The sequence below is a fragment of the Somniosus microcephalus genome, chromosome 4, assembly GCF_052327205.1.
Source record: "Somniosus microcephalus isolate GS21.2 chromosome 4, FLI_Smic_1.0, whole genome shotgun sequence".
In the NCBI taxonomy this organism is placed as follows: Eukaryota; Metazoa; Chordata; class Chondrichthyes; order Squaliformes; family Somniosidae; genus Somniosus; species Somniosus microcephalus.
Window position 1 is genome coordinate 24,721,995 of NC_140990.1, and position 208,573 is coordinate 24,930,567.

The following is a 208,573-nucleotide window of genomic DNA, read 5'->3' on the forward strand; positions in this document are numbered from 1 at the left end:
GAGAGACGCCGCGTCCTGTTTGTGTCCCATGACCCTCGTGGCTGACGCCATTGCCCCGGGTAACGTGACGACGGGGGGCGGGGGCGGAGCTTAGCAGAAGCCGTGGGACAATAACCTAGCTCGTGCGTGGCTGGGCAGGAAAGGCCCAGGCTTTGAGGCCTAGGTTATGAGGCCTTACAAAAACGGGGAAAGGTAGGAAAAAGAATCTTCAGGTTTACAAATGAATTAAGTTTTTTTAAAAACAATTTAATAAAAGCAATTTTTTTTTGCTGGAAATGTAGGTTTGAAAGGAAAATGCAGAAAGCGGGTAAAAGAATGGAATCAAGATGGCTGACACTCACCTCGGTTCAGAACGATAAGGCCCGCCCACACACGCACCGATTGGTCGACTGTCAGGTCACCGAAGCGTAGGATTGGTCAATCGTCCCGGCGTACGATTGGTCGACCTTGAGGTCACTCTATCGCTAATGAGATGCTAATGAGCAGAATGTTGAGCGTTTTTGGGATACCGCGGGCACGATTTTCGTCCGGCCGAAACGTAATTACGCCTATGACCGGTCCGTAATCGTAAGCTTTCTTTTGATGTGACACGCGTGTAGGTACGCTCTATAACTTTCGAACGTATAGAGAACGGACGGACATACAGACAGACAGACAGACAGACAGACAGAAGAGGTCTTATATATATATATAGATAATCAAACCGCCTGTCTAAGTGTTTGTTCTGAATTCACCTTTTCTCTTTTGTTAGTCCCTCATTGAGTATCTTTCCCTGAGGAGCGCCCGGTGTCAGTTTTGAAAGTGAAACATAGCTCCAGGATGAGCGTTGCTCACTGGGCGAGTGCAGGCCTCTTCCACCCGCCCTGGGACCGCTTGTGTCCCCCTGCCCCGCCACAGCTGGCATATAGGAACAGGAGGAGGCCACTCGGCCCGCTAAACCTGTTCTGCCATTCAATCAGATAAGAACATCAGAAATATGAGCAGGAGTAGGCCATTCGGCCCTTCACGCCTGTTCCACCATTCAATGAGATCATGGATGATCTGATCTTGGCCTCAACACCCCTTTCCTACCTGTTCCCCATATCCCTTGACTGTCCTGTAGCTCAAATATCTGTCTATCTCCACCTTGAATATATTCACTGACTCAGCCTTCACAGCTCTCTGGAGTAGAGAATTCCAAAGATTCACGACCTGGAGAGAAGAATTTCCTCATCATCTCCGTCTTAAATGGGCGACACCTTATCCTGAAACTACGCCCCTAGTTCTAGATTCACCCACGAGGGGAAACATCCTCTCATCATCTACCCTGTCAAGTCCGCTCAGAATCTTATATGTTTGAATAAGATCACCTCTCATTCTTCTAAACTCCAATGAGTATAGGGTCAACCTATGCAACCTTTGCTCATAAGACAACCCTTCCATCCCAGGAATCAACCTAGTGAACCTTCGCTGAGCTGAAATGCCTGCAATGATAGTATATACCTCCTTAAATAAGGAGACCAAAGCTGTACACAGTACTCCAGGTGTGGTTTCAGCAACGTCCTGTACAGTTATAGCAAGACTTCCCTACTTTTATACTTCATCCCCCTTGCAATAAAGGCCAACATTCCATTTGCCTTCCTAATTAATTGCTGTACCTTCATGGTAACTTTTTGTGTTTCATGTACGAGGACACCCAATCCTGCTGTACCGCAGCATTCTGTAGTCTCTCTCCATTTAAATAATATTTTGCTTTTCTATTCTTCCTACCAAAGTGGATAACCTCACATTTTCCCACCTTATACTCCATCTGCCAAATTTTCCCCACTCACCCAGTCTATCTATATCCCATTGCAGCCTCGTTGTGTCCTCCTCACAATTTGTTTTCCCACCTATTTTTGTATCATCAGTAAATTTGGCTACATTACACTCGGTCCCTTCATCCAAGTCATTAATATAGATTGTAAATAGTGGAGACCCCAGCACTGATCCCTGTGACACCCCAGTAGTTACAGGTTGACAACCTGAAAATGACCCATTTATCCCGACTCTCTGTTTCCTGTTAGTTAGCCAATCCTCTATCCATGCTAATATATACCCCTAACACCGTGAGCTCTTATCTTGTGCAGTAACATTTAATGTGGCACCTGATCGAATGCCCTTTGGAAATCCAAATACACTACATCTACTGGTTGCCCTTGATCCACCCTGCTCGTTACATATTCAAAGATCTCTAATACATTTGTCAAATACGATTTCCCTTTCATAAAACCATGTTGACGCTGCTTGATTAAATAATGATTTTCTAAATGTCCTGCTACTACTTCCTTAATAATGGATTCCAGCATTTCCCCAATGACAGATGTTAGGCTAATGGGCCGATAGATTCCTGATTTCTGTCTTTCTCCTTTCTTCAATAGGGGTGTTACATTTGCGGTTTTCCAATACCCTGGGACCTTTCCAGAATCCAGGGAATGTTAGAAAATTACAACCAATTCATCCAGTATCTCTGAAGCCATTTATTTTAACACCCTAGCATGCAAGCCATCAGGTCCATGGGACATGTTAACCTTTAGTCCCATTAGTCCTCCTGCTCTCTCAACCCTATTCCCATCAAACTGCTGACCACACAACTTCCTATTCTGGCTCCCATGTTAGATGACATTGTTAACGGTTCTCTCTCCTCAGGTACTGTCCCCCTCTCCCTCCAATCTTCCATCATCACCCCTCTCCTCAAAAAAACAACCCTTGATCCCTCCATCCTTGCAAATTACCGCCCCATCTCCAACCTCCCATTCCTCTCCAAAGCCCTTGAATGTATTGTTGCCTCCGAAATCCGTGCCCATCTTTCCCGCAATTCTATGTTTGAATCCCTCCAATCAGATTTCCACCCTTTCCACAGTAACGAAACGGCTCTCATCAAAGTTACAAATGACATCCTTTGTGACTGTGACAAAGGTAAACTATCCCTCTTCGTCCTTCTTGAATTGTCTGCAGCCTTTGACACGGTTGACCAATCCATCCTCTTCCAATGCCTCTCCACCGTCGTCCAGCTGGTTGGTACTGCACTCGCCTGGTTTCATTCTTATCTATCTAATCGCAACCAGAGAATCACCTGCAACGGCTTCTCTTCCTGCTCCCACATCGTTACCTCTGGTGTCCCCCAAGGATCTATCCTTGGGCCTCTTCTATTTCTCATCTACATGTTGCTCTTTGGCAACATCATCCGAAAACACAGCATCAGTTTCCATATATACGCTGATGACACCCAGCTCTACCTCACTACTTCTTCACTCGACCCCTCCACAGTGTCTAACTTGTCAGCTTGCTTGTCCGACATACAGTTCTGGATGAGCAAAAAGTTTCTCCAATTAAATATTGGGAAAACCGAAGCCATTGTTTTCACTCCCCGCCACAAACTCTGTCCCCACACCACTGACTCAATCCCTCTCCCTGACATCTGTCTGAGGCTGAACCACACTGTCTGCAACCTTGGAGTCATATTTGACCCTTAAATGAGCTTCCAACCACATATTAGCAGCATAAAAAAGACCGCCTACTTCCACCTCTGTAACATTGCCCGTCTCCACCCTTGCCTCAGCTCATCCGCTGCTGAAACCCTCATCCATGCCTTTGTTACCTCTAGACTTGACTATTCCAACGCACTCCTGGCTGGCTTCCCACATTCCACCCTACATAAACTTGAGGTCATCCAAAACTCGGCTGCCCGTGTCCTAACTCGCACCAAGTCCCATTCGCCCACTACCCCTGTGCTTGCTGACCTAGATTGGCTCCCGGTTAAGCAGCGCCTCGATTTCTGAATTCTTATCCTTATTTTCAAATCCCTCCATGGCCTCGCCCCTACCTATCTCTATAACCTCCTTCAGCCCCCAGCTCCCGCCACCACCCCCGAGATATCTGCGCTACTCTAATTCTGCCGTCTTGAGGATGCCTGATATTATAATCGCGCAACCTTTGTTGACAAGGCCCTAAGCTATGAAATTCCCTGCCTATACCTGTCCGCCTCACTACCTCACTTTCCTCCTTTATGACGCTCCTTAAAACCTACCTCTTTGACCAAGCTTTTAGTCACCTGCCCTAATTTATCCTTATGTGGGTGGGTGTCAATTTATTTGTCTTATATTGTGCTGTGCAGCGCGTTGGGACATTTTACTACGTTAAAGGCGCTATATAAATACAAGTTCTGGTTGTTGTTGTTGTTGCTTGCCTGGTACATTTTCTCTAGAGATAGTTATTGTTTTAAGTTCCTCTCTCCCTTTTGCCCCTTGATTTTTCACTATCATTGGGATGCCTTTAGTGTCTTCTACCATGAAAACAAATACAAAATATTTGTTCAAAGTCTGCCATTTCCTTGTATTCCCATTAATAATTCCACAGTCCCATCCTCTAAGGGAACAATGTTATTGTTATTCTCCACCTCAACTCCATCTACTCGCTTTGCTTCAGATTCCTCGATACCCTTCCATAGGATCGTGAGTAGGCAATTCCGCCCATTGAGTTTGTTCTGCCATTCAATTGAATCAAGGCTGATCTGTATCTCAATCCCATTTACTCGCAGTTGCTCCAAATCCTTCGATACGCTTGCCCAATAAAACTCTATCTCAGCCTTGGAGGCTCCAATTGTCCCCCAGCATCCACAGCCTTTTGTGTTGAAAATTACAGATTTCCGCTACCGATTGTGTGCAAAGAATGTGGAGATCTTCAACAAGCCTGGTGGGAAAAGAAAACAAAATATTATCAATGGTTAACTTCGCTTCTGTATTTTTGGTGGGGTGGGGGGAGTTGGTGCGGTAGTCGATGAAAGATTAATTTTAGTTTATGTTCTATTGAATGCAACAAGACAGAATACAGTTTCCTGGAGTCTTGGTTTCTTTTGACACTGGCTTACCGCCGTTTTATCTGTACTTCCATGTCGATAGAGTCGAAAGTTGAAGGTAGCTCGATATATATTGGAGTGGAAATCAGGTCCCTCTCTCGTAAGACCTAATTGTCAGGCATATTCCCCGGAGCTGCTCATTTCAGTTGTCTTTGATCCAAAATCTCCAGCTCCACTTGGTGAGATGCCCCTTGGGAAGAATTTGCACTCTGCTGTTCGCCTGCCATCTTGCGGTCTCCTCTGGCTATTTCATCCACAAGTCTTTGAAGGTGAAGAGGCTGTTAAAAAGAAGCAAATGGCATTCGGGGCTTTATAAATAGAGGCATCGAGTGCAAAAGTAACGAAATTACAGTAATCTTTTATAAATCATTGCTTAGGCCTCAGCTGGAGTATTGTGTCCAATGTTATGCACCACAGTTTACGTCAAGGCATTAGAGAGGGTGCAGCGGAGATTTACTAGAAGAAGAGCATAGGAAGTAAGGGCAGGAGTAGGCCATACGGCCCCTCGAGCCTGCTCCGCCATTCAAAAAGATCATGGCTGATCATCCACCTCATCTCCACTTTCCGGCCGATCTCCATATCCTTTGATTCCCCCAGAGTCCAAAAATCTATCGATCTCAGCCTTGAATATATTCAAAGACTCAGCATTCACAGCCATGTGGGGCAGAGAAATCAAAAGATTCACAACCCTCTGAGTGAAGAAATTCCTCCTCATCTCAGTCTTAAATGGCCTACCCCTTATCCTGAGAATGTACCCCCTAGTTCTGGACACTCCAGCCAGGGGAAACAGCCTCTCAGCATCTACTCTGTCAATCCCCTTCAGAATCTTGTATGTTTCAATGAGATCACCTCTGAATCTTCTAAACTCCAGAGTGCATAGACCCATTCTACACAATCTCTCAACATAGGAAGGCCCTCTCATCCCAGGAATCAATCTAGTCAACTTTCGCTGCAACGCCTCCAAGGTAAGTATTTCCTTCCTTAGATAAGGAGACTAGAACTGTGCACAGTACTCCAGGTGTGGTCTCAACAAGACCCTGTACAATTGTAGCAAGGCTTTCTTACGCCTATACTCCAACCACCTTGCAATAAAGGCCAACATGCCATTTGCCTTCCTTATTGCTTGCTGTATCTGCATGCTATCTTGCTGTGTTTCTTTCATGAGGAACCCCAAATCACTCTGAACACCAACATTTGAAAGTTTCTCACCATTTAAAAAATATTCTGCTTTTCTATTCTTCCTACCAAAGTGAATATCCTCACATTTCCCTACATTATACTCCATATGCCACCTTACTCCCCACTCACTTAGTCTATCTGTATCCTTTGCAGAACCTTTGTCTTCTCCTCACAGCTTACTGTCCCATCTAGCATTGTATCATCAGCAAACTTGGATATATTACACTTGGTCCCTTCATCTAGGTCATTAATATAGATTGCAAATAGCTGAAGTCCCAACACTGATCCTTGCGGCACCCCACTAGTTACTGATCGCCAGCCTGAAAAAGATCCGTTTATCCCTACTCTCAGTTTTCTGTCCTTTAATCAATCCTCTATCCATGCTATTATATTACCCCCAAACCCATGAGCCCTAATCTTGTGTAATAATCTTATCGAATGCCTTTTGTAAATCCAAATATACTACATCCACTGGTTCCCCTTTGTTTACCCTGCTAGCTACATCCTCAAAACACTGTAAAAATGCGTCAAACGTTATTTCCCTTTCATAATACCATGTTGACTCTGCCGAATCATGTTATGATTTTCTAAGTGACTTTAACCACTTCCTTAACTATGGATTCCAGCATTTTCCCGACGACTGATGTCAGGCTAACTGGCCTGTAGTTTCCAGTTTTTCCTCTCCCTCATTTCTTGAATCACGGTGTTACATTTGCGACCTTCCAATCCACTGGGTCCTCTCCAAAATCTAGGGAATTTTGGAAGATCAACATCAATGCGTCCACTATCCCTTCAGCCTCCTCTTTTAGAACGCTAGGATGTAGGCCGTCAGGTCCAGGGAATTTGTTGGCTTTAAGTACCATTAGTTTCCCTAGTACTTTTTCTCTACTTATATTAATTAAGTTAAGTTCCTCACCCCCATTAGACCCTTGGTTCCGCACCATTTTTGGTATGCATTTTGTATCTTCTACTATGAAGACAGATACAAAATATTTGTTTAACGTTTCTGCCATTTCCTTATTCCCCATAATAATTTCTTCTGCCTCAGCCTCTAAGGGACCAACGTTTGCTTTTACTACTCTTTTCCTTTTTACATACTTGTAGAAGGTCGTACAGTCTGCTTTTATATTTCGTGCTAGTTTTCTCTCATATTCTATTTTGTTTCCTTTTTACAATTTTTTGGTCAACCTTTGCTGGTTTCTGAAACTCTCCCAAATCTCAGGCTTACTATTATTCTTTGCAACATTATAAGCTTCTTCTTTCAATCTAATGCTATACTTAAATTCCTTAGTTAGCCACGGTTATATTACTTTTCCCGTGGAGATTTTGTTTCTGAGTGGAATATAGTTTTGTTGAGAATTATAAAATATATCTTTAAATGCTAGCCACTGCTTATCTATCACCATATCTTTTAATCTATTTTCCAATCTACCTTAGCCAACTCACCCCTCATACCTATTGGCTTTATTTAACTTTAAGACTCTAGTTTTGGACTTAGGCAAGTCTGTCTCAAAATTAATGTAAAATTCTATCATATTATGGTCACTCTGCCCCAGAGGATCCTTTACTATGGGATTGCTAATTAACCCTGTCTCAATACAAGATCTAAAATAGACTGTTCCCTGATTGGTACCATGATATATGGTTCTAGGAAACTGTCCCGAATGCATTCCACGAACTCGTCCTCCAAACTACCTTTGCCACTGTGATTTGTCCAGTCTATATGAAGATTAAATTCCCCCAAGATTTTTGCATTTCCTTTGTTGCAAGCTCCTACTATTTCTTGATTAATATTCTGTCCAATGGTATAGCTACTGTCAAGGGGCCTGTATACTACTCCTACGAGTGTTTTTTGCCCCTTGTTATTCCTTATCTCCACCCATACTGATTCTACATCCTGATCTTTTGAGCCGAGATCCGATCTCGCTACTGTCCTTATGTCACCCTTTATTATCAGGGCTACTCCCCCTCCTTTTCCATTCTGCTTTTCTTTCGAAACGTCAAGTACCCTGGAACATTTAGTTCCCAACCTTGGCCACCTTGCGACCATGTCTATGTAATGGCTATTAGATCAAACCCATTTATCTCTATGGTGCCAGTGATGAAAGACTTCAGTTACGTGGAGAGACTAGAGAAACTGGGTTTATTCTCATTAGAGCAGACAAAGTTGAGAGGAGACTTCATAGACGTGTTCAAAATTATGAGGAGTTTTGATAGAGTAGATAGGGAGAAATTGTTCCACTGACATGAGGGTCGTCTACCGAAGGACACAGATTTAAGATAATTGGCAAAAAAGGGGAGAGGAGGAAACATTTGTTCATGTAGTGAGTGGTGGTGACCTGGAATGCACTGCCTGAAAGAGTGGTGGGAGCAGCTTCAATAGTAACTTTCAAAAGGGATTTGGATATATACGTGAAAAGGAAAAATTTGCAGGGCTATGGGGAAGAAAAACGGGGAATAGGAATAATTGGATAGCTGATTCAAAGAGCCAGCACAGGCACTATGGCTGAAAGGCCTGCTTCTGTGCTTTATGATTCAATGATTCAGCCCACAGGAATTGCACTCTGTGTTGCAACTCTATCTGACCGCACTGAAACTCATCCTCCGCCAAAACAGACCGCAGGCAGCTTTTGCACGACTGGAGAACTAGGTCATATCTTTGTGTCAGAGCGATGGGGCGAATCCACAGATGTACATCGCCGTGTCACTCAGTTAGAGATCAGTGATGGTTAAAATAGTCAATTTTTAGGATTGGTTTAATTCAGAAGTGAAGCGATTCCCAATATTTTTTGGTTTTCCCCGACTGTTTCAGGAACGTCTCCACATGACCATCGCTGGGGTTGCATCGGGATAATTTTAGTATCAGGACAGGCCATTCGAGCAAACTGACCTTTATAGTTTGTTTCCTGTTGTATTATCAGATCAGAATCCAGGTCCCAGATCTGATTCATTGAGATGGGGTAACAGTCCTTTGCTGGTTTATGCATGGACTGACTGCGCCCCTGTTACAGTGTGGCCATGTAACTGAGTGGCGTTTCCCAGGGATAGGATTGGCCGGTCTCTCAGAACTGCCGGCAATTGTGCACCAATCAGTGTTAGTTGTGGACCAATTACTGATGTCTCCAGACAAACCCTTTCCTTGCCTAGCTCTGTGCGTGAGACTCTTGCTCTCTCTGTCCCTCTGTCTGCCTCTCACTTTGTCTCTCTCTCTATTTCCCTCTGTCCCGTTGTTACTTACTGTTCTTAACTCGCTGTCTGTCTCACTCTCTTTTTCTCTCTGTCTCAGTAAGGTTAAAGGCGAAATATAAAATAAATCAGTCTCAATTCCCGGTATCACTGAGCTTCCCCCACAGTCAAGGAACTCCATTGCTAGTCATAGCCTTCAGACCACGAGCGACATGACAAGTGGATAGCCTTCTGCACCAGTGAGATAGCTTTTTAAATGTCAGCTGAGGGATCTTCACCACACCCAGGACTTTCACTTGCAGAGATCGATCCTGTTATTCCTCCCAGAGATCTGCTAGTTTGTACTAACACTGGGTGTTGAATTGGACCCTGGATTAAAATGGTTGAGCATTTCACATTGCCCAACGCGGACAGCACTGACCACAACTAGAAAAAACCGCGCGGATTTGGCTTTATTTTCCTATTTACATTTTAAAGAAACGCTTTGGGATTTAATCCCTGGTATTTTCCTGGAGCTCACACTTGATGTCGATCTGTGCCTTGCTTTTGTATGAGGACCGAGGTACACTTATTCACTGTGGGCCTCAGGGCACAATAATACACGGTGCTGTCTGTGATCTCCAAGCCTTTCACGGAGACCGAGAGGAGCGGACCTGGATGGAGCACAGCGAGAGCGGAGCAGTTAAAAGGAGCAGTCCCGAGCAGCAGGAGCCTGAGACTGGAAGGAGCGGACCTGGAGGGAGCACAGCGAGAGTGGAGCAGTTAAAAGGAGCAGTTCCGAGCAGCAGGAGCCTGAGACCGGAAGTAGCGGACATGGATGGAGCACAGCGAGAGCGGAGCAGTTAAAAGGAGCAGTCCCGAGCGGCAGGAGCCTGAGACCAGAAGGAGCGGACCTGGAGGGAGCACAGCGAGAGCGGAGCATTTAAAAGGAGCAGTCCCGAGAGGCAGGAGCCTGAGACTGGAAGGAGCGGACTTGGACGGAGCACAGCGAGAGTGGAGCAGTTAAAAGGAGCTGTCCCGAGCGGCAGGAGCCTGAGACCGGAAGGAGCGGACCTGGACGGAGCACAGCGAGAGCGGAGCAGATAAATGGAGTGGCAGGAAATCAACAGAGGCAGTTTTTGAAAAAGTGACGTCAGTGTAAAAAAAATGACAACGACACAAGAGAAGGAACAGATTGGTAAGTCGCTGGTGAATGTATTTTTTTAAGTTCATAAATTTATTTCTGCTAAATTAGTTAATAGCCTATTAATTAGAGACAAAGAGCTGACTGGTGAGTAGTTGGGGAGTGTTTTTTGTTAAGTTTTAAGTGTATTTCTGCTGGGTTAGTTCTTTGCCTATTAAATAGAGGCATGGCAATACAGCTCCGTCCTGGGGAGTACACATCCTGTGCCATGTGTGAAGTCTTGGACGACCACATGTGCGGGAAGTGTCGCCAGCTACAGCAACTCGAGCTCTGGGTTTCGGAGCTTGAGCAGCGGCTGAAGTCACTGCAGTTCATCCGCGAGGCTGAGACTTACGTGGATAGCAAGTTTCTAGAGGGGTTCACCCCGCAGCTTAAGAGTATGCAGGCAGAGAGGGAATTGGTGACTGCCAGACAGAAGAGGAGGACCAGGCAGGTAGGGCAGGAGCCCCCGGAGTACATCGTGTTCTCCAACCAGTATTCTGTTCAGAGTACTGGTGAAGGTGTTGGTTCCTCTGGGGAGTGCAGCCAGATTCAAGTTGATGGCACCATGGGTAGCTCAGCTGCACAGGGGAGGGGTGGAGGAAATAGAGTGGAAGAGCAATCGTGGTAGGGGATTCGATAGTTAGGGGAGCAGACAGCCGTTTCTGCGGCCGCAGAGGTGACTCCAGGAAGGTATGTTGCCTCCCTGATGCCAGGGTCAAGGATGTCACTGAGTGGCTGCAGGCCACTCTCAGGGGGAGGGTGAACAGCCAGAGGTCGTTGTTCATATCGGTACCAACGACATAGGCAGAAAGAGGAATGAGGTCCTGCAGGCAGAGTTTCGCAAGCTAGGGAAGCGATTAAAAAGCAGGACCTCAAAGATAGAAATCTCTGGATGCCTCCCAGTGCCACGTGCTAGTGAGTAGAGGACTAGGAGGATAGAGTTGATGCATGCTTGGCTGGAGATTTGGTGCAAGAGGGAGGGCTTTAGATTCCTGAGGCACTGGGACCGTTTCTGGGGAAGGTGGGACCTGTACAAGCCGGATGGGTTACTCCTCAACAGAGCCGGGACCAATATTCTCGCCGGGAGGTTTGTTAGTGCTGTTGGGGAGGGTTTAAACTAACTTGGCAGTGGGGTGAGCACCAGCACATAGGAGTAGAAAAGACGAATAAGGTGCATAAAAGAGTGAATGCACTGGATGGTACAAGAGACGAAAGTAGTACTAAAGGCGGAAGTAGTACCATATTAGATAGGAGTAGACTATGAAAGACTACAAAAATTCAAAAATAGGTTTAGAATGCATTTACGTAAGCGCACAAAGTATGGTGAATAAGGTTGGTGAGCTACAAGCACAATTAACTGTGTGGCAACAAGATGTTGTGGCAATAACAGAAATGTGGCTTAAAACGGTGAGGACTGGGCACATAATATTTAAGGGTACAAGGTGTCAAGAAAATATAGGGAGGGAAACAAGGGAGGAGGGTGGCAGTGCTGTTTAAGGAAAACATTCTAGTGTTGGAAAGGCAAAATGTTCTTGTGGGGACAAGGGCAGAATCCATTTGGTTAGAGTTGAGGAGCAAAAAGGGTATGATCACGCTATTGGGGGTATTCTATAGGCCTCCAAATAGTGAGAGGGAGGTAGAGGAGCAAATCTGCAGGTAAATTGCAGAGATATGCAAGAGCTATAGACCGGTGATATTGGGGGACTTAAATTACCCAAATATCGATTGGGATAACGCTGGGGATTAATTAGAAATATTGTTGTGCGAGGCCCTTGGGGCAGAGCGATCATAATATGATATAATTCTTCATTAAGATGGAGAGTGAAGTATTTGACTGAGAGACTAGGGTCCTGAATTTAAATAAAGGAAACTACGATGTATGAGGCGCGAGTTGGCTAGGATGGATTGGGGAACGTTACTTAAAGGGTTGACGGTGGGTAGGCAATGGAAAACATTTAAAGATCGCATGGATGAACTACAGAATTTGTTCATCCCTGTTTGGCATAAAAATAAAACAAAAAAGGTGACTCATCCAGCTAACAAGGGAAATTAGGGATAGCATAAGATCCAAGGAGAGCACATATAAATTGTCCAGAAAAAGCAGCAAACCTGAGGATTGGGAGCAGTTTATGATTCAGCAAAAGAGGACAAAGGGATTAATTTAGAGGGGGGAAATAGAGTGTGAGTGTAAGCTTGAAGGGAACATAAAAAACTGACTGTAAAAGCTTTTATAGATATGTGAAGAGATAAAAATGGTGAAGTCAAGCGTAGATCCATTGCAGTCAGAATCAGGGGAATTTATAATGGGGAACAAAGAAATGGCGAACCAATTAAATACATACTTTGATTCTGTCTTCACAAAGGAGGACACAAATAACCTCCCAGCGATGTTGGGGAACATAGGGTCTAATGAGAGTGATGAACTGAATGAAATCAGTATTTGTAGGGAATGGTTTGTGGGAAATTGACGGGATTGAAGGCCGATAAATCCCCAGGACCTGTTAATCTACATCCTTGGGTATTTAAGGAATTGGCCCTGGAAATAGTAGATGCATTGCTGGTCATCTTCCAAAATTCTATAGACTCTGGAACAGTTCCCATGGATTTGAGGGTAGCTAATGTAACCCCACTATTCAAAAAAGGTGGTAGAGTGAAAGCGGGGAATTATAGACTGGTAAGTCTGACATCGGTAGTGGGGAAAATGCTGGAGTCCATTATAAATCATGTAATAGCAGAGCACATGGAAAACAGTGACAGATTCGGACAAAGTCAACATGGATTTACAAAACGTAAATCGTGCTTGAATAATCTACTGGATTTTTTGAGGATGTAACTTGTAGAATGGATAAGGGAGAACCAGTGGATGTGGTGTATTTGGACTTTCAGAAGGCTTTCGATAAGGTCCCGCATAAGAGATTAGAGTGTAAAGTTAAATCACATGGGATTGGCGGTAAGGTAATGACTTGGATAGAGAACTGGTTGGCAGACAGGAAGCAAAGAGTTGGAATAAACGGGTCTTTTTCCGAGTGGCAAAAATGAATGTGGGGTACCGCAGGGATCAGTCCTAGGACCCCAGCTATTCACAATATATATTAATGATCCATACGAGGGAACTAGATGTAATATCTCCAAGTTTGCAGACGACAGAAAGCTGGGTGGGCGTGTGTGCTGTGAAGAGGATGCTGAGACATTCCAGTATGATTTGGACAGGTTGGGTGATTGGGCAGATGCATGGCAGATGCAGCATAATGTGGATAAATGCAAGGTTATCCACTTTGGTTGCAAAAACAGGAAGGCAGATTATTATCTGATGGCAATAGATTGGGAGAAGGGGAAGTGCAACGAAACCTGGGTTTCCTTGTGCACCAGTCGCTGAAGGCAAGCATGCACGTGCAGCAGGCGGTTAAGAAGGCAAATGGTATGTTGGCCCTCATAGCGGGAGGATTCGAGTACAGGAGCAAGGATGTCTTGCTGCAGTTGTACAGGGCCTTGGTGAGACCAAACCTTGAGTATTGTGTGCAGTTTTGGTCGCCATATCTAAGGAAGGATATCCTTGCCATGGAGGGAGTGCAGCAAAAATTCACCAGACTGATACCTGGGATGGCAGGAATGACGTATGAGGAGAGATTGGGTCGATTGGGCTTATATTTGCTGGAGTTTAGAAGAATCAGAAGGGATATCATTGAAACTTATAAAATTCTGACAGGACTGGACAGACTAGATGCAGGAAGGATGTTCCCGATGGCGGGAGAGTCCAGAACCACGGTTCACAGTCTAAAGATAAGAGGTAAGCCATTTAGGCCAGAGATGAGGAGCAATTTCTTCACCCAGAGAGTGGTGAACCTGTGGAATTCTCTACCACAAAAGGCAGTTGAGGCCAATTCATTAAATATATTCAAGAAGGAGTTAGCTATATTTCTTAAGGCTAAAGGGATCAAGGGATATGGGGAGAAAGCAGGGACAGGGCACTTAATTTGGTTGATCAGACATGATCTCATTAAATGCCGGAGCAGGCTCGAAGGGCCGAATGGCCTACTCCTGCTCCTATCTTCTATGTTTCCATGTTTCTATGGGGTATAGTGAAAGGATGGGGTGGAAGTTCTGAAATGTGTTCAGGAGAATTTCCTTGACCAATATGTTCTTGGCCCAACTAGGATAGGAGGCATTGCTGGATCTGGTGCTGGGGAATGAGGTGGGCCAGATCGACCAAATGTCTCTGGGAGCACACTTGGGTACGAGCGATCATCGGATCATAAGATTTAGATTAGCAATGGAGAGGAGCAAGAACAAATATAGAGTGGAACTTCTAAACTGGAATAGGGCTAACTTCAATGGGATGCTAATGGAACTAGCCAGGGTAAAATGGATCCAAAGACTGACAGGAGAATCTGTAACGGAACAATGGGTGATCTTTAAGGTGGAGATGTTCCAAGTACAGGCTAGGTACATTCCAAAAATAGGGAAGGGTAAAGGAATCACAGTAATTGCTCCTTGGAAGACGTGGGAGATAGAAAAGATGATGAAACAAAAAAGAGGGCGTATGATGCATCTCAGGTGAATTCTTCAAGGGAGAACCAGAACAAATACAATATTTGTGAGGGGATGTGAAGATGAAAATAAGATTTTCAAAGAGAGAATATGAGAGTAGAATGGCGGTTAACATAAAAGGGAACCCAAAAATCTTCTACCTGCATGTAAACAGTAAGGGCGTTGTAAGAGGCGGGGTGGGGCCTATTAGGGACAAAGGAGGTGATATATGCTTAGAGGCGCAGGGCAAGGCTAGAATACTCAATGAATACTTTGTATCGGTGTTTACTAAGGAGGTGGATGCTGCCAAAATATCGGTAGAAGTGGAAAAGGTAATGGAAGGGGTGAAAATTGATAGGCAGGATGTACTAGAAAGGCTGGCTATGCTTACAGCGGACAAGTCGCCTGGTCCGGATGGATTGCATCCCAGGTTGCTAAGGGAATTATGGGAGGAAGTGCTTGCCATAATTTTCTAATCTTCCCTAGGTGCGGGTAGGTGCCTGAGGATTGGAAAGTGGCAAATATGACACCATTGTTCAAGAAAGGGTGTAGGAACAATCCTACTAATTACAAGCTGGTAAATTTAACATCAGTGGTGGGTAAAGTTTTAGAAACAATAAACAAGGAAAGAATAACGGGCATTTGGAAAGGTTTAACCTAATTAAGGAGAGCCAGCACTGGTTTGTAAAAGGAAGATCACGTTTGACTAACCTCATTGAATTTTTTGATGAAGTGCCTGAGAGGATTGAAGAAGGGAATGTAGTGGATGGTGTCTACATGGATTATGTCGGGTTTGGATAAGCTAGACGGGGAAAAGCTCTTCCCACTAGTTCATAGTACAAGGACTAGGGAACACAGATTGAAGGTTTTAGGCAGAGATACAGGGGATGTGAGGAAAAACTATTTTATGTAGCAAGTGGTGATGACCTGGAATTCGCTGCTGACGGAAGTGGTGGAAGCAGAGACACTCACTGTTTTCAAGGGGAGACTGGATAGGCACTTCAGCAAAATAAACTTGCAGGGCTACGGGGATAGAGCGGAGCAATGGAACTGACTGGATTGTTCTACAGAGAGCTGACACGGACTGGATGGGTCGAATGGCCTCCTTCTGTACCGTTATGGCTCTATGACTCTATGACATCAGTGAAAAGTGCCTTGTGTCCGGTTGAGTTTTCCGCTGAAGTGTTCAAAACCTGGAGCTGTCTCGTTATTTCCATAACTATCGTCTCTGACCAGATGCTGAGGGGCTTGATGGGGATACTGGCGAGACCGGAAGAGGCCATAGTTTGTAGCTGACCACGATACAGAGTAACCGCAGGGTATTACTGAATCTGCACCATGTTCTGACCCAACTCCTCTTTCTGACTGGGACACCGAGTCTCCTTTACTCATCTCTGAAAATAAACAGCGGGCACATAGCGGGTTAGATGGAGTAACAGAAAGAGAACAATCACCCGGAGATGGAGATGGGGATTGGAGAATATTGTAGGAATTTTCCAATATCACCGACCTGTGATCAGGACAATAACCAGTATCAGGCAGGGTTTCACCTTCATGGTTGCACTCTTAACTCCAGAAACAAGAGACTGTGATGACTGCCTGTACTGGGTGTGGAATGGGAGGAACTAAAACAGCGCAGAGATGTCGTCAGATCGGTTTGGATTTCTTCCCCCGCCCATTTGTATCGCTCGAAAAAGCCTCTTCCTATAGATGGGGATCATGATCTTTAGCAAGTGATCAGAGAGCGCCCTCTTATGGCCAATACAATCATGACATACTGCTTTGGAAACACAGACAAACACATGCAGACAGACACACATACACACAAATAGACACTGATATACATAGAGACACACATACACAGACACACTTACACAGACACCCATATACCCACAGATACACAGACACCCCTAAACACACACAGACACAAAGACACGCATACACAGGCACACAGACACCTATATACAGACACACAGAATGGCACATACACAGACACAGGCAATATAAACCGATAAACAAAACTGGTTCATATGTTGTGGAGGATATATAGTTAACTTCCGCTGAGTTGTTTAAGACAAAATGGCCTAGAAATTCAGTTGGTTGCGCCAGCCGGTAACGCCATAGGAGAGGTATTTTTGGCTTCTGGCCAGTGCTTTGACGTTTGATTCATTTGATTTCACTGTTTTCAACTTTATTATGGGGGCTGTATGTGGGTCCAACCCTCAGTTGCAGCATTATGTGGCGCGCAGCTTATGACGTCATCTCGTCGTGCAACGCTGTTTGTGCACCCCAAACCGGAAATTCAGTGGCGCCCGCCCAATGTGGGCGTGGCGCTGCTAAGAACTGTGAAGTGGAACGCAACAGAGGCCCTGTGGGCCTCGGGGAGCGCTAATTAAAGGGCACTTACACTGACCTATAAAGCCCAGCCATTTTGCTGCAATGACTTTACTGCTTTGGATTTCTGGACAGAGACCAAGGGACAGAGCTTACTGATTTGGGACAACATAGGAGAGGTATTTTTGGCTTCTGGCCAGTGCTTTGACGTTTGATTCATTTGATTTCACTGTTTTCAACTTTATTATGGGGGCTGTATGTGGGTCCAACCCTCAGTTGCAGCATTATGTGCGAAGGGCTCGCAGTCGCTGTGAGAGAGGGCCAGCCATGCCTAGACGCAGAGGGGCCATCAGGCGTCGGCAACGTAGGCCTTACCCACTCAGGCAATACCGGCAGCAGGTGTCCTATCTCACCATGACTGCGGCGCATTGTATTAAGAGGCTGCGCTTCAGAAGGGAGGTGGTTGCAGAGATCTGCCAGCTGCTTCACAGAGATCTGCGTCCACAGCTGATGTGCAGGACGTCTCTCTCGGTGGAAGTGAAGGTCACGGTGGCTCTGAACTTTTATGCAAGCGGCTCCTTCCAAGCCGCTGCTGGGGACATAGCAAACATCTCCCAGTTTGCCGTGCATCGCTGCATCCGGCAGGTCACCGATGCACTTTTCACGAGGAGACACCAATTCCTCTCCTTCCCCATGACCCGACAGAGGCAGGAGCAGCGTGCAGTCGGATTTGCCAGGATCGCGCGCTTCCCCATGGTGCAGGGCGCCATTGACTGCACGCATGTGGCTATGCGGGCACCTATCCACAATGCCGAGGATTACCGCAACCGGAAGGGCTACCATTCCCTAAATGTACAGCTGGTGTGTGACCACAGGCAGCGCATCCTAGCTGTCAATGCCCGCTTCCCAGGAAGTAGCCACGATGCATTTATCCTGCGCCAGACTACTGTGGCTGACATGTTCGAGGCACAGCCTCCACCAAGGGGATGGCTTATCGGGGACAAGGGCTACCCTTTGTGTACATGGCTCATGACCCCGCTCCGCGCGCCCAGGACCCCAGCGGAGGAGGCATACAACGAAAGCCATCAAGCCACAAGGAACATCATAGAGCAAACGATAGGTGTCCTCAAGCAACGGTTCCGCTGCCTGGATCGTTCCGGCGGATCTCTACAGTATTCGCCGGATAGAGTCTCCCAGTTCGTCGTCGTGTGCTGCATGCTGCACAACCTGGCTATCCGCAGGACTCAGGCACTGCCACCTGACATTGCACCACCACCTCAGGAGGACGAGCAGGAGGACCATGAGGAGGAGGAGGAGGAGGAGTACCAGCCCAGGAGGGAGCCACAAGGTTCAAGGGCCGTCCGCCGGGGACTTATTGATCGACACTTCTAGGCCCCCTGTCAGGGAATGGGCTGTGGCAATGAACGCACCTGAAGGCAGCCGCACCGCAAGCCCTCAGCCGGTTAACGCAACAACCACTTGAAACCTGAGACGTGGACATGCTGAATAAATAAAAAGCTTTATTTCACAAACTCAGGGCCCTTCCCACATGAAACAGAAAAACAGACAAGGCCCCCAAAAATGTCAAAAACATCTGTCACTCCCAAAACCTGGGGAGGACTAACAAAACTTGCCCATCCAAATGGCCTCCATCATCGGCCTTACAAAAATAAGCACCCCCCCTCCACAACACAAACACCCCCATAAAAACAAAAAATGCCTTGATCCTCGGCCTTACCAAAATAATGCCCCCCCTGAACACAAGCCCCCCAATATAAAAAAAACCGCTATCACCACACTCTAATGGGTGTGCCGAGAGGGCGAGTCCTTAGACAGGCTGCTCTGGCCCCTGCCCGACCTGCTGCTCCGCCTCAACCTGGGCCCTGCGGGTGTGGCAAGGCTGGGGGAAGGCTCATGAGGGCCACAATGCGTGTCAGCAGATGCCCTTGGGGGTCGGCCTAGACGAGGCCCGGCCTGGGAGGGGCCGGCTGCTGACTGCTGCAGCTGTGGCTGGCCTGCATCAGTCTCAGCAGCAGCTCATCGCACCTTGGCTGGGGGAGTGGCAGTGTCGGCTGCACCAATGGGGGCAAGCTGGCTGATGGCAGGCGCGTGCTGCTCGCCAGAGACACTGGCACTCGGCCGGGCTGGCAGTGCAGCAAGCGCAGCAATCTGGTGGAGGCCAGACCGCTGTGCTGCAGCAGGGCGGCGGGTGCCCTGGCGATGCTTCCGCGCCACAGCGAGTGTGGCAGAAGTGAGTGCCCAAACTGCCCTGGTATGTGCCCGCATCAGCTCTGCCAGTGTCTGGACGGCACCACTCATCTCGCGAGTTGCGTCCTGGGCTGCTGCGAGTTGCTGGACACCCCTGTCATGCACTGCCACGAGTTGTTCGACCCCCCTGGCCTGTGATTCCCCGAAAGCGACCACACTGTGAGCCAGGGACTCAATGGCCTGAGGCATCTGTTGCACAACCCCCATGAACTCCTGGTGGCGCCGCTCAGATGCTGCTGACATCTCATCGAGGAGGCGCACCTCTTGGGCGAGGACCGTCTCCGGACTGGAGGGCGGACTCTCCCTCTGGGGAGAAGGCCGCCGAGCTGGCCGACCCTTCCCGCGTGCCTCGAGCCCACTGGGCCCAGGATCTGCCCTCCCCTGCAACACCTCCCCCCTCTGAGGAGAAGGCCGGCGTGCTGCCGGACCCTTCCCGCGTGCCTCGAGCCCACTGGGCCCAGGATCTGCCCTCCCCTGCAACACTTCCCCCTGGCTCTCCTGCAGGCCAGATGTCTCCCCTCCATTGCCATCCCCTGGCACGGATGAGGGTTCCCCCGATGTGCCGCCTTCCTCCTGGTCCTCGTCGTCCTCCTCCTCCAAGGGCCTGGCACTCTGAGCTTCAGGGACCACCTCCTCCTCCTCACCAGCTGAAAGCAGGAAGGCACAAGAGTAGCTTTAGAGTGAGGACAGGGCGTCAGCGAGGGAGGCCTGAGTGGTGGCATTATGCGCATTTGTCAGTCAGTGCGAAAGGATGTAGATCTGAAGCGCAAGGGCAACGACAGAGGTCCAACCGGTCATGTCCTTACCAGTGGGTCCCAGTACAGGGTCCGCATCTCCGATCGCAACAGGGCCAGTCACCCGGGCATGCATGAGTCGAGCCACGCTCTCCTCCAGCTCACTGAGCGCCTGGTACTCGGGACGGCCTCCACCGGTGACAGACTTGCTCCTCAAATTCCGCGCCAGCTTGGCCTGCAAGAGAAAGGACGGCCTCTAAGTACAGTGTGGTGCCCTGTTGCTGTGTGCACTGCCTCCCATGGTCGAATAGCTTGGCCAGTGTGGCGCCCTGTTGCTGTGTGCACTGCCTCCCATGGTCGAATAGCTTGGCCAGTGTGTTAAGTGCAGAAAGTGCTATTGATGATCATGCCAGTGCCATTGCTGCGGGAGGAGGGCTGACCATTAGTCCTTTGAGGTCCCTTTGCCCATAATGTGAGGTGCACATGCAAGGATGAGGAGGACACTGGAAAGGGTACTCACCTTCACCACCGAGTGAGGTCGTTGTACTTCTTGTGGCATTGGTCCGCACTCCTGGGGACATCGCAGGTGGATGACACCCTGCAGGCGATTTTCCTCCAGGCTTTCCTGTACTGGCTCCTGGGAGCCTTCTTACCACTGTCCGGGCACAAAATCTCTCTTTTGTTTTCGACACCATTAATCGGCACCCTCAGTGCATGCTCTGAGAAGCGCTGCGCTCGTTCACGGGCCCTCTCCATGGCTCCAGGCGCTATTTTGGCCCACCAGCAGTGTTGAGGCCTAGCTGCAGGGCTGCAGTATGCAGGGCGTGGCAGCAGTCAAAGTCGACCCTTCCCCCTTTAAGAGCTGGCCGGCGTCAGGGTGTCTGCTGTCAATCAAAACATGACCGCACCTGCGCTGCGCCCGGCCTCGGCGTTATCAGGCCGCATCGCCGGCTTAGTGCCTGAAGAGAGCATTGCAACGCCAGTTTCAGCGCTCAGCCAAACTCTTGGCCAACTCTACTGAATTTCGGCGATGTGGCCTACACTTTCCGGCGGGCGCTAACTTTAGCGAACGCCCGACTTTAGCGCCCCAAAAGTGTCCAGACTGAATTTCTAGGCCAATATGTTTAAGAAGTGAACAGACAGCGCTCTGCTGTGTTCCTACAAGCCTCACCGAGAGGATTGGAAACACAAACACAGAGACACACACATAGCGACACAAACTCAGACAAATAAAGACACACAGAATAAATACGCACAGATAAACAGAGAGAGACAGATAAGCAGACACAGGCAAACACGTACACTTAAACACCGACAGAGATACAGTAAAGCATGCGCAGACACAATCATAAACACAGACAGATAAACACACACAGACAAACACGTACACATAAACACAGTAAGACAGACAGATACACACAAACATACACATTCACAAACCTCAGAGAGATAAACACGCACAAACAAACACGTACACATAAACACAAACAGAGAGACAGATACACACAAACATGCACATTCACAAACCTCAGACTGATACACACATACGGACAAACATTTACAGACAAACACAGACATACAGATGAACACACACAGACACACGTGTTCACATTCACAAACATAGACAGATAAACACACACAGGCACACAAATTCATTCTGATAGACAGAAAAATAAGCACACACAGACAAGCACAGACAAATAAACACACAGAGAGACACACAGACAAAACCTTTTGAGTGTAAACTGCGGTTAATGGGAAATTCTGAGTTAGTGACATTGCGACAACATTTTGTCAGATTTTCATTTCTGTCAATGGAACTTTTCTCTTGCACAAGAATATCTTCAAATCGATTCCTCATTAATCGTGAGCATCGGTTTCAAAACACGGTTAAAATGGGAATCGTTCTGAAAAATAAACTTGAATTGAAGGTTTTTTCCCCCTTCTTCCGAGCATTTCAGGGATGTGTCCACGATATTATGGGTGAGGCCAGTAATGGTCAGACAGAATCCTCACCCATTCCCAGGATCGGATGCTCAGATATCCGGGACAAAGCAGAACAGCACACGGAGCCTGTGAGCCGGGGCCACGGGCAGTGATGATGAACATAGACAGCGACAATGATCACCGGCAGCTCATTGAAACCAGTCTCTTGGTTTGACTCAGGAAATGACGGTGGACTCTGTGTGCTGAAAGAAACACTTCAAATTCTCCCCTTCGGTGTGAAAGCTGCAACTGAGAGGAGGCACCGGGTGAAGTGCGGGATTCCAGTGTGGGAAGACTGCAGCCATTATGGAGTTTGGACTATTCGTTATTTGGGGCCTTACAATGTTGTTATTTGGTTGCTTTATCTGTATCTGTCTGTCCATTCCATTATTGATAAAACTGTCTTCTATTCGTCGATCCCTATGTCTACCCACCTGTCGGTCTAATTGTCTTTCCACCTGTCTGTCAAACTATCTGTCTGTCTATCTGCCTGCTTTTCTGCTTGCCCCGCTGTCTGTCTGTCAATCTGCCTGTCTCCATGTCTCTCTGTGTGTCTCTCTGATTATCCATCCGCCGATTAATATCTATCCATTAATCTGATGCTTTCTCGTTCTGTCTCTTTGTCCCCCTGTGTATACACAGAGAGACAGACAGATATACTGTTCAAGAAAGAGAAACGGGTAATCTGTTCTTCACTCTGTTTCCTTGGGTAACCTGGAATGTTTTCTGCAGGACTGAGTTCTGGAGACTCCGTCGATCAGTGGCCAACAGAAGCCCAATATCTTCAAGGAACTCGATCAGCATTAATTTTAACTATTCAACCTCTGTAACGAACTACTACCTGGAGCTCTATCGTCAGAATCAGAAAAAGGCTCCCATTATAAAGGAGGAAGTTAACGGCCGTTTCTCTGTCATTCTGACAGCGCCTTGTACTACTGTGCACTGAGGCCCACAGTGAGAGGGGCCTTGGGACACCTCGTACAGTAACCGTGTTCTATGAGATCAGCTCAAAGGAGATGCTTTAAACCCGGCCACCAGATGGCGCTGACAGAGCGCGGATTCCCACCGCCGGTCACCTTACATCAGCCAATACGTACTGACACTTTCTCAACATAAATTAACGTGAAATTGTTTTTTATATCATATTAATGCTCATTAATGTTATGCAATCCCTTACAGTTTATGAATTTCAATAGTTAGTTAAGTGTTAATGATCTGTGCTCGTGCAGAACCTTGGGATCGTTTGCAGTGTGTTCTATTTCCCAGTGCTAGTCTCAGCCCCTGGTTTTAACCCACTTCACTGTTGAAGATTTCGGTAATTATTAAATAATATAATAATTCTGCAATTCATGTCGCGAGCCTGCTTTCCCCGTATTTGTAACGAAATAACACAACCCTTATAGAGAGGCTCAGTTGTATCATATGCGAAGGGGCCGAATGTGCAAATGACACAACCCTTATAGAGAGGCAGGGTTATATCATATGCGAAGGGGCCATTAATATTCAATTCAGTTCCTCACAGGTTGATCGCACGTGCGACAACACCGCCCGCGGGAGCCGCGCCCGCGGAAGCCCCGCCCACAGATTCCGTTTGCTGCTCTCGCTCTGACCCGCCTTGCCTGCCCTGTGTTATTGGAGAGATTGCTGCCTCTGTTCCCTGTTTGTCATTGGTTAGATCAGCAGTGCAGTGGGGCGGGGATCTGTATTTATGCTCCGACAGAGGATTTCCTGGACTGCAGAGTTACAGACTCAGGGAGCATCATGTGGAACCGTCTCGCACCGCTCCTCATCATTACATCACATCTCAGTAATGATTTCCTCCCCAGTGAAAATCCATTCTCCCCCTGACTGCTGTAACCCAGCTGTGATAATTGGTTAGATGATCCTGAGGATGATGATGGTGATGATAATGGTGATGTTGATGATGATGACTGTTACTATTATTGTATGTTAGAATGGAGCCACCAAGACACAGTGGAACGGCCGATCCCTGAAATGACGGTTGAAGAGGAAAGTAATGTCACACTCACCTGCACCTTGAAAACAAGCGACAGAAGCCCTTATCTGTTCTGGTACAGTCAGCACCCCGGGCAGCCTCCACAGTACGTGATTCATCTTGTGAGAGGGATAGTAAACTGGAACCCCTACTTCATTGACCGATTCTCTTCTACGTACCATCGAACTACCAAGATTACCGAGCAAACGATCGGCAAAGCTCTGATCTCCAACATCGCCGTGTATGTCTGTGCAAAGATATTGCGGATCCCGTACAAAAACCCACACTGAAAGTTCCACTTAGTGCTCACCAGGGGGCGCTCTCACACCCATAAACAGCAGCGATAATTCAGCTTCCTCAGTGAGAGTCACAGGGAGAGTCTTAAAAGGGCAAGAAACATAATACGCAACAACACCAGGTGAACTCCGCTGGCGCAATTATATTATTTGGTGATTTCAACTCCCATTTATAATTACAAAACACTTCACAAATCCATCTGTGGCGCCTTACCTCCCCTCATGTCTTTCGATGCCCTTTCCCTGCCTGCCTGTCCCTTCTCATGCCTGGTCTCTGCTCCTCACCCGTAATCCTCTGAACTTCCTTCATCCAGTCTTTAGTTCAACGATGTAAAGCCTTTGCTGCTTCACTGTACATTTATTCAGAACCGCTCCAACACAACTTCCCATAAACAGAAACTGCAGACAGGTCAGTGAGTAAACACGGGATTTCTCACCCTGTTCACAGACATCTGTACAGTTTTCAGAATATCCACCAGAGGGCGGAAGGTCACAATATTAATTTTTTGGCCCAGGCCCCGGGCAATGAGTTCAAAGCTGTTGCTCCAAAAGTTGTGTCTATTTTGGAGTGAATTGAAGATTAATATTTGAAATCCACAATGCGCTGGGTTGGTACGTTGGGCAATAATCATCACGAAAAGATATCCATGATATTGAAGGATTGAATTCTGATACTAAACAGTGGGCAGGACCAGTGAGTGGAAGGGTGTAGAAGATGGGGAAAGGAATATTAAAATGTGAATGAAAGACACCCTGAGATCTGATTTCTGAAGCCATTAACTGCACCGATGCTGGAGATCGATGTTTACGGGGCGTGCTGTGTTTGTTTTTCTGCACCACGTCCTTTCCTACTATGAGTGAAAGTTGTAAGGACAGTATTTTCACGCTTTGCTGGTGTTGAGCTCTTGTTATCGAGGATCTGCCCTACATCTCACCCTGGCGGCTTTGAACCCGCCCCCCCCCACCCCCCGCTCTGCTCCCGGGAACTTCATGCGAATGGGCGGTAAATTGATGAAAAGCGCCGATGCGCCGCTCCCTCCATTTTCCTTCATTGCAAATCCAAAATCTGAAGATTATGGATCTTTAAAGAATTAATTACGGGCACAAATATGTTCTAAAATCACCAGATAGAACTTAAAGACATTTTAGATAAAAACAACAAAAGGTGTCGGTGTGCGAAACGCTGTTTAAATTACAGGGAGATTTTATTTTTTATGTCTGTTCTATTGTTTGTTCAGTACCAGCAGATATCATCGTTCTTATATCACGCATTTATAAATCACTCCGATAAAATACGGAATCGTTGTTATTTCATTGAATCGTGAGGGAAAGCTCACTGGAGTCGCGGTTCCCAGTGTCCTGAAGGTAAGGCGAACCGAATTCTAGAGAACGAATTGACCCCGGAATAAAACAATACCATTAGCAATCCTCTGCTTCCCGGTTAGAAAAAACAGACAAGGGTTCAATCCCACCGGTCTCTAAAAGCAGAACCATTCCACTATGTAGCTCGGGGTGTTTCTATTCACTGACAGCCAGCTCACCACCTACCGGTCTCACAGCACCACCGAGGACACCAGGGAGTGAGGTGAGAGCATCCTGAGACACGACAGCAGATTATTGAGGGCGGGGGTTAGAACGGGAGTCTTCAAATATCCAACCCCCCTTTTACAGAGCGGACAGCGACAATGCGGCGACTCAGCCTCTGGGCTGTGTGGGGGGCATTTCTGACAGGTAATTGTGGACCAAACTCATTTCATCTTTTCTCTCATTTCTAACATAGTTTTGAATCTGAATTTTAAACACCAGCCGGTCTGATCTTTTTCTCTTTAAACAAGTTTTTCAGATCTGAGTCTTGCCGATTCTGTCACTCAGCCTCTGGCCTCAAGAGTTAAGACAGAAGGGGAAGCGATGACTTTAAGCTGTACCTATGATACTACACAGAGCGGCTATTCTTTATACTGGTACCGGCAACACCCAGACACACAACCCGAGGTTATCCTGTGGAAATACTCGAGCGGTGCTGAAGATAAAGCAGATTTTGCCAAAACCCGTTTCTCTGCTGAACTCCAGACCCCGACTAAATTCACCAGTTTAACCATCTCGCGGCTGCAGCTGACTGACGCTGTAGTGTATTACTGCGCTCTCTGGGACTCACAGTGATGGAAAGCAGTCTCACCCCCGTACAAAAACTGCCATTGGACTGTAGGGTGGAGCTCCTGTCTGTTGGGGTTGTGTGGAATCGCGGGCAGATGCAGCCACAATGAGCAGCGCGCTGTCAGGCGCTCAAACACACACCGAGAGGGAACCAAATTAACCTCGGATCAAACTGTCACCCAAATGTTTCCAGGAGCGGCCGAGAAAACAAACTGCAGAATCCAATCGGCCCGAAAGATCGATCACAGAAAGAACCGACCGGTTAAACTGTCCTTTCTGCTTCTGATCAACTGTTTTCCCTTAAAGTTATGGATCGAGTACTAAAAGGTGCCAGTGAAATATTATTAACTAGCTGGGAGGCCTGGCATTGCCAGGGCAATTTACAGTGCGGCGCAGTTCACGGCCGCCCACTGCCGCTCACCCCCTCTGTGTCTCGGGCTGCGCGGTTGACGGCCGGCCGCTGCCGCACCTCCACTCTGTGTCTCCGGCCGAGCGGTTGTCAGGCCTGGCCCGAGTGATCCCATGGGCCCGAGTGACCCCAACTCACCTCCCGCTCTGGCTGGCCGACGCATTTGAGGAAAAGCAGGGGATAAAATGGCGGCGAAGTTTCGGGAGGCTGCAGGATTAGTTCCAACCCGTGATGCACCGATTGGTCAACCATCAGGTCACTGAAATGTAGGATTGGTCAGCCATCACATCACTCAACGCTAATGAGCAGTAGGATTGGTGAACCGCTAATGAGCGGATTTGTGAGCGTTTTTTGTATACTGCCCGAACAATTTTCGTCTGACCAAAACATAAATATGCCTATGACACTCCTCTGATCATCAGCTTTCTTTTGATATAACATATGTGTACGTACACTCTATAAAGTTTGAGTGTATAGCGGACAGACCGATATACAGACAGTGGACAGATAGACAGAAGGACAGACAAACTGCTTTATATATAGACTAGCTGGGGGTGCCCGGCGGTGCCGAGGCTTTTTTGAGGGCATGTTGTTGTTGGAAGAGAGAGAGAGAGCGACTGGGGGGAAGAGAGAGCACAACTGGGGGGAAGAGAGAGAGCGCGACTGGGGGGAAGAGAGACAGCGACTGGGGGGAAGAGAGAGAGCGATTGGGGGGAAGAGAGAGTGACTAGGAGGAAGAGAGCGAGCCACTGGGGGAAGAGAGAGAGCGAGAGACTGGGGGGAAGAGAGAGAGCGAGAGACGGGGGAAGAGAGTGAGCGAGAGACTGAGGGGGAAGAGAGAGAGCGAGAGACTGGGGGGAAGAGAGAGAGCAAGAGACTGGGGGAAGAGAGTGAGCGACTGGGGGGAAGGGGAAGGGGGAGGAAGGGGGAGGAAGGGGAAAGGGGAGGAAGGGGGGAGGAGGGGGAGGGGGAGAAGGGGGAGGGGGAGGGGGAGGGGGCGGGAGGTAAGGGGGAGGGGGGAGCAGGAGGGGGGAGCGGGGTTGGAGGGAGGGGGAGGGGGAGGGAAGGGGGTAGGGGAGGGAGGGGGGAGGGAAGGGGGGAGGGAAGGGGGGTAGGGAAGGGGGGAGAATGTGGGGGAGGGGGGAGGGAGGAGAGGGGGAGGGGGAAGAGAGGGGAGGGAGAGAGGGGAGGGAGAGGGAAGGAGATAGAGAGAGAGAGGGAAGGAGAGAGAGACAGAGAGAGAGAGGGAAGGAGAGAGAGACAGATAGAGAGAGGGAAGGAGAGAGAGAGGGAAGGAGAGTGAGACAGACAGAGACAGAGAGGGAAGGAGAGAGAGAGACTGGGGGGAGAGAGACGGGGAGAGAGAAAGAGTAGAGAGACTGGGGGGAGAGAGGGAGAGAGAGAGAGACGGGGAGATAGAGAGAGAGACTGGGGAGATATATAGAGAGGGACTGAGGGGGAGAGAGAGAGGGACTGAGGGGGAGAGAGATAGGGACTGAGGGGGAGAGAGAGAGACAGGGGAGAGACAGAGAGTAGAGAGACTGGGGGAGAGAGAAGACAGAGACTGGGGAGGGAGAGAGAGAATGGGGAGATAGAGATAGAGAGAGAGAAAGAGAGACCGAGGGGGAGAGAGAAGAGAGAGACTGGGGAGAGAGAGAGAGAAAGGGGAGATAGAGAGAGAGAGAGAGAGACTGAGGGGGAGAGAGAGAGCGACTGAGGGGGGAGCGAGAGAGAGAGATGGGGAGAGAGAGAGAGGGAGAGACGGGGAGAGAGAGACTGGGGAGATAGAGAGAGAGAGAGACTGAGGGGAGAGAGAGAGCGACTGAGGGAGAGAGAGAGAGAGCGACTGAGGGGTAGAGAGAGGGACTGGGGAGAGAGAGAGAGAATGGGGAGATAGAGAAAGAGAGAGAGAGAGACTGAGGGGGAGAGAGAGCGATAGAGAGACTGGGGGGAGAGACAGAGACCGGGGTGGGGGGGGAGAGGGAGAGAGTGGGGGAGATAGAGAGAAAGACTGGGGGGAGAGAGAGAGAGTGGAGGGAGAGGGAGACTGGAGGGGAGAGAGAGAGTGAGACTGGGGGGAGAGAGAGAATGGGGGGAGAGAGAGACTGGGGGAGTGAGAGAGACTGGGGTGGGGGTTGGGGGGGGAGAGAAAGACTGGGGGTGGAGAGAAAGACTGGGGGGAGAGAGAGAGAGTGGAGGGAGAGGGAGACTGGAGGGGAGAGAGAGAGAGACTGGGGGAAGAGAGAGACTGGGGGAAGAGAGAGACTGGAGGAGAGAAAGACTGGGGGAGAGAGAGACTGGAGGAGAGAGAGAGAGACTGGGAGAGAGAGAGACTGGGGGAGAGAGAGAGACTGGGGGGAGAGAGAGGAGAGAGACTGGGGAGAGAGAGAAAGAGAGACGGGGGAGAGAGAGGCGAGAGACTGGGGAGAGAGAGAGAGACTGGGGGAGAGAAAGAGAGAGACTGGGGGAGAGAGAGAGAGAGACTGGGGAGAGAGACGGGGTGGAGAGAGAGAGACTGGGGGAGAGAGAGAGAGAGACGGGAGAAGGGAGAGAGACTGGGTAGAGAGAGAGATAGAGCGACTGGTAGACAGAGAGAGAGAGATAGAGAGATGGGGAGCGAGAGAGAGATTGGGGAGGGAGAGATACTGGAGGTGGGAGAGACTGGAGGAGAGATAGTGACTGGGAGAGAGAGACTGGAAGAGGGAGAGTCTGGAGGAGAGAGAGAGACTGGGAGACTGGGGGAGGGAGACTGGGAGATAGATAGAGAGAGAGAGAGAGAGAGAGACTAAGTGAGGAGAGAGAGACGGGGAGAGAGAGAGAAACTGGGAGAGAGAGAGAGATTGGGGGGAGAGAGAGGGAGAGGGCTAGAAATTCGGTACCGCCCCGTTTGGAGAGGGAAGGAGAGAGAGACAGAGAGAGAGAGGGAAGGAGAGAGAGAGAGAGAGGGAAGGAGAGAGAGAGAGAGGGAAGGAGAGAGAGAGAGGGAAGGAGAGAGAGAGAGAGAGAGGGGGAAGGGGAGAGAGTGACAGAGAGGGAAGGAGAGAGAGAGAGGAAGGGGAGAGAGAGAGAGAGAGAGGGAAGGGAGAGAAACAGAGAGAGAGAGGGAACGAGAGATAAACAGAGAGAGAGAGAGAGCGAAGGAGAGACAGAGAGAGAGAGAGAGGGAAGGTGAGAGTGAGAGAGGGAAGGAGAGAGAGGCAGAGAGGGAAGGAGAGAGAGAGAGAGAGAGGGAAGGAGGGCGAGAGAGAGAGAGGGAAGGAGAGAGAGAGAGAGAGAGAGGGAAGGAGAGAGAGAGACAGAGAGGGAAGGAGAGAGAGACGGAAGGAGAGAGAGAGAGAGAGAGTGAAGGAGAGGGAGAGAGAGGGAAGGAGAGAGCGACAGAGAGAGAGGGAAGGAGAGAGAGAAGGAGGTGGGGGAAAGGGGGGAAAGGGGGGGAAGGGGGGAAAAGGGGGAAAGAGGGGGGGAAAGGGGGGGAAAGGGGGGGAATTGGGGTAAAGGGGGGTGAAGGGGGAGCCTGTTCTGTTTTTTTCCCCTTTTTTTCTCCCCCTGCCCCCCTCCTCCTCCTCCTTCTTCACCCCCTCCCCCTTCTCGCTCGTCAGCCCCTCCTCGCTCTCTCTCTCTCCCTCCCTCCCCCCTCCCTCCTCCCCTCCCCCTCTCCCGCCCCCCCTCCCCTTCTCCCTCCACCCCTCCCTCTCTCCCTGCCCCTCTCCCTCCCCCCCACCCAGTCTCCCTCCCCCCTTTCCGGTACCAGAACGGAGTCAGTCTGACATCGTGAGGCCGGGTGCCCATCGCTCCGAAGCGAGCCCAGGGTTGCTCATGGTGAACGCGGCGGGCCTTTGGAACTGGTTGGCTGGGCGGCAGACGAACTCCTTTTGCTGCAGTGGGGGTGAGAGAGCGACGCCGCCGCAAACCGGTTGGCCGGGCGGCAGACGAACGCCTTTCGCTGTGGTGGGGGGGGAGAGAGAGACACTGCCTCTCACCTGCTCTCTTCCCCCGGACCTTCGGGCTGCACGGGGAAGAGAGACTGTGGGGGGAGTGAGATGCCGAGGGCCTTCAGCATTTTCGACAGGTTCCGGGAGAGAGAGACGCCGCCGCTCAGCTGCTCACTTCCCTGTTCCCCAGGGCTTTCGGGCTGTGCGGGGAAGAGAGCGAGAGAGAGAGAGACTGGGGGGGGAGAGTGAGAAAGGCCAGGGTATTCAGCAGGCTCGGCAGGTTCCGGGCGCGCTGGGAATCCGGTGAACTCGAGGCCCAGGCTTCCTGTGCTGCTAGGCAGCGGCTCCGTGCATCCACTACAATAAAGACAGATTCCAAAATATCAAAGTTCAGGTTTTTAAGCACCCCATAGCTAAGAAGACAACTGCACAAAAGAACCTAACGGGGTACACACAGAAAGTGGGAAAAATAAACACACAGAAAGTGGGGCAAAAATCGTTAGGAATCAAGATGGCAGACACTCACCTCAGTTGAGAATGATTAGACCCGCCCACACATTGGTCAACCGTCAGGTCACTGAACTGTAGGATTGGTCAATCATCACATCACTCAACTGTAGGATGGCCCGCCCGCACACGCAATGAACCCGCCCCCGTGATGCAGCGATTGGTCGACTGTCAAGTCACTCGACTGTGCGATTGGTCAACCTTCACGTCACTCAATGCTAATGAGGGGATAATGAGCGGAATTTTGAAAGTTTTTTGGATACCGTCGGCCCAATTATTGTCTCACCGAAAAGTAAATACGCTTATGACCGTTCTGGAATCGTAAGCTTTCTTTTGATGTAACACACGTGTAGGTACACTCTATAACTTTTGAGTGTAAAGAGGATGGACAGACAGACAGACAGCCAGCCAGACAGACAGACAGACAGACAGAAGAGCAATTATATATATATATATAGATAGATACTTTAGTTTGAATAGGACTTGATTGAACTCATCCTTACCGACAATAAAAACCCCAAACACAAACCAGTCGGTCCCACTAAAATCCCAATCCTGGACCGGAATAGACGTCGTGAGGGTCATAGGTCAGTTGAAACCCTTTGATCCACAGCTTAATACACCTGAGGGTGGAGTCTGTCACTCAGCGCAGTCTTCGGAGTGATGAAAGCTTCAGCTTTGCTGAGTTTTGGGGATTTATTTAATGGGCCCGAATCAATCAGTTTGCTGAGTGTTTGTTTATTTTCTGCCGAAGTAAGAAGGCTCACGAGAGCATTAATTTAAATCTCCTGTAACATTCGTGTTTACACCGAGTTGCTCGCTCTGTGGGGCACATGTCATCCGGTCTTTATTTCTACTTAAATATTGATCGCATTCTAAGTTAATGCACTTTCGATTGGGGGTCCCAAAGGAGCAGCGCGAAATAGTCTAAAAGAGCGACCAAAGATTTGCCGCTCTATTGGTGATGTCGGCAAAGCAGAGCGACCAGAGAAAATCATCCCCTTGTGTGCCCCAGCTGAACTTTAATCAAACCCGAACCCCGTCAACCACCTCTGTCTGATTAGTGACAGCGAGTGAAACTAACCATTCCTCCGACTCCATTATTGGCAGCCACACCATCAGCCATCTCGGCTGCATGTTCTGAAATTCCCTCCCTAAACCACTCCGCCTCCCTCTTTTCCATTATTAACACCTTCCATAAAACCTTTGACCAAGCACGCTGACAGGCCGCAAGTTCCAGATTTCGCACATGTGGAAACCCCGAGCTTGCTGGGCATTTCAAAGGGAATACGGCAGCGTACTCAGTCATACACAGCAATTTCAGGGCCAGTATCTGGTCAAGTATCATATTGCTGTGCACAAATTAGCTGCTATTTTTCTCCACGTTACAACAATGACTACACTTCAAAAAAGTACTTAACTCACTTTCGGATGTCCGGAGGTCAGTGAAAGCTGCCCATGGCTCACGTGATCCCAGGGGACGCATCGCACTAACTACGCCCCTGGCAGCGGAAGTTGGAGCAGGCCCCGGAGCGGAATTCCACAGGAGCCCAGAGCACAACTGCCGGCGCGCAAGGTAAGTGCAGGTCGGGGGCTTGCACCCGCGGGAAGCCCCCGACCAGAATTTCTGGGCCAATATATATTAATGACCTAGACAAGGGAACTAGATGCAATATCTCCAAATTCGCAGATAACACAAAGCTGGGTCGGCGTGTGTGCTGTGAGGAGGATGCCGAGAAACTCCAGGATGATTTGGACAGGTTGGATGATTGGGCAGAACCATGGCAGATGCAATATAACGTGGATAAATGTGAGGTTATCCACTTTGGTGGCAAAAATAGGATGGCAGATTATTATCTGAATGGCAATAGATTGGGAGAAGGGGAAGTGCAACGAGACCTGGGTGTCCTTGTGCACCAGTCGCATGCAGGTGCAGCAGGTGGTTAAGAAGGCAAATAGTATGTTGGCCTTCATAGCAAGAGGGTTTGAGTACAGGAACAAGGATGTCTTGCTTCAGTTGTACAGGGCCTTGGTGAGACCACATCTTGAGTATTGTGTGCAGTTTTGGTCACACATTAAATAACTATTTTAAACAATAATTTAAATTTTTGAGAAAAATAATTTTATGAAAAAACGGGGCTAAAAGTAAACTTACCTTGCTTTAAAGTATTTAAAAATAATAAACCTGTGGAAAAAATGTTTTAGTTTTAATTAATTGACCACTTACCTTTAAAATACAGGCCTTAAGCCTGGTTTTTACATTTCTAAATTCTAAGGACTTACCCTCACGGAAAAACCTGTAAAAAAAATGTAAGTTCAAAGCGCACGTGCAGGCTCCCGCATGCACGTGTTCGACCTCTGAACCCCTTCATTCAGAGGAACAGAAGAGCCGGTTTCCCGCGCGTGCACAGTGCATGCAAGAAACCGGCACTTCCATCGCGTCCACGCGTGAGTACCCATGCGTACTCACAAATCAAATCAAATCAAATCAAATCAACGTTTATTGCCATTGTTAGTGCACAAGTGCAGTACAACGAAATGTAGGCTTGCGGCTCCCGAGAGTGTACAATTTGGATTAGGACACATAAACATTTCAACATACATTTGTACATATATATTAGCATAAATATGACCATAATAAAGTGCATCGGCAGGTGTGCAGGCTTTAGTGTTTATTTGTGGAGTTCAGTAGGATGACAGCCCTGGGAAAGAAGCTGTTCCTAAATCTGGTCGTACGGGTGCGAATGCATCTGTAGCGTCTTCCAGATGGTAGGAGGGTGAACAGACTGTGGCTGGGGTGGGTAGGGTCTTTGATGATGGACCGTGCCCTCCGTAGGCAGCGTTTCTGATAGATATGTTCTATGGTCGGTAGCCGGGTGCCGGTAATGCGTTGGGCAGTTTTGACTACCCGCTGCAGGGCTTTCCGGTCATGGGAGCTACAGCTGCCGTACCATACCGTGATACAGTTTGTCAGGATGCTCTCTATAGTGCAGCGGTAGAAGTTAGAGAGGATCGGGGGTGACAGATTACATCCCTTCAGCCTCCTCAAGAAATATAGGCGCTGCTGGGCCTTCTTCACCAGAGAGGAGGTGTTGAGGGACCAGGAGAGGTCTTCCGTGATGTGGACTCCGAGGAACTTAAAGCTGGCCACCCTTTCCACCTCCGCCCCATTGATGTGGATGGGGGTGTGACTTGCGCCATTGGACTTCCTAAAGTCCACGATTATTTCCTTTGTTTTCTTGGTGTTAAGGGCCAGGTTGTTGTCGGCGCACCACTTCACGAGATGCTGGACCTCCTCCCTGTAGGCTGACTCATCGTTGTTGGTGATCTGGCCTACTACCGTGGTGTCATCTGCAAACTTGATGATGGTGTTGGAACCATTAACAGCCACACAGTCGTGGGTGAAGAGGGAGTAGAGGAGGGGGCTCAGCACACATCCTTGTGGGGCCCCCGTGTTCAGGGTCAGGGGGTGGAGATGTGGTTACCTAATTTGACAGACTGGGGTCTGTTTGTTAGGAAGTCCAGGGTCCAGTTGCAGAGGGAAGTGTTCAGGCCAAGAGTTTGGAATTTGGTGGCCAGCTTGTTGGGGACGATAGTGTTGAATGCTGAGCTGTAGTCTATAAACAACATTCTGATGTAGGTCTCCTTACCATCTAAGTGATTCAGTGCCGAGTGTAGAGCAGTTGTGATTGTATCCTCCGTTGATCTGTTTGCCCGATAGGCAGACTGGTGTTGGTCAAGGGAGGCAGGAACACTGGCTTTGATGTGGGCTAAGACCAGTCTGTCGAAACATTTCATTATGATGGGTGTGAGTGCGACAGGTCGATAGTCGTTCAGACACGTCACAGCCGCTTGTTTAGGCACAGGAATGATGGTGGCGGTCTTGAAGCATGTAGGGACTACTGCCTGGGCCAATGACAGGTTGAAGATGGCGGTGAAGACATCAGCCAGCTGATCAGCACATTCCTTGAGTACCCGTCCAGGGATGCTATCCGGTCCAGTAGCCTTTCGTGTGTTCACTCTGCGTAGAGCGCCCCTTATGTCGGAGGTCGACAGAGTGAGCACCTGGTCTTCCGGGGGTGGCAAGGCTTTGGTAGCCGGCTCCTTGTTGTTCCTGTCGAAGCGAGCGTAGAAGTTGTTAAGCTCCTCCGGAAGGGAGGCGTCGCTGACCGGGGGACTGGTGTTTTTGCCCTTGTAGTCAGTGATGGACTGGATGCCTTGCCACATGCGCCGGGAGTCCGAGTTGTTGCGGAAGTGATCCTCTATCCGCAGTGTCTGTTTCCATTTGGCAGTTCTGATACCCTTTGGGACCCGAATACGCATTGGGACCCGAATTTCTGGGCCATTGTGAATAGCTGGGGTCCATGGACCGATCCCTGCAGTACCCCACTAGTCACTGCCTGCCACTCGGAAAAAGACCCGTTTATTCCAACTCTTTGCATTCTGTCTGCAAACAGTTCTCTATCCAAGTCAATATCTTGCCCCCAATCCCATGTGCCTTAACTTTACACGCTAATCTCTTCACAGAATCACAGAAGAATCACAGAAACCCCAAAGTGCAGATAGAGGCCATTTCGGCCCATCGAGCCTGCACCGACACATATCCCACCAGATCCCCGTAACTCCTACACCAACACATATCCCACCCTATCCACGTAACCCCACGTATTTAATCCCCCTAACACTAAGGGTTAATTTATCATAGCCAATCAACCTAACCCGCACATCTTTGGACCTCTTATGCAGGACCTTATTGAAAGCCTTCTGAAAGTCCAAATACACCACATCCACTGGTTCTCCCTTACCTATTTTACCAGTTACATCCTCCAAAAATTGCAGTAGATTATTCAAGCACGATTTTCCTTTTGTAAATCCAAGTTGACTTTGTCCGATCCGGTCACTTTTTTCCAAGTGCTCTGCTATTACATCCTTTATAATGGACTCTAGCATTTTCCCCACTACCGATGTCAGGCTTACCGGTCCATAATTCCCCGTTTTCTCTCTACCACCCATTTTGAACAGTTGGGTATAATTAGCTACCCACCAATCCATGGGCACTGTTCCAGAGTCTGTCGAATTTTGGAAGATGACCAGCAATGCATCTACTATTTCTAGGGCCACTTCCTTAAGTACCCTAGGATGTAGACTATCAGACCCTGGGGATTTATCAGCCCTCAATCCCATCAATTTCCCTAACACCATTTCCCAACAAATATTGATTTCTATCAGTTCCTCCCTGTCATTAGACCCTATGTTCCCCGACATCTTTGGGAGGTTACTTCTGTCCTCCTTTGTGAAGACAGAGCCGAAATATGTATTTAATTGGTCTGCCATTTCTTTGTTCCCCATTATAAATTCCCCCAAGTCTGACTGCAAGGGACCTACGCTTGATTTCACCAAACTTTTTCTCTTCACATATCTATAAAAGCTTTTACAGTCAGTTATTATGATCCCTGCACGCTTACTCTCATACTCTCTTTCCCCCCTCTTAATTAGTCCCTTTGTCCTCCTTTGTTGAATCCTAAACTGCTCCCAATCCTCAAGTTTACTGCTTTTATGGCCAATTTATATGTCCTCTCCTTGGATCTTATGCTATCCCTAATTTCGCTTGTTAGCCACGGTTGAGTCACCTTTTTTGTTTTATTTTTATGGCAAATTGGGATTGACAAATTTTGTAGTTCATCCATGTGATCTTTGAATGTTTGCCATTGCTCATCCACCAGCAACCCTTTGAGTGTCATTCCCCAATCAATCCTATTGAGCGTGTTGCCAGTTTGTCTTGTATTAGCAGGGGTCCGTAGTGAGGTGGGATTTCCGAAACCGAGCAGGTGACGGCGGTGGAGGGATAATCGGTTCAAAATCCGGTGCGATGCGACCACCAGGAACAGCGATAGGATTTCATGGTACCGGCAATTACCGGGCCGGGCACCGGAATTTACAATCTCTGCCAATCACTGTAATACAACCAACGGGAGCGGAGGGTTCGATTTGTTTGTTGACAGAAATAGGAGTTATAACATTTTCGGTGTGTGGGATACCGCGGCTCCAGACTCCGGGGTGTATTACTATGCGAAAACGCACATTGGGGCAAACGGTGAGACATCCTGTACAATAGGTCTCGTCTATCTCCATCATCGAGTTCAAGACATTCATCCTCACCATCTTGGGTCTCCCTTTAAAAAACAAACATTCAGAATTGCAGTATTGCCATTTAGTGGCACCTGGCAAAGGTCTACAGGTTTAAATAAATAGTTAATGGTGTCGCCACTTTAGGGGGACGCACGTGTAGGAATCCCTGAGGGAAACCGTGATTTCACTGGGATACATCAAATAGGGTGGGGTCATATTATTAAATACTCACTTAGGAAGCTACAGACAGTCGTCAGGACAACTAGGGAAGGCCAAAAAATGTCGGCCTTGCCAGTGACGCCGACATCCAGAGAATGAAATTAAAAATAAACTTTATGTAACATTTTATGGCGTTTTGCATCCTGTTCACAGTAAAATAAATAGGAACAAAATACAAATAATTCAGAGAGTGAATACTCAGTTTGACAAATTCGACAGATACGCATTTACCCGAAATCACCACTAGGTGGCGGACCTGTCTGTCAGGAGCATTCACATTGATATATGACTTAAAGGACACTCAATAATTTCCGTTTCTGCTTGTCTTATACAACGAAAGCATCGAGCCAAAGGTACGTCACGGTAGCTATAAAGAGGACGGATAAGAGAAGGAAATATGAGGTAAATATTCATTTAAAGGAGTAAAAAGGAGAAAACAGAAAGTTTGGAAGAAGCTGGTGTTGCTGTAAAATTCTATGACTCTAAGACGACGATGACCATTTGAGATAGAAATACGACACAGATCAAATCTTCCTGAACAATTTAATCTGTCGTTACACACAGCAGGGACATGGTACTGAATTTGGATGATCAGCCATGATCTCATTAAATGGCGGAGCAGGCTCGAGGGGCCGAATGACCACTCCTGCTCCTATCTTCTATGTTTCTATGTTAGCGACCAGTGGAATTCCTTCCCAGTGACGGTACAAGGGGTCTCTGATTTGAGAGACAGCCAATCCCCGAGTGGGACTGTGAATGACGTCAGGTGACAATATAGGCCGATTGGTGAGAATGTCGCCAATCAGTCTCACACTGTGCAGGGTGAAAGTGAAGCTCTCCCCTCTCCTCCCTCTCCCAACCATTGAAAGTCCGGGACTCGGCAGCAAGGTCTAGTCTGGAAATCAGACCCTGATTGATCCGTCTTTTGCCCATCTTGATCGTCATGAACAGGAACCTCCGCAAAGACCTGTTTCCAATTGGAGCCCTGGTGCTGTTGATGTTGTGTGAGTTCATTTATCAAATCAGGCGCCTTGTTTCATTAATCTCTCAATAGCTTGTGGTTGCTGAGTGAGTTTGTTTTGTTCACAGCCGTTCGGTGTGAGGATCGGATCTCACCCGCTGAGCAGGTGGTGTCTCGGGAAGGGGAACGGACTGAACTGGACTGCCGGCTCTCCCTTGGTACTGGGGATACAGTAGTCTGGTACAGGCAAGCACTGACGGGGGCGCCGACATTTATAGGCTCCATATACCAGGGGAATAAGACTACAGGGCGCTACAAACTGTCTTTTGACCGAGTGAAGAAGTCCAACACCATCTCTTTAGACGGCACCTCGGCCAGAGACGCCGGAGTGTATCACTGTGCGGTGGGGACACAGTGAGGCAAAGAGCGGCTCCAGCTGCACAATATCCTTTTGCTGCCGCGTCTCCGCTGCACCCTTAACCTTTCCTCAAATCAAGTACTTTAGAAATGCCGGTGATATTCAGGAATGTTAGTTTCCCGTGTTCAAACTTCCCTCTGGATAAAGTTATAATATCTTTAGCTATAACTACAGTTACAGTGAATCGAAACATTTTAACTAAGATGTTCTATGTTTGGTTGTACAACATACAGAGTAAATAGATGGACAGACAAAGAGCTCTGCTTCTATAGATAGATCGATAGATAGATAGATAGATAGGTAGATAGATAGATAGATAGAGAGAGAGAGAGAGAGAGAGAGCGAAATAGATAGAGAAATAGATAGATAGATAGATATATAGATAGACAGATAGATAGGTAGAGAAATAGATATATAGAGAAATAGATAAGATAGTAGATAGATAGATAGAAAGAGAGAGAGAGAGAGATAGATAGATAGATAGATAGATAGATAGATAGAGAAATAGATGTATAGATAGATAGATAGATAGATAGAGAAATAGATCGATAGATAGATCTGATAGATAGATTAGATAGATCGATAGATAGATAGATAGAGAAATAGATGTATAGAGAGATAGATAGATTTGATAGATAGATTAAATAGAAAGATAGATAGACAGACAGATAGATGGATAGATAGATAGATAGATAGATAGATAGATAGATAGATAGATAGATAGATAGATAGATAGATAGATAGATAGATAGATAGATAGATAGATAGTTAGATAGATAGATAGATAGATAGATAGATAGATAGATAGATAGATGGATAGATAGATAGATAGAGTCGATCATTCTGTCTGTATCCACTCACTTTGTTACATTCTCCTTTCATGTATCATTAATTTAATTGTTCTTGGTTTGGCAGCTGTTCGTTGTCACTCAGAGACATTCCAAATATCGCTGTATCGGGGAACCGAAGGACAAATCATTTCGTTTCATCACAAAGCTACTTTCACTACAAATAATTTCGTGTACTGGTACCGGCAGTTCTCCAATCAGGCCCCCATCTCAGCTCCACATTCAGAGAAGAAAGTGTTGAGGGCAGGTTTAAAGTGTCCGTGGACGGTGAGAAAGGCTCCACCACTCTCACCATTAACACGGCTCGCCTGTCAGATGCCGCGCTGTATTAAGTGCAGTGAGACACGGTGAAGCAAAGAGCTGAGAAGCCTGGACAAGAACTCACTCAACGCGGGGACCGAAGAGATTCCAAGCCCACGGCTTTCAGAAGCGAGGGCGATAAAAGTAGAATCAGTAACAAAGTAATTAAAATGAGTAAAGTACGCCATCAGTGTCATGTAATAGAATAAAAATAATATTTATTGTTGATTTGGAAATACAAGTCCATTGTTTTCACAATTTCACCCACAATCTGACCCTGATCCTGCCGGAACTCCTCGATTATCTCTCCCGTACTCTGTACCTGCCCTGGCAGTGTTTGATGGGACAGTGTAGAGGAAGTTTTACATTGTATCTAACCCCTGCTGTACCTGCCCTGAAAGTGGTTGATGGGAAAGTGTAGAGGGAGCTTTACTCTGTATCTAATCGGTGCTGCACCTATCCTGCTGGTGTTTGATGGGACGGTGTAGCGGGAGCTTTACTCTGTATCTAACCCGTGCTGTACCTGCCCTGGGAGTGATTGATGGGACAGTGTAGAGGGAGCTTTACTCTGTATCTAACCCGTGCTGTACCTGAATTAGGAGTGTTTGATGGGACTCTGTAGAGGGAGCTTTACTCGGTATCTCACCCGTGTTGTACCTCCCCTGCGAGTGTTTGATGGTACAGTGTAGAGGGAGCTTTACTATGTACCTAACCCGTGCTGTACCTGACTTGGGAGTGTTTGATGGGACTCTGTAGAGGGAGCTTTACTCGGCATATCACCCGTGTTGTACCTGCCCTGCGAGTGTTTGATGGGACAGTGTAGATGGAGCTTTACTCTGTATCTAACCCGTGCAGTACCTGCCCTGGGAAAGTTTGATGGGGCAGTGTAGAGGGAACGTTGCTCTTTATCAAACCCGTATTGTACCTGTCCTGGGAGAGTGTGATGGGACAGTGTAGAGGGAGCTTTACTCGTATCTAACCTGTGTTGTTCCTGACCGGGAGTGTTTGATGCGCAATATTGCTAAAAAAAACTTGATTAGGAATATATATAGTTTTGATTCAACATTCATATTAATCCTCCGCAGCAAACTATTAATCATCTTAGATTCATGGAATTACTGAATTGCGATCGATCTCCATATTGGATGATTAGAAATGTAGACAACCTTCAATTTTTACGAAATTAACAATATGAAATTACCAATTGTGGAATTATTAACGTGAAGTTCATCAAATTTATGCAAATAAGCAGTTATTGTGTTAGTGACTTGGGCAAACCAGAAAACTGAGATATGAAATCTCAGCATTAATATCAAATAGCAACGATGGGAAAAGCAAAGCAATACAATGGCAGCAGTTACAGTAATAATAACGAAATAATCACAACAATAAACTGGCATAATAATAATCCTGTATAATCACATAGCAGTATTCATTAATAACTTGAGAAACAATGTTTCACAGACATGATTCCAGTTAGCTCCTTTCGCCACTGGATGGCGCAACAAAACCTCATCTTTGGCCAACACTTACAGAGCCGTCCGTTTAACTGTTTCACAGGTGACAGCTGGGGATTCCAGGACATTCTTCTGTTTCTTAACACCGCATTAGGCGATGTAATTAGGGCAAGAGTCACACATAAACTGCAGGTCCAACGGCACGAGAGACTGACAGGGCACTCTCGGTGTCAGTATTTCATGGCCTAAAGTCACAGTGAGTTCCGATGAGGGAGGATAACAATTCCTCAATCCAAATGTTTCCTCAGTGTGTCATAAACAGACAGTTGCGTAGATCTTACACTCGGCCCTCTCTCGGTTATTGCTGCATTACACTATGTCTCTGTTTATATTACACTAGGCTCTGTCTCAGTTATTACTGCACAAGATCATGTCTCTCGTTATATTACACGAGAACCTGTTGACAGTGTAGAAGGAGCTTAACTCTGTGTCTAACCCGTGCTGTTCCTGCGCTGCGAATGTTTGATGGGACAGTGTAGATGGAGCTTTACTCTGTATCTAACCCGTGCTGCACCTGCCCTGGGAAAGTTTGATGGGACAGTGTAGAGCGAGCTTGACACTGTATCCAACCAATGTCATTACTGCACTAGACCCTGTCCTTTTTATATAATACTAGACTCTGTCTCTGTTTATATTACATTAACCTGACTCTCTATATATTACACTAGACCCTGTCTCTAATTATATTACACTAGACCCCGTCGCTATTTATGTTACACTGGACACTGTCTCTGTTTATATTACACGAGAGCCTGTCTCAGTTTATATTACAATATGTCCTGTCTCTGTTTATATTACACTAGACCCTGTCTCTGTTTATATTACACTAGACCCTGTCTCTGCTTATATTACACTAGACCCTGTCTCTGTTTATATTACACCAGACACTGCCTCTGTTTATATTACACTAGACCCGATCTCTGTTTATATTACGCTATGCCCTGTCTCAGTTATTACTTCAGGACCGAGTCTCTGTTTATATTACGTTACATCCTGTCTCATTTATTACTGCAATGGACCAAGTTTCTGTTTAAATTACACGAGGCACTGTCTCAGTTATTAATGCACAGGACATGTCTCCTTATCTGTTACACTAGGCACTGTCTCATTTATTACTGCACTGGACCGAGTCTCTGTTTATATTACACTAGGTATTTTCTCAGTTATTACTGCACAGGACATGTCTCCTTATATTACACAAGGCCCCGGTCTCAGTTATAACTGCACTGGAACCTGTCTCTGTTTATATTACACCAGACCCTGTCTCTGCTTATATTTCACTAGACCCTGTCTCTGTTTATATTTCTCTAGACCCTGTCTCTGTTTATAATACACTAGACCATGTCTCTGTTTATATTACAGTAGACCCTGTCTCTGTTTATATTACACTAGACCCTGTCTCTGTTTATATTACACGAGACCCTGTCTCTGTTTATATTTCACTAGACCCTGTCTCTGTTTATAATACACTAGACCCTGTCTCTGTTTTTATTAAACTAGACCCTGTCTCTGTTAATATTTCACTAGACCCTGTCTCTGTTTATATTACACTAGACCCTGTCTCTGTTTATATTACAATAGACCGTCTTTCTCTTTATATTACACTAGATTCTGCTTCTGTTTGTAGTACACGAGATCCTGTCTCTTCTTATATTACACTAGGCCCTGTCTCTCTTTGTATTACACTAGACACTGTCTGTATTTATATTTCACTAGGCCCTGTCTCTGTTTATATTACACTATGCCCTATCTCTGTTTATATTACACTAGGCCTGTCTCTGTTTATATTTCACTACACCCTGTCTCTCTTTATATTACACAAGGCCCTATCTCTGTTTATTTTACACTAGACCCTGTCTCTGTTTATATTACACTAGATCCTGTCTGAGTTTTTACTGCACTGGACCCTGTCTCTGTTTATATTACACTAGGCCCTATCTCTGTTTATATTACACTACACACTGTCTCGATTTATGTTGCACTCGGCCCTGTCTCTGTTTATATTACACTAGATCCTGTCTCTGTTAATATTAGACTTGGCACTGTCTCTCTATTTATTACACTAGACCCTGTCTCTGTTTATATTACACTAGATACTGTCTCTCTTTGTATTACACTAGACCCTGTCTCTGTTTATATTACACTAAGCCCTGTCTCTGTTTGTATTAGAATATACCCTGTCCCCTTTTATATTACTCTAGACACTGTCTCTGTTATAATACACAAGACATTGTCTCTGTTTATGTTACACTAGACCCTGTCTGTGTTTCTATAACACTAGACCCTGTCACTGTTTGAATTACACTTGGCCCTGTCTCTGTTTATATTACACTAGACCCTGTCTCTGTTTATATTACACTAGTCCATGACTCTGCTTCTATTACACTAGACGCTGTCACTGTTTAAGTTACACTAAACCCTGTCTGTGTTTCTATTACACTAAACCCTGTCTCTGTTTATATTACACTCGACCCAGTCTCAGTATATATTACACTAGACACTGTCTGTGTTTATATTACAGTAGGACCTGTCTCTGTTTATAGTACTCTAGACCCTGTCTCTGTTTCTATTACACTAGACCATGTCACTGTTTGAATTACACTTGGCCCTGTCTCTGTTTATATTACACAAGACCCTGTCACTGTTTAAGTTACACTAGACCCTGTCTGTGTTTCTATTACACTAAACCCTGTCTGTGTTTATATTACACTGGACCCTGTCACTGTTTGAAATACAGTAGACACTGTCTCTGTGTATGTTACACTAGACACTGTCACTCTTTATATTTCACTAGGCCCTGTCTCTGTTTCTATTACACTAGACCCTGTCTCTGTTTATATTACACTACACCATGACTCTGTTTATATTACACTAAACCCTGTCTCTGTTTATATTACATTCGACCCTGTCTCTGTTTATATTACACTGGACCCTGTCTCAGTTTACATTACACAAGACCATGACTCTGTTTCTATTACACTCGACCCTGTCTCTGTTTATATTACACTAGACCCTGTCTCTGTTTATATTACACTAGACCCTGTCTCTGTTTATATTACACTGGACCGTGTCTCTGTTTATATTACACTAGGTACTATTTCTGTTTATATTACACTGGACCCTGTCTCTCTTTATATTACACTTCACCCTGTCTCTGTTTATGTTACACTAGACCCTGTCCCTGTTTATATTACACTAGACCCTGTCTCTGTTTATATTACACTAGACACTGTATCTGTTTATATTGCTCAAGACCCTGTCTCTGTTTATATTACAATAAACAGTGTCTCTGTTTATATTACACTAGATCCTGTCTCTGTTAATATTAGACTTGGCCCTGTCTCTCTATTTATTACACTAGACCCTGTCTCTGTTTATATTACACTAGATACTGTCTCTCTTTGTATTACACTAGACCCTGTCTCTGTTTATATTACACTAACTTGGCAGGGGGATGGGATACAGAGTGGAGCTATAGTAGGGGGTGATCTACAGCCAAATACAGAGGAAGAAACAAGTCAGCTGGGAAGGCAGAGAAAATATGTGAGGGCAAAAGGAAATATGGCAAGGCTGGAAGGCATTTATTTTAATGCAAGCAGTCTTGCAAATAAGGTGGATGAACTGATGTTGTTGTTGAACACATGGGAGTACGATATTGTTGCTATCACGGAGACATGGTTGAGGGAGGGTCAGGACTGGCAGCTCAATATTCCGGGGTATAGAATCTTCAGGAGGGACAGAGGGGGGTGTAAAAGGGGAGGGGGTGTTGCAATATTAATTAAGGAGTCGATTACTGCTGTAAGGAGGGATGATATATAAGCGGGTTCCTCTAATGAGGCCATATGGGTAGAACTTAAAAACAAAAAGGTGGCAAACACCTTGCTGGGAGTGTACTATAGGCCCCTAAACAGTCAGGGGGAGATAGAGGAAAAGATATGTAGGCAAATCTCAGAGAAGTGCGAAAATAATAGGGTAATAATAGTGGGAGATTTCAACTTCCCCAATATTAATTGGGATAGTCAGAGTGTGAAAGGCTTAGAGGGTGCAGAATTCTTAAAGTGCATCCAGGAGAGCTTTTTGAACCAACATGTAGAAAGTCCTACAAGAGAGGGGGCGGTACTGGACCTAATTCTAGGGAATGTAGCCGGGCATGTGGTGGAAGTGTCAGTAGGAGAGCATTTTGGCGACAGTGACCATAATTCGGTGAGATTTAAGGTGGTCATGGAAAAAGACAATGACGGCCCGGAAATAAGGGTTCTAAATTGGGGGATGGCCGATTTTAATATGATAAGGCAGGATCTGGCCAAAGTGGACTGGGAGCAGCTACTTATAGGAAAATCCACATCAAAGCAGTGGGAGACTTTCAGAAGGGAAATAGAGAGAGTACAACGCCAACATGTTCCTGTAAAGGTCAAGGGTGGGACCAACAAGCAAAGGGAACCTTGGATGACAAGGGATATACAAAAATGCATTAGGAAAAAAAGGGGGGCTTTTGGCAGTTACAAAAGACTAAAGACGGAGGAAGCCCTGGAGGAGTATAAAAAGTGCAGGGGCATACTTAAAAAAGAAATTAGGAGGGCGAGGAGGGGCCATGAAATAACACTGGCGAGCAAAATAAAGGAAAATCCTAAGATGTTTTATAAGTATATTAAGGGCAAGAGGATAACCAGGGAAAGGGTAGGACCCATTAGGGACCAAAGTGGCAATCTGTGTGTCGAGCCAGATGATGTAGGCGGGGTTTTAAATGAATTTTTTGCATCTGTGTTCACTATGGAGAAAGATGATGTAGACATAGAAATCGGGCAAGGGGACTGTGACATACTTGAACATATAAGCATCGAGAGGGAGGAGGTACTAGCGGTTTTAGCAGGCCAAAAAGTGGATAAATCCCCAGGCCCGGACGAGATGTATCCCAGGCTGTTGTGGGAGGCAAAGGAGGAGATTGCAGGGGCTCTGACACAAATTTTCAGAACCTCTCTGGCCACAGGGGATGTACCAGAGGACTGGAGAACAGCTAACGTAGTACCATTATTCAAGAAGGGTAGCAGGGATAAACCAGGGAATTACAGGCCAGTGAGCCTATCTGTGGTAGGGAAATTATTGGAAAAAATTCTGAGGGACAAAATTAGTCTCCACTTGGAGAGGCAAGGATTAATCGGGGATAGTCAGCATGGCTTTGTCAAGGGTAAATCATGTCTGACAAATCTGATTGAATTTTTCGAGGGGGTGACTAGGCGTGTGGATGAGGGAAATGCTGTTGATGTGGTTTACATGGGCTTCAGTAAAGCTTTTCACAATGTCCCGCATAGGAGACTGGTCAAGAAGTTAAGAGCCCATGGGATCCAGGGTGCCTTGGCGCGTTGGATCCTAAACTGGCTGAGTGGCAGGAGGCAGAGGGTGATGGTCGAAGGTTGCTTTTGTGACTAGAAGCCTGTGTCTAGTGGGGTACCTCAGGGATCGGTGCTGGGTCCCTTGCTGTTTGTGATCTACATAAATGATTTGGATGAGAATGTAAAATGTATGATCAGCAAGTTCGCAGATGACACGAAAATTGGTGGGGTGGTAAATTGTGAGGAGGAAAGCCTCAGGCTACAAGAAGATATAAACGAGTTGGTCAGATGGGCGTAAAAGTGGCAAATGGAATTTAACCCTGAAAAGTGCGAGGTGATGCATTTTGGACGGACAAATAAGGCAAGGGAGTACACAATGAGTGGTAGGACCCTAGGAAGTGCAGAGGGTCAGAGGGACCTTGGTGTGCATGTACATAGATCCCCGAAGGCAGCGGAACAGGTAGATAAGGTGGTTAAAAAGGCATATGGGATACTTGCCTTCATTAGCCGAGGCATAGAATATAAGAGCAGGGAGGTTATGATGGAGCTGTACAAAACGCTGGTGAGGCCACAGCTGGAGTACTGTGTGCAGTTCTGGTCGCCTCACTATAGGAAGGATGTGATTGCTTTAGAGAGGGTGCAGAGAAGTTTCACCAGGATGTTACCTGGGATGGAGCGCCTCAGCTATGAAGAAAGACTTAACAGGCTGGGGTTGTTTTCATTGGAGCAAAGAAGGCTGAGGGGGGACCTGATTGAGGTGTACAAAATGATGAGGGGCATAGATAGGGTAGATAAAGAGGAACTTTTCCCCTTAGTAGGGGAGTCAATAACAAGGGGGCATAGAATCAGGGTAAGGGGCAGGAGATTTAGAGGGGATTTGGGGAGGAACTTTTTCACCCAGAGGGTGGTTGGAATCTGGAACTCTCTGCCTGAAAGGGTGGTAGAGGCAGGAACCCTCACAACATTCAAGAAGCATTTGGATGAGCACTTGAAATGCCATTGCATACAAGGCTATGGACCAAATGCTGGAAAATGGGATTAGACTGGACAGGGATTGATGGACGGCGCAGACACGATGGGCCGAAGGGCCTCTTTCTGTGCTGTAAAACTCTATGACTCTATGACTATGACCCTGTCTCTGTTTATATTACACTAGGCCCTGTCTCTCTTTGTATTACACTAGGCCCTATCTCTATTTATATTACACTAGACCATGACTCTGTTTCTATTACACTAGACCCTGTCACTGTTTATTTACACTAGACCCTGTCTGTGTTTCTATTAAACTAAACCCTGTCTGTGTTTATATTACACTTGGCCCTGTCTCTGATTATAGTACGCTAGACCCTGTCTCTTTTTATATTAGACTAGGCCTTCTCTCTCTTTATATTACACCAGACCCTGTCTCTGTTTTTATTACACTAGACCCTGTCTCTGTTTATATTAGCTGAGACCCTGTCTCTGTTTAAATTACACTAGGCCCTGTCTCTGTTTATATTACACTAGGTCCTATTTCTGCTTATATTACACTAGACCCTGTCTCTGTTTATATTACACTTGACCCTGTCTCTGTTTATGTTGCACTGGACCCTGTCTCTGCTTATATTACACTAGACCCTGTATCTGTTCATATTGCTCTAGACCCTGTCTCTGTTTATATTACAATAGACCGTGTCTCTGTTAATGTTACACTAGACCCTGACTCTGTTTATATTACACTAGGCCCTGTCTCTGTTTGTATGACACTAGGCCCCGTCTCTGTTTGTATTACACTAGGCCCTGTCTCTCTTTTATTACACTAGGCCCTGTCTCTGTTTGTATTGCACTAAACTCTGTCTCACTTATTACCGCATTATACTGTTTCTCGGTTTCTATTGCATTTGACCCTGTTGCAGTTACTATTGCATAAGAACATGTCTGTATTCATATTATACTGGACGCTGTCTCTGTTTATATTACACTAGATTCTTTCTCTGTTTGTATTACACGAGTTCCTGTCTCTTCTTATGTTACACTAGGCCCTGTCTCTCTTTGTATTACACTAGTCCCTGTCTGTATTTATATTTCACTAGACGCTGTCTCTCGTTATATTACATTAAATACTGTCTCTGTTTCTATCACACTAGACCCTGTCGCTTCTTATATTACACTAGGCCCTGTCTTTGTTTAAATTACACTAGACCCTGTCTCTGTTTATATTTCACTGGACGCTGTCTCTCTTTGTTTTACACTGGACACTCTCTCTGTTTTTATTATTCTAGGCCCTCTCGCTATTTATATTACACTAGACCCTGTCTCTGTTTATATTACACGAGATCCTGTCTGAGTAATTACTGCACTAGACCCTGTCTCTGTTTATATTACACTGGGCCCTGTCTCTGTTTATATTACACTACACCCTGTCCCTCTTTATATTACACTAGGCCCTGTCTCTGTTTACATTACACCATATCCTGTCTTTGTTTATATTGCACTAGGCCCTATCTCTCTTTATATTACACTATGCCCTGTCTCTGTTTCTATTACACTAGACCCTGTCGCTTCTTATATTACACTAGGCCCTGTCTCTGTTTAAGTTGCACTAAACCCTGTCCCAGTTATTACTGCGTTAGACTATTTCTCTGTTTCTATTTCACTAGACCAGGTTGCAGTTATTACTGCACAAGAACCTGTATGTATTTATATATCCGTAGACGCTGCCTCTATTTATGTTACACTAGACACTGTCTGTTTATATTGCACTCGGCCTTTTCTCTGTTATTACTGCACTAGGCCCTGTCTTATTTTATATTACTTTAGGCACTGAATCAGTTATTACTGCACTCTACTCTGTCTATGTTTATATTACACTGGACCCTGTCTCAGTTATATCTGCACTATACTCTACCTCTGTTTATATTACGCAAGGTACTGTCTCAGTTATAACTGCACTAGACCATGTCTCTGTTCATATTACACTACTCCCCATCTCATTTACTGCTGCAGTAGTCTCTGCCTTTGTTTATATTACACTATTCTCTGCATTTCTTACTGCATTAGACCATATCTGTGTTTGTCTTACACTAGACCCTATTCAGTTACTAATGCAGAAGTCTCTGTCTCAGTGTATATTACATTTATTAGTGCACTAGACCATATCTGTATCTTTATTACACCAGACCCTGTCTCAGTTATTAATGCAGTAGACTATGTCTTTGTTTATAGTACACTAGGCTCTGTCTCTGTTATTACTGCTGTAGCCCCAATCTCTGTTTATATTAGACTAGACGTTGTCTCGGTTTATATAACCCTAGGCCCTGTTTCATGTATTTTTACGCTAGACTGTTTCTCTGCTTATATTTTCTCGTGTTATTGCTGCACTAGACCTGGACTCTGTTTATATTATACTACACCCTGTCTCTGTTTATGTTAGAATTGGCACTGTCTCTGTTATTACTGTACTGGACCATGTCTCTGTTTATATTACTCTAGACCCTGTCTGTTTAATTACTTCGCCAATCATGCCTGAGCTCGCTAACCTTCTTTGGCTCCCGGTAAGGCAACGCTTCGATTTCATTATTCTCATCCGTGTATACAAGTCCCACTCCATGGCCTTGCCCCTCCCTATTTATGTAACTGCCTCGAGCCTCACAACCCTCCGAGATCTCTGTGCGCCTCCAATTCAGTTTTTGGAAATTAAAGAATAGATGAAATGTGTTTGTTCCTCGCTTACCTGTCAGAAATGTCCCCAAAACAATCCAGATGCTGAGTAGCCGCATTGTTGCTGTCCACTCTGTAAAATGTGGCTTAGGTATTTGAAGAAACCCCTTCTAATCCAGTATACATTATCCGCTGCTCACGATGTGGTCTCCTCTACATTGGGGAGATCAAATGCAGATTGGGTGACCGCTTTGCGGAACACCTCCATTCAGTCCATAAGGGTGACCCCGAGCTTCCGGTCGCCTGTCATTTTAATTCACTACTCCATTCCCACTCAGACCTCACCGGACTCAGGCTCTTGCATTGTTCCATGGAAACCCAGGGTAAGCGCAAGGAACAGCACCTCATCTTCCGATTGGGCACTTTACAGCCTTCCGGACTCAATATCGAGTTCAACAATTTCAGATCATAACCTCGGCCCCTATTATAGTTTTAGATATATTTTTTATCCACACCTTTGTTTTGGCCCTTCCCCCTTTTTTTCTCTCCCACATGGCAGCTGTCTCTCATTCTGCCAGCGCATTTCACACCTAATCTAGAGTTGTCTTTCTTCTCTCCACTAATCCTATAACCATCTCGCCTCGTTTTGAATACCTCTTAATGTCTCTTCACTTCTCTTTTGTTCTCTTATCCCCATTTCACAGCCCCCAAACTGGCCTTATAATCTATTTAATTTCCTGCGCTTTTTCAGTCCTAACGAAGGGTTTCGACCTGAATCGTTGACTCTATTTCTCTCTCCACGGAAGTTGCCTGGCCTGCAGAGTTTATCCAGCATTTTCTGTTGTTATTTTGGTTGATGTAATGTTAGAGTCCGCGCTCTGTCAGCGCCACCTGGTGGCCGGGTTTAAAGCAGCTTCTTTGAGCTGATCTCACAGAACCCGGTTACTGTCCGAGGTGTCCCGAGGCCCTTCTCACTGTGGGCCTCAGTGCACAGTAGTACACGGCGCTGTCAGCGAGATGCAGCTGAGTCAAGGTGAAAACAGCGACAGTTTTCGACTTGTTCAGAATGACAGAGAAACGACCGTTAGCTTCGTCCTTTCCATAGGAATGTCTTCGAATTGCGGGAGTGGGTGCCTTGACCTGGTTCTGACTATAAAGCTCCAGGTAGTAGTTCGTTTCGGTGGTTGAATAGTTGCAATTAATACTCATCGAGGTTCCTTCCGGATATTGTGCTTCTGTTGGCGATTGATCGACGGAGTCTCCAGATCTCAGTCCTGCAGAAAACATTCCCGGTTGCCCATGGATACAGAGAGAAAACAAATCACCCGTTATTCTTTCTTTAACAATACATCTATCTATCTCTTTGTGTGTACACAGGGTGACAAAGAGAAAGAAAGAGAAAGCATCAGATAAATGGCTGGATATAGATATACAGGCAGCTGGACAGAGGGTAAGACAGACAGAGAGGCAGAGAGACAGACAGACAGCAGGGGGGCAAAGAGAAAAGCAGGCCGACAGTCAGACAAAGGACAGAGAGTGAGAGAGAGACAGTGAGAGATACACACATAAACAGGTAGACAAGTGGAGAGACAGGTGGATAGACAATTAAACAGATAGGTGGGCAGATATGAAGTTCGATGAAGAGAGGACACTAGTGTCAATAGTGGAATGGACAGAGAGCCACAGATGTATAAATAAATAAACTAACCGAATAACAGCGTTGTCAGGCCCCAACCAACGAAAAGCCCGAACTCCATAGTGGCCGCAGTCTCCCCGCACTGGGAGCCCGCACTTCACTCGTTGCCTCCTCTCAGTTGCAGCTCGTAGAGTCATAGAGTCATAGCTCTCAGGCTGAAGCGGAGAATTTGAAGTGTTGCTGTCAAACCAAGAGCCTGGTTTCAATGAGCTGCCAATAATCATTGTCGCTGTCTTTGTTCAACATCGGCACACAGGCTCCGTGAGCTCTTCTGCTTTGTCCTGGATATCTGATCATCCGATCCCGGGAATGGGTGAAGTTTCAGTCTGACCGTTAAAACGACCCAAAATAAATATCGCGGTGTCTTGACAACCTAATCCACATTATATTCATTGCATCGAAAGGTGAAATGTGCATCAGAAAAAAGTCACATGAGGGCACTGTGAACCAAAGCTGCTGCTGAATAGTTTGTCAGATTGTGTTTAAAAAGATACCGAATACAATGTCTAAAATTTGTCTCACCGTTAACATAACGAGGGGCGGTTATACTGCTCCCCGATGTGAGCTTACAAACAAAGTGAGCTGGTGATAGTGACACACACTGAGTGTGAGTGGCCCGGTGTGAGCGGCCCGGTGTGAGCTTACAGACAGTGTGAGCTGGTGTCAGTGACACACACTGAGTGTGAGTGGCCCGGTGTGAGCTCAGAGACAGTGTGAGCTGGTGTCAGTGAGAAACACTGAGTGTGAGCGGCCCGGTGTGAGCTCAGAGACAGTGTGAGCTGGTGTCAGTGAGAAATACTGAGTGTGAGCGGCCCGGTGTGAGCTCAGAGACAGTGTGAGCTGGTGTCAGTGAGAAACACTGAGTGTGGGCGGTCCGCTGTGAGCTCAGAGACAGTGTCAGCTGGTGTCAGTGAAAAACAGTGAGTGTGAGCGGTCCGGTGTGAGCTCAGAGACAGTGTGAGCTGGTGTCAGTGAGACACAGAGTGTGAGCGGCCCGGTGTGAGCTCAGAGACAGTTTGAGCTGGTGTCAGTGAGAATCACGAAGTGTGAGCGACCCGGTGTGAGATCAGAGACAGTGTGAGCTGGTGTCAGTGAGAAACACTGAGTGTGGGCGGTCCGCTGTGAGCTCAGAGACAGTGTGAGCTGGTGTCAGTGAAAAACAGTGAGTGTGAGCGGTCCGGTGTGAGCTCAGAGACAGTTTGAGCTGGTGTCAGTGAGAATCACGAAGTGTGAGCGACCCGGTGTGAGCTCAGAGACAGTTTGAGCTGGTGTCAGTGAGAATCACGAAGTGTGAGCGACCCGGTGTGAGCTCAGAGACAGTGTGAGCTGGTGTCTGTGAGAAACACTGAGTGTGGGCTGCCCTGGGTTGTTAAACCAATAGTTTGTTTCGTTAGTTCGACAGGAAGAAACCTCTGTGTTGGACAAGAAGCGAGAGTCTATCTCTTTGTTAATTCTCCTGAATATAATATCCGTGTCCTAGTTCTAACCCGACCTCTGTGTACAATTCTTTCACCCTCCTCTTCATCAGATCGGATAATGCTCCGGATTTACCGAGTTTCCCTGCTGATCTACACTCTGATCTGCACGGGTGTGAGCGGTGAGGATGAGGTGATGCAGCTCCCTCGGCGGGTGGTTGTTAGTGAAGAGGGAATCGTGTCCATCAACTGCTCCGCTACCGCTGCATTTAACGTCCTGCACTGGTACAGACAACACCCGGATCAGACCCTCCAGCACCTGGTGATGGCCACAAGCGGGACCGATCAACACGGGAGGATCACTGCTTCAATCGGGGGAGGCAATAAATTCAGTGCCCTGACTGTGAGAGATGCACGAGTGACGGACAGCGCCACTTATCTCTGCGCCGTGAGCCCACAGTGTTACAAACAGGCGGAGAGGCCGCACAGAAACCTGCACCGATGGGGAGTGCCGCTCTGCTGTGTTTGGAGCAACGGGATTGAGAGGGGAGAGGGAATGGCCACAGAAAAATAATAGAGAATATAGAAGAGAGAGATTTAAAGAAATTCTGAAAAGTAGAAATTTTGAAACACAGACAGAGGAAAACAAAGCGAAGGCACTAAAGAAAGAATGAGAGAAAGAGAAAAATCAATGCAATATGTGTAGTGGACAGCAAATCAGGAAAGGAGGGAAAGAGATATTAAAGCAAGTGCGAAACAACGAGTGAGAAACATAAATCTTAAAGGTAAAAGAAAGCCATAAAGAAAGAGGTTAAAAATTGTTAAATTGTCTGAACCGCCTCTCCCAAAACCCGGACGCTAGAAAGTTCGCCACAGATAAACTCACACTTTACTCAGTCTATTATCCCGACAGTGTAAAGTTCTCAGAGTGACGGCCAGAGGGCTCCGTGGTCACATGTTTCTCGCCGTTACCAACTGGAAATGATGGAGACAAAGCTGCAGTAACACCGCCCGCGGCAGCCCCGCCCACAGCTTCCGTTTGCTGCTCTCGCTCTGGCCAGCCTTCTGTTATCGGAGAGCTTACTGCCGCTGTTACTTCTTTGGCATTGGTTGGATCAGCGGTGCCGTGCGTCGGGGATCTGTATTTCTGCTCCTACAGAGGATTGCCAAGACTGTAGAATGTGCAACCACCTCGCACCGCCCCTCGTCATTATATCACTTCTCAGTAAGTATTCCCTCCCCAGTTAAAATCCATTCTCCCCTTGACGGCTGTAACCCAGCTATGATAATTGGTTAAATGATCCTGATGATGATTGTGATGGTGATGACTATTACTATTATTTTATATTAGAATGGAGCCGGCAAGGCACAGTGGAACAGCCGGTTCCTGAAATAACGGTTGATGAGGACAGTAATGTCACACTAAACTGCGCCTTGAAAACAACTGACACTAACCCTTATGTGTACTGGTACAGTCAGCACCCCGGGCAGCCTCCACAGTACGTGTTTTAGAGAGTCACTATCACAAAGGGATGGGGGTCACCTCACTTCCCTCCACAAGGAGGAGAGGAGCTTGCTGGACATTAGACAACTGACATATCGGGATGTGAACCGCGGGTGAACAATGACTATTTCCAGCCAATCCAAGCACAGCAATGCCACGTGACTGAGACTTTAACTTGCCGGCGCTGACTTTAATCAGCCGCCTGTTCAATGTTGTCACTCGGTTCGGGATCTTCTGATGCGAGCTGTCTGCCGTTTTCCTCTTGACATTTTAATTACAAGGATGTATTACTCGGTACAAGTGATTGTTTCACTCGTTATTCTGGTGCTGCTACCCTGTAGGTACAGGAGCTGAGCTCAATAACACACAGTGTTTATTTTCACGTTGCTCCTGTCTTTTATTATCTGAATGTTTCTTACAGGTCGATGTTTCTCCGACCGAGTGCTACAGTCTCCCGCTGTGATTCCGGAGCGGAGATTCGGTGCAGATAAATTGCAGCTGTGACATGTCCATTTACGCCATGCACTGGTACAAACAGAAATCCAGTCAGGGACTGGAGTGGGTAATAATGCGAACATCGGCAGGCAAAGAGAGAAGGGACCGATTTGAATTGGATCTTTCCACTGCGGACAAACGCGGCCAATTGGTCATTGAGAGCACGGAGAGCGCGGATACCGCGGTGTATTACTGTGCGATAGAGCCGCACACTGAGAGGAAGCGCGGCAGTCACTGTACAAAAACCTCCCTCCTGTTTACAGTCCCGTAACAGCTGCAGCAATCTCTCCAAAAACACAGGGCTGGCAAGGCGGGTCAGAGCGAGAACAGCGAACGGAAGCTGCGGGCGGGGCTGCGCAGGCAGTGTTACCGCAAGGTTTGTCTCTATAATTTCCAGTTGATAGCGGGTTTGATAAGAGATACTGACAGTCACAACATAAAATATCGACCTGTGGAGCCGTCACTCAGTGAGGGCATTCCTTGGTGTGAGGAAAACTTCAGCATTGCCGGGGCCGAATCGGTCACACTGAGTGTATATTTTATGCTGGTGTGTGAGAGCATTAACTTCATTCTCCTGTAACATTCGTGTTTAAACCGAGGTGTGCAAAATGTGTTTGACATTTCCTCTGGTCGCTATTTGTAACGATATAATGAACGCATTCTAAAAGAATAAGCTTGCGATTTCGTTAAAACAACTTTCAGAGGTGAATTCCACAGAGAGACCAGAGGAAATCTTCACCTTGTGTGACCCCATCAGAAGGTTAATCAAACCCGACCCCCGTCAACCTCCTCAGTCTGATTACTGAGAATGATTGAAATAAACTGAACATCTTTATCTTCATTCAAACCGATATATTGTCATTTCGAGATAATATCTTATTGCCATCATCCGACTGTGTTGGCAATAGCTCGGAGGGGAATATGAGCCCCTTCCCTAAATATCTGCTGAACCCGTTAGATTAAAGTCCGCCTGAAACGAACAGGAGGCTCTGAAATTAATCACACGGGGTGGGAAATAGTAGTTGTTAGCAGTCAACCTCCTTTCTGCTCTGGTTCACAACAACACGTTTCGAGTAAGCACGAGACTCCGTAGTGGAGTAAACGGAACAGACCTTATTGATGCACAGTAAAGGTGATCGGCCTTTAACTGTATACAGACAGTGACTGTTTCGGTTCCAGTATCTTTTGGGTACACGCTGAGATACTGTTGAAACCCACGCGCCTTTATACACCATATTTGACTACATCAAAGGAAAATGTCATAGATAAGCCTGTATTTCATATCTTGGCTTCCAACTCCTTTGAAAACAGAATATTGATGTAAACAGTTTGCAATTGTTTACCACAGAACGACTCCCGTACACGAGACTTCCTGACGGTAACAGTTACTAGTATCTTTGAAGTAACAGCTGTACCAACTACTCTCTCTAGCTAATGTTGCCTTTCTGATCATGTTTATTACCCAGAACTAAAGCACTCATGGGTGACGTCATTACAATCACATATTCCCTTACACAATTTACATCTCAGAAAACAAGCACTGCATTCTTTTTACGACAATTCAAAGTATCCTGTTCGTATCTTGTAAAGCCTGGAAGCTTGTTAATCCAAGATACAAAGAAGTTCGACTGTTAACCCGTAACTCCTCAAGATGTCCTACATACATCTCTCCAGGCTGCCCAACAGTGGTTAGTGAAACGGGAGAAACTCCTCACTCGGGTTACAATCCTGTCTCTCTGAGTGTGTCGCCCATTCAATATTTTAATATGTAAGTTTTTTTTTTCAAGCTGTAGCTTTACAAAACTACCAAAAATGTCACTTAGCAATTGATTTAAGATTTGCATTATACGGAAATCAATCATAAGCCTGGTGGAGAGAGATTGTGTCGGTGAAAACAAGACAGAACAAGAGGGAGGGTAGGTATTTTTCTGAATACCAGGAACACAACATAAGTAAAAACAGGTTTCAAATGTTAATGGTTTTCGACATATCATGAATAACATGGGACTGAGTGCGGAGGAAGCAGCGAGAAATATATGATCTCTGGCAGATACAATGGGAATTTTTACACTTTTCCGATACTAGGTGTAAACAGACAGTAAGTTTAACTATGAGCAGTTTCCAGTGCTCATTTATAGCGAGACGTGTTGCAGCGGTACTGATGGCGAATGTAGAGTATTTTACATCAACACTTACAGCGACAGCAATATTAATCAGATGAATTCGAGCTTGAAAATTGACAGCCTGCGCTCGCAGATTTAACTCTTTCTGATCTGAAAAATAAACAACAACTCACAACCCGCATTCACAACAACTGACTTTCAATTCCTTTCAGTTCTACTGGTACCAGATGCTCCTGATCTTCGTGCACAGGCTCCAAACAATCAGTATGATTTTTCCTCCTGCATTCCCCGGTGTCCAGTGACTCCGTTCTCTGTGTCTCCGCACTGTGGGCACCCTGATACAAACTGGTCTCCCTGCTCAGGGAGAACAAGCGCCCCAGACCCAAACAGGCCGCTGTCCATCTGTTTGTCAGTCATCAGCCTGGTTACCTCTATGAAAGCCTTTCACTCATCTACCTGCATATACTATTAATGAAGTTAAATATGAATAATAATGAAAAGTTTAAGGTCTAATCTACAAATGCCAGATATCAGCCATGGCTCAGTTTGTAGAACTCTCGCCACTGAGTCAGAAGGTTGTGGGTTTAAATCCCACTCCAGAGACTTGAGCACAAAATGTTTAGCCCACCCTCCCGATGTCAGTACTGAGGGACTGCTGCACTCTCGGAGGTGTCGTCTTTCGGACGAGTCGTTAACTTGAGGCCATATCTGCCCTCTCAAGAGGACGTAATCGATCCCAATATCTCTAAAAAGAGTTGCGGAGTTTTCCTGGTGTCCTGGTCAATGTTAATCTCTCGATCAACGTCACTAAAACATATTACCTAGTCATTATGACGTCACTGTTTGTGTGATGCTGCCGGGCCGTGACTGATCTTTAAAAAATATTTCATTGGCTGTTAAGCAATTGTGGACGTCGTGAAAGGCGCTCTAGCAATTCACTTTATTTCTTACTTTGCTCGTGTAACCGCGTTTGTAAATTTGATTATATATTAATTATTAATGAAAGGAAATACGTGTTAGACTTAACAGTACAAGCTCTAACCATAAACACAGGGACCAGCTGAGACTCGCCCCTGATCACAATGTTCCACTGATGCGTTGATATTTTAAGCGACTCTCTGACAATTTTTGTACAGGTCCAGCCCAGCTCCGTGTCTCTGTGGGGCTCTGTGCGCAGTAATACACCGCGCAGTCTGTCAGTTGTGTTTCAGACACATTCAGCGGGACGATTGGACTCGAATCATTGAGCTTCGCTGATAAACGGTCCCCTGGAAATCTCCCTCCATTCTCGCTGAATCAGTTTCTCTGTAGCAGGTACTCCATGGATCCGCTGGGATCCTGACTGTACCAGAATAGTTCAGGAGTGCTGGTGCTTGTAGCTGTGTAATTATAGTGCAACTGAACAGCGTCTCCTTCACTGACTGTGGTTACAGCCGGTGTCTGTGAAAGGGAGTCTCCCCGACAATACCCTGCAAGAGCCCAGAGCGAGAGCGATTTTACATTAAAAAAGGTCACTTCACTGTGTTTACCCTCCAGAATCCACCTGTCATTCCCAACACTTACCTGAAAAGCAAATCAGGGCAGTTAAACATAAATATATATCCCCAAAGCTCAAGGGCTGAAACGGGAACGTGCTTGGATGGACTGAATAAAAGTTCCTTTAATGAAGCTTCAGCACCTTCCAACTGGATCAGTTCCTCACCTTCCCCTCTTGTGATGTTAAGGGAAAACTCCAAACGGTCTGTGGGTTTAAGACTCGTGTGTCTGTCAATGTCCGCCATTGGCTGCAGCGGGGCGGATGTGTCTGTCTGCCATTCGCCTGTAATCTGAACCGCTTTCATTCACTTAGGGACTTTGTCGAGTTGCCCCAAAGAGTGTTCAGTGTTAAGTCAAGGTGGATCCTGATGGTTTTCTTCACCTCGGATCAACCTATTGATATTCATGTGTTCAGGGAACTGACCGACTAAATACAATGTATGATACAGATATTAAACACAGTGTTGTGTAACTTGTGAACTTATCAATTAAGAGAGCTGCAGCCGTGGCGAATAAATAAAAAGTAACAGCCAACATGTTTGCAGAGAGTTGATGGTGGATTTGAACAGAACGATTTGAAGCTGAAATTGTCTTGCAGTCAAGAATTGGGAAAATGTTGAGCAATATCCGGTCTCTCTGCCGATTGGTACATTCCTGACAGAGTCAGCAGATCACATTCAGTCAGTTCCCGGTCCTTTGTTCTCCAATTCATCCATCAGTTTGTAGCTCCTTTGTTTTCCAGTTCAACCAATCCGCTCATAGCTCCTTTGTTCGCCAATTCATGACGTCAGAGCGGGGATCAGAGAACGGAGTGAAATTGCTCTCCTCTGAACTGGACGAGGATTAAACCGAATGTTCGCCGTTTAGCAGCGTCAGTCTGTGAGATGGGGAGCAGTGAAGGGCAATAGTTAATGTTGTTCTGGTGCCGGAGACTCCCATCCATACAAGACACCATGTGCTCCCCATGTTCCTCACTGATATTAATGGTCGTGCTGCCCGGTGAGTCTATGTTTAAAGGAACGTATATATTTCATGGGTTATATTTACTCCCAGACTTTTGACACATTCTGTATTTTGTTACAATGGCGAAGCCGCATTAACCCATGATCCACCTGATTTACTCCACAGCCGATAGATTTCCATACTTCTTCAGGTACAAGCAGTATCCACGGGGATGCTCCGAGATATTTATTGAGGAGATACATCTCGGTGCAGGGAGACAAGCCTCCAGATTTCCCAGGGCGGTTCTCCGCTGACTTGGACAAAGGCACAGACATGAATACAACTGTTTGATATAGAAACCTGATAGTCTATTGTCTCCGTGGGTTTAGGATCAAATCAACCCCACAGATAACAGCACAGAAAAACACACAATGGAGCTGTAGATTCTCACTGAGGTTTTTGTACGGGGCCTTTGCGTTTTCTGACGCTGTGCCTCACTGCAGAGTAATAGACCGCCCCGTCCTCCACACTCAGGCTGCTTATATTGAGGTAACTGTACTTGCGAGACGTGTTAGCAACCGCCAGATATTGTCCTGTGATTTCGAATCCCTTCAGTGCTCCTGTTTTGCTAATTATCCAGCTTGGAGGCTGTGCCGGTTTCTGCCGATACCATTGCATGTAGTCAATATTCGGGCTTTTATATTCGCAATCTAACTGCACCGAACCGCCTGTTGAAACGGCGATTGTCACCGCAGACTGAGTTACTGGATCTACACATAGTCCGCCTGTGAACATAGGGGAACAGAAGAGCAGATGATTAAATCGAAACTTGTGTCTATGTGTATGAGAGTGTGTAACCCTCCATCTACACAGCTGTCCATCATGTGGATATTTCTGATCGGTAATTGTACTAAATCCCTGCACACGCTCTTTGCGTCAACCAGCTAACCTGTGTTTTTAATATAATCCAATACTTACTGTTCAACACAGCCGCCAGTATTATTAGAAACATGTCTGTCTGAATCGCTCACCAGTGATTTGGAACTGAATGGGCAGAGATTGAGGAGAGTGGGAACCCGGGCTGGTCAGCTCATTGTTCCACCCACACACTGCAGGGGGCGGCCCCATTGTGACCTCACTCAGGCTTCGAGCGCTATTGGCTTTGGCGTTTGAATCATGTGACTTTCTGATTACCATTCTTGGGTTTGGCGCCCTCTGCCGGCGCATTGTGTAACATCGGGCTTTGAATGAGGGCATTGAGGGGATTTAGGATTTTTGGTCTCACGATTGCCAGCTATTGACTCTCAAAGAGCAAGATTATAGCTGATCAAAGCAACTCATTGTTTCTGATGCGGTGTAATCGCTTAATTACGCTCTCACTCTATTTCATCCCAGTCGCTTGCTCAGTGAGCAGGAGTAGTGTGACCAGAGACCTCATGAAGTGACGAACAAAGGAGCGATGAGCTGGTTGGATGAATTGGAGAAGAAAGCAGCTGTGAGTTGATTGGAAGAACTGGAGTAAAAGGAGCTGTGAGCTGCTTGGATCTCACTTGTTGACTCTGTGAGGAATGAACCATCGGCAGAGACGCCGGATATCATTCAACATCTTCCCAAGTCTTGACTAAAATATTTCGGGTTTAACCCGTTCTGCTCAAATCTGTCATCAGCTCTCTGCAAACATGTTAGGAGTTACTTTTTATTCATTCGTCACAGCTGCGGCTCTCTTAACTGGTAAAGTTTACAAGTTACACAATCTTCCCTCTTGTGACTGCGATATAGAATCTTTCTTTTACCTGTATTTTCTCTCTATTTCCTGTATATTCCATCACCTTGATTTAAAAAAATGATAATAGAAGTTTAAAGTTCTGTATTTCTAAATTTCTGTAGGTGTTCGTTCTGCGGACTCGGTCTCACGGGGGCCGCTTGCAGCAATGCAATTTGAAGGAGACTTGGTGATCATTAATTTCAGACATTTGATCTCTGCTACTTTGCATTCCTTACAAATGTACCGTCAGAACCCCGACAAAGGGCCCACATTGCTGATCTATATCCGTTCCTACGGATATGTTTTCAAAGCAGAGGGCGTGGGGGCTCGATTTTCTGCATCGCACGACACTTTGAAAAGTTAGGGGAATTTCACCATCGGCGGCCTACGGCTGTCTGACAGCGCGATGTATCACTGCGAGCTGAGAGACACAGTGACAAAAACACTGCTGAAATGTGACAGGGACTCTCAGTACTTCTCACAGGAGAATGTCGATATAAAAATAAAGAAATCACCAACAATCCAATTGACAGTACAGAACAGGAAACATCATGTTTATTATTAATAAAAATAATCGTGCTGCTAATTTCATAATAGATATTCGATGGGACGGTGATTCCAAATCCGTTTCATGTAATGGGCACCTCAACTTTTAAACTTAGTGAAACAAATATAAACCAGTTCTCATTCCGAGTCAGAACCGCACTCAGACCTGACGCTCCAGTCGGCAGTAAATGAACTGAACGGAGAGAGCACATTCAGTAACGATATAATAAACCATTGAGGAGTCAAAAACCCTTCAGAACAACGAAGTCTCGGCTGAACTGTGACCCCGTGAGATTCCCATTACCCAGCTGGTGCGCAAACCCAGAGAACACTGCCCAGAAAACAGGCAAAAGAGCAACAGTCAATAGTCTGGAGATGAAGGTGGCAGTGATTCAGGAAACACAGTTCCCAGTGAGTAACAGGGAAAACAACGCGGTAACTGCACAGACTGAACCCAACCAACAAATGAGAGACTTTGGGCACAGTTCTCAGAATGGCCGGAATCGCAAACAGCACAGAATGTGCCTTATATCCAGCTTCAGCAGGCGGAGCCTCTGATCGAAAAAGCGCGGGAATTACTGTGCTAGGCTTTAACTAATTTCCATCAGTGTGGTCTCAGGGCGCAGTAATAAACGACAGTGTCGGTCAGCTGCAGCCCCGAGATGGTTAAACTGGTGGATTTAGTCGAGGTCTGGATTTCTGCAGGGAAACGGGTTGATCATAATTTGCATTATGCTCAACACCATCAACACCATCATGATCCTTCCACAGTATAAACTCGGACCGTGTGTCTGGGTGGTTCCGGTACCAATATAAATAATTAATGGTGCTCCATTTAATGTCATAGCTATAGTTTACAGTCACCGCTTCTCCTTCTGTCTAAACTCCTGAGGACAGTGGCTGAGTGACAGAATCTCCAAGACTCTGATCTGAAAATCATGATCAAACAGGAAAAGGTCATACCGGCGGGTGTTTAAAATTCACATTCAAACCATGTTAGACATGAGAGAAAAGAATATATGTCTTGGTCCACAATTACCTGTCAGAAACGCCTCTCACACGACCCAGATACTGAGTACTGAGTAGCCGCATTGTCACTGTTCGCTCTGTAAAAGGGGGGATGGATATTTGAAGACACCCGTTCTAATCCCCACCCTCAATAATCGGCTGTCGTGTCTCAGGATGTTCTCATCTCACTTCCTTGTGTCCGCAGTGGTGCTGTGAGCTGGCTGCCAGTGAATGGAAACACCCCGAGCTGGGCTACAGTCAGTGTCCTTATAGGGGAATGGTTCCGCTTTTAGAGACGGGGTGGGAATGAAACCCTTGTCTGGTTAATGGAAACTGGAAGCTCGGGATTGTTAATTCTGAATGTCAGTGGACAGTGGGGAACCTCTGTGCTTGAGGATTGTTTTACAGAGCACAGCCACGACCTTGTGAAATCTGTTCATTGTCTATAAACTGTGTCTGGCCCAGCAACATACTCTGGCCAATTAAACCCTGTGTACAGGCCGCGATGAAAGGGTCCGGGATACTGACAGGGGAGATGTGTAAAGAGCTGCACAATATTGCAGGCAGGCACGGAAGGGGCGTCATAGAATCCTACTGCACAGATGGGCCCGTCGTGCCGGTGCTGGCTCTTTGAAAGATTTGTGGAATTTAGTCCCACATCGCAGCTTCTTCCCCATAACCCTGCAAACAAGTCCTCTTGAAGAACCTGTTCAATTGCCTTTTGAAATTTGCTAGCGCATTTGATTCCAAACCCCTTTCAAGTAAACCCCTGAAGGATTTGTGTCTTAATGCAAGGAGCATTCGTAATAAGGTGGATGAATTAGCTGTAATAAGGTGGATGAATTAGTTGTAATAAGGTGGATGAATTAGCTGCACAAATAGAGGTAAACGAATATGATATGATTGGGATTACGGAAACATCGCTCCAGGGTGGCCAAGGCTGGGAATTAAACATCCAGGGGTATTTAATATTCAAGAAAGATAGGCAAAAAGGAAAAGGAGGTTGTGTAGCATTGCTGGTTAAAGAGGGGATTAACACAATTGAAAGGAAGGATATTAGCTCTGATGATGTGGAATCTGTATGGGTAGAACTGAAAAATACCATGGAGCAGAAAACGTTAGTGGGAGTGGTATATAGACCTCCAAACAGTAATGCTGAGGTCGGGGCTGGCATTAAACGTGAAATTAGAGAAGCGTGCAATAAGGGCACAGCAGTTATCGTGGGTGACTTTAATCTACATATAGATTGGGCTAACCAAATTCGTAACAATACTGTGGAGGAGGAATTCCTGGAGTGTATACAGGATGGTTTCCTGGACCAATATGTCGACAACCGACTAGAGATCAGGCCATTTCAGACTGGGTATTATGTAATGAGAAAGGATTAATTAGCAATCTTGTTGTAGGAGGCCCCTTGGGTCAGAGCGATAAGTCACCTGAATTTAAATAAAGGAGACTATGATGGTAAGCGGTGCGAGTTGGGTAGGATTGTTTTGGGAATGTCACTCAAAGGGTTGACGGTGGATGGGCAATGGCAAACGTTCAAAGATCACATGGATGAACTACAGAATTTGTTCATCCCAGTTTGGCATAAAAATAAAACAAAAAAGGTGACTCAACCGTGGCTAACAAGGGAAATTAGGGATAGCATAAGGTCCAAGGAGAGGACATATAAATTGGCCAGAAGACGCAGTAAACCTGAGGATTGGGAGCAGTTTAGGATTCAACAAAGGAGGAAAAAGGGATTAATTCAGAGGGGGAAAATAGAGTATGAGAGTAAGCTTGCAGGGAACATAAAAACTGACTGTAAATCTTTTATAGATGTGTGAAGAGAAAAGGATTGGTGAAGTCAAGCGTAGGTCCCTTGCAGTCAGAATCGGGGGAATTTATAATGGGGAACAAAGAAATGGCTGACCAATTAAGTACATTCTTTGGTTCTGTCTTCACAAAGGAGGGCACAAATAACTTCCCAAAGATTTTGGGGAACATAGGGTCTAATGAAAGGGAGGAACTGATAGAAATCAGTATTTGTAGGGAAATGGTTTTAGGGAAATTGTTGGGATTGACGGCCGATAAATCCCCAGGGGCTGATAATCCACATCCTAGAGTACTTAAGGAAGTGGCCCTAGAAATAGTTGATGCATTGCTGGTCATCTTCCAACATGCGATAGACTCTGGAACAGTACCCATGGATTGGCGGGTAGCTAATGTTACACCACTGTTCAAAAAGGTTGGTAGAGAGAAAACGGGGAATTACAGGCCGGTAAGCCTGACATCGGTAGTGGGGAAAATGCTAGAGTCCATTTTAAAGGATGTAATAGCAGAGCACTTAGAGAAAAGTGACCTGATCGGACTAAGCCAATATGGATTTACAAATGTTAAATCGTGCTTGACTAATCTACTGGAATTTTTTGAGGATGTAACTGGTAAAATAGATAAGGGAGAACCAGTGGATGTGGTGTATTTGGATTTTCAAAAGGCTTTCGATAAGGTCCCGCATAAGAGATTAGAGTGTTAAATTAAAGCACATGGGATTGGGGGCAAGGTATTGACTTGCATAGAGAACTGGTTGGCAGACAGAAAGCAAAGAGTTGGATTAAACGGCTCTTTTTCCGAGTGGCAGGCAGTGACTAGTGGGGTACCGCAGGGATTGGTCCTAGGATCCCAGCTATTCACAATATATATTAATGATCTGGACGAGGGAACTAGATGTAATATCTCCAAGTTTGCAGACGACACAAAGCTGGGTGGGCGTGTGTGCTGTGAGGAGAATGCCGAGAAACTCCAGTATGATTGGGACAGGTTGGGTGATTGGGCAGAAGCACGGCAGATGCAATATAACGTGGATAAATGCGAGGTTATCCATTTTGGTGTCAAAAACAGGAAGGCAGATTATTATCTGAATGGCAATAGATTGGGAGAAGGGGAAGTGCAACGAGACCTGGGCTTCCTTGTGCACCAGTCGCTGAAAGTAAGCATGCAGGTGCAGCAGGCGGTTAAGAAGGCACATGGTATTTTAGCCTTCGTAGCAAGAGGGTTTGAGTACAGGAACAAGGATGTGTTGCTGCAGTTGCACAGGGCCTTGGTGAGACCACATCTTGTGTATTGTGTGCAGTTTTGGTCGCCTTATCTGAGGAAGGATGTCCTTGCCATGGAAGGAGTGCAGCGAAGATTCACCAGGCTGATACCTGGGATGGCAGGAATGACGTATGAGGAGAGATTGGATCGATTGGGCTTGTACTCACTGAAGTTTAGAAGTGTGAGAGGAGATCTCATCGAAACTTATAAAATTCTAACAGGACTAGACAGTCTAGATGCTGGAAGGATGTTCCCGATGGTCGGGGAGTCCAGAACCAGGGGTCACAATCTAAGGATAAGGGGTAAGCCATTTAGGACAGAGATGAGGAGGAATTTCTTCACCCAGAGAGTGGTGAGCCTGTGGAATTCTCTACCACAGAAGGCAGTAGGGGCCAATTCATTACATATATTCAAGAAAGAGTTGGATATATTTCTTAAGGCTAAAGGGATCAAGGGATATGGGGAGAAGGCAGGAACAGGGAACTGAATTTGGATGATCAGCCATGATCTAATTAAATGGCGGAACAGTCTCGAGGGGCCGAATGGCCTACTCCTGCTCCTATCTTCTATTTCCTATCTTCTATGTAATGCATTCCAGATCTTAACCACCCTTCAGGTGAAGTAGTGTCTTCTCATTTCCCCTCTAGTTCTATTGCCAATTATTTGAAAACTGTGACCTCTGGTTATGCCCCACTTCTCAGAGGAAGCAGTTCCTCCCTATTTGATCCAGCGCCTTAACATCCTTTCAAAAGTGAGGTCCCCAGAATTGTACACAATAGAGAAAGGGCATAAGGGGAGTTAAGGCGCCACAGACATAATTTGTGAAGTTCATTTTTATTATAAATACGCGTTTAAATCTACAAAATATTCCGCCAGGGCACCTGACCTGTACTTGTTGAGAGTTGTGTTCTGTTTTAATAAGGTCCCTGTGGAGGCTGAATGATCGCTGCAATGTATCAGTGTGAGAACGCCCTCTGGTGAGCACTAACTGGAACTCTCAGGGTGGGTTTTTGTAAGGGATTCCGCTATATCTCTGCAGCAATGTGGGGCTCATGGCACAGAAGTACACGGCGCTGTCGGAGACAAGAACCACTGGACCAGCAATATAAACACTGTGGCTACAAGAGCAGGCCAGAGGCTGGGAATTCTGCGGCGACTGTCTCACCTCCTGACTCCCCAAAGCCTTTCCACCATCTATAAGGCACAAGGGCAGCACGGTGGCATAGTGGTTAGCACTGTTGCCTCACAGCGCCAGGGACCCGGGTTCAAATCCGGCCTCGGGTGACTGTCTGTGTGGAGTTTGCACATTCTCCCCGTGTTTGCGTGGGTTTTCTCCGGGTGCTCCGGTTTCCTCCCACAGTCCAAAGATGTGCGGGTGAGGTTGATTGGCCATGATAAAAATTGGCCCTTAGTGGCTGGGGGGATTAAATATGTGGGTTACGGGGTTACGGCTTGGGTGGGATGGCTGTCAGTGTAGGGACCGGGTGCTAGGGTTTGGATGATCAGTCATGATCTCGTTGAATGGCGGAGCAGGCTCGAAGGGCCGAATGGCCTACTCCTGTTCCTATCTTATATGTTTCTATGTTTCTATGTGATGGAATACTCTTCACTTGCCTGGATGAGTGCGGCTCCAACAACACTCAAGAAGCTCGACACCATTCAGGATAAAGCAGCCCGCTTGATTGGCACTCCATCCACCACCTTCAACATTCACTCCCTCCACTACCGGAGCTCTGTGGCTGCAGTGTGTACCATCTACAAGATGCATTGCAGCAACTCGCCAAAGCTCCTTCAACAGCACCTGCTAAACCCGCGGCCTCTACCACTTAGAAGGACAAGGGCAGCAGACGCATGGGAACATCACCACCTACAAGTTCCCCTCCAAGCCACACACCATCCTGCATTGGACCAGTATCGCCGTTCCTTCACTGACGCTGGGCCAAAATCCTGGAACTCCCTTCCTAACAGCATTGTGGGTGTACCTACACCATATGGACTGCAGCGGTTCAAGAAGGCGGCTCACCACCATCTTCTCAAGGGCAATTAGGGATGGACACTAAATGCAGGCCTAGTCAGCGACGCCCACATCCCATCAATGAATAAAAAAATATATATTAAAAGGAATCGTTTTGTTTTCTTTATGCAAAACAGCAGAGAACCTCTCTGGTAAATCTGGAGACTGATCTCCCATCCCCGAGCTATATCTCTTCAGTAAATATCTCTGAGCTTCAATGGGGTACTGGATGTACCAGAACAGAGTTGAACGAGCTTCCGAATAACTGCAGTTCAGTATTATGGTCTGTCCCTTCTGAACCGTTAATTCAAACGGATCCTGGGACACTGATTTTTTGCCACTCATTCCTGTAACAAAACACAGAAGGTGTCAAATGTCTGGGAGTGAGGATAACCCTTGGAGCACACACTGACCCTTTAAACATAGACTCACCGGGCAGCACGACCATTATTATCAGTAAGGAACACAGGGGGCTGGTTTAGGTTTAGACAGAAAATAGCAGATTGTTTTAAATATGTTGATCCTTCTGTTCTTATATTAAAGAGTAAACTCAGATCAGGGGCAGACTTCACTTATTGGGAGACTGAGGGGCGTTTTCCAGGGACAGGGTTGGCTGGTCTCTCAGAACTGACACCAGCTGTGCACCAATCAGGTTTAGTTGTAGGCCAATTACCGAAGCCGCCCTACAAATCTATTCCAAGCCGAGCTTTGTGAGTATCTATCTCCCTGTGTCTCTCTGTCTGCGTGTTTCTCTCTCTCTCTCTCCTTCTTCTGTCTCGGTGTCGCTCACTGTTTAATTTGGTGTCAATTTCTTTTCCCTTTCTCTCTGTCCGTCTGTCTGTCTCTCTCTCTATTTCGGTGTCACTCACTCTGTTAAATTTGTGCCTCTCTCATTTTATCTCTCTCTCCCTCTTTCTCGCTTTCTATCAGTAAGGTGTAAAGCGAAATATAATCTAAAACCGTCTCTATCACCGTTATCACTGAGTTCTCTCCACAGCTAATGATCTAATTTGCTCGTCATAGCCTCAAGGCTATGAGGGACATGATAAGTGGACAGCCCTCGGCACCGGTGAGTGAGCTTTTAAAATGTGACCTTCTGGATCTGTACCAGTTCTAGGACTTTTACTTGTAGAGATTGATCCTGTTATTCATCCCAGAATTCTGAAGGTCTTTGCTGACACTGGGGGTGGAAATAGCTGAATATGGCCCTGTGTTAAAATGGTTGAGAAATGTATCTTATCCCAACACTGACAGCAATGACTTTAACTGGAGAAACCCGAACGGATCAGGCTGTATTTTCCAAATCATTTTCTGTACAACCTCTCGTGGAGTCAATCCCTGGTATTTTCCTGACGTGCAACACGACAACCCCTCCCATCACACCCCCTTCCCCTATTCCGACTTGTGCCATGTTTTTGTATGAGGTCCGAGGGATTCTTAATCACCGTGGGTCTCAGGGCACAGTAATACACGGCGCTGTCTGTGATCTTCAAGTCTTTCAAGGATAAGTGAAAAGTGCTGTGTGTCGGGTTGAGGTTCCCGCTGAAGTGTTTAAAGCCAGGAGCTGTCTCGTTATTCCCATAACTATCGGCTCTGAGCAGATATTGAGGGGCTTGTTTGGGGAACTGTCGATACCAGAACAGGTTATAGAATGTAGCTGATCCCGGTACAGAGTAACTGCAGGTTATTGCTGATTCTGCACCCTCTTCTGATTCGACTGGGACACCGAGTCTCCGTTACTCATCTCTGAAAATAAACAGTGGGCAGACAGCGGGTTAAACGGAGTAACAGAAAGAGAATAATCTCCCGGAGATGGAAATGGGAAATTGCCTGAGCAATTGGGAATGTTGTAGGAAGGCTCCAATATCACCCACCTGTGATCAGGACAATAACCAGAGTTAGGCAGAGTTTCACTTCCATGGTTCCAGTCTGAACTCCAGAAACAAGAGACTGTGATCATTGCTTGTGCAGGGCCTGGAACGGGAGGAACTGAAACAGCGCGGTAATCTCATCAGATCGGCTGGGATTTCTTCTCTCCGCCCATTTGTATCCCTCAAACCAGCCATTTCCTGTAGTTGGGGATCATGTCCTTTAGCACGTGATCAGTGAGCGCCCTCCTGTGGAAAGTACAAGCTTCATATACTGCATTGAAAATTCAGACACAGACATATACATACACATCACATACAGATATATACATACACACATACACACTGATATATACATATACAGACACATACACAGAGCTAAAGAAATATGCATGCACAGAAGACACGCACACAAACATTGACATACACACAGACTGGTGCACACAGAAACATCATTTTTATTCGTTCCAGGATGTGGGCGTCACAGGCAATGCCAGCATTTATTGCCCATCCCTAATTGCCCTTGAGAAGGTGGTGGTGAGCCACATTCTTGAACTACTGCAGTCCGTGTGGTGAAGGTACTCCCACAATGCTGTTAGGGAGGGAGTTCTAGGATTTTGGCCAAATGTATGTTCAAATGTCTTAATCTAAATGTACACTCTCGGGAGCCACAAGCCTACATTTCGTTGTGCTGCACTTGTGCACTAACAATGAAAATAAAAGTTGATTTGATTTGATTTGATTTGATTTGATGAAGGAATGGTGATATATTTCCATGTCAGGATGGTGTGTGACTTGGAGGGGTACATGCAGGTGATGGTATTCCCATGCGCCTGCTGTCCCTGTCCTTCTAGGTGGTAGAGGTCGCGGATTTGGGTGGTGCTGCCGAAGAGGCCTTGGTCAGTATACGCACACACATACACATACACAGACATGTGTGGACACAGACATATACACACAGAGACACAGACACTGAACCACACACACAGACATAAAAACAGACATATACACGCACAGACATATACACACAGAGACACAAACACAGAATCACACACACAGACATAAAAACAGACATACACACACACACAGACATATACACACAGAGACACAAACACAGATTCATACACACAGACATAAACACAGACATATAAACACACAGACATATACATACAGAGACACAAACACGGAATCATACACACAGAAATAAACACAGACATATACACATGCACAGATATATACATGCACCCACGTGTCAAAGTGATCCCAGATTTAAAAAATGGTTAAATGCTTGGAGGTTATTGATGCATATTCAGCTGAAAGTTGTTTCAGACGAATGACCTTGAACAAGTGATCAGAGAGCGCCCTCCTGTGTTCACTACGACATTGAGCATTGGAAACAAACAGGGAGGCGCACATACCGACATCCTCAGATAAACACACACAAAACAGACAAAACGTTCGAGAGTAAACTGTCGTTAATTGGAGTTCCGAGTTAATGACATTGAGACAACATCGAGTCACGTTTTATCTATCTAATAGAACATTTTCCAACAGCAAGAAAACCATAAAATCGATTCCTCATTAACCGTGTGCATCGGTTTCAAAACACCAGTAATGGTCAGACAGAATCCTCAGCTATTCCCGGGATCAGACGATCAGATGTGCGGGACAAAGCAGAACAGCTCACAGAACCTGTGTGCCAGGGCCGCAGGCAGTGATGACAAACATAGGCAACGACAATGATTATTGGCAGCTCATTGAAACCATGCTGTTGGATTGATTCAGGAAATCACGGGGACTCCATGTGCTGACAGAAACACTTTCAATTCTCCGCTTCAGTCCGAAAGCTGCAACTGAGAGGAGGCACCGGGTGAAGTGCGGGCTCCCAGTGTGGGGAGACTGTGGCCATGATGGAGTTTGGGGTTTTGATTGTTTGGGGCCTAACAACGTTGTTATTCGGTTGGTATATTTATTTATATATCTGTCTGTCTGTCCATTCCACTATTGACACAACTGCATTCTATTCATCTATCTCTCGGTCTGCCTCGTTCTCTCTCACTCTCTGTCTCTCTCTCTGTCTCTCTCTCTGTCTCTCTGCCAATCTCTCTGCCTCGCTCTCTCAGTCCCTCTCTCTGTCTCTCTATCTCTCCTTGTCTCTCTCTCGATCTCCCTCCCTCTCTTCTATTCATCGATCTCCAGGACTATCCAACTGTCTGTCTAATTGTCTGTCTGTCTGCCTGTCTGTCTCGCTCTTTGTCTGTCTGTGTCTCTCTGTCCGTCTGTCTGACTGTCTGTCTATCTGCCTGCTTTTCTGTCTCTATATATGTCCCTCTGCCTATCTTTCTGTCTTTCTGTCTACCTTTATGCATCTTGTTCTATTTGTTTGTTTATCAACTTATCTATCTATCTTTATCTAGCCAGTAAACCGATGCGATCCCTTTCTGTCTCTTTGTCTCGCTGTGTATACAGAGAGAGATAGAGAGACATATTGTTAAAGAATGAGAAACGTGTGATCTGTGCTTCTCTCTGTTTCCATGGGTAACCAGGAATGTTTTCGTCAGGACTGAGTTCTGGAGACTCCGTCGATCAGTGGCCAACAGAACCCCAATATCTGGAAGGAACCTCGATGAGCATTAATAGTAACTATTCAACGTCAGAAGTGAGCTATTCCCTGCAGCTTTATCGTCAAAGCCAGAACAAGGCTCCAACTTTCGAAAATCAGGCACATACCTTTGAAAAAGCATGAAATTAACGGTCGTTACTCTCATTCTGGAAAAGTCGAAAACTATCGGTATTTGCAACTTGAATGCTCTGCAGCTCGCTGACAGCGCCGTGTACTACTGCGCACTGAGGCCCACAGTGAGAAGGGCCTTGGGGCACCTCGTACAGAAATCGTGTTCTGTGAGATACTTTAAACTCGGCCACCAGGTGGCGCTGACAGAGTGCAAAATCAGACCGCCGGTCATGTTACATGAACCAATACTGACTGATGCTTTCTCAATATAACATAACGTGAAATTGCTTTTTTCTTTTTTTTTATACATTGATGGGATGTGGGCGTCGCTGGCTAGGCCTGCATTTAGTGCCCATCCCTTACTGCCCTTGAGAAGATGGTGCTAAGCCGCCTTTTTGAACCGCTGCAGTCCATAATGCTGTTAGGAAGGGAGTTCCAGGATTTCGGCCCAGCGACAGTGAAGGAACGGCGATACAGGTCCAAGTTAGGATGGTGTCTGGCTTGAAGGGGAACTTGTAGGTGGTGATGTTCCCATGCGTCTGCTGCCCTTGCCCTTCTAAGTGGTAGAGGTCGCGGGTTTGGAAGGTGCTGTTGAAGGAGCTTTGGCGAGTTGCTGCAGTGCATCTCATAGATGGTACACACTGCAGCCACAGTGCGCCGGTGGTGGAGGGAGTGAATGTTGAAGGTGGTGGATGGAGTGCCAATCAAGCGGGCTGCTTTATCCTGAATGGTGTCGAGCTTCTTGAGTGTTGTTGGAGCTGCACTCATCCAGGCAAGTGGAGAGTATTCCATCACACCCCTGACTTGTGCCTTTTAGATGGTGGAAAGGCTTTGGGGAGTCTGGAGGTGAGACACTCGCCGCAGAATTCCCAGCCTCTGGCCTGCTCTTGTAGCCACAGTATTTATATGGCTGGTCCAGTTCTGTTTCTGATCAATGGTAACCCCCAGGATGTTGATAATGGGTGATTCAGCGATGGTAATGCCACTGAATGTCAAGGGGAGATGGTTAGAGTCTCGCTTGTTGGAGATGGTCATTGCCTGGCACTTGTGTGGTGCGAATGTTACTTGCCACTTGTCAGCCCATGTCTGAATGTTGTCCAGGTCTTGCTGCATATGGACACGGACTGCGTCAGTATCTGACGAGTCTCGAATGGTGCTGAACAGTGTGCAATCATCAGCGAACATCCCCACTTCTGACCTTATGATGGAGGGAAGGTCATTGATGATACAGCTGAAGATGGTTGGGCCTAGGACACTGCCCTGAGGAACTCCTGCAGTGATGTCATGTGATTGAGATGAATGATCTCCAACAACCACAGCCAACTTCCTTTGTGCTAGGTATGATTCCAACCAATGGAGAGTTTTCCCCTTGATTCCCATTGACTTCAGTTTTGGTAGGGCTCCTTGATGCCATACTCGATCAAATGCTGCCTTGAAGTCAAGGGCAGTCACTCTCACCTCACCTCTTGAGTTCAGCTCTTTTGTCCATGTTTGGACCAAGGCTGTAACGAGGTCAGGAGCTGAGTGGCCCTGGCGGTACCCAAACTGGGCGTCAGTTAGCAGGTTATTGCTGAGTAAGTGCTGCTTGATAGCACTGTCGACGACACCTTCCATCACTTTGCTGATGATTGAGAGTAGACTGATGGGACGGTAATTGGCCGGGTCGGATTTGTCCTGCTTTTTGTAGACAGATTTTTAGCTCACATTTATGCTTATTAATACTTTACATTCATTTACAGTTTCATGATTTCAGAACTTAGTTAAGTGGGAACGAGATGTTCATCTCCAGAACATTCGGTTCACTTACCATTTTGCTCTATTTGTCAAGCTAGAAAACCTGGTTTTAACCCACTTCAGTGTTGAATATTGTGATATCTATTGAAGAATATAATATTTCTGCTATTCCTATCACGACCCTGCTTGCCCCGTGTGGTGATTATTCCTTGTTTAGTAAAAGTATTGTGATTGGTTGTTTGTTAACTGCCTTGGGATATATGTTGTAATCTCATTGGTAGTTGATGTCACATGATGTGTGGTGGCCACCTTAAATTCAGTTCTTTTCCAGCTTTGGTTGGGACTGGATGTGGAAAGATGTGCTGCAGATTTTAAAGTTAATAAAGCCTAGCTTTGGAAGGCAAATCTATTCTTTATTTCAATTTATTAACTTTATGTTAGAATGGAGCGATATCTTCAACCAGAACGATTCAAGGCTGACCCCAACTCTGCTGGAGTGGATGATAAATGGGAACATTAGTATTGTACATTTAAAAACTTTTTGGGCGTGTTGGATCAAGAGTCTCTAAATAAGCTGAATATGCTGATCAACTACATTTCTCCGGATGTATATAAATATATTTTGGACTGTAAAACTTATGAAGTGGCTATTTCTACATTGGAAAAGATTTTTGTTAAACCAAAGAATGAGGTATTTGCACGTCACCTTCTATCTGCCCGTAGGCAGCAGGTGGGAGAATCTTTGGATACTTATTTACAAGCACTTCGGTGCCTTAGTGTTAACTGTAATTATAAGGCCGTGACGGCTGAAGAATATAAGGAAGAATCGGTACGGGATGCTTTTATTAATGGATTACTGTCTAGATCAATTCATCAGCGGTTGTTAGAAAATAAGACTTTGGATCTTAAAAGTGCTTTTGAGCAAGCTTCTACATTGGATGTGGCTCAGAGAAGTTCGGATTCTTATGCTCTTTTTAATCAGCCTGCGACTATGGTTTCGGCAGTTTTGGATGAAAAGGAATTATGTGGACTTAATGGGAGTGGTTTACTAGATTCTGAAACAGTTTCTACTTCGGCGGCTGTTGCCTCTAGGATTCAGAAGTGTTATTTTTGTGGGAATATCCGGCACCCTCTTCTGAAGTGTCCTGTTCGGGAGGCTGTGTGTAGTAAATGCAGCAAGAGAGGTCATTATGCACGCGTGTGCAAATCATCAGGTTCAATTACCTCCTCCTCTCCTGGTGTGGGAGGGCCCTCCTCTACCACCTCCTCCTCTGTGACTATTCAGCCTTTAGATAGGGCGTTTATTGCATCAATTTCTGCTGCATTTGCTCATGGCCTAAACAAAGCTATAGTTACGGCTCAAGTTAATGGGTTGGAAGTGAAGGCCCGTATAGATACGGGCAGTACTGAGAGTTTTATAAGTCTTCAGTTTGCGAAGGAGAAGCATTTGAAAATTTCGCCTGTTACGTATCAGGTGTGTATGGCTCAGACAACCCTTACTTCACAAATAGCTGGTTGTTGCTTTGTGAAAATGATTCTTCCAGGTAATACGTATACTGATATACGCCTATCTGTTTTGCCTAATCTCTGTGCAGATATTTTGATTGGACATGATGTGCTTCAGTTACACGAGTCTCTTAGTCTTTCATTTGGAGGGACTAAGCCACCTTTATCTATTTGTGGATTAACCTCTTTATCCATTTCTCCATTATCACTTTTTTCCAATTTGATGCCGGATTGAAAGCCAATTGCTACCAAGTCAAGAAGATATAGTAGTCAGGATAGAGAATTTATTAATTCTGAAGTTCAACGTCTCTTATTGGAAGGAATCATTGAACCTAGTTGTTCACCTTGGCGAGCACAGGTAGTTGTCACGACTAACGAGAGACACAAGAAACGAATGGTGATAGACTATTCCCAAACTATTAATAGGTATACTCAATTAGATGCGTACCCTTTGCCTAAGATTGATGAGCTTATCAATAAAGTATCTCAGTATAAGGTTTTTAGCACTATTGACTTAAAGAGTGCTTATCATCAGATTCCTATTGTTAAGAAGGATCAACCATATACGGCCTTTGAGGCTGGTGGAAAGCTGTATCAGTTTTGCCGAATACCATTTGGTGTTACTAATGGTGTTGCTTGTTTTCAACGGGCAATGGATGCTTTTATAAGTGATAACTCTCTCTCTGACACCTTTTCATACTTAGATGACATCACAGTGTGTGGCAAATCAAGGGTGGAGCATGATTCTAATTTTAAAAGATTCCTTCAAGCTGCGGAAAAAGTTGGTTTAACTTTTAATAAAGAGAAATGTATCTTTTCGACTACTGAGGTAAATCTATTGGGGTATATTATCTCGGGAAACAAGATTAAACCAGATCCAGAACGTCTGCGACCATTGATTGATTTACCTTGTCCTACTAATTCTAAGGCTTTGCAACGAGTTGTTGGACTGTTTTCTTATTATTCTAATTGGATTGCAAATTTTTCACGGAAGATCTGGCCTCTTATTCGGGTTACGACATATCCTCTATCATGGGAGGCCAGGACATGTTTTGAGAATTTTAAAAAGGATATTTTAGGAGCAGTTGTGCATTCTATTGATGAGCAGGTTCCTTTTGTGATCGAGACGGATGCTTCTGATTTTGCAATTGGGGCTACTCTGAACCAAAATGGAAGACCTGTGGCCTTTTTCTCACGTACTTTGAACAATAGTGAAAAAAGACATTCTTCAATAGAGAAAGAGGCATACGCAATAGTAGAAGCATTGCGTAAATGGAGACATTATTTATCGGGGTGACATTTCACATTGGTAACTGATCAAAAATCTGTGTCCTTTATGTTTGATGTTAAACATTTTGGAAAGATCAAAAATGATAAAATAATGAGATGGAGGATTGAGTTGGCATGTTACCATTTTGCCATAGTTTATCGTCCGGGGAAGGATAATGTTGATGCTGATGCACTGTCGAGGGCTTATTGTTCTGTGATTCACGGAGATACGCTTATTAATCTTCACAATGCCTTATGTCATCCTGGGGTTACGAGGATGATACACTTCGTACGCAGTAAGAATTTGCCCTTTTCAGTTGAAGACGTCAAGCGGATGACTTCATCATGTTCTATCTGCGCTCGGTGTAAACCGAATTTCTTTAAGCCTCAACGAGCTCATCTTATAAAGGCTACTTCTCCTTTTGAACGTTTGAGCATCGGCTTTAAGGGGCCTCTTCCTTCAACTACTCAAAACCTATATATTTTTACTGTTGTGGATGAGTTTTCAAGGTTCCCTTTTGCTTTTCCTTGTGCAGATGTATCAGCTGCTACAGTTATCAAATGTCTGACTCAACTTTTTGTCATCTTTGGGATGCCTGCGTATATCCATTCGGATCAGGGAAGTTCTTTTATGTCTTCCCAGTTGAAGGAATACCTTCAGAGTCGGGGAATTTCTACTAGTAGAACTACCCCGTATAATCCCCAGGGTAATGGACAGTGCGAACGATACAATGGGGTGATCTGGAAGGCAGTTATGTTGGCTTTGACATCCTGGAACCTTAAGAATACACAGTGGGAAATGGTACTGCCTGATGCCCTGCATTCCATTAGATCATTGCTTTCAACGGCTACTAATGTGGCCCCCCATGAAAGGCTCTTTAACTATCCGCGGAGATCTACTACGGGATATTCGGTACCTTCATGGCTTACTATGCAGGGACCTGTGCTGCTTCGACGCCATGTTAGATTGTCAAAATATGATCCTTTAGTGGAGGAGGTGGAGCTGTTGGAGGCAAATTCCCAATATGCTCATATTCGATTCCAAGATTGGAAAGAAAGTACCGTTTCAATTAAAGACTTGGCGCCTTGTGGTGGCCAGCCCTCTTCTGAGGATATTGACAATAGTCATGATTTAGATAATGTGGATGCTGTTACAGATACTACGAATATCTCCAATCCGATTGCAGATAATTATACTTCTATTAGTCAGCCCTTGATGGATGTTTATGACCGTCCCAGTTTACCTTCTGATGGGATTTCTAATCCGGAAACCGTTGAAAATCGGGATATGGATAGCCTTCCTGCTGAAGATACTTCTGTGCCTTCTCGTGTGGGAGGGCAAGGAATTTCACCAAGGTTAAGAAGGTCGACACGAACAAGATATCCGGTCGACCGATTGAAAATGGACTTTTAAATTGATAGCAATGTTTTAAAATTGTTCAAAATTATATTATATTGTTTTAGTTGAGAGATACTTAATACTTATGTGCAATGTTATTATTTGTTGTTTTTCACTTAGTATTGTGTCATGTAAACAGTTTTACTCTTGTTGTGCATAGTTTTAGTTGTAAATAATTAATTATAAATTGTAAAGGTTATTTAGGTTGGAGTATATTTTAAAAGGAGGGGTGAATGTGGTGATTATTCCTTGTTTAGTAAAAGTATTGTGATTGGTTGTTTGTTAACTGCCTTGGGATATATGTTGTAATCTCATTGGTAGTTGATGTCACATGATGTGTGGTGGCCACCTTAAATTCAGTTCTTTTCCAGCTTTGGTTGGGACTGGATGTGGAAAGATGTGCTGCAGATTTTAAAGTTAATAAAGCCTAGCTTTGGAAGGCAAATCTATTCTTTATTTCACCCCGAATTTGTAACGAATGTGAATGTGACAAAGCCTTTACCGAGAGGCAGAGTAATATCATATGCGAAGCGGACATTATTATTGAATTCAGTTGCTCACATGTGGATCCCGTGTGACAACACTTCCCGCGGCAGCCGCACCCAGAGCTTCCGTTTGCTGCTCTCGCTCTGACCCGCCTTGCCTGCCCTGTGTTATTGGAGAGATTGCTGCCGCTGTTCCCTGTTTGGCATTGGTTGGATCAGCTGTGCAGTGGGGCGGGAATCAGTATTTCTGCTCCGACAGAGGATTTCCCGGACTGCAGAGTTACACACTGAGGGGGCGTCATGCGGAACTGTCTCCTACCGCTCCTCATCATTATATCATTTCTCAGTAAGTATTTCCTTGCCAGTAAAATCCATTCTGACTGCTGTAACCCAGATGTTATTATTGGTGAAATGATGATGATGATGATGATGATGTATATTACTATGATTTTATGTTAGAATGGAGCCAGCAAGACATAGTGGAACAGCCGATCCCTGAAATGACGTTTGAAGATGAAAGTAATGTCACCCTAACCTGCACCGTGAAAACATGCACTACTAACCTTTATGTATTCTGCTAGAGTCAGCATCCCGAGCAGACCCCAAAGTAAGTGGTTTATGTTAGTGCAGGGATAGTAAACTGGAACCCCGACTTCACTGACCCATTCTCTTCTACTTTTAATAAAACTACCAAGATCACCGAGCTAACGATCGGCAACGCCCTGATCTCCGACACCATTGTGTATTTCTGTACCATGACCCCACATTGCTGCAGAGATATAGCGAATCCCACACAAAAAACCCACACTGATAGTTCCCGTTAGTGCTCACCAGAGGGCGATCTCACACCGATAAACAGAAGCGATAATTAAGCCACCAGAGCGAGAGTCACAGAGACCTTGTTAAAAGGCCAATTAAACACAACACACAGGAACCGGTGACGTCCACCGGCGGAATTATATTCGTTGGAGATTTTAACTCGCATTTACAATCAAAATACATTGCGCAAAGGCATCTACGGCGCCTTTTGTCTTTCGATGCCCTTTCCATGCCTGCCTGTCCCTTCTCGACCCCTGTCTCCACTCTTTACCTACAATCGTATGAACTTTCTTCTTCGTCCAGTATTTAGTTCAACGATGTAAAACCTTTGCTTCTGCTCGACGTATGAATTCAGAATCTCTCCAACCCAGCTTCCCAAAAACAGGAACTGCAGACAGGGCAGTCAATAAACACAGTGGCCTGGAGATTCGTCTCGTCCATGGAACTGAATATCAGGCGCTGCCTATAACCGGCGGCCGATCCGATACCGTCCGTCTTGTGCCACCATCCGAGACGAATTTTTGGGCCAAAATGTATCACAATCTGCCCACCGACATCTGAACAGATCACAGAATATCCACCAGTTGACAATGTTCATTTTATGGGTCAGTGAGGTAAATGCTGTTTCTCCACCAGTTGTCACAATTTTGCAATCAATTGAAGGTTAATATTGGAAATCCACAATGGGCTGGGTCGGTACATCTGGCAATAATCACCACAAAAGCCATCCATCATATCGAAGGATTTAATTCTGATACTAGCCAATGGGCAGGACAAGTGAGCAGAAGGATGTGGAAGATGGGGAAAGGAATATTAAAATGTGAATGAACGATACAGTCTGAGATCCGGTTTCTGAAGCCAGTAACTGTACCGATGGTGGAGATCAATGTTAAAGGGGCGAGAGAGAAAAACAAACAGCCTGTATTTTGTTGCGTTTTCTGTGCCACATCTATTTCTAATACATAGAAACATAGAAGATAGGAGGAGGAGTAGGCCATTCGGCCCCTCGAACCTGTTCCTCCATTTAATGAGATCATGGCTGATCATCCAAATTGAGTACTCTGTCCCTGCTTTCTCCCCATATCCCTTGATCCCTTTAGCCTTAAGAAATATATCTAACTACTTCTTGAATATATTTAATAAGTTGGCTTCAACTGCCTTCGTGGTAGAGAATTCCACAGGTTTACCACTCTCTGGGTGAAGAAATGCCTCCTCATCTCAGTCATAAATGGCTTAACCCTTATCCTTAGACTCTGACCCCTGGTTCTGGACTCCCCCGCCATCGGGAACATCTTTCCTGCTTTTAGTCTGTCTAGTCCTGTTAGAATTTTATAAGTTTCAATAAGGCCCCCTCTCATTCTTCTAAACTCTAGCGAATATAAGCCTAATCGACACAATCTCTCTTCTTACGTCATTCCTGCCATGCCAGGTATCAGTCTGGTGAATCTTCGCTGCACTCCCTCCATGGCAAGAACATCCTTCCTCAGATAAGGCGACCAAAACAGCACACAATACTCAAGCTGTGGTCTCGCCAAGGCCCTGTACAACTGCAGCAAGATATCCTTGCTCCTGTACACGAAATCTCTCGCTATGAAGGCCAACATACCATTTGCCTTCTTAACCACCTGCTACACCTGCTGCCTTACCTTCAGCAACTGGTGCACAAGGACACCCACGTCTCGTTTCACTTCCCCTCCCAATCTATTGCTGTTCAGATAATAATCTGTCTTCCTGTTTTTGTCACCAAAGTGAATAACCTCGCATTTATCCACATTATACTGCATCTGCCATGCATCTGCCCAATCACTCAACCTGTCCAAATCATATTGGAGTTTCTCAGCATTCTCCTCACGGCACACACGCCCACCCAGCGTTGTGTCGCCTGCAAACGTGGAGATATTACATCTAGTTCCCTCGTCTAGATCATTAATAAAGATTGTGAATAGCTGGGGTCCTAGCACTGGTCCCTGCGGTACCGCACTAGTCACTGCCTGCCACTCGGAAAAATACCCGTTTATTCCAACACTTTGCTTCCTGTCTGCCAACCAGTTCTCTATCCAAGACAGTACCTTACCCCAATCCCTTGTGCTTTTCCTTTACACGCTAATCTTTTATGCGGGACCTTATCGAAAGCCTTCTGAAAGTCCAAATACACCACATCCACTGGTATCCCTTATCTATTCTACCAGTTACATCCTCAAAAAATTCCAGTAGATTTGTCAAGCATGATTTAACTTTTGTAATCCATGTTGACTTTATCCAATCCTGTCACTGTTTTTCAAGTGCTCTGCTATTGAGTGAAACTTGTGAGGAGTTTCTCCCGCCCTCCTCTGCTCCCGGGCAATTTAAGCACATGAGCGGTAAATTGCATAAAAACGCCAATGTGCCGCCCCTCCATTCTCTCCCATTGGAAATCCAAAATCTGAAGATTATGTATCAGTAAATAAATCATTTCAGGCGCAAAGAAATTATCAGACAGAATTTAAACAGCATTTTAAATACAATCCACAGAAGGGGTCGATGTTCGAAAAGCATTTTAAATTACAGGGAGAGTTTATTCTTTCAGTCTGTTCAAATGTTTGTTCAGTAACAACAGACGTCATCGTTCTAATATCACGGATCCAGAAATCACTCCTTCAACAGACGGAATCATTGTTATTTCAGTAGTTCACTGACCCGTGAAGGAAAGTTCACTGGGGTCGGTAAAAATAACGTATTCTAAAGAATGAATTGCCCGCGGAATAAAACAAACCCGTTACCAATTATGTGCTTTCCGTTCAGAATGAACAGCCAAGGGTTTAATTCCCACCGGCCTATAAAAGCGGAACCATTCCCCTATAAACACACTGACTGTGGCCCAGCTCGGGGTGTTTCCATTCACAGGCAGCCAGCTCACCACCTATCGGTCTCACAGCACCACTGGGGACACCAGGAAGTGAGGTGAGAGCATCCTGAGACACGACAGCAGATTATTGAGGGCGGGGATTAGAACGGGTGTCTTCAAATATCCAACCATCCTTTTACAGAGCGGACAGCGACAATGCGGCTACTCGGCATCTGGGCTGTGTGGGGGGCATTTCTGACAGGTAATTGTGGACCAAACACATTTCATCTTTTCTCTCATTTCTAACATGGTTTGAATCTTAATTGTAAACACCCGCCGGTCTGATCTTTTCCTTTTTGAACATGTTTTTCAGACCTGAGTCTTGGAGATTCTGTCACTCAGCCGCTGTCCTCGGGCGTTAAGACAGAAGGAGAAGCGGTGACTTTAAACTGTACCTATGATACTACACAGAGCGGCTATACTTTATACTGGTACCGGCAACACCCAGACACACAGCCCGTGCTTATACTGTGGAAACACTCGGGCGGTTCTGAAGATAAAGCAGATTTTGCTAAAACCCGTTTCTCTGCTGAGCTCCAGACCTCGATTAAATTCACCAGTTTAACCATCTCCGGGCTGCAGCTGACTGACGCTGCCGTGTATTACTGCGCCCTGGGACTCACAGTGATGGAAAGCAGTCTCACCCCTGTACAAAAACTGCCATCGAACTGCAGGGCGGAGCTCCTGTCTGTTGGGGTTGTGTGGAATCGCGGGCAGGTGCAGCCACAATGAGCAGCGCGCTGTCAGGCGCTCAAACACACACCGAGAGGAAACCACATTAACCTTGGATCAAACTGTCACCCAACTGTTTCCAGGAGAAGCCGAGAAAACAAACTGCAGAATCCAATCGGCCCGAAAAATCGACCACATAATGAACCGACCGATTAAACTGTCCTTCCTGCTTCTGATCAGCTGTTTTCCCTTAAAGTCATGGGCCGAGGTTCAGATCAGCTCCAAGAAAGAGGTTGCTGACAGAGCCAGAAACTTCCTGCTGGTCGCTCCGTTTATAGGGTAGGATCTGGTTCCCATATTCCGCCTGAGCTTGTTATTTCATCCCGTATATACAATCGAACCCGGATATTTAATGAGAGCTCTCTCCGTGTGGCAGTTTCCCCTCGGGAGACTGGAATAAATTGTCTTTCAGTGGTTCAGCTGGTTCACACCCAGACATTTCTGCAGCTACCAATCTGCTCAACAACACTCTCACCGCCACCTTTGATGCCCTAGTCCCTACTAAAACAATTACACTCTCTCACCCTGGCCGTTCGCCCTGGCACGGCTCTCATCTTCGCTCGCTTAAGTCCAAGGGACGCAGACTTGAACGGACTTAGCCATTCACCTCCAGATCTGGCTGGGCCATGTAAAGCAATACCGGGTCGTGCTCACGTCTGCCAAAATTGCTCACTATTCCAGAATCATTCTAGAATGCAAAGATAAACCCTGGCTACTATTCTCCATTGCTAACCGTCTTCTTAAACCCCTCTCCCCTGTCTCTTCCACGCTCACCTCTGACAACAGGTGTGAGGAGCTCATGGACTTCTTTGTCTCTAAGATTGAGACTATCTGTCCAGCCGCCTCTGCCATTTCCCTTCCTTCCCCTAGCCCACTGGGCCAAATTTCCTGTAAGTTTCCTGCCCGAGCCCTGAACTCACATCATTCTCCAATTTTTCTCAGATCTCCCCTCATGAGCTGTCCGAACATCATCTTGTCCATGAGACCCCACTTCCTGCTTCCTCGACCCTATTCCCACTAAACTGCTATCCACCCAACTTCTTTTTCTGGTTCCCATGTTAGCGGACATGTTAACTGTTCTCTCTCCTCAGGTACTGTCCCCCTCTCCCTCAAATCTGCCGTCATCACCCCTCTCCTCAAAAAAAACGTTGATTCCTCCGTCGTTGCAACCTCTGCCCCACCCGCAACCCCCCTTTCCTCTCCAAAGTCCTTCAACGTGTTTTCGTCTCGCAAGTCCGTGCCCATCTTCCCGCAACGCCATGTTTGAATCTCTCCAATCAGGTTTCTGCCCCTGCTACAGTACCGAAACGGCTCTCATCAAAGCCATAAATGATATCCATTGTGACTGTGTCAAAGGTAATCTATCCCTCCTCGTCCTTTTTGACTTGTCTGCAGCGTTTGATATGGTTGATCACTACATTCTTCTCCAACGTCTCTCCACCGTAGTCCAGCTGGGTGTGAATGCATTCGCCTGGTTCCATTCCTATCTATGTAATCGAAGCCAGAGAATCACCTGCAATGGCTTCTCTTCCCGGTCCCGCATCGTTACCTCTTATGTCCCCCAAGGTCTATCCTTGGTCTCCTCCTATTTCTCATCTACATGCTGCCCCTTGGTGACATCATCCGAAACGCAGCGTCAGTTTCCGCATATACACTGTTGACACCCAGCTCTACCTCACTGCCAATTCTCTAGACCCCTCCATGGTGTCTAAGTTGTCAGGCTGCTTGTCCGACATCCAGTTCTGGATGAGAAGACATTTGCTCCAATTAAATATTGGGAAGACTGTGGCCATTGTTTTTGGTCCCCGCCAGGAACTCCGTTCCGTAGCCACTGACTCCATCCCTCTCCCTAACATTTGTCTGAGGCGAAACTACACTGTTCGCAATCTTGGTGTCATATTTGACCCAGAATTGAACTTCCGAGCGCATATCCACAGAATAACTTAGACAGCCTCCGTAACGTCGCCGGCCTCCGCCCTTGTCTCAGCTCATCCGCTGCTGAAACTCTCATCCATGCCTTTGTTAACTCTAAACTTGATTATTCCAAATGCACTCCAGGCTGGCCTCCCACATTCTACCCTACTTAAACTTGAGGTCATCCAAAACTCGGCTGCCCCTGTCCTAACACGCTCCAAGTCCCATTCACCCATCACCCCTGTGCTCACTGACCTACATTGGCTCCCGGTTAAGCAATGCCTCGACTTCAAAATTCTCATCCTTGTTTTCAAATCCCTCCATGGCCTTGCCCCTCCCTGTGTCTGTAATCTCCTTCAAACCCACACCCTGAAAGATCTGCAATCCTCTAATTCTGCCCTCTTGAGCATACCTGATTCTTATCACTCAACCATTGGTGTCCGTGCCTTCTGTTGCCTAGGCCTAAGATTTGGAATTCCATGCCTAAACCTCTCCGCCTCGTTGCCTCTCTTTCTTCCTTTAATACGTTCCTTAAAACCTACCTCTTTAACCAAGCTTTTGGTCAGCTGCCCTAATTTCTCCTTATGTGGCTCGGTACCATTTTTTTCTGATAACACTCCTGTGAAGCGCCTTGGGACGTTTTACAATGTTAAAGGCGCTATATAAATACAAGTTTTTGTTGTTGTTGTTGATTTAAGCAGGCATGAAGAACAGAGCTTCCCACACTGCAAAGCGGCCTAGAAAAGGCCGTAAGTAGACCACAGGCCATGCTACTCCATGGGAGCACTGTTGGAACATACGCAACTCGCCAACCACTTTAATCGTCGCTATCTGTCTTTATCTCTTTCGCATAATTTCAACTTTTTATTAAGAAATTTTTATTTGAACGGTGTTGTTTTATTTAAATTAGCATTGGTTCAGGTAACGGGACGTCACACAAACATGGCCGCCAGTACGTCTCAAAAGCATGGCTAACATTTCATCACACAACCATGCCCGACTACACATCACACATCCATGGCCGACAGCACGTCACACAAACATGGCCGATATTACGTCAAACACCTTTGACATGTGCGCTGTGGGCTCATTGCAGCAAGTTTCATCTCGGCGTAAGAACGGCGAGGGTGCGCACGGAGCTCAGATGAAGCTGCTGCTAACGTTCCACAATTAGAGGTGATTTTTGCAGCTGCGATTCCATTCTTCATTGCCTTATTTTTCCTAAATACCTTCACACCTGCCCATTAAAAACCTTCTCAGAATTTATAACAGTAATTTTGGTCCTTCCGTCCTTAATTCCTCCTGATCTCTTGCCCCTCTTCTGGTTTGCTTTGAGAAACTCCTCGGGGTGAACATCACTTGGTAAATGCAAGTTGTGCGTGGAAGTATGAATCGTGTTTAAAATATAACACTGGGGCTGTAGTAGATGCTGTGCAACAGCAGGTGGCGACAGTGAGACTATTGAAACACGAGTCATGCACAGGCCGATGTTGCTGAAACCAAAAGTATCCGTTTGCAGTTTCAAAAACTAATAATATTATTTTATCAATATTAATAGTACTCAGCTTACTTCTCATTCCAATTTTAAGAGAACATGTATGCTTAGAAGTAATCTGAAACAGAAATATAGATTTTATTTATTTCAATCCAAACTTTAGGAACAATGTCTTGGTCTTAGAGAGGGTACAGAGAGATTTATTAGAAATGTACCAGGGATGAGGGATTTAGTTATGCAGAAACTAGGGAAGCTATGACTGTTCGCCTCAGGCCAGCGAATGTCAAAAAAAGTTTATAGAGGTTTCCAAAATTATGCAGGGTTGGGATTGAGTTGATTGTGAGATATTCTTCACACTGGTAGGAGAGTCGGTAACCAGAGGACACAGATTTAGAATAATTGGCAAAAGAACCAGAGGGGAGATGAGATTTTTTTTGTTAGGAAGCGAGTTGTTATGATTTGGAATGCACTGTCTGAAAGAAGGTGGTGGAAGCAGATTCAATAGTAACTTTCAAAAAGGGAATTTAATATATGCTTGTAAAGGAAAATATTGCAGGGTTATGGAGAAAGAGCAGGAGAGAGAGGAGATGAGGGATCTCGCGGTGTCCACAGACACATTTGGAGCCTTCTGCGCCCGGTGGTCACAACTAGATAAAGGTTGTGATAAAATCAAATTCTAATGGAATATAATGCTAGTTTTGTTCAGGCTAAGTGTGCGAGTGGAGCCCTCCTCTCGGGTGGGCATTAGTCGGATGTATTTGTGGTTTTGCATTAGCCCCTTTAAAGGAGTCACGCGTTCAAATTGTCCACACGGACCAAGGAGAATAGTCGGCCCAGCACTGGTGTAACCACTTCCAAGCCTTCTTCAATCTCATCCATACCAATTAACCCTGACTCTCTGTCTCCTGTTTCCCTGACGACATTTCTCCCTGTTCTACTCCACTCCCTCTCATATCATCTCTCTGAACTCACTCAACATTACCCCAGGGATCCGTTCTCCCAGCTCTGCTTCATTCCCTCTCACACCATCGACCTGAACTGAATGGACATCACCTCCGGGAACCGCAGTGACCTCCCGATCTTTGCTCCCTGTTTCATTGAACTTTCGGTCCACGTCCTTCACCGTCTCATCAAATTAGTTCGGTGACTCCCGGTCACGCGAACATCTCCAGAGGTTTCTGGCCAGGCCCGAGTGTCTTCCGGCATTTTCCTTCTAATGCAGTTTTACTTTTCCGAGAAACTCCCGCAAATCAGGCGTGAGGCCTTCTGTAGTTGAATATGACATCGGGTTAAGAGAGGGAAGAAGGGAGATTGGGAATGTATGGAGTTGGTGTTTAAACTCAGTCTCTACTACAATCTCTCACCCCTCTCCCTAACTGGGCCGCCATCCTCTCTAATGTCACCTTCGTCTCTCTGCCCTGTTCGCAGGCTCTCACTGACTCCGGGCTCGGTGGTTCTCATGGAGTGCAGGGCCCGTTTAAGAGGCTCCGTGCTGCCCCTACCCACAGCATAGGAGTCACAGGGGCAGCAAACTGGGGCTCTTCAGCGCTGAGCGGAAGCTGGAGACGGCCGTTGATTTCCTGATGCTGAATCAATGGGGGAAACAGCCAATAACGTTGCTGTGACGTGCTGATGGATTATGGCGTCATCAACTGCTGGACAAACCGGCGGCGGCCATGTTAGTGTGACGGACAGTCGGCCATGTTTGTGTGACGTGAAAAGCTGCGCGTGTATGCCGTTTATTGAAGTAAAACGGCTCCATTGAAAAGAAAATTTACTCCAGTTTCCATCAGAATAACTGCTCGATCTTAATCGATAAAAGTGAAAGTTTGTCGGGCGAGAGAATAAAAACGTTGCTGTGAAAGCTGCGCATGTGCGGACAGTTCTCCCAGAATGCAGCGCGGCCCGTGTCACAATGGAGCTTTTCACTGCCGCTGTGAATTGTGGGAGCCGCAGCCCTCCATGGCCGAATCATTAACTCAGTGAATCCAATCCCAACCTCGTTCAGCCGGGAGCTGGCCGGGTTGTTGATCCGGACAGGCTGCGGGTGTCGTGCTGAGCGGAGAGAATCTCTGAGCAGATTGGACACCGAATCTAGGAAATCCCAGGAGGTGGAGACCGGTCATCTACCTCATCGGTGAAAGACGGATTGAACCAATGAAAAGGAACAAAGAAACTCCACTGGTCCCTGTGGAAACAGGCGGACAATAAATAAAACCCCTGGTGTGAAATATGACTCGGCAAAATACACATTTTTATGGGAAAAATCAATTCTTTACAGAGAAGGAGGTGAGAATGTGGAATATCTTCATGAATTATTTTAACAGGGTAATTGGATAGGGGGCTCGAAAGATATAACTATTAAAGAGCGTGAAGAGCGGGAAGGAAAGTGCAGACTTGATAGGCTTAACACTTGTTTCTGTGCGGTAAAATTCTAAGATTAATTGAGTGTACATTCGTGCAGAATATTTGCACACCTTCTCTCTCTGTGCTCTGTGTCTGTAATCCCCACCATGTTCAGGATTGTGAACACTCTCCGTGCTCAGTATCACTGTGTGCCTGTAATCCCCACCATGTTCAGGTTTGTGAACACTCTCCGTGCTCAGTATCACTGTGTGCCTGTAATCCCCACCATGTTCAGGTTTGTGAACTCTCTCCGTGCTCTGCATCATTGTGTGTCTGTAATCCCCACCATGTTCAGGTTTGTGAACACTCTCCGTGCTCAGTATCACTGTGTGTCTGTAATCCCCACCATTTTCAGGTTTGTGAACTCTCTCCGTGCTCTGTATCACTGTGTGTCTGTAATCCCCACCATGTACAGGTTTTTGAACTATCTCCGTGCTCTGTATCACTGTGTGTCTGTAATCCCCACCATGTTCAGGTTTGTGAACTCTCTCCGTGCTCATTAACACTGTGTGTCTGTTCTCCCCACCATGTTCAAGTGTTTGTACCAGGGGATCGAAGGGGCGGGGTGGAGGGGAGAGGGAATCGAAGGGGTAGTCTGGGGGAGCGCACGAATTTGGTTCAAATTGTCGGTGGCGCAACGAGCGGACGGGATTTATGGGCCTGGTGTGGCGGTGGTCCCGAACACTTGCAGAGGATAATGATATTGGGAGGCGAACGCTTTGACTGCCATCCTTGGTTGAATGCTGGACATCCGCGCGTTTACCCCAAATATCGTACCTCTGTAACCAGGGCTCGAAAGAACAAGAGAAGAATTAATCAAAGCGGCCCTTCGGCAGTGCTCTTTTTCCAGCCTCACTATCTCATGCAGCCATAATTGGCACCTAACAGGAGTTTGTAATCCCAGTCAGATCCACAAAGTCAGAGAAGAGAGGGTTTCGAAGTGGGGAGAGGAGTGGGAATCTGGGGAGAAGGGATCGGGGATGGCGGGAGAGGAGCGCGGAGAGGGAAGGGCTCGGAGCGGGGAGACGGTAAGGAACTCGGGGAGAAATGGTCCGGAACTTGTTGGGGGGTAAAATGTGAGACTGGTCTAAAGGAGGCGGCGATGAGAGCCAGAGCGTGATCCGGATGTAAAAATAGATCACGTTCTCCCGCCTTCTGTTAAGCCTGGATCACGTTCTCCCACCCCCCACTTCCTTTACACCTGCCTCATGTTCTCATTCTCCTCCTAGTCCCTCCCCAGACTCTTGCAGTTCAAGAAGGCAGCTCACGGCCACACGCTCAAGGGCAACTAGGGATGGGCTATAAATAATTCAACTTATAAAAAATGAGAGGGTATTCTGTGTTGGTCCTGCAACATACATAACATTGTATTTATGTATTTGCCGGAGTCAATTACTCTAATGTTCCCCTGGCCAGTCTCCAATATTCCACCCGCAATGAACTTGAGCTCATCCAAAACTCTGCTGTATCCTCACCCGGAACAAGTGCCATTCACCCAGCACCCCTGTGCGGCCACGCAGCTGCCTGGAGGTCCCGCACAGCCCGTTAAAGGGACCGCGAACCCCACCCCCAAAAAAACTTGAATCCCCTGTATTGTTTATCATGACCAATTGATCAATTACCTGTAAGCTGATTCCCTTGCGTTTTGGTTATAATTTCCAGGTCAACAATTAATAGTAACTCTCTTTCCTTCTGTGCTAGTTATCATAAACAATTTAACAACTAACTATATCTTTAGTACCCTCTGTATTAGTTATCATTGCCAGTTTAACAACTAATTATATATTTACTACCCCGTGCATTAGTTCTCATGAACAATTTAAAAAGTATCCATATCTTTAATACCCTGTGTATTAATTTTCATGTTCAATTGAACAATTATCCATTATGCAATGCGCTTAGTATTATTATTCAGAACAAATTTACAAATCAACCGTAGCTGAAATGCCATGAGTATCGATTATCATGTCCAATTTAACAATCAACTGTAACTTTATCCATGTGTATTAGTTACCGTGTCTAACTTAACAATTTCCTCTCGCTTTACACAAGTAAGTTAGTTACCATGTCCAAATCGACAACTGTAGCTTTATTCCCTTAAGTATTGGTTAACATGTCCAATTGAACAATTACCTGTAACTTTATTCCCCTGTGTATTCGCTATCATCTCCAATATAACAATTAACTGTAACATTATTCCACAGTGTGTTGGTTATCATGTCCAATTTAATTGTTAACTATAACTTTATACCTCCTTGTATTGCTTATGATGTCCAATTTATCAATTGAATGTAACTAAATTCTCCTGGGTATTAGTTTTTTAATGTAACAATTAACTGTAGCTTTATTCCCCCTTTTATTAGTTATCATGTCCAACTTAATTCTGTAATATTATTCCTCTGTGTACCAGTTAGCATGTACAATTGAACAATTAACTTTATAATTGTCCCCCTGTGTATTGCTTATCATGTCCAATTGAACAATTAACTGTAACATTACTCCCCCGGGTAATAGCTACCATGTCCAACTTAACATTAACTGTAAGTTTATTGCCTAGTGTATTAGTTATCATATTCATTTTACCAATTAAATGTAGAGTTAATCCCCGTGTATTAGTTATCATATCCAAATTAATGTTTAACTGTAGCCTTATTCCATTGGTTATCATATCCAATTTAACAGTTAGCTGTAACTTTATTCCCCTGTGCATTGCTTATTCTGTCCAACTGAACAATTAACTGTAAGTTTATTGCTCTGTGCATTGCTTATCATTGCTAAACCACGGCTGAGATTTATTAACAAGGGTGGGTTCCCTTGAATTGAAGGCACGGTCTCCGGCTGTTTTATTTCGCTGAAATCTTACAACAGCGACAGATGAGTTTTAGAACACTGTAATGCTCAACCCGCAGATTTTTACGACGGAGCCCTGGATTTCCGCTCGAGTGATCGTTAAAGGAAACTCTCTGCGTTTGCCTGGCCGGCCGCGAATCTTCCCTTTCCAAATCTGCCTCCACTTTCCTCCTGTTATGTGAAAAATGATTTAAATAATCAATTAATCCCCTTCTTAATGAGCAAAATTCACACCAGCAGAGGGAACACATTTCACAATCTACTTATTACAATGTACATCGGGTTCATTCACACCAGCATAGGGAACAGGTATCACAATCTATCCATTACAATGGACATCAGGATCATTCACACCAGCAGAGGGAACAGGTATCACAATTTACCTATCACAATGGACATCAGGATCATTCACATCAGCAGAGGGAGCAGGTATTACAATCTACCTATTACAATGGGCATCAGGATCATTCACACCAGCAGAGGGAACACATTTCACAATCTACCTATTGCAATGGACATCAGGATCATTCACACCGGCAGAGGGAACACATTTCACAATCTACCTATTACAATGGACATCAGGATCATTCACACCAGCAGAGGGAACACATTTCACAATCTACCTACGACAATGGACATCAGGATCATTCACACCAGCAGAGGGAACAGTTATCACAATCTACCTATTACAATGGAGATCAGGATCATTCACACCAGCAGAGGGAACAGGTATCACAATCTACCTATTACAATGGAGATTAGGAGCATTCACACCAGCAGAGGGAACACATTTCACAATCTACCTACGACAATGGACATCAGGATCATTCACACCAGCAGAGGGAACAGGTATCACAATCTACCTATTGCAATGGGCATCAGGATCATTCACACCAGCTGAGGGAACAGGTATCACAATCTACCTATTACAATGGACATCAGGGTCATTCACACCAGCAGAGGGAACAGGTATCAGATTCTACCTTTTACAATGGACATCGGGATCATTCACACCAGCAGTGGGAACACATTTCAGTGTCTGCCTGTTACAAAGGACATCGGGAGCAGCTCAACCAGCGCCATCTGTAAAATTCTACCAATGTTATCTGGACTTCCGGTCTCACACCGATAAACAGAAGCAATAATTCAGCCTCCACAATGAGAGTGACGGGGAGATTCTTAAACTTGCAACAGATTACTACACTCAACAACAGCAGGCGAGGTCCACTTTAGGAATTTTATATTAGTTGGTGAGTGCAACGCGTATTTATAATTAAAATTTGCATCACAAATCCATCTGTGGCGCCTTAATTCGCCTTTTGTCCTTTGATGCCCTTTCCGAGCCTGCCTGCAATATTGTGCAGCCCATTACACATCTCCCCTGTCAGTGTCCCGGACCCTTTGATCACGGTATGTGTACACGGGTTTATTTGATCAAAGAGCATGCTTCCACTTGTGGGGAAGAACATAACTAGAGGCCATCAATATAAGATAGTCACCAAGAAATCCAATAGAAATTCAGCAGAAACTTCTTTACCCAGACAGTGGTGAGAATGTGGAACTCGCTACCACAGGGGGTGGTTGAAGCGAATAGTTTCGATGCATTTATGGGAAGGCTGGACAAGCAGATGAGGGAGAAGGCAGTAGAGGGTTATGCTGATAGATTTAGATGAGGATAGACGGGAGGAGCCTCGAGTGGAGCACAAACGCCGGCATGGACTGGTTCTGTTCCGCATACCCTATTTAATGTAAACCTACATAGAATATGTTGCTAGGTCAGCGAGAATTTATACACAATGAACAGATTTCACAAGGTAGCGACTGTGCTCTTTAAAACAAGACCGAGGCACAGTGTTCCGAGAATGTCCATTGCCCTTCAGCGTGTCTCTTTAAAGCTGGAATGTTTAGTGTGCCATTACTTTCCTCTTCAGCCGGCTGTTCCACTGTGTCTTGGTGGATCAATTCCAATATAAAATAATAGTAATCGTCATCATCATCATTTTTGTACAGTGATTCTCAAACCGCAGAAATGTCCGGGATTCCCGTTCGAGTGATCGTTAAAGGAAACTTATTTTCTGTGTTGGTCTGGTCGGCCTCGAATTTTCCTTTGGCAAAATCCGCCTCATCTTCCCTGCTGTTATCCCGGTACAAAATAAATCGCGGAGCCTTGTTCGTGCGCTGTCGGTACCAGTACATATTGGGGTTACTGATCTTTCTTTTGTAGCTACACTCTATTTTCAGAAAATCTCCTTCAGTCACTTTAAGACTGCGATTTCGCCAGCGGAGGCGGGATCGCAGCGGGAGAGGTGGTTGGCAGGTTCCGGTCACGCTTCAGGCTCCATCCCGCTCTGTAAAAAGGATTTTCCGTTGATTGGGCTTGTTAAGCTACGCCCTGCGAGATAGAAACATAAACATAGAAGATAGGAGCAGGAGAAGGCCATTCGGCCCTTCGAGTCTGCTCCGTCATTCAATGAGATCATGGATGATCATCCAAATTCAGTACCTGTCCCTGCCTTCTCCCCATATCCCTTGATCCCTTTAGCCTCAAGAAATATATCCAATTCTTTCTTGAATATATTTAATGAACTGGTCTCCAACGCCCTCTGTGGCAGAGAATTCCACAGGTTCACCACTTTCTGGGTGAATAAATTCCTCCTCATTTCAGTCCTAAATGGCTTACCCCTTATCCTTAGACTATGACCCCTGGTTCTGGTCTCCCCTTCCTGCATCTAGTCTGTCCAGACATGACAGAATTTTATAGGTTTCGATGAGATCCCCTCTCAATCTCCTAAACTCCAGTGAGTATCAGCCCAATCGACACAATCTCTCCTCATATGTCATTCCTGCCATCCCAGGGTATCAGTCTGGTGAATCTTCGCTGCACTCCCTCCATGGCAAGAACGGCCTTCCTCAGGTAAGGTGACCAAAACTGCACACAAGGTGCGGTCTCACCAAGGCCCTGTACAACTGTAGCAAGACATCCTTGTTCCTGTACTCGAACCCTCTTGCTACGAAGGCCAACATACCATTTGCCTTCTTAACCGCCTGCTGCACCTGCATGCTTACCTTCAGCGACTGGTGCACAAAAGCACCCAGGTCTCTTTGCACTTTCCCTTCTCCCAATCTATTGCCATTCAAATAATAATCTGCCATCCTGTTTTTGCCACCAAAGTGGATAACCTCACATTTATCCACATTATAGTGCATTTGTCAATTTTCTGCCCAATCACCCAACCTTTCCAAATCGTACTGGAGTTTCACGACATCCTCCTCACAGCTTACCCTCCCACCCAGCTGTGTGTCGTCTGCAAATTTGGAGATATTACATCCAATTCCCTCCTCCAGATCATTAATATATATTGTGAACAGCTGGGGTCCTAGGACCGATCCTTGCAGTACCCCACTAGTCACTGCCTGCCACTCGGAAAACGACCCAAGACAGCGAGACATAGAGACGGACAGAAAGATGGCAGAGGGACAGGCATAGAGACAGAGGGACCAACAGCAACGCAGACAGATAGACAGACAGTCAGATAGACTGACAGAGACAGACAGACCGACAGACAGAGAGCGAGACCGACGGGCAGACAGAGAGACAATTAGACAGACACGTGGATAGACCTAGAGATCGATGAGAGGGAGGGAGACCGAGAGAGAGAGACAAAGTGAGAGAGATAGAGAGAGAGACAAAGAGAGAGAGATAGAAAGAGAGACAGAGAGAGAGAGAGAACGAGGCAGACCTAGAGATCGAGAAATTGAAGACAATTGTGTCCATAGTGGAATCGACAGACAGATGCATCAATAAATAAACCAAACGAATAACAATGTAGGAAGGGCCCAAATAACGAAAAGCCAAAACTCCATAATGGCCACAGTCTCCCCACACCGGGAGCCCACACTTCACCCGGTGCCTCCTCTCAGTTGCAGCTTTCGGACTGAAGCGGAGAATTTGAAGTGTTTCCGCCAGCACAGGGAATCCCCGTCATTTCCTGAATCAAACCATGAGCCTGGTTTCAATGAGCTGCCGGTGTTCATTGTCGCTGTCTGTGTTCATCACAGCCCGCGACCCCGGCACAGAGGCTCCGTGAGCTGCTCTGCTTTGTCCTGGACATCTGATCATCCGATCCCGGGAATGGGTGAGGATTCTGTCTGACCATTGCCAGTGTTTTGAAATCGATGCTCATGGTTAACGAAGAATCGATTTTAGTATTTTATTGTTGATGGAATATATTCCAGTCGATAGAAATGAAAACCTGACACGATGTTGTTTCAATGTCACTAACTCGGAATTCCCATTAACGACAGTTTACTCTCGAACGTTTTGTCTGTTTTGTGTGTGTTTAGCTGTGCATGTGAGTATATGCATTTCTCTGTTCGTTTCCAATGCTCTCTATCGTAGTGGACACAAGACGGCGCTCTCTGATCGCTTGTTCAAGGTTATTCGTCTGAAACAACTTTCAGCTGAATATACATCAATAAACACCAAGCATTTAACAATTTTGTGTATCTGGGTTCACTTTGGCACGTGGACGCATGTATATGTCTGTGTTTTTGTCTATGTGTGTGACTCTGTGTTTATGTCTGTGTGTATATTTCTGTGTATGTGTATGTGTGTGCACATAATCACCAAGGAATCTTCGGCAGCACCTCCCAAACCCGCGACCTCTACCACCTAGAAGGACAAGGGCAGCAGGCACATGGGAGCACCACCACCTCCAAGTTCCATCCAAGTCACACACCATCCATACATGGAAATATATCGCCGTCCCTTCATCGTCACTGGGTAAAAATCCTGGAACTTTCTCCCTAAAAGCACTGTGGGAGTACCTTCACCACACGGACTGCAGCGGTTCAAGAAGGTCCCCACCTTCCCAAGGGCAATTAGGGATGGGCAATAAATGCTGGTCTTGCCAGCGACGCCCACATCCTGGAACGAATAAAAAAGTGTCTCTGTGTGCACCAGTATGTGTGTGTGTGTCTATGTGCATGTATATTTCTTTACCTGTGTGTATATGTTTGTATGTGCATATATCAGTGTGTATGAGTATATATATATGTCTGTATGTGATGTGTATGTGTTTTCAATGCAATACGACAAGCTTGTATTGTCCACAGGAGGACGTTGTCTGATCATTTGCTAAAGGACTCGAACCTCAACTAAAGGAAGTGGCTGTTTAGAGAGATACAAATGGGCGGGGAGATTGAATCCCAGCCGATTTGATGAGAGCAACGCGCTGTTTCAGTTCCTCCCATTCCAGGCCTTGCACAGACAGTGATCACAATCTCTTGCTTCTGGACTTCAGACTGGAAACATGGAGGTGAAACGCTGCCTGACTCTAATCCTCATACAATTTCCGATCTCCATCTCCGGGTGGTTATTGTCTTTCTGTCACTTCGTCTACCGCGCTGTGTGCCCGCTGTTTATTTTCAGAGACGAGTAACGGAGACTCGGTGTCCTAGTCAGAACAAGGAGTCGGATTAGAAGAGGGTGAAGATTCAGCAAGAGTCTGCAGTTAATCTGTATCGGGATCAGCTACATCATATAACCTGTTCTGGTATCGCCAGTGTCCCCACATTAGCCCTCAGTATCTGCTCAGAGCCGATAGTTATGGGAATAATGAGACAGGTCCGGGCTTTGAACACTTCAGTGGGAATCTCAACCGGACACGCGGCGCTTTTCACTTATCCGTGAAAGACTTGAAGGTCAGAGACAGTGCCCCGTATTACTGTGCCCTGAGGCTCACAGTGAATAAGGGGCCCTTGGACCTCATACAAAAACAGGGCACAGGCCGGCATAGGGGAATGAGGGTGAGATCGGATGGGTTGTCGTGCTGTACCTCAGGAAAATACCAGGGATTGATTCCACGAGAGATTGTACAGAAAATGATTAGGACAATACAGCCTGATCCGATCGTGTTTCTCCAGTTAAAGTCAGTGCTGTCAGTGTTGGGATAAGTGAAATTTCTCAACCATTTTAACACAGGGTCAAATTCAGATATTTCCAGCCCCAGTGTTAGCACAGACCTTCAGATTTCCGGGATGAATAACATGATCAATCTCTACAAGTAAAGGTCCTGAATGTGGTGCAGAAACATCAAGTCACATTTTAAAAGCTATTTCACCGGTGCCGAGGGCTGTCCACTTGTCGTGCCCCTCATAGTCTTGAGGCTATGACCAGCGATGGAGCTCATTAGCTGTGGAGAGAACTCAGTGATACCGGTGATAGAGACTGTTTTAGATTATATTTCAGTTTACACCTTACTGAGAGAAAGAGAAAGAGAGAGAGTGAGAGAGAGAGCGAGAGAGAGAGAGAGAGACACACACAAAGTTAAACAGAATGAGTGACACCAAAAGAAAGAAAGAGAAAGAGGCAGGCAGAGAAAGGGAAAAAGAATGACACCGAATTAAAGTGAGTGACACCGAGACAGAAGAAAGAGAGAGAGAGAGAGAGAGAGAGACATGCAGACAGAGAGACACAGTGAGATAGATACTCACAAAGCTAGGCTTGGAATAGATTTGCAGGGAGGTATCGGTAATTGGCCCACAACTAACACTGATTGGTGCACAACTGGTGTCAGTTCTGAGCGACCAGCCAATCCTGTCCCTGGGAAACGCCCCTCAGTCTCCCAATAAGTGAAGACAGTTCCTGAGCTGAGTTCACTCTTTAATTAAGAACAGAAGGTTCAGCATATTTAAAACGATCTGCTATTTTCTGTCTAATCCTAAACCAGGCATCATGTGCTCCCTGTGTTCCTTACTGATAATAATGGTCGTGCTGCCTGGTGAGTCTATGTTTAAATGGTCAGTGTGTGTACCATGGGTTACATACACTCCCAGACTTTTTGACACATTCTGTGTTTCGTTACAGAAACGAGTGGCAAATACTTAGAGACCCAGGATCCGTCTGAATTAACGGTCCAAGAGGGACAGACCATAATACTGAACTGCAGTTATTCGGAAGCTGCTTCCACTCTGTTCTGGTACATCCAGTATCCCGGGAAAGCTCCGAGATATTTACTGAACAGATATAGCTCGGGGACGGTAGATCGGTCTCTCGATTTCCCAGGCCGGTTCTCTGCCGTTTTGCACAAAGAAAACAAAACGGTTCCTTTAAATATCACCGCGGTTCTTGCCTCTGACACTGCCGTGTATTTCTGTGCCATGAGCCCCACACTGCTGCAGAGATATAGCGGATCCCGTACAGAAACCCCTACTGAGAGTTCCAGTTAACGCTCACCAGAGGGCGCTCTTACACTGATAAACAGCAGCGATCATTCAGCCTCCACAGGGACTCCCTTAAAACAGAAACAAAACACAACTCTCAACAAGTACAGGTCAGGTCCACTTGCGGAATGTGTTGGTGATTTAAATTCGTATTTATAATAAAAATGAACTTCACAACTCATGTCTGTGGTGCCTTAACTCCCCCTTTGCCAATTTTCTATTGTGCACAATTCTAGGCACCTCACTTTAGGAAGGATGTTGTGGCCCTGGAGAGGGTACAGAGGAGCTTGACTAGGATGATGCCAAGGATGAGGGAGTTCAGTGATAGGGAGAGATTGGAGAAGCTCGGATTGTTTTCCTCAGAACAGAGAAGGTCAAGGGGAGATAGAATAGAGGTGTCCAAAATGATATGGGATTTTGCTGGAGCAAATCGGGAGAAACTGTTTCCTCTGAGAAGTGGGTCCGAACCAGAGGTCATAGATTTAAAATTATTAGCAAAAGAACTAGAGGGGAATTGAGTAGACATTTCTTCAAAAAAGGGTTCTTAAGATCTGGAATGCCTTACTTGAAAGGGCGATGGAATCAGATCCGATAAGAACTTTCAAAAGGCAATTGAACATGAATTCAAGAAGCCTAGTTTGCATGGTTATGAGGAAGAAGCTGGGATGTGGGACTAAATTCCACAACTCTTTCAAAGAGCCAGCGCGGACACGACGGGCCCTTCCATGCAATATACTATGATGCCCCTTCCGTGTCTGCGTGTAATATTGTGCAGCCCTTTACTCATCTCCTCTGTCAGTGTCACGGACCCATTGATCGCGGCCTGTACACTGGCTTTATTTGATCAGTGTATGGTCCTGGGCCAGAGACAGTTTATACACAATGAACAGATTGCACAAGGTAGTGATTGTGCTCTTTAAGACAGGCCCCAATCACGGAGTTCCCCCAATGTCCATTGTCCTACAGAATGTCTCTTTAAAGCTGGAATGTTTTCTGTCACCATTACCAATCCCTCAGGTTGCGGGTTACTATAACCAGACATGGGTTTCATTCCCACCCCGTCTCTAAAAGCGGAACCATTCCCCTATAAGGACACTGACTGTAGCCCAGCTCGGGGTGTTTCCATTCACTGGCAGCCAGCTCACCACATACCGGTCTCACTGCACCACTGGGGACAGCAGGAAGTGAGTTGAGAGCATCCTGAGACACGACAGCAGGTTATTGAGGGCGGGGCTTAGAACGGGTGTCTTCAAATATCCAACCGCATTTTTACAGAGCGGACAGCGACAATGCGGCTACTCAGCATCTGGGCTGTGTGGGGAACATTTCTGACAGGTACTTGAGGAGCAAAGACACTTCATATTTTCTCTCTTTACCCAAACATTGTTTTGAATCTGAATTTTAAACACCCGCCGGTCTAATCTTTTCCTGTTTGAACATGTTTTTCAGATCGGAGTCTGGGAGATTCTGTCACTCAGCCGCTGTCCTCCGGAGTTAAGACAGAAGGAGAAGCGGTGACTTTAAACTGTACCTATGATACTAAATGGAGCACCTATAATTGGTTATATTGGTACCGTCAACGCCCAGACACACAGCCCGAGTTTATACTGTGGAAAGATCATGATAGTGTTGAGCATAATGCAGAATTTGATAAAACACGTTTCTCTGCAGAAATCCAGACCTCGACTAAATTCACCAGTTTAACCATCTCGGGGCTGCAGCTGACTGACACTGCGGTTTATTACTGCGCCCTGAGACCACACTGATGAAAAGCAGTTAAACTCCCGTACAGAAACCCCGCCGCTTTGTAGATCAGAGGCTCCGCCTGCTGAAGCCGGATATAAGGCTCACTTTGTGCTGTTTGCGGTTCCGGCCATACTGAGGACTGTTCCCAAAGTCTCTCTTTTGTGGGATGGCTTCAGACTGTGCAGTTTCCGCGTTGTTTTCCCTGTTACTCACTTGGAATTGCCTCTCCTGAATCACTGCCACCTTCATCTTCAGACTATTGGCTGTCGCTCCTTTGCCTGTTTTCTGGACAGTTTTCCCTGAGTTTGCGCACCAGCTGGGGAATGGGAATCTCGCGGGGTCACAGTTCAGCCGAGGCTTCTTTATTCTGAAGGTGTTTGACTCCTCAATGATTTATTACATCGTCACTGAATGTGTTCCCTCCGTTCAGTTCGTTTCCTGCCGAGTGGAGCGTCAGGTCTGAGTGCGGTTCTGACACTGAATGAGAAGTGGTTTATATTTGTTTCACTAAGTTTGAAAGTTGAGGTGCCCATTACATGAAAAGGGTTTGGAAGCACCGCCCCATCGAATACCTTATTATCAAATTAGCAGTATGATTATTTTGATTAAAAATAAACAATATGTTTGCTGTTCTGTGCTGTCAATTTGATTGTTGCGGATTTCTCTATTTTTATATCGACTATGTCCTGTGAGAAGTACTGACAGTCCTCGTTTCTCCCCACACTGCCCGCTATCCAATTGTCCCTGTCACATTCCGGCAGCGTGTTTGTACGGGACTCCTTCTGGTTCATGTCACTGTTTCTCTCAGCCCGCAGTGATACACCCCGCTGTCAGACAGCCGCAGGACGCCGGTGCTGAAATTCCCCTCACTTTCGAAAGTGTCGAGAGATGCAGAAAATCGAGTCCCCGTGCCTTATGCTTTGAAAGCTTCTCCTTAGGAAGGGATGTAGATCAGCAATGTGGGTCCTTTGTCGCGCTCCTGACGGTACAGTTGGAAGGAGTGTGAAGGAGCAGTGGTCGAATAGCTGTAATTAACGAAGCCCCTGTGAGACCGAGTCCGCACAAATAACTCCTGCAGAAATTTAGAAACACAGAACTTTAAACTTTTCTTATCACTTTTTAAATAACTGACAGCATCAAGGTGACGGAATATACAGGAAATAGAGAGAAAATACAGGTAAAAGAAAGATTCTCTGTGGCAGTCACGGGAGAGGAGATTGTGTAACTTTAAAACTTTACCAGTTAAGAGAGCCGCAGCTGTGATGAATGAATAAAATGTAACTCCTAACATGTTTGTAGAGAGTTGATGACGGTTTTGTACAGAACGGGTTAAACCTGAAATATTTTAGTCAAGACTTGGGAAGGTGTTGAATGATATCCGGCGTCTCTGCCGATTGGTTCATTCCTGACAGAGTCAGCAAGCGTGGTTCAATCAGCTCACAGCTCCTTTTTACTCCAGTTCTTCCAATCAACTCACAGCTGATTTGTTCTCCGATTCACCCACTCAGCTCATCGCTCCTTTGTTCGTCACTTCATGACGTCTGTGGTCAAAATGCTCTTGCTTACTGAGCAAGCGACTGGGAAGAAATAGAATGGGAGCGTAATTAAAGGGATTACACCGCATTAGAAATAATGAGCGGCTTTAATCAGCTATAATCTTGATCTTTGAGAGTCAATAGCTGGCAATGGTGTTTTTATATGTGACCAAAAACCCTAAAGCCCCTCAATGACCTCATTCTAAGCCCGATGTTACACAATGCGCCAGCAGAGGGCGCCAAACTCAAGAAGTCACGTGAAGTAAACAAAGCCAACAGCGATCGAAGCCTGAGTGAGGTCACAATGGGGCCGCCCCCTGCAGTGTGTGTGTGGAACAATGAGCTGAACAGCCCGGGTTACCGCTCTCCTTCTCAATCTCTGCCTCATTCAATTCCAAATCACTGTCAGAGATTCAGTCAGCCATGTTTCTAATAATACTGGCGGCTGTGTTGAACAGTAAGTATTGGATTATATTAAAAGATTGGTGCAAAGCGATTGTGCAGGGATTCAGTGCAATTACCGATCAGAAATATCCACATGATGCTCAGCTGTGTAGATGGAGGGTTACACACTCTCAGAGATATATAGATGTTTCGATTTAATCTTCTGCTCTTCTGTTCCCCTATGTTCACAGGCGGACTATGTGCAGATTCAGTAATTCAGTCTCCGGTGACAACGGCCGTGTCAACATGTGGTTCGGTGCAGTTACATTGCGAATATCCAATTCTGAATCTTTACAGCATGCAATGGTATCGGCAGACACCGGAACAGCCTCCAAGCTGGATAATTAGCAAAACAGGAGCACTGAAAGGAGTCGAAATCTCATGACAATATCTGGCGGCTATTGACAAGACCAGAAAGTACGGTTACCTCAATATAAGTGGCCTGAGTATGGAGGACGGGGATGTCTATTACTGTGCAGTGAGGCACAGCGTCAAATAAAAGGAAAGGCCCCGTAGAAAAACCTCAGCGAGAATTTATAGCTCTATTAAGAGTTATTTGTGCTGTTATCCATATCTAATTTGATCCCAAACCCACGGAGACGAAAAACCGTCAGGTTTCTATATCAGCGATTTGTATTCGTGTCTGTGTCTTTCCCAAATCAGCGGAGAAGCGATCCTGGGAAATCTGGAGACGTTTCTCCCTGCCCCGATTTGTATCTCCTCATTAAATATTTCTGATCATCCACGGGAGACTGGTAGTACCAGAAGAGCTAGGGAAATCTATCGGCTGTGGAGTAACTAGAGTTCAGTATTAAGGTCGGTCCTTCCTGAACCGTTAATTCTGGTTGGCTCCTGGGACAATGAGTCTACGCCGTTGCAACAAAAAACAAAGTACAAAACGTGTCCAGCTTCTGGGAATAAATATAACCCATGAAATACATACGATCCTTTAAACATAGACTCACCGGGCAGCACGGCCATTATTTTCAGTGAGGAACATGGGGAGCGCATGGCGTCTGCTTTAAATGGGAGTCTGCGGCTCTGATACCAGAACAACATTAACTATTGTCTTTCACTGCTCCCACCTCACAGACTGACGCTGCTAAAGGGCGAACATTGGGTTTCATCTCCGTCCAGTTCGGAGGGGAGCAACTTCGCTCCGTTCTCTGCTCCCCGCTCTGACGTAATGAATTGGCGAACAAAGGAGTTGTGAGCTGATTGTTGGAGCTGCAAACTAATTGGTTGAATTGGAGAAAAAAGGACTGAGAGCTGATTGGATGTCAGCTGTTGACTCTGTCAGGAACGCACCAATCGGCAGAGACCGGATATTACTCAGCATCTTTCTAACTGTTGACTAAGAACAATTGCAGGTTCAACCCGTTCTGTTCAAATCCGCCATCAGCACTCTGCAAACATTTTGGCTGTTACTTTTTGTTTATTCCTCACAGCTGCAGCTCTCTTAATTGGTAAGTTCACAAGTTACACAGCACTGTGTTTCACATCTGTATCATACATTATATTTAATCGGTCAGCTGCCTGAACACAAGAATATCAATAGGTTGATCCGAAGTGAAGAAAACCATCTGGATCCACCTTGACTCAACACTCAACACTGTTTGGGGAAACTCGACAAATTCCGCCGGTGAAGGAAGGCGGAAGAGTTGAGGTGATATTACAGGCGAATGGCAGACAGACGCGCAGCGGTCAATGAAGGACTTTGGCAGACACACGAATCTTAAACCCACAGACCGTTTGGAGTTTTCCCTTCACACCACATGAGGTGACCCAGAAACCTGCGGCAGTTATTGGATGAGGCTTTAGCTCGTTCCCATCACTGTGAACCTCAGTGCACAGTAATACACCGCGGTGTCAGTCAGCCGCAGCCCCGAAATGGCCAATCGGTACAATTGTCTGACTGCTGAACTGTATCAAAAAACCGGCCTTGAGCGAAATCCGCCTGATGTTCAGAACCGCCGCTCGTGTAACTCTGGATTACAAACTCGGGCTGTCTGCCTGGGTATTGCCGGTACCAGAACAAGTAATAGCCATCGCCGGGATAGGTGCAGGTTAAAGGGGCATCTTCTCCCTCTGTCTTTTTGAGCGAAGACTTCCGCTGAGTAACAGAATCTGCATCGCTCAGATCTGGAACACACGGTTAAAGAAAGCGGAAATCATCGGTTAAAGTTCCAAACTGACGGTGAAAATGCGCAGTGAGTTTTATCTTTACTGCACAGAACACAGGAACATAAAAAATAGGAGCAGGAGTCGGCCATTCGGCCCCTCGGGCCTGCTCCGCCATTCAATAAGATCATGGCTCATCTGATGTTGGCCTCAACTCCACTTTCTCACCGATCTCCATAACCCTTGATTCCTGTTTTTCTAAAAATCTGTCTACCTCCGTCTTGAATATTTTCAATGACTCAGCCTCCATAGCTCTCTGGGGCAGAGAATTCCACAGATTCATGACCCACTGAGAGAAGAAATTCCTCCTCATCTCCGTTTACAATGGGCGACCCCTTATTCTGAAACTATGCCCCCGAGTTCTAAATACCCCCACGAGGGGAAACATCCACCCTGCACCTACCCATTCAGGCCACATCAGAATCTTAGCTCATTCGGCCAACCAGTCTATGCCGGTGTTTATGCTCCACACGAGCCTCCACCCAACGTTTATGGTCTCCCCTATCAGCATATCGTTCTATTCCTTTCTCCCTCATGTACTTATCTAACTTCCCCTTCAATATATCTATGCTGTTGTTGTAGCGGGTTCAACATTCTAACCTTGGTAAAGATATTTCTCCGAAATTCACCATTGGATATTTCTGCATTTATATAATATTTCTGCCGCCGAGGTATGGACTCCACCACAAGTGAATACATATTCTCTACCCGATGAAACTCCTCCGTAATTTTAAAGACCTCTATCAGGTCGCGCCTCAGCCGCTCCTTTCTCCAGAAAAGAGCCCCAGCCCGTTGAATATTTCCTGAAGTTATAATCTCTCAGTTCTGATAAGGCCCTTGTGAATCTTTGTTGCATCTTCTCCAGTGCCTCCATTTCCTTTGTGTAATACGAAGACCAGGACTGTGCACAGTTCTCCAAGTCTGGTCTAACTAAGGTTCGATACAAGTTAAACGGAACCGCTCTGCTTTTAAATTGTATTCCTTTTAAAAGTTATAAACTTCTTACCGAAAAGGAATGTCACCCACACCACGGCGAGAACGGGGAGCCGCATGGCTGCGGCTCCGGAATTCGAGGGACTCTTTCTGTCTCAGGAACCTGCAGAACGTCAAATAGAAAGAGCTGAGAGCGTCGGCTTGGACTGGCCTGCGGTCACTTCCTGCAGAACATCAATCAGAAAGAGCGGAGAGCGGCGGTTGGGGCTGGTCTGCCGTCACTTCCTGCAGAACATCAATCAGAAAGAGCTGAGAGCACCGACATGGGCTGGTCTGATGTCACGTCTTTAACCATTAGTTTATTTCAAAGAACCGCTGATCAGAGAGAATGACCCACAAATGGATATAGCTTGATCTCCAATTGACCCGAGAGACAGCTTGATCTCGAATTGACCCGAGATACAGCTTGATCTCTAATTGACCGGAGAGACAGCTTGAGCTCTAATTGACCTGAGAGACAGCTTGATCTCTAATTGACCCGAGAGACACCTTGATCTCTAATTGACCGAAGAGACAGCTTGATCGCTCATTGACCGAAGAGACAGCTTCATCTCGAATTGACCGGAGAGAAAGCTTGATCTATAATTGACCCGAGATACAGCTTGATCTCTAATTGATCGGAGACACAGCTTGATCTTGAAATGACTGGAGAGGCAGCTTGTTCTTTAATTGACCGAAGAGGCAGCTTGTTCTTTAATTGACCGAAGAGACAGCTTGGTCTCTAATTGACCGGAGATACAGCTTGATCTCCAATTGACCGGAGAGAGAGCTTGATCTCGAATTGACCCGAGAGACAGCTTGAACTCCAATACACCCGAGAGACAGCTTGACCTCCAATTGACCGGAGAGACAGCTTGATCTCTAAGTGATCCGAGAGAAAGTTTGATCTCTAATTGACCCGAGAGACAGCTTGATCTGTAATTGACCCGGGAGGCAGCTTCATCTGGAATTGACCCGAGATACAGCTTCATCTCTAATTGACCGGAGAGACAGGTTGATCTCGAATTGATCTGAGAAACAGCTTGATCTCTAATTGACCGGAGAGACAGCTTGATCTCTAATTGATCGGAGAGAGAGCTTGATCTCTAATTGACCTGAGATACGGCTTAACCTCTAATTGACCGGAGAGACATGTTGATCTGGAATTGACCCCAGACACAGCTTAATCTCCAATTGATCTGAGAGACAGCTTGATCTCTAAGTGACCGGAGAGACAGCTTGATTTCGAATTGACCTGAGAGACAGCTTGACCTCGAATTGACCGGAGAGACAGCTTGATCTCTAATTGACCCGAGACACAGCTAGATCTCTAATTGACCGGAGAGACAGACTGATCTCGAATTGACCGGAGAGACAGCTTGATCTCTAATTGACCGAAGAGACAGCTTGATCTCTAATTGACCGGAGAGACAGATTGATCTCCAATTGACCAGAGAGACAGCTTGATCTCTAATTGACCTGAGAGACAGCTTCATCTCTAATTAGGCTGAGAGACAGCTTGATCTCTAATTGACCGAAGGGACAGCTTAATCTCGAAATTACCGGAGAGACAGCTTGATCTCTAATTGACCGGAGACACAGGTTGATCTCGTAATGAGCGGAGAGACAGCTTGATCTCTAACTGACCGGAGAGACAGCTTGATTTCTAATTGACCGGAGAGACAGCTTGATCTCGAATTTACCCCAGAGACAGCTTGATTTCCAATAGACCCGAGAGACAGCTTGATCTCCAATTGACCGGAGAGACAGCTTGATCTCTAATTGACCAGAGAGACAGCTGATCTCTAATTGACCGGAGAGGGAGCTTGATCTCTAATTGACCCGAGAGAAAATTTGATCTCTAATTGACCCGAGAGACAGCTTGATCTGTAATTGACCAGGGAGGCAGCTTGATCTCGAATTGACCCGAGATACAGCTTGATCTCTAATTGACCGGAGAGACAGGTTGATCTCGAATTGACCAGAGATACAGCTTAATCTGCAATTGACCTGAGAGACAGCTTAATCTCCAATTGATCTGAGAGACAGCTTGATCTCTAATTGACCGGAGAGACAGCTTGAACTCTAATTGACCGGAGAGACAGGTTGATCTCTAATTGACCAGAGAGACAGCTTGTTCTCTAATTGACCCGAGATACAGCTTGATCTCTAACTGACAGGAGAGACAGGTTGATCTCGAATTGACCCGAGCTCCAGCTTAATCTCCAATTGATCTGAGAGACAGCTTGATCTCTAATTGACCGGAGAGAGAGTTTGATCTCTAATTGACCTGAGATACAGCTTGATCTCTAATTGACCGGAGAGACAGGTTGATCTCGAATTGACCCCAGACACAGCTTAATCTCCAATTGATCTGAGAGACATCTTGATCTCTAATTGACCGGAGAGACAGCTTGATCTCGAATTGACCAGAGGGACATCTTGATCTCGAATTGACCGGAGAGACAGCTTGATCTCTAATTGACCCAAGACACAGCTTGATCTCTAATTGACCGGAGAGACAGCTTGATCTCGAATTGACCGAAGAGACAGCTTGATCTCTAATTGACGTCAGGGACAGCTTGATCTCTAATTAACCTGAGAGACAGCTTGATCTCTAATTGAACTGAGAGACCGCTTGATCTCTAATTGACCGAAGAGACAGCTTTATCTCGAAATGACCGGAGAGACAGCTTGATCTCTAATTGACCGTAGACACAGCTTGATCTCGAAACGAGCGGTGAGGCAGCTTGATCTCTAATTGACCGGAGAGACAGCTTGATCTCTAATTGACCGAAGAGACAGCTTGATTTCTAATTGACCAGAGAGACAGCTTGATCTCCAATTGACCGGAGTGACAGCTTGAGCTCGAATTGACCCCAGAGACAGCTTGATCTCCAATAGACCCGAGAGACAGCTTGATCTCCAATTGACCGGAGAGACAGCTTGATCTCTAATTGACCGGAGAGACAGCTGATCTCTAATTGACCGGAGAGAGAGCTTGATCTGTAATTGACCCGAGATACAGCTTGATCTCTAATTGACCGGAGAGACAGTATGACCTCTAATTGACCCGAGACACAGCTTAATGTCCAATTGATCTGAGAGACAGCTGATCTCTAATTGACCGGAGAGAGAGCTTGATCTGTAATTGACCCGAGATACAGCTTGATCTCTAATTGACCGGAGAGACAGTATGACCTCTAATTGACCCGAGACACAGCTTAATGTCCAATTGATCTGAGAGACAGCTTGATCTCTAATTGACCGGAGAGACAGCTTGATCTCGAATTGACCGGAGAGACAGATTGGTCTCGAATTGACTGGAGAGATAGCTTGATCCCTAATTGACTCGAGACACAGCTTGATCTCTAATGGACCGGAGAGACAGCTTGATCTCGAATTGACTGGAGAATCAGCTTGATCTCTAATTGACCTGAGAGAAAGCTTAATCTCTAATTGACTGAAGAGACAGCTTGATCTCTAATTGACCGGAGAGACAGATTGATCTACAATTGACCGGAGAGACAGCTTGATCACTAATTGACCTGAGGGACAGCTTGATCTCTAATGGACCTGAGAGACAGCTTGAGCTCCAATTGACCTGAGAGACAGCGTGATCTCTAATTGACCGAAGAGACAACTTGATCTCGAAATGACCGGAGACACAGCTTGATCTCTAATTGTCCGGAGACACAGCTTGATCTCGAAATGACCGGAGAGACAGCTTGATTTCTAATTGACCGGAGAGACAGCTTGATCACTAATTGACCGAAGAGACAGCTTGATATCTAATTGACCGGAGAGACTGCTTGATCTCGTATTGACCGGAGAGACAGCTTGATCTCGAATTGACCCCAGAGACAGCTTGATCTCCAATAGACCGGAGAGACAGCTTGATCTCCAATTGGCCGGAGAGACAGCTTGATCTCTAATGGACCCGAGAGAAAGTTTGATCTCTAATTGACCCGAGAGACAGCTTGATCTCTAATTGACCCGGGAAGCAGCTTGATCTCGAATTAACCAGAGATACAGCTTGATCTCTAATTGACCGAAGAGACAGCTTGATCTCGAATTAACCAGAGATACAGCTTGATCTCTAATTGACCGAAGAGACAGCTTGATCTCGAAATGACCGGAGAGACAACTTGATCTCTAATTGACCGGAGAGACAGCTTGACCTCTAATTGACTGAAGAGACAGATTGATCTCTAATTGACCGGAGAGACAGCTTGATCTCCAATTGATCGGAGGGATAGTTGATCTCGAATTGACCCGAAGTCAGCTTGATCTCCAATTGACTGCAGAGATAGCTTGATCTCTAATTGACCCGAGAGAAAGTTTGATCTCTAATTGACCCAAGAGGCAGCTTGATCTCTAATTGACCCGGGGGGCAGCTTGATCTTTAATTGACCGGAGAGACAGGTTGATCTCGAATTGACCCGAGATACAGCTTAATCTCCAATTGACCTGAGAGACAGCTTAATCTCCAATTGACCTGAGAGACATCTTGATCTCTAATTGACCGGAGGGATAGCTTGATCTCTAATTGACCGGAGAGACAGCTTGATCTCTAATTGACCGGAGAGACAGCTTGATCTCTAATTGACTGGAGAGACAGCTTGATCTCTAATTGACCCGAGACACAGCTTGATCTGTAATTGACCCGAGAGACAGCTTGATCTCTAATTAACCGGAGAGACAGCTTGATCTGTAATTGACCCGAGAGACAGCTTGATCTCTAATTAACCGGAGAGACAGCTTGATCTCCAATTGACCGGTGGTACAGCTTGATCCCTAATTGAACGGAGAGACTGCTTGATCGCTAATTGACCGGAGAGACAGCTTTAACTCTAATTGACCCGAGAGTCAGCTTGAACTCTAATTGACCGGAGGGACAGCTTGATTTCTAATTGACTGGAGATACAGCTTGATCTCTAATTGACCTGAGAGACAGCTTGAGCTCTACTTGACCGGGGAGACAGCTTGATGTCTAATTGACCCGGGAGACAGCTTAATCTCTAATTGCCCCGGGAGACAGATTGATCTCTAATTGACCCGGGAGACAGCTCGATCTCCAATTGCCCCTAGAGACAGCTTGATCTCGAATTGACCGGAGACACAGCTTGATATCTAATTGACCCGGGAGACAGCTTGATTACAATTGACCCGAGAGACAGATTGATCTCTAATTGACCTGAGAGACAGCTTCATCTCTAATTGACCGGCGAAACAGCTTGATCTCTAATTCACCGGAGAGACAGCTTGATCTCGAATTGACCTGAGAGACAGCTTGATTTCTAATTGACCGGAGAGACAGCTTGGTCTCTAATTGACCAGAGAGACAGCTTGATGTCTAATTGACCGGAGACACAGCTTGATCTCGAAATGACCGGAGAGACAGCTTGATTTCTAATTGACCGGAGAGGCAGCTTGATTTCTAATTGACCGGAGAGACTGCTTGATCTCGAATTGACCCCAGAGACAGCTTGATCTCCAATGGACCCGAGAGAAAGTTTGATCTCGAATTGTCCCGAGATACAGCTTAATCTCCAATTGACCTGAGAGACAGCTTAATCTCCAATTGACCCGAGATACAGCTTAATCTCCAATTGACCTGAGAGACAGCTTAATCTCCAATTGACCTGAGAGACAGCTTGATTTCTAATTGACCCGAGAGACAGCTTGATCTCTAATGTACCGGAGAGACAGCTTGATCTCGAATTGACCGGAGAGACAGCTTGACCTCCAATTGACCGGAGAGACAGCTTGATCTCTAATTGATCCGAGACAAAGTTTGATCTCTAATTGACCCGAGAGACAGCTTGATCTCCAATTGACCCGGGATGCAGATTGATCTCGAATTGACCCGAGATACAACTTGATCTCTAATTGACCAGAGAGACAGGTTGATCTCGAATTGACCCGAGATACAACTTAATCACCAATTGACCTGAGAGACAGCTTAATCTCCAATTGATCTGAGAAACAGCTTGATCTCTAATTGACCGGAGAGACAGCTTGATCTCTAATTGACCGGAGAGACAGCTTGATCTCTAATTGACCGGAGAGACAGCTTAATCTCCAATTGCCCTGAGAGACAGCTTGACCTCTAATTGACCGGAGAGAGAGCTTGATCTCTAATTGACCTGAGATACAGCTTAACCTCTAATTGACCGGAGAGACAGGTTGATCTGGAATTGACCCCAGACACAGCTTAATCTCCAATTGATCTGAGAGACAGCTTGATCTCGAATTGACCTGAGAGACAGCTTGATCTCGAATTGACCGGAGAGACAGCTTGACCTCTAATTGACCCGAGACACAGCTTGATCTCTAATTGACCGGAGAGACAGCCTGATCTCGAATTGACCGGAGAGACAGCTTGATCCCTAATTGACCGAAGAGACAGCCTGATCTCTAATTGACCGGAGAGACAGATTGATCTCCAATTGACCGGAGAGACAGCCTGATCTCTAATTGACCTGAGGGACAGCTTGATCTCTAATTGACCTGAGAAACAGCTTGATCTCTAATTAGGCTGAGAGACAGCTTGATCTCTAATTGACCGAAGAGACAGCTTAATCTCGAAATTACCGGAGAGACAGCTTGATCTCTAATTGACCGGAGAGACAGCTTGATCTCTAATTAACCGGAGAGACAGCTTGATCTCCAATTGACCGGTGGTACAGCTTGATCTCTAATTGAACGGAGAGACAGCTTGATCTATAATTGACCTGAGAAACAGCTTGATCTCCAATTGACCTGAGAGACAGCTTGAGCTCTACTTGACCGGGGAGACAGCTTGATGTCTAATTGACCCGGGAGACAGCTTAATCCCTAATTGCCCCGGGAGACAGCTTGATCTCTAATTGACCCGGGAGACAGCTTGATCTCCAATTGCCCCTAGAGACAGCTTCATCTCCAACTGACCTGAGAGACAGCTTGATCTCTAATTAACCGGAGAGGCTTCTTGATCTCCAATTAACCAGAGACACAGCTTGATCTCTAATTGACTCGGGAGACAGCTTGATCTCCAATTGACCCGAGAGACAGCTTGATCTCTAATTGACCTGAGAGACAGCTTCATCCCTAATTGACCGGCGAAACAGCTTGATCTCTAATTCACCGGAGAGACAGCTTGATCTCGAATTGACCTGAGAGACAGCTTGATCTCTAATTGACCGGAGAGACAGCTTGGTCTCTAATTGACCGGAGAGACAGCTTGATCTCTAATTGACCGGAGACACAGCTTGATCTCTAATTGACCCGGGAGACAGCTTGATCTCCAATTGCCCCTAGAGACAGCTTCATCTCCAACTGACCTGAGAGACAGCTTGATCTCTAATTAACCGGAGAGGCTTCTTGATCTCCAATTAACCAGAGACACAGCTTGATCTCTAATTGACTCGGGAGACAGCTTGATCTCCAATTGACCCGAGAGACAGCTTGATCTCTAATTGACCTGAGAGACAGCTTCATCCCTAATTGACCGGCGAAACAGCTTGATCTCTAATTCACCGGAGAGACAGCTTGATCTCGAATTGACCTGAGAGACAGCTTGATCTCTAATTGACCGGAGAGACAGCTTGGTCTCTAATTGACCGGAGACACAGCTTGATCTCGAAATGACCGGAGAGACAGCTTGATCACTAATTGACCGAAGAGACAGCTTGATTTCTAATTGACCGGAGAGGCTGCTTGATCTCCAATTGACCGGAGAGACAGCTTGATCTCGAATTGACCCCAGAGACAGCTTGATCTCCAATAGACCCGAGAGACAGCTTGATCTCCAATTGACCGGAGAGACAGCTTGATCTCTAATGGACCCGAGAGAAAGTTTGATCTCGAATTGTCCCGAGATACAGCTTGATCTCTAATTGACCGGAGACACAAGTTGATCTCGAATTGACCCGAGATACAGCTTAATCTCCAATTGACCTGAGAGACAGCTTAATCTCCAATTGACCTGAGAGACAGCTTGATTTCTAATTGACTGGAGGGACAGCTTGATCTCTAATTGACCTGAGAGACAGCCTGACCTCTAATGTACCGGAGAGACAGCTTGATCTCGAATTGACCGGAGAGACAGCTTGATCTCCAATTGACCTGAGAGACAGCTTGATCTCTAATTGACCGAAGAGACAGCTTGATCTCAAAATGACCGGAGAGACAACTTGATCCCTAATTGATCGGAGAGACAGCTTGATCTCTAATTGACGGAAGAGACAGCTTGATCTCTAATTGACCGGAGAGACAGCTTGATCTCCAATTGATCGGACGGATAGTTGATCTCGAATTGACCCGAAGTCAGCTTGATCTCCAATAGACCCGAGAGACAGCTTGATCTCCAATTGACCCGAGAGAGAGTTTGATCTCCAATTGACTGGAGAGACAGCTTGATCTCTAATTGACCCGAGAGAGAGTTTGATCTCTAATTGACCCGAGAGACAGCTTGATCTCTAATTGACCCTGAGGCAGCTTGATCTCGAATTGACCCGAGATACAGCTTGATCTCTAATTGACCGGAGAGACAGGTTGACCTCGAATTGACCGGAGATACAGCTTAATCTCCAATTGACCTGAGAGACAGCTTAATCTCCAATTGACCTGAGAGACAGCTTGACCTCTAATTGACCAGAGGGACAGCTTGATCGCTAATTGATCGGAGAGACAGCTTGATCTCTAATTGACCGGAGAGACAGCTTGATCTCTAATTGACCGGAGCGACAGCTTGATCTGTAATTGACCGGAGAGACAGCTTGATCTATAATTGACCGGAGAGACAGCTTGATCTCCAATTGACCGGAGAGACAGCTTGATCTCTAATTGACCGGAGAGACAGCTTGATCTCTAATTGACCGGAGAGGCAGCTTGATCTCTAATTGACCCATCAGACAGCTTGATTTATAATTGGCCTGAGAGTCAGCTTGATCTCTAATTGACCAGAGAGACAGCTTGATCTCTAATTGACAGGAGAGACAGATTGATCTCTAATTGACCGGAGAGACAGCTTGATCTCGAATTGACCCGTGATACAGCTTAATTTCCAATTAACCTGAGAGACAGCTTAATCTCCAATTGATCTGAGAGACAGCTTGAACTCTAATTGACTGGAGATACAGCTTAACCTCTAATTGACCGGAGGGACAGCTTGATCTCTAATTGACCCGAGAGACAGCTTGATCTCTAATTGACCTGAGAGACAGCTTGATCTCTAATTGACCTGAGAGATAGCTTGATCTCTAATTGACCTGAGAGACAGCTTGATCTATAATTGACCTGAGAAACAGCTTGATCTCCAATTGATCTGAGAGACAGCTTGAACTCTACTTGACCGGGGAGACAGCTTGATCTCTAATTGACCCGGGAGACAGCTTGATCTCTAATTGACCCGGGAGACAGCTTGATCTCCAATTGACCCGAGAGACAGCTTGGTCTCTAATTGACCGGAGAGACAGCTTGATCTCTAATTGACCGGAGAGACAGCTTGGTCTGAAGATAGTAGCCACCAAGTGGTTAAAAACTATTTGGATGTAGATGAAGATACTCAGTTTGTTTCACTCACTGTCAGTAATCAGACTGAAGTGGTTGACTGGAGTTCGGATTCACAAATATCTGCCCCTCTAACTGGACCTATTGGTGTGTTTTCTATTTGTATTCCACATCTACTTACATAGCAGAGAGTGCACCAGCACCACTCTGAAATAAACAGGGAAATACATCGCTGTCCGTGGGTCACAATATGAGCATCGACCCCTTCACTACTGCAACAAACACCCCCACCAGTACCGGACCAGGCTGAACTATTTAACCTCGGACAAGAATAGAAAGGGCAGTGACTCTGCAACACGTCACATCCGTTTGTGATCATTTCACACCACCAGGGAGCAGGGCAATTGCTCTGGTCACTGTGGGTGCAGCAACAACCGACATTTTCAATGGAGATTCCTCTGGTCAGCGTTTCCAGGGAAATCATAAACTCTTTCTTTTTGAACAACTTAATTTCTTTAAGGTTCATTTAGCGAGAGTGACCAGAGGATATCTTCCTGGAAGGATTTACCATTCGTTGCACTCAGTAAACAGGGAAATTGTCCCTCTTCCTCAGTTATTTAGTTCATTGCATGTAGCAGTGGCATTTTACATAGACAGTACTGAGCTGCCCTTAGCATTATCGGGGAGAGTAACTAGGATTTTAATACAGCAAATAGCGACCGAGAGACAACAGAACTTCGCTCCATGGAGCCACCAAGTGGTCAGAGTATGAAACTACACGATGACTGCTCTCCTCCTGTCTCTTTAACTTTACTTCTCTGCTCATTCCATACATCATACAGCAAAGAAGGAGGCCATTCGGCCCATCATGCCTGTACGGGCTCCTTGATTAGTGCCACTGCACTGCTGTTTCCCGATAGCCCACTAAATTTCACCTTTTCAGCTAAATATTCTTTTCGTGAATCCCTATTTAGACAGGAAGGCTGTGTCCTACAGAAGGTTTGCAATCTTGTACAGAGAGATAATGCAGCAGTTTGAACCTCGGAAATTGCTCAGAGTCTTCTGTGTGAGTGCGCGCCTCTGTGTGGTTACCTCTATGTCTCTCAATCACACACACACACATAGATATATATATGAGAGCTAATTAGATGGAAACATTGAATAACAGAAAGAAAGAAGGAGGATGTAAAGTTACGCTTGTAATATTGTAAAATAGTTGTAAACAATGGCCGGTTGAAGGTAGTCCCGGCAACCTCGCCTCACACGGGCTGTTTGAAATTGAGTCAATATTCCCGTTTGAGATACAAACCATCAGCAGGTTATTGGTAAAGAGACAGAGACTGGTGCCTCGCTATAACCGATGACAGCTAAGCAAAGGACGGCTAACTGTTACCATCCAGACCCAATGGAGCTGTAAATACTCGCTGAGGTTTTTGTACGGGGCCTTTGCTTTTATCTGACGCTGTGCCTCACGGCACAGTAATTATATTGAGGTAACCACACATTCTAGGCTTGTCAACAGCCGCCAGATATTGTCCTGAGATTTCCACTCCCTTCAGTGCTGCTACTTTGCTAATTATCCGGCTTGGAGGCTGTGCCGGTTTCTCCCGATATCTTTGCATGTAACCAATATCCAGGGTTGTATATTTGCAATCTAACTGCACCGAACACCCTGCTGACACGTCAGCTATCACCGGAGACTGAGATACTGGATCTGCACACAGGCCGCCTCAGAAGAAATGGGAACAGAAGAACAGGAGGCTAAACAGTACCGATTTAAACTTGCGTCCATCTGTGAGTGTGTGTAACCTCCCATGTACCCAACTGCCCATCATAGGGACATTTCAGCTCATTGTTCCACCCGCACACTGCAGGGGGCGGCCCCATTGTGACCTCACTCCGGCTTCGGTCGTTATTGGTTCAAGTGTTTGCATCACGTGACTTTCGAATTACCATGCTTGAGTTTGGCTCTCTGCTGGCGGATTTTGTTCAATCCGATTTAGATTAAGGTCATTGAGGGGATTTAGGGTTTATTGATCATAGATAAAAACAAGTTGCGCCAGATATTGTGTTTCACAACTCTAGATTGGAGCTGATTAAACCCGGTCATTATTTCTGAAGCGGTGCATCCCTTCATTTCCCTCCACCTCTACTTAGTCCCAGTCTCTTGTTCAGTGAACAGGAGAAGTTGACCAAAGAGACTTGAATTCGCTCAATTTTGAGTTTGTGGCAGCCCCGCCCACAGCTTCCGTTTGCTGCTCCCGCTCTGACCCGCCTTGCCTGCCCTGTGTTATTGGAGAGATTGCTGTCGCTGTTGCCTGATTGGCATTGCTTGGATCAGTAGTGCAGAGGGGCGGTTATCTGTATTTCTGCTCCGACAGAGAATTTCCCGGACTGCAGAGGTGCAGATTCCACAACACTCATGCGGAACCGTCTCGCACCTCTCCTGGTCATTATATCACTTCTCAGTAAGTTATTCCTTCCTAGCTAAAATCCATTCTCCCCATGACTGCTGAAACCCAAATGTTACTACTAATCAAGTGATGATGATGATAATCACTATTACTATTATTTTATGTCAAAGTGGAAAAGCCTATTCCCGATGTGACTGTTGAAGAGGAAAGTAATGTCACACTAACCTGCAAATTGAAATCAACCGGCGCTGCACATTATGGGTATTGACACAGTCAGCACTACGCGCAGCCGCCAAGGAAATGAGACTCACGGGGTCACATTTCAGGAGAGACCGCGTTGTTCTGAAGGCATTTGACTCTATGGTTTCTTAAAAAGTTTCTGAATGTTTCCCCTCTGTTCAGTTAATTTCCTGCCGACTGGAGCGCCAGGTCTGAGTGCGATTCTGACACTGAGAACTAGTTTTATATTTATTTCACAAAGATTGAAAGTTGAGGTGCCCATTACATGAACAGAGTTTGTAAGCATTATCCAATCAAACATCTCATTATGAAATTAACAGCAAGATTATTATTGTGAAGAATAACCTTTATTCTAGCCCTGTATTTTAATTTGGACAGCGATTGATTTGTCTGTATTTTTGACGGACACACTCCTGTGAAAAGTAGTAACAGTTCCCGTTTCTCCCCACACTGCCCGATACTTTGCTCACCTTGTCTTATTCCGGCGGTGTTTTTGTACGGGGCTCCCTCTGGTTCCTGTCACTGTGTCTCTCAGCCCGCAGTGATAAACCGCGCTGTCAGAGAGCCGCAGGCCGCGGATGGTGAAATTCCCCACGCTTTTCGAAGTGTCGAGAAATCCGGAAAATCGAGCCCCCACGCCCTCTGCTTTGAAAACTTCCCCGTAGGAAGGACTGTAGATTAGGAATGTGGGCACTTTGTCGGCGTCCTGACGGTACAGTTGTAAGGAATATGAAGCAGCAGTGGTCGAATAAGTGTAATTAATTGTCACCGAGTCTCCTTCAAAATGTATCGCTGTAACCGGCCCCTGTGAGACCGAGTCTTCAGCACTAACACCTGCAGTAATTTAGAAATACAGAACTTTAACATTTTTCATCTTTTTATTATTACTAAGATCATAAAGGTGACGTAATAACCATTGCAAATACAGAGAAAACGCAGTTAAAAGGATGTCAATGACACCTGCAGGAGAAATATTGTTTAACTTGTAAACATTACCAGTTAAGAGAGCTGCAGCTGTGACGAATGAACAAAAAGTAACAACCAACATGTTTGCAGGGAGTTGCTGGTGGATTTGAACAGAACGGGTTAAACCTGTAATTGTCTCAATCAAGAGTTGAGAACATATTGAGTAATATCCGGTCTCTCTGCCGATTGATTCATTCCTGGCAGAGTGAGCAGGAGATATCCAATCAGCACAAGGAACATTTGTCCTCCAATTCATCCAATCAACTCACAGCGCCTTTGTTTTCAAATTAAGCCAATCAACTCACAGGTACTTCGTTCTCCAATTCATGACGTCAGAGAGGGGAGCAGGGAACGGAGTGAAATTGTTCTCCTCACAACAGAGAACTGGAAGAGGATTAAATCCTCATCCTCCACGAACTTGTGATCACGCGAGTGATTTGCTGCAGTGAAACCGGAAACAGCATGGGGGAGCTCACTCTGCTGGCGATGTCAAGTAAATTGCCCCCTGCCAGGAAAGCACGGAATTCTCAAATTACGGATGGATGCTGTTGCCCGATAATGTCACATTTTTTTGCTTGTCTTATTCTTATACCAATTATTAGTATATACTTTAATGCAGTAAAACATATACAACTTCAAGTGTAAATCCTGGTGATTCCTTTGTTTATTTTTAATATCCAAGACATAACTGATGAATGAATCTCATCAAAACAATATGACACTACACAGGATCCAACTCTTAGGCACCGCGCCACATACAGTGTGTGTAGACTTGTCTCATTATTCCCACCTAATTAATATATGGATGGATTTTGCTGTAACAGCTGCCATTTAAAATATTTATATGAGCTGAGGTTATTATATTTAATCTATTTAACTGCTATTATCAATGGAGCACTTCGCTGTGTTGAAACGAGAGATTGAGACAAATAGGATTTCTCTGTATTCTGCTCCTTGATGGAACACGGTAGCGAGAGACCGAGCAAACGAAAGACAGAGAGAGACAGACAGACAGACACCGAGACAAAGAGAGGCACAGAGACACCGAGAAAGACAGAGAAAGAAAGAGAAACAGGCAGAGAAAGTAATTGGACCACAATTAACACTGATTGGTGCACAACTGTTATCGGTTCTGAGAGAATAGCCAATCTTGACCCTGGGAAACGCCCCTCATCTGACAATAAGTGAAGCCTGCCCTGATCTGTATTTAATCTTTAATATCAGGTTAGAATATTTAGAACATTCGGCTATTTTCCGTGGAAGTCTAAACCAGACACCATGTGCTCCAAATGTTCCTTACTGATATTGATGATCGTGCTTCCCGGTGAGTCTATGATTAAAGGGTCAGTGTATGTTCCATGGGTTATATTCAGTCCAAAATATCTGATACATTCTCGGTTTTGTTACAGGAACGAATGGCGAAGATTCAGTGCTCCAGGATCCGTCAGAATTAAAGGTTCAGGAAGGACAGACCATAATACTGAGCTGCAGTTACTCGAGAGCTGGTTCAACTCTGTTCTGGTACATCCAGTATTCATGGGAAGCTCCGAGATATTTACTGAAGAGATATAGCTCAGAGGACGGAGACAAGTCTCTAGAGTTACCAGACAGATTCTCTGCTAATCTGAACGAAATAAATAAAACGGTTCCTTTAAATATCGCTGGGGCGCTTGTCTCCGACACTGCCGTTTATTTCTGCGCGATGAGCCCCACACTGCTGTAGAGATATAGCGGATCCCGTACAAAAATCCGCACTGAGAGTTCCAATTAGCGCTCACCAGAGGGCGCTCTCACATCGATAACCAGAAGCGATAATTCAGCCTCCACAGTGAGTCACAGGGAAATTCTTAAAAGGGCGACAAAAAAGGGCACTCAACAAGAATTGGTGAGCTCCCCTACAGTATTATATTAATAGATTTCAATTCGTATTTAGACTAAAAATGAACTCGCTAAATCCAGTTGTATCGTCTTAACTTATCTTTTGTCCTTTGATACCCTTTCGGTGCCTGCCTGCAATATTGTGCAGCCCTTTACACATCTCCCCTGTCAGTTTCTCGTATCCTTTGATCGCGGCTATAAACATGGTTTTCTTGATCAGAGTATGTTTCTAGGCCAGAGACAGGTTATACTCAATGAACAGATTGCACAAGGTAGTGATTGTTCTCTTTAAAACAAGCCCCAAGCACAGAGTCCTCCCAATGTCCATTGTCCTTTAGAATGTCTCTTTAACGCCAGAATGTTTACTGTCACCATTAACAGATTATTTCTCAGGGGAATGCAGCAAGAGCCAAGTCCGTGGCACTACGAGTGGCTCAGCTGCACAGGAGGGGAGGAAAAAGAATGGGAGAGCAATAGTGATAGGGGATTCTATCGTAAGGAGAACAGATAGACGTTTCTCTGGCCGCAGAGGTGACTCCAGCATGGTATGTTGCCTCTCTGGTGCAAGGGTCAAGGATGTCACTGAACGGCTGCAGGGCATTCTGAAGGGGGAGGGCGAACAGTCAGAAGTCGTGGTTCACATTGGTACCAACGACATGGGTAGAAAGAGGGATGAGGTCCTGCAACAAGAATTTAGGGAGCTAGGTAGCAGATTAAAAAGCAGGAACTCAAAGGTTGTAATTTCTGGATTACTCCCGGTCTCACATTCAAGTGAGTATACGAATAGGAGGATGGAGCAGATGAATGCGTGGCTAAAGATTTGGTGCAGGAGGGAGGGCTTTAGTTTCCCGGATCACTGGGTCTGTTCCTGGGGAAGGTGGGACCTGTACAAGTCGAACGGGTTGCACCCGAACCGGAACGGGACCAACATCCTTGCGGGGAGATTTGCTATTATTGTTGGGGGGAGGGGGCTTAAAATAACTTGGCAGGGGGATGAGATACGGAGTGGAGCTATAGTAGGGGGTGATGCACAGCCAAATATAGAGGAAAAAACAAGTCAGCCTGGAAGACAGAGTAAATATGTAACTGCACAATGTAGTATGGCAAGGCTGGGTGGCAGTTATTTTAATGCAAGGAGTCTTGCAAGTAAGGCAGATGAATTGAAGATGTTGATGGACACATGGGAGTATGATATTGTTGCTATCACAGAGACATGGTTGAGGGAGGGGCAGGACTGGCAGCTCAATATTCCCGGGTACAGAATCTTCAGGCGAGACAGAGGGGTGTGTAAAAGAGGAGGGCGTGTCGCAATATTAATCAAGGAGTCAATTACTGCTGTAAGGAGGGATGATATCTTAGCAGGTTCCTCTAATGAGGCCATATGGGTAGAACGTAAAAACAAAAAGGGGGCAAGAGCTTTGCTGGGAGTGTACTATAGGCCCCCAAACAGTCATGGGGAGGTAGAGGAACAGATATGTAGGCAAATCTCAGAGAAGTGCAGAAATAATAGGGTAATAGTAGCAGGGGATTTCAACTTCCCCAATATTAACTGGGATAGTCAGAGTGTGAAAGGCTTAGAGGGTGTGGAATTCTTAACGTGCATCCAGGAGAGCTTTTTGAGCCAGCATGTAGAACGTTCTACAAGAGAGGGGGCGGTACTGCACATTATTCTAGGGAATGTCGCAGGGCAAGTGGTAGAAGTGTTAGTAGGAGAGCATTTTGGTGTCAGTGATCATAATTCGGTGAGATTTAAGGTAGTCATGAAAAAGGACAAAGATGGACCAGAAATAAAGTTTCCAAATTGGGGGAAGGCCAATTTTAATATGATAAGGCAGAATTTGGCCAAAGTGGACTGGGATCAGCTACTTGTAGGAAAATACACATCGGAGCAGTGGGAGTCTTTCAGAAAGGAAATAGAGAGAGTACAACGGCAACATGTTCCCGTAAAGGTCAAGGGTGGGACCAACAAGCACAAGGAACCCTGGATGTCAAGGAGTATACGAGAATGGATTATGAAAAAAGGGAGGCTTTTGGCAGACACAAAGGACTAAAGACAGTGGAAGCCCTAGAGGAGTATAGAAAGTGCAGGGGGGTACTTAAAAAAGAAATTAGGAGAGCGAAGAGGGGGCATGAAAAAAACACTGGTGGGCAAAATAAAGGAAAATCCCAAGGAGTTTCATAAGTATATTAAGGGCAAGAGGATAACCAGGGAAAGAGTAGGGCCTATTAGGGACTAAAGTGGCAATCTGTGTGTAGAGCCGGAAGATGTAGGTGAGGTTTTAAATGAATATTTTACATCTGTGTTCACTATAGAGAAGGACGATGTGGCATAGAAATCAGGCAGGGGGATTGTGATATACTTGAACAAATTAGTATTGTGAGGGAGGATGTACTAGTGGTTTTAGCGAGCTTAAATGTGGATACATCCCCAGGCCCAGACGAGATATATCCCAAGCTGTCTTGCGAGCCAAGGGAGGAGATTGGAGGAGCTCTGGCACAAATTTTCAGAACATCTCTGGCCACAGGGGAGATGCCAGAGGACTGGAGAACAGCTAACGTAGTACCATTATTCAAGAAGGGTAGTAGGGATAAACCAGGGAATTAAAGGCCAGTGAGCCTAACATCAGTGGTAGGGAAATTGTTCGAAAACATTCTGAGGGACAGAATTAGTCTCCACTTGGAGACGCAAGGATTAATCAAGAATGGTCAGCATGGCTTTGTCAGGGGGAGATCATGTCTGACCAATTTGATTGAATTTTTTGAGGGGGTGACAGGTCGTGTGGATGAGGGTAGTGCAGTTGATGTAGTCTACATGGAATTCAGTAAGGCTTTTGACAAAGTCCCGCATGGCAGACTGGTCAAGAAGGTAAGAGCCCATGGGATCCAGGGCAACTTGGCACATTGGATCCAAAATTGGCTTGGTGGCAGGAGGCAGAGGGTGATGGTCGAAGATTGTTTTTGTGACTGGAAGCCTGTGTGCAGTGGTGTACCACGGGGTTCTGTGCTGGGCCCTTTGCTGTTTGTAGTGTACATTAATGATTTAGATATGAATGTAGGAGTTATGATCAGTAAGTTCGCAGATGACACGACAATTGGTGGGGTGGTAAATGGCGAGGAGGGAAGCCTCAGGCTACAGGACGATATAGACAGTTTGGTCAGATGGGCAGAACAGTGGCAAATGGAATTTAACCCTGAAAAGTGTGAGGTGATGCATTTTGGGAGGACTAACAAAGCAAGGGAATACACAATGAATGGTAGGATCCTAGAAGGGACTTTGGTGTGCATGTACATAGTTTGCTGAAGGCAGCAGGACAGGTAGATAAGATGGTTAAAAAGGCATATGGGATACTTGCCTTCATTAGCCGAGGCATAGAATATAAGAGCAGGGAGGTTATGATGGAGCTGCACAAAACGCTAGTAAGGCCACAGCTGGAATACTGTATGCAGTTCTGGTCGCCAAACTATAGGAAGGATGTAATTGCATTGGAGATGGTGCAGAGGAGATTCACCAGGATGTTACCTGGGCTGCAGCGCTTCAGCTATGAAGAGAGACTGGACAGGCTGGGGTTGTTTTCCTTAGAGCTGAGAAGGCTGAGGGGAGACCTGATTGAGGTGTACAAAATTATGAGGGGCATAGATAGGGTAGATAGAAAGGAACTTTTCCCCTTAGTAGAAGGGTCAAAGCAACTGTGTAAGAGGCAGGATGTTTAGAGGGGATTTGAGGAACAACGTTTTCACCCAGAGGGTGGTTGGAATCTGGAACTCACTGCCTGAAAGGGTGGTAGAGGAGGAATCCTCACAACATTCAAGAAGCATTTAGATGAGCACTTGAAACGCCATAGCATACAAGGCTACGGACCAAGTGCTGGAAAATGGAATTAGAATAGAGAGGGCTTGATGGCCGGCGCGGACACGATGGGCCAAAGGGCCTTTTTCTGTGCTGTTTAACTCCATGACTCTATCCCGTAGCTTCCGGTTTACAATAAACAGAAAAGGGTTTTGTTCCCATCGGTCTCTAAAAGCGGAACCCTTCCCTTTAAGGACACTGACTGTGGCTCAGCTCGACGTGTTTTCATTCACTGACAGCCAGCTCACCACCTACAGGTCTCACAGCACCACTGGGGACACGAGGAAGTGAGTTGAGAGCATCCTGAGACACGACAGCAGATTATTGAGGGCGGGGGGATTAGAACGGGTGTCTTCAAATATCCAACCCCCCCTTTTATAGAACAGACAGCGACAATGCGGCTACTCAGCATCTGGGCTGTGTGGTGGGCATTTCTGACAGGTAATTGTGGAGCAAACACATTTCATCTTTTCTCTATCTTCCACAGTGCAGAGGTCTCGGAGGGTTGTAGGGCTGGAGCAGCGCCCAGTGATAGAGAGGAGCGAGACAATGTAAGGATTTGCAAACAAGAATGTCAATTTTAAAATCGAGGCGTTGTCGGACAGGGAGTCAATGTAAGTCAGCGAGAACAGGCGTGCTGGGTGAACGGGACACGGAGCGAGTTAGGGTAAGGGCAGCAGAGTTTTGGATGAGCTCATCTTTACAGAGGGTGCAAGGTGGGAAGCCGGCCAGGAGAGCAGTGGAATAGTCGAGTCTAGATGTACCGAGGACACGGATGAGGGTTTCCGCAGAAGCCGAGCTGATGTAGGGGTGGAGTAAGTTGCTGTTACCCAATTAATGCATTAGGTCCCCTTTACCAGCAGCAGAATACTCCCTCACCTTCTGTAATACCTTCCTATCGAAAAGTTGCTCACTTTACTCAGTATAACTTATTGCAACCGGAAAAAGAACTGTTAATCCAAGGGATTGTTGGTGAAGATCTGATAGAGCCCATGCCTTACCGTCACCTCGTTATATTGTGGCTGGTGATCGGTAGGTGTGGCCAGGCCTTGTGTCTCTTTGCACTAATGTGATGTTAGTAGACTTTCTATCAGAGTATCGAATTCAACCCTCAGTTAACTTTTAATTCAGGGCAGATTGAGGCAGATTCGGTGTCACAACCTCAGACCGCGTTGAATGTCACTGAAGGAGATGTTGTGAAAATAGACTGCAGTTATACAGCAGGATACAGTAACCCCGATCTGTACTGGTATCGACAGCACACGAACCAGGCTCCGCGCTTTATATTGCACCGGGATAAAAGCAGAAAATACGAGGCGGATTTTCCCAAGGGAAATTTAGAGGCCGGCCAGGCAAATGCAGAAAAGAAGTTTCCTTTAACAATCACTCGAGCAGAAATCCAGGACACCGCGGTATATTTCTGCGGGCTGAAAATCACAATATTTTAAAGCTCATCTGTCGCTGTACAAAAACCTCAGGGAAATAAAACTGCCGCCGACGGTGCCTCCAGTTCATGGGAACGTGTCAGACGTGGCTCAGTGAATATAACTTTCGGTTTTAAGTCAGAAGGTCGTTGGATTAAATCCCCACTCCAAACAATTGAGCCCACAATCCAGGCCAACATGCCCGGTGGCCAGTACTGATCCTACTTCACAGCTTTGCTTGAAGGAATTTGAAATCAGTTATTGGCCGATATAGATGCTTGCTTTTGAACAAACGTACTGAGTAAAGGAATATTTAAAGAGTTAAAGGGAATTTTCTTCCCATTCTCTAAGTCCTACTTACCCCTCGTAAGAACAATAACTAACAGAAACAGGTTCGGTGGTGCCTGGCCTACTTAACGGGCCCTGACTGAACCCCCGGGGTCGCAGCCCGAGTCAGGGGTCACAGGCTGCATCAACTGGGCTCTTCAGCGCTGAGCGGAGGCTGGAGACGGCCCGTGTACTGCGACCCTGAATCAATGGGAGAAACAGCCAATCACGGTGCTATGACGTGCGGAAAGGATTGTGGCGTCATCCACTGCAGAGCAAACCGGCGGTCACGTCATTGTGAAAGATGGGTCTTTACCCTATGTCTGTGAACGGTGAGAGCGCAGCCCTCCGTGGCCGAGTGATTAACCGAGTGAATCCGGCAAAAGATACATTTTTATGGTGAGAGAAAAAATTCTTTACACAAAACCAAGTGAAAATGTGTAATGACTGCATTACTTATTCTAATATATAACTGGATAGGAATCTCAAAAGAGGAATCGTAAAGGGTGTGAGGAGCGAGAAGGAAAGTGCAGACTTAATGAGCTTAATCACTTCCTGAAACTCACTGAATCCAGGGTCAGAGAGACGAGTATGAAATTGGAGCGGACCGAGGCCCCGGGTTAGAGTGGTGGGGTGGTGGAAGTGTTGGATGATACACATTGAGACGCAAAGAGTTAAAACACCAACTCCACCCATTCCCAAACTTCCGTCCAGCCCCATCAGAAGGGTCGTTGTTTCTTCCCTCGCTTAATCAGATATACTATTCCATCGCATGCCTGAACTCCAGGGTTTTAGAGGAAAAGCAGCGCAGAACCAGAAAGAATACATCGGAAGATACTGGGGTCTGACCAGAAACCTCTGGAGATCTTCCCGTGGCCATAAGGAACCGAAAGAATCCGAAGAAACGACGAAGGACGTGCAGCGATACTTCAGGGAAAGGTCACTGGCGGATAAAACCGAGACAGGGTCTAGTGTAATGTAAACAGAGACAGGGTCTAGTGTAATATAAACAGACAGGGTCTAGTGTAATATAAACAGAGACAGAGTCTAGTGTAGTATAAATAGAGACAGGGCCTAGTGTAATATAAACAGAGACAGGGTCTAGTGTAATATAAACAGAGACAGGGTCTAGTGTGATATAAACAGAGACAGGGTCTAGTGTAATATAAACAGAGACAGGGTCTCGTGTAAAATAAACTGAGATAGGGTCTAGTGTATTATAAACAGAGACAGGGTCCCATGTAATATAAACAGAGACGTGGTCTAGTGTAATAAAAAGAGGGCCAGTGTCTAATGTAATATAAACAGAGACAGGGCCCAGTGAAATATTAGCAGACCCAGCGTCTTGTGTAATACAAAGAGAGGTATCATCTGGTGCAGTAATAACTGAGACAGTGTCTAGTGCAATATAAACAGATACAGGGGCTAGTGTAATACAAATAGAGACAGGGCCCAGTGTTATATAAACAGACCCAGGGTCTAGTGTAATATAAAGAGAGATAGGGTCTGGTGTAATATAAACAGAGACAGGGCCCAGTGTAATATATACAGACCCAGGGTCAAGTGTAATATAAAGAGAGATAGGGTCTGGTGTAATATAAACAGAGACAGGGTCTAGTGTAATATAAGCCAAGACACGGACTAGTGTAATATAAACAGAGACAGGGTCTAGTGTAATATAAACAGAGGCTGGGTCTAGTCTAATATAAACAGAGACAGGGTCTAGTCTAATATAAACAGAGACAGGGCCTAGTGTAATATAAACAGAGACAGGGCCCAGTGTAATAGAAACAGAGACAGGGCCTACTGTCATAGAAACAGAGACAGGGCCTAGTGTAATATAAACAGAGACAGGGTCTAGTGTAACATAAACAGAGACAGGGCCCTAGTGTAATATAAACAGAGACAGTGTCTAGTGTAACATAAACAGAGACAGGGTCTAGTGTAATATAAACAGAGACAGGGTCTAGTGTAATATAAACAGAGACAGGGCCTAGTGTAATATAAACAGAGACAGGGCCCAGTGTAATAGAAACAGAGACAGGGCCTACTGTCATAGAAACAGAGACAGGGCCTAGTGTAATATAAACAGAGACAGGGTCTAGTGTAACATAAACAGAGACAGGGCCCTAGTGTAATATAAACAGAGACAGTGTCTAGTGTAACATAAACAGAGACAGGGTCTAGTGTAATATAAACAGAGACAGGGTCTAGTGTAATATAAACAGAGACAGGGTCTAGTGTAATATAAACAGAGACAGGGTCTCGTGTAATATAAACCGAGACATGGCCTAGTGTAATATAAACAGAGACAGGGTCTAGTGTAATATAAACAGAGACAGGGTCTAGTGTAATATAAACAGAGATAGGGTCTAGTGTAATGTTAGGGAATATTATATTTTAATAACATAGATTTTATTATGATTAAACTAATGATTTAAAGAAATCTGATTATGCTTAAGTTGACCACATGCCAAAGGATGGTGTGATGTATCAGATCCAATCACAGCTGGTGACGTCACATCGACTGACTTAAAAACTGAGAACAATGGAAATGCTGATTTAGCTTTAACTGTGAAAGTGCTGATCTTAGCTTAAAACTGAAAGTGATGATTCTGCTTACCTAGAGAACAAAGGAATGATTGATGTACCAGAGATCCAATCAGTGTGATGTAGTTGAACCAACCATAGCTCTGCATGCATGCTGCTGAGCCAATGGTAATAAAGGGGGCGGGTACATCTGCTGCTGTATAAAAACCAGCCATTTTAAATATGATGTTAGTCGGATGAAGGAAGTCAAACAGTGTGAGTCATCAGTGATGCAATAAATCGACTATTTAAAACTTACCACCGGACTCGCAAAATTTAATTTTAGTGTGTTGACCTCAGATCAGTGTGGTCCACTGAAATTACCTTGATCTAACAATTTGGCACTGTGAGCAGGGTTGCAGAAGTAAGAGATTGGATCTGGGACACTGGATCTATTTTTAGAGGTAAGGACTGCTCGTTATAAAAGTCCTCGGTCAGTTGTCTAGTCATCTCCCCTCCACGCGACTCCGCAAACCTCTCGGGTAGCGAAGCCTCTGGGTGGTAAGCTGTCTAGAGGTCCCATATTGAGCTCTAACTTACTGACTCGGCTGAAAAGCCTACGACTTGAGACCCCCAAGTAAAGAAATCGATATTATGGCACCACTCGATAAACCTGGGCGGGCTCCACCTGAGATTTCAGAAAACGAAATTCTCCAGCAGTTGAAAGACTATATAGAATTACAGTTTGACTTACCTAAAACCTGGTTCGAAATCGAACAAAAGTACGGTACCTCCTCTGAACAGTGGTCTTTGGATGACATAAAAAGGGTCTGGGGAAAAACGAACCGTATGAAAGATAAAAGACGGAGCAGATGATCCATGGCAATTATGAGTCAGATCCAACGGCGAAATGAGATTAAGCCAGCTCCCATCATGATCACGACTTGACCAATGCAAAAGAGCAGAAAGATTTGATTTATGAACAATTGAAAAAGAAAACAAATGAGCTTGAAAAGTCAGAAGTGGAAGTTAAAAAACTTAAAGATGAAGTTCAGGACTGTAAAAACAATTGGATAAACAACCGATAGTACCGGTAGTCCAAGAAAAGGGAAAATGTGTCGGGACCTGGAAGGGTTTCCCAGATCTAAATGAAATAAAGGAGGAAGGTTGTGGGAGACAAAGACAAGAAGCAGGTCAAGAGACTGAATCGGGATCCTTTAGGAATGTCAGTGAAAGTGAAGAAGAGAAAACAGGACCCCATTTGGCCCCGTTGAGACAGAAAAGAAAAAGAGTAGAAAAGGAGTATGAGAAGAAAGAAGATGGGGAAGAAAGGGCGAAGTACCAACTCCACCCGTGGGATAGGGTCCAAATTCTGATTGTAATGATACCCAGGAGAGAGGGAAATAAGTTACACAGCAAAGTAAAGACTGGCCTGGGAAATGATGAGCAAGATATAGATGCCGGATGGGATGCGATCCAACAGTGGTTACAAGTGTTTAGCCCTGCAAAAACGGATTGGGGAAAGATCATAGCCTGTCAACAGAAAGGGACGGAGGAAGTGTTAGAGCATGACAAGCGATTTAAAACTAACTGGTTGGAACACTCGGGGCTGAACACAGGAGAGATAAAGAAGGAAAAAGATCTAATTTGCAGGCTAACCAATCTGAAAACTCAGCAAAGGAAGGAAAAAAACAGGGATTTGGAAGGTCGAAAAAAGCTACTGAGACACCGATGGAAAAAGAGGGAAAAAAAAGAGAAACTTAACGTTTTACTGACATGGAAGGTATTAACATCTGTGCTGAGACAAATAAAACACAAGATTTGCTCAGTGAAAGGAACCTTGAAAAATGACTATGAATGTTTAAGAAGTTACAGTATTTCTTTTGTCTGATTAGATGTTCTTTAAAAGAAAGATTCTGTTATGTGTGTTTTAGCTCCACCCACTTCTCTGTGTTAAAAGCGTTTAAATCTTTTGTCTTGTCTTGGATTTTGGAAGTTTTAAGAATGTGCGAATAAGATTGTGCCACAAGAATTGAAAAAAAAAACTTTGAAATAATTTAAGTTAAGCTGGTGTGTAAAAACTGAGAAGAGCAACAAAAAGTTTGCTTAACAAAAGATTGCGATAGATTTTTGTACTTGCAGTACAAACTGTACAATGTTACATTAAGTTTCAGTCTAAGATTTAACCTTGGAGTCCCGGTTGCTATGGTGAAATCTTCTAAAGCAGTTTGATTTGATTTGTTTAAATGTGAAAAACTAATTTTTCTCCAGTTATGTTTTTACAGTATTTTGGAAAGACATTTGAAGAAAGGACAATAAGAAATATGACGTAATTTACTGTTTTCTGCAAGAATGTGCTATTTTGTTTTGTTTTATCTGTTCTGTTCGTGTTTAGTTAAAGTGTGAAAACACAACTGTCTTTTTCGATCAGGAAAGTTTTTTTTAATTTACGTGAAGTGACGAAATTACGCCTGATAATGTTGTGCTCCACCTTCTTAAAAACCTGCAAAGGAGTTAACCCTTTCCACTGACAGCTGTTTAAGTTCACCAAGCAACAACTGTAGTATGAAATTTAAAGATATGGGACATTATTAAATTTAAGTTTCTTAATTTTAAGTTAATATTTCCTCACAGTGATAGAAGGAAAATTATGATTTGATAAATGGAAGTTATCTTGTAAACTAATTGTATGATAATGTGCAACATGAACTTGTACTGGTAGTGCTAGATTTAACCGATACGGCTTTACCTACGTGGTGTTCTAAGAAAACTCAATAATTATACCAACACCTCCTAACTCAAGTGTTAAAACAAGGCGTGACATGGAATGGAGGTGGGCACCGTAATAAACACAAACAGATATGGAGATGTAAAAGGTCTGTGATAAATGACACAACAACTGCCTTTAATATGGGTACCTCAGTTGTTACTACTATTGATTTGGCGACACTGGATCAAAAGGTTAGAAACCTAGGGTCTCGCATTAAAGATGTATTACAAAAGACAAATGAAACAGAAGAATTACACTACTGAATGGGCTCCTAGGGTTGGTATTGGTAATACCGTAATGTCACCCCAAGCCCAAGGACGGGAGGTGTAATTACACTACTGAATGGGCTCCTAGGGTTGGTATTGGTAATACCGTAATGGCACCCCAAGCCCAAGGCACTACTGAATGGGCTCCTAGGGTTGGTATTGGTAATACCGTAATGGCACCCCAAGCCCAAGGACGAGAGGTGTACCGAATACAGAATATTGGGGTAGTGAAGGACGGAATGCACATGTCCCACATGTAATTAAAGGAAAGTGATTGAGAGTGTAAGATTGAAACAGGAGAATTACACTACTGAATGAGAACTTGCAAAATGCTCTCAGGCAGTTTAAAAGAGCAGAAACAAAACTGAAAAAAAAATCAGTCTGAACTCGATGATCTGAAAAAAGAAGAAAATAATTTGAACGACCGCTTACTAAATCTCCAGGTAGATTGCCAGACCATGTGGCTCAGGAGAGTGAGACAACTTTTAAAGCATTGACACATACTCCATCGAGAAACTATCTAATTGATGAAACAATCAGAATAGAGTAAAACACACTGGTACCTGTTAGAGGGATTGAAATTGAAGTTGAAGTGGAGAGTTACATGGAATCTGGATTGGGACAATTGAGGGCCAAGGAGAAATCATGTTTAGTAAGAATTATCCACAAGATGGATACGAGTAAAAGAGATCTGAATAATCTTTTAAATCCATAATATGTTGATTAGATGTTAAACTGTAATGTCGCTTGAAATGATTGTAAGACTGAATTTAACTGTGACTGTAATAATTGTGTTTTGTAGGTAACAGAGCGTGGGAAAAACCGGTATGAATCCAGTATGAGGTGGTTTTGGTGGTGCCTCCTGTGTCACTACTACCGCAATTACCATGCTTTTCGGGTCTAACGGGACCTGTCCCATCAACCAACACGTTTTTAAGTATGAGCTACACAATTATGTGGCACAATTCAAATACTCGGATACGACATTCCCCTGTTGTTTGTGGGTTTCAGTGAGCTCATGATGCGACTGAACTCCTCCCTAAAGCATTTTTATGTTTTGGAGGAAGACAACACGAGAATAGATATTGAAATTGACAGCATAGGGGACAACTCACATTGGTGGGATATTGGGCTTAATACATCAGCACACCCTTAGGTTCGTATTATTTCACATGCTTTGGTAGCTATCCAACTTGTAATGATAGTGTATTTGATATATGTAACGTGTGTAGTAAGACTTTGATATATTAATCAATTGGGTACTCATGCCCATGACTGAAAAGCACTAACAAATTAATTCAGCACACCGAAAGAGAAGATCCGAAGCAATGTAGAGGAGACCCCAGGCGGGGTAACATCAGGAAAGATAGAAGAAACAGAGGAGACCCCAGGCGGGGCAGAATTGGAACACTGGAACAGTGAATTGAATTTGAGTAAGGGGTCAGAGGTTGCTCCTCCCCCTCAAAAGAATGGACTGTAAGGAAGGGAGAAATCTTCAAGACTCCCTACTAACTAAAGCCCAAGTTGAGAGAGCAATAAGAGCTAGCTAGATTAGTCAAGAGCCGATTGTGAGAAGTCAATCAGGATATTTCCTTCTCAAAGAAGGGAATTGTAAGAAATAGCTGTTAGATTCAAAGATGGGTTTTAATTCTTAGACCAGGGACTGACAACAGACAAGCGGAAAAAGATAGCATAAATGCCAGCAAGGTCGAATATCAAGCATCAAAAGACAAATAGAAATGATAAGGGAATGGTAAAATGCAAGGAAACAGGGAGGATAGCACCTGCTAGTTAACAAGGAGCCATGAAGCCATAAAATGCCCTTGAAGATTCTTGACAAAGCATTCCTCAGGAAGATAAGAGGGAGGCCTTGTACAATAGGATGGGGATCAAATTGTGTGTTTCTGTTGATTAAATGTACTTGCCACCAGGCAGCTGCTGCCCTGCGGGCAAGACGCCTTGCAGGTCGCCGCAGACCATTTTTATATCTGAAAGGGGCATGTTATGTTTAGCTGCTAGATTGTTTTGTACCTTTTTCTACTTTTTATAATGTTTCTACCTTTTTACTTTTTAATTTTTACCTGAGTGTATTTTTCAAAGCCAAAGCCATAAGCTGAGGGGAGCTCCTCCCACTTTTTAAGATGCACTAATTAATTTAAGATCATGAAATCAATTAACTTATTAAAACCAGGCTTTTACTGTGGCCACGTAAAATCCTGTTTGATGTAAATTTGTGCAAAAGCCACTGATCCGGACAGTGGCAAAACACAGCAATGATTGATTATATTTTTAAGCTGACTCTTTATTTACATGCTTCAATTTTTGAAAGAATCAAAGGGGGGAGTGTTAGGGAATATTATATTTTAATAACATAGGTTTTATTATGATTAAACTAATGATTCAAAGAAATCTGATTATGCTTAAGCTGACCACATGCCAAAGGATGGTGTGATGTATCAGATCCAATCACAGCTGGTAACGTCACATCGGCTGACTTAAAAACTGAGAACAATGAAAATGCTGATTTAGCATAAAATGTCAAAGTGCTGATCTTAGCTTAAAACTGAAAGTGATGCTTCTGCTTAACTAGAGAACAAAGGAATGATTGATGTACCACAGATCCAATCAGTGTGATGTAGTTGAACCAACCATAGCTCTGCATGCATGCTGCTGAGCCAATGGTAATAAAGGGGGCGGGTACATCTGCTGCTGTATAAAAACCAGCCATTTTGAATGTGATGTTAGTTGCTGAAGGAAGTCAAACAGTGTAAATCAAGTGATGAAATAAATCGACTATTTAAAACATACCACCGGACTCACAAACTTTTATTTTAGTGTCTTGACCTCAAATCAGTGTGGTCCACTGAAATTAATTACCCAATCTAACATGTAATATAAACAGAGACAGGGCCTAGTGTAATATAAACAGAGACAGGGCCAAGTGTAATATAAACAGAGACAGGGTCTAGAGTAATATAAACAGAGACAGGGTCTAGTGCAATATAAACAGAGACAGGGTCTAGTGTAATAGAAACAGAGACAGGGTCTAGTTTAGTATAAACAGAGAAAGCGTCTCGTGTAATATAAACAGAGATAGGGTCTATCGTATTAAAAATAGAGACAGGGCCCAGTGTATTATAAACAGAGACAGGGCCTAGTGTAATCTAAACAGAGACAGGGTCTAGTGTAATATAAACAGAGACAGGGTCTTGTGTATTAAAAATAGAGACAGGGCCCAGTGTATTATAAACAGAGACAGGGCCTAGTGTAATATAAACAGAGACAGGGTCTAGTGTTGTATAAACAGTGACCGGGCCTAGTGTAATAATACAGAGACAGTGTCTAGTGTAATATAAACAGAGACAGGGTCTAGAACAATATAAACAGAGATAGGATCTAGTGTATTAAAAATAGAGACAGGGCCCAGTGTGTTATAAACAGAGACAGGGCCTAGTGAAATAATACAGAGACAGTGTCTAGTGTAATATAAACAGAGTCTGCTTCTAGTGTAATATAAACAGAGACAGGGCCTAGTGTAATATAAACAGAGACAGGGGCTAGAGTAATATAAACAGAGACAGGGTCTAGTGCAATATAAACAGAGACTGGGTCTAGTGTAATAGAAACAGAGACAGCGTCTAGTGTAATATAAACAGAGAAAGGGTCTCGAGTAATATAAACAGAGATAGGGTCTAGTGTATTAAAAATAGAGACAGGGCCCAGTGTATTATAAACAGAGACAGGGCCTAGTGTAATATAAACAGAGACAGGGCCTAGTGTAGTATAAACAGTGACAGGGCCTAGTGCAATATAAACAGAGACAGGGCCTAGTGTAATACAAACAGAGGCAGGGTCTAGGGTAATATAAACAGAGACTGTGTCTAGTGTAATAATACAGAGACTGTGTCTAGTGTAATATAAACAGAGACTGGGTCCAGTGTAATATAAACAGAGACAGGGCCTAGAGTAATATAAACAGAGGCAGGGCCAAGAGTAATATAAACCGACAGGGCATAGAGTAATATAAATAGAGACAGGGCCAAGTGTAATATATACAGAGACAGGGTGTAGTGTTATATTAACAGAGACTGTGTCTAGTCTAATATAAACAGAGACAGGGCCTAGTGTAATATAAACCGAGAAAGGGTCTAGTGTAATATAAACCGAGACAGGGTCTAGTGTAATGTAAACAGAGACATGGTCTAGTGTAATATAAACAGAGACAGCATCTAGAGTAATATAAACAGAGATAGGATCTAGTGTATTAAAAATAGAGACAGGGCCCAGTGTATTATAAACAGAGACAGGGCCTCGTGTAATAATACAGAGACAGTGTCTAGTGTAATATAAACAGAGTCTGGGTCTAGTGTACTATAAACAGAGACAGGGCCTAGTGTAATATAAACAGAGACAGGGTCAAGAGTAATATAAACAGAGACAGGGGCTAGTGTAATATAAACAGAGACAGGGGCTAGTGCAATATAAACAGAGACAGGGTCTAGTGTAATATAAACAGAGACAGGGTCTCGTGTAATATAAACAGGGATAGGGTCTAATATATTAAAAATAGAGACAGGGCCCAGTGGATTATAAACAGAGATGGGGCCTAGTGTAATATAAACAGAGACAGGGTCCAGTGTAATATAAACAGAGACAGGGTCTACTGTAATATAAACAGAGACAGGGTCTAGTGTAATATAAACAGAGACAGGGTCTGGTGTAATATAAACAGAGACAGGGTCGACTGTATTATAAACAGAGACAGGGTCTAGTGTAATATAAACAGAGACAGGGTCTAGTGTAATATATACAGAGAGAGGGTCTTCTGTAATATAAACAGACACAGTATCTAGTGTAATATAAACAGAGAGAGGGTCTAGTGTAATATAAACAGACACAGGGTCCAGTGTAATATAAACAGAGACAGGGTCTACTGTAATGAAAACAGGCACAGGGTCCTGTGTAATATAAACAGAGACAGGGTCTAGTGTAATAATACAGAGACAGGGCCCAGTGTAATAGAAAGAGAGACAAAGTTGAGTGTAATGTAAACAGAGACAGGGTCTAGAGTAACATAAACAGAGACAGGGCCTAGTGTAATATAAACAGAGACAGGGCCTAGTGTATCATAAACAGAGACAGGTTCTAGTGTACTATAAACAGAGACAGGATCTAGTGTAATACAAACAGAGACAGGGCCTAGTGTAATATAAACAGAGATAGGGTCTAGTGTAATATAAACAGAGACAAGGCCTAGTGTAATATAAAAAGAGACAGGGCCAAGTGTAATATAAACAGACAGGGCCTAGTGTAATATAAACAGAGACATGGCCGAGTGTAATATATAAAGTGACAGGGTGTAGTGTAATATTAACAGAGACTGGGTCTAGTCTAACATAAACAGAGACAGGGCCTAGTATAATATAAACCGAGACAGGGTCTAGTGTAATATAAACAGAGACAGGGCCTAGTGTAATATAAACAGAGACAAGGTCTAGTGTAATATAAACAGAGACAGGATCTAGTGCAATTTAAACAGAGACAGGGTCTAGTGTAATAGAAACAGAGACAGGGTCTAGTGTAATATAAACAGAGACAGGGTTTAGTGTAATATAAACAGAGATAGGGTCTAGTGTATTAAAAATAGAGACAGGGCCCAGTGTATTATAAATAGAGAAAGGGCCTCATGTAATATAAACGGAGACAGGGCCTAGTGCAATAGAAACGGAGACAGGGTCTAGGGTAATATAAACAAAGACTAGGACTAGTGTAATAATACAGAGGCAGTGTGTAGTGTAATATAAACAGAGACTGGGTCTAGTGTAATATAAACAGAGACAGGTCCTAGAGTAATATAAACAGAGACAGGGCCTGGTGTAATATAAACAGAGACAGGGTCTAGTGCAATATAAACAGAGGCAGGGTCTGATGTAATATAAACAGAGACAGGGTCTAGTGTAATATAAACAGAGACAGGGTCTACTGTAATATAAACAGAGACAGGGTCTAGTGTAATATAAACAGGACAGGGTCTGGTGCAATATAAAGAGAGACAGGGTCCAGTGTAATATATACAGAGACATGGTCGATTGTAATATAAACAGAGACAGGGTCGAGTGTAATATAAACAGAGACAGGATCTAGTTTAATATAAACAGAGACAGGGTCTACTGTAATATAAACAGACACAGGGTCTAGTGTAATATAAACAGAGAGAGGGACTAGTGTAATATAGCAGAGGCAGGGTCTACTGTAATGTAAACAGACACAGGGTCGAGTGTAATATAAACAGAGAGAGGGTCTTCTGCAATACAGCAGAGACAGGGTCTAGTGTAATATAAACAGAGACAGGGTCTAGTGTAACATAAACAGAGACAGGGCCTAATGTAATATAAACAGGGACAGGGCCTAGCGTCAAATAAACATAGACAGGGTCTAGTGTAATATAAACAGAGACAGGGTCCAGCGCAATATAAACAGAGACAGGGTCTACTGTAATAAAAACAGAGACATGGTCTAGTGTAATATAAACAGAGACAGGGTCTAGTGTAATAATACAGAGACAGTGTCTAGTGTAATATAAACAGAGCCTGGGTCGAGTGTAATATAAACAGAGACAGGGCCTACTGTAATATAAACAGAGACAGGGTCTAGTGTAATATAAACAGAGACAGGGCCAAGTGCAATGTAAACAGAGACAGGGCCTAGTGTAATAGAAACAGAGACAGGGTGTGGTGTAATATAAACAGAGACAGGGTCTACTGTAATATAAACAGAGACAGGGTCTGGTGTAATATAAACAGAGACAGGGTCCAGTGTAATATAAACAGAGACATGGTCGACTGTAATATAAACAGAGACAGGGTCTAGTGTAATATAAACAGAGACTGGATCTAGTTTAATATAAACAGACACAGGGACTAGTGTAATATAAAGAGAGACATGGTCTACTCTAATATAAACAGACACAGGGTGTAGTGCAATATAAACAGAGACAGGGTCTACTGTAATATAAACAGAAACAGGGTCTAGTGTAATATAAAGAGAGACAGGGTCTATTGTAATATAAACAGAGCCAGGGTCTTCCGTAATATAAACAGACACAGTATCAAGTGTAATATAAACAGACACAGGGACCAGTCTAATATAAACAGAGACAGGGTCTACTGTAATGTAAACAGAGACAGGGTCCTGTGTAATATAAACAGAGACAGGCCCTAGTGTAAAATAAATAGAGACAGGGTCTAGTGTAATAATACAGAGACAGTGTCTAGTGTAATATAAACAGAGACTGGGTCTAGTGTAATATAATCAGAGACAGGGCCTAGTGTAATATAAACAGAGACAGGGTCTTGTGTAATATAAACAGAGACAGGGTCCAGTGCAATATAAACAGAGACAGGGTCTGATGTAATATAAGCAGAGACAGGGGCTAGTGTAATATAAACAGGGACAGGGCTCAGTGTAATAGAAACAGAGACAGGGCCCAGTGTAATAGAAACAGAGACAGGGCCTAGTGTAAAATATACAGAGACAGGGCCTAGTGTAATATAAACAGAGACAGGGTCTAGTGTAACATAAACAGAGACAGGGCCTAGTGTAATATAAACAGAGACAGAGTCTAGCGTAAAATAAACAGAGACAGGGTCTAGTGTAATATAAACAGAGACAGGGTCCAGTGTAATATAAACAGAGACAGGGTCTAGTGTAATATAAACAGAGGCAGGGTCTAGTGTGATATAAATACAGAGACAGGGTCTAGTGTAATATAAACAGAGAGAGGGTCTAGAGCAATACAAACAGCCACAGGTTCCAGTCTAATATAAACAGAGACAGGGTCTACTGTAATGTAAACAGAGACAGGGTCCTGTGTAATATAAACAGAGACAGGGTCTAGTGTAATATAAAAAGAGACATGGCCTAGTGTAATATAAACAGAGGCTGGGTCTAGTGTAAAATAAACAGAGACAGGGTCTAGTGTAATATAAACAGAGACAGGGTCCAGTCTAATATAAACAGAGACATGGTCTGCTGTAATATAAACAGGGACAGGGCCTAGTGTAATATAAATAGAGACAGGTTCTAGTGTAATAATACAGAGACAGTGCCTAGTGTAATATAAACAGAGACTGGGTCTAGTGTAATATAAACAGAGACAGGGCCTAGTGTAATATAAACAGAGACAGGGTCTAGTGTAATATAAACAGAGACAGGGTTCAGTGCAATATAAACAGAGACAGGGTCTGATGTAATATAAACAGAGACAGGGTCTCGTGTAATATAAACAGGGACAGGGCTCAGTGTAATAGATACAGAGACAGGGCCGAGTGTAATATATACACAGACAGGGCCTAGTGTAATATAAACAGAGACAGGGTCTAGTGTAACTTAAACAGAGACAGGGCCTCGTGTAATATAAACAGGGACAGGGTCCAGTGTAAAATAAACATAGACAGGGTCCAGTGTAGTATAAACAGAGACAGGGTCTAGTGTAATATAAACAGAAACAGGGTCTAGTGCAATATAATCAGGGACAGGGTCTGATGTAATATAAACAGAGACAGGGTCTAGTGTAATTTAAACAGAGACAGGGTCTAGTGTGATATAAATACAGAGACAGGGCCTAGTGTAATAGAAACAGTGACAGGGTCTAGTGTAATATAAACAGAGACAGGGTCTGGTGTAATATAAAAAGAGACAGGGTCCAGTGTAATATAAACAGAGATATGGTCTACTGTAATAAAAAAAGAGACAGGGTCTAGTGCAATAATAACAGAGACAGGGTCTGGTGTAATATAAACAGAGACAGGGTCTAGTGTGATATAAATACAGAGACAGGGCCTAGTGTAATAGAAACAGTGACAGGGTCCAGTGCAATATAAACAGAGACAGGGTCTGGTGTAATATAAAAAGAGACAGGGTCCAGTGTAATATAAACAGAGATATGGTCGACTGTAATATAAACAGAGACAGGTTATAGTGTAATATAAACAGAGACAGGATCTACTTTAATATAAACAGACACAGGGTCTAGTGTAATATAGACAGAGACAGGGTCTACTGTAATATAAACAGAGACAGGGTCTCGTGTAATATAAACAGAGAGGGTCTGGTGTAATATAAACAGAGACAGGGTCCAGTGTAATATAAACAGAGACATGTTCGACTGTAATATAGACAGAGACAGGGTCTAGTGTAATATAAACAGAGACAGGGTCCAGTGTAACATAAACAGAGACAGGGCCCAGTGTAATATAAACAGAGAAAGGGTCGAGTGTAAAATAAACAGACACAGGGTCTAGTGTAATATAGACAGAGACAGGGTGTAGCATAATATGATCAGAGACAGGGCCTACTGTAATATAAACAGACACAGGGTCTAGTATAATATAAACAGTGAGAGGGTCTAGTGTAATATAAACAGAGACAGGGTCTAATGTAATATAAACAGACACAGGGTCTAGTGTAATATAAACAGAGAGAGGGTCTTCTGTAATATAAACAGACACAGTATCAAGTGTAATATAAACAGAGAGAGGGTCTAGTGTAATATAAACAGACACAGGGTCCACTCTAATATAAACAGAGACAGGGTCTACTGTAATGTAAACAGAGACAGGGTCCTGTGTAATATAAAGAGAGACAGGGTCTGCTGTAATATAATCAGAGACAGGGCCTAGTGTAATATATATTGAGACAGGGTCTGGTGTAATAATACAGAGACAGTGTCTACTGTAATATAAACAGAGACTGGGTCTAGTGTAATATAAACAGAGACAGGGCCTAGTGTAATATAAACAGAGACAGGGTCCAGTGCAATATAAAGAGAGACATGCTCTGATGTAATATAAACAGAGACAGTGTCTAGTGTAATATAAGCAGGGACAGGGCTCAGTGTAATAGAAACAGAGACAGCGCCCAGTCTAATAGAAACAGAGACAAGGTCAAGTGTAATATTAACATAGACAGGGTCTAGTGTAAAATAAACAGAGACACGGCCTAGTCTAATATAAACAGAGACAGGGTCTAGTGTAAAATAAACAGAAACAGGGTCTAGTGTAATATAAACAGAGACAGGATCTAGTGTAATATACAAAGAGACAGGGTGTAGTGTAATATAAACAGAGACATGGCCTAGTGTAATATAAACAGAGACTGGGTCTAGTGTAATATAAACAGAGACAGGGTCTAGTGTGATATAAATACAGAGATAGGGTCTCGTGTAATATAAACAGAGATAGGGTCTAGTGTAAAATAACCAGAGACAGGGCCTAGTGTAATATAAACAGAGACAGGGTCTAGTGTAATATAAACAGAGACAGGGTCCAGTGAAATATCAACAGAGACATGGCCTAGTGTAATATAAACAGAGACAGGGTCTAGTGTAATATAAACAGAGACAGGGTCTAGTGTGATATAAATACAGAGACAGGGTCTAGTTTAATATAAACAGAGATAGGGTCTAGCGTAATATAAACAGAGAGAAGGCCTAGTGTAATATAAACAGAGACAGGGTCTAGAGTAATATTAACAGAGACAGGGTCTAGTGCAATATAAGCAGAGACAGGGTATGATGTAATATAAACAGAGACAGGGTCTAGTGTAATATAAACAGAGACAGGGTCAAGTGTGATTTAAATACAGAGACAGGGTCTAGTGTAATATAATCAGAGATAGGGTCTCGTGTAATATAAACAGAGAGAAGGCCTAGTGTAATATAAACAGAGACAGGGCCAAGAGTAATATAAACAGACAGGGCCTAGAGTAATATAAACAGAGACAGGGCCAAGTGTAATACATAAAGAGACAGGGTGTAGTGTAATATAAACAGAGACTGGGTCTAGTCTAACATAAACAGAGACAGGGCCTAGTATAATATAAACCGAGACAGGGTCTAGTGTAATATATACTGAGACAGGGACTAGTGCAATCATAACCAAGACAGGGTCTAGTGTAATATAAACAGAAACAGGGCCTAGTGTAATAGCAACAGAGACAGGGTCTAGGGTAATATAAACAGAGACTGGGACTAGTGTAATAATACAGAGACAGTGTCTAGTGTAATATAAACAGAGACTGGGTCTAGTGTAATATAAACAGAGACAGGGCCTAGTGTAATATAAATAGAGACAGGGACTAGTGTAATATAAAGAGAGACAGGGTCTAGTGCAATTTAAACAGAGACAGGGTCTAGTGTAATAGAAACAGAGACAGGGTCTAGTGTAATATAAACAGCGACAGGGTCTAGTGCAATATAAACAGAGATAGGGTCTAGTGTATTAAAAATAGAGACAGGGCCCAGTGTATCATAAACAGAAAAAGGGCCTTGTGTAATATAAAAAGAGACAGGGCCTAGTGTAGTATAAACAGTGACAGGGCCTAGTGCAATCTAAACAGAGACAGGGTCTGATGTAATATAAACAGGGACAGGGTCCAGTGTAATTTAAACAGAGACAGTGTCCAGTGTAATATAAACAGAGACAGGGTCCAGTGTAATATAAACTGAGACATGGTCTAGTGTAATATAAACAGAGACAGGGTCTGGTGTAATATAAACAGAGACAGAGTCGACTGTAACATAAACAGAAACAGGGTCTAGTGTAATATAAACAGAGACAGGATCTAGTTTAATATAAACAGACACAGGGCCTTGTGTAATATAGACAGAGACAGGGTCCAGTGTAATATAAACTGAGACAGGGTCTGCAGTAATATAAACATGGACAGGGTCTAGTGTAGTATAAACAGAGACATGGCATAGTGTAATATAAACAGAGACAGGGTCTTGTGTAATATAAACAGAGACAGGGTGTAGTGTAATATAAACAGAGAAAAGGCCTAGTGTAATATAAACAGACAGGGCCTAGAGTAATATAAACAGAGACAGGGCCAAGTGTAATATATAAAGAGACAGGGTGTAGTGTAATATAAACAGAGACTGGGACTAGTCTAACATAAAAAGAGACAGGGCCTTGTATAATATAAACCGAGTCAGGGTCTAGTGTAATATAAACTGAGACAGGGCCTAGTGCAATAATAACCGAGACTGGGTCTAGTGTAATATAAACAGAAACAGGGCCTAGTGTAATAGAAACAGAGACAGGGCCTAGTGTAATATATAGAGAGACAGGGCCTAGTGTAATATAAACAGAGACAGGGTCGAGTGTAATATAAACAGAGACAGGGTCTAGTGTAACATAAACAGAGACAGGGCCTAGTCTAATATAAACAGAGACAGGGTCTAGTGTAAAATAAACAGAGACAGGGTCTAGTGTAATATAAACAGAGACAGGGTCTAGTGTCATATAAAAAGAGACAGGGTCTAGTGTAATATAAACAGAGACAGGATCTAGTGTGATATAAATACAGAGACATGGTCTAGTGTAATATAAACAGAGATAGCGTCTCGTGTAATATAAACAGAGACAGGGCCTAGTGTAATATAAACAGAGACAGGGTCTCATGTAAAATAAGCAGAGACAGGGTCTAGTGTAATATAAACAGAGACAGGGTCTAGTGTAATATAAACAGAGACAGGGTCTAGTGTAATATAAACAGAGACATGGCCTAGTGTAATATAAACATAGACAGGGTCTAGTGTAACATAAACAGAGACAGGGTCTAGTGAGATATAAATACAGAGACAGGGTCTTGTGTAATATAAACAGAGATCGGGTCTAGTGTAATATAAACAAAGACGAGGCCTAGTTTAATAAAAACAGAGACAGGGCCAAGAGTAATATAAACAGACAGGGCCTAGAGTAATATAAACAGAGACAGGGCCAAGTGTAATACATAAAGAGACAGGGTGTAGTGTAATATAAACAGAGACTGGGTCTAGTTTAACATAAACAGAGACAGGGCCTAGTATAATATAAACAGAGACAGGGTCGACTGTAATATAATCAGACACAGGGTCTAGTGTAATATAAACAGTGAGAGGGTCTTTTGTAATATAAACAGACACAGTATCTCGTGTAATATAAACAGAGAGAGGTCCTTGTGTAATATAAACAGACATAGGATCCAGTGTAATATAAGCAGAGACAGGGTCTACTGTCATGTAAACAAAGACAGGGTCCTGTGTAATATAAACAGTGACAGGGTCGACTGTAATATAAACAGAGACAGGGCTTGGTGTAATATAAATAGAGACAGGGTCTAGTGTAAAATAAACAGAGACAGGATCTCGTGTAATATAAACAGAGACAGGGTCTAGTGTAAACTAAACAGAGACAGGGTCTAGTGTAATATAAACAGAGACATGGCATAGTGTAATATAAACAGAGACAGGGTCTAGTGTAATATAAACAGAGACAGGGTCTAGTGTAATACAAACAGAGATAGGGTCTAGTGTAATATAAACAGAGAAAAGGCCTAGTGCAATATAATCAGAGACAGGGCCAAGTGTAATATAAACAGACAGGGCCTAGAGTAATATAAACAGAGACAGGGCCAAGTGTAATATATAAAGAGACAGGATATAGTGTAATATAAACAGAGACTGGGTCTAGTCTAACATAAACAGGGACAGGGCCTAGTATAATATAAAACGAGACAGGGTCTACTGTAATATAAAATGAGACAGGGCCTAGTGCAATAATAACCGAGACTGGGTCTAGTGTAATATAAACAGAAACAGGGCCTAGTGTAATAGAAACAGAGACAGTGTCTAGTGTAATATAAACAGAGACTGGCTCTAGTGTAATATAAACAGAGACAGGGCCTAGTGTAATATAAACAGAGACAGGGTCTAGTGTAATATAGACAGAGACAGGGTCTAGTGCAATTTAAACAGAGACAGGGTCTCGTGTAATAGAAACACAGACAGGTTCTAGTGTAATATAAACAGAGACTAGGACTAGTGTAATTTAAACAGAGACAGGGTCCAGTGTAATATAAACAGAGACAGGGTCTGCTGTAATATAAACAGAGACAGGGTCTGCTGTAATATAAACAGAGACAGGGTCCGGTGTAATATAAACAGAGACAGGGTCTACTGTAATATAAACAGAGACAGGGTCTGCTGTAATATCAACAGACACAGGGTCCAGTGTAATATAGACAGAGACAGGGTCTAGTGTAATATAAACAGAGACAGGGTCTACTGTAATATAAACAGACACAGGGGCTAGTGTAATATAAACAGAGAGAGGGCCTAGTGTAATATAGCAGAGACAGGGTCTACTGTAATATAAAAAGACACAGGGTCTAGTGTAATATAAACAGAGAGAGGGTCTTTTGTAATATAAACAGACACAGTATCTAGTGTAATATAAACAGAGAGAGGGCCTTGTGTTATATAAACAGACACAGGGTCCAGTGTAATATAAACAGAGACAGGGTCCACTGTAATGTAAACAGAGACAGGGTCCTGTGTAATATAAACAGAGACAGGGTCGACTGTAATATAAACAGAGACAGGGCTTGGTGTAATATAAATAGAGACAGGGTCTAGTGTAAAATAAACAGTGACAGGGTCTAGTGTAATTTAAACAGAGACAGGGTCTAGTGTAATCTAAACAGAGACAGGGTCTCGTGTAATATAAACAGAGGCATGGCATAGTGTAATATAAACAGATACAGGGTCCAGTGTAATATAAACAGAGACAGGGTCTAGTGTAATATAAACAGAGATAGGGTCTAGTGTAATATAAACAGAGAAAAGGCCTAGTGTAATATAATCAGAGACAGGGCCAAGTGTAATATAAACAGACAGGGCCTAGAGTAATATAAACAGAGACAGGGCCAAGTGTAATATATAAAGAGACAGGATGTAGTGTAATATAAACAGAGACTGGGTCTAGTCTAACAGAAACAGAGACAGGGCCTGGTATAATATAAACCGAGACAGGGTCTAGTGTAATATAAAATGAGACAGGGCCTAGTGCAATAATAACCGAGACTGGGTCTAGTGTGATATAAACAGAAACAGGGCCTAGTGTAATAGAAACAGAGACAGTGTCTCGTGTAATATAAACAGAGACTGGCTCTCGTGTAATATAAACAGAGACAGGGCCTAGTGTAATATAAACAGAGACAGGGTCTAGTGTAATATAAACAGAGACAGGGTCTAGTGCAATTTAAACAGAGACAGGGTCTAGTGTAATAGAAACACAGACAGGGTCTAGTGTAATATAAACAGAGACAGGGTTTAGTGTAATATAAACAGAGATAGGGTCTGGTGTATTAAAAATAGAGACAGGGCCCTATGTATTATAAACAGAGAAAGGGCCTCATGTAATATAAACAGAGACAGGGCCTAGTGTAGTCTCAACAGTGACAGGGCCTAGTGCAATATAAACAGAGACAGGGCCTAATGTAATAGAAACAGAGACAGGGTTTAGGGTAATATAAACAGAGACTAGGACTAGTGTAATATAAACAGAGACAGGGCCGAGAGTAATATAAACAGAGACAGGGTCTAGTGTAATATAAACAGAGACAGGGTCTAGTGCAATATAAACAGAGACAGGGTCTGATGCAATATAAAGAGAGACAGAGTCTGGTGTAATATAAACAGAGACAGGGTCCGGTGTAATATAAACAGAGACATGGTCGACTGTAATATAAACAGAGACAGGGTCGAGTGTAATATAAACAGAGACAGGATCTAGTTTAATATAAACAGACACAGGGTCTAGTGTAATATAGACAGAGACAGGGTCTAGTGTAATATAAACAGAGCCAGGGTCTACTGTAATATAAACAGACACAGGGGCTAGTGTAATATAAACAGAGAGAGGGCCTAGTGTAATATAGCAGAGACAGGGTCTACTGTAATATAAAAAGACACAGGGTCTTGTGTAATATAAACAGAGAGAGGGTCCTTTGTAATATAAACAGACACAGTATCTAGTGTAATATAAACAGAGAGAGGGCCTTGTGTTATATAAACAGACACAGGGTCCAGTGTAATATAAACAGAGACAGGGTCTACTGTAATGTAAACAGAGACAGGGTCTTGTGTAATATTAACAGAGACAGGGTCGACTGTAATATAAACAGAGACAGGGCTTGGTGTAATATAAATAGAGACAGGGTCTAGTGTAAAATAAACAGAGACAGGGTCCAGTGTAATATAAACAGAGACAGGGGCTAGTGTAATCTAAACAGAGAGAGGGTCTAGTGTAACATAGCAGAGACAGGGTCTACTGTAATATAAAAAGACACAGGGTCTAGTGTAATATAAACAGAGAGAGGATCTTCTGAAAATATAAACAGACACAGTATCAAGTCTATTATAAACAGACACAGGGTCCAGTCTAATATAAACAGAGACAGGGTCTACTGTAATATAAACAGAGACAGGGCCTAGTGTAATATAAGCAGAGACAGGGTCTAGTGTAATATAAACAGAGACAGGGTCTAGTGTAATATAAACAGGGACAGGGCTCAGTGTAATAGAAACAGAGGCAGGGACCAGTGTAATAGAAACAGAGACAGGGCCTAGTGTAATATATAGAGAGACAGGGCCTAGTGTAATATAAACAGAGACAGGATCTAGTGTAACATAAACAGAGACAGGGCCCAGTGTAATCTAAACAGAGACAGGGGCTAGTGTAAAATAAACAGAGACAGGGTCTAGTGTAATATAAACAGAGACAGGGTCTAGTGTAATATAAACAAAGACAGGGTCTAGTGTAATATAAACAGAGACATGGCCTAGTGTAATATAAACAGAGACAGGGTCTAGTGCAATATAAACAGAGACAGGGTCCAGAGTAATTTAAACAGAGACAGGGTCCTGTGTAATATAAACAGAGACAGGGTCTAGTGTAATATAAACAGAGACCGGGTCTGGTGTAATATAAACAGAGACAGGGTCCAGTGTAATATAAACAGATACATGGTCGACTGTAATATAAACAGAGAAAGGGTCTAGTGTAATATAAACAGAGACAGGATCTAGTTTAATATAAACAGACACAGGGTCTAGTGTAATATAGACAGAGACAGGGTCTCGTGTAATATAAACAGGGACAGGATCTACTGTAATATAAACAGACACAGGGTCGAGTGTAATATAAACAGAGAGAGGGTCTAGTGTAATATAGCAGAGACAGGGTCTACTGTAATATAAACAGACACAGGGTCTAGTGTAATATAAACAGAGATAGGGTCTTCTGTAATATAAACAGACACAGTATCAAGTGTAACATAAACAGGCACAGGGTCCAGTCTAATATAAACAGAGACAGGGTCTACTGTAAAATAAAAAGAGACAGGGCCTTGTGAAATATAAATAGAGACAGGGTCTAGTTTAATAATACAGAAACAGTGTCTAGTGTAATATAAACAGAGACTGGGTCTAGTGTAATCCAAACAGAGACAGGGTCCAGTGCAACATAAACAGAGACAGGGTCTGATGTAATAAAAACAGAGACAGGGTCTAGTGTAATATAAACAGGGACAGGGCTCAGTGTAATAGAAAAAGAGACAGGGCCCAGTGTAATAGAAACAGAGACAGGGCCTAGTGTAATATATACAGAGACAGGGCCTGGTGTAATATAAACAGAGACAGGGTCTAGTGTAATATAAAGAGAGACAGGGTCTAGTGTAATATAAACAGAGACAGGGTCGAGTGTAATATAAACAGAGACAGGGTCTAGTGTAATATAAACAGAGACAGGGCCAAGAGTAATATAAACAGACAGGGCCTAGAGTAATATAAACAGAGACAGGGCCAAGTGTAATATATAAAGAGACAGGGTGTAGTGTAATATAAACAGAGACTGGGACTAGTCTAACATAAACAGAGACAGGGCCTAGTATAATAAAAACCGAGACAGGGTCTAGTGTAATATAAACTGAGACAGGGACTGGTGCAATAATAACCAAGACAGGGTCTAGTGTAATATAAACAGAAACAGCGCCTATTGTAATAGCAACAGAGACTGGGTCTAGGGTAATATAAAAGGAGACTGGGTCTAGTGTAATAATACAGAGAGAGTGTCTAGTGTAATATAAACAGAGACTGGGTCTAGTGTAATTTAAATAGAGACAGGGCCTAGTGTAATATAAACAGAGACAGGGTCTCGTGTAATATTAACAGAGACAGGGTGTAGTGCAATTTAAACAGAGACAGGGTCTAGTGTAATAGAAACTGAGACAGGGTCTGCTGTAATATAAACAGAGACAGGGTCTAGTGTAATATAAACAGGGACAGGGCTCAGTGTAATAGAAACAGAGACAGGGCCCAGTGTAATAGAAGCAGAGACAGGGCCTAGTGTAATATATACAGAGACAGGGCCGAGTGTAATATAAACAGAGACAGGGTCGAGTGTCATATAAACAGAGACAGGGTCTAGTGTAACATAATCAGAGACAGGGCCTAGTGTAATATAAACAGAGGCATGGCCTAGTGTAATATAAACAGAGACAGGGTCTATTGTAATATAAACAGAGACAGGGTCTAGTGTGATATAAATACAGAGACAGGTGCAAGTGTATTATAAACAGAGAAAGGGCCTCGTGTAATATATACAGAGACAGCGCCTAGTGTAGTCTAAATAGTGACAGGGCCTAGTGCAATATAAACAGAGACAGGGCCGAGTGTAATAGAAACAGAGACAGGGTCTAGGGTAATATAAACAGAGACTAGTACTAGTGTAATATAAACAGAGACAGGGCCTAGAGTAATATAAACAGAGACAGGGTCAAGTGTAATATAAACAGAGACAGGGTCGAGTGCAATATAAAGAGAGACAGGGTCTGATGCAATATAAAGAGAGACAGGGTCTAGTGTAATATAAACAGAGACAGGGTCTGGTGTAATATAAACAGAGATAGGGTCTAGTGTAATATAAACAGAGACAGGGTCTGGTGTAATATAAACAGAGACAGGTTCTAGTGTAATATAAACAGAGACAGGGTCTAGTGTAATATAAACAGAGACAGGGTCTAGTGTAATATAAACAGAGACAGGGTTTCGTGTAATATAAACAGAGACAGGGTCTAATGTAATATAAACAGACACAGGGGCTCGTGTAATATAAACAGAGAGAGGGTCTAGTGTAACATAGCAGAGACAGGGTCTACTGTAATATAAAAAGACACAGGGTCTAGTGTAATATAAACAGAGAGAGGGTCTTCTGAAAATATAAACAGACACAGTATCAAGTGTATTATAAACAGACACAGGGTCCAGTCTAATATAAACAGAGACAGGGTCTACTGTAATATAAACAGAGACAGGGCCTCGTGTAATATAAATAGAGACAGGGTCTAGTGTAATAATACAGAGACAGTGTCTCGTGTAACATAAACAGAGACTGGGTCTAGTGTAATATAAACAGAGACAGGGCCTAGTGTAATATAAGCAGAGACAGGGTCTAGTGTAATATAAACAGAGACAGGGTCTAGTGTAATATAAACAGGGACAGGGCTCAGTGTAATAGAAACAGAGGCAGGGACCAGTGTAATAGAAACAGAGACAGGGCCTAGTGTAATATATAGAGAGACAGGGCCTAGTGTAATATAAACAGAGACAGGGTCGAGTGTAATATAAACAGAGACAGGATCTAGTGTAACATAAACAGAGACAGGGCCCAGTGTAATCTAAACAGAGACAGGGGCTAGTGTAAAATAAACAGAGACAGGGTCTAGTGTAATATAAACAGAGACAGGGTCTAGTGTAATATAAACAGAGACAGGGTCTAGTGTAATATAAACAGAGACATGGCCTAGTGTAATATAAACAGAGACAGGGTCTAGTGCAATATAAACAGAGACAGGGTCCAGAGTAATTTAAACAGAGACAGGGTCCTGTGTAATATAAACAGAGACAGGGTCTAGTGTAATATAAACAGAGACCGGGTCTGGTGTAATATAAACAGAGACAGGGTCCAGTGTAATATAAACAGATACATGGTCGACTGTAATATAAACAGAGAAAGGGTCCAGTGTAATATAAACAGAGACAGGATCTAGTTTAATATAAACAGACACAGGGTCTAGTGTAATATAGACAGAGACAGGGTCTCGTGTAATATAAACAGGGACAGGATCTACTGTAATATAAACAGACACAGGGTCGAGTGTAATATAAACAGAGAGAGGGTCTAGTGTAATATAGCAGAGACAGGGTCTACTGTAATATAAACAGACACAGGGTCTAGTGTAATATAAACAGAGATAGGGTCTTCTGTAATATAAACAGACACAGTATCAAGTGTAACATAAACAGGCACAGGGTCCAGTCTAATATAAACAGAGACAGGGTCTACTGTAAAATAAAAAGAGACAGGGCCTTGTGAAATATAAATAGAGACAGGCTCTAGTTTAATAATACAGAAACAGTGTCTAGTGTAATATAAACAGAGACTGGGTCTAGTGTAATCCAAACAGAGACAGGGCCAAATGTAATATAAACAGAGACAGGGTCTTGTGTAATATAAACAGAGACAGGGTCCAGTGCAACATAAACAGAGACAGCGTCTGATGTAATATAAACAGAGACAGGGTCTAGTGTAATATAAACAGGGACAGGGCTCAGTGTAATAGAAAAAGAGACAGGGCCCAGTGTAATAGAAACAGAGACAGGGCCTGGTGTAATATATACAGAGACAGGGCCTGGTGTAATATAAACAGAGACAGGGTCTAGTGTAATATAAAGAGAGACAGGGTCTAGTGTAATATAAACAGAGACAGGGTCGAGTGTAATATAAGCAGAGACAGGGTCTAGTGTAATATAAACAGAGACAGGGCCAAGAGTAATATAAACAGACAGGGCCTAGAGTAATATAAACAGAGACAGGGCCAAGTGTAATATATAAAGAGACAGGGTGTAGTGTAATATAAACAGAGACTGGGACTAGTCTAACATAAACAGAGACAGGGCCTAGTATAATAAAAACCGAGACAGGGTCTAGTGTAATATAAACTGAGACAGGGACTGGTGCAATAATAACCAAGACAGGGTCTTGTGTAATATAAACAGAAACAGCGCCTATTGTAATAGCAACAGAGAGTGGGTCTAGGGTAATATAAAAAGAGACTGGGTCTAGTGTAATAATACAGAGAGAGTGTCTAGTGTAATATAAACAGAGACTGGGTCTAGTGTAATTTAAATAGAGACAGGGCCTAGTGTAATATAAACAGAGACAGGGTCTCGTGTAATATTAACAGAGACAGGGTCTAGTGCAATTTAAACAGAGACAGGGTCTAGTGTAATAGAAACTGAGACAGGGTCTGCTGTAATATAAACAGAGACAGGGTCTAGTGTAATATAAACAGGGACAGGGCTCAGTGTAATAGAAACAGAGACAGGGCCCAGTGTAATAGAAGCAGAGACAGGGCCTAGTGTAATATATACAGAGACAGGGCCGAGTGTAATATAAACAGAGACAGGGTCGAGTGTCATATAAACAGAGACAGGGTCTAGTGTAACATAAACAGAGACAGGGCCTAGTGTAATATAAACAGAGGCATGGCCTAGTGCAATATAAACAGAGACAGGGTCTATTGTAATATAAACAGAGACAGGGTCTAGTGTGATATAAATACAGAGACAGGTGCAAGTGTATTATAAACAGAGAAAGGGCCTCGTGTAATATATACAGAGACAGCGCCTAGTGTAGTCTAAATAGTGACAGGGCCTAGTGCAATATAAACAGAGACAGGGCCGAGTGTAATAGAAACAGAGACAGGGTCTAGGGTAATATAAACAGAGACTAGTACTAGTGTAATATAAACAGAGACAGGGCCTAGAGTAATATAAACAGAGACAGGGTCAAGTGTAATATAAACAGAGACAGGGTCGAGTGCAATATAAAGAGAGACAGGGTCTGATGCAATATAAAGAGAGACAGGGTCTAGTGTAATATAAACAGAGACAGGGTCTGGTGTAATATAAACAGAGACAGGGTCTAGTGTAATATAAACAGAGACAGGGTCTGGTGTAATATAAACAGAGACAGGTTCTAGTGTAATATAAACAGAGACAGGGTCTAGTGTAATATAAACAGAGACAGGGTCTAGTGTAATATAAACAGAGACAGGGTTTAGTGTAATATAAACAGAGACAGGGTCTAATGTAATATAAACAGACACAGGGGCTCGTGTAATATAAACAGAGAGAGGGTCTAGTGTAACATAGCAGAGACAGGGTCTACTGTAATATAAAAAGACACAGGGTCTAGTGTAATATAAACAGAGAGAGGGTCTTCTGAAAATATAAACAGACACAGTATCAAGTGTATTATAAACAGACACAGGGTCCAGTCTAATATAAACAGAGACAGGGTCTACTGTAATATAAACAGAGACAGGGCCTCGTGTAATATAAATAGAGACAGGGTCTAGTGTAATAATACAGAGACAGTGTCTCGTGTAACATAAACAGAGACTGGGTCTAGTGTAATATAAACAGAGACAGGGCCTAGTGTAATATAAGCAGAGACAGGGTCTAGTGTAATATAAACAGAGACAGGGTCTAGTGTAATATAAACAGGGACAGGGCTCAGTGTAATAGAAACAGAGACAGGATCTAGTTTAATATAAACAGACACAGGGTCTAGTGTAATATAGACAGAGACAGGGTCTCGTGTAATATAAACAGGGACAGGATCTACTGTAATATAAACAGACACAGGGTCGAGTGTAATATAAACAGAGAGAGGGTCTAGTGTAATATAGCAGAGACAGGGTCTACTGTAATATAAACAGACACAGGGTCTAGTGTAATATAAACAGAGATAGGGTCTTCTGTAATATAAACAGACACAGTATCAAGTGTAACATAAACAGGCACAGGGTCCAGTCTAATATAAACAGAGACAGGGTCTACTGTAAAATAAAAAGAGACAGGGCCTTGTGAAATATAAATAGAGACAGGCTCTAGTTTAATAATACAGAAACAGTGTCTAGTGTAATATAAACAGAGACTGGGTCTAGTGTAATCCAAACAGAGACAGGGCCAAATGTAATATAAACAGAGACAGGGTCTTGTGTAATATAAACAGAGACAGGGTCCAGTGCAACATAAACAGAGACAGCGTCTGATGTAATATAAACAGAGACAGGGTCTAGTGTAATATAAACAGGGACAGGGCTCAGTGTAATAGAAAAAGAGACAGGGCCCAGTGTAATAGAAACAGAGACAGGGCCTGGTGTAATATATACAGAGACAGGGCCTGGTGTAATATAAACAGAGACAGGGTCTAGTGTAATATAAAGAGAGACAGGGTCTAGTGTAATATAAACAGAGACAGGGTCGAGTGTAATATAAACAGAGACAGGGTCTAGTGTAATATAAACAGAGACAGGGCCAAGAGTAATATAAACAGACAGGGCCTAGAGTAATATAAACAGAGACAGGGCCAAGTGTAATATATAAAGAGACAGGGTGTAGTGTAATATAAACAGAGACTGGGACTAGTCTAACATAAACAGAGACAGGGCCTAGTATAATAAAAACCGAGACAAGGTCTAGTGTAATATAAACTGAGACAGGGACTGGTGCAATAATAACCAAGACAGGGTCTCGTGTAATATAAACAGAAACAGCGCCTATTGTAATAGCAACAGAGAGTGGGTCTAGGGTAATATAAAAAGAGACTGGGTCTAGTGTAATAATACAGAGAGAGTGTCTAGTGTAATATAAACAGAGACTGGGTCTAGTGTAATTTAAATAGAGACAGGGCCTAGTGTAATATAAACAGAGACAGGGTCTCGTGTAATATTAACAGAGACAGGGTCTAGTGCAATTTAAACAGAGACAGGGTCTAGTGTAATAGAAACTGAGACAGGGTCTGCTGTAATATAAACAGAGACAGGGTCTAGTGTAATATAAACAGGGACAGGGCTCAGTGTAATAGAAACAGAGACAGGGCCCAGTGTAATAGAAGCAGAGACAGGGCCTAGTGTAATATATGCAGAGACAGGGCCGAGTGTAATATAAACAGAGACAGGGTCGAGTGTCATATAAACAGAGACAGGGTCTAGTGTAACATAAACAGAGACAGGGCCTAGTGTAATATAAACAGAGGCATGGCCTAGTGTAATATAAACAGAGACAGGGTCTAGTGTAATATAAACAGAGACAGGGTCTAGTGTGATATAAATACAGAGACAGGTGCAAGTGTAATATAAACAGAGATAGGGTCTAGTGTAATATAAACAGAGACAGGGCCTAGTGTAATATAAACAGAGACAGGGTCTAGTGTAAAATAAACAGAGACAGGGTCCAGTGTAATATAAACAGAGACAAGGTCTAGTGTAATATAAACAGAGACAGGGTCTAGTGTAATATAAACAGAGACAGGGCCTAGTGTAATATAAACAGAGACAGGGTCTAGTGTAATATAAACAGAGACAGGGTCTAGTGCGATATAAATACAGAGACAGGATCTAGTGTAATATAACAGAGATAGTGTCTAGTGTAATATAAACAGAGACAAGGCCTAGTGTAATATTAACAGAGACAGGGCCAAGAGTAATATAAACAGACAGGGCCTAGAGTAATATAAACAGAGACTGGGTCTACTCTAACATAAACAGAGACAGGGCCTAGTATAATATAAACCGAGACAGGGTCGAGGGCAATATAAACAGAGACTGGGACTAGTTTAATAATACAGAGACAGTGTCTAGTGTAATATAAACAGAGACTGGGTCTAGTGTAATATAAACAGAGACAGGGTCTAGTGCAATTTAAACAGAGACAGGGTCTAGTATAATAGAAACAGAGACAGGTTCTAGTGTAATATAAACAGAGACAGGGTCTAGTGTAACATAAACAGAGATAGGGTCTCGTGTATTAAAAATAGAGACAGTGCCCAGTTTATCATAAACACAGAAAGGGCCTCGTGTAATATAAAAAGAGACAGGGCCTAGTGTAGTATATACAGTGACAGGGCCTAGTGTAATAGAAAAAGAGACAGGGTCTGATGTAATATAAACAGAGACAGGGTCTAGTGTAATATAAACAGAGACAGGGTCTACTGTAATATAAACAGAGACAGGGTCTAGTGTAATATAAACAGAGACAGGGTGTAGTGTAATATAAACAGAGACAGGGTCTACTGTAATATAAACAGAGACAGGGTCTAGTGTAATATAAACAGAGACAGGGTCTGGTGTAATATAAACAGAGACAGGGTCTAGTGTAATATAAACAGAGAAAGGATCTAGTTTAATATAAACAGACACAGGGTCTAGTGTAATATAGACAGAGGCAGGGTCGAGCGTAATATAAACAGAGACAGGGTCTACTGTAATATAAACAGACACAGTATCAAGTGTAATATAAACAGAGAGAGGGTCTAGTGTAATATAAACAGAGAGAGGGTCTTCTGTAATATAAACAGACACAGTATCAAGTGTAATATAAACAGAGAGAGGGTCTAGTGTAATATAAACAGACACAGGGTCCAGTCTAATATAAACAGAGACAGGGTCTACTGTAATGTAAACAGAGACAGGGTCCTGTGTAATATAAAGAGAGACAGGGTCTGCTGTAATATAAACAGAGACAGGGTCTCGTGTAATAATACAGAGAGAGTGTCTGGTGTAATATAAACAGAGACTGGGTCTAGTGTAATATAAACACAGACAGAGCCTAGTGTAATATAAACAGAGACAGTGTCCAGTGTAATATAAAGAGAGACAGGGTCTGGTGTAATATAAACAGAGACAGGGTCTAGTGTAATATAAACAGGGACAGGGCTCAGTGTAATAGAAACAGAGACAGGGCCCAGTGTAATAGAAGCAGAGACAGGGCCTAGTGTAATATATACAGAGACAGGGCCTAGTGTAATATAAACAATGACAGGGTCTAGTGTAATATAAACAGAGACAGGGTCTAGTGTGATATAAATACAGAGACAGGTGCAAGTGTAATATAAACAGAGATAGAGTCTAGTGTAATATAAACAGAGACAGGGCCTAGTGTAATATAAACAGAGACAGGGTCTAGTGTAAAATAAACAGAGACAGGGTCTAGTGTAATTTAAACAGAGACAGGGTCTAGTGTAATATAAACAGAGACAGGGTCTAGTGTAATATAAACAGAGACATGGCCTAGTGTAATATAAACAGAGACAGGGTCTAGTGTAATATAATCAGAGACAGGGTCTAGTGCGATATAAATACAGAGACAGGGTCCAGTGTAATATAACAGAGATAGGGTCTAGTGTAATATAAACAGAGACAAGGCCTAGTGTAATATTAACAGAGACAGGGCCAAGTGTAATATAAACAGACAGAGCCTAGAGTAATATAAACAGAGACAGGGCCAAGTGTAATACATAAAGAGACAGGGAGTAGTGTAATATAAACAGAGACTGGGTCTAGTCTAACATAAACAGAGACAGGGCCTAGTATAATATAAACCGAGACAGGGTCGAGTGTAATATAAACTGAGACAGGGCCTAGTGCAATAATAACCGAGACAGGGTCTAATGTAATATAAACAGCAACAGGGCCTAGTGTAATAGAAACAGAGACAGTGTCTAGTATAATATAAACAGAGACTGGCTCTAGTGTAATATAAACAGAGAAAGGGTCTAGTGTAATATAAACAGTGACAGAGTCTAGTGTAATATAAACAGAGATAGGGTCTAGTGTATTAAAAATAGAGACAGGGCCCAGTGTATTACAAACAGAGAAAGGGCCTCGTGTAATATAAACAGAGACAGGGTCTAGTGTAATATACACAGAGACAGTGTCTACAGTAATATAAATAGAGACATGGTCTAGTGTAATATAAATAGACACAGGGCCTCGTGTAATATAAACGGAGATAGATTCTAGTGTAATATAAACAGAGACAGAGACTAGAGTAGTATAAACAGAGACAGGGTCCAGTGTAACATAAAAAGAGTGAGGGTCTAGTGTAATATATAAAGAGAAAGGGTCTATTGTATTGCAAGCAGATACAGGGCCGAGTGTAATATAAACCGTGACAGGGACTAGTGTAATATAAACAGAGACAGGGTCTAGTGTAATATAAACAGAGACAGGGTCTAGTGTAATATAAACAGATATAGGGTCTAGTGTAATATAAACAGAGACAGGGTCTAGTGTAATATAAACAGATATAGGGTCGAGTGTAATATAAACAGAGACAGGGTCTAGTATAATATAAACAGTGACAGGGCCTAGTGTAATATAAACAGAGACAGGGCCTAGTGTAATATAAACAGAGACAGTGTCTGGTGTAATATAAACAGACACAGTATCTAGTGTAATATAAACAGAGAGAGGGGCTAGTGTAATATAACCAGAGACTGGGTCTAGTGTAATATAAACAGAGACAGGGCCCAGAGTAATAGAAATTGAGACAGGGCCTAGTGTAATAATAACCAAGACAGGGTCTAGTGTAATATAAACTGAAACAGGGCCTACTGTAATAGAAACAGAGACAGTGTCTTGTGTAATATAAGCAGAGTCTGGGTCTAGTGTAATATAAACAGAGACAGGGTCCAGTGTAATATAAACAGAGACAGGGCCTAGTGCAATTTAAACAGAGACAGGATCTAGTGTAATAGAAACAGAGACAGGGTCTAGTGTAATATAAACAGAGACAGGGTTTAGTGTAATATAAATAGAGATAGGGTCTAGTTTATTAAAAATAGAGACAGGGCCCAGTGTAATATAAACAGAGACAGGGCCTAGTGCAATTTAAACAGAGACAGGGTCTAGTGTAATATAAACAGAGAAAGGGCCTCGTGTAATATAAACAGAGATAGGGCCTAGTGTAGTATAAACAGTGACAGGGCCAAGTGCAATATAAACAGAGACAGGGCCTAGTGTAATAGAAACAGAGACAGTGTCTACGGTAACATAAACAGAGACTAGGACTAGTGTAATAATACAGAGAGAGTGTCTAGTGTAATATAAACAGAGCCTGGGTCTACTGTAATATAAACAGAGACAGGGTCCAGTGTAATATAAACAGAGACAGGGTCTAGTGTAATATAAACAGAGACAGCGTCTACTGTAATGTAAACAGAGGCAGGGACCTGTGTAATATAAACAGAGACAGGGTCGATTGTAATATAAACAGAGACAGGGCCCAGTGTAATATATAAAGAGACAGGGCCTAGTGTAATATAAGCAGAGACAGGATCTGATGTAATATAAGCAGAGACAGGGTCCAGTGTGATATAAACATAGACAGGGTCCAGTGTAATATTAACAGACACAGGGGCTAGTGTAATATAAACAGAGACAGGTTCTAGTGTAATATAAATAGAGACAGGGTCTACTGTAATATAAACAGACACAGGGTCTAGTGTATTATAAACAGAGAGAGGGTCTTCTGTAATATAAACAGACACAGGGTCCAGTGAAATATAAACAGGGACTGGGTCTGCTGTAATGTAAACAGCGACAGGGTCCTGTGTAATATAAACAGAGACAGGGTCTACTGTAATATAAACAGAGACAGTGTCCAGTGTAATAAAAACCGAGTGAGGGTCTAGTGTAATATAAACAGAGACAGGATCTAGTGTAATATAAACAGAGACAGGGCCGAGTGTAATATAAACAGAGACAGGGCCTAGTGTAATATAAACTGAGACAGGGCCTAGTGTAATTTAAACAGAGACAGTGACTAGTGTAATATAAACAGAGACAGTGTCTACAGTAATATAAATAGAGACAGGTTCTAGTGCAATATAAACAGAGACAGGGTCTGATGTAATATAAACAGAGACAGGGCCTCGTGTAATTTAAACAGAGACAGGGTCCAGTGTAATATAAACAGAGACAGGGTCTACTGTAATATAAACAGAGACAGAGGCCTAGAAATTCAGTATAGCCACTTTTGGGGCGGTAAAGTCGGGCGGGCGCTAAAGTTAGCGCCCGCCGGAAAGTGGAGGCCATTCGCCGAAATTCAGTAGCCTTGGCCAAGGAGTTTGGGCGAGCGCTGAAACTGGCGTTGCACTCCTATCTTTACGCGCTAAGCCGGCGGTGCGGACTGATAACGCCGAGGCCGGGCGCAGCGCAGGTGCGGTCATGTTTTGATTGACAGCAGACACCCTGACGCCGGCCAGCTCTTAAAGGGGGAAGGGTCGACTTTGTCTGCAGCCACGCCCTGGATAGTGGAGCCCTGCAGCTCGGCCTGAACACTGCTGGTGGACCCAAATAGCGCCTGAAGCCATGCAGAAGGCCCGTGAACGAGCGCAGTGCTTCTCAGAGCATGCTTTGAGGGTGCTGCTTAGGGGGTTGGAAAAGAACAGAGAGATCTTGTGCCCGGACAGTGGCAAGAAGGCTCCCAGGAGGCAGTACAGGAGAGCCTGGAGGGATATCGCCCTGAGGGTGTCAGCCAACAGCGATGTCCCCAGGACTGCTGACCAATGCCGCAAGAAGTACAACGACCTCAGTCGGTTGGTCAGGGTGAGTACCCTTTCCAGTGTCCTCCTCATCCTTGCATGTGCACCTCACATTATGGGCAAAGGGACCTCAAAGGCCTAATGGCCAGCCCTCCTCCCACAGCTATGGCACTGGCATGATCATCAATAGCACTCTCTGCACTTAACACACTGGCCAAGCTATTCGACCATGGGAGGCAGTGCACACAACAACAGGGCACCACACTGTACTTAGAGGGCGTCCTTTCTCTTGCAGGCCAAGCTGGCGTGGAATTTGAAGAGCCAGACTGTCCCCGGGGGAGGCCATCCCCAGTTCCAGCAGCTCAGTCAGCTGGAGGAGAGCGTTGCTCGACTTGTGCGTGGCCGGGTGACTGGCCCCGTTGCTATTGGAGATGCCGACCCTGTGCTGGGACCCAATGGTAAGGACATGACCGTTTGGACCTCTCTGGTTTCCCTTGCGCTTCAGATCTACATCCTTTGCCACTGTCCCACCAATGCGCATAATGGCACCACTCATGCCTCCCTCGCTGACGCCCTGTCCTCACTCTAAAGCTACTCTTGTGCCTTCCTGCTTTCAGCTGGTGAGGAGGAGGACCCTGAGGCTGAGAGTGCCAGTCCCTCGGAAGAGGAGGACGACGAGGACCAATAGGAAGGCGGCACATCGGGGGAACCCTCATCCGCGCCAGGGGATGGCAATGGAGGGGACACGTCTTGCCTGGAGGAGAGCCAGGGGGAAGTGTTGCAGGGGGGTGTAGCTCCTGGGCCCAGTGGGGTCCAGGCACGCGGGAAGGGTCAGGCAGCACGGCTGCCTTCTCCCCAGAGGGGGGAAGTGTTGCAGGGGAGGGCAGTTGCTGGGCCCAGTGGCATCCAGGCATGCAGGAAGGGTCAGGCAGCTCAGCGGCCTTCTCCCCAGAGGGAGAGTCCGCCCTCCAGTCCGGAGACGGTCCTCGCCCAGGAGGTGCGCCTCCTTGATGAAATGTCCATGGCCTCGGAGCGGCGCCACAACGAGTTCATGGGGGTTGTGGGACAGTTGCCTCAGGCCATTGAGTCCCTGGCTCATAGTGTGGCCAATTTCGGGGACTCACAGGCCAGGGGTGTCGAGCAACTCGCGGCAGCACAAGCCAGGGGTGTCGAGCAACTCGCGGCAGCACAGGCCAGGGGTGTCAAGCAACTCGCGGCAGCACAGGACACGAGTCGCGAGTTCATGAGTGGTGCCGTCCAGACACTGGCTGATCTGATGCGGGCACAAACCAGGGCAGTTCGCGCATTCACTTCTGCCACACTCGCTGTGTCACGGAAGCATCGCCAGGGCACCCACCGCCCTGCTGCAGCATAGCGGTCTGGCCTTCACCAGATTGCTGCGTTTGCTGCAGTGCCAGGCCGGCCGAGTGCCAGTGTCTCTGGCGACCAGCGAGCGTCTGGCATCAGCCAGCTTGCCCCCATTGCTGCAGCTGCCACTGCCACTCCCCCAGCCAAGGTGCAACGAGCTGCTGGAGAGACTGATGCTGGCCAGCCACAGCTGCAGCAGCCGACCCCTCCAGGGCCGGACCTCGTCTAGGCCGACCCTCAAGGGCATCTGCCATCATGCATTGTGCCCCTCAGGAGCCTTCCCCCAGCCTTGCAACACCCACAGGGCCCAGGTTGAGGCGGAGCAACAGGTCGGGCAGGGGCCGGAGAAGCCTGCACAAGGACTCGCCCTCTCGGCACACCAAGTAGAGTGTGTTGCCAACTGTTTTATTTATATGGGGGTGTTTGTGTTCTGGAGCGGGGGGGCTTATTTTGGTAAGGCCGAAGATGAAGGCAAATGTTATTTTATATGGGGGTGTTTGTGTTCTGGAGTGGGGGGGCTTATTTTGGTAAGGCCGAAGATGAAGGCAAATGTTTTTTTATATGGGGGTTTTTGTGTTCTGGAGGGGGGGTGCTTATTTTGGTAAGGCCGAGGATGAAGGCCAATTGGAAGGACAATTTTTGTTATTCCTCCCCAGGTTGTGGGAGTGAGATATGTTTTTGACTGTTTTTTGGGGGTCTTGTCTGTTTTTCTGTTTCATGTGGGAAGGGCCCTGAGTTTGTTAAATAAAGCTTTTTATTTATTCAGCTTGTCCAGGTGTCATGTTTCAAGTGGTTGTTGTGTTAACCGGCTGAGGGCTTGCGGAGCGGCTGCATTCAGGTGCGTTCATTGCCACAAGCCATTCCCTGACAGGGGGCCTAGAAGTGTCGTTCAATAAGCCACCGGCGGACGGCCCTTGGACCTTGTGGCTCCCTCCTGGGCTGGTACTCCTCCTCCTCCTCCTCCTCCTCATGGTCCTCCTGCTCGTCCTCCTGAGGTGGTGGTCCAACGCGAGGTGGCAGTGCCTGAGTCCTGTGGATTGCTAGGTTGTGCAGCATGCAGCAAACGATGACAAACTGGGAGACTCTATCCGGCGAATACTGTAGAGATCCGCCGGAACGATCCAGGCAGCGGAACCATTGCTTGAGGGCACCAATCGTTTGCTCTATGATGTTCCTTGTGGCTTGATGGCTTTCGTTGTATGCCTCCTCCGCAGGGGTCCTGGGCGCGCGGAGCGGGGTCATGAGCCATGTACACAAAGGGTAGCCCTTGTCCCCAATAAGCCATCCCCTTGGTGGAGGCTGTGCCTCGAACATGTCAGCCACAGTAGTCTGGCGCAGGATAAATGCATCGTGGCTGCTTCCTGGAAAGCGGGCATTGACAGCTAGGATGCGCTGCCTGTGGTCACATACCAGCTGTACATTGAGGGAATGGTAGCCCTTCCGGTTGCGGTAATCCTCGGCATTGTCGATAGGTGCCCGCATAGCCACATGCGTGCAGTCAATGGCGCCCTGCACCATGGGGAAGTCGGCGATCCTGGCAAATCCAACTGCACGCTGCTCCTGCCTCTCTAGGGTCATGGGGAAGGAGATGAATTGGTGTCTCCTTGCGAAAAGGGCATCGGTGACCTGCCGGATGCAGTGATGCATGGCGAACTGGGAGGTGTTCGCTATGTCCCCAGCAGCGGCTTGGAAGGAGCCGCTTGCATAAAAGTTCAGAGACACCGTGACCTTCACTTCCACCGACAGAGACGTCCTGCACATCAGCTGTGGACGCAGATCTCTGTGAAGCAGCTGGCAGACCTCTGCAACCACCTCCCTTCTGAAGCGCAGCCTCTTAACACAATGCGCGGCAGTCATGGTGAGATAGGACACCTGCTGCCGGTATTCCCTGATTGGGTAAGACCTACGTTGCCGACGCCTGATGGCCCCTCTGCGTCTAGGCATGGCTGGCCCTCTCACACAGCGTCTGCGAGCCCTTCGCACATAATGCTGGAACTGAGGATTGGAACCCCACGCAGCCCCCATAATAAACTTGCAAACAGTGAAATCACAATGAGTCTAATTTCCAAGCTCTGGCCAGAAGCCAAAAATACCTCTCCTATGTTGTCCCAAATCAGTAAGGTCTGTTCCTTGGTCTCTGTCCAGAAATCCAAAGCACTAAAGTCATTGCAGCAAAATGGCTGGCCTTTATAGTTCAGTCTAAGGGCTAGATTTTCAGTATAGGCAGTTTTGGGGCGCTAACCTTAGCGCCCGCCCGAAGTTAGCGCCCGCCCCAAAGTAGCGCCCCGTTGCCGGGAATTCAGTGGCTTCGCCCTAAGAGGTTGGTGGAGCGCTAAAAGAGGCGTTCCACTACTCTCTTTAGGCGCTAAGCCGGCGGTCCAGAGGGATAGCGCCCAGGCGGGGCGCAGCACGGGTGCGGTCATTTTTGCACTGACAGCAGACCCCGTGGTGCCGACCAGCTCTTAAAGGGGGAAGGGACGAATTGGTCTGCTGCCACGCCCTGCACACTGCAGCCTTGCAAAGAGGCCTCAACACTACTGCTCAGCCCCAGGGAGTCATGGCAACGCCAGAGAAGGCCCGTCAGCGTGCCCTGCGCTTCTCAGAGGGTGATCTGGACATAATGGTCACAGCTCTGGAGGTAAGGCACAAGATCTTGTTTCCAGAGAGTGGGAGGAATCCAACCCACCACGACTACACCAAAGCCTGGAAGCAGATCGCCCAGAGGGTGACGTTCACCGGCGAGGCCCCCAGGACCCACAAACAATGCCGTAAGAAATACAACGATCTGACCAGGATTGTGAGGGTGAGTAGCCTTTCCAGTCTCCTCCTCATTCTTGCATGTACACCTGACATGATGGGCAAAGGGACCTGAAAGTCCTTTTGGCCAGCCCTCAGCCAGCAGCATTGGGACAGTCATGAGCATCAAATGGCCATTCGGCACTCTACACTTTGGCCAAGCTATTCCACCATGGGAGGCAGTGGACAGTACATCAGGGCTTCACTCTGTCCAAGCTATTCCACCATGGGAGGCAGTGCACACTACATCAGGGCTTCACTCTGTCCAAGCTATTCCACCATGGGAGGCAGTGCACACTACATCAGGGCTTCACTCTGTCCAAGCTATTCCACCATGGGAGGCAGTGCACACTACATCAGGGCTTCACTCTGTCCAAGCTATTCCACCATGGGAGGCAGTGCACACTACATCAGGGCTTCACTGCGCACTTACAGCCCGTCCTTTCTCTTGCAGGCTAAAGTAGCATTTAATCGCCAGGCCCGTGCCAGGGGTGGCCGCGCCAAGCTGCAGAAGCTCACTCGGCTGGAGGAGCGCGTGTGTGTGCTCATGGGAGCCCGTGTGATTGTCCCCACAGCGTGCGGTGTATCCGACCCTCCACTGCCCGGCAATGGTAAGGACCTCGCCTTTTGGCCCTCTCGCGTCACACTGGCCCATCCGAGCTACCTCCTTTGCCACTGTCCCACCAATGCGCTGAATCCCACCAGTCCTAACTCCCTCGCTGACGCCGTCTCCTCACTCTAAAGCTACTCTTGTGCATTCCTGCTTTCAGCTGGTGACGACCAGGACCCTGAGGCTGCCAGTGACAGCACCTCCAACCAGGAGGAGGAGGAGGAGCAAGCCGGACCTTCGGGGGAACAGTGACGTCCCGCAGGAGAGGAGGAAATGCTTGACACCTCCTCACTGGACGAGTGCCTGGAGGAACTGTCGCAGGGCAATGCAGCTTCTGGGACCAGTGGCGTCCAGCCACCCAGCAGCCGTGCGCGTGGCCCGCGGCCTTCCCCCCAAAGGGGGGAAGGATCAGAGGGGAGTGCTGCTGCTCGGCACACTCGCCGTCACCAACGCGGCAAGGGTCCCCTAGTTCGGCCCCCTCCTCCCCAGCGGGAGAGTCGCGACTCCAGTCCGGACACCTTCACTTCGGAGGAGGTGCGGAAGCTCGATCAGATGGCCGACGACTCGGACCGGCGCCACACGGAGCTCATGAGTGTGGTGGGGCGCATGCCTGAGGCCATCGAGTCGCTGGCGACCAGTGTGCGCGAGTTCGGGGCAGCAACTGCCGCGACTGGCCGCATGCTAACTGATGCCGTCAAGACCCTGGCGGATGTGATGCGCGCGCACACCAGGACCACAGGGCCACTCACTGCTGCCACACGCGCTGTCTCAGGCAGGCATCGCCAGGGCAGGCGCCGCGCTGGACCATCCCAGCAAGCCGGCCGTCGGCTGATTGCTGCGGATCCTGCAGTGCGGGCCCGGCCGAGTGCCACCGCGCCACAGCACCAGCCAGCGCATCCCAGACGCCAGCTGGCCCACATTGCGCCATCTGTCGCTGCCATTCCCCCTCTGGGGCGTCAAGGGCAAGCGGCTGCAACTGATGGTGGCCAGGCTCAGGTGCGCCACTCAGGAGACGGCCCCTCGAGGCCCAAACGCCGTGTAGGCCGCCCCCCAGCGGCATCTGGCGGAAGGGCATCTGAGCCTCAGGCGCCTTCCCCCAGCCTCGCAGCAGCCACTGGGCAGAGCTTGCGAAGGAGCAGCAGGCAGGGCAGGGGAGGCAAAATGCTGGCCAAGGTCTCGCCCTCGCGGGCCACTCAGTAGAGGGTGTGGCCAGCTTTCCCTTAATATGGCGGTGGCCATCTTTATTTTGCCCATGGTTGTGCTTTTGGAGGGCTTTTTTTTTGCGTTGGGCCGACGTTGAGGCCCGGTTTCAATAAAGGTGGAGTGGCTCCTCCCCAGTTTGTGGGAGTGAGTCGTTTGTTGGGCTTTTTGTGGGGCCCGTTTATTGTTTTTGGGGATTCATGTGGGAAGGGCTTTTCATTTTTGTGTAATAAAAAATTATCTTTATTCATGCAGTCTCCATGGTTGTTCTTCTTAGTGTTTGTTGGCTTCGCCGGCTGAGGGCTTGCGGAGCGGCTGCATTCATCTTCCCTCATGGCCCCTGGCCATTCCCTGACAGGGGGCTTAGAAGTACCGTGTAATAAGGTGGCGTCGTGCGGCCCTTGGCCCTGGTCGCTCCCTCCTGGGAACGTACTCCTGCTCCTCCTCCTCCTCCTCCTCCTCCTCCTCATGCTCCTCCTGCTCCTCCTCCTGAGGTGCTGGTCCAACGTCAGGTGGCAGTGCCTGAGTCCTGCGGATAGCCAGGTTGTGTAGCATGCAGCAAACCACCACAAATTGGGAGACCCGGTCCGGCGAATACTGGAGAGCTCCTCCGGAGCGATCAAGGCAGCGGAACCGCTGCTTGAGGACCCCAATAGTTAGCTCGATGATGTTGCGGGTGGTTTGATGGCTCTCGTTGTAGGCCTCTTCAGCAGCGGTCCTGGGCGCGCGGAGCGGGGTCATGAGCCAGGTGCACAAAGGATAGCCTTTGTCCCCGAGTAGCCATCCTCTTGGGGGAGGCTGTGCCTGGAACATGTCATGCACAGTGCTCTGCCGCAGGATAAAGGCATCGTGGCTGCTGCCTGGGAAGCTGGCATTGACTGCCATGATGCGCTGCTTGTGGTCACAGACCAGCTGCACATTCAGAGAATGGTAGCCCTTCCTGTTGCGATACTGGTCGCCATGCTCCAGAGGGGCCCGCAAAGCCACATGCGTACAGTCAATGGCGCCCTGCACCAAGGGGAATTCCCCGAGTCTGGAAAATCCCAATGCGCACTGATGCTGGCTCTCCAGGGCCATGGGGAAGGAGATGAATTGGCTTCTCCTTCTGAACAGTGCTTCGGTCACCTGGCGGATGCAGCGATGCGCGCCGTACTGGGAGATGTTTGCTATGTCCCCAGCAGCGTATTGGAAGGAGCCGGTGGCATAGAAGTTCAATGCCACTGTCACCTTCACTTCCACCGACAGAGACGTCCTGCACCTGAGCTTTGGCCGCAGATCTCGGCGAAGCAGGTGGCAGATCTCTGCAATCACCCCCTTTCGGAATCGGAGCCTTTCAACACATCGCGCGGCACTCATGTTTAGGTAGGAGCGCTGCTGGCGGTATAGCCTGACTGGGTAAGGCCTACGTGGCCGACGCCTGTAGCCCCCTCTGCCTCTAGCCAGGGCTGCCCCTCTCACAATGCGTCTGTGAGCCCTACGGACATGGAGCTGCAGCTCCGCGTTGGCACCCCATGCAACCCCCATCAAATCCTGGCAAACACTCTAATTTCCAAATGGCCACTTGCAGCGCTGTTGCCTGAGTCCAAAAATACCTGCCTCTTGCTGCTTGAAACCAGTTAGCTATCCTCCTTGTTGTGTCTCCAGAAATGCGTTGCACAAGACTGTTTTCTGAAAAAAGGATGGCCTTTATACTGGAGAGGACGTTCCCTTTAATTAGCGCCCCCCGGGGCCCGCGCTGGTTGTGTTGCGTTCCTTTTTCCAAACGCTCCGGCCGCCCGCCGCACAATGGGGCGGTCCGACTGAAGTTTGCAATCGGGGCGGCCAAAGGGCGTTGCACGAGGATGTGACGTCATTTTCTGCGCGCGCATCCGGGCGGGCGCTAAACTTTGCGCCGGCGCTAACGGGCAACTTAATTTGGGGCGGGGCGCAAACTGCGCTGCGCCCGGGCGCTACACGCATAGCGCCCGGAAATCACTTCTCTTAAGGCGCTAACTGCTGGCGCAAGCAACTGAAAATCTAGCCCTAAGTGTCCTTTAATTAGCGCTCCCCGAGGCCCGCAGGGCCTCTGCTGCGTTCCAGTTCACAGTTCTTAACAGCGCCACACCCACATTGGGCGGGCGCCACTGAACTTTCGGTTTGGGGCGCACAAACATCGTTGCACGACGAAATGACGTCATAAGCTGCACGCGCAGCTGAGCGGGCGCAAACACTTTGCGCCGGCGCTAAATGTCAACTGAAGTTGGGCGTAGGCGCAGATCGGACTGCGCCCGGGCGCTAAGTGCCTCGTGCTGGAAATCTACCCCGATTAAGGCGTTAATGGCTGGTGAACGCTACTGAATTTCTAGGCAAGGGTCTAGTGTTATATAAACAGAGACAGGGTCTGGTGTAATATAAACAGAGACAGGGTCCAGTGTAATATAAACAGAGACAGGGTTGACTGTAATATAAACAGAGACAGGGTCTAGTGTAATATAAACAGAGACAGGATCTAATTTAATATAAACAGAAACAGGGTCTTGTGTAATATAGACAGAGACAGGGTCTAGTGTAATATAAACAGAGACAGGGTCTAGTGTAATATAAACAGAGAGAGGGTCTAGTGTAATATAAACAGACACAGGGGCTAGTGTAATATAAACAGACACAGGGGCTAGTGTAATATAAACAGAGTCAGGGCCTAGTGTAATATAAACAGAGACAGCGTCTACTGTAATGTAAACAGAGGCAGGGACCTGTGTAATATAAACAGAGACAGGGTCGATTGTAATATAAACAGAGACAGGGCCCAGTGTAATATATAAAGAGACAGGGCCTAGTGTAATATAAGCAGAGACAGGGTCTGATGTAATATAAGCAGAGACAGGGTCCAGTGTGATATAAACATAGACAGGGTCCAGTGTAATATATAAAGAGACAGGGTCCAGTGTAATATTAACAGACACAGGGACTAGTGTAATATAAACAGAGACAGGTTCAAGTGTAATATAAATAGAGACAGGGTCTACTGTAATATAAACAGACACAGGGTCTAGTGTATTATAAACAGAGAGAGGGTCTTCTGTAATATAAACAGACACAGGGTCCAGTGAAATATAAACAGGGACTGGGTCTGCTGTAATGTAAACAGCGACAGGGTCCTGTGTAATATAAACAGAGACAGGGTCTACTGTAATATAAACAGAGACAGTGTCCAGTGTAATAAAAACCGAGTGAGGGTCTAGTGTAATATAAACAGAGACAGGATCTAGTGTAATATAAACAGAGACAGGGCCGAATGTAATATAAACAGAGACAGGGCCTAGTGTAATATAAACTGAGACAGGGCCCAGTGTAATATAAATAGAGACAGGGTCTAGTGTAATATAAACTGAGAGAGTCTAGTGTAATATAAACAGAGACAGGGCCTAGTGTAATATAAACAGAGACATGGTCTGGTGTAATATAAAAAGAGACAGGGTCTAGTGTAACATACACAGAGACAGGGTCTAGTGCAATATAAACAGAGACAGGGTCTAGTGCAATATAAACAGAGACAGGGTCTAGTGTAATATAAACAGAGACAGGGTCTAGTGTAATATAAACAGAGACAGGGTCTAGTGTAATATAAAGAGAGACACGGCCTAATGCAGAAATAAATGAGGCAGGGCCTAATGTTATATACAGAGAGACACTGTCTAGTGCAGTGATAGCTGAGACATGGCCTAGTGTAATATAAAGGGGCATGCCCTGGTGCATTAATAATTGAGACAGGGCCTAGTGCAGCACAAACGGAGACAGGGTCTAGTGCAATAATAACTGAGACTGGAGTCGAGTGTAATATAAACAGAGACAAGGCCTATTGAAATATAAGGCGACATGTCAATGCCTCGTGTAATATAAACAGAGATTGGGTCCATTGCAGTAATAAATGAGACAGGATCTATTGCAATATAAACAGCGACTGGAGCTTGTAGTAATAACTGAGATAGGGCCAATGTATTATAAACAGAGACAGGGTCTCCTGTAATAGAAACAGAGCCATGGTCTAATGCAGTAATAACTGAGATAAGGCCTACTGTTATATAAACAGAGACTGGGTCTTGTAGCAATAACTGAGACAGGGCCAATGTAATTTAAACAGAGACATTGTCGAGTGCAGTAATAACTGAGACAGGTTCTAGTGTAATATTAACAGAGACAGGTTCTAGTGCAGTAATAACTGAGACAGGGTCTAGTGTAATATTAATAGAGACAGGTTCTAGTGCAGTAATAACTGAGACAGGGACTAGTGTAATATAAACAAAGACATGGTATACTGCAGTAATAACTGAGGGAGGGCTTATTGCATGATCTACGCAATGTCTCTTTATGACACACTGATTAAACATTTTGTATTGAAGAATTGTTATCTGTCAGTCTGCCGTGCCGTAACACCTGCAATTTATGAGCAGGCTCTTGCCCTAAATACACCGCCTAGTGCGGTGTTAAGACACAGAAGTATTTCCTGCTATCCCCAGCTGTCACCTGTGAAACCGTTAAACTGACGGCTCTGTAAGTGTTGGCCAAAGATGAGGTGCTGTAGCGCCATCCAGTGGTAAAAGGAGGTAACTGTAATCCTGTCTGTGTAACATTTTTTCTCAATTTATTCATGAATACTGCTACGTGGTTATACAGGATTATTATTATGCCAGTTTATTATTTTGAATATATTGTTATCATTACTGTAACTGCTGCAATTTTATTGCTTTGCTTTTAATATCGATGCTATTTGACATTAATTCCAAGTTTTCTTGTCTCAGTTTTCTGGTTTGCCCATGTCACTAACAAAATACCTGTTCATTTGCATAAACTAAATGAACTTCATGTTAATAATTCCACAATTGCTAATGTTAGATTGTTGACTTCTTAAAAATTGAAGTTTTTCTACATTTCTAATCATCCAACATGGAGCTCAATCACAATTCAGTAATTCAAAGATGATTCAAATTTTGCTGCGGAGGATTAATCTGAATGTTGAATCCAAACTATATATATTCCTCATCAAGTTAATTTTTAGCAATATTGCGCATCAAACACACCCAGTCAGGAACAACAAAGGTTAGATACAGAGTAAAGCTCCCTCTACAGTGTCCCATCAAACACTCCCAGGGCAGGTACAGCACGGGTTAGATACAGAGTAAAACTCCCTCTACACTGTCTCATCAAACACTCCCAGGGTAGGTACAGCACGGGTTAGATAAAGAGTAAAGCTCCCTCTACAGTGTCCCATCAAACACTCCCAGGGCAGGTACAGCACGGGTTAGATACAGAGTAAAACTCCCTCTACACTGTCCCATCAAACACTCCCAGGGCAGGTACAGCACGGGTTAGATACAGAGTAAAACTCCCTCTACACTGTCCCATCAAACACTCCCAGGGCAGGTACAGCACGGGTTAGATAAAGAGTAAAGCTCCCTCTACACTGTCCCATCAAACACTCCCAGGGCAGGTACAGCACGGGTTAGATACAGAGTAAAACTCCCTCTACACTGTCCCATCAAATACTCCGAGGGTAGGTACAGCACGGGTTAGATACAGAGTAAAGCTCCCTCTACATTGTCCCATCAAATAATCCCAGGGTAGGTACAGCACGGGTTAGATACAGAGTAAAGCTCCCTCTACACTGTCGCATCAAACACTCCCAGGGCAGGTACAGCACGGGTTAGATACAGAGTAAAGCTCCCGCTACACTGTCCCATCAAACACTCCCAGGGCAGGAAGAGCACGGATTAGATACAGAGTAAAGCTCCATCTATACTGTCCCATCAAACACTCCCAGGGCAGGAACAGCACGGATTAGATACAGAGTAAAGCTCCCTCTATACTGTCGCATCAAACACTCCCAGGGCAGGTACAGCACGGGTTAGATACAGAGTAAAGCGCTCTCTACACTGTCCCATCAAACACTCCCAGGGCAGGTACTGCACGGGTTAGATACAGAGTAAAGCTCCCACTACACTCTACTAGCAAACACTCCCAGGATAGGTACAGCACGGGTTAGATACAGAGTAAAGCTCCCTCTACGCTGTCCCATCAAACATTCCCAGGGCAGGTACAGCACGGGTTAGATACAGAGTAAAGCTCCCTCTACGCTGTCCCATCAAACATTCCCAGGGCAGGTACAGCACGGGTTAGATACAGAGTAAAGCTCCCTCTACACTGCCCCATCGCACACTCCCAGGGCAGGTGCAGCATGGGTTAGATACTGAGTAAAGCTCCATCTACACTGTCCCATCAGACACTCCCAGGGCAGGTACAGCACGGGTTAGATACAGAGTAAAGCTCCCTCTACACTGTCCCATCAAACAGTCCCAGGGCAGGTACAGCACTGGAGAGATAATCGAGGACTTCCGGCAGGATCAGGGCCGATTATGGGTGAAATTGTGAAAAAATAAACTTCTATTACCAAACAAACAATAAATATTATTATTATTCTATTAACTGACTCTGATGATGTATTTTTCTCATTTTAATTACTTTGTTACTGTTGCTACTTTTATCGCCCTCGCTTCTGAACCCGGTGGGCCGGGAGTCTCCTCGGTCTCCGAGATTAGTGAGTTCTTGTCCAGGCTCCTCACCTCGTTGTTTCACCGTGTCTCACCGCACTGTAATACAGCGCGGCATCTGACAGGTGAGCCGTGTTAACGGTGAGAGTGGTGGAGCCTTTCTCACGGTCCACAGACACTTTAAACCTGCCCTCAACTCTTTCCTCGCTCAACGTGGAGCTGAGATACTCGGGAGCCTGATTGCAAAACTACCGGTACCAGAATATGATCTCATTTGTAGCGAATGTAAATTTCTGATGAAGCGAAATGGTTTGTCCTTCGGCTCCCCGATAAACTCATATTTGGGATGTCTCCGAGTGACAACGAACAGCTGTCAAACCAAGAACAAGAATTAACATAATGATACATGCAAGGAGAATGTAACTAAGTGAGTGGATACAGGCAGAATGATCGACGTTTTCTATCTATCCATCTATATCTATAAGAACATAAGAACAAAAGAAATAGGAGCAGGAGTAGGCCAATCGGCCCCTCGAGCCTGCTCCGCCATTCAATAAGGTCATGGCTGATCTGATCCTAGCCGCCAATCTACTATCACAGAACCATCTCCTGAATCTAACAGAATTAGACACACGAAATGTGAGCAGGATCAGGCTACACGGCCCCGCTACCCACAGGGCCATGTCCGATCCGAACCTAGACTCATGTCCAAATTCCTGCCTGCTCCCCGTAACCCTTAATTCCCTTTACTTCTAGGAAACTGTCTATTTCTGTTTTAAATTTATGTAATGATGTAGCTTCTACAGCTTTTTGGGGCAGCATATTCCATGGACCTACCACCCTCTGAGTGAAGTAGTTCCTCCTCATCTCAGTTTTGAAAGAGCAGCCCCTTATTCTAAGACTATGCCCCCTAGTTCTAGTTTCACCCATCATTGGGAACATCCTCCCCGCATCCACCCGACCCAACCCCTCCACAATCTTATATGTTTCACTAAGATCGCCTCTCATTCTTCTGAACTCCAATGAGTAGAGTCCCAATCTACTCAACCTCTCCTCATATGTCCATCCCCTCATCCCCGGGATTAACCGAGTGAACCATCTTTGTACTGACTCGAGAGCAAGTATGTCTTTTCTTAAGTATGGACACCAAAACTGTATGCAGTATTCCAGGTGCGGTCTCACCAATACCTTGTGCAACTGAAGCAATACCTCCCTATTTTTATATTCTATCCCCCTAGCAATGAAAGCCAACATTCCATTGGCCTTCTTAAATCACTTGCTGCACCTGCATACTAACCTTTTGAGTTTCGTGCACCAGGACCCCCAGATCCCTTTGTACTTCAGTACTTTCAAGTTTCTTGCCATTAAGATAATGGCCCAGTAATTCCGTTCCAAACGCGTGAGTACGGTCGGGGTACTCACGCGTCTGGCCGGAGGAAATGCCGGTTTTCAGCATGCACAGTGCATGCGGAGAAAACCGGCATTTCCTATCCTCTGAACGAAGGGGTTCAGAGGCACAGCGCGTGCGGCTGCACAGGCAGCGCGTGCGCAGTGAACTTCATCGATTTCATTCATGGATTCAGTGAGGTTAAGTCCTTACAACTTACACATGAAAAAAGCATGTGTAAAGTTGCTCCAGAGGCTGTGGAGGAAGATATATTTTATCGTGGACCTTCTGAAAGGCAATATTTTTGTTTGGGAAAGGGAGGAAAGTTATTTTAAGAAATGATGAGGTAAGTTTTAAAGTTTAATTTTTTTTTTAAACGGGTTTTCAGTACTGTAGGTAGAAGGAGCAATTGTGGCTGTGTGAATTGAATTTGCTGTGTTTATTAAATGTGAAAATGACTGTTCTAAAATGAGTAATGTAACATTTCCAACATTTTTAAGAAAGAAACTGTTCATCAGTAATATATTATTTTAAGTAATTATGTATGTATGTCCATATATATTCCTTTACGTATATGTATATATTCCTTTACTTATGTGTATGAATGCATGTATTTAATTATGATTTTCCAATAAGTTACTTTCTCTGAAAGTCATAATTAAATACATACATTCATACACATAAGTAAAGGAATATATACATACATATACGCAAAGGAATATATACAGACATACATACATATTTACTTAAAAGAATATATTACTGATGAAAAGTTTCTTTCTTAAAAATGTTGGAGTCATTTTCATATTTAATAAACACAGCAAATTCAATTCACATAGCCACAACTGCTCCTTCTACCTACAGTACTGAAAACCCGTTTTAAAAAACAAAAATAAACTTTAAAACTTACCTCAGCATTTCTTAAAATAACTTTCCTCCCTTTCCCAAACAAAAATATTGCCTTTCAGAAGCTCCACGATAAAATATATCTTCCTCTGCAGCCTCTGGAGCAACTGTACTCATGCTTTTTTCATGTGTAAGTTGTAAGGACTTAACCTCACTGAAAGCATGAATGAAACCGGCGAATTTTACTGCGCATGCGCTGCCTGTGCAGTCACACGCATTCTGCCTCTGAACCCCTTCGTTCAGAGGACAGGAAATGCCGGTTTTCCCCGCATGCGCTGTGCATTCTGAAAACCAGCATTTCCTCCGGCCAGACGCGTGAGTACCCCGACCGTACTCACGCATTTGGAACGGAATTACTGGGCCAACATTTTACATGACAATAAAATGAAAAATTTAACAATTGCACGATTTGCCCCCTCGCATCTGCGACTGAGGGTCCAAGGAGGTGCATTGTGCAAGAGGTCATCGTCATACGTATCCTCACACTGTTCCCTTTCGGGAACTGTATGAAGTGGTGGAAGGATTTCTGGCCACGTTAATGCTCCTTCCGTGACCATAACCATCTTCATACCAGCCATTAGGGTGGTTAGTCCTATGGCGTGAGGGTTTTACGGGCTCCCACAACCCATCTGAGGGGGGGGGCCACCCACACCCGCGGACGCAAGTATCCCGCTGGATGTCCACCCAGAATTTATAGTTGGAGCTCCGACTCCACTTGCCGGGATTGTCTGGAGCGGGGTTCGAAACCCTACTCCTTCTGGTCCAGCGGCGGGGATGCTTACCACTACGCAAAAGGCCCACTCCGCGCAAAAGGTGACACCCATACGTTTCCTGCACCTTTTCCCTCCCGGTGACTGGAGCCCTATGCTGCCACTTGAAAGACCAAGCTATCATCTGTCCTTTTTTTGGTGCCTTTGACTTCTCATTACCAATGATGAGCAGGCGCTGCGCCTCCACTTCGTTGAGGAGATTGCTGAGGTCATCATCAGTTCAATTGTGAGTTCTTTTAATGCCATGAATTGTGCTCATTCCAGCCATTTCACGTTGCTAATTGGAGTGGGCCTTTGGCGTAGCGGCAGGATCCCCACCGCTGGCCCAGACAGGGTAGCGTTTCGAACCCCACTCCAGACAGTCCCGGCGAGTGGAGTCGGAGCTCCGGCTCTAAATTCTGGGTTGACATCCAGTGGGATATTTGCGTCCGTGGGTGTGGGTGGCCCCCCTCCTCCTATAGCTTGTGGGAGCCCGTAAAACCCTCCCGCCATAGGACTAACCACCCTAATGGCTGGTTCAAAGATGGTTACGGTCACGGAATGAGCGTTAATCACGGCCATAAATCCTTCCAGCACTTCATACAGTTCTCCAAAGGGAACAGTGTGAAGACACGTATGACGATGCCGTTGCTAAATAAATAAATGGAATGAAAAAAATTCTTTCAGGGTCTTTAAATTGCTTTAATTCTGTTTAAAACTACTTCAGGTTCTTCAAAATAATGTAAAAGTTTTTAAACGTTTATAAAAATTACCAAAAGCTTCATAAAAATACCAAAAACCTATTTGAAATGCTGCTCTGCATGTAAAAATGCTTTTCAGCTTGTGAGAAATATTGGGGGCGTGTCCTATTAAACTGAGACCTCAAGGGGCGTGTCTCACTTGCACAGCGCGCTACAGGCTTCGCGCTGGCTGCACTCCTGGGCGGTGTGACGTCAGACGCTGCCCGGGATTCTTCCCTTTCAAAAAGGAATTCCAGGCATCCCTGGAGGTGAACGGCAGGCGTTTCGGGTAAGTGCAGATCAGGGGCTTGCACGCACGGCAAGCCCCCGACCCGAATTTCTGCCCAATAATTTGCTCTACGATTTTTCCTGCCAAAGTGCATAACCTCACACTTTCCAGTATTGTATTCCATTGCCAAATCTCTGCCCACTTACTTAGCCTGTCTATGTCCCCTTGCAGGTGTTTTATGTCCTCCTCACTCATTACTTTCCTTCCCATCTTTGTATCATCTGCAAACTTTGATATGTTACACTCGGTCCCCTCCTCCAAATCGTTAATATAGATTGTAAAGAGTTGGGGACCCAGCACTGACCCCTGCGGAACACCACTAGTTACTGATTGCCAGTCTGAGAATGAACCATTTATCTCAACTCTCTGCCTTCTGTTAGATAGCCAATCCTCTATCCATGCCAGAATATTACCCCCAATCCTGTGATTCTTTATCTTAAGCAATAATCTTTTGTGTGGCACCTTGTCAAATGCCTTTTGGAAGTCTAAATACACTACGTCCACTGGTTCCCCTTTATCCACCCTATATGTTACTTCCTCAAAGAACTCCAGCAAATTTGTCAAACATGACTTCCCCTTCATAAAACCATGCTGATTTTGTCCTATTAAATTATGATTATCCAAATGTCCTGTTACTGTCTCCTTAATAATGGACTCCAAAATTATACCTACCACAGATGTTAGGCTAACCGGTGTATAGTTTCCAGCCTTCTGTCTACTGCCCTTTTTAAATAAAGGTGTTACATTAGCAGTTTTCCAGTCTGCCGGAACCTTTGCTGAGTCCAGGGAGTTTTGGAAAATTATTACCAATGCATCCACAATCCCTACCGCCACTTCCCTCAAGACCCTAGGATGTAAGCCATCAGGTCCAGGTGATTTATCCGCCTTGAGTCCTATTATTTTACCGAGTACCACTTCCTTAGTGATTTTGATCGTGTTTAGCTCCTCCCCCCCAGTGTTGGGATATTCTTAGTGTCATCTACTGTAAAGACTGATACAAAATATTCATTCAGTGCTTTTGCCATCTCCATATTTCCCACCATTAATTTCCCGGTCTCATCCTCTAAGGGACCAACATTTACTTTAGCCACCCTTTTTCCTTTTATATAACTATAAAAACTCTTACTATCTGTTTTTATATTTTTTGCTAATTTACTTTCATAATCTATCTTCCCTTTCTTAATCAATCTTTTTTTTATTTTGTGCTGTCTTTTAAAGTTTTACCAATCCTCTATCCTCCCATTAGATTTGGCTACCTTATATGCCCTTGTTTTTAGTCGAATACTATCCTTAATTTCTTTATTTAGCCACGGATGGCTGTCTTTTCTTTTACACCCTGTTCTTCTCAGTGGAATATATATTTTTTGGAAGTTCTAAAATAACTCCTTAAATGTACACCACTGATCATGTATCGTCTTACCCTTTAATCTATTTTCCCAATCCACTCTACTCAATTCCGCTCACATACCTTCATAGTTTCCTTTATTCAAGCTTAGCACGCTTGTTTGAGATCCAACCTTCTCACCCTCTAATTGAATATGGAATTCAACCATGTTATGGTCACTCATTCCAAGGGGATCCTTTACTTGGACATTTTTAATTAATCCTGTCTCGTTACACAGGACCAGATCGAAGGTTGCTTGCCCCCTGGTCGGTTCAGTTACATACTGCTCAAGAAACCCATCCCTAATACACTCAATGAACTCATCCTCAAAGCAGCCCTGCCCAATTTGATTTGTCCAATTAATATGATAGTTAAAATCCCCCATAATTATAGATGTTCGCTTATTACAAGCCTCAACTACTTCCTGATTGGTACTCCGTCCAACAGAGCTGCCACTGTTCGGAGGCCTATAGACTACGCCCACTAGTATTTTTTTCCCCTTATTATTCCTTACCTCCACCCAAACTGTTTCATTATCCTGATCTTTTGACCCAATATCATTTCTCTGTATTACAGTGATTCCTTCCTTTATTAACAAAGCCACCCCACCTCCCCTTCCTTCCTGCCTGTCCTTCCTGACCGTTAAATAACCTGGTATGTTTAATTCCCAGGCATTTTCACCCTGCAGCCATATTTCTGTAATGGCCACAAGATCATACCCATATGTAGTTATTTGTGCCATTACCTCGTCTATCTTGTTACGAATGCTACGTGCATTCAGATAGAGAACTTTCAAATATGCTTTGTGACACTTAGTTCCTGCTTTTGCTCTTTTTATTACTTTACCTTTTACTCCATACCTTCTGCCCCTTCCTGACACGCTCTGGTTTTTAATTTCCACACTGCTACCTAAGTCTATGGCCTTCTCTGTTGTCATTTTTATTATTTGCTCTCTAGGAACCTCCCCCCCACTAGTTAGTTTAAAGCCCTCTCTACAGCCCTAGTTATATGATCCGCCAGGACTCTAGTCCCAGCACTGGCCAAGTGAAGCCTGTCCCAACGGAACAGCTCCCTCTTGCCCCAGTACTGGTGCCAGTGTCCCAGGAAGCGAAACCCATTTCTCCCACTCCAGTCTTTGAGCCACGCATTTAACTCTCTAATTTTATTTGTCCTAGCCAAATTCGCTCGTGGCTCAGGTAATAATCCAGAGATTATTACCCTTGAGGTTCTGTTTTTTAATTTGACCCCTAGCTGCTCATACTCCTTTAACAGAACCGGCTTCCTAGTCCTATCTATGTCGTTTGTACCAACATGGACCACGACAACAGGATCCACCCCCTCCCACTGCAAGTTTCTTTCCAGCCCAGAGGAGATGTCCTTAACCCTGGCACCGAGTAGGCAACACAGCCTTCGGGACTCTCGCTCTCGGCTGCAGAGATCTCTATCTATCCCCCTAATAATACTATCCCCTACCACTACAACATTTCATAGAAACATAGAAACATAGAAACATAGAAGATAGGAGCAGGAGTAGGCCATTCGGCCCTTCGAGCCTGCCCCGCCATTCACTGTGATCATGGCTGAGCATCCAAATTCAGTACCCTGTCCCTGCCTTTTCCCCATATCCCTTGATCCCTTTAGCCTTAAGAGATATATCCAACTCCTTTTTGAATATATTTAATGAACTAGCCTCCACCGCCCTCTGTGGCAGAGAATTCCACAGGTTCACCACTCTCTGGGTGAAGAAATTCCTCCTCATTTCAGTCCTAAATGGCTTACCCCTTATCCTTAGACTATGATCCCTGGTTCTGGACTCCCCGGCCATCAGAAACATCCTTCCTGCATATAGTCTGTCCAGACCTGACAGAATTTTATAGGTTTCGATGAGATCCCCTCTCAATCTTCTAAACTCCAATGAGTATAAGCCCAATCGACACAACCTCTCCTCATACGTCATTTCTGCCATCCCAGGTATCAGCCTGGTCAATCTTCGCTGCATTCCCTCCATGACAAGAACGTCCTTCCTCAGGTAAGGTGACCAAAACTGCACACAATACTCAAGGTGCGGTCTCACCAAGGCCCTGTACAATTATTTACTCCCCCCTCTTGAATTGCCCCCCGTTCCACGGTGCTGTGGCCAGGTTGCTCATCCTCCCTGCAGTCCCTGCTCCTGTCCCCACAGGGAGTAAGAACCTCGAACCTGTTGGACAAGAGCAAGGGCTGCGGCTCCTCCAGCTCTACCTCCTGGATCCCCGTACCTGCCTCACTCGTAGTCACACCGTCCTGTCCCTGACCATGGGCTACATCTGAATTAATTAACTTCATAGGTGTGCCCACCTCCTGATACACAGAGTCCAGGTACTTCTCCCCCTCCCTGATGTGTTGCAGTGTCTGAAGCTCAGACTCCAGCTCATCAACACAGAGCTGGAGTTCCTGTAGCAGCAGACACTTGTCACAGACGTAATCACCGTGAGCCTCAATGGGGTTCACCGGCTGCCACATCTCGCAACAGTAACACATCACCTGCTCCATTCTATGTAATTAATTAAATGTTTTATTTTTAGTTATGGACACCCTCTGCCCGATTTTAGATGCTAGTATCCCCTTTAATTAGTTGGATTCAAATTAAATCAATCCCTCTAGTTACACCAGTTAAATGGTTTACCAACAGTCACTCTGCACCAGAAAGGCCTTATTAACTACAACCCAGAGTTAAAGTTTGAAAAGAGCACCTAACACCCCACTTACCCTAACTCACAGCACTCTTTGATGACTCGCACTATCTATCTATTTATCTATCTATCTATCTATGTGTCTATCTATCTGTCTGTCTGTCTGCCTGTCTGTCTGTATGCCTGTCTATCTATCTGTCTGTCTCTCTATCTGTTTTTGTGTCTGTCTATCTGTCTGTCTAGACAGATATCTCTCTCTCTCTATCTATCAATTTATCTATCTATGTGTGTGAGATGCAGAGATCTGTGTCTGTCCATCTATTTACTCTACACGTTGTACAACCAAACATAAAAAATCTTAGTTATATGTTTTGATTCACTGAATCTGTAGTTATAGCTAAAAGATATTGTAACTTTATCCCGATGGAAGTTTGAACACGGGAAACTAACATTTCTGAATATCACCGGCATCTCTAAAGTACTTGATTTGAGGAAAGGCTAAGGGTGCAGCGGAGACGCGGCAGCAAACAGGATATTGTGCAGCTGGAGCCGCTCTTTGCCTCATTGTGTCCCCACCGCACAGTGATACACTCCGGCGTCTCTGGCCGAGGTGCCGTCTACAAAGATGATGTTGGACTTCATCGCTCGGTCAAAGGAGAGTTTGTAGCGTCCTGTAGTTTTATTCCCCTCGTATATGGAGCCGATAAATGTCGGCGCCCCCGTCAGTGCTTGTCTGTACCAGACTACGGTATCCGCAGTACCAAAGGAGAGCCGGCAGTCCAGTTCAACCTGTTCCCCTTCCCGAGACACCACCTGCTCAGTGTGTGAGATCCGATCCTCACACCGAACGGCTGTGAACAAAACAAACTCACTCAACAACCACAAGCTATTAAGAGATTAATGAAACAATGCGTCTGAGCTGATAAATGAACTCACAGCACATCAACAGCACCAGGGCTCCAACTGGAAACAGGTCTTTGCGGAGGTTCCTGTTCATGACGATGAAGAGGAACAGAAGGCGGATCAATCAGGGTCTGATTTCCAGACTAGACCTTGCTGCCGAGTCCCGGACTTTCAATGGTTGGGAGGGGAAGAGAGGGGAGAGCTTCATTTTCACCCCGTGCAGTGTGAGACTGATGGGCGACTTTCTCACCAATCGGCCTATATTGTCCCCTGACGTCATTCACAGTCCCACTCGGGGATTGGCAGTCTCTCAAACCAGAGACCCCTTGAATCGTCACTGGGAAGGAATTTCATTGGTAGCTGTGTGTAACGACAGGTAAAATTGTTCAGGAAGATTTGATCTCTGTCGTATTTCTATCTTAAATGGTCATCGTGGTCTTAGAATGATAGAATTTTACAGCATCACCATCTTCTTCCAAACTTTCTGTATCTGAACCCCGAACTTTTCTCCTTCTTTACTCATTTAAATTCATATTTACCTCATATTTCCTTCTCTTATCCGTCCACTTTATAGTTACCGTGACGTCCGTACGGCCTTTGGTCTCGATGCTTTCGTTGTATAAGACACGCAGAAACGGAAATTTTTGATTGTCCTTTCAGTCCTAAATTAATGTGAAAGCTCCTGACAGACAGGCACGCCACCTGGTGGTGGTCTCGGGTAAATGCGTATACGTCGAATTTGTCAAACTAAGTATTCACTCTCTGAATTATTTGTATTTTCTTCCTATTTATTGTCCTGTGAACAGGATGTTTACTGCAGGGAGAAATTAAACCACCACGGAGATAAATATGTAGTAACTTACATTTTCATTTATTTCATTTGAAGGGACACTAAATAATAAAAATGAAAACGCCATAAAATGTTATGTTGAAGGAATTCGAGTTCACCTCAGCAGGCATTGGACGAATGCCTACTAATAATCGAGTTCGACTTCAGGATAGACAATCAAGAAGTTCTTTAATGCAGGAACAGATGAAATACAGCAGGTAAGTAAGATGGTTGCAGGACAGCCCTAGATTAGGTCTTTCCCCAGCGGGGACGCCAGGAGGACTGAGTTCGCAGTCCGGTGGATAGCGTGATGACGTCATCACGCTCGGTCACGTTTTCCCGCGCTTCGGTGGTCACGTGACCCGCGTCGTGACGTTGGAGCATTTACCCGGTACCGTGGCTGGCCGTTGCGGCCGAAGTCGCGAGAGCGAGAGACACCCGGCGCTGCTGCTGGCCGATGCGGCAGTACTCGCGAGCGCGGGAGCGTCCACCCGGCACCCGGCACTGTGGCTGCCCGTTGCGGCCGTGGAGGGAGCGGACGGCCGAACTGGGCCGGCGGACGACACGTCTAGGTGCGTCACGTGATGCGTGACGTGACGTCAGCGCGTTAGGACGCATCCTTAAAGGGGCAACGGCCCAAACAGGTAAGCTATAACCTTCTTAAAGGGGCAACGCCCCGAACAGGTAAGTTATATACATACATAGTAAAGTTAAAGTGAATTATGTACATTATAAGTAAGGGGCACCCGGTAGAACTGCCACACACGCCCCCCCAGAATTTGCTTTAATGAAAGTCCAAAGGTGAGGTGGTCTGACGAGCTGGTGGTCTCAGCGGTCATGCTGTTCCGGCTTGGCAGGCGAGGTCTAAAGATGCTGGTCGTGAGCGGATCCTTACGTGTGTCGCGGCGAATAAAACATATCCGTCATGCGAAGGACCGTGGAGACATGCGACCTCCGCAACCCGTGGTTCGAAGCGGGCGCTGGAGCGAAACAGCAGGCCGTGTCATAGGGATGGGCAAGCTGGGCAGATGCGGACCATGGCTCTGTTGATGTTGGATAAAGTCCTCAGTCTGACGAAATCTGCAGGAACGCCGAACGGGCGATCCAGAAGGACTTGGCAGGTGAGGTCGGTGAACTCGCCGACATGTGAGCGACTCTTAGGCAGACTGGAACGCGCGGAATGGTGCGTGCCTTAGTGCTACGATGGTAACACAACAGAGAGTGAACCGTTGCTGCGGTGATCAGTGATTGGTGATGACAGCAACTTGCGCATGGCCGATCACGGCCGCGGACTGCTCTTTGGACCCGTCCTCGATGCTTGCAGTGTCAGCAGATGTTTGCGTTTGTTGAGGGGAAAACTGTAGAAAGGGTGGCAATGCTCCGGGATGTTGTTGATTTCGGTAGGGAGAAAACTGCCGGGAGGGCGGCAACGCTTCCCCGTCTCACTGAGAAGTGTGGTAGGTAACTCAACCAGCAGGCTGACAGGCTGGTGCGTCGTCGGCGGTGAATGAGTCTTCGTGTTTCACGAGGGATGGGTCCTCGTGGTTCGCGAGGGATGGGTTCTTATGGTGCGCGAGGAGTGCGGCCTCGTGGTTTGTGAGGAGCGAGTCCTCGTGGTCCGTGAGGATCGAGTCCTCGTGGCATCTCCGTGGGGGCACGCTCCAATCTTGTGGGCCCGAAAAACCGCAGAACCCACGCTTGGAGGATTGATACTTGCTGTTGCGTTGGGAGATGTCGTAGAGGTGGACGATCCATGTAGCGGTAGAAATTTTGAATACTGAGACTGTAAGCAAGTGCGTGGTCTGCGCCGCATCGATGTTCTCGGTGAACAGGGCTTCTACCTTTATAACGCACGAGGGCGGTTGTTGCTCCATGCATTGCGGTAGCGACAGCAAAACGGCTGATGCTTCCATGGCGTGCTTCGTTTGTGAAAATCATTCACAGAACTCGGGTCCGGCTGCGTTTCATCCATGAAAAACAGGATCACCTCCAGGCTGCGCTTCCTTTGCAAATACGTTCGCAAAGACGGGGTCACCAATGTAGGAACTGGTGTTCATCGGCTGTTGTTCGTCGGTTGTTCGTCGGTCGTCTTCCGTGAAGACGAGGGTCAGGCTGCATGTTTCTTCTGTGGAAAATGTTCACGGATACGGGGTCATCAATTTAGGTATTGATGAGCTCCCGTACTCACGTCGTTGGGTCACCAATTGTAGGAATTCGAGTTCACCTCAGCAGGTATTGGATGAATGCCTACTATATAATCGAGTTCGACTTCAGGATAAACAATCAAGAAGTTCTTTAATGCAGGAACAGATGAATTACAGCAGGTAAGTAAGATGGTTGCAGGAGAGCCCTCGAGTAGGTCTTTTCCCAGCGGGGATACCACGAGGACTGAGTTCGCAGTCAGGTGGAGAGCGTCATCACGCTTGGTTGCGTTTTCCCGCGCTTCGGTGGTCACGTGACCCGCATCGTGACGTCGGCGCGTTTACCCGGTACCGTGGCTGGCCGTTGCGCCGAAGTTGCGAGAGCGAGAGGCACCCGGCACTGCCGCTGGCCGATGCGGCAGTAGTCGCGAGCGCGGGAGCGTTCACCGGGCACCCGGCACTGTGGGTGGCCGTTGCGGCCGTCGAGGGAGCGGAAGGCCGAACTGGGCTGGTGGCCGACGCGTCTAGGTGCGTCACGTGATGCGTAACGTGACGTCAGCGCGTTAGGACGCGTCCTTAAAGGGGCAACGGCCCAAACAGGTAAGCTATAAACTTCTTAAAGGGGCAACGCCCTGAACAGGTAAGTTGTATACATACATAGTAAAGTTAAAGTGAATTATGTACATTATAAGTAAGGGACACCCGGTGGAACCGCCACAATATAAAGTTTTTAAAAATTCATTCTGTGGATGTCGGCATTGCTGGCAAAGCCGGCATTTATTGGCCACCCCTAGTGGCCCTGACGGCTGTATGTAGCTTTCTAAATACGTAATAATATGACACCACCATATTTGATGTATCCCAGTGAAATCACGGTTACTGGGTAAGCCAGACACTGAGGGTTTCCTAAAAGTGCGTCCACTTACAGTGGCGACACCATTAACTATTTTTAACCCTGTAGACCTTTGTCAGGTGACACTAAATGGCAATACTGCAATTCTGAATGTTTTTTTTCTAAAGGGGGACCCAAGATGGTGAAAATAAAAGTCCTGATCTCGATGATTGTGATAGACGAGATTTATTGTACAGGATGTCTCAACGTTTTCCCCAATGTGCGTGTTCGCACAGGAATACACCCCGGAGATGGAGCCGAGGTTGACCGCACACCGAAAATGTTATAACTCCTCCTTCTGTCAACAAACAAATCGAACCCTCCGCTCCCGTCGGCTGCATTACCCTGACAGGCGGAGATTGTGAATTCCGGTGCCCGGCCCTATATTTGCCGGAAGCACGAAATCCTATCGCTGCTCCTGGTGGTCGCACCGCACCGGATTTGAACCGATTGTCCCTACACCGCCGTCACCTGCTCGGTTTGGGAAATCCCCTCTCACCACGGAGCCCTGCTAATACAAGACAAACTGGCAACACGCTCAATAGGATTATTTTACAATCCAATCTTCTTAATTCTGAATAGTCACATGAAAATAAAAAGGTGTCAGTCCCAATTCGATGCATCGTATTTCAGGATATTGGTTCTGAAATTCCCGCGATATCGATTGTTCGAAAATCCATCTGTATCACTAATCAATTCGTTAACCGATTTTTTAATTTGCCAGTGACTGACAAAGGCGGCCGCCTCTTTTATCTTTGTTCCTCAGCATCCAATTATCAGACGGCTGACGACTTTCTCACCGACACAGTCGATATTCGGGTTGTTTGGACTTCGTAAACGTCAAAAGCCATTGGTGTCTGTTTACTTTGGTGGGGAATCGGGTCCTTGCAATGACTCCGAAGCCAACGTTTCACCCTCTGGGACTCTGTTATCAAATACGGCCTAGACAATGGGGATGTCGGCTTCGTTTTCTGATGGAGTGAGTGGGATGAGCTGGTTGTCAGACAGATTAAATGATAAGGTACCCGGGGCTATCGAATACAATTGAGAACTGAACATTACCGATCCCGTTGAATGGACTCACCCACCGAGAGAGAGAAAAATACAGATGATTATGGTCGATGAAACTTAATCTAGAAAACGTGTGATCTATTGTACATGAGAAGGGACAATGAAGAACATACATACATCATGAGTGTTGTTGAAATAGCTAAGGGTGTGTTGAACCTGTGGAATTCTCTACCACAGAAGGCAGTTGAGGCCAATTCATTAAATATATTCAAGAAGGAGTTGGATATATTTCTTAAGGCTAAAGGGATCAAGGGATATGGGGAGAAAGCAGGGACGGTACTGAATTTGAATGATCAGCCATGATCTCATTGAATGGCGGAGCAGGCTCGAGGGGCCGAATGGCCTGCACCTGCTCCTATCTTCTATGTTGCTATGGGTGAATTTAAAAGGGTGCTGGCAGTCTAAAGGGCCCACGTGTACAGGGAATGCAGTGGAGAACACATGGAATACTCGCCAGGATCTAGAGTCACTTTACGAGGGATGTTCACTTTGACAGGGTGAAACGGATTTAATATCTGTTGACGCCGTTTGTTTAATTGCAGCCTTCAGCTGTACAACACGCAGACAATACATGTGTGAGGAAATTACTTCAATAATAATGTACTTCTTGGATGTCATAAACTTCCGCTTCTCTATAAGAACTGTGTTGCCCCCAGGGTGGTGAAATGATTTTCAGTTATTATATTAGCTACAAGCATCTTCATCGCTGGGCTGGGATTAACCTATGGGGTTGCAAGCAGATGTTGGGTAACATAACAAAAGTCCAACAAATTCCGAATTGCAATTATTAATGAGAAATGTACTTAATTCAAAACTTTCAACTGGAGGATGTGAAGTAATGCGTGAAATTATTACATTGTTAGTGACGATATAATATCAATGAACAGAAATCTAAGAGGTGAAAAGGAATTTCTTGTTAATTTATATGAAAACATATGTCAGGCAGCATTGGCTGATGCAACGTGACCGGCGGTGGGAAACAGCGGTCTGTCAGCGCCACCTGGTGATCGGGTGTAAAGTATATTCTTTGGGCTGATCTGACAGAACGTTGTTCATTTTTCGAATTCTCTCTGTTCCCATTTCCGGGTCGGATTCAGGATGACGTGCCGATGCTCTGACGCATGCGCTCTCCTCACCCCAGTCTCCATCAATGCTGAGCCCGTAGCTTCCCTCACAGGTTCACATTTTGAGTTCCAGAGACCGTGTGTGACGAGCACAGTGTCTTGGTGTCGGGCTCAGATTGATAGACAACAGCGCTGCCTTCTCCAGGAGCCTCTCTCGGCCTGGATCTGCCGACAGTCAATTTACACAGATCGATAGGATCCGACATTAAGCTGAGCTTCACTTTAGTGATTATCTCCCTGAATTTCTTAGTCTCCCCTCCGTGTGAGTGTGGTCACAATCGCTGTTTATCGGGAATATTTTACAGCGTAGATACATAATATTTATTGATATATTATTATGTTATGTTAGATTATGTTATGCTATATATTGTATTTTATTATATTGTATTATATTATATTATGTAATATTATATCATGTTATGTTATATTATATCATTGTGTGGAGATGCCGGAGTCGGACTGGGGTGGACAAATGTAAGAAGTCACACAACACCAGGTTATAGTCCAACAGCTTTATTTGAAATCACAAGCTTTCGGAGCACTGCTCCTTCGTCAGGTGAAGTGGAGAAATGCATAAAGACACAGCTTATATAGTCAGAGAATAATGTCAGATGTTTACAGGTAATCTTTCCAACTGCCATTTATCACACCTCGGCAGAGAGATAATCACAGCAATCAAAGGCGTGAATGGTGTCCAAACAGGTCAGTCCGGAAAACATTACATCAAAGAACAATGAGGTGGGTTCACAAGGGGTCAAATGTTGCAGATGCTGGGGTCTGTATGAAAAACAAAAAAACAGACAAAAAACATTTTTTTTGCTGGAAATCACAGCAGGTCCAGCCGCATCTGTGTAGAGAGAACAAGCCAATGACGACTCGAGTCTGGATAACCCTACGTCAGGTGGGGTTACATGTAGCGTGACATGAACCCAAGATCCCGGTTGAGGCCGTCCTCATGGCTGCAGAACTTGAATATCACTTTCTGCTCAACGATGTTTTTTGTCTGTTTTTTTGTTTTTCATACAGACCCCAGCATCTGCAACATTTGACCCCTTGTGACCCCACCTCATTGTTCTTTGATGTAATGTTTTCCTGACTGACCTGTTTGGACACCATTCACACCTTTGATTGCTGTGATTATCTCTCTGCCGAGGTGTGATAAATGGCAGTTGGAAAGATTACCTGTAAACATCTGACATTATTCTCTGACTATATAAGCTGTGTCTTTATGCATTTCTCCACTTCACCTGATGAAGGAGCAGCGCTCCGAAAGCTTGTGATTTCAAATAAAGCTGTTGGACTATAACCTGGTGTTGTGTGACTTCTTACATATTATATCATGTTATGTTATATTACATTGTATTGTGTTATATTGTATTGTATACTATATTCCACAGTATTGTATTATATTTTATTATGATATGTTATGTTATGTTATATTATATTGAATTGTACTGTATTAATTATAATAAACTACACTGTATTAATTATATTATATTATATCTACATACTCTTCTCAGGTGCCACTGGCAGTGAAGAGGTATGGCAGTCTCCCGAGTCAGTGGTTTTTACCGAGGGAGACACTGCATCGTTGGCCTGTTCCACCACAGTCTTAGGACGGATCCTACAATGGTACAGACAATACCCGAGGCGAACCGTGCAGCACCTGATGGCCGGTACCAGCGATCAGAGCAGGATCACAGCTCGCTTCAGTTCAGTAGAGAAGCGCAGCGCTCTGACTGTTAGCGACGCTCGAGTGACAGATACCGCCACCTATTTCTGTGCGGTGGAGACACAGTGCAGCAAAGATCAGCACAAACCTTACAAAAACTGTAGGCTGTGCCATTATCAGAGCGCTCAGTGTTTTCTAACAATGGGAGCCACCACCAATCTCCCAATAAGTGAAGTCTGCTCCTGAATTCAGTTTTCTCTTTAATATCAGACGAGAAGGGTCAACATATTATAAAAATGCTTCTATTTTCTGTCGAACTCAAAACCAGGCATCATGTGCTCACATATTCCTTACTGATAATAATGGTCGTGCTGCCCAGTGAGTCTGTGTTTAAATCTTTCGAGGGTTATCTTTACTGCCAGACTGTTCACACAGTCTGTGTTTTGTTACATGAACGAATGGCGCAGACTCAGTGTCCCAGGATCCGTCTGAATGAACGGTTGTGGAAGAACAGACCCTGATACTCAGCTGTAGTTTCACCACATACGATAGGTTTCCCTACCTCCACTGGTCCATCTAGTATTCCTGGTAATCTCCGTGATATTTACTGACGAGATATTGCTCGGGACAGGGAGACAAGTCACCAGATTTCCCTGATCGGTTCTCCGCTGATTTGGTCAAAGACAAAGACAACCATATTCTTTTTGATACAGAAACCTGACAGTCTTTGGTCTCTGTGGGCTTGAGGTCAAAGTAAACCACAGATACAAACACAAAGAACATTTAATGGAGCTGGAAATACTCGCTGAGGTTTGTGTACGGGGCCTTTGCTTGTATCTGACGCTATGCCTCACTGCACAGTAATAGACCGCCGCGTCCTCCACACCCAAGCCACTTATATTGAAGTAACCGTACTTTCTAGATGTGTTAGAATCCGCCAGATATTCTCCTGAGGCTTCTTCACCCTTATGTGCTACTATTTTGCTAATTATCCAGCTTGGATGCTGTGCCGGTTTCTGTCGGTACCATTGCATAGTGTAAATATTCGGGGCTGTATATTCGGAATCTAACTGCACCGAACTCTCTTCTGACACGGCGATTGTCACCAGAGACTGTGTTGCTCGATCTGCACATAGTCCGCCTGTGAAGATAGGGAACAAAAGAGCAGACGGTTAAACTGGATCGATCTAAACTTGTGTCTCTAGCCTCCCATCTACCCAGCTGTCCATCATGTGGATATATCTAAGGAGTAACTGCATTAAATCCTTGCACAAGATCTTTGCATCAATCGGTTAACGTGTGTTATTTGATATCATCCAGTACTTACTGTCGAACACAGCCGCAAGTATTATTAGCAACATGAGTGACTCGATCACTCGCAGTGAAGTGGACTGGAATGAGGCAGAGATTGAGGAGAGCGGTAATCCGGGCTGTTCAGCTCATTGTTCCACCCGCACACCGCAGGGGGATGACTTCGTTATGACGTCACGCAGACTACCGATTGGCTTTGGCGTTTGCATCACGTGACCTTCTAAGCCCGCTGCTTCAGTTTGGTTCCCTCTGCTGGCGGATTCTGTTATATCGATTTAGTATGAGGTAATTGAGGGGAATTAGCGTTTGTTGATCATATATAAAAACACGTGAGTCAGATATTGTGTCTCACAAATCTATATTATAGCTGATTAAACAATGTATTTCTTGTATTTCCTTCATTTCCGTCTCACTCTATTTGGTCCCAGTCACTTTCTCAGTGAGCAGTCGCAGGTTTACCACAGGTTTCTCGAGACCCAACCATCGCCCTTTCCGTTCCATCAGCTGAGCGACACCGCGCACTTTCTGCGGTTACACAGAGCCCTGAATTCGCAGCCCCACCCACAGCTTCCGTTTGCTGCTCTCGCTCTGACCCGCCCTGCCAGCCCCGTGTTATTGGAGAGATTGCGGCCCCTGTTCCTTGTTTGGCATTGGTTGGATCAGCAGTACAGTTGGGGGGGTTCTTTATTTCTGCTCCGACAAAGTCTTTTCCGGACTGCAGAGTTACAGACTCAGGGAAATCATGCAGAACCGTATCGTACCGCTCCTCATCATTATATCACTTCTCAGTAATATTCCTTTCCCAGTAAAAATTCATTCTCCCCCTGACTCCTGTTACCCCGATGTTATTATTGGTGAAATGACGATGAATATGTTGATTGAGATGATGATTATGGTGGTGAGTATTGCTATTATTTCATGCTAGAATGGAGTCACCAAGCCACAGTGGAACAGCCGGTCCCTGAAATGACGGTTGAAGAGGAAAATAATGTCACACTAACCTGCACCTTGAAATCAAGCGACAGTAGAACTTATGTGTTCTGGTAAAGTCAGCACCCCGGGCAGACCGCACAGTACCTGGTTCGTATTATAGGAGTGAATGTAAAAAGAAACCCAGACATCACTGGGAAGTGACCTTGAACCAATAGGAGCCACTGACGAGGTCTATCCCGGTCCGGGATCGGGCTTTTAACGGGAGCGACTGGTTCGGACTCGGCAGCGGCCATGCCGCTATTCAGTGCCTGGATTGTGTTTGGGGTGCTTATTGCCGGTAAGGATGAGTCCAATCATGTCGTGTTCAAACTAAAGTGTTAATATTATTTCACTGACACCTTTTAGTACTCGATCCATAACGTTAAGGGGAAACAGTTGATCAGAAGCAGAAAGGACAGTTTAACCGGTCGGCTCATTCTGTGCTCGATCTTTCATCATAGGTACAGTTTAAAGTCACCGTTTCTCCTTCTGTCTTAACTCCTGAGGCCAGCGGCTGAGTGACAGAATCTCCAAGACTCAGGTCTGAAAAACATGTTCAAACAGGAAAAGATCAGACAGGCGGGTGTTTAAAATTCAGATTCAAAACATGTTAGAAATGAGAGAAAAGATGAAATGCGTTTGGTCCACAATTACCTGTCAGAAATGCCCCCAACACAACCCAGATGCTGAGTAGCCGCATTGTCGCTGTCCGCTCTATAAAAGCGGGGTTGGATATTTGAAGACTCCCGTTCTAATCCCCGCCCTCAATAATCTGCTGTCGTGTCTCAGGATGCTCTCACCTCACTTCCTTGTGGCGCCAGTGGTGCTGTGAAACCGGTCGGTGGTGAGTTGGCTGCCAGTGAATGGAAACACCCCGAGCTACATAGCTACATGGTTCTGCTTTTAGAGACCGGTGGGATTGAACCCTTGTCTGTTTATTGTAACCTGGAAGCAGAGGGTTGCTAATGGAATTGTTTTATTCCGAGGTCAATTCGTTCTCTAGAATTTGGTTCGCCTTACCTTCAGGACACTGGTAATCACGACTCCAGTGAGCTTTCCCTAACGATTCAGTGAAATAACAACGATTCCGCAATTTATTGGAGTGATTTATAGATGCGTGATATTAGAACGATGATATCTGCTGTTACTGAACAAACAATTGAACAGACTTAAAGAATAAACTCTCCCTGTAATTTAAACAGCGTTTCGAACACCGGCCCCTTTTGTGGTTTGTATCTAAAATGTCTTTAAGTTCTATCTGGTGATTTCAGACCTTATTTCTGCCAGTAATTAATACTTTAAAGATTCATAATCTTCAGATTTTGGATTTGCAATGAAGGAGAGTGGAGGGAGCGGCGCATCGGCGCTTTTCAGCAATTTACCGCTCATTCGCTTAAAGTTCCCGGGAGCAGAGCGGGGGAGCGGGTTCAAAGCCTCCAGGGCGGGTCCTCGATAACAAGAGCTCAACACCAGCAGAGCGTGAAAAACTGTCCTTACAACTTTCACTCATAGTAGAAAAGAACGTGGCGCAGAAAAACAAACACAGCACGCCCCGGTAACATCGATCTCCACCATCGGTGCAGTTAATGGCTTCAGAACTCAGGTCTCAGAGTGTCTTTCATTCACATTTTAATATTCCTTTCCCCATCTTCCAGACCCTTCCACTCACTGGTCCTGCCCACTGTTTAGTATCAGAATTCAATCCTTCAATATCATGGTCACCTTACCTGAGGAAGGACGTTCTTGATTGGAGGGAGTGCAGCGAAGATTCACCAGGCTGATACCTGGGATGGCACGAATGACGTATGAGGAGAGATTGTGTCGATTGGGCTTATGTTCGCTGGAGTTTAGAAGCTTGATAGGGGATCTCATCGAAACCTATAAAATTCTGTCAGGCCTGGACAGACTAGATGCAGGAAGGATGTTTCTGATGGCCGGGGAGTCCAGAACCAGGGGTCATAGTCTAAGGATAAGGGGTAAGCCATTTAGGACTGAACTGAGGAGGAACTTCTTCACCCAGAGAGTGGTGAACCTGTGGAATTCTCTGCCACAGAGGGCGGTGGAGGCCAGTTTATTAAATATATTCAAGAAAGAGTTGGGTATATTTCTTGAGGCTAAAGGGATCAAGGGATATGGGGAGAAGGCAGGGACAGGGTACTGAATTTGAATGATCGGCCATGATCTCATTGAATGGCGGAGCAGGCTCGAAGGGCCGAATGGCTTACTCCTGCTCCTATCTTCTATGTTTCTATGTCTTTTCGTGATGATTATTGCCCGACATACCAACACAGCGCATTGTGGATTTCAAATATTAATCTTCAATTCATTCCAAAATAGACACAACTTTTGGAGAAACTGCTTTGAACTCACTGCCCGGGGCCTGAGCCAAATAATAAATATTGTGACCTTCCGCCCTCTGGTGGATATTCTGAGAACTGTACAGATGTCTGTGAACAGGGTGAGAAATCCCGTGTTTACTCACTGACCTGTCTGCAGTTCCTGTTTATGGGAAATTGTGTTGGAGCGGCTCTGAATAAATGTACAGAGAAGCAGCAAAGGTTTTACATCGTTAAACTAAAGACTGGTTGAAGGAAGTTCAGAGGATTACGGGTGAGGAGCAGAGACCAGGCATGAGAAGGGACAGGCAGGCAGGGAAAGGGCATCGAAAGGCAAAAGGGGAGGTAAGGTGCCACAGATGGATTTGTGAATTTTTTTAAAATTATCAATGGGAGTCGAAATCAGCAAATAATATAATTGCGCCAGTGGAGTTCACCTGTTGATGTTGAGTATTGTGTTTTTTGCCCTTTTAAGACTCTCCTTGTGACTGTCGCTGTGGAGGCTGAATTGTCGCTGCTGTTTATCGGTGTGAGGGCGCCCTCTGGTGAGCACTAAGTGGAACTCTCAGTGTGGGTTTTTGTATGGGATCCGCAATGTCTCTGCAGCAGTGTGGGGCTCATGGCACAGACATAAACGGCGATGTTGGAGATCAGGGCTTTGCCGATCGTTTGCTTGGTAATCTTGGTAGTTCGATGGTACGTAGAAGAGACTCGGTCAGTGAAGTCGAGGTTCCAGATCACTATCCCTCTCATAAGATGAATCACGTACTGTGGAGGCTGCCCGGGGTGCTGACTGTACCAGAACAGATAAGGGCTTCTGTCGCTTGTTTTCAAGGTGCAGGTTAGTGTGAAATTACTTTCCTCGTCAACCGTTATTGCAGGGATCGGCTATTCCACTGTGTCCTGGTGGCTCCATTCTAAGATACAATAATAGTAACAGTCATCATCATCAACATCACCATTATCATCACCATCATCATCATCAGGATCATCTAACCAATTATCACAGCTGGGTTACAGCAGTCAGGGGGAGAATGGATTTTCACAGGGGAGGAAATCCTTACTGAGAAGTGATGTAATGACGAGGAGCGGTGCGAGACGGTTCCGCATGGTGCTCCCTGAGTCTGTAACGCTGCAGTCCGGGAAATCCTCTGTCGGAGCAGAAATACAGATCACCGCCCCACTGCACTGCTGAACCAACCAATGACAAACAGGGAACAGAGGCAGCAATCATTCCAATAACACGGTGGTAAATAGCGAGGAGGGTAGCCTCAGTCTGCAGGACGATATAGATGGGTTGGTCAGATGGGCGGAACAGTGGCAAATGGAATTTAACCCGGAAAAGTGCGAGGTGATGCACTTTGGGGGGACTAACAAGGCAAAGGAATACACAATGAATGGAAAGACCCTAGGCAAGACGGAGGGTCAGAGGGATCTGGGTGTGCAAGTACACAGATCCCTGAAGGCGGCAGAACAGGTGGATAAGGTGGTAAAAAAGGCATATGGGATACTTGCCTTCATTAGCCGAGGCATTGAATATAAGAGCAAGGAGGTTATGATGGAGCTGTATAAAACACTGGTTAGGCCACAGCTGGAATACTGTGTGCAGTTCTGGTCGCCACACTACAGGAAGGATGTGATCGCGTTAGAGAAGGTGCAGAGGAGGTTCACCAGGATGTTACCAGGGCTGGAGCGCTTCAGCTATGAAGAGAGACTGGGCAGATTGGGTTTGTTTTCCTTGGAGCAGAGGAGGCTGAGGGGGGACATGATTGAGGTGTACAAAATTATGAGGGGCATAGATAGGATGGACGCTGAGGAGCTTTTTCCCTTAGTAGAGGGGTCAATAACTAGGGGGCATAGATTCAAGGTAAAGGGCGGGAGGTTTAGAGGGGATTTGAGAAAGAACTTTTTCACCCAGAGGGTGGTTGGAGTCTGGAACTCACTGCCTGAAAGGGTTGTGGAGGCAGAAACCCTCACAACATTTAAGAAGCATTTGGATGTGCACTTGAAATGCCATAGCATACAAGGCTACGGGCCAAATGCTGGAATATGGGATTAGATTAGGCAGGGCTTGATGGCCGGCGCGGACACGATGGGCCGAAGGGCCTCTATCCGTGCTGTATTACTCTATGACTCTATGACTCTATGACAGGGCAGGCAAGGCGGGTCAGAGCGTGAGCAGCAAACGGAAGCTGTGGGCGGGGCTTCCGCGGGCGGTGTTGTCACACGTGAGATCCACCTGTGAGGAACTGAACTGAATAATAATGACCCCTTCGCATATGATATAACCCTGCCTCTCTATAAGGGTTGTGTGACTTGCACATTCGTTACAAATACGGGGCAAACAGGCTCGCGACATGAATTGCCAGAATTATTATATTATTCAATAATTACCGAAATCTTCAACAGTGATGTGGGTTAAAACCAGGGGTTGAGACTACCGCTGGGAAATAGAACACACTGCAAACGATCCCAAGGTTCTGCAGGCGCACAGATCATTAACACTTAACTAACTTGTGAAATTAATAAACTGTAAGGGATTGCATGACATTAATATGATATAAACAAAACAATTTCACGTTAATTTATGTTGAGAAAGTGTCAGTACGTATTGGTTGATGTCAGGTGACCGGTGGTGGGAATCCGCGCTCTGTCAGCGCCATCTGGTGGCCGGGTTTAAAGCAGCTTCTAGGAGCTGATCTCAAAGAACACGGTTTCTGTACGAGGTGTCCCGAGGCCCTTCTCACCGTGGGCTTCGGTGCACAGTAGTACACGGCGCTGTCAGCGAGCTGCAGCTCAGTCAGGGTGAAAACAGCGAAAGATTTCGACTTTTTCAGAATGACAGAGAAACGGCCATTAACTTCCTCCTTTACAATGGAATGTATTCGAATTTTGACAGTGGGAGCCTTTTTCTGATTCTGACGATAAAGCTCCAGGTAATAGTTCGTTACAGAGGTTGAATAGTTACAATTAATGCTCATCGAGGTTCCTTCAAGATATTGGGCTTTTGTTGCCCACTGATCGACGGAGTCTCCAGCACTCAGTCCTGTAGAAAGCATTCCTGGTTACCCAAGAAAACAGAGTGAAGAACAGATCACGCGTTTCTCTTTCTTTAACAGTATATCTGTCTGTCTCGCTGTGTATACACAGGGAGACAAAGAGACAGAACGAAAAAGCATCAGATAAATGGATAGATCTTAATCGGCGGATGGATAATCAGAGAGACACAGAGAGAGACATGGAGACAGGCAGATTGACAGACAGACAGCGGGACAAGCAGAAAAGCAGGCAGATAGACAGACAGATAGTTTGACAGACAGGTGGAAAGACAATTTGACCGACAGGTGGATAGACCTAGTGATCGACGAATAGAAGACAGTTTTATCAATAATGGAATGGACTGACAGATACAGATAAACCACCCAAATAACAACGTTGTAGGGCCCCAAGTAACGAAAAGTCCAAACTCCATAATGGCCGCAGTCTTCCCACACTGGAATCCCGCACTTCACCCGGTGTCTCCTCTCAGTTGCAGTTCTCGGACTGAAGGGGAGAATTTGAAGTGTTTCTGTCACCACACAGAGTCCACCGTCATTTCCTGAATCAAACCAAGAGCCTGGTTTCAATGAGCTGCCGGTGATCATTGTCGCTGTCTGTGTTCATCATCACTGCGCGCGGCCCCGGCACACAGGCTCCTTGAGCTGTTCTGCTTTGTCCCGGACATCTGAGCATCCGATCCTGGGAATGGGTGAGGATTCTGTCTGACCATTACCGGCCTCACCCATAATATCATGGACACATCCCTGAAATGCTCGGAAGGAGGGGGAAAAAACCTTCAATTCAAGTTTATTTTTCAGAACGATTCCCATTTTAACCGTGTTTTGAAACCGATGCTCACGATTAATGAGGAATCGATTTGAAGATTTTCTTGTGTAAGAGAAAAGTTCCATTTGATAGAAATGAAAATCTGACACGATGTTGTCGCAATGTCACTAACTCAGAATTTCCCATTAACCACAGTTTACTCTCAAACGGTTTTGTCTGTGTGTCTGTGTATTTATCTGTCTGTATCTGAGTGTGCATGTATGTGTTGATGTGTGTGTTTATCTGTCTGCTGTGTTTATCTCTCTGTGCTTGTCTGTGTGTGCTTATTTTTCTATCTATGAGAATGAACTTGTGTGCCTGTGTGTGTTTCTCTGTCTATGTTTGTGAATGTGAATACATGTGTCTGTGTGTGTTCATCTGTATGTCTGTGTTTATCTGTAAATGTTTGTCTGTATGTGTTTATCTGTCTGAGGTTTGTGAATGTGTATGTTTGTGTGTATCTGTCTCTCTGTCTGTGTTTATGTGTACGTGTTTGTTTGTGTGTGTTTATCTGTCTGTGTTTGTGAGTGTATGTTTGTGTGTATCTGTCTGTCTGTCTGTGTTTATGTGTATGTGTTTGTCTGTGTGTGTTTATCTGTCTGTGTTTGTGAGTGCGTCTGCGCGTGCTTTACTGTATTGCTGTTGGTGTTTAAGTGTACGTATTTGTCTGTGTCTGTTTATCCGTCTCTCTCTATTTATCTGTGCGTGTTTATTCTGTGTGTGTTTATTTGTCTGAGTTTGTGTCGCTATGTGTGTGTCTCTGTGTTTGTGTTTCCAATCCTCTCGGGGAGGCTTGTAGGAACACAGCAGAGCGCTGTCTGTTTACTTCTTAAACATCTTTCATCTTAAACAACTCAGCGGAAGTTAAATATATATCCTCCACAACATATGAACCAGTTTTGTTTATCGGTTTATATTGCTTGTGTCTGTGTATGTGCCATTCTGTGTGTCTGTGTCTGTGTATAGGTGTCTGTGTGCCTGTGTATGCGTGGATTTGTGCCTGTGTGTGTTTATGGGTGTCTGTGTGTCTGTGGGTATATGGGTGTCTGTGTAAGTGTGTTTGTGTATGTGTGTCTGTATGTATATCAGTGTCTATTTCTGTGTATGTGTGTCTGTTTGCATGTGTTTGTCTGTGTTTCCAATGCAGCATGTCATGATTATATTGTCCATAAGAGGGCGCTCTCTGATCACCTGCCAAAGATCATGATCCCCATCAAAAGGAAGAAGCTGTTTCGAGCGATGCAAATGGGCGGGGAAAAGAAATCCAAACGGATCTGACGACATCTCTGCGCTGTTTTAGTTCCTCCCATTCCAGGCCCAGTATAGGCAGTGATCACAGTCTCTTGTTTCTGGAGTTAAGACTGCAACAATGAAGGTGAAACTCTGTCTGACTCTGGTTATTGTCCTGATCACTGGTCGGTGATATTGGAACATTCCTACAATATTCTCCAATCCCCATCTCCATCTCCGGGTGATTGTTCTCTTTCTGTTACTCCATCTAACTCGCTGTGTGCCCGCTGTTTATTTTCAGAGATGAGTAACGGAGACTCGGGCCTAGAAATTCAGTGGGTTGCGCCAGCCGCTAACGCCATAAAAGGGCTATATTTCCGGCGCTAGACACTTAGCGCCTGAACGCAGACCGATCTGCGCCGACGCCCAAATTCAGTTGACATTTAGCGCCGGCACAAAGTGTTTGCGCCCGCTCAGGTGCGCGCGCAGCTTATGACGTCATATCGTCGCGCAACGCTGTTTGTGCGCCCCAAACCGGAAATTCAGTGGCGCCCGCCCAATGTGGGCGTGGCGCTGCTAAGAACTGTGAGGTGGAACGCAAAAGAGGCCCTGTGGGCCTCGGGGAGCGCAAATTAAAGGGCACTTACACTGACCTATAAAGCCCAGCCATTTTGCTGCAATGACTTTACTGCTTTGGATTTCTGGGCAGAGACCAAGGGACAGAGGTTACAGATTTGGGACAACATAGGAGAGGTATTTTTGGCTTCTGGCCAGTGCTTTGACATTTGATTCATTGTGATTTATCTGTTCTCCACTTTATTATGGGGGCTGTATGGAGGGCCAACCCTCAGATGCAGCATTATGTGCGAAGGGCTCGCAGACGCTGTGAGAGAGGGCCAGCCATGCCTAGACGCAGAGGGGCCATCAGGCGTCGGCAACGTAGGCCTTACCCACTCAGGCAATACCGGCAGCAGGTGTCCTATCTCACCATGACTGTGGCGCATTGTGTGAAGAGGCTGCGCTTCAGAAGGGAGGTGGTTGCAAAGATCAGCCAGCTGCTTCACACAGATCTGCGTCCACAGCTGATGTGCAGGGCGTCTCTCTCGGTGGAAGTGAACGTCACGGTGGCTCTGAACTTTTATGCAAGCAGCTCCTTCCAAGCCGCTGCTGCGGACATAGCGAACATCTCCCAGTTCGCCGCACATCGCTGCATCCGGCAGGTCACCGATGCACTTTACGCGAGGAGACACCAATTCATCTCCTTCCCCATGACCTGACAGAGGCAGGAGCAGCGTGCAGTCGGATTTGGCAGGATCGCGGGCTTCCCCATGGTGCAGGGCGCCATTGACTGCACGCATGTGGCTATGCGGGCACCTATCCACAATGCCGAGGATTACCGCAACCGGAAGGGCTACCATTCCCTAAATGTACAGCTGGTGTGTGACCACAGGCAGCGCATCCTAGCTGTTAATGCCCGCTTCCCAGGAAGCAGCCACGATGCATTTATCCTGCGCCAGACTACTGTGGCTGACCTGTTCGAGGCACAGCCTCCACCAAGTGGATGGCTTATCGGGGACAAGGGCTACCCTTTGTGTACATGGCTCATGACCCTGCTCCGCGTGCCCAGGACCCCAGCGGAGGAGGCATACAACGAAAGCCATCAAGCCACAAGGAACATCATCGAGCAAACGTTAGGCGTCCTCAAGCAACGGTTCCACTGCCTGGATTGTTCCGGAGGATCTCTTCAGTATTCACCGGATAGAGTCTCCCAGTTCATCGTCGTGTGCTGCATGCTGCACAACCTGGCTATCCGCAGGACTCAGGCACTGCCACCTGGCATTGCACCACCACCTCAGAAGGACGAGCAGGAGGAGGAGGAGGAGGAGGAGGAGGAGGACCAGCCCAGGAGGGAGCGACAAGGGCCAAGGGCCGTCCGCCAGGGGCTTATTGATCGACACATCTAGGCCCCCTGTCAGGGAATGGCCTCTGGCAATGAATGCACCTGAGGCAGCCGCTCCGCAAGCCCTCAGCCGGTTAACGCAACAACCACTTCAAACATGACACCTGGACATGCTGAATAAATCAAAAGCTTTATTTCACAAACTCAGGGCCCTTCCCACATGAAACAGAAAAACAGACAAGACCCCCAAAAAACAGTCAAAAACATCTGTCACTCCCAAAACCTGGGGAGGACTAACAAAACTTGCCCATCCAAGAGGCCTTCAACAGCGGCCTTACAAAAATAAGCCCCCCCCCACAACAGAGACACCCCCATGAAAACAAAAAATGCCTTGATCCTCGGCCTTAACAAAATAATGCCCCCCACAACACAAGCCCCCCAATATAAAAGAAACCGTTCTCACCACACTCTAATGGGTGTTCCGAGAGGGTGAGTCCTTAGACAGGCTTCTCCGGCCCCTGGCCGACCTGCTGCTCCGCCTCAACCTGGGCCCTGCGGGTGTGGCGAGGCTGGGGGAAGGCTCATGAGGGCCACAAAGCGTGTCGGCAGATGCCCTTGGGGGTCGGCCTAGACGAGGCCTGGCCCGGGAGGGGCCGGCTGCTGACTGCTGCAGCTGTGGCTGGGCAGCATCAGTCTTAGCAGCAGCTCGTCGCACCTTGGCTGGGGGAGTGGCAGTGTCAGCAGCACCATTGGGGGCAAACTGGCTGATGGCAGGTGCGCGCTGCTCGCCAGAGACACTGGCACTCGGCTGGGCTGGCAGTGTAGCAAGCGCAGCAATCTGGGGGAGGCCACACCGCTGTGCTGCAGCAGGGCGGCGGGTGCCATGGCGATGCCTCCGTGCCACAGCGAGTGTGGCAGAAGTGAGTGCCCGAACTGCCCTGGTATGCGCCCGCATCAGCTCTGCCAGTGTGTGGACGGCACCACTCATCTCGCGAGTCGCGTCCTGCGCTGCCGCCAGTTGCTGCACACCCGCGTCCTGCGCTGCCGCGAGTTGCTGCACACCCCTGTCGTGCACTGCGGCCAGTTGCTGGACACCCCTGTTGTGCGCTGCCGTGAGTTGTTCGAACCCCCTGGTCTGTGATTCCCCGAAAGCCACCACACTCTGAGCCAGGGACTCAATGGCGTGAGGCATCTGTTCGACCACCCCCATGAACTCTTGGTGGCGCCGCTCAGACGCCACCGACATCTCATCGAGGACGCGCACCTCCTGGGCGAGGACCGTGTCCGGACTGGAGGGCGGACTCTCCCTCCAGGGAGAAGGCCGCCGAGCTGGCTGACCCTTCCCGCGTGCATCGACCCCACTTGTGCCAGGTTCTGCCCTTCCCTCCAACACCTCCCCCCTCTGGGGAGAAGGCTGGCGTGCTGCCGGAGCCTTCCCGCGTGCGTCCACGCTACTGGGATCAGCTTCGGCCCTCCCCTCCAACACCTCCCCCTGGCTCTCCTGCAGGCCAGACGTCTCCCCTCCATTGCCATCCCCTGGCGCGGAGCAGGGTTCCCCCGATGTGCCGCCTTCCTCCTGGTCCTCGACGTCCTCCTCCTCCAAGGGCCTGGCTCTCTGTGCTTCAGTGACCACCTCCTCCTCACCAGCTGAAAGCAGGAAGGCACAAGAGTAGCTTTAGAGTGAGGACAGGCCGTCAGCGAGGGAGGCCTGAGTGGTGCATTATGCGCATTTGTTGGTCAGTGGGAAAGGATGTAGATCTGAAGCGCGAGGGCGACGAGAGAGGTGCAACCGGCCATGTCCTTACCAGTGGGTACCAGTACAGGGTCCGCCTCGCCGATCGCGACAGGGCCAGTCACCCGGCCACACATGAGTCATGCCACGCTCTCCTCCAGATCAGTGAGCGCCTGGTACTTGGGACGGCCTCCACCAGTGACAGCCTGGCTCCTTACATTGCTCGCCAGCTTGGCCTGCAAGAGAAAGGACGGCGTCTAAGTACAGTGTGGTGCCCTGTCGCTGTGTGCACTGCCTCCCATGGTGGAATAGCTTGGCCAGTGTGGTGCCCTGTTGCTGGGTGCACTGCCTCCCATGGGGGAATAGCTTGGCCAGTGTGGTGCCCTGTTGCTGGGTGCACTGCCTCCCATAGTGGAATAGCTTGGCCAGTATGGTGCCCTGTAGCTGGGTGCACTGCCTCCCATGGTCGAATAGCTTGGCCAGTGTGGTGCCCTGTTGCTGGGTGCACTGCCTCCCATGGTCGAATAGCTTGGCCAGTGTGGTGCCCTGTTGCTGGGTGCACTGCCTCCCATGGTCGAATAGCTTGGCCAGTGTGGTGCCCTGTTGCTGGGTGCACTGCCTCCCATGGTCGAATAGCTTGGCCAGTGTGTTAAGTGCAGAAAGTGCTATTGATGAACATGGAAGTGCCATTGCTGCGGGTGGAGGGCTGCCCATTAGGCCTTTGAGGTCCCTTTGCCCATAATGTGAGGTGCACATGCAAGGATGAGGGGGACACTGGAAAGGGTACTCACCTTCACCATCCGAGTGAGGTCGTTGAACTTCTTGCGGCATTGGTCCGCACTCCTGGGGACATCACAGGTGGATGACACCCTGCGGGCGATTTTGCCCCAGGCTCTCCTGTACTGGCTCCTGGGAGCCTTCCTGCCACTGTCCGGGCACAGGATCTCTCTTCTCTTCTCCACACCATGAATGAGCACACTCAGAGCATGCTCTGAGAAGCGCTGCGCTCGCTCACGGGCCCTCTCCATTGCTCCAGGCACTGTTTTGCCACACCAGTAGTGCTGAGGCCTAGCTGCAGGGCTCCAGTATACAGGGCATGGCAGCAGTCAAAGTTGACCCTTCCCCCTTTAAGAGCTGGCCGGTGTCAGGGTGTCTGCTGTCAATCAAAACATGACCGCACCTGCGCTGCGCCCGGCTTCGGCGTTATTAGGCCGCATCGCCGGCTTAGCGCCGGAACACAGCATTTCAATGCCAGTTTCAGCGCTCGGCCAAACTTAGGGCCAACGCCAATGAATTTCGGCGATGTGGCCTACACTTTCCGGCGGGCGCTAACTTTAGCGAGCGCCCGACTGAAGCGCCCCAAAAGTGTCCAGACTGAATTTCTAGGCCTCGGTGTCCCAGTCAGAAAGAGGAGTTGGGTCAGAACATGGTACAGATTCAATAATACCCTGCAGTTACACTGTACCGTGGTCAGCTACAAACTATGGCCTCTTCTGGTCTCGCCAGTATCCCCACCAAGCCCCTCAGCATCTGGTCAGAGACGATAGTTATGGAAATAACGAGACAGCCCCAGGTATGAACACTTCAGTGGAAAAATCAACCAGAGACAAGGCACTTTTCACGGATGTCATAGTCATAGGCCTAGAAATTGGGTATAGCCCCGCTTGAGGCGTTAGAACTGGCGATGCACTAAGTTTATAGCCAGATGAGAGCTATCCGCGCCTGGGGCGATATTGGGTTGCATCGCCCCCAAAGGGGATTCAGGCGCTAAATCAAATGTTGCACAGTGCTCTTAAGGCGCAAACGGTCAGGCGCTACTCAATTTCGACGCGGACGGGTGCAGCGCAGGTGAACTCAATTACGGCAAAGCACGAGACCTGCAGGCACCGGCCGGCTCTTAAAGGGGTGGGTCAGTCAGGCTGAGCTTCAACACCCAACGCCCTGTAGGCCTCAGATTCGGCGCTTGCCCTTGTCTGGCGGTACAAAGTTCATCATTATGGAGAAGGTTAGGCAGAGAGCAGAGCGCTTCAGCACTGAGGCTCTGGACCAATTGGTGGCTGCAGTTGAACACCGTCGACAGGTGCTGTACCCGGATAATGGCAAGAGGCCAAATCAGAAGGCTTACCGACGATCTTGGAGGGAGGTTGCTGTGAGGGTCAACTCCAGCAGCATGGCGACTGTTAAGTCTGTGAATTATTTAGTTAATTAAGACACAGACTAATGAGTAACAATAAAAACAGGTCTTTACTGGTTGGAGGTAGGGACTATACGTAGGTCTTTACTTCATGCCCACAGGCGGGAACTGAGGGGAGATCAGTACCCACAGTACTATTTATACCCCTATGGCCAGGAGTGGTACTGCGTATCACTACGTCCTACAAGTAGTGCAGTCCTGTCCATAGGTTTAAAGTAGCACACATATTACATACACAACATTCCTCCCTTCTTAGCTTTACAGTCATCTCCCCGTTTAACATAACGTAATAACATATATACATATATAACTTCAGGTTTACATAACAGAATAACATAGATACATAGATAACTTCATGTCAAAACAGATCACAGATTCAGTCTCTGCGGAAAACAGTTCACAGATTCAATCTCTGCGGAAAATAGTTCACAGATTCAGTCTCTGTGGTGTAGTCGGTTCACGTGGCTGGAGTGACTCATTCAATAGTCCTTCCATGGATTTAACAGCTTGAACTTCCGAACTGATTTGGCTCCGTTCGGAGGGACCACGTGTGTGATCTGGTAGGGGTGATAATGGTTCAGATGGTTATCATCTTCTGCTTCGTCTTTTCCTTTTCTGCTTCTTAGAGACTCTCTGGGCTCCCCTGTCAGCTGCCAGCTGTAGCGCCACCATCTCCCTATGTTCCTTAGACTTTAAGTGATTCATCCTGATTTCTGCACTTTGGGAGTTTTCATCACAAGCTGGGCAGACCAGGTCACTATAATATTCAGTGTCACTCAATAGGTCATGGTAATATTCGGTGTCGTCCTGATCTAGGCCAGCGAGAGGGTCTTCTATTTCCTCCATACCCAGCTGGGCGTTAGCCAGCTTTTGTTCCAAGTCCAGACATCTTTCCTGAAGAGACTTGTTCATGCGTACCTCTTCATCCAGCTTTTTCTGGGCTTTCAGCAAGTCGTTTACTAATGACCTCATTTGAGATTTTACTACTTCAACTTCTTTTGGAGATTGATTGATCGGACTATTCAATCCCTCTACCGGAGCAGCTGTTTCAGCGGTCTGTTGTTCTACGTTGACATGAGTCAGCGTACTTTTGGCATCCAAGGGCTGCTCTGT

General features: G+C 45.6%; 2 pseudogenes; both read left to right on the forward strand.

Moving 5' to 3' along the window:
* Nucleotides 1-26,232: 26,232 nt before the first annotated feature.
* On the forward strand, nt 26,233-64,233 carry LOC147118432 (uncharacterized; annotated as a pseudogene).
* Nucleotides 64,234-83,886: 19,653 nt separating this feature from the next.
* On the forward strand, nt 83,887-195,111 carry LOC147118433 (uncharacterized; annotated as a pseudogene).
* The last annotated feature ends 13,462 nt before the right edge of the window (nt 195,112-208,573 follow it).